The sequence below is a fragment of the Mesoplodon densirostris genome, chromosome 11 (genome assembly GCF_025265405.1).
Source record: "Mesoplodon densirostris isolate mMesDen1 chromosome 11, mMesDen1 primary haplotype, whole genome shotgun sequence".
Taxonomy (NCBI): Eukaryota; Metazoa; Chordata; class Mammalia; order Artiodactyla; family Ziphiidae; genus Mesoplodon; species Mesoplodon densirostris.
Window position 1 is genome coordinate 83048985 of NC_082671.1, and position 288358 is coordinate 83337342.

The 288358-nt window shown below is 39.7% G+C and overlaps 5 protein-coding genes and 5 non-coding genes across 18 annotated transcripts; 1 reads left to right on the forward strand and 9 right to left on the reverse strand.

Annotated features, from left to right (window-relative positions):
- Nucleotides 1-5842: 5842 nt before the first annotated feature.
- On the reverse strand, nucleotides 5843-100447 carry APAF1 (apoptotic peptidase activating factor 1). Of its 5 annotated transcripts, none has more exons than XM_060113958.1 (27): nucleotides 100384-100447; nucleotides 96390-96563; nucleotides 96072-96258; nucleotides 95003-95200; nucleotides 75895-76078; nucleotides 73808-73920; nucleotides 73585-73716; nucleotides 71571-71809; nucleotides 70660-70827; nucleotides 69816-69947; nucleotides 66840-66953; nucleotides 66204-66388; nucleotides 61602-61728; nucleotides 60430-60555; nucleotides 58134-58265; nucleotides 54762-54887; nucleotides 45450-45611; nucleotides 41722-41850; nucleotides 38766-38891; nucleotides 33727-33846; nucleotides 31584-31700; nucleotides 29819-29944; nucleotides 17911-18030; nucleotides 17247-17372; nucleotides 15473-15598; nucleotides 13057-13203; nucleotides 5843-8287 (listed from the first exon to the last, which is right to left on the reverse strand). In XM_060113958.1, the coding sequence occupies exons 2-27, from the start codon at nucleotides 96525-96527 to the stop codon at nucleotides 8141-8143; spliced, it is 3747 nt and encodes a 1248-aa protein (XP_059969941.1). In that variant the 5' UTR covers nucleotides 96528-96563; nucleotides 100384-100447; the 3' UTR covers nucleotides 5843-8140. The 5 variants fall into 5 exon arrangements, with proteins under 5 accessions (XP_059969941.1, XP_059969939.1, XP_059969938.1 ...); XM_060113956.1 differs by lacking the exon at nucleotides 100384-100447 and adding an exon at nucleotides 99487-99680; XM_060113955.1 differs by lacking the exon at nucleotides 100384-100447 and adding an exon at nucleotides 99224-99680.
- LOC132499612 (U6 spliceosomal RNA) lies at nucleotides 89338-89445 on the reverse strand. The gene has a single exon (XR_009533857.1). It is a non-coding gene; the product is annotated as a U6 spliceosomal RNA (small nuclear RNA).
- Nucleotides 99824-116874, forward strand: IKBIP (IKBKB interacting protein). 2 transcript variants are annotated; one of them, XM_060113960.1, is made up of 3 exons: nucleotides 99824-100280; nucleotides 106382-106499; nucleotides 111024-113694. In XM_060113960.1, the coding sequence occupies exons 1-3, from the start codon at nucleotides 100105-100107 to the stop codon at nucleotides 111858-111860; spliced, it is 1131 nt and encodes a 376-aa protein (XP_059969943.1). In that variant the 5' UTR covers nucleotides 99824-100104; the 3' UTR covers nucleotides 111861-113694. The 2 variants fall into 2 exon arrangements, with proteins under 2 accessions (XP_059969943.1, XP_059969944.1); XM_060113961.1 differs by lacking the exon at nucleotides 111024-113694 and adding an exon at nucleotides 115960-116874 and having other exon boundaries at nucleotides 99826-100280.
- A 9976-nt stretch (nucleotides 116875-126850) lies between these two features.
- Nucleotides 126851-133290, reverse strand: SLC25A3 (solute carrier family 25 member 3). 2 transcript variants are annotated; one of them, XM_060112702.1, is made up of 8 exons: nucleotides 133183-133290; nucleotides 132776-132936; nucleotides 131057-131178; nucleotides 129608-129787; nucleotides 128677-128858; nucleotides 127854-128026; nucleotides 127269-127379; nucleotides 126851-127186 (listed from the first exon to the last, which is right to left on the reverse strand). In XM_060112702.1, the coding sequence occupies exons 2-8, from the start codon at nucleotides 132930-132932 to the stop codon at nucleotides 127026-127028; spliced, it is 1086 nt and encodes a 361-aa protein (XP_059968685.1). In that variant the 5' UTR covers nucleotides 132933-132936; nucleotides 133183-133290; the 3' UTR covers nucleotides 126851-127025. The 2 variants fall into 2 exon arrangements, with proteins under 2 accessions (XP_059968685.1, XP_059968686.1); XM_060112703.1 differs by having other exon boundaries at nucleotides 133126-133271.
- Nucleotides 128098-128346, reverse strand: LOC132499650 (small nucleolar RNA SNORA53). The gene has a single exon (XR_009533885.1). It is a non-coding gene; the product is annotated as a small nucleolar RNA SNORA53 (small nucleolar RNA).
- Nucleotides 133291-158928: 25638 nt separating the features above from the next.
- Nucleotides 158929-186100, reverse strand: TMPO (thymopoietin). Of its 3 annotated transcripts, XM_060111811.1 has the most exons (9): nucleotides 185526-186098; nucleotides 179580-179706; nucleotides 177179-177337; nucleotides 171435-171532; nucleotides 163791-163910; nucleotides 163596-163691; nucleotides 163069-163179; nucleotides 161972-162060; nucleotides 158936-161190 (listed from the first exon to the last, which is right to left on the reverse strand). In XM_060111811.1, the coding sequence occupies exons 1-9, from the start codon at nucleotides 185802-185804 to the stop codon at nucleotides 160905-160907; spliced, it is 1365 nt and encodes a 454-aa protein (XP_059967794.1). In that variant the 5' UTR covers nucleotides 185805-186098; the 3' UTR covers nucleotides 158936-160904. The 3 variants fall into 3 exon arrangements, with proteins under 3 accessions (XP_059967795.1, XP_059967794.1, XP_059967793.1); XM_060111812.1 differs by lacking the exons at nucleotides 163069-163179; nucleotides 163596-163691; nucleotides 163791-163910 and having other exon boundaries at nucleotides 158929-161190; nucleotides 185526-185822; XM_060111810.1 differs by lacking the exons at nucleotides 158936-161190; nucleotides 161972-162060; nucleotides 163069-163179; ... (1 more) ...; nucleotides 163791-163910; nucleotides 171435-171532 and adding an exon at nucleotides 173437-176171 and having other exon boundaries at nucleotides 185526-186100.
- A 7521-nt stretch (nucleotides 186101-193621) lies between these two features.
- TRNAW-CCA (transfer RNA tryptophan (anticodon CCA)) lies at nucleotides 193622-193693 on the reverse strand. Its single transcript has one exon. It is a non-coding gene; the product is annotated as a tRNA-Trp (tRNA).
- Nucleotides 193694-194335: 642 nt separating this feature from the next.
- On the reverse strand, nucleotides 194336-194407 carry TRNAD-GUC (transfer RNA aspartic acid (anticodon GUC)). The gene has a single exon. It is a non-coding gene; the product is annotated as a tRNA-Asp (tRNA).
- A 38699-nt stretch (nucleotides 194408-233106) lies between these two features.
- Nucleotides 233107-233237, reverse strand: LOC132499642 (small nucleolar RNA SNORA18). The gene has a single exon (XR_009533879.1). It is a non-coding gene; the product is annotated as a small nucleolar RNA SNORA18 (small nucleolar RNA).
- A 16279-nt stretch (nucleotides 233238-249516) lies between these two features.
- On the reverse strand, nucleotides 249517-250123 carry LOC132499297 (ribitol-5-phosphate xylosyltransferase 1-like; the record flags this gene model as incomplete). The annotated part of the gene is made up of 1 exon (XM_060113801.1): nucleotides 249517-250123. A coding segment is annotated over exon 1 (594 nt), but the record flags the coding sequence as incomplete, so codon positions are not given.
- Between the last annotated feature and the right edge of the window lie 38235 nt (nucleotides 250124-288358).

Here is a 288358-nt window from a genome sequence, read left to right on the forward strand (position 1 = left end):
AAGACCAGAGATAAGAGTCTCTTAAAACAAGGGAGAGGTTGAATATTTTCTCATGTACCATGCACTTCAGAGATAAACAGTACAGGGCTGGAATGGTAGCTCCCAGTTGTCATCAGAATCCCAAGCTCCTTCTGTATTTCTCCTCTGCCACCCTTAGCTTGTGGCATCCACCGACAAGGTCACCTCAGGAGCACAAAATGGCTGCTAGACCATCATTCAGTGAATCCACATTCCAGTCAGGAAACAAGATGGTAAGGAACCAAGGGCTCCTGCCTCCCAACTGAGTAAGGCAACCTTTCAGGAGCTTTCCTGGAAGCTTCACCCTACAAGTTCTGCTTACATCTGCTACCCCTAGATAAGCAATTGGAAAATGTAGCTGTTGTTGATTTTAGCTGAGCACACCGCAGCTCCCAACAATACAGCAGTTGTTAGTGAGGAAAAGGGAGAGACTGGATATTAGGATGGCCACCAACAGTATCTGCCATAAAAAAACAAACAAACAAAAAAACCCAGTATCTGTCGCAATGGGAATGTCACAGCACTAGGTAAAAGGTGAAAGCAAGCACACACGGGTGAGACACCTGAACAGAGAAGACAGAGACTGGAGGAGGAACTGGTGGTAATACTCCAACCTTGGCAGAGTTGCTCTATAAGCCAGCCGTCAAATCCAAGCAGGAAACATCCCCCCAGCTGTGTTAATATGCACACCAAACATCGGTGCTGCTCGGGACGTTCCTGAGAGTGTCACAACAGAGCAGGTGGACACACCATGCTGCAAAAGCAGACATCACAGGCACAGCTGGCTGTGGCACAGGAGTGGGACTGGCAATGGCTTGGTAGGCCATCCAGGGCAAGGGCGGAGGACATGGGTTCTCAACCTCCGCTGCGCTCTGGAATCACCCAGGGAACTTTCAAACATATGGATGCCTGGGTCCCATGCCCGGCAACTCTGAGTTAATTGGTCTGGGGTGAGACCTGGGTTTGGGGGAGGGGGGCGGTTTATGCAGTAAAGTGTGAGAAGCTTCACTCCTGGATGGACCAGGCCCTCCAGATCCCCTGAGAAGCTGGGCAGCCCACGTAGATCCCCACATCCGAGGTTACCACGGAAGTAGCTCCTTGAGAAGATTAAACCATTTGCTGAAGGCCACACAGCTGGAGTGGTAGTGCAGCCAGGATTTGAACTTGGATCCACTTGACAGCCAAAGCCAAGCCACTGTGGCCCAAGGTCTTTTCTCCAACGTCACTCCTAATCCTCCACCACTCAGGTGCATGCATATCCCAAAAAGAATAACGTCTGGGACAGCTTTCCTGCTGAGCAAGGTTTGTCTCCTGGGAGCCAACAGCCATGAGGATAGATCCACCATGAGGTAGAGAAGGATACCTGGAGTGAGGTGTGTTCTATGGAGCAAAAGCCGCACAATCCCAATTTGTAAACCAAGGAAATGTGGGCGGCAAAGGAATAGCAATTTGTAACTGGGACAAAGGTAATTATACTATTGAGACCTGTGTCAGATGTTTGACATATTTTTCAAGCCTCACAAAAACCTTGCAATTAGATGTTGCGGTCCTTATTTGACAAATGAGGAAACTGAGGCTCTGAGAGTTGGTACCTTTTCAAATGGAAGGAAAAGGAGAAAAGGAAATAAAATCAAGATGGCAGAAGAAACATATGGATCCACTAGCCCAGGGCTGTCACTAATTTGAAATGAACCCCCTAAAAGTTTCGAAGTAGAAACAGGCTTCTCCACGGAGCAGGTCGCAGTAGGGCTGCCACCTACCTTGCTCAGTGCTTGAATCATTTGTGAACTGAGACTAGGTTGAGCCGTGGCCAAGTGCTGGCAAATCCAAAGCATCCCTCAACCTCTGCTGTCCGTTTGGCTCCCATCAGAATGGCCCCTGCTGCTTTTTTTCCAAGAGCAATCCCTACGGGCACAGAGATGGGTTAGCCAGGATACCAGAAGTGGAAGCTCTTCAGCAGCAGAGACCACCTTTGACATCATCTCTGAGAGCTCAGGACTTAAGATCGGTCGTGCATGACCCATGATGTGAATGAGTGAAATGAACAATGAATTAAGTGCAGAGCTGAAATGACCCTCCTGGATCCTCCAGCCCAGGGGCTGTGGTGGAGGCCAACAGCCATGGACCGAAACCGCAGCTCCCCCGCCTTGCCTATGAGGCCCTAGTGATTTAACCTCTCTGCACCTGTTTCCACATCTAGACAACAGAGATAACACCTTGCAGCCTTGTTGTTAGGATTTAATTAAATAATGTGTGTAAAGTGCCCAGCTTGGGGCCTGACACATAAAAGGCCCTTAAAAAAACAGTCGCTCCTTCTTCCTTCCTCCCAAAAAGGATTTTTTATGTCTCAGAAAGTTGACAGAGTGCAGCAAATAAATCAGAGATGAGAAACACAGATCTCCAAAATCTTCCCCAGCTGCTGAAACCCACACCTTGACCCCTAGTCTGGTGTTCATCGGCCATGTTTCCAAGAGGATTCCACTTCCAACCGAAACACTCAACGCATACATAGCCCAGTGGGTGTTTCCATAAAGAAAAGAAAACCAGATTTGGATTCTGGCCCTGGCTTTATCAGATTAACTGCCTGGGATGTGGTTCTTCCCCTGTAAGCTAGGACTGCATAGTCTGCAAACGCATCAACTACTGTGAAGATAAAATAAGGGCTGGGGAGGGGAGGAAGATTTGGATCTGATGAATGTGAACGTTTGCTCCAACTCCTCAGAACAGCCACCTTGGTACTAAGCAGGAGTCTTCATTCACTGCTGGATGTTTTCCAGCTGATCAGTTGCTCAGAACCACCAAGCCCAAACTCAGGCCCAGAATGCTCTCTCTACACACTTATTCTAGCCCTGGTGATGAGAAATCACAGAGACAGATTGTTCTTTTACTTCCATGTGATAAGCAGTTCTGAGGGCCTGACCTCATAAATGAAGTTACAATGAACACCAGCAACTCATTTCCCTGAATCGTAACTGTAATGAAAATGTCCCAAGTTTTGGTCTGCTCACAATGCCATGTGACTCAGCAGTAAGTCCCTGTTGATGCCAAATGACTTCAAAGTCCTGGTCTCTGGCGAGTCCCATGTTTGATGCAAATTCTTCTGCCCCTGCCGTGTGAATATATACAACTACACAACAATTCTTCTCGGGTTAAACTCATAGCCCCACAGCAAACGATTTCCTAATTTAGGTATTTTAATAACTGTATGGTATATCCATAGTCTTAAGGATAGGGGGTATGAGCAAGGAAATCCATTCAAGTGATCTTAAGAAACTAAGAGTTATTAGAAAATCATTTTCTCCTTCTCTAAAGGTCGGTAAGTAAATTATAATATTAACACAAAACATACGTTGAATAATAGACTGCCATACTTGCCAACTTAAACACTCCAGGGATATGTTTATTCATTTCATATAATTTGGAAGCAGATCTTTTTTTATCCAAGTTTTACTTTCCCCTAACGATGCTTCACAGCAGAATGCCAAACTAAAATGGGAAGATAAAGAAAATGCTGGTAATGTGCTACATCTTAATTTGACAGCCTCGTGACATCCTAGTGCAGAGGGAGAACACAGAATGCACTATGGGCATGCGGGCATACAGGAATTCCAATCATTCAGCAAAGATTTACTGAGGCTCCAATTGGAGCCAGGCTTCCGTTGGACTCTGGTATAAAACACCTAACAGACCTGGCTTTCATGGAGCTTACAGTCTAATGGGGGACTCCATTAAATAAACGATACAGGTCAGAAAAACCATGACAGAGAAAAGAGGGGACTACAAGAGGGCAGGGAAGCCTTCAGCAGAAGGATCATCTCAAGGAAAAAGATAAGAAGGAATCAGGAAAAAAATTAGGTGGGGGAGGGCAGTATAGAAGAGAGAACCACACATACAACGCCACAGAATCAAGAGAGCACAAGCAGGTCCAGGATTTTAAAGACAAGTGACATGGTAAGATGAGCACTTTGGAAAGATCATGCAGAGGCATGACTGCTGGGAGAGAGAGTGGTCGGGGAACTGTTGCCACGCAAAAGAGGATGGGACCCAAATAACACCAAGGAATGTGCAGTGAGCACTTTCTTGGTCCAAGCACTGAGATAAGTAAGCACTCTGTGAGCATTATCTTATTAAATCCTTACAACAATGTTGAGAGGGAAGAACCCCCCACAGATAAGACAACTGCTGATACTTTCTGGGTTTCTTATTATCTCTTGTCCCCAATTTCCCCCCAACAACTAAAATGTGTTTATTGCCTTGGCTGCTGCTGAAAACAGTGCTAGGCATAGTAGATATTCAAGACATAGAGGATAGACAGGTGGCTGCACGAATAAACCAATAAAGGAATTTTGCCCAAGAGCACACTGAGTGAAGGACCCCACACCCATTGCACTTACCACACTAAGTTGCAACTGTTAGTCCTTGCTGGTTCTTCTCAGTGTCCTGTGCTGGTCCCTCAGCTCACCAACCTCCAGACTGCCCTGGGCTCAGTCTGGGGTCTCCTGTCTTGTCTGTCTACACCCATTTTGTTGCATCTGGTCCTGTGGTTTTAAATACCATCAACTCACTGATGACTCTCAGATTTTTATCTCCATCACAGGCTTTTCCTATAAAAGAACCATCTACTCAACAGCCCCAGCTGTCTGCCTAACACCCACCTCAAACTTACTTTGTCCTAAACCCTGCTCCTTTTACATAGTCTTCTCATCTCAGCTAACAGCAACTCTATTCTTCCAGTTGTTCAAGCCGGAGGCCAAAACCTTGGTATCATTCTTGACTTGTCCCTCTCACAACCTGTATCCGATCCATTGGCAACTCTTATTAACTCTTACCTTCAAAATATACCCAGAATCCAACTTGTCACAGCCTCTCCTGCCGCCACCCCAGTCTAGCCGCCTTCATTTTGCCCAGATTATTGTAAAAGCTTCTCATTGGGCTCCCTGCTTCCCTCCTCACCTGTCCTCCTTTCAGCTGATCCTCAACTGGTTCCCACTGCCCAAGTGATCAAGTTACAGCTTACGTCAGATCTCCCCACTGCTCACACTCCTGCGCTAGCTACTATCTCAGGGTAGACATCCTCACCATGGCCTGGGAGACCCTCTACAGAGCTGGCTGCACTTCCTACTAAGCTCCCTTCGCTCAGTCTTCTCCAGCCACACCAGCCTCCATGCTGGTTCTGGAACAGACCCACCCGTCCCACTTTCCAGTCTTTGCACTTGCTGTACCCTCGCTTGGGGACTCTCTCCAGATACTTGCCTGACTCACTCCCTCACCTTTCAGGTCTGAACTCGAGTGTCACCTTCCAAACAAGCAGCTCCGTCTAGAACTGTAACCCTCCTCCTCCTCACTTACATACCAACTAATCACTATAAATTTGACTGACTGACTTTTTTTCTGCCTCTCCCTAGCCCCCAACTGCAGGAGGGCAAGGACTTTGTTTTGCTCACTGCTATATCCCCAATACCTACAAAAATGCCAGGCAGATCTCAACAAATATATACTGAATGAAGAAATGAATAAATGAATTCTCTTCTTTACAGGATCTTCTCCATGCCAGCCACACCAGGCATCAGAGACAAACTGAGGAAAAAGAAAATTTTGATAGAATTGAATTACATATAGCTGATAAAGCATGGATAGAGAGGTTGATGGCTTTAATTTGAAGACTTTCACATTCGTTTTCTGATCAACAAAGGACAAGGAAGGAGTCTGAAACAATCTGAAAATGTTTTTCAAAAATATTTTAGAAATTTTATTTTTATAAAATGTTTTAAATTCATGTATTAAAATGTATACCAACACACACAAAAAAATCATGTAAGCTGTATCATAAATACAAAACTAACAGTTTTCAAAACATATAAGACACATCCAACGTAAAAAAAAAATCTTATATATACAAAATGCAATGTATTTCCAATACAAAAAAAAATAAAGGGGGAAATGCTTGAAAAATGCTCATCCAAAAGTACAAAACAAAACCCTCCCCTTGACTGGCCACTTAAGCTGCTATGAAAGGCTTTTCTTCTTCCCTTATGTTACCTGGTCTTTCTTCTCATTTTTCTTTTTAATTTATTTGTAAGATAAGAGCCAATTAAGGTGTTTTAAAAGTTGATGTTTGTTGTTATACTTTTACAGTCAAGTGACTTTTAATTCCAAAAGTTAATACTTTATACTCTGAGATATAAATGAGTTCCTAAACATTGTATGCAAATCAAATTATGATTTGGGTACTGTAAGCAGAACATAACATTTACAGAAATTTCTTTTTATAAAATTAAGATTTTCATGTCACATTTGCTTAAATCACAGTAAGCCCCTAAATTAATTCCTCAACCCACCATAAAACAAAAAAAACAAAAAAACCTCCTTAACAATGTAAAATATTTTATTCACTCTCTTTATGGTTCCCTCAAATGCTAAATAGGAACATCTAATCTAAAATACATCTGGAGGGGTCTGTTCCCTCCCTACCTACCCCACATCTACTAATATGCACCAACAACAGAAACTGGCTCAGTGCTTACCTACTGTTAATGCTAATACTCATCTGATTTAGTTCTTGTTGCAGCAACAAAAAATTTTGAATTTTGGTTGTTTTTTTTATGTAAGAACCACATCTATTACTAATTTATCACCATTTTCCTTAACAATATATTTCAGGGAAAATGTTTAGATTTAAGCTACAATTAAAGTTCCTAATCAGGAAATCAAAAAAGCTAGTTACTGATGTTGATATGCTTTTTCCCTGTCAAAACTATCTTTCCTGATTAAACTTAGAGGGAGGGAGGGAAGGAGAGAAGGAGGGAGAGAAGGGGAAGGAAAACAGACTGGCTGGAAGGTTAAAGGTGACATCTTGCAGTCACAATGACTCTTCCAGTATTGTGTAGAAAACCACAGAGAATTCTCTTGAAATTCACTAAGAGAATAGCACTGGCAATGCCGTTCATCTGAAAGTAAATGGAATTAGAAGAAAATTATTTTTTACTATTTTCTATATCTTGGAAAAATTCTGTTGTTAAAAATTATGATTAAAATTGGCTCCTCCCCAATTATTCAGATTTACTAACATTTAACTGTGGAGCAATTACTTTAAAAAAAGAGAGAAAAGTGAGGATTAAGAAAGGTTAAGTTCAGTCAAGTAGGAAGTCTGGTATGTAAAAAACCAGAGAAAGCAGGAGAGTGCCCAGTTCAGAGACTGACAGCTAGAGTCCAGGTCCAGCCCGGGGCTATCAGCTAATGAGAAAAGGTAGACCAACAAAATCTACTCACTCCAACACACGTAACTTTTGCTTCACAGAGAGTACTTTTGAAATCTAAGACTCACTTATCAAGTGAATTAAAGGAAATTTTGCAAACTGTACACATAGACACAATATTTTTGTTTGTTTTTTTTTTTTTTTTGCGGTATGCGGGCCTCTCACTGTTGTGGCCTCTCCCGTTGCGGAGCACAGGCTCCGGACGCGCAGGCTCAGCGGCCATGGCCCACGGGCCCAGCCGCCCCGCGGCACATGGGATCCTCCCAGACCGGGGCACGAACCCGCATCCCCTGCATCGGCAGGTGGACTCTCAACCACTTGCGCCACCAGGGAGGCCCGACACAATATTTTTAAAGCAAATTTAAAGGGTGCACATAAGTTCTGAGACTATATTTGCGAGAACTATACCCCCTTGGGGTAAATGTGGTTCAGAAATCAAGCCACTACTACCCTGAGGCACAGCCTGCATAATAATATTATTAAAATATATATTTCCTTCAAATTATTCTCATTAATTATGTCAACCAATTTGAATGCATCAAGGGAGAATTTTACCAGTGGTATAACAAGGTACATATTTACATTTTCATTTGTATCTTAAGGACAAACTGTTAAAAATGATGATTTTGATGATTTCATATGATCATAATCATATGAAAATGATGATTATGAAAAATAAGAATAAAGGTGTGTTCATTTGGGAAAAGCTACATTAATATTATTCATCCAACCACAAACACTTTTGTAACGAACGCGATACTGCAAAACAATTCACAGCTTTATAAAATGTTGAAATACAGTTTCATTAGGATTTTTTTTCCAATTCAAAATTAAAAGAGTTCAACTTACATCGCTGCTTAACTATTTTACTCTAAAATCTTTAAAATATATAAAATACCAAGATTATCAACAGTCACATATGTTTTGAAGTCAGGGGACACATGTATTTTCTTAAGATTGGTTCCATTTGTGTAGAAGGTCTGTGAGGATTCCCCAGTGACAACATTCCACCACTGTTCAGAGAAAAATAAAATTCTTATTAGGTTGGTAATTACAGTGTGAGACAATCTGCAGTGCCAACTGAATCCTTCACCCCATCACCTCCCCACTCCCAAACTAAAGCAAACACCAGGAAGAATGTCTAAGGTTTAATGCTGAATATAGTATTATCAACCCAGTCCACCATTCCTGATTAACCCTGGTGACTGCCTCGCAGCTACCCTACACCTAACCCCACTGTAAGGCATGCTGGAGAAACATGCAGCCTACTCAGAGCTCCAGACAGAAGGCTACACAAAGCCCATTATGGCCATGGCTGGACTGAATTCTCCTGTCTGCATATCCTTCTCAGTAGGATGGAAAGAATGACCCTCTCTTCTCTAAAAATGCCCCTTTGCAGACATGGATAGGAATTTTGGCAGATATCAAGACTACTGATAATACGGGCTGCAGGATAGAATGTTCTCGCTACTGAATCTTCCCTTTCACCAGGAGTGATTCAAGAGCCCATGACCAAGTTTTTTATTTAAAAGTCTACACATTTATTTGCTAAATAAATACTGAACATCTCAAATGTAGCAGGTGCTCTGGCCAAGTCCTTCCTTTCTCTTCCCAATTACTGAATTCGCTAAGATTATAACAATATTTATATTCCTTTACTAAATGGAGATCATGAAGCTTACCTACATATCTCACAACTAAGATGAAGGCAAAAGAGACCATGTACATGAACACCTTTTGAAAAGGCGTCAGGTACATCAAGATTCTGAGTATTGAAACTGACCTATTTGTAATGAGGTGGATGGACCTAGAGTCTGTCATACAGAGTGAAGTAAGTCAGAAAGAGAAAGACAAATACCGTATGCTAACACATATATATGGAATTTAAGGAAAAAAATGTCATGAAGAACCTAGGGGTAAAACAGGAATAAAGACACAGACCTACTTGAGAATGGACTTGAGGATATGCGGAGGGGGAAGGGTAAGCTGTGACAAAGCGAAAGAGAGGCATGGACATATATACACTACCAAACGTAAGGTAGATAGCTAGTGGGAAGCAGCCACACAGCACAGGGAGATCAGCTCGGTGCTTTGTGACTGCCTGGAGGGGTGGGATAGGGAGGGTGGGAAGGAGGGAGACACAAGAGGGAAGGGATATGGGAACAGATGTATAACTGATTCACTTTGTTATAAAGCAGAAACTAACACACCACTGTAAAGCAATTATACTCCAATAAAGTTGTAAAAAAAAAAAAGATTCTGAGTATTATGAATGCAATGATCACTTCTGTGTCCGTGGCAATGCCTAGCATTCTGCCTTGCTCGTGTGACTGGGTCAACTATTCATGTTCACTACTAGTAATGGTAACTGGTAAAAGTATACCTTGTGGACTTAAGTAAACCTCAATGAAGCAACATGTACTAACTTGAAATTTTCTAGGACTCACAATTTTGCTTTATAAAATAGCAGTGTAATCAAGACTGCAGAGGACAGTCGCTAGAGGCAAATTGTAGAGGTGGTAAGGCCCTTAGAGGTCACCTAGTCCAACTGCCTCACTGAACAAGCAAGGAAACCAGGGTTGAGAGAGAAGAAAGGCCTTGTCACTGGGAACAACACCGCTAGCAGGTGGCAGAAGTGGAAGAGTTATCCGGCTTCCCAACCTAGTGCACCCACTGCCTTTCCCTCTATTAAAACAGACCACTCGACTTGGAAACACTACCCCAGCCACTAATGTGAATATGGACTAAAAGACACTGATATTAAATAGGACTTATGCAAGGGACTTCTGGGCAGTGAAACTACTCTGTATACTACAATGGTGGACACGTGTCATTATACATTTGTCAAAATTCACAGACTGTACAACACCAAGAGTGAACCCTAATAGAAATTATGGACTTTGGGTGATAATGACATGTCAATGAACATTCATCAGCTGTAACAAATGTACCCTCTGGTGGGGGATGTTGACAGTGGGGGAAGCTTGCACATGGGGAAAGGGTGGGTATATGGGAACTCTGTACTTTCCACTCAGTTTTGCTGAGAAACTAAATCTGCTCTAAGGAATAAAGTAAATTTTAAAAAAAATAGCAGGGATATTTTTGGAAGGAAGGATAATTGGGAATTTGGGATTAACAGATACAAACTACTATATATAAAACAGATAAACAACAAAGACCTACTGTATAGCCCAGGGAACTATATTCAACATCTTGTAATAACCTACAATGGTAAAGAATCTGAAAAAGAATATATATATATATTATATTATAATATATATATTATATTGTAATATATATTATATATATTATATATATATACATCTGAGTCACTTTGCTGTACAACTGAAACACTGTAAATCAACTATACTTCAATTTTTAAAAGATAGCTAACATTTACTCAGGGTACACTATGTGCCACCATGTATAAGTACTTTACTTGTATTAACTCCTTTAACCCTCCCAACCCCATGAGGTAGGTGTTATTATTACACCCATTTTACAGATGAGAAAGTCGAGGCTAAATCACCTTGTGCAAGATTACAAAGTTACTAAGTGGCAGATCCAGGCTTTGAATTCAGGTAGTCTGCCCCAAGTCTCACTCTCTTGGCCTTTATATTCTGTTGCCTCTACATAATGGAAAACCTGAATTTATCATCATGTATTTCATATTTCAAATCAGCCTTTCTCCTCATGAGTATGAATTAATGTGGATTTCTTGTCATTCTAACAGTATGTACTCTGTGGCATAACACAAGTAAATCACATTATTTTTTACTTATAAATAGGAATAATTTTGAAAGTTAAGAGCTTTTTAGCTACTGGATAACTACTTTATCTTACTGACATTCGATTCATACAGCTTGGATTATAAAGTAAACAGACTCAAAAGTCCTATTTTCTTGGACATTACAGCAGCTGTTCCTTTTTACTTTTAATTTGCTCTGTGCTCTTAGTCTCATGAACATGCTGGGTAGATGCAGGCTGGGCTATATCACAACCAGTTTAACCATGTTAGTAATCAAACCAGAAGGAAGAACAGCCTGATTGTCACTGAAATATACACACTGAATATATAGGCTATAGGCTCTTTCACCCTGAAGACATAACTTCAACAGTACCGACATCGATTCTGCTGTTTATTTCAAGGTTCTCCAGGAACTCTGGAAATCTAGTCACTGATCTCTATCATATCTTGTAAGCCAGGCTCACAATTATGTGACAGCCTTCTATGGTGCCCAGAGCACCAAAAGACATGGTCTCTAGAAGCTCAGTGTCAAAGCTGAGCAGTTAAGTTTTTCAGCAGTTAATACGGCTGAAGACTCCCAGCTTCCAACACAAAGACAGCAATGTCGCTCCTCTAAGCATCATCCTCAGAACAGACTAAGAGTGCAGTTTATCTCTACACTAAAGGAGGACAAGTGGTGATAGTCTCACAATCCCCTAATAATTAAATAAAGGTGTACCTTTATTTAGGTACAGGTTAATGCAACATCTTGTAAGCAGCATTGTATTTTCAATGTAAACTTGTAAAGGAACCATAACATACATCCTCTCACAGAGCTGAAAACTGCCCTCTGATTTATCTTTTTTATAAGCTAGATTTTTACATTAAATAAAATTGCATCTACATAGGTCCCATATAATCAAAAACTTCAATTCAGTCATTCAAATACTTTTGAACATCTATACTGTATTAGACAATCAGAATCATCTCCTACAGCTGAATGTTTTCAGTAAGAAAAAACAGTATTGTAAGGTCTAATTCATTAGGGTCTAATTCATTAGGGATCTATTTTAAGTGATCAGTACAATACACAGTACCATCTTCAACCCCTTTTACAAGTAAATCACTACTCAAGACTCAGATCAAGCATTCCCCTCCACTGGAAGCCTCTGCTAACTCCCAAAGGTAGAACTGTCCTCTCCTTTGTGCCTCTACTATCCTTATGCAAATGTGTCCCAGAACCCCTCTTACACTTAGAGACTTTATTTATTTACTGTCTGCTTCCTCCAAAGACTGTCAACCACCTGGGCAAGAACCAAGTCTTAAACATTGTGCCACGTAGCAGTGCCAGCACACAGTGGGCACTTAATACATTCTTAGTGAGTGGATGGATAAAAAGATGCAAGCACCAAAAAATGACCCTGAGGCACCACAACACGCTCAACCGTGGCCTCAGTATTTGCTAATAATAAGTCTGTATAAGGCAATCTACTAAGTAATTAGGAAATTCACAACCTCTATGAACATCAGTTTCCTCACCTACAAACCAAGGATGATAAAATTTAAGCCTCGCAAAGCTGGCTAATAAGATGATGTAAGTAAAGCATTTTGTAAACTATAAAGCAATATGCTGCCGCTGCTATTTTTATTATTATTACTACCACCACTACCACTACCATTACCACTAATACTTAAGAAAGGAAATTTCACAAATTTTTTTAAAGACTCAACCAACATAGTTCACAATTAGTGAAGTAGAAAATCAAATTAAGTTAAACACCCCACTTTATAGTCACTCTGATCGCCTAAGACTTTGTTTGGGGCAGGATGAGAGCTCTGGACTGAGAACATCCCTAACACTGTCATCAAAACTTCCAAGAGATCTGAAGAATGCAGCCTTGCAGATCTCAGTCTCATCACCCGGAACGGGATAACAGTAATCGCCCTTCCTCTCTGATGGGTTGTACGAGGCCCAACTGAGACACAGGAAGTGAAAATAATTTGGAAAGTAGGATACAGGCTGTTCTTTTCTTTCAGTCTTTGAGAAACCCTTACCTTAAGATATCCTCCAGCAGAAACAAGCATTTTGCTATCTGGAGAAAAGCAAAGGTCAGTCACCCAGCCTCCATGAGTAGCAGCTCCTTCTTCTACTGAAATCGGAGCAAACAAATGAAGAAGCTCACCATCTGAGACATTCCATATCTATAAAAATGATACACAGTTCATTAACAGGGTTACTCAGAAGTTTTATATATCTATCTATTTCATTTGGAACATATTTGGAAATTTTTCTTAAAAATATAATTACAATTCAGTGATACCTTAGGAATTTTTTTAGATTACATTCTCTCCTGTGCAAATTTTTTAAAACTACTAATTATAATTAAAATGCATTACTTACAATATTTATCATTAACTATACTCCAAAAAATATAACAAAAGGACTTAGAGTGACTGATTAGAATACTGTGATTCTTTCACTGAATAAAAGGAGTATGGGGCCTCCCTGGTGGCTCACTGGTTAAGAATCCGCCTGCCAATGCGAGGGAGAGGGGTTTGAGCCCTGGTTCAGGAAGATCCCACGTGCAGTGGAGCAACTAAGCCCGTGCACCACAACTACTGAACCTGCGCTCTAGAGCCCGCAAGCCACAACTATTGAGCCTGCGCTCTAGAGCCCGCAAGCCACAACTATTGAGCCTGCACTCTAGAGCCCGCAAGCCACAACTACTGAGCCTGCGCTCTAGAGCCCGCGAGCCACAACTACTGAAGCCCACACGCCTAGAGCCTGTGCCCTGCAATGAGAGAGGCCACTGCAATGAGAAGCCTGCGCACCTCAATGAAGAGTAGCCCCCGCTCGCCGCAACTAGAGAAAGCCCACATGCAGCAACGAAGACCCAACGCAGCCAAAAATTTAAAAAATTCAAAAATAAAAAGAGTATGATGGGAGAAGCAAGGAATAAACAAAAAAAGGCCTAACAAATAAACTACCTCAAAAGAACAAAGAATTCTAGTTCAGGATCTACCACTAAGAATACTGACAGACACTATTCAAACACCTAAAGTATATATATTTTAAAGAGTAAGTCCCAGTAAGGTTTTTAATATATATATATATGTATTTTTTTATATTTTATATGTATAAAATAAACAAGCAAGCAAGAATATACACATACATTCACTAAGATTAGTTTACTAAGCTCTTAAAAACAACCCAATTATAGATACTAATATTTTCATTTATTTCCAGTGATACTTAATATATGAGCAGTACCCTAATTTTTCAAAGAAATTGTACATCAAAATAAGAAAAACAGAGGCATAAATAGCAAAAGAAAATAATCAAAATCATCATTTGTAAATGTCCCCCCTGGGAAATCCAAGGGACTCAAATGGAAAAACTGATTAGAAAGAATTCAGTAAGACAGCTAGATAGAAGATATATATATATATAAAAAAACATTAACAGCTTTCCTATATTTTGAAAAATCAAGTAGAAAAACAGAAAATTTTTTTAACGTACTAAAGAAAAAATTTTAAATAACCCTTATTTAAAGAGACAATTTTTACCTTTAGGGGTTTCTGGAAAATGAAACACTGCCTCATAACTAGTAAAGGAGCCCTTTCATCCAGAGGTGAGAACTCAGAGCAAAATGAATGTTCCCAAAGCAGTCCTGCCTCTTCAGCTGGCATGGCATTTATGAGAATGGTATACGGAAGGTTGGTTACTTAGTCCTCAAGCAAGAGAATCTTAATTTTCCTGGAAAGCCTATCTGATAATGGCCCTATTCCTGCATAATGCATACTGTCTCATTCTTCTGCATTATATACCTACCTATTCCTTGAATTTTAATTCCTGCTTTGTAAAAAACGAACAAAATAACATACAAAAAACAAGACTCTCCTGATTATACCAGTTACCAAAGCAGCCACCCCCAATGCCCAAACTTTTTCCATCAACTGCCCAATCCTTCTAACACAACCAGAGGCAGACAATCCCACGAGGACGGCAATAGGCTCCACTCTAAATGTTGACTATCTAATGGATATAGTGCTAAAGAGACCTTTCAGTGCAGAAAACAGCAGAATTGCAATTCATTTATAATCTAGACAACAATTTACAAAAATTATTTTCCTCACATTCTGCCACTAAAAACAATCTTTGGTTCAGGTCCAAGAATTAAGATGAATCATTCTCAAGCTAACAGCACAGAACCAACTGCAAATAACTAGGGCATCTGCCTCCTCACATACTTGGGAAATGCTTCACTTTAACTCTAAAATGAATTCTTTTCTGCAGTGAAGTGCAGCTGTGAACACAACGTGCATAAGAAACAGAACAAAGAGTGCCTCACCCAACCAGAACCCCGGGGCCTGTGCTTCCCTGTCACATTAACAAAGGCCCCAGATATGGTACAGAGGGCTAGCCAAAGCTATAAGGAGAGCAGTGCTTTCATGTCAGCAAACACCCTACCCTGATTTCTCCGTTGTCATCTCCAGTTGCCAACAGGGTACTGTCCAGAGAGAAGGCAGAGCAGCGCACGCAGCCTTTGTGGCCTCTCAATTCATGTAGAGGGGAAAGGAGTTCAAAACTCCAAATCTGGAAGGCAATTCAGATTGTTTAGGAATAGTAAATACACTCGAAATAAGCATCTATAAACCCTGCCTCAAATGCTAGTTAGCCATAAATTCAATCATATGAAGTTCTAACATTCAACAGTTCATAAACTTTCATGAGAGGCCCAAATGCCAACTAGCAACCTGGTTCATTTTTCAGAGTTTCCCTTTAATTACTCAAGTAAACATAAGCTCAAGGATCAAAGTCACAGCTTCCTTAACTTTAGACTTAGAAGGAAGAATAGCAAAGCAGCCTATGGAGTACAGCAGACTTGAGTGGAGTCCTGGCTCCACTATTTACTAGTTCCTTGGCCTAGGACAACCCACATAAGCTTCTCTGGCTTCAGTTTCTTTATCTGTATGATAGAGACAATAGCACCTATAGAGTGAAACTTAAATGAGATAATAGAGACTGAAACTCCTAGCAAAGGGCCGAACGTATGGCGAGAGTACTTTAAAGGTTAGTCCCTATACCATCCTACTATCTTAGCAGCCAAATGCTGGTCTTTTCCTTCCAGTATTCTCCCTGGTGGTTCTGTCATCACCATTTAACAAGCTTGTACTGAAAATGTGTTCCAGGCACTGTGAGCAAAGAACTAGTGGTGCAAAGATAACTGGATTCAGTCCCTGTCCTTGAAAAGTTTCTAGTTTAATCCTGAATGTTTGAGCGAACAGTGGTATGAAGTAAATTAACATGAGTAATATGTAATAGGAACACTGAGGGTGGAGCAGCTAATCCTGCCTGAGGGCCAGGAAAGGGTTCACTGAAGGACTGACCTTAAATCTAGGTCTAGAAGAATGAGTCATAATGCTTCCAAGTTAAAAAGGATACAAGGTTGTATCAAGTGAAAGTTAACAGTGCGCACAAAAAGATGGAAGTAGAAGTAGTCTGGCACAGAGGGAACAATGTAGCAGAAAGAGATGGTGATGGGCTAAGGAGTTGAGCTTATAAACCATCAGGTCACAGAGGAGTTTCAACAGGGAACTCAGGCAGCAGTAGGGAAGATAAACCAGAGGAAGTACAGACCAGTGGCAGGTCCACCAATAAAAAAGGAGAGCCTGGTCTTAAGGGTGGGGACAAGGAAGAGAACAAGGATCCAGGAGACACTGAGGAGTAATCAATAGAGCACAAAAGACAGGAGAGTCCCAGGCAACTCCAGTGTTTACAGGTTGGAAAGACGGGTAGATAATGATGCCATTAACAAAGATGGAGAAAAAAGAAGAGAATGGAGAACGGAGTATTCAATGTCCCCAACCAGGGAGCATCATTTCACTGGAATGTGATTTTTAGAAGCAATGATTTACATCAATTACAAAAAAGTTTACTGTGGGTGTACAATTAAATGTAAATCTCTTTTCAATGCTTTTTATTGCCTAAAATATTCAGTAGACATTGCCTTTGATTACTAACAGACAAAAGTTATCAGTAAGGGAGAAATCAAAAATCCTCAATGTCATTCACTTCATCTCTTTGACACAAACTAAATGTCAATGGGCATCCTCCAAAAATTCACAAAATGAGACAGCCATGTAGACAGAAACTTATTATTCTGTTTTACACATTAGTTGGACTCATAATACATAACAAATACCAAGGTCTTATGCATGTACCTTTCAACCGATTGGCCTACCTTTGCAGTCTTGTCAGCAGAGGTAGAAGAATACTTGGTTGCATCAGGAGAAATATCACAAGAAAGAACTGTATCCTGATGACAGACAAAGTCTTTTTCTATTCTTCCAGTAATAATATTCCATACCTTCAAAGAAAAACTCATAAGTTGACAATTAAGAACATTTCGGGGCCTCCCTGGTGGCGCAGTGGTTGAGAGTCCGCCTGCCGATGCAGGGGATACGGGTTCGTGCCCCGGTCTGGGAGGATCCCATATGCCGCGGAGCGGCTGGGCCCGTGAGCCACGGCCGCTGGGCCTGCGCATCCGGAGCCTGTGCTCCGCAACGGGAGAGGCCACAACAGTGAGAGGCCCGCATACCGCAAAAAAAAAAAAAAAAAAAAAGAACATTTCGTATTACTGAGCATAAACAGCCAGAAGACATCCTATAAACCAAGAGCTTTAGCACATTGGTTGTTCTGACCTCTTTAAGTGCCTTTTAGTACAAATGCTCATAAACACACAGCAGATGTAGATGACTGCAGTAAACAGAAAACAGGCACTTCTATTTTAGAAATTTAAAAATTTAAGTATTTACATATCAGCCACCTGCTTTTGGCTGTCATGATATAATCACTGCGATCAATATTAGAATATTTTTTTAAAAGAAATGTGTGCTTCAAATTACCTTCACTGTTCCATCAAACGACCAGGAAAGCAGTCTTGAATTTTTCAAGAGTCTAAAGTCTTTCACAGTTTCCTGATGGGCTTGCAGAAAGACATATTCCTCTGATTGCCAATTCCATACCTGAATATCAGAGAAATAAGTCTGCTATAACTCTTTCCCCATAATATCCCATTAGAGAGGTGGAGGTGTATCACTCGCTTGTCTAAAGTCTTTCATCCTCATGGCACTTCAGTAAAATAAAGAAGAGAACCAAATAAGAATATGGTATCCCCATTTTACAGACAAAGAGAAAAGCTGGGGTTAATTAACTTGACTATGGGCAAAATAAAATATTTTTCCTCCTAAATAAAGTCTGTTTTCTTCAGTTGCTTGGAGAGCAGTTAATTACACCAGAAGATAGAGAAAAGTCACAATATGTTCATGAGCTCACCATCTGATTAAATTTTCCAAAGAGAATTATCCCAATTACATATTCACAGATTTCTAAACTTCACAAGTTAGGCCAAGTGTCCAGATTCTGGCTCCACTGAAGCTACTGAATCCTACTGGCCCTATTGCCTGGGAAGGTCAGTTGACCAGAGCAGCTTCAAACCAGGTCGTGGAATTTCTGGGCTTCAGAGATCTTACCTAGCCCCTAATGCAATCCTCAGAATGACAAAAGTGATATAGTACGTTATTTTTCACATGGCACTCCAGGAAGAACTCTTCAGATACAAAAGAGAAGAGGTTGCAATGCTGGAGACAATGCGTTCCAAGTAGGCTTGAGAAATGAGCTGGAACTATCATTCACAAACTGAGAAGGGCACTTCAAAGAGAATGAATGCTAGAGTTAAAGCACAGGAGCAGGAAAATGTGGAAAGATTACAGGTACCTGTTCACAGTTCAATCTGACTGGAACAGGATACGTAGAAGGAAAAGTAGGGGGAAAAGTTTAGAAAGATATTCAAAGAAACAGCCCAGAGAGCCTGAAGCTAGACTTCTGAGCTGTGGGCAATCAGGGAGTCTCCCACAGAATTTTCTTCTATTTTTTAATATTAGGAATAAAATGATAATGAAAAAGCGGCCACCATCTCAGGTATGCACATTAGTAGTATTCTGGGTCTCCTTTTTGACTGGTGAAGGTTAAACAGTAGAAATGCCTTTAAGGCTTTTCTTACTGGGCTTAGGCAAAACTGTAGAAGAAATTACACCTCTCTTACCCCCTTTCTTTACTCCTCTGTCCTCCACATTTAGCAATCACCCTCCCAGCCCCACCGAGCCCTGGCTCTCAGATATGTCCATCTTTTCTGTCTGAGTGTTCATTCACAGAAGCAGGGTATCTTGTATGAGAGCAAGGGACCTTAGAAGAGGAGCTGGAAGTGAGAGTAGTTCTAAAGAGGATGAACTGGGAATTTCAGTATTTTAAGAGCGCAATAAGATATGCTGAGGTAGGGGGAAGAAACAGAAGCTTTCTGGCTCCCCAAATCATAGCAGGAAAAAAGGCATCCTGTGTGACTAAACATAAAATACCCTGGACCGCGACCACTAGGAACCTTCTGGCTCCCTCCTCCTACTTTCTGGGCTTTGCTGGACTAGAGGATCAGGGGCTATTATTAACAGCTCTTCCTGGCTGACTGGCACTGCCATTCCCAGCTGTGTCTGATTCAATGTTCCTTCCTGACTGAGGTTCTTACTGCTACCGTCCACACATCAAGAAGTCAGAGAGCCTTCCTGAGCAGATATAACAAAGAATTTGACAATCACTGAGGGGAAATGAAGACTAGCCTTAGCAGCTTTTGTTGCAGATGCTTTCTGATAAGGCAATGATGACATGGATACCTTTTTTGTTGACCTCAAACATACTGTGCTAGTTGAATCACCTTATATAATAGCTAAACTTCCACCAGCATTATCAGTCACATGTATAAAGGTTGAATTTGGGTATGTCTCTACAATTAGCTATAATTTTTGCAATGTATGTACACTGGAATTTTTTCAGCTATATAAATTTAAATTTTAAAAAATGCTAAAGAATCTTTTTACACTTGTAAGAATCAATATATTCTCATTCATTCTCAGGTAAACACAGCTACTACTTGGGCTTTATTTACATCAAGGTAAAAGATCAAAAACTACCAAAACAGACCTCAACTTTCACAACTCTAGGTGCTATAATCAAGAGAGCTGATTCTTCAAATTTTGGCAATAACTTTAGTTGAGCTTGACAAAGATTTACCAAACCCCTACTACATTCCAGGCACTGGGATACAAAGATGATTAAAATAAACCTCCAAAATGGTAACTATGTGAGGGGTTTGCAGATTTGTTAATTAACTTGATTGTGGTAATTATTTCACAATGTGTACATATATCAAACCATCACATTATATGTCTTACACATAATACTATTTTGCCAATTATACCTCAGTAAAGCTGGGGGGAAAAAAAAAACAAACCTCCAATTAATTATTTATTAAAACATTAAAAAAAACTATAAAACAAAAACCCAACCAGTCAATTCTTGGAAATACCTACCAAGAATTTTGTTGCATGAATGTACATGCATTAAAACATTTTAAATGTAAAATGTATTCTGAGTAGAGCAGAAAAAGAGGATGAAACACAACTCATTTCTACAAATAATCTAACTTGGATCCTAAAAATATTCCTAGAAATTATTTCTCCCTCTGGCTGAGAATATCTGATCTTCAAGGAGGTCATAAAACCTGTGAATTTAGCTGCTGACAGAAAGACTATACTGTATACAATGTCTCAGCAGAATTTCATCAGATGTAGCTTAGTTTTACATATTTCAAAGCCATCTAGAGAGGAAGAAAGGTGAATATTACACTGAGTTTCAGAGCTAATACACTAGTACCATGGGAGCCTATAATAAGTAAGTTTCTATACTAAAGGCAAATTTCATTCCAATCATATAGGACTCATAGAGACATAACATAAAAAGATTTTTTCCAAAATAGTTTTTAACAGTGTAGCTAAATATTGCCACTGTAGGAAATATATACATATGTATAAAATAAGAGAATACATACTAACTCCTGTTTGAACATATGTATTTATCGCCTTCTCCTTCACTTCTAAAACCCCACTAAAATGACAAAGTCAAGAATGAGAAAGAAGGTAACAACAAAACATTGGAGGCTGTATAGCAGGAGAATGGTAACTGGCTTTGCAGAACCAAGAAAACAGAATCTTAAAAGCATTAGAAAGACAAAAGCAACAAAACTGACACTACAGAACTCTCAAAATGCTCAGAAACTGAGGTCACAAAGTACATCCAGAGGTGGGAATGAGGGTGGGGCCAAAAACAGATGTATCGGGAGTTGTGGGAAGATGGCAGTGATGCAGGCATCTCCTTGAAGCCTCCCTAAGAGTAGACAAAGCAACTAAAATAGCAAATCCAAAAATGCACAGACAATATCAACAAGACCAATATCAACAAGACTTAATATCAACATGTTAAGTGACACAGTATCCCCAAAAACCACAAGATACAAGTAAATGGGGACAAACTGAGAGCTGCAAGACTTGCACAGTAACAGCATCTGTATGGGTAGAAGCAGAGGGAAGCATAATGAGTCTGACAAACCCAAAAACAGGAGAATCCCAAAAGAGCCAAGTACCATTCACTGAAAAGTGCAAAGGACCAACAGGGAACAGCAGTAGAAACTGAGTGCAAGACGGACTGTACTGTGTGGCACAGTCTGGAAGGGCTAAAGCAGTCTAGACCCTATGAACTCTCAAAAGTAACCGGGACAATCCTACAATGAGGAGAAACGGTTGAGAATAGAATCTAAAGTAAGAAAAACAAGGATGATGGCAGCAAAGGAAGGGGAAGGTCTCCATAAAAATGAGGGAAGGGGATAGAACAAAGGGATCTCATCAGCACAATGCCAGATTTTTAACACTTCATGAAAACAACAGAAGATGGAACTGCAGAGTTGTGAAGAAAGAAATGTTGTCCTTCCCAATCCCTTCAAAAAGTTCAGGAAAACTAATTTCCTGTAAAAAGAAAAGAATCACTATTGAATCCCAAACAATGTTATTATGAGGGGAAAAAAAAAGAATAAAGTGCAGAATAATACTGCTAAAACAAACCAGAAAGAACAATCTCTGGATTAAAGGACACCAGCACAACTGAGGGTAGGATAGCAATTTTGAGAACAGGGGGATCAGTGAAGGTTTACACATTAAACGCTGAGACATTATACGATCCACACCCCCCTTCCCACTCTCTTCCCCCATTTAGCTCTAAGAACCTGTCTGCCAGGTTTATAACCTCCAGGAGAAGACCAGAGATTCCTCTCTAGGAATCTGACAAGACCAAGACAAAGACCTAAAGACACTGACAACAAAGTTTCCTCATCCAGATCACCTTTCAGAGGAGGTCTCAGTCAATACACAGAGCTCCCAGTCAGCCTTTTAGTATCCATCTCTGGGTAATGAATGATCACCACACAGCTGAGGAAGGCCTTTAAAATAAGAGGCCAAAACAACCAAATAGAAAAAAAAAAAATTGGAGGGAAGAGCAACTATACAGGAAAATTAGATTTTGAGGGAAAAAATATATGTAATGTATATGATATAATTTATATGTTATTTATATACCCATCTATCCTCAGAGAAGATATTTCATCTACAAAACAAGAACGCATGCTCTACAAAAAAACAAACAATAGAAAGGACTCTCCAGCATTAAAAATATAATGGTAGAAATGAAAAACTCAATCAAAGGGTTGGAAGATAAAGCTGAGGAAAACTCCCAGAAAATAGAGTATGGTACAGAAAGATGAAACATAGAAAAAGAAAACTAGATGATCAGTCCAGGAGATCCAATATCTGAATAAGGGTTGTCAACAGAAAAAGGAAGCATATGGAGAGCGCGGGGAGTGGGAGTGAATCAAAGAAATAATTCAAGTAAACTTCTGTGAATTGAAAAACATAAGTTTCCAAACTGAGAAGGGATAGTGAAAATTAAAAACAATGGATGAAACAAACACACAAAGGCACATCATCATGAAATTTCAAAATTCTGGGGACAAAGAGAAGATCCTAAAATCTTCCAGAGAGAAAGATTAGGAATCAAAATGGCTTCAGGCTTCTCAACATGAGCTTTGAAACTTAGAAAAAAAAAATAAAACAATGTCTTCAAGGATTTAGGGTAAAATAATTTCCAACTATTACCAGAGGTAGACTTTTCCTAAATTGCACTAAGGCAGAAAAGGCATTCATAGTACACTTGGTCTACTTAGTCATAACAATGACACTAATGACCTAAACAAAATTTTGTTGTGATTGTGTCGGGATGACAGGGATCAACAAAAGGGTGTGTGCATATGTTGGAGGTAGGACAGGTGGGAGGAAAAAAAGAGCTAAATTTTCATCTTAATATAAGGAATTAAGTAGATAAACCCTCAAACCTAAAAAATCAAGAATTAGCACTATAAGCATGCAATATAGGGTCATGAAGGTAAATATCAAAAGAAAGGTCTAAAAGCTAAAAGTGGTGCTTTAAGAGAAAGAGAAATGGGGGAGTCTATTTTTTATAATGAGCCTTGTAATACTATGACTTTTAAAAGTATGTGCACTGGAACTTTGATAAAGAACGTACACACACACACAAGTGCTTCCTCACAGAGGGGTTGGAGCTGTGGCAGACGCAGCCCTGGGTAGCCCCTTCTCTGCCACCTCCTTCTCTTCCTGAGGGCTCCCCACTCCTCTTGCCCTCCGATGCTGCCCAGATAACACTGAAGAAAACCTCTGTGCATAAATATTTCTCCATACTTGATTACTTTCTTAAGATAGGAATAAAAATGTTCAGTCAAAAGCCACGTGGCTAACAGGGTCTTGGTGCTCCAGCCGGGTGTCAGGCCTGTGCCTCTGAGGTGGGAGACCCGAGCTCAGGATATTGGTCCACCAGAGACCTCCCAGCTCCACGTAATATCAAATGGCAAAAGCTCTCTCAGAGATCTCCATCTCAACGCTAAGACCCAGCTCCACTCAACAACGAGCAAGCTACAAAAAACTAGCAAGACAGGAAAACAACCCTACCCATTAGCAGACAGGCTGCCTAAAACCATAATAAGGTGACAGACACCCCAAAACACACCACTGGACACGGTCCTGCCCACCAGAAAGACAAGATCCAGCCTCATCCACCAGAACACAGGCACCAGTCCCCTCCACCAGGAAGCCTACACAACCCAATGAACCAACCACAGACACTGGGGACAGACACCCAAAACAACGGGAACTATGAACATGCAGCCAGCGAAAAGGAGATCCCAAACACAGTAAGTTAAGTAAAATAAGAAGACAGAGAAACACACAGCAGATGAAGGAGCAAGGTAAAAACCCACCAGACCAAACAAATGTAGAGGAAATAGGCAGTCTACCTGAAAAAGAATTCAGAGTAATGATAGTAAAGATGATCCAAAATCTTGGGAATTGAATGGAGAAAATACAAGAAATGTTTAACAAGGACCTATAAAAACTAAAGAGCAAACAAACAATGATGAACAACACAATAAATGAAATTAAAAATTCTCTAGAAGGAATCAATAGCAGAATAACTGAGGCAGAAGAATGGATAAGTGACCTGGAAGATAAAATAGTAGAAATAACTACTACAGAGCAGAATAAAGAAAAAAGAATGAAAAGAATTGAGGACAGTCTCAGAGACCTCTGGGAAAACATTAAATGCACCAACATTCGAATTACAGGGGACCCAGAAGAAGAAGAGGAAAAGAAAGGGACTGAGAAAATATTTGAAGAGATTATAGTTGAAAACTTTCCTAATATGGGAAAGGAAATAGTCAATCAAGTCCAGGAAGCACAGACAGTCCCATACAGGATAAATCCAAGGAGAAACATGGCAAGACACATATTAATCAAACTATCAAAAATTAAATACAAAGAAAAAACATTAAAAACAGCAAGGGAAAAACAACAAATAACATACAAGGGAATCCCCATAAGGTTAACAGCTGATCTTTCAGCAGAAACTCTGCAAGCCAGAAGGGAGTGGCAGGACATATTTAAAGTGATGAAAGGGAAAAACCTACAACCAAGATTACTCTACCCAGGAAGTATCTCATTCAGATTCGATGGAGAAATTAAAACCTTTACAGACAAGCAAAAGCTAAGAGAATTCAGCACCACCAAACCAGCTTTACAACAAACGCTAAGGAACTTCTCTAGGCAGGAAGCATAAGAGAAGGAAAAGACCTACAATAACAAACCCAAAACAATTAAGAAAATGGTAACAGGAACATACATATTGATAATTACCTTAAATATAAATGGATTAAATGCTCCAACCAAAAGACAGAGACTGGCTGAATGGATACAAAAACAAGACCTGTATATATGCTATCTACAAGAGACCCACTTCAGACCTATGGACACATACAGACTGAAAGTGAGAGAAAAAGATATTCCATGCAAATGGAAATCAGAATAAACCTGGAGTAGCAATTCTCATATCACACAAAATAGGCCTTAAAATAAAGACTATTACAAGAGACAAAGAAGGACACTACATAATGATCAAGGGATCAATCCAAGAAGAAGATATAAAAACTGTAAATATTTATGCACCCAACATAGGAGCACCTCAGTACATAAGGCAAATACTAACAGTCATAAAAGGGGAAATCAACAGTAACACAATCATAGTAGGAGACTTTAACACCCCAATTTCACCAATGGACAGATCATTCAAAGTGAAAATAAATAAGGAAACACAAGTTTTAAATGATACATTAAACAAGATGGACTTAACTGATATTTATAGGACATTCCATCCAAAAACAAGAGAATACACTTTCCTCTCAAGTGCTCATGGAATATTCTCCGAGACAGATCATACCTTGGGTCACAAATCAAGCCTTGGTAAATTTAAGAAAATTGAAATTGTATCAATATCTTCTCCAACCACAACACTATGAGACTAGATATCAATTACAGGAAAAAATCTGTAAGAAATACAAACACATGGAGGCTAAACAATACACTACGTAATAATCAAGAGATCACAGAAGAAATCAAAGAGGAAATCAAAAAATACCTACAAACAAATGACAATGAAAACACGACGACCCAAAACCTATGGGATGTAGCAAAAGCAGTTCTAAGAGGGAAGTCTATAGCAATACAATCCTACCTCAAGAAACAAGAAATATCTCAAATAAACAACCTAACCTTACACCTAAAGCAATTCAAGAAAGAAGAACAAAAAAACCCCAAAGTTAGCAGAAGGAAAGAAATCATAAAGATCAGATCAGAAATAAATGAAAAAGAAATGAAGGAAACAATAGCAAAGATCAATAAAACTCAAAGCTGGTTCTTTGACAATATACACAAAATTGATAAACCATTAGCCGGACTCATCAAGAAAAAAAGAGAGAAGACTCAAATCAACAGAATTAGAAATGAAAAAGGAGAAGTAACAACTGACACTGCAGAAATACAAAAGATCATGAGAGATTACTACAAGGAACTATATGTCAATAGAATGGACAACCTGGAAGAAATGGACAAATTCTTAGAAAAGCACAACCTTCTGAGATGGAAACAGGAAGAAATAGGAAATATAAACAGACCAATCACAAGCACTGAAATTGAAACTGTGATTAAAAATCTTCCAACAAACAAAAGCCCAGGACCAGATGGCTTTACAGGCGAATTCTATCAAACATTTAGAGAAGAGCTAACACCTATCCTTCTCAAACTCTTCCAAAATATAGCAGAGGGAGGAACACTCCCAAACTCATTCTACGAGGCCACCATCACCTTGATACCAAAACCAGACAAAGATGTCATAAAAAAAGAAAAATACAGGCCAATGTCACTGATGAACACAGATGCAAAAATCCTCAACAAAATACTAGCACACAGAATCCAACAGCACATTAAAAGGATCATACACCATGATCAAGTGGGGTTTATCCCAGGAATGCAAGGATTCTTCAATATATGCATATGAATCAATGTGATAAAACATATTAACAAATTGAAGGAGAAAAACCATATGATCATCTCAATAGATGCAGAAAAAGCTTTTAACAGAACTCAACACCCATTTATGATAAAAACCCTCTAGAAAGTAGGCATAGAGGGAACTTACCTCAACATAATAAAGGCCATATATGACAAACCCACAGCCAATATCATTCTCAATGGTGAAAAACAAAAACTATTTCCACTAAGATCAGGAACAAGACAAGGTTGTCCACTCTCACCACTATTATTCAACATAGTTTTGGAAGTTTTAGCCACAGCAATCAGAGAAGAAAAAGAAATAAAAGGAATCCAAATTGGAAAAGAAGTAAAGCTGTCACTGTTTGCAGATGACATGATACTATACATAGAGAATCCTAAAGATGCCACCAGAAAACTACTAGAGCTAATCAATCAATTTGGTAAAGTTGCAGGATACAAAATTAATGCACAGAAATCTCTTGCATTCCTATATACTAATGATGAAAACTCTGAAAGAGAAATTAAGGAAACATTCCCATTTACCACTGCAACAAAAAGAATAAAATACCTAGGAATAAACCTACCAAAGGAGACAAAAGACTTGTATGCAGAAAATTGTAAGACACTGATGAAAGAAATTAAAGATGATACAAACAGATGGAGAGATATACCATGTTCCTGGATTGGAAGAATCAATGTTGTGAAAATGACTATACTACCCAAAGCAATTTACAGATTCAATGCTATCCCTATCAAACTACCAATTGCATTTTTCACAGAACTAGAACAAAAAATTTCACAATTTGTATGGAAACACAGAAGACCCCGAATAGCCAAAGCAATCTTGAGGAAGCAAAACAGAGCTGGAGGAATCAGGCTCACAGACTTCAGACTATACTACAAAGCCACAGTAATCAAGACAGTATGGTACTGGCACAAAAACAGAAATATAGATCAACGCAACAGGATAGAAAGCCCAGAGATAAACCCACACACATATGGTCACCTTATTTTTGATAAAGGAGGCAAGAATATACAATGGAGAAAAAACAGCCTCCTCAATAAGTGGTGCTGGGCAAACTGGACAGATACATGTAAAAGAATAAAATTAGAACACTCCCTAACACCATACACAAAAATAAACTCAAAATGTATTAAAGACCTCAATGTAAGGCCAGACACTATAGAACTCTTAGAGGAAAACATAGGCAGAACATTCTATGACATAAATCACAGCAAGATCCTTTTTGACCCACCTCCTAGAGAAACGGAAATAAAAGCAAAAATAAACAAATGGGACCTAGTGAAACTTAAAAGCTTTTGCACAGCAAAGGAAACCATAAACAAGACCAAAAGACAACCCTCAGAATGGGAGAAAATATTTGCAAACAAAGCAACTGACAAAGGATTAATCTCCCAAATTTACAAGCAGCTCATGCAGCTCAATATCAAAAGAACAAACAACCCAATCCAAAATTGAGCAGAAGACCTAAATAGACATTTCTCCAAAGAAGATATACAGATTTCCAGCAAACACATAAAAGGATGCTCAACATCATTAATCATTAGAGAAATGCAAATCAAAACTACAATGAGGTATCACCTCACACCAGTCTGAATGGCCATCATCAAAAAATCTACAAATAATAAATGCTGGAGAGGGTATGGAGAAAATGGAACCCTCTTGCACTGTTGGTGGGAATGTAAACTGATACAGCCACTATGGAGAACAGTATGGAGGTTCCTTAAAAAACTAAAAATAGAACTACCATACGACCCAGCAATCCCACTACTGGGCATATACCCTGAAAAAACAATAATTCAAAAAGAGTCATGTACCACAATGTTCACTGCAGCTCTATTTACAATAGCCAGGACATGGAAGCAACCTAAGTGTCCATCTACAGATGAATGGATAAAGAAGATATGGCATATATATACAATGGAATATTACTCAGCCATAAAAAGAAACCAAATTGAGTTATTTGTAGTGAGGTGGAAGGACCTAGAGTCTGTCATACAGAGTGAAGTAAGTCAGAAAGAGAAAAACAAATACCATATACTAACACATACATATGGAATCTCAAAAAAAAAGGTTCTGAAGAACCTAGGGGCAGGACAGGAATAAAGATGCAGACGTACAGGATGGACTTGAGGACACGGGGAGGGGGAGGGGTAAGCTGTGATGAAGTGAGAGAGTGGCATGGACTTATATACACTACCAAATGTAAAATAGATAGCTAGTGGGAAGCAGCCACGTAGCACAGGGAGATCAGCTCGGTGCTTTGTGACCACCTAGAGGGCTGGGATAGGGAGGGTGGGAGGGAGGGAGACGCAAGAGGGAAGAGATATGGGAACATATGTATATGTATAACTGATTCACTTTGTTATAAAGCAGAAACTAACACACCATTGTAAAAGAATTATACCTCAATAAAGATGTTAAAAAAATTAAAAAATAAAGAACATACAGTAGGCTTAAGGCCTCTAGATCCACAATCCTTTGTTATGGTAAACTATTCTTTTTTCACAGGATTTTATCCCTGTAATAAACATCTTACTATTAAAGAAAGAATGAAATTATTTCAATTAGATTTTACTACTGTAAAGTAAAATAGAAATTACATAAATGTGGCAAAAAGTATATTTATTGATTCAAATCCAAATACAAAGGCAGGTGGGAGAATTCAAATGAATCCTTGATTTTCAAAATAAACAATCTCCCACTAGAGGGTTCTGAGTCAAACTGCCTGCCTCACTCACAGAAAAATACGGGTTTTATTTATGCCCATGTGCATAATCTAAAGGGAAGCCCAAAATAATCTGATCTGAAAGTTTAAAATACATATCAGATTTGAGGCATAATCAAAGTGTTCCTTCATTAGAGTCAGCATTATGTATGTTAGAAGTTCAACCTCCCTCTCACCTGAATTGCAGAGTCATCAGAGCTTGAGATAAGAGTCTTTGCATCAGCTGTGAACTGGATGTGCCTTACAGTGTTCTTGTGCCCAATCCTGGATTGGAAGATTCTGTTGTTTAGGAGTTCTAAAATCTTCAAAGTAAAAAACCAGAGAAAATTAATACAAAGAAATTCAGCAACACCCAGGCATTACAACCCCAAAATATTAAATCGAATCTAGACTACAGAAGGGTATAGAATTTCCATCTCAGTGCTTTCAGTTTAACTAAAGATACACAAATGAATGGCACAAATACAGACACGCACATCTATGCACACACACACATACACACCCTAAAATAAAACATTCACTGGAATGACCAGATGGCAGTAGGAACCAGTGGTCCTTCTTGAGTATTCAACTACCCAATTCATCAAACAAGTAGCAGTCTGAGCTCAGCCACCAAAAAGAAAATGACATTTAAGATGGATGAGAAGGAAGAAAGAAAAAAATCCTGGTTGAGAGATAAGGCAAGCTCTTTATAAAACAACACAGAGACAATGCAAGATAAAGGATGATGAGGGAGACAGGTAAAGGAAAAGAGCATACGAGCAGGCTGAGATGCAGTACACTGAGGAGACTTGAAAGGGCTAAAGATTAATACGCCAAATACAGAGAATAAGAAAGTAGAAAAGAACTCAAAAAATAACAACTATGTCAAAAAGGCTTTCAAATAAACTCACACCAGAAAAAGTAAATATGTACTAAGTAAGCACTAGGGATGTAATGTACAACACGATAAATATAATTAACACTGCTGTATACTCTACATGAAAGTTATTAAGAGAGTAAATCCTAAGTGTTCTCATCAAAAGGAAAAATATTTTTCTGTTTCTTTGATTTTGTGTCTACGTGAGATGGTGGATGTTCACTAAACTTACTGTGATAACCATTTCATGATGTAAGTCAAATAATTATGCTGTATACCTTAAACTTATACAGCTGAAAGGTAAAAAAACTCCTCTTTGTGGGGCAATATGGACTGGAGAATATTTGTGTAATTCCTTACAACAATGAATCCAAAGTAAAATAAATGTGGCTAGTGGCATAATTAATAAATTAAGAAACAATTCCAAAAAGCTCAGGTGAGAAAAGGAGGCAATATTCTTTGAAAAACTATTATGTAGCTAGAGAAAATGTGCTTTTGTGATGAATTTCACTTGTGATGAAATCACTTTTTTCCAAAATGATTTTTATTATACTGTCTTTTTTTCCTTACAAGCTGATTTCATTTTTATTTATTTGATCTTATTTGATCAATTAAGGATTTCAGGTGGTAAACTGGTGTACTTCTAATACCAAAGTAGAACAGCGAGGACTGGTGAAATAGGTAAACATAAGGCACCTGCACTGATATTCCCGATGAACCTGATCAGAACCAACATGGAAACAACTTACACCCCTAAACGGCCAAGTTTCTAAGAAGAGAAAAAATGCTTTTTGCATAGTTAGCTAAATCTCTGACAGTGTTTGATATATTTGGAGAACAGCAAGACAACTGGGCAGAGAACAAGGAACACAAAAAGGCAAAAAGTATGAGAAAGAATAGTAAAAGCAATATGAAAAATATACAACCAATAGGATTGTAAGATTATTTTTAATCTAACAGAGGAACGACTAATTATCACAGAAAGACTTATTTAGTATATAAGTCTACAACGCCAGGTGTATCATTAATTTTAAACAAAAACTATACTCCACAGAATGCCTCTGCAGAAGAGAACTGAATACCCAAATGGCTCCATCTTCGCCTCCAAATGCAAGGTACTGAAGATGTGGACTTAAGCAACAGCAACTCACTTGAGCTTCAGTCAGATAATCAATCTGACCTGTGTTTCCATTAATGAGCTAATGAAAAATAAGTCACAATCAGGTATTAGACTGTAAGAGCAGTTTTTGTTCTTTAGAACAGAGACTTCAACTGAAAAAAATAAAATGAATATAACCAACAAGAGCTCCCAGGGGGAACAACAAAACCCTATTCTATTCTCAGCAGCTGCATTTAGCACTTCACACTTCCGTTTCATTTCACTTTTGTGGTTCATATACATTTTTGTAAAATAAAACAAGCTTTAAAAGGTTTAAAAAGCAGCTGCTGTGCCCACCACCTGAGACACATCTGATTTGCAATCCCACAGCTAGCTCCACACTGTTTCCCATTTCTTCACAAAGCTCATTTTAATAGGGCTATCATTTATTAAAATACACTTCCCTGATATTTTTCAAGGGGTTTGGTGAAACAGGACTGAGACAGACATTACATAAAAAGACAAATTAAAATTGAAATGGGTTTTATATCCTCCAAATTACCAAACAGTGTAAATTACGATTTTTTTCCCCTTTTTCTTTTGGGAGGAGGAGGCATTGGAGAACAACCCATTAGCACAATTTGGGTTGTAATGCATAGACTAAGAGTACCAAGTTTCATAACCTGTACCAAAACTAATGATTATTCTTTAAAATCCCACTAATAAAAATACCTTATCACTCAACTAAAACATGTGACCTGGGAAAATATTTCTCAATCTTAACTAACTGTCAGATCTATCTCTCTAACTACAATTACAACCTAAAAGTCTTGAATTATTTTTCAATATGAAATAAGCAGTCACCTTCGTTTCAGGTACAAAGATTATAGGGTCAATCAATCAAGATAGCTTTTCCTTTACAATATTTTACCCGGCATGTTCTGATCGATTAGACATTCAAAATGAAGACTGAATTACTAAAAGGTGAATATCTTCTTTCCCTCAAAAATCAATTTCCATACTTTTTTAAGTAGTGACTAAAAAATGTATGTTCACTTAAATGGAACTATTACTTGTCAGTTTGATTGTCCTCTAAACTCTCCCACAGTCAATGACATAGAATAAAATACTTTTATAGGCAGATGACTTCTTGAAGTCTCAGTTATGACAACTATTAAAGAAAGGTTGCACAAATCTAATAAAGGTAATATAAGCATTGAACTTGACAAGAAAACTGTAGTGGAAAAAAACCCAAGTGGAAGAATCAGTCTGCTAAAAATCAGTAATGAGGAAATCACATTCAATTCCACACCCCAATTCATCCCAGAAATACAGGGCATTAGGAGCTCCTCATCGACACATTAAGGACAATAGTAAAGCTTGTAAAATACAAAACAAGCCATATTTAGAGGTGTCTCACAGCTTGACTCTGACCCTCACAGCAGACGAGAAGAAATTACCACACGCCATAGACAGTTTATTCCCAGATCTCTGCTTCCTGAGTTTGGATTTCACCTTGACTCTATAAAGCAGCTTACAGATTTTTGAAAATGAAAAGGACCTTACAGGTGAAGAAAGTGAGGTTCAGAAGTGATGCTATTTACTCAACATCACAGAACTGGCTGACGATAAAGCTTGAACTTGTACCTTGGTCTCCTCAGTGAACAGTCACTATTCCCTCTACTACATCAAGCTGAGCTTTGCAGCTTTAGAACTTGTTAAGCTCCATCCTACCCTGTCAGTCTGTCTCAAGCTCTTGCTACATCTCACACCTTCCATGTGCGTGCTCCCTCTATTTCTCTCTTCTCTTCTCTATTCCATTTCTCTCTTCACTCTAGTTCCATTCCATTATTTCATCTCATTCTCTCACATGTTCTTGCTCCCTGTCTTCCAGTTACTAACAGGAGAGGAATGAGGTAAAGCAAGGTATCACCTTGTTTAATTCTAAATACTAGCATATGTGAGCCTCAGCTCAAGACCCACATATTTATATAACTGATACCTACTGATCATCTGTTAGATACTATACAATTACGCATGATCAAGTCCAAAAACAAACAAGAAAAATTTTGAATTGAGAGTTCAATCAAAACACTTTTTCCAACTATTTTCTAAAAAATACTCACTTGCAGACGTTTTATATCATCAACTGCAAGAACCATCACTTCATTTTCTTGAAACACAACATCTATTTCTTGCTTTAACACTATAGCAGAGTTCTCACATACTTTCTTTGTCTCCCAGAGCTGATTAAGAAATTAAAATACTAAAGTAAGATAACTGCATTCTCTGAAATAATGCAAAGACAAGTCTTAATCTTAAAAACAATATACAATCATACTTCACTCTCCAAATGCCTATAATGCTAGAAAATTTCAATTAGATTATAATTCAACAATAAAAATTTATTAATTACATAGTATAGGAAGAAGCAGTTATTATTAAGAGTAATGAATGCTAGAATCAAAATGCCTTAGTATGAATTCTAGTTCTACTGAAAGTTGTGACTTTGGGCAGATTACTTAACCTGGTGCTGCTCAAAGATAAGGACCTCTTGCTGTTTCTCACTGTTTGATACCAAGATAAGGAGCAAATCCGCTATATCACTAAATACACTGTTAACAGTATGCTTATGATACGGTTGATTTTTTTAAACAAGACTTTCTTGATGAAGGAAGCAGTGCATTGATTTACATTCTGGCTCAACCTTATTGGGACTGGCAGTTTAAACAGCACTGACTTAAGCTTTCTGTGACTGTTTCCTCAGCTGCAAAACAGGATTGCTATGAGAATTAGCAAATTAACACAGGCCCAGTACTTTGCCCAATGTCTGGCATACAGTAAATACTAAACAAATTTTAGCTAAACACAAATTTGTACAAGACACTGTATTAGATGCTACAGGGACAAACCAGGGTCTCTGGCCTCAAAGAGCTTATAATTTAAGATGTGTGAACAAGTCTGAGGGGCAGTGAAGCATTAGTGGTAAAGAGTTTTAAAATAACTCTGTGCTGGGAGATCAGCTTTGTGCTTTGTGACCACCTAGAGGGGTGGGATGGGGGGGGGGAGATGCAAGAGGGAGGGGATATGGGGATATACGTATACATATAGCTGATTCACTTTGTTATACAGCAGAAACTAACACACCACTGTAAAGCAACTATACTCCAATAAAGATGTTAAAAAACAAAAATAACTCTGTGCTTAAATTCAAGGCACAATTTGATAAGTACCATAAGAAAATGACACACAGTCACACAGCATTAAAGGAGAAAGACATTCCTCCAAATGGAATACTAGGAAAGGCTTCACTGAAAGCTTGAGGGGACTCGTAGGTTAGGATTTCGACAAGGAGAGATACAGAGAAGTGGGTTATTCCAAACATAAGAAAACACATAGGGCTCCCCTGGTGGCGCAGTTGTTGGGAATCTGCCTGCCAATGCAGGGGACACGGATTCGAGCCCTGGTCTGGGAGGATCCCACATGCCGTGGAGCAACTGGGCCCATGTGCCACAGCTGCTGAGCCTGCGCTCCGGAGCCCGCAAGCCACAGCTTCTGAAGCCCGAGCACCTGGAGCCCGTGCTCTGCAACAAAAGAAGCCACCGCAATAAGAAGCCCGTGCACTGCAACAAAGAGCAGCCCTCGCTCACCACAACTAGAGAAAGCCCCTGCACAGCCACAAAGACCCAACGCAGCCAAAAATAAATAAATAAAATAAATATTTTTAAAATACCTTTAAAAAAAAAGAAAATACATAAGCAAAAGTACAGAAGCAGGGAAGTACGGGGTGTTTGGGGAAATGTGAGCAATTCAGTGTAGGTTATCTGTAGGAATAAAACAGAAGACAGACTGGTACAGAATAGGCTGTACTGTAGAGAAATTTAATGGCAGACTTTGGAGTACGTATTTGTTGGGTTGGCCAAAACGTTCATTCAGTTTTTTCCGTAAAATGGCTCTAGTAGCACTTAGTTGTCTTTAACTTCATTCGAAACTATTTTATTAGACTATATGTGACAACTGCCATATCAGCATGCATTTTTTTAAAAAGACATCAAAATTGGTGAATTTTTGGGGCCTCCCTGGTGGCGCAAGTGGTTGAGAGTCCGCCTGCCGATGCAGGGGATACGGGTTCGTGCCCCGGTCTGGGAGGATCCCATATGCCGCGGAGCGGCTGGGCCCGTGAGCCATGGCCGCTGAGCCTGCGCGTCCGGAGCCTGTGCTCCGCAACGGGGGAGGCCACAACAGTGAGAGGCCCGCATACCGCAAAAAAAAAAAAAAAAAAAAAAAAAAAAAATTGGTGAATTTTTGTGTAGCTATTTTAATACTGAAGATGGAAGAAAAAAGCCAACACTTTGGGCATATTATGCTTTATCATTTCAAAAAAGGTAAAAACGCAACTGAGGGCTTCCCTGGTGGCACAGTGGTTGAGAATCTACCTGCCAATGCAGGGGACACAGGTTCAAGCCCTTGTCTGGGAAGATCCCACATGCTGCAGAGCAACTAAGCCCATGCACCACAACTACTGAACCTGTGCTCTAGAGCCTGCGAGCCACAACTACTGAGCCCACGTGCCACAACTACTGAAGCCCACGTGCCTAGAGCCCATGCTCCGCAACAAGAGAAGCCACCACAATGAGAAGCCCGCGCACCACAACGAAGAGTAGCCCCCACTCGCCACAATTAGAGAAAGCCTGTGCACAGCAATGAAGACCTAACACAGCCAAAAATAAATAAATTAAATAAATTTATTTTTAAAAAAAGAACGTAACCGAAACGCAAAAGAAAAGATTTGTGCAGTGTATGGAGAAGGTGCTGTGACAGACCAAACATGTCAAAAATGGTTTGCGAAGTTTCGTGTTGGAGATTTCTTGCTGGATGATGCTCCACGGTCAGGTAGACCAGTTGAAGTTGATAACAATCAAATCGAGATATTAATTGACAACAATCAATGTTATACCATGTGGGAGATAGCCAACATACTTAAAATATCCAAATCAAGTGTTGAAAATCACCTGCACCAGCTTGAATATGTTCACTGGTTTAATGTTTGGGTTCCACATAAGTGAAAAAAACCTTCTTGATCATATTTCCACATGCAATTCTCTATTGAAATGTTCCGTTTGGGACGAAGTGAGAGAGTAGCATTGACATTTATACACTACCAAATGTAAAATAGATAGTTAGTGGGAAGCAGCTGCATCGCACGGGGAGATCAGCTCTGTGCTTTGTGACCACCTAGAGCGGTGGGAGGGAGCTGCAAGAGGGAGGGGATATGGGGATATATGTATACTTTTAGCTGATTCACTTTGTTATACAGCAGAAACTAACACAACATTGTAAAGCAATTATACTCCAATAAAGATGTTAATTAATTAATTAATTAAACAAATTGTGACAGGCGATGAAAAGTGGATACTGTACAATAATGTGAAACGGAAGAGATCGTGGGGCAAATGAAGTGAACCGCCAACAACCACACCAAAGGCTGGTCTTCATCCAAAGAAGGTGATGTTGTGTATATGGTGGGATTGGAAGGGAGTTCTCTATTATGAGCTCCTTCCAGAAAACCAAACGATTAATTCCAAGAATTACTGCTCCCAATTAGACCAAATCAAAGCAGCACTCAGGCTTCCCTGGTGGCGCAGTGGTTGAGAGTCCGCCTGCCGATGCCGGGGACGTGGGTTCGTGCCCCAGTCCGGGAAGATCCCACATGACGCAGAGTGGCTGGGCCCGTAAGCCATGGCCTCTGGGCCTGCACGTCCAGAGCCTGTGGTCCGCAACGGGAGAGACCACAACAGTGAGAGGCCCGCGTACGGCAAAAAAAAAAAAAAAGCAGCACTCGACGAAAAGTGTCCAGACTTAGTCAAGAGAAAACGCATAATCTTCCATCAGGATAATGCAAGACCACATGTTTCTTTGATGACCAGGCAAACACTGTTACAACTTGGCTGGGAAGTTCTGATTCATCTGCCGTATTCACCAGATGTTGCACCTTCGGATTTCCATTTACTTAGGTCTTTACAAAATTCTCTTAATGGAAAAAATTTCAATTCCCTGGAAGACTGTAAAAGGCACCTGGAACAGTTCTCTGCTCAAAAAGATAAAAAGTTTTGGGAAGATGCAATTATGAAGTTGCCTGAAAAAATGGCAGAAGGTAGTGGAACGAAAGGGTGAATAAGTTGTTCAGCAAAGTTCTTGGTGAAAACGAAAAAGGTGTCTTATTTTTACTTAAAAACCGAAGGCACTTTTTGGCCAACCCAATACTTTGGTAGACAAGGGAGCTACTATCTGTTTTTGAGCAAAAATGACATGACTGGGGGCTTCCCTGCCGGTCTAGGGGTTAAGACTCTGCGTTTCCACTGCAGGGGGCACGGGTTTGATCCCTGGTTAGGGAACTAAGATCCTACAAGCCACTTGGCCAAAAAAAAAAAAAGAAAAGAAAATTACATGACTGTATTGTACATGAAGAATATACCTTGCAAGCAGCATGTAAAAAACCAAGAAAGAAAAGACTTGTAGCAGAGGCTAATACAAGAAAAGCAACAACTAATGAGCACCTAAACTTGAAATGGAAAAGTAGAAATAAATGATAGAAAATGGAAAGGTATCAATTCCATTAGAATTGGCAAGTAATTGGATGTGGGAATTCAAGGTAATAGAAAGAGTCAAAAGTTACTCTGAGGGGCTTCCCTGGTGGCGCAGTGGTTGAGAGTCCGCCTGCCGATGCAGGGGACACAGGTTTGTGCCCCGGTCCGGGAAGATCCCACATGCCGCGAAGCGGCTGGGCCCGTGAGCCATGGCCGCTTAGCCTGCGCGTCCGGAGCCTGTGCTCCGCAACGGGAGAGGCCACAACAGTAAGAGGCCCGCGTACCGCAAAAAAAAAAAAAAAAAAGTTACTCTGAGGACCCAAATGTAATATATTTAAATTAACCAAAATACAGTTTAATCATTGGACTTCTCCAGCACCTGGACCATGGTAACACTCAATGAACATGTACTGAATGAATGAGACTACTATAGTTCACATAATAGCTCTTTTCAAGGATAAATATGAAACCGGCAGTTGCCTGTTTTACTTCCCTCAATACTGCCCATCAATTTCTTAACTAGGAGATTTAGCTTACCATCATTAAATGTCTAAAATGAAAATCTCAATATATCTCACCCTGATTGTCTGGTCATCAGAAGACGTCAAAAATGATGATCCATCAGGAGAAAACATCACACAATGGACCCAACTTAAATGTCCTCTACAATCAGCTACTTTTAAACATGAGTCCATATTCCACAACTACAGAATAAACACAACAAATAGGAAATCACATTCATAAGCATTTTGAATACATCAAGAATATTAAAAATAGCAAGAATGATCCAGCAATTCCACTTCCATGAATATAGCCCAAAAATACATTAGCAAAAATACAAAATAACTTGTGTGGATTATTCACTGCATTGTTATTTTTAACAGCAAAAAACTGGAAACAGGGCCTCCCTGGTGGCGCAGTGGTTGGAAGTCCGCCTGCCGATGCAGGGGACACGGGTTCATGCCCCGGTCCCGGAGGATCCCGCATGCCGCGGAGCGGCTGGGCCCGCGAGCCATGGCCGCGGGGCCTGTGTGTCCGGAGCCTGTGCTCCGCAACGGGAGAGGCCACAGCAGTGAGAGGCCCGCGTACAGCCAAAAAAAAAAAAAAAAAAAAAACTGGAAACAACTCAAATGACCATCAATAGGGAACTAACTGAATAAACTGCATTAATCACAAAATGGGATAATACGCAATCTTAAGAAAGTAATGAGAAAAACACCCTGATAATGACTAGTCTCTGGGTTACGTTGTTTACATCAAAAAAGCAAAGAATGGTATATACATTTCTGCATAAGGGTATATATGTTTCTCTCTCTCTCTCTCTCTCTCTCTCTCTCTATATATATATGCAAGCTATACTAAATGAGATAAAAAACAAATATGTGACTCTAGAGATGGATACAGATGTGATATACATATAGATGGATATATAAGGCTATATATTATACATATAGATATCTGTTTATACATGCAAAAAGAAACATTAGGATGTTAAGACAAAAACGGTTACCTTCAGAAGGTAGGGAGCGAGAGTGGCAGGGAAGGGATAGGGATGAAAGTCAGACTTCCCTGAATAAAATTTATTATAAAGCTTTGATTTGGAGTCATACAAACGTTTTATCCATTTTTAAAAAATCAATCTAAAACAATAATAGGATGAACATAAGTGGTTTCCATATTTTACTTTCCACTGTCATCTAATCCTCATTTCAAATGACTGCAAAACCCTAAAACCCTAAATTGAATGTACTAACTGTACATGTATATACTTCTCCTGTTATTCATGCTTATTACAAATTGTCAATGTCTATCACTAGCCTGGCTGTATTTTGTCCTGAGTTCTGCTGCAAATTACTCAAATATATTCCAGTCTAATGTATCATATGTGCCTGAGTTCCTCTCATTACATTCTGAATTACAGACCTACTTTATGATTTCAGAACTAGCATGGACAAAACAAGTACTTCATCACATGCCCAGTAGTTTTCAATCAGTGAGTTCTATGGTTACCAATTCGTTATGTGAAATTTTCTCTGCCTTATCTCTGGAGTCCAATCTGGGACATACAGAGCTAAAGGCCAGAAATGAAAGTGGTTCCACAACTGAAAAATCTCCCTTGAAAACCCTTCTTTCTCTTCCCTTCTTGCTCTCTCTCATCATTTCTTTGTCACTCACAGCCTCCAAAACTAAGTCCCTATATTTCAAGAAGAAAGACAATGTTTCCAGGAGATTTTTAAGAATAGCAAGGGGTAAGGATTTTAGAAGTGACAGGGAAGGCCAAAAGAAGGGTTGCTCTCCCACTCCTCCTAAAATCCAGACAAAACCCAGGAAGTGGACATTTCCAACCACGCCTACCTTGAGGATCTACGGGTAAGGTGTGAGATCTCCTAGTAGCTCTGAATCTTTCGATTCAAGGCCTCTGCTGAAGAGAACACTGCCCACAGCACCTACTCTCTCCCATTGTTGCAAACAGGACTGGAGCTCGTTCACACTCACTGCCTCTGCTTCCAGTGGGAAGTTCTCACAGGGAAGTTATTCAGTGTTAGTTGCACTGCTGTACTCAGAATTAGGAGGAGCTTACAGAGCTTATCCACTCACTCTCATCTTGTCTGTATCTCCATGCTGAAGGGCTATATAGCTCCGCCACTCTCCAGCCATACCTTCAAGTATAGGGCAAGGTTGATGAACTCACTAAAAAATCACTGAAACAGGCTCAGAACACTGAAGAAGTGCTTGCCATAGTCAAGCTTTCTTTGAAGGTAGCCTGTGAACCAAATGAATTTCCCTATTTTCCAAATAAAGGCCCATACCCATCTTCTTGGACTGTAATCACAAGGGGCTTCAAATTACTTGGTAGTAAGCTAAATTCAAGGAATGAGTAGTAACAAAGCTTGGAAAAACTAATCCATCTATGGAGAAAACATATCAGGGAATTCATTGCTTTTGAAAAAATTAATACAGCAACTCATTGGGTAGAATTCTTCTAGGTATAGACACTGAGTATAAAATCCATCAGGTTAAGGGCAAAATTATAAATATAAACAAGAAATCATTTTATTCATTAGTGCTTAGCAATGAAAATTCTAGGTTAACCAATTCTAATTTTAACTTCCGGAAATCTTACCTTTCTCAATGATCTAAGAAATGTGAACTGGACTCATTTCTCATCGTTTCTTTTACAGAAGAGTCTGTGCCCATATTTAAGAGATGCCATGTTTCTGCCTAGGAAACCAATGGTCATGCCATTGTTTCCCCAGACCTTGGCATATACTGACTGTTCGATAAATGCCTGGTGAATGATGCTGTCACTCTCTGTTTATTTTCAAACCAATTCTTCAATCACTGCTAAAGTATTAAAGATGTCAATGTGGCTTAATACCCTAAAGCTAAAGGTCATTATGCTATGAAGAAAACACTCTATAATTTCTCAAGCAAACATCCTCACCAGTTAATGGTTTAATTTAAGCAACCCATTCTTTGTCATCCTCGTACCTCTGAAGACCCAGACTTCACAGAGTAAATTCAACTACTCACCTCCACGCAGTACTGGGGCAAAGCCACCACTGCCAAATGGTTATGAGGGGAGAAGTCACAGTACTGGACAGTGCTATGATGGCCTGTGTGGATTTCTGCCAACAGGCCACTGGTGTGAATGTCAAACAGCTGTCAACATAAAATAGAGAGATATCTATAAAAGTAAATATGTTAAAAGATAAGCTATACCCAAAGTGAATCTAAATTTATTTCTAAAAGAATACCCTCCCATTTCAAACATAGAGTATAAGTCCTAAAAAAATACTACAATTACTGATAATTGGCAAAATTATTAACTCATTAAAAAGATATAAATTAATATACATATACTTTTTAAATACTGCTCATCCTGAAACATGTTTCCTACAAAGGAAAACTTATCACAGATGATCATGCTAGCCTATAGAGAAATAAAACCTTTGTGAATACATGAATGGACTAGCCAAATTAATATACAGAACAGTTCTCCCTAATGCTCGTTTATTCAAAAGAGAAAATGTCTACTCAAAATGAAGATGATAAAAATAATATAGGGCAGAGGCTTACTAAAATGAAATTAGTTCAATCATTTCTATTTCTCTTCAGAGCCCAAATTACTCCATTATCAATCATTTTCCCATTTTTGAACCAAAAAAAGCTATTTTTGAGTAATTCAAACTTCATTTCAATTTTTGAAAGATGTTTACATGATGAATATTCTCTTCCAAAGTTTTTGCCAAATGATAAAAACGTTTATACCGATATACAGTATAACGATTTAAGGCCAAGCCATAGTCTTCAGGAAGGGAAAAAGAAAAGTTTCCAGTGGAAGCCATGAAAATGTTTTGTGAATGCATAGCCCTGTGAGCACACATAGACGGTAAGCAGCACGGCATCAGGGGCCAACAATAAATGACAGGAAATCATACTTAAAATGCTTCCCAGGACAAGTTGTTCTTAAAAATTAGTGGCTGACAGTCATAGAGGAAACTTGGCAAGTATGGAATAGGCAGCTGTCCCAATTACTGGGTAGCAAAAAGACCTAATAATAGGAGTGGGCTAATAACACAAGAGAATTGGAAAGAAATAGAGGAAAAGAACAGAGAGACCAAAGAGTAAGAACTGGAAGCTACATGTCGTTAAGGGTAATCTTAGGGTAGCTTTATTTTAGCATGGTAAAATAAAGAGCTGGCCTATAGATTTTTAAAACAGGAAAGCATTTCACACAATATAAAATTATTTTCCTCTCTCACTGGACAGATAATTTTAAACAAATTTTGCTCAACACCATTAGTCATTAGGGGAATGCAAACCAAACCATAATGAGATGCCACTTTACACCTAATATGATAGTTATAATTTTTAATAATGGAAAAAAGCAAGTGCTGGCAGGATGTAAAGAAACTGGAATCCTTGTACACTACTAATGGGAACAGAAAATGGTACAGCCACTACGGAAAGGTCCAGTGGTTCCTCCAAAAGCCCAGTATAAAATTACCATACAACCCAGAAACTCTACTCCTAGGTATATACACAGAAGAACTGAAAACAGGGACTCAAACAGAGACTTGTACACTAGTTCTTGTGGCATTATTCACAATAGCCAAAAGGTGAAAACAACCCAACAACAAATGAATGAATAAACAAAATACAGTATATCCGTATAAGATTATTACTCGGCCATAAAAAGAAATGAAGTTCTAACACATGCTACAACATGAATGAACCTTGAAAATGTTATGCTAAATGAAATGAGCCAGACCCAAAAGGACCAATATTGTACGACTCCACTTAAATATCTAGAAAAGGCAAATTCATAGTTTAGATTAGAGGTACCAGGGGCTGAAGAGAGAGAATAGGGAGTTACTGCTTACTGGTTACAGTGTTTCTGTTTGGGACAATGAAAAAGTTTTGGAAAAGTAGTGATATCTGCACAAGATTGTGAATGCAATTAATGCCAGTTAATTGTGTATTTTAAAATGGTTAAAAAGGCAAATTTTACAAATCTTCACATCTTGTAAATGTAGTGGCTCCTTTCTGTTCTTACGGACTTTAACATACTTAAAGACAAAAGGAGATATTTTTCTTTGGTTTCCTGCTAAAGGGGTAAAAACCTATAAGCAACCAAGATCCAACGGTCATAACTACTAGATCAATAATAATAATATAAATGGCCCCTCAGTTTTTATACAGCTATATGTGTGTATATATATATATATATTTTTTTTTAGATTTATTTTATTTATTTATTTTTGGCTGCACTGGGTCTTGATTGCTGTGCGCAGGCTTTCTCTAGTTGCAGTGCGCAGGCTTCTCATTGTGATGGCTTCTCTTGTTGCAGAGCATGGGCTCTAGGTGCGCAGGCTTCAGTAGTTGTGGCGCACAGGCTTCAGTAGTTGTGGCGCACAGGCTTCAGCAGTTGTGGATCGTGGGCTCTAGAGGGCAGGCTTAGTCGCTGTGGCGCACGGGCTTAGTTGCTCCGCAGCATGTGAGATCTTCCTGGACCAGGGCTCAAACCCGTGTCCCCTGCATTGGCAGGTGGATTCTTAACCACTGCACCACCAGGGAAGGCCCCAACTATATGTATATTTCAACTGTGTTCTTTAAAACTGTAATCTCTTGGGTGGGGGAGATAGGGAAAGGTTGATAAAAGGATACAAACTTCTAGTTATAAGATAAATAAGGTCTGAGGATCTAATGTATAACATGGTGACTATAGTTGATAACATTGCATAGTATAAGAGAGTAGAACTTAAATGTTTTCAAAAAAAAAGAAAAAGAAAAAAAGGCAAATACGTGAGCTGGCACGTGTTAGTTGGCTCGATGGGAGGAATCTCTTCACAGTATACGTTTATCAAATCATCACATTATACACTTTAAATATTTTAAAATATGTCGATTATACCTCAATAAAGCTTAAAATAAAATAGAATAAACTTGTAATATCTCTTATTTAAGTCTTTAAAATTACCATCAGAATGGGATGGCACTGAGCCCTAAATCAGAAGACCCGGCTCTCCAAGTCACAGTGTAACTCTGGATACATTATTTGGCTGCTCTGAACCTCAGCTGCCTCGTTATTATCGTAAGGCTCTTGCAATCTGCTGTGCCCTTTGTATATTTATACCAAAAGAAGTTATATGTAAGAGCACTCTGAATACTACAAATGTAAACTATCACTTGAATTGAATAAAGAAGAAACATTTCCTTGTCGTTTACCTTTCTTTGCATATCTTCCTCATTTACTTCATAGAAATTTCACGAACTTCTTCAGTTGTTGATAAGTATTTCTCTCAGTCATCAAATCATAAAATTTTACGGCTAAGAAATAACTTCAAAAATCACCTAAACCAATGTATTTCAAATGGGGAAAGGGGAGAGAGTAATGCAGAAAGCATTCCATCCATATTTTAGATAAATTTGAGAAACACTGGTTAAACAACATAAATTGTTTCTTTATTGTAGGACTCCGGAGTCCTTAAATATGTTTGTACACACTGAAGTACCTCTAATAGCGGAAAGTAATACGTAATATTTCCCAAACCCGTGACCATGGAGACCTTTCCTCACAAGGCCTACGGACATTCCCTGAAGCGTAGTTCTGAGAACTATGGGAGGTTAGAGCATCTGCCCAAAATAGTTCAGCTATACTTTATATCAGTAAACAGTATAAAATGCAAAAATCAATTAGATGTTTCAATTTTCTTTAAATTAGACTAAATTTGGCTTTTTAAAATACTGGTACTTACAAAGACTTTATTTTTTGCTGCCACCATTATCCTAGCACCATCAGCAGACCATGAACAGCATTTCACTATCACTTCCATATCCTCTTGAGGCTCCTCTGAATTTAGGAAGAACTGCTTCACATTAATGCTCTTCCTCTCGTTTGCTGATTTCACATCCCAAAGCTTCAAGTTACAAAAATAAAAAAACGTTTAAGTTTGTTTTGATCTCAAATCACACCTCTAGAATTCCACCTGGCCTAACTAAATGTCACACAAATTATTCAGTTCACCTAATGACTTATTTTTAATTATGCATAACTTTTCATAAGGCTTTTAAATTAAGTATTCCAGTTTCATTCAGCACCTTCCTAAAAAGAAAAAAGAGCACTGCCCAAAATGCAGAATGTAAAACTACACAAAATGTTAAAAGAGACTTGCGTGGTGTGGAGGAGGCTAAAGATTAGGTGTTGACAGCAAGAATGAGCGTGGAAGAAAGAAGAGACTCACGACTTGCCACGGCTGCCCTCTGCTGGGCCAGGCATGAGGTTTGCTTCACATGCACAGCACGGACACTACACACAGGACCCAGCCCAAGCTGAGTTATAACCTAGCAGAGCATCAAAGACATAAGGAAGTCCCTGAAAATAGAAAACAATATGCTGAAAGGAAGCAAGCTACCTTGTGTGCTTGGTGGGGTCAGACAGGGCTCTAAAACAACTGGATCCTGAGGAATGGGATACAAAAGACCAAACCTCACTCGCTAACAGAGCCACCTGAGCAGCCCAAATGACAAAGGCCTTCAAGAAGATCCATCTTCACTCCCCTGGGCCTTGAGCAGTGTCCCAGTTTCACAGAATGATAACGGCTGCCATACACAGACCAAGGGTTGGCCAAGGAAAAGGATGTAAAAACAAAAAAAAGCTGCTTCTCAGGCTTTAACTCAGCTTCCAAAGCACAGCTCCCAGGGTAAAACCCGATTTGACTGGCCAGGCACACGTTTAAATCTCTCTTGAGTTTATAGATTATATACACTAGAAATACAGCCAAAACCAAAACCTTTCCCCTTGCAATAACTATAGGTAAACTGGACGAACCAAAGAGACCTCTAAAGTAGTTAGCCCTCCTTGACACTGAAGAGAGAAAATCTGAACATCAGTGCCAGAAGCTTCAGTCACATCAGTCAGATTATATGAGAAATCACACTGTTTCCCTCTTAATACGAAAAACAAAGCAATCATTGCCTGGATTTAAGAAAGGAAAAGAAAACTAATACAACCCAATTTCACTACATCTATCTAAACTACATCTTCTGCATGTGGACCTGACCTTAGCCACTATCCAAGGAGTGATGAAATTCCACATATTGAGGGACCAAGTAAATACCAGCATTTCATTTTGAGCAAGTCACTGCACTGTATCCAAGGTCCATGTGCACCCTGGTCCTTGTGTGGTTCAAATGGCAATCTTTAAATAAAACTCACATTTTGAAACAGTTTATCATCAAGGCCTGAAAAACACATGCTTATCAACATGATATGCTATAAAACACTTAGAAGATTACAGAGCCATTTGGGACAGGAAATAATTTTATGGTTCTTCATCCTCTCGGAAAATAAAAGCTTTACAAGACTTTGACCTTGAAATGCTGTTATCCAGCATCATTTTGCAAGACCTCTGCTTAGTAAACGTCACTGTATCAGTGCGAACCAGCCAACGATACTGGCTTAACAGTAAAAGCTGCCACAAACACGGCAGTTCTTACCAAGAGTGCAGCAATGTCTGTCCCCTGCTGTTACTGCTCTACAATCACATTCTGACACCCACACCTGAAACCAAAATCCTGTCCCTGAAGACTTTTAAATTGTTTTTCTTTTAAGTTTTGAGAAGGCTTAATTCAATCTGAAGGGACACGGCAAAGGTTTATCACCTTGAACACATTTATTAACCACTATGCTAGTCACTTCGAGATTATATAAGTGAATCAGATATCGACACTACTCTCAAGGAGTTTATAGGCCAGTAAAGGAGGTAAGACAAGCATATAAATGACTCTAACGCAAGATATGCCAGATGTGTCATTTTTTTTTTTTTTCGCGGTACGCGGGCCTCTCACTGCTGTGGCCTCTCCTGTTGCGGAGCACAGGCTCCGGACACGCAGGCTCAGCGGCCATGGCTCACGGGCCTAGCTGCTCCGCAGCATGTGGGATCTTCCCGGACCGGGGCACGAACCCATGTCCCCTGCATCGGCAGGCAGGCTCTCAACCGCTGCACCACCAGGGAAGCCCCAGATGTGTCATTTGAGAGGAGAAGATACAGCACAGTGGCAATGCTTTACCAGAGCCATGGGCTTGAGGAAACACTTTTTGCAGAGGGGGCCACCTCACTCTCCTCCCTGAAGTTCAGCCTACTTTACACCAACTTAAGATGGACAACTTAAGATGGACTTAAGATGGATTTCAATACCAAAAAATACCAGAGAGTCTAGGCTAAGGGGTCAGCATAAGCTAAAGTACAAAATGGAAAAGCACAGACAATGAAAAGGGAGAACAAGTGCAGTCTGGGTGCAGCAGCAGGAGCCTGCACACTCCCCCACAGAACCACTGCCTGCTCTGAGCCCCCTCCACATACTTTTACCATTTTCATGGTTTGTCTATTCTCTTACCTTTCTCCCCAGCTAGACCCTGAACAACTTCAAGCCAGGAACTATACTTTTTTTTTTAAGTGTTTAAAAACCAAATGCCTAGTACAGAATCTGGCACATAGTAAGTACTCAATAAATGATTAATAAATACATTTTAAGTGAAAAGACAAATTATTCCCATGTTTCAAGCACAGGTGAGTAGAGACAATAGCGTTACTGAAAGAAACCGGGTTCTGAAGATAGAACACATACATTCATCTCAACACCCTCCCAAAACCCATGTAAAACAACAGTAAAGAGAATTTTTCTCTCTAGGCATGATTCACAAGGTAAAGGAGAATGGAGGAAGTTATTAGAGCGACAAAACTATAAAGGCTAGAAAGAAAAAAGACAAATGATAAGGGGATTCCTTAAAATTGAATCCTGAGCTCACAGTGGAGAAAGCCAAGAAGTAGCCCAATTCACACCAGAGAACCCCCAAAAGGCTCAGGAAGTGTTGGGCCTAGCACCTTCCGGTAAAGATGGAGCTAACACAGGAGGAATCATCGAAAGTCCCTTGAAATCCCTTCCCCTACTATGCCATCCAGATTGCCCTACTCTGGCTGAAGAAAAGAGGGTTAATCTACACACAGCACAGTTGAGAGCAGGGTCACCATTCTGAAAATAGGGAATTTAAGAGAAAGTCTATATTCCAAGTGTTGAGATCTCTGCCTAGATATCTTTGCAGAACTTGCCAGCCAGACTTATAGCCTACAGGAAGGGGACTGAAGATTTTTCTCTGAATACCCCACCAGATCAAGACAAAAGATCTAAAGAGTCTGACATTAAGAGTTCACCATCAAAAAATGATAACACTACAGGGAAACCCACTATAAATAAGTTCACAATTTCCTATCAGTTTTTTGGTGCTGCACTCTTTAAATGTGCTTTGTTTGTTTGTCTGTTTCTTATTATTTATTTTTGGCTATGTTGGCTCTTCATTGTTGTGCACAGGCTTTCTCTAGTTGCAGCGAGCAGGGGCTACTCTTCATTGCTGCACTCTTTAAATGTGCTTTGTTTGTTTGTCTGTTTCTTATTATTTATTTTTGGCTATGTTGGCTCTTCATTGTTGTGCACAGGCTTTCTCTAGTTGCAGCGAGCAGGGGCTACTCTTCATTGTGGTGCACAGGCTTCTCATTGTGGTGGCTTCTCTTTGTTGCGGAGCACCGGCTCTAGGGCATGTGGGCTTCAGTAGCTGTGGTACACGGGCTCAGCAGTGGTGGCTCATGGGCTCTAGAGAGCAAGCTCAGTAGTTATGGCACACAAGCTTAGTTGCTCTGCAGCATGTGGGATCTTCCCGAACCAGGGCTTGGACCCGTGTCGCCTGCACTGGCAGGAGGATTCTTAACCACTGCACCACCAGGGAATTCCCAGTGCTGCACTCTTTAAGCATGAGCAGATATCCAAGGATCAGACAAGTAAAATATAGCTCTAAAGTGTAGACAGAAACCAAAACCAACAAACAGAAAAACGAGAAACTATAAAAGAATATGAAAACTTAAAAAAAAAAAACTATTACTAATACCCACAAAAAGATAAAAGATATTGTACCCATGAAACAAGAATAATATTAAAAAGGAAACTGATCATAAGAATGGGTACACTTAAAAATATGATAACAGAAATTAAAAACACAATAGAAGGAGTGAAAAATAAAGCTAAATAAATCTTCCAAAAAGTAGGATAAATGGACGAAGAAAAGAGAAAAATAAGAAAACATCCCTAATAGACATTCTAGAAAGAGAAACTAAAGAAGAATAAGTCAAATAATTAAAGGAAACCTCCGGAACTGAAGGACATGAATTTCCAAATTGAAAGAGGCTATCGAGTGCTAAGCACAATAAATGAAGACAAACCCACACCAAGGCACATTATCATTAATTTTTAAAATACTGGGAATAAAAGAAGATCTTAAAAGTTTCAAGACAGGAAAATAGATCACATACGAATCAGAATGGCATCAAACATCTCAAGAGAAACTTTGGAAGCTAGAAGACAAGGGAGCAAGCAATGTCTCCAAAATTCTAAGGAAAAATTACTTTCTTCTGTATGCAGTCAAAAATATAAATTAATGGGCTTCCCTGGTGGCGCAGTGGTTGAGAGTCCACCTGCCGATGCAGGGGACACAGGTTCATGCCCCGGTCCAGGAAGATCCCACATGCCGCGGAGCGGCTAGGCCCGTGAACCATGGCCGCTGAGCCTGCGTGTCTGGAGCCTGTGCTCCGCAACGGGAGAGGCCACAACAGTGAGAAGCCCGCGTACTGCAAAAAAATATATACATATATATATATATATATATATATAAATTAAGTATGAAGCTAGAAGAAAGACACTTTTAGACAGACAAGTTCTCAAAAATTTACCTCCCAGAGATTCTTTCTTAGAAAGCTAGAGGAGATTTTCCACCAAGATGAGAGGGTAAACCAAGAAATTCAGGAAACAAGGGTTTCAACTCAAGAAAAAAGCAAAAGGAACTCCCAGGATGGCAGCTGAACGCTGGGAATAGTACCACCAATCATAATGGAGCAAGGTAGAACCCTCTAAGAAAGTTATTTCTATGAAAAGAAAATGTCAAATCAAATACCTGATACATTTAAATTGTTTAAGAAAGAACTTAGACAAGGGATAGTTTGAAGATGAATTAGTGGTATGCACATTTAAAAAATAATAGGGGGACTTCTGTGGTGGTCCAGTGGGAAGATTCCACACTACCAATGTAGGGGGCCCGAGTTCAATCCCTGGTTGGGGAACTAGATGCCGCATGCCTGTCGCAATTAAGAGTTCGCATGCACAACAAATAAGTCCGTGTGCCGCAACTAAGACCTGGCTCAGCCAAAATAAATAAATTTAAATAAATAAATGTCAACCTTTGGGCTTCCCTGGTGGCGCAGTGGTTAAGAATCCACCTGCCAATGCAGGGGACACGGGTTCCAGCCCTGGTCCGGGAAGATCCCACATGCCACGGAGCAACTAAGCCCATGAGCCACAACTCCTGAGCCTGCGCTCTAGAGCCCGCAACTACTGAAGCCCGCACCCAGAGCCCGTGCTCCACAACAAGAGAAGCCACTGCAGTGAGAAGCCGGTGCTTCACAACAAAGAGTAGCCCCCGCTGGCCGCAACTAGAGAAAGCCTGTGTGCAGCAATGAAGACCCAATGCAGCCAAAAATAAATAAATAAGTAAATAATAAATAAATTTTAAAAATTAAAAAATAAATGTCAACCTTTAAAAAAAATAAGCAAATGATAAAAACAAAGCTTCACTGTTAAATATACAACATCTTTAATCCCAAAGAAAACAAAGTGTTGTACAGGAAAGGGGGGGAAAATAATCATCATATACTACGTGGCCCAACTGTGATCAGTCACAATGATGTAAAAATCCTGAACACTGATCTAATCAAAATCCTGAAACATATAGGAACCACAAAAAGTAGGTCAGTTTGGGGAAGAAAAAATGAAGAGTTCAGTTTGGAGCACATTAAGTTTCAGGTACGGCATATTATCTAAGTGACAACAGTGAGCAGGCAGTTAAAGATGCAGGACACAGCACATAAGAGAAATGAGGGCTGGAGAGAACACATCTGAAAGTCACTCACAGAAGGGAGAAGAACTGAAGCCACAAGACCAGCTGAACTGGGATGGAAGAAAGGTGATGGAGGTAGGTAGTCAAGATTAGAATCTTGAGGAAACAGCTATATATTTTTTTTTTCCTTTTTTTTTTTTTTTTTTTTTTGTGTTATGTGGGCCTCTCACTGTTGTGGCCTCTCCCGTTGCGGAGCACAGGCTCCGGATGCACAGGCCCAGCGGCCATGGCTCACGGGCCCAGCCGCTCCGCGGCATATGGGATCCTCCCAGACCGGGGCACGAACCCGCATCCCCTGCATCGGCAGGCGGACTCCCAACCACTGCGCCACCAGGGAGGCCCGAAACAGCTATATTTTAATGGGCAGGAAAAAGAGTTAAAGAAGGGGTTAGAGACACAGAAAGAGAAAGAAGAAAACACTGAGTGTCAAATGAGTAGAGTTTCAAAAAGGAAACAGAAGGGGGTGTAATACAACCAAAAGAATAAGGACTGGATAAAGAAAAATACCGGATTTCACACTCATCCAAAGAGCATTAGATTTTACAACAAAAAGAATGAAAACAAAATAAAACTGGATTTTACTCTTCAAGGGAATAACAGGACCAGGCTAAAAAAGGGTTAAGTAGTGAATAAGTAGTCAGAGGTTGAGGCAAGTATAGTGACTTAAGAAGTCTAGTCATAAAGGTCTAGTCAAAAAGAAAAACTGAATGACTATTTCAGAGGATAACACAATCAAGGAAGAATCAAAGGTTTTTCACTTTTTGGTTTTATAATGCTTAGGAAGGGCCAAGAACAACTGTAGGCTGTGGGAAAGGATTCAAAAGAGAAAAAAAACTAAAGATGCAACATGGAGAGGAAATAACCAATGAGGCAAGGTCTCAGGGGAAGAAGGAAAAAAAGGAACAGTAGGTACAAGCAGAGGACTTCCTGGGCACTGAGATGAGAGAAGAAGGGGAGTAGAGACTCTTTATGGCAATTGTTGAGGGGGCTCATGGCAGGGAGCTCTCGGGTGGTGTCAACCTTCTGAATAGGTATGAGGTAAGGTTATCTCCATAGAATGAAAGAGATACAGTGACATTGTTAGGGGCTTAAGAACAGCAGAAAAGGTTTGGAACAGGCACTACGGTGAATTCAGTTCAGGAAACAAACTGCAGCAAAGAAGGCCCAGTAGAGTTACACAGCTCAAACTTGTAGAACAGATAAATGGCCTGGTTTCACAACTTTCTTCAACATTAAGCAAACTAATAATAATGGAATCTTCCCAGAACTTGCATTAGCAATGGAGATAAGGTAAAAGGAGAACCTTCCTTGAGATATAAAATGCCTCTGAAGTCATTCATTTAGTAAAAACCAAGAAATAACAACTCATAGGACTAGAAGAATCTTTCAGAAGAGGGTTGCCTTCACTGGGCCTCCAAAAAATCCTCAGATATGGTCATCCCAAAGAAGAGACAGATATTTGATATTTGTAGAGAATATGTCATAGAGGCCAAATCCATTTGGCTGAATATTCTAAGAATGCTCCAACATCTACTAGATGCCAGGAAATTATATCAAGTAGAATTCTACCCATAAAATTCCTAGATGCCCAGAAGAAATCTATACAAAAATGAGTTATCCTCAGTCAACAAAGAGAGATCAAAGATTCAAACAGAGGATCAGCATCAAGAGAGTATAATTTGCTGTAACTTAGAAGTCACCTAGTAGCATTAACAAATCTCCTTCTCTAGAGATTCTAACAAACAAAATAGAGCCTGGAGGACTCAAGTATTTCCCTGGAAGAGGTATATGCCAAGAAAATTTACTGAGCACATGCTCTGAGTACGACTGTGTACAATGAACTTCAGAGAGATACAGAAAGATGACAAGGTCTCTGCAGATCATAAACCTATATTCAACCTTATCAAAGAAAAAGAAGACACATGAAAATGACTGAACTAAACAGTACAACAAATTTATAAGTGGAAATCAGAAGACCAAGCAGCTTCCACCTATCGATATATATAGATACAGGTATATAGGAGATATGTATATATTTGTTCTCAGAACCAGATGGATGGATGTCATAAGAGAACACCTTCTGAAGAAGGCTTTGCATTTATTTTTTAAATTTATAAAGTTTTGAGGGTAATTAAAAACTACAGACAAGTGAATTGGAGGCAAAATAAATTCCAAAAGACTAATGAAACATATATAGGGACAGTAGCTGAAATAAGCCCCCAAAATTATCTTGCCCAGAAGTGACAATTAATGTACTGGACAGGATCAGAGGTAGAATGATGGAAAGTGAAGAGCCTTAGAGGTGTGCCTGATGAGCCTGGGTTTATCATAATTTAGAATTTGGTACTTTTGTTTTCCAGCTAAAAATAGCAAGATGAAAACAGAGGTAGAGAGTTAATCTAGCAGCTACAGACTGGGATAAGGAAGGATGAAGAGTATATCTTAGAGGGCTGCTATCACACGTGAGGGTGTGACAGCATGAACCAGAGCAAACGCTACAGAAAGGTAGACCAAGAGATGAGGAGGTCAAAGATGGATTAGATTTAACACCAAAGAAAGGAGAATCAATAAACAGGAGGCCAGAAGGACAGTAGAGAGGAATAAGAAAGTGGCATAGGATCTTATTGAGAAGTAAGGTGGAGATTTAAGGAAGAAGAATTCAGTGTTTTTTAAAGACTATAAATTTCAGGAGGCTGAATAAGCTTTTTTCCCTAGCTCTGAGTTTTCCCCCATAAGATTTCGCAAAAACAGGAATATAGGAACATAAAAGGCAGAATAAATGAATGATAAATAAAAGCAGGACCTTTACAAATTTGATCCCATAGATCTCAAAAGATTTTATGAAACCATAAACGAAATACATACTTAAAAATTAAGAATTAAAATTATACGAACTTTAAAGCATAAGGTAGTAAACCATTAATAAGCAATCATTATGACAACCAATTACAGTTATATTAAATATGCTCCTGGAAGTTGAAGCTTTCTGTAGAAATGTGAAAAACAGAAATCTATTTCGTAAGACAATAAAATTATTTATAAACCATTTTAACAATGAACAAAAGCATACCTTTAATGTTCCATCAGCTGAACAACTAGCCAAAAGCTTATCATCTGGTGAAAATCTGCAGTGATTGACTGAATTTGTATGGCCAAACATGGTATTTCGACATTCTTTTTGATTCAGAGACCAGAGCTATTTGAGAAAGATAAAAAGATAACTGAAAAACTAGCATTGAATGGGGAAAAGTTAGAAATCATGTGAAGTTCTTCCTTCCCTCCCAATTAAGCTTTTTCAGTTACAGGAAGCATTCCATTCACAGTTTGACAAAGGGTGTCAAACACAAAGGTGAACTTGTGATTAACAAGTAATGGGGCAGCCCTTAGATCAGCACCTAAACCTACTAAGGGACTTGAAGGTTTATCTAGGCTTCAGTCTGAGCACTAAACTAGCTAAACAATTACTGCTTATTTTAACAAAGTAGTTTGAAATCATTATTATTTTACTCAGCTGTATAACAATATGTAAAATAAATTGCCCAATTTTTTTAGATGCTAAGTTATCCAACTCTAAAAATAGTCATTTCTAAGATTTCCCTATGCAAACCTAGAGTCTACTAACTAGGCTAAAATCTATTAGGGCTCTTAAACAATGACTCAAAAATACAAAGACTGCAAAGATAGATATAAATACATTGGACGGGAAACAGAAGGGATTAGCAGAGCAAGTTAAACAACCCTTCCTGGAAACAATCAACCAAATCCAGAACGTGGGACATTCCACAGGATAAATGACTCAATTTTTCTAACAAATCAATGGCATAAAAAAAGAGATAGACAGGAAGGGGAACATTTAAAGAATAAAAGATTTAAGAGACATATCAACCAAATGCCAGTTGAAGTTTGGATTCTGACTCCAATAACTATATGGCAGAAAGATATGCTTTGAGACTAATAAGGAAAAAAGAACATGGACCAGGTATATTAAGAAATTACTGTTTATTATGTTAGGTATGATAATGGTATGGTATTTATGTTTAGACCTCAGAGATTCATGCTGAAGTATTCTGGGTGAAATGATATGTTACCTGGGATTTGCTATAAAATGCTCTAATCCAAAAAAATGGGAGGGGGTGGGGGAATAAAATACAATTGGCAAATGTTGACAATTGTTGGACCTAGACGATGGACACCACGAGAGTTACTATTCTCTCTCCTTTGGGGTATGTTTGAAAAGTATAAAAAATGTAAATAAAATGGGCAAGGGTGATTTATGCAAATTAGATTAAACACAGAAGAAGAAATCATTTACCTCCCAAAATTAATCTTAATAAAAACTTTGGAAATGATCAGTAAGTGAGGTAAGTCCTGTTCTTTATGTCCATCTCCATCCCTAGCTTCTTTTATCCCAGTCCCAGATAAACCCAATTCTGCAGATACTGCAAATTACATGGGAGCAGCATCAAATTTATATCTTTTCATTAGCTTCTCTCAGTTCAAAAAGCACAAGAAGGGCTTCCCTGGTGGCACAGTGGTTAAGAATCTGCCTGCCAATGCAGGGGACACGAGTTCGAGCCCTGGTCCAGGAAGATCCCACATGCCACAAAGCAACTAAGCCTGTGCGGCACAACTACTGAGCTTGGGGTCTAGAGCCCGCGAGCCACAACTACCAAGCCCACGCGCCGCAACAACTGAAGCCCATGCGCCTAGAGCCCGTGCTCCGCAAGGAGAGAAGCCACTGCAATGAGAAGCCTGCACATGCACCAAAGAGCAGCCCCCACCCTCTGCAACTAGATAAAGCCCGTGCACAGCAACAAAGACCCAACGCAGCCAAAATTAAAAAAAAAAAAAAAAAAAAAAAAGCACAAGAAGTGGGACTTCCCTGGTGGGGCAGTTGTTAAGAATCCACCTGCCAATGTGGGAGACATGGGTTCAAGCCCTGGTCCAGGAAGATCCCACATGCTGCGAAGCAAATAAGCCTGTGCACCACAACTACTGAGCCTGCACTCTAGAGCCCACGAGCCACAACTACTGAAGCCCACGCACCCTAGAGCCCATGCTCTGCAACAAGAGAAGCCACCGCAATGAGAAGCCCGCGCACCTCAATGAAGAGTAGACCCGCTCGCCGCAACTAGAGAAAGCCCACGCACAGCAACAAAGACCCAACGCAGCCAAAGAAAGAAATTTTTTTTAAAAAAAGAACTTAAAGTTTATAAAAATAAGAGAATAGAACCCTTGCATAGGACATAGGATCCAGGACTTGAAAGAATACAATAAAATCAGATTTAAAAAAAAAAAAAAGCACAAGAAGTCCTAATAGCCCTCATGGAAATGCAAGTGTGGAATGACTGGTCTTAAAGTAAACCTCGTCCTTATTTAAAACTGTTGACCAGGCTTCCCTGGTGGTACAGTGGTTAAGAATCCACCTGCCAATGCAGGGGACATGGGTTCAAGACCTGGTCCGGGAAGATCCCACATGCCACGAAGCAACTAAGCCTGTGCGCCACAACTACTGAGCTTGCACTCTAGAGCCCGCGAGCCACGCTACTGAGCCTGCGTGCCACAACTACTGAAGCCCATACACCTAGAGCCAGTGCTCCACAACAAGAGAAGCCACCACAATGAGAAGCCCACACACTGCAACGAAGAGTAGCCCCCGCTCGCTGCAACTAGAGAAAGCCCGCACGCAGCAACGAAAACCCAACACAGCCAAAAATAAATAAATAAAATAAATCAATTTATCTTTAAAAAATTATCAAAGATATGTGGAACGAATATCTATTTCTGGTTTCAGTTTGGTTCAAAATTTTTTCTTTTCCTATCAGTACATTTTTTCCCTCCTCTTTCTGATAACAGACCCTCTCTTTCGAATCTTGAATCAAGCCCCAGTCATAATTCAAGTGGAGCTGACCTCACCTATTCGTCCCTTTTCTACATGGCTAAACCTAGCCAATCGAAGGATTCCATCCTACTGACTGCTAGGGTTATTCTGAAATGCACATGTAACCCAAACCATGTCAACTAGAGTTTTCTCTATGGGAAAACTATGGGACCTGGGAAAGAGTGAGTTTCCCTTCCTCTGTGATTATGAGCTGTAATATCCATGTAAGCCTGGAGCTAAGGATAGCCAAATCTGCTGCACAGAGAGAGTATGCCTGAATCAATAAAAAGGGAAACAGAGACTAGAGATGGAGTGGGGGTTAGGGCCTGAGAACGTATTTTAGGCATCTGGAATCAGCTATGCCTGAAGCCACACTCCTTCTAGACTTTTCAGTTACAAGAGCCAATAATATATTTGTTGTTGTTGTTGTTGCTTAAGCTAATATGAAAGTTTCTACCCCTGCAACCAAAAGATCTCTGATTAATACAATATATGAAAAAAAGGAGATGCTGTGATGTATCTATCAAATTTATCTACATAATTCTTATTATCCACACTTACTTTGAGGAAGCAGTCATTTGAACCAGTGGCTAAGAGAAGGTGATTACTATTGTTGGTGAAGTGGCAGCAATTGACTTGCTCTGAGTGCTCATCATAGGTATGTACTAGTTCCCCAGACATAGAATTCCAAATCTAAAGAGAATAGAGAAAATAAAATTTACAAGTACCCCTTATTTTCAAAGAGAAAACAGAGAGGCAAAGCAAATGTGAGCTGTTTTGCAGATTTTCCCAGACATGATACTAATGAATATCTCCCCCTTCCCTAAATTATGTCAGCATTTTGCCAGAATGTTTTTTTTTAATTACCTGCAAGTCTACCTGCAAGTAATGTAAAACATTACATTTTTCAAGGGCAAGATTTCACATGTTCATATGAATTGACAGCAGGCAGAAAAGTGCTGTAAAAGGGATGGAATAATGGACTTCAGACCAGAAAAATTAATCAGAGCCAATCTAAGACCTGGCTCTACCACTTATAAGTTGTGTGTCCCTAGTCAAGTCCTTAATTTACCTGCATTTCAGTTCCCCCCTCTGTAAAATGGGGATACTTGTACCCATCTTATACAATGCACGGTGTCAAATGACAAAGAATTTGATAAGTGTTCTGCTGACTTCAAGGTACTAAGAAATAAGTAAAGGCAAATGGCTCAGTGAAAAAAAATAAAGGCTTTAGATTCTGAGGGAAACCTAGCTTTCAACGCTGGTGCCATCAGGCATTAGCTAATATGAGCCTGGGCAAATGACTTCATCTCTGAACCTGTTTCCTCATCTCTAAAATGGGATCAACACTTACTTTGCAATTGTAGTGAGAAATTGATAATGTAATATAAGAAAGTGTGTAGTATAAAGCCTCATGCAGTGTTCTCAGTAAAAAGTAATCATTTTCCTAGTTACTATGTTAACTAGTCTGTTTCATCAAACAAACAAAAGAAATAAATTATCTAATGAATTTTCACTGGGCTTTGGTCTTTTAGAGGTACTAATGTCCCTCCCATAGCATTTTCTTTTATCTTATCAAAGCACTCTCCAGAGATCCAAAGAGTTTATTCTATTTTAAAGTTCTGTAATAAGTATTTCTGCCTCTTGCTTTAAATTTCTTACAAATAGAAACTTGAGCCACATAGCTCTGACTCTGGAACACCACAGAATGGCCAACTCCAAGTCTGACTCAGAATAGAGGTTATGGAGTGAATTAACTGGTTGGTTGTAAAGCCATGTAGAGAGTCCAATCTATCAAGAAGATTTTTCCAAAGTCTCAATTTAGTCTGGACACTCCGGGGTCCTCTTCAAGTAGATGCAAACTCCACAAAAACTCTCAAGCCAACTTTCTTGCTCCCAGGTCCACTAAGACCCACCCCACCTGAACAGATTCAGCATTCCACACCCCTTTTGAAAAACGCCCAAGGGCCTCCCTGGTGGCGCAGTGGTTGAGAGTCCGCCTGCCGATGCAGGGGATACGGGTTCGTGCCCCGGTCTGGGAGGATCCCATATGCCGCGGAGCGGCTGGGCCCGTGAGCCATGGCCGCTGGGCCTGCGCATCCGGAGCCTGTGCTCTGCAACGGGAGAGGCCACAACAGTGAGAGGCCCACATACCGCAAAAAAAAAAAAAAAAAAGAAAAACGCCCAAGATGAGGTCTCCCCTCCATTTATCAAATAAAATATTCCCCTAGACTTCACTTTCTCTTAAATTCCATAAAAATACTCTGGCTAAAAGCCAAATTTAGGGACAAGAAACAGAAAAAAGAATAATTAACAAAGAAAAATTACCCTGTGGGTTTTCTTTTCTCTGTTTACTTTGTAGACTAGTAACCTGATTGTTAGTATGTTTATTCATCTAGTTTTGCATTGAATGTAAGCCAGCTCATAAAGGTAAAAAAAAATCTGGTTGCATTTCACAAATTATATATTTTACAACAGGAATCAATCTCAGACAATAATTTTGTGCAGCAACACTTCCGACCACAGTACACTTAGAGATTTCAACTGATATTTAACCCACAGACCTGTCAATAAGTGTCAGGCAAATTCATTAATCTGAAATTGTGTTTCCCAGCTGCCTGATAAATATAAATATCAGCTGTGTTTCCTAGGCTAATCAACCTAGGCATTTTTGCTTGTGCTTAAAAATAAAAAGTTTTAGACAGAATTAATTTACAATGGATAAAACTGGTTTGCCTCAAGTTAGTACATCAATAGGCAAGAGTTCTTTAACTCTACTTAACTCTAGTCCGTCTATTACAGAAAAAGAAAATAAATTCTGTGGTGATTACAACTCAAGAGGAAAATATTTCCCTACCTTCACTTTTTTATCCACTGAGCAGGTTGCTATAAATCTGTCATCTGCAGAGAATGCACAGCAAAGCACTTCATCCTCATGAGCCTTGATTTCTAGAAGTTTCTCTCCTGTTTCAGCTTTGAAAACCTGTATAAGCAACAATAAAATCTTTTTACTATACCTATTTAACCATGGGCCATCATTCAATAAAAATATTTCTTTAAAAGATCTTTATCACTGTTATTTTGCAACAGAAATGAACCTTGGCAATATCACTGCAAAAATGAGAATTTGTCAGAATTCCTATGCCTTAACATAAAAAGAAAATCATCCTGCCCAAAAAAAAAAAGTAAAGAAAAAAGGAACTTCCCTGGTGGTCCAGTGGGTTAAGACTCCGTGCTCCCACTGCAGGGGGCCCGGGATCGATCCCTGGTCAGAGAAGTAAGATCCCGCCTGCTGCATAGTGCAGCAATCAATCAATAGAGGTGACAGTAGCTTCAGTTCTTGAGAACAGTTTGGCAAATTCTTAACAATCAGTAGAAAACACTTCATTCAATATGCTTTCTGCACTCAAAAGCCAAAATTAATAAAAGTAGTAATAAAGTACACATATAGAAATAAGGCTTACAATCATAATCTTGCAATCTTAAATTTAAATGTTTTAACTGGTTTTTGTTTCCTTCAAAATCAAAAGGTTGAGTACCAATTTAAAGAAAAGCACTCATTCATGTTTTCTGAAAACAAATGAGAAATTAAAATGCCTTCAAGCGCCTAAGGAAATAATCTAGTCCAATTCCTATTTACAGTCAGAAATCTATGCCCGAGCCTATGATAAAATAGGTATTTTACACAGTCACTGTTTTTTAATCAGAGTCCTGTTCACTGTGCTATGAAGTCCTTATGTCTTTTAACAGTTATCATTTCCTCATTACCCTCAGCTGTCACATGGATGACAAGAACTGACTGCTAGGGTAAAAGGCACTTCTATGTCACCTGGCAAGTTTAGAATTTTGAAAATACACCACAATATATTTTAAATCTAAAGAGAAAGCTTTCATAAAATGTTCAAGAGATCTGAACATTTCTCTATTCCTAATGTGCAATTTTCTTGAATTTTAGAATTTAAATATATTCTAATATGCACAGTATTAGGTGCATGACTCTTTCAATTTTTTCTCAAGAGATAGGTTTACCTGCAAGTTTTTATCAGCTCCACAAGAAGCTATTCTTTGACCATCCTCAGAAAAGCAAGCATGGTAGACAGCATCTGTATGGGGGCGGACGACCAAGCGGGAGAGATTCTTGATGTTTTCTTTGTTTCTAAATATAAGGGAAAAAATGAACAGAAACCCAATAAACAAGAGTAAAAGTAATTATTTTCTTTCAGTAATAAACTGTCTTTTAACATAGTTATGCTCCAAAAAACACAAAACTCTTAAAATTAAATTACCAATATGTAAATGACAGCACACATCACCTGAGGATAAAAAGCATAATATAACAAAAGCAGCATTTTAAGATAAATGCTACGCTATATCAAGCAACCTGTCATGTACTACAAATATCACTGAGCTGGAAGAAATCTAGTTAATCAAATACCTGTCAGTTTTTATTTTCCTCTAATACATTAATAACAACATGTGCAGAGAAAACATTATAAGAAGATAACCTCAAAAAAATCTCCATCTTGGGCTTCCCTGGTGGCGCAGTGGTTGAGAGTCTGCCTGCCGATGCGGGGGACACAGGTTCATGCCCTGGTCCAGGAGGATCCCACATGCCGCGGAGCGGCTGGGCCCGTGGGCCATGGCCGCTGGGCCTGCGCGTCCGGAGCCTGTGCTCCACAACGGGAGAGGCCGCGGCAGTGAGACGCCCGCGTACCGCAAAAAAAAAAAAAAAAAAAAACACCTCCATCTTTTTCAAAAGGAAAGAGCTATAGCAAAATGAAGCTCATTTCCTAACTAAAGTATGACACTACACCCACCATTATGATGTGCACTTTAAAACCATTCTTCTCTAACTACAATTATTCAGATATAGAGAAAAAAAAGTAATGTCATTTTCTTTGTATCTTAATCTACTAAATACTAAGTATTGCACTAGTATAGATATTATTTCACAAAGGCAAAAGGATAAAGGAATGTGATGTATACTTAAAATGGGGAAAGTATTAGAACAGTGTCAGAATTCCACATACATACACCCCAGTCACTGTGAGTAAATATGTTAAGTGGTATCATGCTTATCTTAAGAGGAAAAGGTTAGGCGTCAGATAAACCTAAAGGGCAACCCTGCTTCTACTACTTATTAGGTGTGTAAAGTTATGCAAATTACTTAAACTAGTAAGTTTCCTTTTCCTCATATGTAAAATGTGAGTAATGATATCTGCTCTGAACAGGTATCACACACAAAACAGACCAAATGAAAAAAGGGAACACAAAGGCAAATCAGACTTAAACCTTGCCTAGAAAGTATTAAACTTCACTAGAAGTAATTAAACAAACAACTATAAAAACTAGAGTGATGAGAATCTGGAGGATAAACAGGTAAGCTACTGGCAAAGTTTAGAGAATCAGATTAAGAAAATATGTCCCCCGATCTGTCTACTCAATTCCTCAAAGCTCGGAAAGTGACCTGTCACAATGATGGGCATATGGCCAAAAAGTATTAGATAAATAACAAACGAATGCATGAATGATTTCTTTGAAAGATGAAATTCAAATTACGTTTATACCAACCTAAACTTTCTACAGAAGGAAAAAAAAAGCTTTCTAGTACTGAAAAATAAAGCATTCTTTGAATATGACCTGGTCAAACCCAGTTAAAAAGATACAGCTATTAATGATTAACCATCCTATGAGAGAACATCATAGGTTGAAATGCAGTTGATGAAGCGGAAAAAAAAAAACAGCAAGAAAAAGTAAAAATAACAAACTCAACGTTCAAAAGAGAACAAGAACTAAACCAATGCCCATCTGATTATCAGACCAAGTATCACAATTCTATTTTAGTCACTAACTAAAACATGAATTCAGTCGATCTTCTACAAATTTCTCTTGAATATCAACTACATGGACCAGGCAAAATGCTAAATGCTATTTATCCTTTTCTTTTTTTTTAAATAAATTTATTTTTTATCTATTTTTATTTTATTTTTGGCTGCATTGGGTCTTCGTTGCTGCATGCGGGCTTTCTCTAGTTGCGGTGAGTGGGGGCTACTCTTCGTTGTGGGGTGGGGGCTTCTCATCGTGGTGGCTTCTCTTGTTGCAGCGCACAGGCTCTAGATGCACGGGCTTCAGTAGTTGTGGCACGCGGGCTTCAGCAGTTGTGGCTCGCGGACTCTAGAGCACAGGCTCAGTGCTGTGGCGCACGGGCTTAGTCGCTCCGCGGCATGTGGGATCTTCCCAGACCAGGGCTAGAACCTGTGTCCCCTGCACTGGCAGGCAGATTCTTAACCACTGCACAAGGAAGCCCTATCCTTTTCTTTTTTAATCTTTTTTTTTTTTTTTTGGCCACACCACGTGGCTTGGTTGGGGATCTTAGTTCCCCAACCAGGGATAGAACCCAGGCCCTTGGCAGTGAAAGCACAGAATCCTAACCACTGGACAACCAGGGAATTCCCTAAATGCTATTTATTCTTAAAAACAACAACTAACATTCATTGAGCACTTTCTGTGATCTAGGTACTCTTCTAAGCAACCTATGCAGGTGTGTATGTTTGTGTATACACACACACTCATTTAATCCTCACAACAATGCTATGAATAGTACCACTAGGCAAGAGAAGTTGAATAACTTTCTCCTAATGATATACAACTAAAAAATAGCAGAGCTGGGATTCAAGCCCAGGCGGTCTAGAACCAGAGTCTGTTATTTTAACCTCCAAACGTTCTATACTACAGAATGGATAGATAATTATGGAAAAAAAACAAGTAAACAGAAAACCACCGTAAAATGACACAATGCTATGATATTGAGTAAACAAGTATTCTAGAATACAGACAGATCTCAATGAATTAGGTGGCTGCTTCCAGGGAGAGTGAAACCTCTTCCCAAGAAAATGTTAAAGAATGGTGAACTCTGGGAAGTGAGAAGGTAGGGGAACATGAAGAGTCTCTGATTTTTCATTTTACATCCCTCTAACACTGATTTAAAAAAAAAATCAGGAACATGGATTGCTTTAAAACAAAAATAAAATCAATGAAAAATTAAAATTTTATTTTTTGAGGAATTCCCTGGTGGTCCAGTGTTTAGGACTTGGCCCTTTCACTGCCATGGGCCCGGGTTCAATGCCTGGTCAGGGAACTAAGATCCCACAGGTTGCACGGTGCGGCCAAAAAGTAAAATAAAATAAGATTTTAATTTTTTTTAATTTAATTTTTAATTAAAAAAAATTTTTTTAACTCTCTCCTTTACGGAACCTTACCAGAATCCCTCATCCATCCAAGCTAAATTACCCACTTCTCAGTTCTACCTCTATTTTATACATTACTTCTGTTGCATTTATCACATTATAATTATCTGTTTAAACTTCTTTCTTCACTACTAGATTGTAAGCTCCCTGGGGAGAGCCTTAGCACCTAGTAACAGTGCTTTACCACAGTAGAGAGACTCAAATATTTGTTGAACTAAACTGAATTAGGGAAACCACCTACGGCAACCTGACTTACGTGGAAAGAAGGTCCAGGGCTGTATAGATCACAGACGACATCAACCAGGAGGTCAATTTAGATATAAATTATTCATGTGAAAAGAGGACCATTCATACTTATTATCAAAAGGAGCTTGAAAATAAAGCCAGACCCACAGTTTAAATCACATTCAGCAAGCCACATGAGCTCAGTCAAGTCTCAACCTCTCTGTGCCTCAATTTTCTCATTTGTAAAGTAGGGCAAATAATATTTATGTTATAAGGTTGTCTTGAAGATAAAATGAACAATGTATGTGAGCATATAGTATATCATAGGCATTAAAAAGATAGTAGTTTACCCTTTCCTTTTACAAATTGATAAGATTAAGATAAGAACACAACTGAATGGCCTCTTAGGAGCCAGAAGAATTAGGATTCAGTGGAAGTTTAATATGGACTATATGCAAGGCAAAGTGCTCATCACTTTATATCCAATATTGATTTAAATCTTCACAAAAACAGCATTTACCTCAAAGAATTGTTCTCTATTTCACGTATGAGAAAGAAGAGTAACCTGTAACTTGTTCAAAATCACAAAACTCTTAGGTTTTAGAACTGAGTCTCAAATCTAGGTTTGTAGCTTCAAAAACAATGCTCTTGGGCCTCCCTGGTGGCGCAGTGGTTGAGAGTCCGCCTGCCGATGCAGGGGATACAGGTTCGTGCCCCGGTCTGGGAGGATCCCATATGCCGCGGAGCGGCTGGGCCCGTGAGCCATGGCCGCTGAGCCTGCGCATCCGGAGCCTGTGCTCTGCAACAGGAGAGGCCACAACAGTGAGAGGCCCGCGTACCACAAAAAAAAACAAACAAACAAAAAAAAACAATGCTCTTTGCTACTATACTGTATTACAATAAGTGAAGCATTTATATTAATATTTAGGATGAATGTCAACAGTCATCTTATAGGCAAGCATCTATTTTTATGGACTCTGAAAATATGTATTTCTCCTATGGTTACTTCTCTAGAAGTTTTCAATAAGTAAGAATGCTTATTAAAAGTTTGAGCCCTATCCAAAGTAGTTAAGTCTTCCTGCAGTGAACTTATTCACTACCTGAAAAATAATGACACAGTTAGTGCTGTTCCCTTTGGTTTCTCTCCTAACCTACTTACATCCATTCCACGTAAAGCATTCCATTATCGACCTCCTGCTTGGCCTTCAGCTTAGCTTGCTGATAAACTTCTGAAGTTTCCAGTTCACAGAGGCCCAGTTGTACAATATTAGGAAATGGCTGTCGTCCAAGAAGATGTCCATTTAAAGATAAAAACTCCTGGAAATTCTCACAGACTGTACCATCCTATGAACAAAATGAAATCTCTTAGAAATGTAACCAGAGCCCAGATCTGACACTTTTTTGTTTCTGTGATTTTGTCAATTTAAAGGCTTAAATATTCTCTATACGAGCTAAAATTAAATAGCCAACCATTAGGTAACAAATACATAGTGATCCTCTTTGGACTTTTAAACATAGGGTAAAAAATATATATATATATCTCATTATCTAAGTGCTACCTTCTTAACACATTCTCTTTCCTAAAAAAAAAAATGAACACTTTACTTCCCCAGCTTTCAAACCTCAATCCTATCCACAGCAGGAGAGGAAGCAAAATAATTAGAATAATCAAAGATTAAGTAAGGAAATTACTGCTCTTCACCTCTGCTATTTTGTTCATCCCCACTATTAAACCTAGAATTAAATGTCAAAATGAGATGTCCTTTAAGGACTTATTTTTCATAATAATATATACCTTTTCATCCAACATATGCCTGTATTCCACAAATTCATGAATCAGATGAGCAGGGCCTACGAGCTCCGTTTTTGCTTTAATCCAATCCAGGGAAAACATTAAAGTACACAGTTCCTTAAAAAAAAAAAAAAAAAAAAAAAAAAGATTAGGAGCACCGTTAAAGAGATCAAAGAATTTTAAATCTACCATCATTATCCTAACACTACTGAGAGAAACTTAGCAGATGCCTAGAATTTAAGGACAAAAAGGAACATATCATTAATAGTTCCAAAGAAACAAAAAATGGACCTCACATCTTAATTCAAAATAAATTTCAGATGGATTTTTCAGACTTAAATATAAAATAGAAACTTCAAAAAATACTACAAGAGGGCTGCCCTGGTGGCACAGTGGTTAAGAATCCACCTGTCAATACAGGGGACACAGGTTCGAGCCCTGGTCCAGGAAGATTCCACATGCCGCAGAACAACTAAGCCCATGCACCACAACTACTGAGCCTGCGCTCTAGAGCCCATGAGCCACAACTACTGAGACCGTGTGCCACAACTACTGAAGCCCACGTGCCTAAAGCCTGTGCTCCCAACAAGAGAAGCCACCGCAATGCGAAGCCCACGTGCCACAACGAAGAGTAGCCCCCACTCGCCGCAACTAGAGAAAGCCCTCATGCAGCAAGGAAGACCCAAAAAAAAGCAGCCAAGGGCTTCCCTGCCGATGCAGGTTACACGGGTTCGTGCCCCGGTCTGGGAAGATCCCACGTGCCGTGGAGCGGCTGGGCCCGTGAACCATGGCCGCTGAGCCTGCGCGTCCGGAGCCTGCGTGTCCGGAGCCTGTGCTCCACAACGGGAGAGGCCACAACAGTGAGAGGCCCGCATACAGCAATAAAATAAAATTTAAAAAAAGCATTAGCAATGGTTGTGATCTTCATTTTCTTCACTTAGTTTTTTCCTCAATTTTTCCAATGAAAGTAAACTATTATCTTTAAAAATCAGGAAAAAAAGGTTAAAAAAATAAAAGGAACTAAATCCTGTCACACTACCATACATATTAAAAGATTTTAAAAGCAGCATTGACCCAATAATTCCACTTCAAGATATTTCCAAAGGAAATAATACAGGCATGAAGACAAACAAGAATTTCATTACAGCATCGTAAGAGTAAAAAAAAAAAAAAAGAAATGAAAACAACCTAAGTGTTCAACAATTAAAGTTCAGCTAAGTAAATCAGAGCACAGATATTTACTGGAATACTGCCATTCCAATGTAGATTATTAAACGTAAACCGTATGTAACCAAGAGATTAAAGTACATAAGACTGAAAAATTATTCAAAGTATATATGGGTTTTTTTAACATCTTTATTGGAGTATAATTGCTTTACAATGGTGTATTTCTGCTTTATAACAAAGTGTATCAGCTATACATATGCATATATCCCCATATCTCTTCCCACTTGCGTCTCCCTCCCTCCCACCCTCCATATCCCACCCCTCTAAGTGGTCACAAAGCAGAGCTGATTTCCCTGTGCTATGCGGCTGCTTCCCACTAGCTATCTATTTTACATTTGGTAGTGTATATACGTCCATGCCACTCTCTCACTTTGTCCCAGCTTACCCTTTCCCCTCCCCATGTCCTCAAGTCCATTCTCTAGTACATCTGCATCTTTATTCCCATCTTGCCCTTAGGTTCTTCATGACTTTTTTTTTTTTTAGATTCCATATATATGTGTTAGCATACGGTATTTGTTTTTCTCTTTCTGACTTACTTCAGTCTGTATGACAGACTCTAGGTCCATCCACCTCACTACAAATAACTCAATTTCGTTTCTTTTTATGGCTAGTAATATTCCATTGTATATATGTGCCACATCTTCTTTATCCATTCATCTGTCGATGGACACTTAGGTTGCTTCCATGTCCTGGCTATTATAAATAAAACTACAATGAACATTGTGGTACATGACTCTTTTTGAATTATGGTTTTCTCAGGGTATATGCCCAGTAGTGGGATTGCTGGGTCGTATGGTAGTTCTATTTTTAGTTTTTTAAGGAACCTCCATACTGTTCTCCATAGTGGCTTTATCAATTTACATTCCCACCAGCAGTGCAAGAGGGTTCCCTTTTCTCAAAGTATACATGGTTTTCTAAAATGTTAACATTGTGAGTAGTTAATTGGTAGTCATGACTTCAAATATCATCTATGTGCTGATGATTCTCAAATTTTATCTTTAGTCCATAGTTTTCCCCAGAAATCCAGATTCATATATCCAACTATATGCTAAATATATCCAGTCAGATGTCTTAATGTGTACACCAGACTTAATATATTCCAAATGAGCTCCTAACCTTCCCTTCACCCCTGGTAAAATACTTGTTTGACCCACAGCTATCCTGAACTCAGTTCATGGCAACTCCAATCTTTGAACTGCACAAGCTTGGAGTCATCTTTGACTCTTCTCTTTTTCTTACAATGTACATCAAATCCATCAGCAAAATATGATGACTCAATGCCAAATCATCACTTCCTTTCTCCTTGCACCTTTTTTCTTCTTCTGAGCACTTACTACCCCACTAACATATAAAAATTTATTTGTCCCGTGTCAATCTCCCCCCAGAACATAAGCTCAATGAGAGCAGGGACTTTGTGCCTGTGGTATATCCTTCATAATGAAGAACACCACCAGTACACAACAGGCACTCCATAAATATTTGCTGAATGAATGAATATACTTTCCCACTCTCCATTTCCTCTCAGAACTTAAAAACAAATCCATATTGCCCACAAAGGATAGCTACTGATATGAAGAGACTGAATTTTTAGGTGGTTCATTTACTGCAGTTACTAAGGTACCTGCAGGTAAAAACAGTAACAAAAACAAAATTACTTACACAGGTTATAACCCTATTTTTACTAATAAAAGAAAATTCTAAACATAGGACAAAATAAAAGAAGAAAATCGTTTTTTAAATGAGTAATCTTACTTTGTGCATTTTAGCACTAGCCATGTGATAGGCCAGAAAATTGTACCAATACATGCAGTCCTCCTGATCTGGTGAAAGATAATGTAGCTGGAGATGTCTCTGGAACTGAGTGATTAGTTTCTTGTGTAGATCCTGAAACCCAAATGAAACATTTCAGAGGACAGAAACAATTTCATAACCTAAGCATCACAGAAACTCCAGCTTCCAAAGCTATTTAAGAATGTACAGAGAATCTCCCCACAAGATACTTATTAACTACAAAAGAAAAAAACAGTAACTTTACAGAGGAGAAACTTTAACCAAGTAATCAATGTTAATATCACTGATAAGACGTGTCAACACCCTGATATGATGCACTGAGAAGGACACATCAGCACTTCTGTGGTGTTACTGCCAAAAATATACAACCTTACTCTAGTCAAGAGAAAACATCAGACAAACCCAAACTACGGGACACTGTACAAAGTAACTAGTGAGTACTCTTCAAAAGTGATCATGAAAGAAAGAAAATCAAGGAATTTTCCTAGATTTGAGGAAACTAAGGAAACATGATGATATTATGCAATATAGAATACAGAATTGGATCTGAACCACAAAAAAGGACATTAGTGGGAAAGCTGGCAAAATTCAAATAAAGTCTGTGTATTAGTTAACAGTATTGTATCAATGTTAATTTTCTGGCTCTCATAACTGTATTATAGTTATGTAAGATGTTAACTTTGGGGGAAGCTAGGTGAAAGTATACGCATAGAAACTGTATTATTTTGCAACTTTTCTGTAAGTCTAAAATCATTTCAAAATTAAAAGTTAAAAAAAAAAAAAGAACATACAGAGATGCAAGTACCTGAAGCTGGCTGTGATTCTTCTCTGTAAGGAAATCTACTTGAAGATCATGTAAATAATAAAGAAATGATTTTCCATTTCGATCACAGAACAAGAGAGACTTATTAACAAACTCCTGCAGTATGTCTTCAACTTCTTCAGTTTCCATATCCCAAAGGATACAAAACACCTAGGAATCATTTTAAACATTTAATGTGCCACAATGTACAATGACCAGGATTGCACACAAAAAAATCATGTGTTAGGGCTTCCCTGGTGGCACAGTGGTTAAGAATCCGCCTGCCAATGCAGGGGACACGGGTTCAAGCCCTGGTCCGGGAAGATCCCACATGCCACAGAGCAACTAAGCCCGTGCGCCACAACTACTGAGCCTGCGCTCTAGAGCCCACAAGCCACAACTACTGAGCCTGCATGCCTAGAGCCCGTGCTCCACAACAAGAGAAGCCACCACAATGAGAAGCCCGCACACCACAACAAAGCGTAGCCCCCACTCACCGCAACTAGACAAAGCCCACGCAAAGCAACCAAGACCCAACACAGCCAAAATTAAATAAATAAAACAAATAAATTTTTTTAATTGTATTAAAAAATCATGTATTAAAGCCCTGAATAATATCTCCATTTCATAAGAAGCTCAAATACTCATCAAGATAGAAAAGAAAAAGAGTTCTAAAGAAGTCAAATGCTTCTCCAGGTTCACTAGGACCACTGAGAACTAGGTAACTCATCTGAATTCAACACCAAAGCCCATGATGGAAACCAAGAGCAGTGGGATTTCTACACCCTACAGCCCATCACCTCAGGCACACAGGTTTTATCCTCCCAATATCCTCTGTAACAATATCCTCAGGACTAAACCAAAGGTTATATGCCACAATGCCCAATGATAAGGATTGTTGGTCCTTCTATTACCTTCGTAGGCACCTTAACATCTTTCTGAAGAATGGAAAGATCTGTGTAATAATCTTTGATGTCTTCTCTGAGCATTTCAACACTTATAGACATGGCTTCATCCAAAGCCTCATAATCATAAGATGAAGATTTCCTTATCTTCTTAAATTGCTTATTCTGAAGTTGCCTGAGGTAGTACTCCCAGCGGTTGGGAAAATCTCGTAAAAGTGCACCAATTAAAGACACTACAAGAGGTGAACCTAAAAAATAAAAAAAGTCACTGTGTTATTACAGTATCATTTCCAAATTACCACTAAGAATCAATTTATCCTCAAGAAGAAATTTCTGCTTCACGCTATCCAAAGCTTTAAAATATTTGTAACTCTTGGATTCACTTCAGGTACTTATTCTAAAGAAGTCATTAGAAATAAGAAATATTTCATTTAAGGATATTCATTACAGCATTATTTAAAATAGTGAAAAATCTTAATACAGGGAAATGACTGAATATATTAAAGTATATCACAATATTATGCCACTGGTAAATTTTCAAAAGATATTTAATAACATGGGAAAATGCTCAAGATTTGCTATTAAAAAGGATAAGACTGAAAATTATATATACCATTATAATTTCAATATTTTTTTCAAGGTTTTATATGTCCTAAAAGACTAGGAGAAATACTCTCATGATGCTAATAATTATCAGATTGTGAATAATTTCTATTTTTTCTTTTTAAGTGTTTCAAAATGCACATGCATCACCTTCATAATGAATACAAATCAAGTATTCTTTTTCCTAAGGTTGAGATACTTTTTAAAAGTCAATTAACTCAAAAACAAGTTTAACGGAAGAAAGAAAAACAAGAAACTATTTCCAAGCATTAACAATGATGGAAAAAATAATCTTAAGAGCTGATTTGACTATATAAAATTTTAAATTTCTGTGTCAAAAAAATACTACAACTGAAATTAAAAGGCAGACGAAACTAGAAGAAAAACAGTTGGAAAAAATATGACAAAAGGTTAATAGTTTCCATAGTTAGAGTGCCAAAAAATCAATGAAAAAACTTATATCACAAGTGAGTCAAGGATAATTTCTTTTTTTTTTTTAATAAATTTATTTATTTATTTTTGGCTTCATTGGGTCTTCGTTGCTGCACACAGACTTTTCTCTAGTTGAGTCAAGCAGGGGCTACTCTTCGTTGTGGTGTGCAGGTTTCTCATTGCGGTGGCTTCTCTTATTGTGGAGCACAGGCTCTAGGGGCATGGGCTTCAATAGTTGTGGCACATAGGCTCAGTAGTTGTGGCTCGCAGGCTATAAAGCGCAGGCTCAGTAGTTGTGGCGCACGGGCTTAGTTGCTCCGCAGCATGTGGAATCTTCCCACACCAGGGTTCGAACCCGTGTCCCCTGCATTGGCAGGTGGATTCTTAACTACTGCGCCACCAGGGAAGTCCAGGATATTTCTTAAAATGCAATATTCAATAAACAAGTAAAAAGTTTAACTTCACTATTCAAAAATGCAAATTAAGAAGACAGCACCACTTTTTACTTATCAAATTAGAACATTATTTTTATAAAATCCCAACCAGGGAACTCCCTGGAAGTCCACTGGTTAGGACTCCATGCTTTTATTGCAGTGGCCCAAATTCAATCCCTGGTCAGGGAACTAAGATCCCAAAAGCCACGCAGCACGGCCAAAAAATAAAAAATAAAAAAATAAAATCCCAACCAAAACAATTTTAAACTGTGACTCTCACTACGTTTTTTATTCTTTGACAACAGAGGTCATGTCTTCATCTTACCCCTTTCATAACATATTATAGGTGTTTGTTAAATATTATTTTAACTAAAGAATGAATACCAAAAATATCACTATCCATGTAGGGTATCAGAGAAGAACCTAAAATACTAAATATTCTAGTAAAGTTTTTGGATGTTCATGTGTTAAATTGTTATGTTCATTAGTTTAACTTACAAAAGGGTAAATTAATATCTCTATAACCCCCTCATACACAAAATAAATAACTATACCTTTACATTCTTTTATAATACTGTGAGCTTGTTCTGGCAAATCTGCTTTCTTCATATTAACAAAAAGGGATAAAATTTCAAGTCCTTTTTCTTTTCCTAAACCACTCTCCACAGGGACTACATATTTAGGACCTGTGAAATCACAAGACATAGTAAGCAATTTCGTATGCCACATATTTAAATGTAACTGAATTATTATAAAAAGAAAATTAATAATCCTTACCCATTACTAAATCTGTAACACTCTTGTCTCTGGTTGTAAGAAGAATCTGACACTGATTGTCAAAAGCTTTTAACACCCAAGGATCCCAAACATCATCCAAAATCAACAGAGACCTTAATAAGAAAAAACTGTATTGAGTCACTAATGACATTTATTTTAAACTTCCTTTAAAAAAAGAGAATGCCACCAGTGTTTTTTTTTTAATTTACAAAATTAAAAAAAAAAAACAGATGTCTATTTCATGGTTCTTTCTCTTTTCTTTGGTATCCCTTTCACAATATACCGATAAGGAAAAGAAAATTAGAGACTTTCCCTTCCTTCCACCCCAAATTACTGCATATTAAAGTTAAAGGACTTATAAAAAGAGAACTGTGTATACTTTATTATAAGTATTAAAAATAAGCCTCCTAGTGCCTAAAAAGAACTATCCAAGTAATGAGATTTTTCCAATTCAGTCTTTAAGTACCCAAACCAAGCAAGAACTGGGCTTAGGTTAGCATTAGAAAGCATCACAGAACAATGACAATATTTGACCATTTTACCTACAAAACTAGCAATTTCATATGTCCCAACCTAATTGAATGCACCAGCAAATAATATTACTTTTCACTTGGTACACTAGTGGGCTTTATTTCCATCCAAGAAATCAATTTGTTTACACATCATGACAAAGAATCTGTGTGCTAATTCCTAATCAGTCCCTCCAAAAAACTTTTTTAAACTCGTCAGAACAAATGGAGAAAATAATACAACTAAAACCTGACAGCATAATTATACACTAGCGTTATTATCTGAATGGCACACTACTTCTTTACACTACAAAAAAAGACTCTAGGAATATACATAGGCTGGAAAATTAGAAAAACATAAACCAAAATGATGCTGAGAGAGAAACAAAATGACTTTATATGCCATGATCTGATACATCTGAGAGTGGTTACAATATTTTCCTAAACAGGAATAATTTTTATTTTTGCAAAGAAAGTAGAACTAAGGAGAAGTTACTGATCAAGAAAAGAGGAAGTGGTTAGTGGTCTCAATCCCATTTCTCCAGGAAAATGGATACTAGCGACTATCAAGAGGAGGGGGAGATAACAGAGGGATCTGGGAGAGAAAGAAGCCAGAGAGAAGGGAGCTTGCCCTCTGTACTGAGTATCCATCATAATCACTAGGAGGCTTTTTCCCAAAATTATTCCTCTCACCAAATATTCTGATATGAATCCCCTTACCAATTTGGGGAAGCACTGCCATATTCAGCCACTACTACACATGAAAGTATACAGCATCATCAGGTGCATGGGGGCAATAAAAAAAATTCAGAGCCGTTATCTAATTCTCACCCAATTTACTGTTATACTCACAAGGAATGCTTTATTAATCTTTGTACTTGTAGCACTTGACCCAGAACCTGGCACGACACTCAATGTTGGTTAAATGAACAAATAAAATAGCTGCTAGGTGGCAGAAATCAAATTGTTGACTAAATCCCTTAACTCTTAACAAAGATAGCAACTAAGTTGTTGTCTCCCTGTGGCTAATGAAAACTGTGATATAGCTGACAACAGTGCCTGGCACATAATTATAATGGCATTTATTTAATAAATTAATTAATTATTGAAATAAACAAAACAAACTCTTAAAGTACTTGGAAGTAGAAGAATTACATGTATACCCAAAAACTAAGAGAACACAGCAGAAGGGTCCCTTTCAATAAATAATCCTTCCTGACTCAGTCTTTTACAAGTTGCCTGCATTTATTCTGTCTCTTGTTCTGTGTTAATCTATTAGAAATAATGTATTCAAGGTAAAAAGTCTGCATCTTTTAACAAAGACCATTCACCAACTCACCTACTTAAAACATATTTCTTGAGAGCCTACAATGGTACACAAGAGAGCACTGGCAGGTACGAAGCAAAGGCCAGTGGCAGACACTTTTTTTTTAATACAAGAGAGAGGAAGAGCAGGAAAGCAATGGTTCTTTCTTAGACCCTCTACCCAACAGCAAGAAAAGGCTATGATGTTCTCAAGATGTCAGTAGTTAAGTCTCACTGGGACTTCATACACCAAGTAAGTATAACCATCTGTACCTTGGATGTTTGCGCAACATCAGAATGCGGAGACGGTCTTTAGCCTCTTCAATATTAAGTGGAAGCCTCTGGGAGAAATTCTCATCCTGATCCAACCGTGTGCAAAGATTCTGCAGTTTCATCAGAAGCCCAGATTTGTCTTGTTTCCCAACTGAAACCCAATGCACACCCCCTGGGAAACAAACTGGTGAGGAAAAGAATAATAAATTTAAGGCCTCTGGACAGCTTCTCTCCTTTGAAAGAGGAGGAAAGATTTGTTCCAATCTTCAATCTCATCACTTCTTCAAACTTCTCTTGATTCAGAGTATATATGTTGCTTGTAGGGTTATTACTGAGCTTTACAGCCCAAATCTAAGAAAAGCTGCAGATGTGAAGAAACTGAAGTATGGAGTTAATCTGCTGCTTAACAGTAAAATCTTACCAAACAAAATTTCACAGTCTTTATCTTATGTCATCAATGATCACTGTACAACAGTTTCTCAATGTAAGCACTCTCACATTTTGGGCCAGATAATTCTTTGTTGTGAGGGACTGTCCTGTGCATTATAGGATATTTAACAGCCTTCCTGGCCTCTATCCACTAGATGCTAGTAGCATTTTCCCTCCCCAGTTACAACAACCAAAAATGTCTCTAAACTCTTGTCACATGTCCCCTGAGGGGCTAAATAACCTCTGAGAACCACTCATGTCCAGGAACACATAAGTCACTCATTATGGTTCCCATACACTGACTTAAAAGTAAGAAGTTAGGTTCAAGTCTGGCTCTACTGCTTACTAGCTATTATATCTTTAGCAAACAACCTGTCTCATTTATTATACCAGAATAAGACTGTTTACCCCCACCTATTTCAGAGTTACTGTGAGAAATTAATAATATAAAATATGTGATTTTGCTATGCTAAATGTAAAGGGTTATAACAGACAGGATTATTAGTGATATGGATCTGAGAGCACCTTACAAATACTAAGCTTTGAACTAGTAAGCATTATATAAGAACAGACATTATTATTACTGTTACTGTCAACTGTCTGTCATCATTTTTGTTAATCAGCCCATAGCATATAGCATATCTTACAATACATATTTTTACATACATATTATCGGAACCAAAAATCTTAAGCTTTCATAGACTATACTTAATCAGCTCTACATAGATACAAAAAAAAAGCAAGAGGGGTCCCTATGTATAAAATATGGGGGGGGACTTCCCTGGTGGTGCAGTGGTTAAGAATCCACCTGCCAATGCAGGGGACAGGGGTTCGAGCCCTGGTCCGGGAAGAACCCATATGCCACAGAGCAACTAAGCCCATGCACCACAACTAATGAGCCTGCACGCCACAACTACTGAAGCACGTGTGCCACAAATACTGAAGCCCACGCACCTAGAGCCCATGCTCTGCAATAAGAGAAGCCACTGCAACGAAAAGCCTGCACACCTCAATGAAGAGTAGCCCCCGCTTGCCACAACCAAAGAGCCCCCACTTGCCACAACCAAAGAGCCCGCGTGCAGCAATGAAGACCCAATGCAGCCAAAAAAATAAATGAATAAAAATTTAAAAATAAATAAATAAAATATGGGGAACAGCAGCATTAGATCAGACCAGTGGCATTAACCATAAAGATTTATATTATATGATCATAAATGTATAAGAAAAAGTAAAAAATAGATACAAAGATAAATGAGTTTTATTACACCAAAGGGCAACTTATTTACTGGCATTCACAAATAATTAAGTACAAAAAGAAATCACTATTTTAAAAATGTAATCATCTGGGCTTCCCTGGTGGCACAGTGGTGGAGAGTCCGCCTGCCAATGCAGGGGACCCGGGATCGTGCCCCGGTCCAGGAAGATCCCACATGTCACAGAGCAGCTAGGCCCGTGAGCCATGGCCGCTGGGCCTGCGCGTCCAGAGCCTGTGCTCCGCAACGGGAGAAGCCACAACAGTGAGAGGCCCGCGTACCGCAAAACGAAAAAAAAAAAGTAATCATCTAAAAGAAATATTTGTATATATGCACAAAGATCTTTTTTTTTTATTACTTTCTGCTTTATAACAAAGTGAATCAGTCATACATATACATCTGTTCCCACATCCCTTCCCTCATGCATCTCCCTCCCTCCCACCCTCCCCATCCCACCCCTCCAGGCGGTCACAAAGCACCAAGCTCATCTCCCTGTGCTCTGCGGCTGCTTCCCACTATCTATCTACCTTACGTTTGGTAGTGTATATATGTCCATGCCTCTCTTTCGCTTTGTCACAGCTTACCCTTCCCCCTCCCCATATCCTCAAGTCCATTCTCAAGTAGGTCTGTGTCTTTATTCCCGTTTTACCCCTAGGTTCTTCGTGACATTTTTTTTTTTAATTCCGTATATATGTGTTAGCATACGGTATTTGTCTTTCTCTTTCTGACTTACTTCACTCTGTATGACAGACTCTAGGTCTATCCACCTCATTACAAATAGCTCAGTTTCGTTTCTTTTTATGGCTGAGTAATATTCCATTGTATATATGTGCCACATCTTCTTTATCCATTCATCCGATAATGGACACTTAGGTTGTTTCCAGCTCCGGGGTATTGTGAATAGAGCTGCAATGAACATTTTGGTACATGTCTCTTTTTGAATTATGGTTTTCTCAGGGTATATGCCTAGTAGTGGGATTGCTGGGTCATATGGTAGTTCTATTTGTAGTTTTTTAAGGAACCTCCATACTGTTCTCCATAGTGGCTGTACGAATTCACATTCCCACCAGCAGTACAAGAGTGTTCCCTTTTCTCCACACCCTCTCCAGCATTTATTGTTTCTAGATTTCTTGATGATGGCCATTCTGGCTGGTGTGAGATGATATCTCATTGTAGTTTTGATTTGCACAAAGATCTTTTTATGACAGACATTTATTGAACACTTTCCTAAGAGTTCTACATATTAATCTACATTTAATCCTCAGAGTAGACTATCAAGCAGATACCATTATCATCCCCATTTTACAGATGAGGAAACTGAGGTACAGAAAGGTTGAATCCCAGAGCTGGGATTCAAACATCCAGTGTCAATGCTCCACTTCTAAACTATTCTGCCTCCACAGGATATTCACCACAGCACTGTCTACAACAGGAAAAAACTGGGAACAACCTGCAATGTCCATCTTAATCTCCTCTTCCACTGCAGGCGTCCAAAGCCAAAGGCAGGCCCAACTGAGGAAGAGGAGAACATTATATATAAGTGAAATTTAGCGTATTAAATAGAACTTGAGGGCCTCCCTGGTGGCGCAGTGGTTGAGAGTCCGCCTGCCGATGCAGGGGATACGGGTTCGTGCCCCGGTCTGGGAGGATCCCATATGCCGCGGAGCGGCTGGGCCCGTGAGCCATGGCCGCTGGGCCTGCGCATCTGGAGCCTGTGCTCCGCAACGGGAGAGGCCACAACAGTGAGAGGCCCACATACCGCAAAAAGAAAAAAATAAATAAATAAATAAATAAATAAATAAGTAAATAAATAAATAGAACTTGATTTTTTTTTTTTTTTTTTTTTTTTGGCCACACCACGCAGCTTGTGGTATCTTAGCTCCCTGACCAGGGATTGAATTTGGGTCCACAGCAGTGAAAGCCCAAGTCTTAACCACTGGACCCCCGGGGAATTCCCAGGACCTGACACTTTAATTAGTGAAATGACCTGGATACTCTGAACCTGTACAAGGCCAGGGAAAGAATCAGTCTCAGAGAAGAGTTTATAACAGGCAATGAGGGAAAAGAGTAAAGTTGCTTTTCTGATTACACCCTACAAACCCCAATTCAATGGTTACACATCCACTAAATGAACCTAGTAAAATTGCCAAGGTTTATGATCATGAATTTAAATTGGAATTCAGTTGGGTGATTTCTTCAGCAAGGAGAAAGGAAGTAATGTCTGGATGAAGCAATGGGGATCATGAAGCAATGGGGATCAAGAAGAATACCTATTCCATCTCCTAGCAACAGAGAAGGAATCATCTTTCACCCAAGATAAGAAGAGAACTAAAGAATGAAGAATATGTGCTGAGGAGCAATTAAATGATGGACAATAAAAATCTAGGCCCAAATCTAAGAGGGGGCTGATGGGATAAACAGTGGGGATATTAGGGAATTAAGGGATAAGCCCTGACAGGTCAGAAAACTGTAGTGAACTTGAAAAATAGAATAGATGGATGTAGGCAAAGAGTGGTATAGAATGTTTAACAGCAAGATTTCAAAACTGGTATCGTTTCTGGTAATGCCATGGGCCAGGATCCAGCCTGTGATCAGTGAATTATATGGCTGAAGGGTAGTGAAGAAAATGGTCACTGCAGGGCTTCCCTGGTGGCGCGGTGGTTGAGAGTCCGCCTGCTGATGCAGGGGACGCGGGTTCGTGCCCCGGTCCGGGAAGATCCCACATGCCGCGGAGCAGCTGGGCCCGTGAGCCATGGCCGCTGAGCCTGCGCGTCTGGAGCCTGTGCTCCGCAACGGTGGGGGGGGGGCGGCCACAGCACTGAGAGGCCCGCGTACCGCAAAAAAAAAAAGAAAGAAAGAAAATGGTCACTGCAGATAAAGAAGTCAAGAAACTGAGAGGCCAAGATTTTGGATGACACATCCACATAGATATCAAAATTACTAAGAGTGCCAACAGAAGAAGGCCTTAAATTTATAACTAACAACTCCAATCATCAATGAATGAGAGCGCAATAACATAACAGGGAAAGATTAGAAAAATGAACCTCAAAGGACAAAGAATTTAGCTGGAGAAGGAAGTATTAACGGCCTGGACGAGGCAACAGAGAGCAAGGACGGCATCCACCCATTTCCTGGTGCTGAAATATGTGGAACAGAAAGGGAAAAAAGTTGCCACACCACTGAAGGAGGCTATGGAGAAGGTGGTATCCTCAAGGAACTGCCCAGTTTCACGTAAGGCAAGGAGGCAAATATTCTAAGAAGGGCTGATGATATAGAGGAGTTTCCTGATCACAGAGGAGTCTAGAAGGTATAGCAAAGGCTTGGGAATGAGGGGAGGGGACCCAGATCAGAATTTGGCAATGAACTGAGTAGTAACTACAAGAGAATCTAAAAGATAACAAATGATCAGGGACTTCCCTGTGGTCCAGTGGGTAAGACCCCATGCTCCCAGTGCAGAGGGCCTGGGTTCGATCCCTGGTTGGGGAACTAGAGCCCGCACGCATGCCACAACTAAGAAGCCCACGTGCCACAACAAAGACCCAGCACAGCCAAAATAAATAAATAAATAATTTTAAAAAACACAAATGACCAGAAGAAACAGAACTCTGCAGTAAGTGAGGTAAGGCAAGGCTGTGAAGCATGGTTTGATTACCAGTGCCAATGTCTTAGAAGAAGGTAAACAACAAGTCCTACTCTTTATTCCTGAAAGCTTCCTGACGTTCTCTAGGCTTGCTTCAGCTTGAGTCAACAGTTATGAAACGGTAAATCCGTGAGGCTTCACTTACTTTTACAGCTATGTTCTCTGTGTGTACATGATTGTAAATGCACAGGAAAAAGTTTGGAAAAACTCACTCTAAACTATTAACCATGACTACCACTGGTGATGAATTTAGGAGAAAGAACAGAAGGGAAAATGGAAAGAACTTTACTTCTTTTTAAATGAAGATACTACAACTCTTATGTTAAAAACACAGTTTTAAACTACCTGTTGCTCCTGAAGTGGTTTTTTTTAATTTGCACTCTCTATTTAAGATTTTCTAAAATCACCCCAGGATTAAAGACAAGGCAAAGAAAGTATCCTGATACAACTAGCTAATGAATTTTTCAGATTTAAATTTAAGTATCAAGCGAGGAACCAAGATGGCGGAGTAGAAGGACGTGCTCTCACTCCCTCTTACGAGAACACCAGAATCACAACTAGCTGCTGGACAATCATCGACAGGAAGACACTGGAACTCACCAAAAAAGATACCCCACATCCAAACACAAAGGAGAAGCCACAATGAGATGGTAGGAGGGGCACAATCACAGTAAAATCAAATGCCATAACCCGTGGGTGGGTGACTCACAGACTGGAGAACACTTACACCACAGAAGTCCACCCACTAGAGTGAAGGTTCTGAGCCCCACATCAGGCTTCCCAACCTGGGGGGTCCAGCAACAGGAGGAGGAATTCCCAAAGAATCTGACTTTGAAGGCTAGTGGGATTTGATTGCAGGACTTTGACAGGACTGGGGGAAACAGAGACTCCACTCTTGGAGGGCACACACAAAGTACTGTGTGCATCAGGACCCAGGGGTAGGAGCAGTGACCCTAGGGGAGACTGAACCAGACCTACCTGCCAGTGTTGGAGGGTCTCCTGCAGAGGCGTGGGGTGGCTGTGGCTCACCATGGGGACAAGGACACTGGAAGAAGTTCTGGGAAGTACTCCTTGGCGTGAGCCCTCCCAGAGTGTCATTAGCCCCACCAAAGAGCCTAGGTAAGCTCCAGTGCTGGGTTGCCTCAGGCCAAACAATCAACAGGGAGGGAACCCAGCCCCACCGATTAGCAGTCAAGGGGATTCAAGTCTTACTGAGCTCTGCCCACCAGAGCAACAGTCAGCTCTACCCAACACCACTCCCTCCCATCAGGAAATTTACACAAGACTCTTAGATAGCCTCATCCACGACAGGGCAGACAGCAGAAGCAAGAAGAACTACAATCCTGCAGCCTGTGGAACAAAAAACACATTCACAGAAAGATAGACAAGGTGAAAAGGCAGAGGGCTATGTACCAGATGAAGGAACAAGATAAAACCCCAGAAAAACAACTAAATGAAGTGAATATAAGCAACCTTCCAGAAAAAGAATTCAGAATAATGATAGTGAAGATGATCCAGGACCTCGGAAAAAGAATGGAGGCAAAGATCGAGAAGATGCAAGAAATGTTTAACAAAGACCAAGAAGAATTAAAGAACAAACAGAGATGAACAATACAATAACTTAAATGAAAACTACACTAGAAGGAATCAATGGCAGAATAACTGAGGCAGAAGAACGGATAAGGGACCTGGAAGACAGAATGGTGGAATTCACTGCTGTGGAACAGAATAAAGAAAAAAGAATGAAAAGAAATGAAGACAGCCTAAGAGACCTCTGGGACAACATTAAACGCAACAACATTCGCATTATCGGGGTCCCAGAAGCAGAAGAGAGAGAGAAAGGACCAGAGAAAGTATCTGAAGAGATGATAGGTGAAAACTTCCCTAACATAGGAAAGGAAATAGCCACTCTAGTCCAGGAAGCGCAGAGAGTCCCATACACGATAAACCCAAGGAGAAACACGCCGAGACACACAGCAATCAAACTGGCAAAAATTAAAGACAAAGAAAAATTACTGAAAGCAGCAAGGGAAAAATGACAAATAACATACAAGGGAACTCCCATAAGGTTAACAGCTGATTTCTCAGCAGAAACTCTACAAGCCAGAAGGGAGGGGCATAATATACTTGAAGTGATGAAAGGGAAGAACCTACAACCAAGATTACTCTACCCAGCAAGGATCTCATTCAGATTCAAAGGAGAAATCAAAAGCTTTACAGACAAACAAAAGATAAGAGAATTCAGCACCACCAAACCAGCTCTACAACAAATGCTAAAGGAGCTTCTCTAAGTGGGAAACACAAAAGAAGAAAAGAACCTATAAAAACAAACTGAAAACAATTAAGAAAATGGTCATAAGAACATACATATTGATAATTACCTTAAACATGAATGGATTAAATGCTCCAACCAAAACACACAGGCTTGGTGAACGAATATAAAAACAAGAACCAGGGTTTCCCTGGTGACACAGTGGTTGAGAGTCCGCCTGCTGATGTAGGGAACACGGGTTCATGCCCTGGTCCGGGAAGATCCCACATGCCGCAGAGCGGCTGGGCCCGTGAGCCATGGCCGCTGAGCCTGCATGTCCAGAGCCTGCACTCCGCAACAGGAAAGGCCACAACAGTGAGAGGCCCGCGTACTGCGCAAAAAAAAAAAAAAAAAAAACACAAGAACCATATATATGCTGTCTACAAGAGACCCAGTTCAGAACTAGGGACACATACAAACAGAAAGTGAGGGGGTGGAAAAAGATATTCCATGCCAATGGAAATCAAAAGTAGCTGGAGTAGCAATACTCATATCAGATAAAATACACTTGAAAATAAAGAATGTTACAAGAGACAAGGAAGAACACTACATAATGATCAAGGGATCAATCCAAGAAGAAAACATAACAATTATAACTATATATGCACACAACATAGGAGCACCTCAATACATAAGGCAACTGCTAACAGCTATAAAAGAGGAAATCGACAGTAACACAGTAATAGTGGGGGACTTTAACACCTCACTTAAACGAATGGACAGATAATCCAAAATGAAAATAAATAAGGAAACAGAAGCTTTAAATGACACAACAGACCAGATAGATTTAACTGACATTTATAGGACATTGCATCCAAAAAGAGCAGATTACACTTTCTTCTCAAGTGCACACAGACCATTCTCCAGGATAAATCACATCTTGGGTCACAAATCAAGCCTCAGTAAATTTAAGAAAACTGAAATCATATCAATCATATTTTCTGACCACAACGTTATGAGATTAGAAATGAATTACAGGGAAGAAAACATAAAAAACACAAACACATGGAGGCTAAACAATGCGTTACTAAATAACCAAGAGATCACTGAAGAAATCAAAGAGGAAATCAAAAAATACCCACAGACAAATGACAATGAAAACACGATGAACCAAAACCTATTGGAAGCAGCAAAGGCAGTTCTAAGAGGGAAACTTATAGCTATACAAGCCTACTTCAAGAAACAAGAAAAATCTCAAATAAACAATCTACCCTTACACCAAAGGAACTAGAGAAAGAAGAACAAACAAAACCCAAAGTTAGCAGAAGGAAAGAAATCATAAAGATCAGAGCAGAAATAAATGAAATAGAAACAAAGAAAACTATAGCAAAGATCAATAAAATAAAAGCTGGTTCTTTGAGAAGATACACAAAATTGATAAACTATTAGCCAGACTCATCAAGAAAAACAAGGAGAGGACTCAAATCAATAAAATTAGAAATGAAAAAGGAGAACAACAGACACCGCAGAAATACAAAGCATCCTAAGAGACTACTACAAGCAACTCTATGCCAATAAAATGGACAACCTGGAAGAAATGGACAAATCCTTACAAAGGTATAACCTTCCAAGACTGAACCACAAAGAAATAGAAAATAGGAACAGACCAATCACAAGCACTGAAATTGAAACTGTGATGAAAAATCTTCCAACAAACAAAAGTCCAGGACCAGATGGCTTCACAGATAAATTCTATCAAACGTTCAGAGAAGAGCTAACACTCATCCTTCTCAAATACTTCCAAACAACTGCAGAGGAAGGAACACTCCCAAACTCATTCTATGAGGCCACCATCACCCTGATACCAAAACCAGACAAAGATACTAAAAAAAAAGAAAAACTACAGACCAATATCACTGATAAATATAGATGCAAAAATCCTCAACAAAATACTAGCAAACAGAATCCAGCAACACATTAAAAGGATCATACACCATGATCAAGTGGGATTTATCCCAGGGATGCAAGGATTCCTCAATATACGCAAATCAATGTGACACACCATATTAACAAATTGAAGAATAAAAACCATATGATCATCTCAATAGATGCAGAAAAGGCTTATGACAAAATTCAACACCCATTTATGATAAAAACTCTCCAGAAAGTGGGCACAGAAGGAACCTACCAACATAATAAAGGCCATATACGACAAGCCCACAGCAAACATCGTTCTCAATGGTGAAAAACTGAAAGCATTTCCTCTAAGATCAGGAACAAGACAAGGATGTCCACTCTCACCACTATTATTCAACATAGTTTTGGAAGTCCTAGCCATGGCAATCAGAGAAGAAAGAGAAATAAAACGAATACAAACTGGAAAAGAAGTAAAACTGTCACTGTTTGCAGATGACATAATACTATACATAGAGAATCCTAAAAATGCCACCAGAAAACTACTAGAGCTAATCAATCAATCTGGTAAAGTTGCAGAATACAAAATTAATGCACAGAAATCTCTTGCATTCCTATACACTAATGATGAAAAATCTGAAAGAGAAATTAAGGAAACCACTGCATTTACCACTGCAACAAAAAGAATAAAATACCTAGGAATAAACCTACCTAGGGAGAAAAAAGACCTGTATGCAGAAAACTAAGACACTGATGAAAGAAATTAAAGATGATACCAACAGAGAGATATACCATGTTCTTGGATTGGAAGAATCAATATTGTGAAAATGACTATACTACCCAAAGCAATCCACAGATTCAATGCAATCCCTATCAAATTACCAATGGCATTTTTTACGGAGCTAGAACAAAAAATCTTAAAATTTGTATGGAGACACAAAAGACCCCGAATAGCCAAAGCAGTCTTGAGGGAAAAAAGCAGAGCTGGAGGAATCAGACTCCCTGACTTCAGGCTATACTACAAAGCTACAGTAATCAAGAGAATATGGTACTGGCACAAAAACAGAAATATGCATCAATGGAACAGGACAGAAAGCCCAGAGATAAACCCATGCACCTATGGTCAACTAATCTATGACAAAGGAGGCAAGTATACACAATGGAGAAAAGACATTCTCTTCAATAAGTGGTGCTGGGAAAACTGGACAGATATATTTAAAAGAATGAAATTAGATCACTGCCTAACAGCATACACAAAAATAAACTTAAAATGGATTCGAGATCTAAATTTAAGACCGGACACTATAAAAAACTCTTAGAGGAAAACATAGGAAGAACACTCTTTGACATAAATCACAGCAAGATCTTTTTTGATCCACCTCCTAGAGTAATGGAAATAAAAACAAAAATAAACAAATGGGACCTAGTGAAACTTAAAAGCTTTTGCACAGCAAAGGAAACCATAAACAATACGAAAAGACGACCCTCAGAATGGGAGAAAATATTTGCAAACGAATCAATGGACAAAGGATTAATCTCCAAAATATATAAGCAGCTCACGCGGCTCAATATTAAAGAAACAAACAACCCAATCCAAAAATGGGCAGAAGACCTAAACAGACATTTCTCCAAAGAAGACATACAGATGGCCAAGAAGCACATGAAAAGCTGCTCAACATCACTAATTATTAGAGAAATGCAAATCAAAACTACAGTGAGGTAACACCTCACACCAGTTAGAAAGGGCAACGTCAGGGTTTCCCTGGTGGCACAGTGGTTGAGGGTCCACCTGCCGATGCAGGGGACACGGGTCCATGCCCCGGTCTGGGAGGATCCCACATGCGGCGGAGCAGCTGGGCCCGTGAGCCATGGCTGCTGAGCCTCTGCATCCGGAGCCTGTGCTCCGCTACGGGAGAGGCCACAGCAGTGAGAGGCCCGCGTACTGGAAAAAAAAAAAAAAAGAAAGGGTGGGCTTCACTGGTGGCGCAGTGGTTGAGAGTCCGCCTGCCGATGCAGGGGACACGGGTTCGTGGCCTGGTCTGGGAGGATCCCACATGCCGCAGAGCGGCTGGGCCCGTGAGCCACGGCCGCTGAGCCTGCGCGTCCAGAGCCTGTGCTCCGCAACAGGAGAGGCCACAACAGTGAGAGGCCCACGTACCGCAAAAAAAAAAAAAAAAAAATGAAAGGGCATCATCAGAAAATCTACAAATAACAAATGCTGGAGAGGGTGTGGAGAAAAGGGAACCCTCTTGCACTTCTGGTGGGAATGTAAATTGATACAGCCAGTATGGAGAATAGTATGGAGATTCTTTAAAAGACTAAAAACAGAATTACCATATGATCCAGCAATCACACTACTGGGCATATACCCAGAGAAAACCATATTTCAAAAAGACACATGCACCCCAATGTTCATTGCAGCACTATTTACAATAGCCAGGTCATGGAAGCAACCTAAATGCCCATCGACAGACGAATGGATAAAGAAGATGTGGTACATATATACAATGGAATATTACTCAGCCATAAAAAGGAACAAAGTTGAGTCATTTGTTGAGACGTGGATGGATCTAGAGAGTGAACTAAGTCAGAAAGAGAAAAACAAATATCATATATTAACGCATATATGTGGAACCTAGAAAAATGGTACAGATGAACCGGTTTGCAGGGCAGAAATTGAGACACAGATGTAGAGAACAAACCTATGGACACCAAGGGGGGAAAGCCATGGGGGGATGGGGACGGTGGTGTGCTGAATTGGGAGATTGGGATTGACATGTATACACTGATGTGTATAAAACTAATGACTAATAAGAACCTGCTGGGGCCTCCCTGGTGGCGCAGTGGTTAAGAGTCCGCTTGCCAATGCAGGGGATACGGGTTCGTGCCCCGGTCTGGGAGGATCCCATATGCCGCGGAGCGGCTGGGCCCGTGAGCCATGGCTGCTGGGCCTGCGCATCCGGAGCCTGTGCTCCGCAGCGGGAGAGGCCACAGCAGTGAGAGGCCCGCATACCGCAAAAAGAAAAAAAAAAACAAAAAAAAAACAAAAAAAAAACAACAAAAAAAACTAAATTAGGGCATTATTAACATACGCAAGAAAAATAAAACACTATTAGCTTTAAAAAGAAAGACAAACAGCCCAAAAGACCAACTGATCTGCCAATCTCCTACCATCACAGTAAGACAGTTAAATACAGAAGCATTAATTTCACATTTCAGAAAGAATCTAAACATCTTGACTATGGGCACAAGAGGGAGCAATTTAGCCTTGAATGAGGCTTGTACCTATAATTTCATTCAGAGAAACTTAATCAGAGGAAAATTGCCTTTATTCAGAGGAAATTAACCCCTCCTACTTTCACATGAGGTTTATGCAGGTAGCAATTAATAATCTAATAGCATCAAGGAAATCTTGGGAAAGAAGGAAGCAAACAGGTAGACAGCATCTGGAGAAAACTTTCATACTTTAAAAACTCAGCACTCGGGGCTTCCCTGGTGGCGCAGTGGTTGAGAGTCCACCTGCCAATGCAGGGGACGCGGGTTCGTGCCCCGGTCCGGGAGGATCCCACATGCTGCGGAGCGGCTGGGCCTGTGAGCCATGGCCGCTGAGCCTGCGCGTCCAGAGCCTGTGCTCCGCAACGGTAGAGGCCACAACAGTGAGAGGCCCGCGTACCGCAAAAAAAAAAAAAAAAAAAACTCAGCACTTAAATAAAATTGTGTGAATGGTTTAAAAATACGTCAACTCTTTATAATTTCCCTAAATAAATAAATAAATAAATAAAGGGTTGAACTTTCAAAAGGAAAGTGGGTTTCCTAAGAATGTATAGGCATAAGTAGTTAAGAACTTAAAAGTATTTTTTTTTTTTTTTGCTGTAGGTATGTGATTTATTTTATTCTTCAAGAATCCTTCCAAAAATGTTAATCAAAATAAGAACAAAAAGCCTTGGGCATGAAAAAAAAATATGGAACGCTTCACGAATTTGCGTGTCATTCTTGCGCAAGGATTAGGGGCCATGCTAATCTTCTCTGTATCGTTCCAATTTTAGTGCTGCCGAAGCAAGCACTTAATGGTATTCTTTAATATACACCAAACACCACTCTAAGATAACAAAACTTCTGTAGGAACACAGTTTTAATGAAGTTTGTAACCCATACAGTTACCCACACTTACAAAAGAAAAAAAAAGTTTTATACTACAATTAAACGGCAAAAGTCTAATATTCCTATATTTTAGAATGGAAATGAACTCCACAGAGATTAAAATTCATCTTTAGGGGGGACTTCCCTGGCAGTCCAGTGGTTAAGACTCCACGCTTCCACTGCAGAGGGTACGGGTTCAATCCCTGGTCAGGGAACTAAGATCCTGCATGCCACGCAGCACGGCCAAAAATAAAAAATTTTTTTTCTTTAGGAAAGTATCTACTCTTGAACTAGTGGATATACAAAAGCAGACTCCAAATAGATTAAAAAGCTAAATATGGGGCTTCCCTGGTGGCGCAGTGGTTAAGAATCTGCCTGCCAATGCAGGGGACACGGGTTTGAGCCCTGGTCCAGGAAGATCCCACATGCCGTGGAGCAACTAAGTCTGTGTGCCACAACTACTGAGTCTGCACTCTAGAGCCCGTGAGCCACAACTACTGAAGCCCACACGCCTAGAGCCCCTGCTCTGAAACAAGAGAAGCCACTGCAGTGAGAAGCCGGCGCACGGCAACCAAGAGTAGCCCCTGCTCGCCACAACTAGAGAAAGCCTGAGCACAGGAACCAAGATCCAACGCAGCCAAAAATAAAATAAATAAATTTATTTTTTAAAAAAGCTAAATATGAATGGTAAGACTATAATAGGACTACTTAAGAAAATTCAGGAAGCACAAATTAGAAGGCAAAAAAATTAATTTGACTACATCAGAATTAAAGATTTCTAGCAAGGACATCCAGGACAAAATTAATACAGATAATATAAGGAGAAAGTATTTACAAAGTCTAAAAGCAACAAGCCCTACTATCTAGAATATATAAGAAACTCCTAAAAAAGCAACAAAATGGAAAAACTGACAAATGTTATCAACAAAATTTATAAACAAGGAAACCCAAAAGCCTAAAAAGCTTATGAAGAAATGGTCCAACTCAAGTTATCAGAGAAATGCAAATTAAAAGATATCACTTTACACCTGCTGGCCTGGCAAAAATTACAAAGCTGGATGATACCTAGTGTCACTAAAGAAGTGAGGATATAGGAGCCCTCACACGCTATTGATGGGAATGCACAGATTGGAGGGCAATCAAATTTGATATTTATATATCCCGTAACTTAGTGATTCTGGTCCTAGCTACATATACTCAAGAAATTCTCATTTCTGTAAAAGTTCAACCAAGCTTTGCTGGGGCAGCAAAGAGTTGGAGACAATCTATATATCTATTAACTAGGGAATGAACAATAAAATGTACTGGAGGTACCCCATGGAGGGTAGCAATCAGGTGTAACAAATAATATGTACATACAACAAGGATAAATCTTAAAAACATAGTATCAAGTGAGATAAGAAACAGAAGAAAATAATTAACACTTTAACATTTATGCAAATTTAAAATATTTACATATAAACAAACATTTTACAAGAAAACATACATTACACATACATTTACAAAGAATATACAATAAATACATTAGAAAGATCGCCTATGGGGAGGTGTGATTCTGTGATTAAACATATATTTGGTTTTCATCACTCTTCCTGGCACACAGCTCTAATATCCTTGTAATTTCCCATATAAGAAGAGCCTTAGGGGCATCTTTTGTTATACTATTTAGTTTTGTTCCTGGTTCCTGAAATAGCTCCAGGGTATAAAAGTGAAATGGTGTCTTACATTATTCATATAACAAGCCCCTTTTAACCACACCTGAGTTTCTGTTAATAAAGTGATTTCTGAAAAGCCCCTAGATAACCTAAGGATAGGGGCTGGTTACCAGAGGAACCAACCCCTTGATTAGAGTTGGAACTTTCAGCCCCACCCTCCAGACCTCCAGAGGACAGGGAAGTGAGTGGCTGGAGATTGAGTTCAATCACAAACGGCCAATGATTTAATCAATCATACCTACATAATGAATGAAGACTCCATAAAAAAACCAAAAGGGCGAGATTCACAGAGCATCTGGGTTGCTGAACACAAGATGTAGGAAGAGTGATACACCCAAATTGAGCACGGAAGCTCTACACCCCTTCCCACATACCGTGCCCCATGCATCTCTTCCATGTGGCTGTTCCAGAGTTTTATCCTTGTATAATAAACCAGTAATCTAATAAGTATAGTTGTCAGAAGCACAGGTAACAAACAACCTGGACTGGCAATTGGCATATGAAGGGGTTAGGGGGCAGTCTTGTAGGACTGAACCCTTAACCTATGGGATCTGATGTTATCTCCAGGTAGATAGTTTCAGAAGTGAGTTAAATCACAGGACACCCAGTTCGTGTTGAAGAATTGCTGGATGTGTGGAAAACTCACACATCTGGTGTCAGAAATGAAGTACTGTTGTAGTTGCGTAAAGGAAACACATAGGAGGAGTGTGTTTTCCTTTAGAGGAGGGAAATGAGAATGGGAAATTTTTAAAAGGAAATAAACACAGCAAGAAGCTAAGTCTTAGATAGACCTAATAGGATAATGGGTTATAAACTAATATGATTTACTCAATCTTCTGTACTTGAGATCTCACAAAAGCTTATAAGGGATATGAATTAAGCTCATTATGCACTGGACAATTGCTAGTATCTCTGGCATTTTCTCAAAACAAAGTGGTGAAAATCTATTCCGAGACCACATTTATACAATATGATTCCTGGCTAATTAATTCCATAAGTTGTTGGTCAATTTTAACCCCTAAAATTGAAAATTCACCTCAATAATATAGAGCGGTTTAAACTGATTTAAAGAGCACATTTTAGGGTTTCCCTGGTGGTGCAGTGGTTGAGAGTCCACCTGCCGATGCAGGGGACACGGGTTCGTGCCCCGGTCTGGGAAGATCCCACATGCCACAGAGTGGCTGGGCCCGTGAGCCATGGCCGCTGAGCCTACGCATCCGGAGCCTGTGCTCCGCAACGGGAGAGGCCACAACAGTGAGAGGCCCGCACACCACAAAAAAAAAAGAAAAAGAAAAAAGCACATTTTAACCCTATAAATTGGTATATTATAAATACATAGTTTAAAGGAAATTCATCACTATATTGAAAGGAAGACCATTTCTTCACACTAAAGAAATTTAAACCAATTTTATCCTGAAATATCCTTGGTGATCAACTTTGCAGGAGAGGGGAAAAAAAAAAAGTGAATAAATAAATAAATCCTTAGCCCTGAAATGTGCATGGCTCTGAGTCTGATGAAACTTCTCTACAATGAGGAAGGAGAAAAACCAGGGCTTAGGAATTAGGCCTACTTCTCACAAGAGTATGATGAATACTGTTAACAAGGGCTGTGAAGTATTAACTAAAACCAGGTGTGTACAATAGATGTGCCCTAGCCTCCAACTTTCTAAATCTCTCAGGTGCTTACTGTTTATTCTATTTATTTTGTCATCTTGTCATAAACTATCCTTTTTTTTTTTTTTTTTTTTTTTTTTTTTGCGGTACACGGGCCTCTCACTGTTGTGGCCTCTCCGTTGCGGAGCACAGGCTCCGGATGCACAGGCTCAGGCGCCATGGCTCACGGGCCCAGCCACTCCGCGGCATGTGGGATCTTCCCGGACCAGGGCATGAACCCATGTCCCCTGCATCGGCACGCGGACTCTCAACCACTGCGCCACCAGGGAAGCCTGTCATAAACTATCTTAATTGGTGATTATATATTGTAAACAAAAAAAAAGTTATTAAGCACTAGAAGTCAGGAACTATCCTTTTAAGTTCCCCAGAAAATGGATGGAGGCAACCAAAGACTGAGGAAGCTGTATAATAGTCCTGATAGGGAATACCCTGAGAACCTACCAGACTCATTAGGGTCAACAGTACACCTGCCAAATGTCCTAAACCCTCTTCTGCACCGTATGTCCTTCCCCACTCCAGTAACTACCCAATACCCTTCCCACCTTCTCTACTCTCCCACCCTTGCCTAGTCAGTCTTGTAAACTTCTTTCTATTCTTCCTTCAAACTCCAGCTAAAATGTCATTTCAGGAAGCCTGTCTTGTTCATTTTCTTCCCCCAGACAGAAAGCTTCCTTCCTTTGTTCTAACTTTGTACCTTATACTTGTTTCTACTGTTCAATTTATCACACATGATGTAATTTGTTTGTATATCTGCCTCCCCTACCAGACCGTAAGTCCTAAATTCCTTAGATGCACAGGCTTTTTGAATTAATTCCTAAATTCCTCCCCTAAATTCCTTAGATGCACAGGCTTTTTGAATTAATTCCTAAATTCCTCCCCTAAATTCCTTAGATGCACAGGCTTTTTGAATCCCTTTTGCCCCAAAACAGTGCCAAGATCCATTATAGGTTCTCAAGGATTTACTGAATACATGAATATCTGAAGCAAGGAAAATCAGTTGCCAGATGTCAAATGAATCTATAAAGCCTGCCTGCAAAAACCCATTGGTTGTTACAGTCAACTCCCAATTTTTCTTTTTCTTGAGATTACACATAAGATAAACAAGTTACTAAAGATTTTTATTTTTAAAGATAAGTAACTGATAGAATTAATTGCAGAAATGGAATTAATAGTTTATTTAATACAGATCCCAAATACATGGGAGAATCTCCCACTGGGATGATTCTTATTGGAACCGACTTTCCACAATCTCCTTCCCTACAGCACTATGTGCAAAAACAGACACTCAACTGACAGAAAGCTGTAAGTCTAGTAGTGTTGAAAGTCAGGGATACAAGCTGGACAACCTTTCAAGATATTTTGTCAACCCTACAATTCCCCCAATTATTAAGATACAAGGCAACTAGCTTCATTCCATTGATAATAAGTGCCATCTGATAACACATGAATTTATTGGCCTGGCTAGTTAAGCCTGATTGTGACAGGCAGGGTAGAAAACAAAATTCAAATTCAATCACCTGTGGTAGGCAGGAAAATGCGCCCCCCACACCAGCCAATGATCTCCACAACCTAGTCCACAGAACTTGTAAATATGTCACCTTACACAGTAAAAGGGACTCTGTAAATGCGATTAATTTAAGGATTTTGAGATGAGATTATCCTGTATTATCCAGTGGGCCCCATGTAATCACAAGGGCCCCTGTAAGAGGGAGGCAAGAAAGTCAGGGGAGGAGATGTGATGACAGAAGCAAAGACCAGAGAAGAGAGAAGGATTTGAAGATGCTATGCACTGCCAGCTTTGAAAATGGGGGAAAGGACCATGAATCAAGGGATGCAGGCCTCCTCTAGAAGCTGGGAAATGCAAGGAAAAGGATTCTCCCTAGAGCCTCCAAAAGGAACTAAGCACTGCTGACACTTTGATTTTAGCCCAGTAAGAGCTATTTTTTGTCTTCTGACCTCCAGAACTTCAAGATAATAAATTTGTGTTGTTTTAAGCCCCCAAAAGTTTTGGTAATTTATTACAGCAGCAACAGGAAACTAATGCAATGCCTAAACAATATCTTCTTAGTCAGCAATGGTAATCAAAACTTACCTTCTAAGACAGAATGATCTCGAACAGCTTCTGCAGCTAATACAGACTTCCCACAACCTGCCATTCCATATATGGTGACCCATCCTGGTTCACCACTCAGTTTGAAGAGCTTCTGCTGAATTGCATTCACTAGCTTCCTCCTAGTAACAAAAACAACGGGCCTCTGTGGTACTCCACCTTCACACAGGACTGTCCTTACTGAAATCCAAAACAAAACAAGCATGAATGAAGAGAACTCTGAAATGGTTACTCAAGTAATACCATAAAAACCAAAGAGAGCAAGGCTGAGGTCTCAGCCTCAGAATTTCCAAGAGAAGAAAGAAAATGTGGCTAGCATATTAACTTCAACTTTGATCTCTCAGAACACCCAGAACGAAAGCAAGCATATACCTCTCAAGATGACTAAAGACAATGAAAATCTCCATCTGTATCTGCCCTTACTCACCCTATTCCTCCCTGACTCTCCAATCTTTTTCTCATACTAAAGACTGAGAAGAGAGTGTAAAGGAAAGAATATGGAATTGCTTTCAAGAACACAGATTTCTAAAGATTCTTATTCTTTCCTATGCTTGAACTTGATAAACACAAAACTGAAGAACTTAAAGGACTATAAATTGCCCTATTATCTCTAAAAATTATGGTATGTATATTATTACCTCAGCAGTAGATAGTTCACTGGGCAAGGAAATGAGAGAGGTAACACAGATGCAAATAAAAATATTTGAATTGGGGCTTCCCTGGTGGCGTAGTGGTTGCGAGTCTGCCTGCCGATGCAGGGGACACGGGTTCGTGCCCCAGTCCGGGAAGATCCCACATGCCGCGGAGCGGCTGGGCCCGTGAGCCATGGCCGCTGAGCCTGCGCGTCCGGAGCCTGTGCTCCGCAACGGGAGAGGCCACAGCAGTGAGAGGCCCGCGTACCGAAAAAAAAAAAAAATTTGAATTGGAAAATGATAATTTTTTCACATACATGATTCAGTGAACTGATCAGTTTCTCTAGCAGACTTCATCTACAATAAGACAAAACTGCAGCAACGGAACCTTTATGATAGAAAGTATCATGGATACAAACCATATGAAGTTATTCCAACTGAATCTTTGCCATTGGAAGAAGAGATGACAGGAATGCCACCATGGAGAAGGCTGGCAAGATCTTTATACCCTTCATGTAGCAAAGCATTGTAGAATGATATATAGGAATAATTATCTTTTTCAAGTATCGTTTTAATTAGCATAGCTGCTCGTTGCCGTTGGGTGGGCTAAAAAAAAAAAATAGTTTAGTATACTACAAAGAATATATTTGCAACATAAATTAGTGGAGACCAGTACAAGTTTTGAAATAAATTCTAAAAATTTTTAAGAAAGCATAGACTGCCTCAAAGGGCTTTACCTCATTTTTTACTTTTTCCTCCTCCGACACTGTTAAAACTCCATTACTAATCATGTGATCCATGATGTAGGATGTTTTGATGTCCCTTTCCAGGGCTTCTCTATGTTGAAGCAAACAATTTCGAGCTTTTGCATCCATCCTCCCTCAAATTCTTCCTTCTCTGTCAACCATGAGCTACAGGCAAACATCAAAATATTTGTCAAGCCAATAAAGACATGAAAATATATATAACCTCACTGGTAATGAAAAAATGTAAAGAAAATAAGACTTCTTTTGTAAAGATTTTTTTTCCTATTTATTTTAACAGAGTTTATTTAAACTCTCCTACGTGTCCGCCCACAGAAAGGAGAACGGAAGGGGGACGCCGAAAAGAAAACGAGCAGGCTGTCTGCACCGGTCACTCTGTCCTCCCCTGGGCTTCATCTATGTCCTGGTTTTCCCCACTGGACTTTCATCAGCCAGACATGCAAAGACTTCTTTTAAATAAACAAAATCTAATGCTTTCAAAGGTGTGAGGTAATGGGTATTCTTTTAAGATACCTGAGGAGAGTACAAAGTGTATGCAACTTTTCTGGAAGGCTATATAAGGTAAGATGTGTTTAAAGTAAGCATTCTCTTTAACCCAGAAATTCCGCTTCTAGGAATTTACCTCAGAGAGATATTCATATATGTATGCAAAAATATCCACAAAAAGGGTTAATAGAGAGTGTTTAGGTAAGATAAAAATATTAAAACAACCTAAATGCCCATCATTCGGAGTATGGATTAAAAAATTAGAGGATGTACATAAGATGGAATATTATATAGCCATTTAAAATAAGACATCTCCATGTACTGACATGGAAAGGTGCTCATGACACATCACTGATTGAAAAAAATTTAAATGATACCATGTAGAGTACAAAATATGTGTTGGTCTCATATAAATGCATAGAGAGATGTTTAGAAGTCTGTTCAACAAAATGTTTGGGTTACTTCCAAGTAGCAAGATTTGGGGGGAATTTTCCCCCGTTCTTTTTTCTTCTTTTCTGTACTGTCTTAATTTTTTTCAATACACATTATCATTTGTACAATTTTAAAACTTCCTTTAAGATTTTATAAACAATGTTCATACTAAAGTCCTAATATTTATAAACTACTTGATTTCTTTACCATCATTAAGACTAAATAGAGCATTCTTGGTATTGAGTATTAGTTCTCACTCAAGATGGGTGTCAGCTGGTAGGTCTTCATTGATAAACACATTTCTCATGTGCTTACTCCACTAATTTTTCAGCTGAGCTACTAACTATGACAAAGCAACAGAAAATATCCTCTGATGTCATTTCTTAGACTAGGAGGACACAAAGAATAATATTCTTCACAGTATAATACTTTAAGTTCCTACCGACTTTATTTCAAATATGATGCAAATTTTTCAATAGGTATAAAACCCAGATCAGAACATTTGCAAGTTTTTAAACAGAATCTATCCAATGTAATACAGTGAGTGTCTAAATGCGTTTATTTATATACTCATTCAATAAACATTTGAGCCCCTCCTATGTGTCAGGCCCTGAATCCACAGAGATTAAATCATACCCCTAAAGGAATTCACAATCTGGTAGGAGAGTAAAATACAGATAATTATAATGTGATGTACTAAGCGCCAAGAGATAAGCACAAGTAATTTTGAGCACACAGAAGAGGAGCAATAATCAGTAAGCTTCATTAATCAATAATCAATAATGACTATAAAAAGTACCACCGAATGTGTCACTTTCAAACACAGGTAAATAGAGCATTTGCCTATGCTTGTCAAGGTTCACAAAATGCCCAGTACTGGCATGAAACTGATTGATAAAAGAAAAAGTTATGGTTAGGATCAAGGCTACATTTTTAAATGTTAGTGTTTTTATTATCTCAAGTTAAACATAAAACGTCCCGGGCTTCCCTGGTGGTGCAGTAATTAAGAACCCCCCTGCCAATGCAGGGGACACGGGTTCGAGCCCTGGTCCGGGTTCGAGCCCTGGTCGGGGGGAATTCCACATGCCGCGGAGCAACTAAGCCCGTGCGCCTCAACTACTGAGCCTGCGCTCTAGAGCCCGTGCGCCACAACTACCCAGCCCGTGTTCCACAAGAGAAGCCAACGCAATGAGAAGCCCGCACACAGCAACAAAGACCCAATGCAACCAAAAATAAATAATAAACTAATTAATTTTTTAAAAATCATATTAAAACATAAAAGTCCCTTAAGTTTTCAGTAACAAAACTCTATTTGACAAAACAAAAATGAACTTTTTAGCTTTTGTCCAATAGCTAAGGCAATAGACACACTCTGACCACCTGAAACTAGTTTCCAACTTTACCTAGCCCTATTAAAACTAAAGACGTTAAGTTTTATACATTTTTTAACTCTGCACACATTTAGATATTCTGAACAAATTCTCAGTGTCCCACCTTTCGTAACCACATCAACATGTAAAGTCAGGGCTCTCCAGGCTTGTGAAATATAAAGGACAATTTCATCCAGGAAAACCGTAATAGTTGACCATTTCCTCTTTAGATAATTTCACTTCCTGGTACAGTATCAGAATGATTAATAATAATTCCTTGACCCAGAATTCTGAGTTTCTAAAATCGACTACTGAACCTCCGAAGAACCGGGTTCGGGGAGAAAAGCGAGGCGCAGTTACCCAAACCTTCGCACCTGGGTCTTCACTGGGAAGAGAAGCCCTGCAAGGACAGACCGGAAAATCAAGGTAGGGGTGAGTGGAGGCAACGGGACTTCCGAAAGGAAATTCGGGGCTCGGGCCACAGCCCGGGGGCAGGTCGGGGCCTCACAGGTGTCTCACCTGGGCCTCCGCAACCGGGGGACTCCTGAAGACCCCCGGGAACCTCCGACCTGCGGAGGAGGCGTCACCCCCGCAGGCGGCCCACGCAGTCCCGAGGCGCCGAGGTGAGTATTCCAACACAGACACAAAGGAAGGAGGGCCACTCGGACTGTCGTTCCTTCCCTCCCGCTGCAGTTGCACCCGGGCGGGAGCCCGGAGCCACTCCGGACGCCGCCGCGTCTACTTCAAGTCCTTGCGGGTCGCTGACAGCCCAGACGCCTCACCTCCGTCTCCCTCACCCCTTCTGCTCAGGAATAAAGCCAGCCTCTCCGCCTCAGGACCGTGGAGCAGTCAAAACCCGCCAGTCCGCCCCGCTGGGACAACGCCGGCCCTCGCATGCCAATAAACACACCCAGAACCCCTCCAGGCGGCCGTCGCCGCGCGCGCTCCGGCTCCAGCTAGCGTCCGCGCGCGCACAAAAAAGCCTCCGCCGCACCAACTGGGGCGTGCCTCGCTCCAACGAAGGGCGGACCGAGGCGGCGGCGCGCTCGACGTGACGCGCGCTGCCCCGCCCCGCCCCGCCCCGCCCCGCCCTCCCCGCGTCCCGGTGGCTTGCAGACGCCTGGGAGCCACGGTTTCCTCGCTTTTGCAGTGTTAACGCAGTTTAGGGAAGTAGGATTGCCGCCTACCCCAGCTGGAGGAACTAGAAAGCGGGTGGCTGGGAGACGCTGTGGAGCAGCGAGAATGGCCGGGAGAGGAAGGGGGCTGGTTTCTGGGCGGTGCCAAGTCTGAAACGGGGCGAGGTTACCGCCGAGCCTTCCCGCGGAGGCTGTAGAGGCCACGTCCCACTACCCCAGGGTGAAGAGGCAGCCCCGGGTTTGTCATTCTCAGGACCTCCAGACATGTCTGAGGTGAAGAGCCGGAAGAGGTCGGCGCCCAAGGGAGCCCCAGCGGAGCCTGGGAAGCGAAGCGAGGGCGGGAAGAGCCCCGAGGGTCGGGGCGGTGGAGGCGGGGGCTGGGCGGACCCCCGGACCGGCGTGAGCCTTCTGTCGCTGGGGACGTGCCTGGGCCTAGCCTGGTAAGTGGTCCGAGGCCGCCCGGTGTCCGGCCTCGCGTGGTCGCCCTCTCTTCTCGGGGTCCCGCGTCTGCCCCGGCCCCGCCCGGCTCGGCGTCCCGCTAACCTCTAGCCCCCACGCATGCGGCTTCTGTTCCTCAGCATCGACCCCAAGGAAGGGACGGCCCAACCTTTATTTTAACTTTCGCTCGTTTCTCGTAATTCATTTTGCTTTTGTACTGCTGGCGTGCCTCGATCGCCCAGCTGAAGCTGAGGCCAAGGTTTGGGAACGTCAACCATTAAGAAATGCAGATTCGGCCAAATTTCATTAAGCGCCTGTACAGGACAGAAGCATTCCCGTTTTTAGAACCCGTTACTTCCTGTCCGCTGTGCATTTGGGACAAATTTGCCCCACCCCATAAATGCCTAGTGGCAACGTTTGCAACCTTAAAAGAATTCATTATGATCTTAAAGCAACAAACGTTCATGATAATATCAAGTTTTGGAAGATAGCTCATATTTTGGTTATTGTGCATGCGTTAAGTCTGTTCCTAAGTTACAGATTGAGTTTTAGTATAACACTTTTGTTCACCTGAAACTAAAAACTTATAGTTTTTAAACCAAGCAAATAGCGATATATTGATGTCATAGGAAAGATGAATATTAAGAAATAACCTTAAAACCAACTTATTTTGTTTTCCTCAATCATATTCTTTAGGATTAACCTATTTCGTTTTAATAACAAGACTGACTCTTTAGAGTTCCCCTCCATTTTTACTGATTTTTGAAGTATTTAGAAGATAGCTATTTATCTTCAAGAATTGGATTTTAGAAGCAGCCCTCGATGTCCTCTCATCTAGAACATTTTTTCCTCTTTTTGGCTGCGTTGGGTCTTCGTTACTGCGCGCGGGCTTTCTCTAGTTGCGGTGAGCGGGGGCTACTCTTCATTGTGGTGCGCGGGCTTCTCATTGCTGTGGCTTCTCTTGTTATGGAGCACGGGCTTTAGGCACACGGGCTTCAGTAGTTGCGGCATGCGGGCTCAGTAGTTGTGGCTTGCGGGCTCTAGAGCGCAGGCTCAGGAGTTGTGGCTCATGGGCTTAGTTGCTCTGCAGCATGTGGGATCTTCCCGGACCAGGGCTCGAACCCGTGTGTCCCCTGCATTGGCAGGTGGATTCTTAACCACTGCGCCACCAGGGAAGTCCTAGAACATTTTTGATGCTAGTAAATTTTGAAGTATACTTTACTGATGACTCATCCTCAGTCAATAAAAGATTTGTTACAATAAAGTGAAATGTTGATTATTAAATATTCTCTTCAAAAAGAGATAAATTGTTATTTTACTAATATATTTGTTTATGGAATATTTTGATCTTAAAAGAATAAATGTACAGAATTTACTGTTTTAAATAAACTGCTTTTTTGTCTTAAATTGCATGACCTTCTTCAGGTAAATCAAAAACTTTGTGTTGGGAAAGTTATTCAGTACTAGAACTTAGTAGGCTAAAATATATATGTTGCTTCTTTCTAGAACCTAATACAACTGGTTTTAGTTACTGAATTTGTTAATTCTCATCCAAGATTCATATTCATATGAGATAAATTACATCAGAAAATGCTCAACTTTTCAATAATTTAGTTACTGTCCTGGGAAAACACACTAACAGGAATCTATAAAGGAAAACAACTGTTGAAAAGCAGACACTTCAGCTCAGGAATTTACTGTTAGTGCCTGCTGTAAAGATACAAACAAGTTATATTCAAGTAGGAAGATTTTATTTGAACTGTGTCTTTGCAAAATAATAAAACAATGCTCAAAGATTATTTCTAAAATGGGCAGATTCAATGATTGTTATTAAATGACTTAATTGCTCTTGTGAAATCTTTTGCGACAAGAGTTGAAGTATAAATACTTTGGTCACTATAGCAAATATGTATTCGTGGTAAATTTGGGAATTTTCTAAATAAAATGCAAACATTTAGCATCTCAAAATACGAAAAAGCACACTGGAATTATAACTAAGCCACTGACATTTTTACCACTAGGATTAGCACCTAAAGATTGGTCTATCAAATCTTTTTGCATGCAATTGTACTGACACTGTTCTGGTTGTTAAAATACAAAATCGACTATATGTGCCTAAATACAGCTTAGGAGTACTCTAATTTTGTCTGATTAAGTTAGGGCAGAGATTTGAACCCTTGCACTGTCCGAGGTTGATTTCAAGGCATCACTATTTCAGTATCTTCAAACCATTAGTCTTTGGATCCTTGTTTGGAAAATAAACAGAGATAATGCAACAAAAGGGTGGTACTTGAACATCTTCTCTCTATTAAACAAAGTCCTGATAATCATCTGTCAGCTTGACAATAAGATGTTGGAGATAACAGTTGCCCAGAACTATAGGGCCTGAGTGTTGGTTTGCATACGTCATTTATAAACTCTTTAAGGAAATTTTCCACGTAAGAGATTGAAGACATTCTGCTTTCAAAAAGTTTTTAAAAGTTATGAAGGTACTAAACAAGACAAAACCTTAAAAGCTTATTACATAGAAATTTAGTCAACTAGAAGTTCCATTGTAAAACTTTTAAAGTTTCTTCTGGAAATTTCAACAGATTTTTTAATTGCCTTTATAAAAGTTTGTCATGGCATTTGTGATAATTATGTATCAGAAGTCAAAAGCTCTTTCAACCATCAGATCATTCAGGGTTTTTTTTTCTCTATCTAATACAACTTTCTCTATAAATCATTTATACAGTAAAATCTTGGCTAACCCCATTTTTCAGCTTTTGTTGTTAGTGGAGTTTAATCTGAAAGACAGTTATCCTTTAATTACCTTGATTTTTTAAAATGGAATATGGTCTGTGTGTTCCTGAACTTTCAGTATTATGCTGAAAATGAAGTTGCTGTATGAAACATACAGCTAAATGGGTACTGACTCTTTCTCGTTACTAAGTTGAAACAGAGCCAGAGAAAAATCCTGTATATATAAATCCTCCATCAGCTGTCTGACATCTAGGCCTCCTAAAGGAGCTATGCAGAGACAAGACTCCAAGGAAATGCATGGTTTATTCCCACAGGGCCCTGAATCTATGTGAGTTCTCTGTAAACTGCAATGGATTATGAAGAAGTCAGGAAGATTCCCTTTGTAAAGCCTACACTAAGGTGGCCAATTAATCCGGGTCCTTTTCTCCTACATCCATACCTTCAAGATCTTTACCTATGATAGTGAAAAGAGGGCCCAAAACAGGGTAAGAGAATGCTTCTTTTCCTATTAGTGGGTCTCATCCATTCACTTCATCTTTTGTTTGCTATAAACCCAACCCTGGTTCAAAGTGTGACAGGCCTGGGGCTTCTGTCAAGTGTTAAGTAGAAGGGAGCCCTGATCCATTTTACTACTCTAGGCTTGTCAGAGGAATGGGAAAAGCAGCTGTGCAAAGCAATTCAAAAGAAAGGGCCAAGGTACGTAAAGAGAATAGTTGACGTTTTATGTTCAAGGCATTTTAAGAGCTTTATTAATATGAACCTGTTTAATCTCTACAACACCCTATGAACTAAGTAGTTTTATCCCCACTTTGCAGATGAGGAAACTAGCAAAGGTAAGTTAAATAACTTGCCCAAGGTGCTTGTACAGCTAGTAAATGGCAGAGCCAAAGTTGCCTAGCTTCACATTCATCCAGTATGATATGCTGTCTACCTTTGATATTAATCCAAAAAGAGGCCAAGACCCTAGAAATAGAAATCCCTAGTCCAGAATTGTTTATAATCCTTTCTCCTCCTAGAAGCTGTAGCCCTTAGCAGACCCTAATTGTTGTCTCACCTAAACGAAGGAAGATAGGGAGTAAGGAGGTCTTGAACTGCTCCTGTTAGAAAATGCCTCTGACTCATAAAAAGGAAACAGCACCTTGGGCATAATCTGGATGCCAGTTTCAAAAATTAGTGTTTCACAATTGAAACCACCTTCTCTCAGTGTACATTTTTGGCTTCTAGAAGAATCATCCTCTTCCTTAATGTTAAATGAGTTAATATTTATAATGCACTTAGAATAGTGTCTGGCAGTTCGAAGTGAAAATAAAACATGTATTTTAACTCAGCATCATACAGACCACTGTTGATTATTTTCATTACTAGCACTAAGTAAACTTTATACTTCTTTTTTCTTTTATGCACTATTCATATATAGAAATGGTGAATTTTATTTTTTTATTTTGGTGAGAAGCTAGCCATGAAAAAAACTACAAATTATCATCAGAGATGGTCACTAATATGATACAGTTTTCTTCAAGCTTTTCCTTAATATTTGAATTTTGAAGAGAAGTGTGGAGATAACATTAAAAAGAGTAAATAAAACAGAAAGTCCTGTAATGAATTTTTGTGGATCAACCTTCATAAAAAATTCCTCTTATAATAATGATTTTATTCTAAATGAACACACTGATCTATAGGATAAACCCATGAGGTTAACACTGGAGTAATGGATGATAAAACTAGTTCCTGAAATTAGACATTTCTTTAGACCATCTTTCTCCTTCATCTCTGTCTGCTGGTCCCTAAAAGCCAAGAATGAAATAGCCAATCAGAAAAGAATTGTCTACACATCCTTCTTTGAAATTAGGATAATAGTGTTTTCTAATAACGAGAAGTTTTGTTTAAAAGTTCATATTAACACACAGGAGAAGTCAATCTGTACTAATTATGTAACCTGGGCTTACTTAATTCACTGTTATAGAATAAACATTAGCCATCATCAAAAGAAATTTCATACAACATTGTAAACATTTGTTTAAAATGCAAATACTCCATTTTAGTTTTGGACAGTTTTATAAACAACAGTTAGCCTAATGATATTTATGAGTTTGATTCAGTCACCTCTCCATTGAGTTTTGAATCTAAATGTTTGTCTTTCAGTGGAAGTCATTTTTACAATAAAGTGACAACTGTCGTTGTCATCTTGGCTGGGAGATTTGAAAATTTACAATATCTAAGTCACATCCCAAACCAATTAAGTCAGAATTTCTGTGGTAAGACCCAGGCATTACACTTTTTTAAAGCTACCAGGTAAGGGCTTCCCTGGTGGCGCCGTGGTTAAGAATCAGCTTGCCAGTGCAGGGGACACGGGTTCGTGCCCCGCTCCAGGAAGATCCCTCATGCCAGGGAGCAACTAAGCCCGTGCGCCACAACTACTGAGCCTGCACTCTAGAGCCCGCGTGCCACAACTACTGAAGCTCGCACGCCCAGAGTCCGTGCTCCGCAACAAGAGAAACCACGGCAATGAGAAACCTGCGCACCGTAGCAGAGTACGCCACGCTCACCGCAAGTAGAGGAAGCCGGCGTGCAATAACGAAGACCCAACACAGCCAAATAAATGAATTTTTTTTTTTGAAGAAGAATCTGCCTGCCAATGCAGGGGACATGGGTTCCAGCCCTGGTCGGGGAAGATCCCACATGCCGCAGAGCAACTAAGCCCGGGCACCACAACTACTGAGCCTGCGCTCTAGAGCCCGCAAGCCACAGCTACTGAAGCCCACGCGCCTACAACCCGAGCTCTGCAATAAGAGAAGCCACCGCAGTGAGAAGCCCGCGCACTGCAACGAAGAGTAGCCCCCGCTCGCCGCAACTAGAGAAAGCCCGGGCGAAGCAACGAAGACCCAACACAGCCAAAAATAAAAATAAATAAATTTTTAAAATTTAAAACTAGGGCTTCCCTGGTGGCGCAGTGGTTGAGAGTCCGCCTGCCGATGCAGGGGACACGGGTTCGTGCCCCGATCCCGGAAGATCCCACATGCCGCGGAGCGGCTGGGCCCGCGAGCCATGGCCGCGGAGCCTGTGTGTCCGGAGCCTGTGCTCCGCAACGGGAGAGGCCACAGCAGTGAGAGGCCCGCGTACAGCAAAAAAAAAAAAAAAAAAAAAAATTAAAACTAAAGCTGCCAGGTGACTCCAATATGCAGTGAAGCTGTTGAACCACTGGACTGCGTATTCACTCCTCGCTTCTTATAAAAGCTGCCACTACCTATACCAGAATTTATGTTGTCCTTATCAGAAGTGGGCATAAAATACTGCTTTAACATCCGAACTTAAATGGGTTTGAGTTAGGAAGTAGTGACTTTTTTTTTTTCCCCTTTTTCAGGTTTGTATTTCAGCAGTCGGAAAAGTTTGCAAAGGTGGAAAACCAATACCAGTTACTGAAAATGGAAACCAACGAATTCCAAGGGCTTCAAAGTAAAATCAGTTTAATTTCAGAAAAGGTAATTATTAATTGGCATATTTGGGGAGATTTTATCGTTTTTCTTCCCCATTGCCACCCTTCTACCCCAGTTGATAAATTCTTTTTTCCTGCCTTTTAGACCATTACTACTTTAACTCTCACTGGTTTTCCTACTTCTTCACATCCTCCCTTTAATCCAACTTAGTCTTAGCTTACATTTCAAAAGGACAAGAATTTTCTAATATATGACAAATGTTATTGTTTAAAAAGACCAATATTGTCATATTGACGTGACCTCAATTTTCTATTTAAATATCAAGTATCTTGAGCACTGAAAATATTATTGATTTTTAGATATAAAATTAAAATAGGAGTAGCACTTTTTGGACTAAGATCCATCAGTTTTTTTTCTTTATTTCCACTTGGTAAGCATATATATTCATATGCATATAAGAATGACTAACCTAAAATAAATATTGATTTTTATAGACAAATGAAAATCCATGTCTATTTTGTGTTTCGTCAAGCTGCAAATACAAGTGCATTACTACTGTGATTCTTAGAAATGTGAGACAGATAAAAAATTTTTAACTACCACATGTCTCAGGAGAAGGTCAGCTGCACCCAATAAGTCATCATGTGGGCCTTGTCTGGCTATCAGAGACCAAGCTATCATTGGGAAACATGGCTTGTTTGTTCCTTTGTTCATCACTGAGCCTTTACTCTGTGATAAGGTAGAAAAGGATTTGTGCTTGGCCCCAGGGTAAGCAAAGATGTTGCAAAAATAGATAGAAATGACATAGACGGCCTAAGTCCCTGCAGCCTGATGCACAGAATAAACCTGTAATCCCCAAGAAGAGAAGAGTCATGGATTAAAATTATCCCTTACACATGCCAGTGAATTCCATGGAGGGTGAGTTTAGAGGCCTCTGGGAAGGTGCTGCAAGAGTTGGTATTTTGACCTAGGGCTCAGGTTGGAAACTGATTGTAGTTATCGAAAGCCCTCTAATCAGAGCAAACGTAATGACAGAAAAAATTCCAGGAGATAGAAACTTCATGTACTTAAATGCTATTGAAAACAAATTTTGAAGAAAGATTTCCTTTTTAAATGAGCATTTTGGCAGCAATTAAAATGCTTTTAGTGAATCTCTGCCTTGCAAGCTTGGAACCTGGTAAGGAGGACAAAGATTTAACATATGATTAGAATTTGAAGTCAAATATTACAGGAGATTAGAGCCTGGCCTGTCGGCTATCACTCTCAGTATCTCTCCCCAGTAGCCCTCTAGTTTCCCTCTTCTAATATCTAATTACTCCTAAGCAGCTGTAAGATGGAACACTGCCCTAAGGGTTGGTTTTTTTTTGGCTGCGTTGGGCGTTTGTTGCTGTGCGCAGGCTTTTCTCTAGTTGCTGCGAGTGGGGGCTACTTTTCATTGTGGTGCACGAGCTTCTCACTGTGGTGGCTTCTCTTGTTGTGGAGCTCAGGCTCTAGGCGAGCAGCAGCCTTCAGTAGTTGTGGCACACGGGCTCAGTAGTTGTGGCTCACGGGCCTAGTTGCTCTGCGGCATGTGGAATCTTCCCACACCAGGGCTCAAACCCGTGTCCCCTGCGTTGGCAGGCGGATTCTCGACCACTGTGCCACCAGGGAAGTCCCTGTCCTAAATTTTTTGTATTAAATCTACAGTTTGGTAGACTGAGAATGTAAACCTAAGGGCTTCTCCATGCATAAATTAAAATATTCATTTTTTTCTTACTTTCCACTATGTGGCCAATTTTATAATAGGCAATGTTTTCAATAAAACTCATGTAGATTAAAAAAATGCTTTTGTAAGCAACAAGGATGTATTTTATGGCACAGGCAAATATAGCCATTTGTTTGCAATAACTTTAAATGGAGTATAATCTGTAAATCTATGTTGTACACTTGAAACTAATATAAGATTGTTAATCAACTATACTTCAATTAAAAGTAAATAAATAAATGCCTTTGACCAGATAATTAAAATATCATCCTAGGATCCAAGAAATATTGTCTTCACATAGTTTGTTCTCTCCCAGTCTGCCCTAGGAGTAGTTTAACAATAGCTGCCTCTTTACAAAGCTGGTCCTAAAGGCCAGCTTAATGCAGTAGGAGGGGAAAACAACTAGACATGGGCTCTCATCATAACTGTGTGACTTTGGAAAAATCACTTTAACTTCTCTTGGCCTCTATTTCATCATTTATTAAATGAGAATATCAAGATTTGTGTAAGGATCAGATGAGATACAATATATATGCAAGCTCTTTGAAAACTTCCAAGCAGTAATAAATTTAAGATATTAACTTTTGTAAAAAATGAAGAATGCTTAGACTATAATGGCAGCCCATAAATGCTAGCTATTGTGGTGTACTAGTCACTTATTGTTTGCAGATGAAGTCTTGAGACCTTTGTTATCCTGAAAAGTTGATCTTATAATTGGAGTCTCCTGGGTTATACTGCCTCCAGGTTATAGTGATGCTCTGGTGAACAGCCTAAACAAGAAATTACCTTGGATTAAGATAAGCTTGTTGGGCTTCCCTGGTGGCGCAGTGGTTGGGAGTCCGCCTGCCGATGCAGGGAACACGGGTTTGTGCCCACATGTCGAGGAGCGGCTGGGCCCATGAGCCATGGCCGCTGAGCCTGCACGTCCAGAGCCTGTGCTCCGCAGCGGGAGAGGCCACAGCAGTGAGAGGCCCGCGTACCGCAAAAAAAAAAAAAAAAAAAAAGCTTGTCTCTGCAAAATGCTGCTAATAAGACAACTAAACATAACACTATTACCAATGTACAAGTATTTCTCATAGTTGGTGTTTTTAAAGGAACTTGTATTATAGCTACATGTATTCATTAAAAACAAGGTTTCAGAGCGATACTGTTATGCATTGTTCCCAGCTATCACCTGGAACTGCTTCAGGTCCTGATTGGGGTGGACCCAGGAGGTTTCTGGCCATTCTTCTTACTAAATATCAAGAAACATGTTCTTTATACCCTGGATATGGGGACTACAAAAAGGCATAAAACATGGTCTCTTCCCCTAAGGAATTTAGAAGCTCTCATAGCTTCTCCTGGCTAATTCATCAGTATAGGGACTATACTGTATCTTTGTTTTTATATCCAGTGTCTAGCACAAGGTCTGGCACAGAGTGAACACTCAAGAATTCTTGAATTATATGCACTAAATGCCAAATAAGTTGCAAATATGTAATATGATAGATTCTACAGGAGTTCAGGCTCTCATGGCTAGGGTCATGGAAGAATGCTGCACTGAAAACCTGAGACCTGGTCTGAGCCTTGAAGGAAGGACAGAACTTAGCTAAACAAAGAGGAAGGAAGGCTAACATATAGAGAAGTTATGGAATTTGGGACTTCCTCCTAGAAGTGTTAGGAAACGTCTTAAGGGGTTTTTAATGTTGTACCACGATGTACATAGCAGTTTTTAAAACCTTAAATCTGGCTGTAGTGTGTAGGATGATTTAGAGGAAGTAACTAGAAGCAGCTATTAGATAATATTTCTATAGTATTTTCCTTGATCATCGAAGTTCAGTTTGGATGCCCTGTGTAAGTGCTTCCATAGCTCTTTCCCTGTCACAGCGCATGTAGACTTTGCTTTCTCCCCAATTAAACTAAGCTGCTTAAGGGCAGAACTGTGTCTTGTACAGTATTATGTCTTCAACATAATGCTGCAAACATCTGATAAATTAATGATCATTTCTAGGCCTTCCTGTAGTCTCTAAGGCTGTTATCTTTGTGTGAGTATAGGCTAAGAAAGAGGTCCACAACCTGGTCCTTCTATATTCTAGACATTTTAGGAGATGCTAGGAGCTTACCATAATTTATAGATACTTAGAACACTTTACTGTTTGACATCAATTATCTCTGTAAACTGATTTTTTATTCACTTTTTGCCTTTGTGATTGTTATAAGATCTGATTCTGGTACCTTTTCTGCAAGAGGTCAGTCAACAATTTTTTTTTTTCAGGCAGAAAGTCTTCCAGAATCATAGAACTTAGGAAAGTTAACAAATTTTATAACTAAGTCAGTTTCTAAAAAGCCAAATAACTATTAAAATGACAGCTAATTTGCTTTCCATTGGAATAAAAAAGAAGGAAATGTGATATACTTCAGACTTCTTTAACATTATTTTTCTTTTGAATATCCCTCCATGAAAATGCACAAATATTTAGGATTATAAGTTCAGGTGTATACAGTTGGCCCTCCATATCTGTGGGTTCCTCACCCAGATATTACATGAGGGACTTGAGCACCCATGGATTTTGGTATCCACAGGAATACCAATGCCCCACAGGTGGATACCTAGGGATGCGGGACAACTGTATTTTTCTACCATAGTGCTAATCTATTAAATGTGTTTAAAACATGTTTTTAACAACTTAAATATGTAACAATTGTTTTTGTCTGTATGATTCTTATGTATTTGGATATTTTAGACATCTTCAGAATTTGAACTTGGCAAGTGATTGTTAAAGTTTGTTTCCCTAATATAAAAGTTATTAAGTAGCCTTGGGAATTGTTTTGTGTTATAAATGCAGCTTGCAACTACTGAAAGTATCCTGCAGGAAGCTACATCATCCATGTCTTTGGTGACCCAGTTTGAGCAGGAAGTATCCAGCCTCCAAAGTATCATGTATGACATTCAGAATAGTGAAGAGATGCTCACTCAAAAGATGCAAAGCCTTAATGAGAAATTCCAGAACGTTACAGATTTCTGGAAGAGAAGCCTAGAAGAAATGAATGTTAATACAGACATTTTCAAATCAGAATCAAAACATATACATTCTCAAGTTACTGCCCAAATTAACTCAGCTGAACAAGAAATAAAATTGCTCACTGAGAGGCTAAAAGATTTGGAAGATAGCACAGTAAGAAATATTAGAACTATAAAAAGACAAGAAGAGGAGGATCTTCTGCGTGTAGAGGAGCAGCTTGGCTCCGACACAAAAGCACTTGAAAAGTTAGAAGAGGAACAACATGCTCTCTTTGCCAGAGATGAAGACCTGACTAATAAACTTTCCAGCTACGAACCCAAAGCTGAAGAATGCAAGACGCAGTTGCCAACAATTGAAAGTGCTATTCGCTCTGTTCTCAGAGTCTCTCAGGATCTGATAGGGACAGAAAAAAAAATGGAAGACTTGACTCTTCAGATGTTTAATATGGAAGACGATATGCTGAAAGCAGTGTCTGAAATAATGGAGATGCAGAAAACCCTTGAAGAAATTCAGTATGATAATAGCATATTAAAGATGCAGAATGAACTGGATGTTCTAAAAGGAAAAGTTCATGATTTTATAGTATATTCAAGTACAAGAGAAAAGGGGACTCCAGAAGAATATAATCTAGAAAATAAAGGAATTGATAGTGATTTTTGAACGCACTACATTTATCCTGATGAACCACATTATTATACATAAACTGATTAGTCCCATGCTTTTGAGTTATTTTGATATGCCTCACTTTACCCTACATTATTGGAAAATAAGTGAGGTGTCCACACAAATGTGTTATCCAGAGAGTCAAAGCTTATCTTTTTAAGCAATAAAACTTATTTCATTTTCACCATTTTAAATAGAAACATTTCTAAAATATATATTTCTCTACTTTTTTGAAGCAATATACTTAATATTTTTTAATGTTTTTCTAATAATTAATGGACATTATTGTGAATTTTATCTGTCATATTGGACCCAAATATATTAATGTCCCTAGGAGCTATTGAGGGGTGTTTACCTCCTCACTCGACCCCAGTTTGCTATTTTTCAAACCTTCTGTCTATTTCTTATACCTTTTTTTTTTTTTTTTTTTTGCGGTACGCGGGCCTCTCCCTATTGTGGCCTCTCCCGTTGCGGAGCACAGGCTCCAGACGCGCAGGCCCAGCGGCCATGGCTCACGGGCCCAACTGCTCCGCGGCACGCGGGATCCTCCCGGACCGGGGCACGAACCCGCGTCCCCCGCATCGGCAGGCGGACTCCCAACCACTGCGCCACCAGGGAACCCCATCTTATACCTTTTCTGTTACCTGAAAAGGTGACCCACTGACCTGATCTTACTGTCAGGTTGATCAGTGATGTTTTCACCTCAGCCAGTTTTTCATTTCCTTTGCAATTTACTGCAGGCTAAGAATCCAGACAACCAAGTTCATAGGAATTTTGTCTAAAATAAAAGATAACATGCCTGAGGGAGAGCCTGGAATGCTTTGCTATGAATTAATATGCACTTTTTGAAAACTATGGAGACTGGGAAATATTTTTACTTTTTGTTAAGGTTCTAAACTGTTATAGATACTTGTAAGAAATTTTTTTTAAAGAATAAATGTGTTCTTTTTGAAAGTTTTCCCTATGAATTAAGTGTGCATCCTGTGAAGTATGGACTTTGGGAATATCTTTGTATACCTGGGCGTTTTTTGTTTTGTTTTTTTTTAAGGTTCTGTGTTACAGACTCTTGTGTTTGCTAGGTACATGATCTCTAGATAAATTATTCTACTTACAATAAAAATACACTAATAAGCCTGTGGCCTATTTTAAAGAAGAAAAAGCAGCATAATGAGATACGATGTGATAATTATGGTAATAAAATATGTCATTATTTTAGAGTCCCCAAACTAATTACCCAACCAAATTTGTTTTACATAGTGATTTTATTTTACACAAAATTATATAATAGAGTCAAGAATAAGACATGGACATATTGAGATGAAATTAAGGGGAGGTCTAGACAGATTTTTGCAATAATGATAATCGGAAATGTACAAGTTTGGGGAAGCACATAACACTTTTATTGGTAAACTGATGTATCAAGGGTGTCCAAGGTTGGTGTTGAAAAAACTGAGTTAACTGCATTTGAAAGTACTGTTCTAACAACATGTTTCTTCTTGCCAATAACCAACTATAGTCCCAGTTTTATAATGCAATTTCAGTGGAATTAAACACAAAGAACTTGAAAGAAGTCAGTTACAAAAGGTAGTTGTGGTCAGGTGGTTTTATTATGTAAATCTGTACATTTTTTGAAAAATCCCAAATAAGTTCTACTTTGGGGTTAGGAAGGCCTATGGTAGACAGCCATGGGTCATAGGCATAGCATTAATTTTTAGAATATTAACATTAAATTTCTTGACTTCTGAATATGTAAATTCTTGTCTGTGTGCATTAACAAAATTGTATTTGTTTGCTTTTATTTTCACGCTAATAAAATAGATTATAAAGTTAACTGGAACTTTGTCGTTTCAACCTCCATCCTGCCAGGGCATATGTGATCTCTTGTACTCTTTACTTTTTATTTATTTATTTATTTACTTACTTACTTATTTATTTATTGGTGTGTCACCAGGTTTGATACATCATTATTATTAACTATGGTATGTACTATAGTAATGTGTACAGAAAATAAATGGAAATAAGGTGGCCACTGTGCTCTATAGTGACAATTCCAAGGGAAACAAAAACTGCCCTTATACAAGTATTTCATGAGTAAATATTATGTACATGTATGTACACATGTATATATTCCTTTATTCAGGGGTCTTCCTATAAAAACTTGTCACTAGAGAGATTTAGATGTACCTCATTTGTCTTCCTCTGTTTCTTAAATTCATTTATTTAACACAGATACTTGAAATTTCAAAAACTTTCCTGTGTATCAAATATTAAATTACATTGTTAGTTTTTCCTTTAAGGAAGATTACCATATCCTAAGACACATTTTTGTATCTTTGTAATTAATGATAAATTTTACATTAAGTTTCTGATAGTAGTGTCCATTTTTTTAATTAGCACATATAAATCACTTTTACAAAACAAACACCTAATTTTCTTAACCCTTCGATGTAAAGTTAAAAAGTATATTTGTAGGGCTTCCCTGGTGGCGCAGTGGTTGAGAGTCCGCCTGCTGATGCAGGGGACACGGGTTCGTGCCCCGGTCCGGGAAGATCCCACATCCAGCGGAGTGGCTGGGCCCGTGAGCCATGGCCACTAAGCCTGCGTGTCTGGAGCCTGTGCTCCGCAACAGGAGAGGCCACAACAGTGAGAGGCCCGCGTACTGCAAAAAAATAAAAATAAAAAGAAAGAAAGAAAGAAAGCAATGCTTTCCTAGAAAACAATCTGAAAGCTAAATGTGCAAAAGTGGAACAACTGACTTACATGTTATAAATGGGATTCCTTTTTTCAATGTAATCACAATGTATATCTGTGTTACGACACAGGCTTTGACAATATATTTTACGTTTGTTCTTTAATTTTTTTTCTTCATAGTTTAGCATACAGCGCACAGGCTTAAGTTAATCTTCTGACTGAAACAATTGAAACCTGACAATTCCTATGTGTTTTATTTTTTTAATTAAATAAATTTGACATACAACATTGTGTAAATTTAAAGTGTACAACATGATACTTTGATACATTGATATATTCAGCCTTGAGAAAGGATATCCTGTCATTTGTGACAACATGGATAGACCTCACGCATGTATGTTTTAATTTTCAATTTTGTATTGTTTATGATACTTACCCATCTTATCACTATAATCAACACTTTAATATTCCCCTTTCCCTCTTAACTTTATTAACTGATGGCACAATGCAATAAAAATTCAAATATTAAAAATACAATAAAATAAAATAACTCAATTTCCCCAAAACTGCTATATAAACACACGCACACAACAACAAAAATAACAACTTGAAATATTGCCAGGCAGTTGTGTGGCTCAAAATGTTCATCATCTGATTTGTCCAAGTTAAACCAAAACAATTTAGAGACATCAGTATTCAATGGATGCTGGGGAAGGGGGATGGCATTGAAACATCCAAAAGTTGAGAATCACTTGTATTTGGAATCATGGAATTTTAGAACTTTGGAGATAGTGTTTTGTTTGTTTGTTGTTTTTTTTTTTTACATATCTATCATCTCTATTAAACTACTGAACTGAGTTGAAGCCACAACCGAAGCTGTACTCATCTTTATGTTCCTCAGACTTCACATGCCTGACAACACACTAGGAACTTAAGGATTACTAATTGAATGGAATTAGTTCAATACCCCAGAAAAGTATTCATAAAAGTAATAGGACAATAAAGTCCCTTCATTCTAGCACTTGTACCTACAAACAAACTTGCGTTTCAGAAGTCATGTTGTCTTGTTTGACCCCCCAAATTTACCGAAATTCATCTAGAGGGGGCTTCCTCCTCCCTTCTCCAGCAACTGAAGATACATCATTTTCCCTCATTTAGCTCATTTTGTCACCATGCAGAGGACTGATGGTGCAAAAATAACTGGAAAATGCCATTTGCAGTCACATGAAATTTCCTCAATGTTTTCCTTCCTATTCATTAGCAATACACTTGATGCATCTTTTACCAAATGCTTTCCAGAATAGCAGTAACTTTATAGTTTAAAATAACACCTAACATTTAAGTTGAATTTTAAATGTTAAGCTTTTACTCAATTTAATTATTCTGGTACTATATTTTCTTACAGTGTCAGAAGTCTGAAGCTATCATAGAACAATTGAAGTCTTTTCAAATAATTACTCATCTAAAGCGTCTACAGGAGGAGATTTATGAAGTGAAAACTTGGTCCAACAGGATAACTGAAAAGCAGGATGTATTGAATAACAATTTGACCACTGTTTCTGCAGATGTTACAAAAGTAGACCAAAGTACAACTTCCATGGCAAAAGATGTCGGTCTCAAGATTACAACCGTAAAAACAGATATGCGACGTATTTCAGGTTTAGTAACTGATGTAACATCACTGACAGATTCTGTTCAAGAACTAGAAAATAAAATTAAAAAAGTAGAAAAAAATACAGTAAAAAACATAGGTGATCTTCTTTCAAGTAGCATTGACCGAACAACAATGCTCCGAAAGACAGCATCTGACAATTCACAAAGAATTAATTCTGTTAAGAAGATACTTTCTGAGCTACAGAGTGATTTCAGCAAGCACACAGATAGATTTTTAAGCTTAGAAAGTGACAGAGCTAAAGTTCTGAAGACAGTGACTTTTGCAAATGATCTAAAACCAAAGGTGTATAATCTAAAGAAGGACTTTTCCCGCTTGGAACCCTTGGTAAATGATTTAACAGTACGCATTGGGAGATTGGTTACTGACTTACTACAAAGAGAGAAAGAAATTGCTTTCTTAAAAGAGAAAATATCTAACTTAACAATAGTCCGAGCTGAGATTAAGGATATGAAAGATGAAATAAAACACATTTCAGATATGGATTAGCTTGAAATTATTTAGATTAGACTGAAGAAACTTTTTAATGGGACCTCTGTCATGTTATAAAAAGACTGACAAGTCAGAAATAATGAAATTTTGGAGTAAATACTATTTTGTATTTGTTTCTATTTTGTACAGTAAAAATAAAAGTTTTTAAAGGACTGAGCACTGGATTTTCCAAAATAAATATGCTCAAATGTATTTAAAACTTTATATAAAACATGTTTGCAACTTTATATAGTAAGAACCTTATGCATCCCCCTTACATATACGTGCATATGTTCGCATGAACGCACGCACATGCACACACACATACACACTCGGGCTGCCAGTCTAGCGCTGGGAAATCTAGATGGGGCAGGATCTGAATCCCCACTTGCCCTTGCTAACTGCCAAGGAGCATAGTACGTGTGGTTGGGGCCCAGCTGAAGAACTGCCCATCAGGATCAGGGCTGTAACATATATTATCCATTTAGAGTAAGAGAAACTAGAAAGGTCACAACCAGGGAGCTGTAGAAAAAGAATCATGTAAGATTTCCTGGGTCCTTTATGGCTTTAGGAAACAGGGAAAGGTCACCTAAAATGAGGTAGGGAAGTGGCATCTAGAGCAGGGTTTGCGGGGTGCGGGGCAGCACAGATTGCAGGGGGCTTGCCAAGCCTCAGATGGAGGCTGCCCCAAAGCAGCACAACTCGTGTGGTGTTGATGTGACCAGAAGCAGCCAAAGCAAAGAAGTTCTAACATTTGAAACAGCATCACATTAGCAATTCCACTTATATAAAATTCTAGAAAATCCAATCTCATATGTAGGGGCAGAAAATAAATCAGTGGTTGCCTGGGAAGTATAACTTTTAAAGAAGCACAAAGAAATCTTGAGGGGTGAAGGATGTTTATTATCTTGATTGTCTTGATGGTTTCATGGGTATAGACTTGTGTCAAACTCATCAAATTGTACTCTTTAAATATGTGCAGTTTATTGTACATCAATTATTCCTCAATAAAGTCATAAAAAAGTACAATATAATAATCTAAAAAAAAAACCCACCCACAAACATTAGCCCTAGTTTCAAATGCCTAGCATGAACAGTATCCAGATGCATAGAACTAGTTACCTCAAAAAGAAGAGTTTATGAATTTTTTTCTTCTGGTTTTACTGAGATGTAATCGACATATAGCACTGTAGAAGTTTAAGGTGTGCAACGTTATGATTTGACTTACATATATCATGCAGTGATTATCACAAGTTTAGTGAACATCCATCATCTCCTATAGATACAAAATGAAAGAAATAGAAAATACATATTTTTCTTTGTGATGAGAACTCAGGATTTACTCTTAACCTTCATATATAACATACACCAGTGTTAATTATATTTATCATGTTGTACATTATATCCCTAGTATTTCTTTATCTTGTAAATTTGTACCTTTTGACTACCTAATCCAATCCCCCTCCCCCACCCCCCACCTCTGATAACCACAAATCTGATCTCTTTTTCTATGAATTTGTTTGCTTGTCTGTTTTTGAAGTATAACTGACCTGCAACACTACAACACTACATTAGTTTCAGGTACACAACATAGTGGTTTGATTTTTTTTTTTTTTTTTGTCACAGCTAGTGGCTTGCAGGATAGTTCCCCCACCAGGGACTGAACCCAGGCACTCGGCAGTGAAATCGCGGAGTCCTAACCACTGGACCGCCAGGGAATTTTCCCTGATTTGATTTTTTTTTACATTTCAAAATGATCACCATGGTAAGTCTAGTTGCTTCTGTCACCATGAAAACATATTACATAATTATTAACTCTATTCCCCACACTACATTTCATCCCATGACTCATTTATTTTGTAACTGGAAGTTTGTACCTCTTAATCTCCCCACCTATTTCTCTCCCCTCCCACCCCCCCTCCCCTCTGGCAACCACCTGTTTGTTCTCTATCTCCGAGTCTGTTTCTGTTTAGTTATGTTCGTTCATTTGTTTTGTTTTTTAGATTCCACATATAAGTGAAATCATACAGTATTTTTGTCTTTCTCTGTCTGACTTATTTCACTTGGTATAATACCGTCTAGGTCCATCCATATTGTCACAAATGGCAAGATTTCATTCCTTTTCATGACTAATATTCCATTGTGATATATACCCCATTGTGATATGTGATATATACCCCATTGTGATATATGGTATACCCCATATCTACCCCATCTTCTTTATCCATTCATCTATTGATGGGCACTTAGGTTGCTTCTATATGTTGGCAATTGTGAATAATGCTGTAATGATCATAAGGGGTGCATAGGGGGTGCATATTTTTTCAAATTAGTTTTTTTATTTTCTTTGGTTAGACACCCAGGAGTGGAATTGCTGTTGGGGAGAGCCAGGTCCCAGGGTCTCTGGTGGCAGTGCCCTAGGTGTTCCAGAGTTGGTGTCAACCCACAGGTGGGTAGAGCCAGCACCCAAGGGGTCCTGGGGCTGGTGACCACCTCCTACTAGGTGAGGCGAGTTCCCGGGGCCAGTGCTGGCCCACTGGTGGACGCGGGTTGGAGACAGATCCTGGGCTCTCTGGTGGGCAAGGCTGGGTTCCACGGCAGCTGAATCCCAGGGAAGCTGGCCTGTTGTGTCCCCACCTAGCTAGCTGTGTGGCTTGCAGTGTCCCAGTTCTGGTCCCTAGCAGCTGACAGACAGGGCCGGATCCAGACACTATAAGCTAGAAGGAGGATTCCAAAATGACACTTGGCAGCACCAGTGTTCTCGTGGGGTATGAGCTCCCCAAAATGGCTGCTGCCGGTGTCTATGTCCCCAGAGTGAGTCTCAATTGCCTCCTGCCTCTCCAGGAGGCTCTCCAAGATCAGCCAGTGGGTCTGACCCAGGCTCCTTTAAAACTACTGCTTCTGCACTGGGTCTTGGAGCATATGAGATTTTGTGTGTACTCTGAGTGGAGTCTATATCTCCTAGCCCCTCCGAGTTTCCCAAAAGTAAGCCCTACTGGCCTTCAAAGCCAAATGTTCTAGGGGCTTGTCTCCTCAGAGCAGGACCCCTGGGTCTGGGGAGCAGGAAGTGGAGCTCAGACCCCTCACTTTTTGGGGAGAAACTCTGCAGTTGTAATTATCCTCCCATTTGTGGGTCACCTACCCTGGAGTATGGGTCTTTGGTATACCTCATTTCTGACCCTCCTAATTGTATCATTGTGCTTCCTTCTTTATATCTTCAGTTGTAGAATATCTTTTCTGCTAGCCTTCAGGTGGTTCTCATCAACAATTGAGCTTTAGATAGTTGTAATTTTTGTGTGTCTGTGGGAGGAGGAGAACTCAGGGCCTTCCTACTCCACCATCTTGGCCGCTTCTAGGATGAGTCTCAAGTTTATGAATTCTTACACCAGAATGGCTCATCCCTAAGCCTTGGGCATTTTGCCATTAAAGAGTTAGCATTAAAATTGATCCACACAGGGCTTCCCTGGTGGCGCAGTGGTTGAGGGTCCACCTGCCGATGCAGGGGACGCGGGTTCATGCCCCGGTCCGGGAAGATCCCACATGCCGCAGAGCAGCTAGGCCCGTGAGCCATGGCTGCTGGGCCTGCACGTCTGGAGCCTTGCTCCACAACAGGAGAGGCCACAACAGTGAGAGGCCCGCGTACCGCAAAAAAAAAAAAAAAAAAAAAAGAGGAAATCAACAGTAACACAGTAATAGTGGGGGACTTTAACACCTCACTTACACCAATGGACAGATCATCCAAAGAGAAAATTAATAAGGAAACACAAGCTTTAAATGACACAACAGACCAGATAGATTTAACTGATATTTATAGGACATTCCATCCAAAAACAGCAGATTACACTTTCTTCTCAAGTGTGCATGAAACATTATCCAGGATAGATCACATCTTGGGTGACAAATCAAGCCTCAGTAAATTTAAGAAAATTGAAATCATATGAAGCATCTTTTCTGACCACAACGCTATGAGATTAGAAATCAATTACAGGGGAAAAAACATAAAAAACACAAACACATGGAGGCTAAACAATACATTATTAAATAACCAAGACATCACTGAAGAAATCAAAGAGGATATCAGAAAATACCTAGAGACAAATGACAATGAAAACACAATGATCCAAAACCTATGGGATGCAGCAAGCAGTTCTAAGAGGGAAGTTTAAAGCAATACAAGCCTACCTCAAGAAACAAGAAAAACCTCAAATAAACTATCTAACCTTACACCTAAAGAAACTAGAGAAAGAAGAACAAACAAAACCCAAAGTTAGTAGAAGGAAAGAAATCATAAAGGTCAGAGCAGAAATAAATGAAATAGAAATGAAGAAAACAATAGCAGGGCTTCCCTGGTGGCACAGTGGTTGAGAATCTGCCTGCTAATGCAGGGGACACAGGTTCGAGCCCTGGTCTGGGAGGATCCCACATGCCACGGAGCAACTAGGCCCGTGAGCCACAGCTACTGAGCCTGCATGTCTGGAGCCTGTGCTCCGCAACAAGAGAGGCTGCGATAGTGAGAGGCCCGTGCACCGCAATGAACAGTGGCCCCCGCTTGCCACAACTAGAGAAAGCCCTCGCACAGAAACGAAGACCCAACACAGCAAAAATTAATTAATTAATTAATAAACTCCTACCCCCAACATCTTCTTTAAAAAAAAAAAAGCAAAGATCAATAAAACTAAAATCTGGTTCTTTGAGAAGGTTAACAAAATTGATAAACAATTAGCCAGACTCATCAAGAAAAAGAGGGGGAGGACTCAAATCAATAAAATTAGAAATGAGGGCCTCCCTGGTGGCGCAAGTGGTTGAGAGTCCGCCTGCCGATGCAGGGGATACGGGTTCGTGCCCCGGTCTGGGAGGATCCCATATGCCGCGGAGCGGCTGGGCCCGTGGGCCATGGCCGCTGAGCCTGCGCGTCCGGAGCCTGCGCGTCCGGAGCCTGTGCTCCGCGACGGGGGAGGCCACAACAGTGAGAGGCCCGCATACCGCAAAAAAAAAAATAAATAAATAAAAATAAAATTAGAAATGAAAAAGGAGAAGTTACAACAGACACCGCAGAAATACAAAGCATCCTAAGAGACTACTACAAGCAACTCTATGCCAATAAAATGGACAACCTGGAAGAAATGGACAAATTCTTAGAAAGGTATAACCTTCCAAGACTGAACCAGGAAGAAATAGAAAATATGAACAGACCAATCACACGTAATGAAATTGAAACTGTGATTAAAAATCTTCCAACAAACAAAAGTCCAGGACCAGTGGCTTCACAGGTGAATTCTATCAAACATTTAGAGAAGAGCTAACAACCATCCTTCTCAAACTTTTCCAAAAAATTGCAGAGGAAGGAACACTCCCAAACTCATTCTATGAGGCCACCATCACCCTGATACCAAAACCAGACAAAGATACTACAAAAAAAGAAAACTGCAGACCAATATCACTGATGAATATAGATTCAAAAATCCTCAACAAATACTAGCAAACAGAATCCAACAACACATTAAAAAGATCATACACCATAATCAAGTGGGATTTATCCCAGCAATGCAAGGATTCTTCAATATATGCAAATCAATCAATGTGATACACCATAATAACAAATTGAAGAATAAAACCATATGATCATCTCAATAGATGCAGAAAAAGCTTTTGACAAAATTCAACACCCATTTATGATAAAAACTCTCCAGAAAGTGGGCATAGAGGGAACCTACCTCAACATAATAAATGCCATGTTCGACAGATGCACAGCAAACATCATTGTCAAAGGTGAAAAACAGAAAGCATTTCCTCTAAGATCAGGAACAAGACAAGGATGTCCACTCTCACCACTATTATTCAACATAGTTTTGGAAGTCCTAGTCATGGCAATCAGAGAAGAAAAAAATAAAGGAATACAAATTGGAAAAGAAGAAGTAAAACTGTCACTGTTTGCAGATGACATGATACTATACATAGAGAATCTTAAAGATGCCACCAGAGAACTACTAGACCTAATCAATCAATTTGGTAAAGTTGCAGAATACAAAATTAATGCACAGAAATCTCTTGCATTCCTATCCACTAATGATGAAAAATCTGAAAGAGAAATTAAGGAAACACTCTCATTTACCACTGCAACAGAAAGACTAAACTACCTAGGAATAAACCTACCTAGGGAGAAAAAGGACCTGTATGCAGAAAACTGTAAGACACTGATGAAAGAAATTAAAGGTGATACAAACAGATGGAGAGATATACCATGTTCTTGGACTGGAGGAATCAGTATTGTGAAAATGACTGTACTACCCAAAGCAATCTACAGATTCAAAGCCATTCCTCTCAAACTACCAACGGCATTTTTTACAGAACTAGAACAAAAAAATTTTAAAATTTGTATGGAGACACAAAAGACCCCAAATAGCCAAAGCAGTCTTGAGGGAAAAAAACGGAGCTGGAGGAATAAGACTCCCTGACTTCAGACTATACTACAAAGCTACAGTAATCAAGACAATATGGTACTGGCACAAAAACAGAAACATAGATCAATGGAACAAGATAGAAAGCCCAGAGATAAACCCATGCACCTATGGTCAACTAATCTATGACAAAGGAGGCAAGGATATACAATGGAGAAAAAGTCTCTTCAATAAGTGGTGCTGGGAAAACTGGACAGCTATATGTAAAAGAATTATATTAGAACACTCCCTAACACCATACACAAAAGTAAACTCAAAATGAATTAGAGACCTAAATGTAAGACTGGACATTATAAAACTCTTAGAGGAAAACATAGGAAGAACACTCTTTGACATAAATCACAGCAAGATCTTTTTTGATCCACCTCCTAGAGGACACGAACCCGTGTCCCCTGCACTGGCAGGCGGACTCTCAACCACTGCGCCACCAGGGAAGCCCTCTACTCATTATTCTATCTATCAGTAATTCACAAATCTATCAGTAATTTGGTAGTCATCCTGAGTGGGACTTTCTTGAAGGAACCCTCAAATCTGGAATGTCACTAGGTTCATTGTCATGATTTTGTTTTCAAGACAGAGCTTTGGAAGCAAATATAGAATGGAAAACTTTGGATCTGTTTCCCAATAGTAGAAAATGCAAAATTAATCACTTCAATAATAGATATGGTCTCTTACGGGTGAGTCATCTTCAGCTTTCTGTGGAATTTCCCTGCTTTAATACTAAGTCTAACCAGTTGTGCAGTCAATAAAGTCAGTGAAGAATTGTTTATCCATGATTAAAAGTTGATTACATTATTATTTTCAGAATATTAATGTCTGAAAAATGAGTTTTAACCTGGTTGATACAGCCTCCTGGTGTTGAGATCATGGGTCTTGAAATGATAGATATTGCCCCTAACATGAATTATCCTCCATCTTCAAATCCTGCATTTGCTGCGTTCCACAAAGAAACCTAGCTGACTTGCACATCAAGTCACAGTATATTAGGTAGGAATTGTATCTTGTGTAGGAGACACGTCCTCTAGGCTTTCATTCAGTACAGCCAACCTTTAAGTGACTGTTGCACACATGGCACTTTATAGAGTCTATAAAACCACAAATGAAAACCTTGGAATAGTTGCTTTCTAGGAAAGTCAAGTCACCAAAGATTCATAAACCGTATCAATGTGAGGTGAACATCTCATGCACCTCCTGTGACCACTTCGGAGAATGTGAAGTCAGGCCTGCCTTGCAAAAGAGAAAATGATTCAGTAGGTAATATCTAAGGTGAGAGCTGTTAAGAGTAGCTAGCTTACTAAGGTACTTCATTGTTTGATATATCAAGAGGCACAGCAATTTCTTGTCCACATGGTATCTGGGATTTTTAACAATTATTGATTTATCATGTAAATGATAAAAATTGTATAAACAATATGATTATATTATTTATGTTGAAGAAACAGTATGTAACTCCTAATTTAGCAGCAAGACTGCCTGCCATGCACCAAACAATGAATATTGTGGACACTTTCCCCAAAATGGTATCAAAACATTTCATGAAGTTTTCACACAATGGAGGTTTGGTTAAGCTGTTAAGTTTTTCAATTTTGTTGTACATGTCACCAGATAATTTAGCAAAAATCTGGCTTTCTTAGAGTTTCTTAGAGACAAGTTGAATTTTATTTGATCCCTCTGGAAACTACTAATTATTTCCTAGTGTTGACATAATTCAATTAAACAACTAATCACATATACTCATCCCACTGGGTTCTGCTTTGTGGAATTAACATTTTCTTAAAGCCAAATGTGAAAAAACAATGTTAAAATATCCTTATTAGAATCTTTATTTTCAGCATGAATAAATTTTAAAATACAAAATGGGAATTCACATTTTAAGTGGGCATTTTAATTGAATTTTGAGGATGAAATGGTTTTACCTCTCAGAAATAGCTTTGAAAGTTCTCTAACTACAAATAGCAAGCAATTCTTGACAGCTTGAACACAGCATACTTTATGTCAATACCCACAAATGAAACCTATTGCTTCTCTTGATAATAAAACTTGAATCCTGGCTGGCAGTGGAAATTTCTCATGAAGCTGGCTGAACAGCATACCCTAAAGTTTTTAAATCCACAGTCCACCTCTGCATTGGCCCAATATACATATATATCCAACCCCACAGGTTCTTACAATGTGACTGACCCTCCTCCCAGTAGGAGGTGGAGTCTTTGTTCCTTTTCCATGAAGCTGGGGTTTGATCTTCTGGGACTTCCAGTGACCAAGAGTATAGTGGAAGTAATGCTAGGACTTCCAAGGCTAAGTCCTATAAAAGATCCAGCTTCTCTGCCTGGCTCCACTTCAGAGCCCCGAAGTAAGTCCAGTTGCCCTAAACCCACCATGCTGTGGATTTTGAGGAAAGACTGAGCCACTAACAGGGAGATGCTCAAAGAATCTCCCTCTGCCGGATGTGAAAAAGCCTTTGGAGATGACCCAAGGGCTACCATCTGATCGTAACTTCATGAGACACAGAAGCAGAAGAGCCCAACAAATGCTCCTGAATTTCTGACCCACAGAAAGCTTGAGATCACGTCATCTCATGCCATTACATTTCAGATGATTTGTTACACAGCAGTAACTAATGCACACTGATGACACCAACCGCCACAGCCATCATTTGCTTGGGCTCAGACCACAGCTCTACCTTTTGTCAGTTTGGTCCAAATTTACACCCATAACCCCTCCTTCTTCTCTGCAACACAGGCAAAATAAGACTGGAACCTTAAACAAGACCAGGTGATGATGACAGAGAGAAGTTAACATGCAATGAGATATACCTGGTTTCTAAATTTAGTTCACTAACCTTATAACATGGGTTTGTAATGAAAACATTTCTCTTCCTGTTTAGACTCCTTCAAAGTTTTTTTCCTGAGGTCCTATCTGCATACTTTACACAGGGTCTGTCAACTCAATCCAGATATTATACCCAAAGGCCTCAAGGTAAAATGTAATGACTTGAAAAAATAAACTATATTACAGATTGGGCTTTTATACTTCCTAACCAAAATACAAGGGAAAACTAAACAGTGGCTTACTTTCTAGCTTTTAAAAAATCAGTTTGGGCTTAAACCAAATTCCAGATGCCTGAATATGCCAAAGTGCCACCGTCCCAGGGGCATTCACCTACTCCAGGTGTCAAGCAGGTACCTTTCTTAAAAACAAAACTGGAAATAGTTTATGGTAATTTTTTTTTGTAATTTAGAAAGTCAAATCTGTGTGAGGAGAATTAAGTTACCTGAAATAGTTTTTAGCTATGTTTTGGTTCTTCTAAAAAGCTATCATTCTAAGAAACAGCCTAATTTAGATTACCTTCTTTTACAAATAAGGATTAGCACACTGATTAGGATTTTTAATAGTAAGTGTTGCAAAAATCTGATTATATACTGAAATGTACTTGTCAAAACAAACCACAAATGAGTATTTATCCATATGCAAACTGAACAATTGTTTTTAAAAATTTAGGGCATGGTTCCTAAAAATTTAACAACTCTCTTGAGTGACAAATCCTGAAACATAAAGACAATTTGAGTAGGGATCACAGTATTCAACCAACAGTGAATTTTTTTCCTTGAGGTTTTAATGTATGCATAATTCTTTCCATTTTAGGGTTAATTCTTTAAAAACTAGTTTTAAAAATAATTATCAAGTCACAGACAAACCACGAACAGTTGGGTTTATTTCAACAGTAAGTTTGAAACTCTTCTTTCTGGCAAGAGCACTACAATAATTATATTAGGAATAGACAATTTCCTACACTGTCAAATATATAAAAGTTCCTTCTGCATTTTCCTCAACACTGATGAACAAGCAGATTCAGTCCACATCTGCTTTCATCTACTGAGTGTACCCAAGCTTCTTCTTCAGAGATTCTGGCATCTCAGGTGGAGGAGGGCGAGGGAGCCTGAAGTAGACCTTCACGGAGTCATAGATGAACCACTGCAGTGCAGTCAGAGTGCCAATCATGATGATACGGGCAAAGAGTCCCTTCCATACACCTGGATAAAATATGAAATGTGAGGGAAAAATATATTCCAAAGTGTTCTTCTTTCCTTAGAGGGGAGGAAAAAAAAATCTTACCTCTAAATCCAAGTCTCTGGAGTACCAGAGACGCACTGCTACCCTTCTCTTTATTCAACACAGACACCACAGAATCAGCAGGGTGAGAAACAATGGCACAGAAGACTCCAGCTGAAAAAAGTCAAGATAAATGACCCAATATGGGGTCAGTTAAAAAAAAATTTCACATCACAGCCAACATTTTCATGAGTAATAAAATTCCCTTGTTTAAAAAAATCATATTTTAGAGTGAGACTGACAAGAAAAGTTATAAAGCAGTCTACCCTCTGTAAAACAGAACAATCCCTCAAGTTATATTCAGATTTTAACACTCTCTTGTATTAATAATTTGTTATTGGAAAAACTAAACACCAAAAAAAGGCACAGCAGTGAAGTCAATACATTCCCGAGCTTAATTATGACATGCAAACCACAAAACAATTATTTTAGGAACGAATTAGCCAAGTATATATGAATCCTGAAGAGTATATAAAACGCAATGGAAAGATAAAACTTCTTTGGGATATTTTTCCCTCACAAAAGAGGCCAATACTGGAAATGATTATTCTTAATTTCACAGACAAGCATGTTCTAAATAATTCATACCTATGTAACCTGCCACAAATGTGACAACCAGCTGCTCTGGCTTTGAACATTCACTTCGGGGCTTGGGAACCACAAACTTGTACAATGCTTCAACAGTACGTTCAAAGCAGGCGAACTTCATCATGGTATATGGTATCTGTCTCATCCAGAGAGGAGCAACCCCCTTGTAGAATCTAGGAAATCAGACGACTTATTGTACTCGGTTGCATATATTCATCTAGCAGACTTTTTCATTATTAACAGAAGTGTCCGCACACCAGTCAAGTCCTGATAGTAACAAAATGGCAGCACTACTGCTTGTCATTTCTATCAGAACCTAAGACTAACATGCAGGTATATTTATCTCACATGCCAATGACTCAAGCACCTTTGACTATACAACCAAAAAAGTTGCTGGATGTTTCTTTCACTGGAACTACAAGAAACAGTAAGTTTACAAGTAGAACTCAGCTCAAGATTGGCATCCACAAAGGTGGATCTAAGGAAGCATGTGTGGCCTGACTATATGCAAATTCTTAACTGTGAACATAGATGACAAGAATTCTAACAAGGGCACTCCCCAACCCCCAAGTTAGGAGTTAATATTTAGGTCAAATATCAAGTCATTTGTAGACTGAAAATGACTCTAACTTTAGGGGGGGAAAAAAAACCTTAATTCAAGGTTCAAGCCATGTATCAACTTATCCTTGCCCCTAGAGTTTATGTTCTATGTGAGGGGGAAAGAGATGTGAAAAAGAGAAAGTCTGGCAGGTTTAATGCTAACAAATGCAGTTTTCTCAAATGAGTATTTTTATACTATATATTTAGGCAAATGTTTACTTACGCCTTTAAGCCTTCTTCCTTATACATTTTGGGAGCTGCATCCCTCAAAGTGTTAGCATATCCTGGTTGGGTTTGAATTCGAACCTTAGCAGCTTCCATAGGAGCCAGAGCAATGTCAGCAAAGAATTCAGCACTGGCAGAGGCAGCCAAATACAGTGATGTGCGCCAGAGATAGGCATTCTCCTAAATGAAAAACATAAGGAGAAACATGAATTGCTGCTGCCCTGGCTGTTCTCAATTTAAGACAGTTCTAGGCAACAGTTAAATTTCAGACATTTTAAGTGTTTCTTTATCACAGTCCACAGATAACACACATGAGGCTGAATATCTCTCATAACCTCATCAACCATAGTACACTGTGAATATTTTTTGAATGTCTAGGTGCCAAGGATAGTTGACCCTTGAACTCATACAGGAATACTACAATCCTTCTCTTTAAAAAACTCAAATCCAACTTATCTGGAAAGCAGCATAGCACAATAAAAAGAGCACTGAAATCTAATGAAATAGTTTCTTTTTCTTATCCTGTTTATGTTAAAACAGCCTTATGACACAACACTGTAAAGCAATTATACTCCAATAAAGATGTTAAAAAAAAAAAAACAGCCTTATGATTTGAAACATACTGTTCACCCTTTCTGAGACTATTCCCTCAGTTCTAAAACAAGGTGAGTCAAACAAAAATCTAAGATCCTTTTTGGTCTTATACTTTAAGTTAAAAACTGAGGACTTTTTTTTTCCTTTTTCTTCTTTAAATACTTATTTATTTATTTGGCCATGCCAGGTCTCAGTTTCGGCATGTGGGATCTAGTTCCCTGACCAGGGATTGAACCTGGGCCCCTTGCACTGGGAAGCGAGGAGTCTTAGCCACTGGACCACCAGGAAAGTCTCTAAAAGCTGAGGACTTTCAATTTCAAAGTTAAATTACATACCTCTCCAAGCATATTGCTATACAAAACTTTGAAGACTTCATAAAAGCCAAATTTGCAGAGCCCTTGCATAGAGTAGCCAATGAAAGTCGGAGCCCATCCTTTGGCCAAACCACGAACACCATCTTCTTTGAGTGTAATTGAGAATCCATTAAATATGCCCTTGTACTTTTGTGGGTCCACCTTTATTTAAAACAAGAAGAAGAAAAAAAATTAAATGTACCACAGAGATACTAACACTTCTCACAAACACTTAATTTTGTTATTATTAGTTTTTCCTTTTGGTTCTAATATAAACTTTAATAACTACACAAAAGGTGGGTAAATACAAGTTCACTGCATATCAGCTTAATGTCTACTATTATCTTTGTAAATGTAACTTTTTGTACAGTAAGGTCTAGCTTTCTTTCAGTCAGACTTAAGTCTTGGAGAGTTAGTTAAGAGGATAAAATTCCTACAAAAATACATGATAAAACTGACACAAGAGATTTTTCCACCACCCACCTCTTTTTACCACTTAAAAATTAGTCTTAAAGCTACTTCATAAACAACAGATAAGTCTATATCCTTGATATATGCTAGCCCATTAAGTGATTATAAAGTTTTGTGAACTTAAGACAATCAAATTAAATACAAGTTAAAAAGGTACATCAACATGAAAACCCTCTTTTGAGTTAAGAAATTAAATTTCCTTTAAGAGACATGCATAAGAAGTTTTAGCAAAGGTGTATTTAATATTCATTCTATTAACTAATGGGGGTAAAAATCTTATCTATTTCTGCCAGTACTAGAAGGGCTGGTATACATCACCTTCCTCTCCCTGCTAACATTTCACCTTCCTTTCTCTTTTAGGTAAGTAGACCGCTAATCCTGTTTGGGACAAATAAATTTTTGATGTTTGATTATTTGTGTTTCAATAATCCTAATTAAGACATTTTAATTGTAAAAGAAAACCTTTTATGTAAATAAATATGCAAGAAGCTATGCCCACAGATTTTAAGCACTATACAGTGAGAGTTTTTTAATCTATAGTGTTCTCTGCCTTGATCTTATCAATAAATAAGAGACATGAAGTTACATCATATAATGCACAAAGAATGACTGCCTACTCTGACGTGTAAGTGCTTTTGTAAAATGACTATTTGGAGCAAAAAAGAAACAGTAGGCCTTGAAGAACTCTAGGCAGAATTCAGCCCAGCAGCAAAAACCACTTACAGCCAGAGTCTGAGATCAACAATCTACCTTCACTCTTATTTTAAAAGAGGTATTTCTTGGGTTTAAAACACTAATTAAAGTAAAAATCGTGAGTTAAAGAAATCTGAGTTTGGTGTTCTACTAAAATTTCCGGCAGTCATAATGTCTTCATTCTTCTCAACTGTGAAGTCCTTGAATATTACTCGGGATTAAGTCACACACAGAAGAGATGTTCAATGTTCTCATCTCAATACAAACCTGCATACGGCATTTCACTAGGTCCAGAGGAACAACAGCAGTGTGTGTCAGACCACAACTTAAGACCCCACCAAAGCCACACAGTGCGTAAAACTTCGCAGAGCCATATTCACAACTGTACTCTGTAATAAGACAAGACACACCATGCATTTTAATATAACACTCATGTTACTGGTTATCAACTTACCTCCTGGACAGTTAGGTTTCCACACAGCTTGTTAGTAGGTAACAGCCATGTTTCAACAATGTTTTATTTAGTCCAACATGCAAAAACAAACCTGCATTCTGCATTTAACCAGATCTAGAGGAACCAATGCTGTATGTGTTGTGCCACAACTAATGATTCCTCCAAGTCCACAGAGGAGAAAGAATCTGCCAGATCCATAGTCACAGCTATACTGCTCTGTTTGATTGAAAAAAAAAAATCAAATAAGTATTTCTTCAGAGGTGACTAAGGCCATGGGAATGCAAGAGAACTATGTTTCCCTGTGAAAAAGTATTATCACAACTGAACAGCTCTGCCCACCATTTACAAGTAAACTGAAAGATAATTTTCCACCTAGTGTGAGCAAGGAATTCACTGCCAAAATCAAAACAATCATTTAAAGATTTTGAAGGTTCTTATCTGTGAGATACTACCTCTCTCTCGTTTTGCCATATAAATTTTTAAAAAAGTTTTCTACATCATTAATAGCTCTTCCAATTAAAGTCAAACTTCAAATTACTAACGGCTGATAAGAACACACTTCTGAGTACCAATCCAACTCAAATCATGTAAAAGCTTGCAAACCTCTAAGGCTACCCAGCCACTAACCAATACTATCCCCACTTATGGATCCCTATAGTGTAAAACTAGATAAACATAAATTCCTGCAGTCAAATACATTTACTACACAAATGACCACAGATTGAACTGTCTAAATTGAAGGACCGAATGATGATGTCAGGGTTTTTTCCTCACACTAAAGACAGAACAGAAACACATAATAATTTTTTTAAAAAAATCTTTACATTTTACAGGTACAAGGTAGATAACATATTCTGTACTCCTGCAATTCGGTTTTCAGGTTTCTCTGTAAATACACTCCACTGGGATTTAAAATACACACAATTAAAATAAAGTTGGGTCTAACTATCAAGAAACCCGAGACATAAGATCAAAGGGATTCCTATCTATTATATCCTTCCTATGGTCTCTCCGGGTCTACAAGTCAATCAGGCGCATTAAAACAACAGTTACCCAGTTATCACACATACCTTGAGTCCACTAATATTAGACTCCGGGAATACTAAAGGGAGGAAACAATATTTTTAAAAAGAAAGTGAAAGCAATATCAAAGAACTGATAATACAGTTATAACTGCGGTGGCCAGTGGTTAAAATGAAGACTTTACCCAATGCCTAGTCGGTTGACCAAGCGGGCTCACGGCGAAGATAAGGAGCTAGTCACGGCTTCTATGACTCTACTCGCTCGAGGACGCGGAGGTCACGGAGGGAGCAGGGCCTAGACCCTTCCACGCCCTTGAGGGAGGGCCAAGGATCCGACACCCGGCTTCGGGCGGAACTAGCTGACATCCTCGGACAAGCAACTGGGCGCCCTCCTCCGCTGCCCCGGGCAGGGCGCGCGTCCTTCCCTGTCCTCCGGGCCGAGTACGCCACGAAGGCCGAGGGGACCACGAGGGGACCTCACAACCGTATCGGGACAGGGTCTGACCTCACCTTCCACAGTGGCGGCTGCCAGCTTGCGGGAGCGGCGGGGTGGGCCTGGGGGCCCGGCGGGGTTGCTGCGGGGGCCCGCGAGACCATCTTGCACCAGCTGCAAGTGGGGTGCGTTGAAGGGGTTCGCCCGCGCCAACTGCGCCACGGACGAGAACATCTTCCTAGGGGGAGAGGAAGGGCGGTCAGAGGAAAGGCAAAGGGGGCCGTTAGGCCGGCTAAAGTCACCTGCACCCTGGGACCACCCCCGCACCCAGGCCTTGCCGCTTCCCGCCTCCGCGCCCTTGAGGAGGTCACCGCGGCCTCCCCAAAGGAGGAGGCCAACGGGGCCTACAGCCAAAGAAGCGACCCACCGGGTCTCCGCGCTCCACTCCCCGCACGCACTACAGAGAAGGCCGAGCCACACTCACTCCCTAAGATGGCGAACACACCACCGCTCCCTCGGAAAGGCTGGGGCTCACAGAGGCCGAACGTCCTCCGGCTCTTTAGATCTGTGCCTTTCGCGCGTCGTCAGCGGGACGCACACAGTGCGTCACTACAGGCTGGCGGCACCCATTGGCGAAGAAGAGCGCCGAGGCCCGAACGTCATCGCGTTCTCCTAGCAGCCCTATCCCCGCCCCACTCGCCCTAGCCCTTCCGGCCCGGCTTCTGCGCAGGAGGGTTCTCTTTGCGCAGGCGCGCATTCCGGGCTGGTGTTTTGAGTTGTGTGGGTTTCTGCTCGTGACCTCCTCTTTTTGTCCCTTCACCTTCAAACGTCTCTCCTGGAATCTGGGGCTTACTTTCTTTTCATTTAAATGAGCCCCAATATACTAGTCACCTAAAAAAAAAAATCCGAATACGCGATGATATATTATATTTCGGTTTGCGGTTAGAATGTCACTGCAGTACAGTTTTTGTGTCACAGCTTCTGCTATTATGGTACTTTTTTTTTTTTTAAGTTCCATCCATTGACATTACACATAGACATGTCTGAATTTTCCATCAGACTTTAGGAGAGTATTTTAAGAGGAAATGTGTAGCAAGAACTCTTAAGACAGCTTGCTGCTTCATCACAATAGTTTATATAACACATTAAAGCATTCAATAAATTATTTTTAACACCTGGGAGTACAGGGGTGAACTAGAGTGAAAGTGACTGGCAGCAGATTTTGTTTTTAATAAATTTAGAAAATCTTCATTAGATTCAGTTAAACAAAGAAAGGCCTAGTTTAATTGGAAAGAGTTTAGTAAGGATCAAACCTCTGTTAGAATTCTGGCTCTGACATTTTCCCAGCTATTGTTAAAGTACCTTTGGGAACTTACTTGATCTCTGTGCACCTGTTTCTTAAGTGGTGGAAGCAGGGCTGGCCTCATGGGCTTGCGACCTATACAGTTACGCAGGGTCTATGCTTGGTTTAATGTTCTGCTGTCACCGTTTTGAAGTTCTTAATGAACAAGAGAACCTGTGTGTTTCATTTTGCACTGGGCCCTGCAGACTGTGCAGCTGGTCCTGGATGGGAGTAATACATATCTTGCAGAGTTTGTGAAAACTCCGTGAGGTAATTTCTTTTCTTCTTCTTTTTTCTTCCTTTTTTTTTTTTTTTTGTTTTATTAAGTGGACTTGAAAAATTGAGCTGTCTTGTATGGCAATGGTAGCAATATTGACTAAAACACCGTTCCTATATAAACATGCAAGATTTTTGAAGAAAATTAGCATTACAATATTAGAAAAATTTTAAATGTTATCCTCTTAAGAAAGAAATTGGACATTTTCTTTAAAAAGCAGATATCATGGGTTTCAATCTTCTCAATTCCCCATCCTTTGAATAGAGTTCAATAATAATTTTGGTGAGATCAATATTTAGTGTTCACATTATGATGACTACTATTTATAGTAAACCATGGTGAATGCTGTAATTATATTTCTAATCTTGAATGATCTGTTTTCCTCTAGAGGTAATAATTGTCACTTTTGGCATTTGTTTGGTTTTCTTTCTTTTTTTTTTTTTTTTATAGAATAGGGAAGGGGGAATGAAGTGTGAAAGTTGCTGGCAATGGGGGAGGGGATTCCCTTTTTTATTTTTATTTTTTTATTTATTTATTTTCGGCTGTGTGGGGTCTTCATTTCTGTGCGAGGGCTTTCTCTAGTTGCGGCGAACGGGGGCCACTCTTCATTGCAGTGCGCGGGCTTCTCACTGTCGCGGCCTCTCTTGTTGCGGAGCACAGGCTCCAGACGCGCAGGCTCACTAGTTGTGGCTCACGGGCCCAGTTGCTCCGCGGCATGTGGGATCCTCCCAGACCAGGGCTCGAACCCATGTCCCCTGCATTGTCAGGCGGATTCTCAACCACTGCGCCACCAGGGAAGCCCCTTGTTTGGTTTTCTAATCACTCATCACTAAGTCAAAATCTGCTGTATTAATTTGCTAGAGGCTGTCATAACAAAGTACCTCAGACTGAGTGGCTTAAGCAAAAGAAATTTGTGTTCTGTTAGTTCTCAGTGAAATAATTTCTAAAACTGAGGATTTTTAGCCAAGGAGCAGAGCTGGGGTCTGAGGTTGGGGGGGTGGACATCAGTGAATGGGAAGTTACTGAGAGATTAGGGTAATTCTTGCTAAATGGACCTCACAGGATTCTTGCAGAAGGCAGGCCAAGGTTATCAGACATCACTTGGAAGATGAGGAATTTGATCAGGTATCAAGCGTGATCAGATACCGAGTTTGGGAGATTCTGGCTAAACCGACTTAGAATTCTTGCTACACTTGGGTTCCTTATGATCATGCCCAAGGATGGGCTTAGTGGAAAAAGGGATCAGAGTAGCCTAACTAAAGTTTGGCCAAGGAGAGAGTCTTTGTCAATGCCTTCCTATTCAGTATACCAAGGCAGTCTAGCATTTTAATTTCATTTAATATGGGCTGCCACTGAGTTTAAATTTCAGCCAAACTGTTAGAGACATCCTCAGCAATCTGAGCTAAAACAATGAATTGGGCCACTTTCTTTACTGTACTCATATCAGTAAGTTTGCCTTGATCTACCATTATATTCCTTCTCTTTTAGTTTTTGCTACTTATCAAATTACTCCAAAATTTAGAGACATAAAACAACAAATACTATTATCTCATATTTTCTGAGGGTCAGGAATCTGGATGTGGCTGAACTACATGGCCTTACTCAGGGATTGTCATAGGGTTGTAGGCAAGCTGTTGGCTGGGACTGTGGTCTCTAAAGACTTGACCGGGGCCAGAGTATCTGCTTGCAGGTTCGCAAACTTGGCTACTGGCAGGATGCTTCAATTCCTTGTCGTGTGGCCCTCTCCATAGGGCTCCTCATGACATGGCTTCCCCAGAGTAATTCAAGAAAGAAAGAGCAACCAGGACAGAAGTTGCAATGTCCTTTATAACCTAATCTCAGAAGTGACACACCATCACTTCTGTATTTTACTGGTCATGCAGACGAATCCTGATACGATGTAGGAAGGGAGGTGATCATTGGGGCCATCCAAGAGGCTGACTACTACACATCCAAACAAACATTCTCAGCCTCCATCCCCATGTGTGTTGCCCAGGTTTCTCTTAATATAAATCTTGCACACTTTTTATCTTACCTTCTAGGGTTTCCTGCAATGGGGCCTAGAAGCAATGGGAGGTATTGACAACTGGTTCTGAGAAGGATCAGCACACCCTACAAGGCAACTACCTCAGGGGGAGGAAGAGCTGTTTCTACTAGCAAAAGAGGCTCAGCAGAACTTAGGGGTTCATGATCCCAGTGTCATCTGAATCTTCCCATGTGTTCCCATCCACACTGCTCAAAAAAACGCCCTTATGATAACACGAGGCCTACAAGATTGGGAATTCAAACTGCAATTGAAATTACAATTCAGGATTAGATTTTGGGTTTAGCTTTTAGAAATTACAGCCTTGTACATATAGGAAGGCAATCATTTAGATTTTCTGGTCCCTTATCTCCTCTTGAACTGAGAGTTTAAAACCCTAAGCTCATCATTTCCTTTCCCCTACTTATCCAACATAATTAGGAAAAAAACAGCCAACCCCACTGTAGTCCTTATTTTCATTTAAATATTCTGTGGAAGCATCTACTTGGTCACCCAAAGCCTTGCCTTCTTCAGCCATTTGATTACTGGTATCCACGGGTCATAATTTAAGAAAATTTTTTTTGCTGATGCATGCCATGGACAACCAGTGTCACCATTATCATTGACAGCTGGTCACCAATGCCTTTAAATCCAATCAGACCAGATAACCCAGAACAAATTCAGAGAAACACATTGTTAAGGTTTTGTTCTCCTGGAATTACTTCCAATACCACTGTCTGTATCAGAGTTTGATCAGAGAAGCATAGCCACAGTGAGTCATATGGAATAAAAGATTTATTGTAGGGATTAGACCTTATGAGACTGTGGGAGCTGGAGAAGAATTTGCCTCTGTGTCTGGGGCTGGACCTGAAATTACTGTAAATCCATAGGACTTACAGTCAGGCAGGAAAGCTAAACATGAAGTGGGGGTGAGCAGGGACAAATTGGAACCCACAAAGTCAAACTAGACCGTGAGCCTGTCTCATCACCTACAATGCTGGTCCCTGCAGGAGCCATGGTGCAGGTGCTTATGAGAGCCACAGTGCCACTATGCATCTGGCCCAGGACTCAGAGAAACCGAAGAAGATCCAGTTCTGAAAAAGCTTCACACCTGGCCTCTGCCCCGATTTAAGGTGAGCCAGCAAATCAGCAAAATGAGCGTGAGCTGCCACAGCACCTCATGTCCTACACCGACCTTCAGAGTATAATGACTGCTGCTTCACCTCTGCCTTTGCACAAATTTCCCTTGTGACCAATTCTAACCCAGACCCATATTTAGGAGATAAACAGTTAAACTTTGAGACACTAGAGAGAGAGAACATTCAAGGGGAACTTTGCCATGGGCATTTGAAAAACTTAGAGCTAGAAGTCAAGTTTGCCCTTGTAGATTTGACAATTATCTCTGTCATGGAGAATCACAAGAAAATCCTTAAATAATTCCTAGCACAGTCATGTAATAGAAGGATATAAAAAATTATGCGAGGGAGACTAAAGTCCGTTTTCATATCTGCCCTGAGGAAAAAAGAGTAACATCCACTTATTTATTGTCTTTTTTGATTAGAAGTCTTGTTTTTTATTTTTGGGGTGGTTTGTTGTTGTTGTTGTTTTGTTTTTGTATGACTTCATAAATAGAGCAGGGAGAAATTCGTCTCTTTGTATCTGAAGTAAAATAAAATGGACTTCACAGTTGGGGCTTTAGTTTCCATTCTGGAAAGTTTTAAAATCCCCATTCTTTGGAAAGGTATGCTAGGTTGAGCCTAGGGTACCTTGTCTGTAAGGCTGGTGGTCTCTTTACCATAGTGCACCCCGAGAGCGCAGAGCTAGCTCTGGGGCCCGGTCTCAGACTCTTACACCCACCTATGTTTGTGCATGGAGCTGAAAACAGTGAAAGTTATATCTGTATATTCAGAGACATTGTATTTTATAGGAAATAAAAGTCAAGTGAATCCTTTTACCCAGTCTTTATCTCTTGATATCTTGAAATTTCTTTCTTTCTACAATTAAAATCATAAAGTATGCTTTGGCCCAGAGAGGAGAGCCATACCTCGATATGGCAGAACCTAAAAGAGTCCACGTGGAAGGAGCACATCTATGTGGCACTTTAGTCACTCAATGGCTACAATTCATCACCTGGACAGATTTTAAGTGAGGCCCTGTCATCATAGTTAGAGGTTCCCAAACCTGGTTTCTCATCGAAGCACCTGGGGAGCTTTTTAAGCACAGATGTTGTCAGACCTCAAAAGATTCTACTAAGTCTGATGAGGAGTTCTAGAAGCTGCCATTTTCTTTAAAGATCCCCAGGTGATTCTTAAAATAGCCAATTTTAGGGACTGATGATCTAAGGAATTCAAAGATAAGCATGAGCCTGTGGAACGGGTCTGACCCAACACTGACAGCATCCTGAATTACCTGGTTTGCCATGGATATAAAGTGCTCACTTACTAGGAAGGAATCCCTGCTCATCTGGTTTGCTTCAAACTGAGTGTTCACCTTGTTCTTCCACATTCAAGAACAAGGTGCAAGGCCGCGGTGCACACCATCAGCACCCCATACAAACTGGGGCAAATTCTTAACAGAAGTATGAAAGGGGACAGGAGAATATCAGCTGCTTAAAGATGGTCACAGCCACAGACTTGGTAACATACAGGAAATTTGAGGGAGAAATGTATATACCTGAAGAATAGCAAATATGAAAAATAATGAATATAAAATGGACTAAGCCTTACTAAAATGAGGAGAACTAGTTTCGTTCATCCTTAGATGGGACAGAATATACCTAACACCTAAGTTTCTGTTTATACGCTGGGTTATTATGAACTGAAATGTATAGTAATTTTATCACAATTCAAACCTCATGCCACTTATGATCTTTTTGCTGTAGCTACTCAGAGGCCTTCTCACAAATGAGTCCAATGTAACTGCAGTCAGCTCTAAATGAAGTTAAAATTTGCAAACATAATGAAACTTCAGGAAAAATTATCAAATTCTGCTATTATATCTCTAAACCTGGAAGATAGTCATTTGGGAAGGAATATCTTTAGGGAATCAAACATATTTTTAGAGAGCAGTAGCCTCAAATGTTAGTGGAATTTAACTGACTGATTTTATTCTTCTGAGAGAAACTGAATATTGCTGACTATTACACAATTACAGTTAATGTACATAACACTAGCAGTTACTTAAATTTTCTATAATTTGTGCTGCTTTGAAATTTTGTGGAAAAGACACTATTTTTTCCCTCTTTTGACTTCAAGAATTTCAACTTTGAAAAATATTTAAATCATCCATCATTTAAATTACAAAATAGGAGAAAATAAAAATCAACGTAGTATTTTGTCAGCTAATCTACTCACCCACAGCAGTTTATGGGTCAGAATAACTTGTTCCTGGGTGTTTGAATGGTCAAATTAAATGTCCGAATTAAATGAACATTATTATTATTATTATGTAAGTGGTATGGCTGAAGCTGAGGAGCCTGTTTTTAATTTTTTTAATATATGATTGGGAATTCCCTAGCAGTCCAGTGGTTAGGACTCTGTGCTTGAATATCTTGAGTTATGTGGACAAGCTTCAGTCCTAAACATTAAGAACTTCTTATACCTTCCTTTGCCATGACCTCATCCTCTTGGCTACTTACAGTCATTGTTTTTCTGTTAACACAATCTCCCAGTTAGGTCCGATCTTTCCAAAAACATCTAAGCATCCTCCCTTCTAGTCCATTTGCTAATGTATGTTGAAACTGCTTTATGTAATAGTAATCTAGACAAAAGTTTTTGGACTACCTTTCACTCTAAGAAATAACACTGAAAAAAAAAGAAAAAGGCAAGATAACATTACGTATTTTAAAGAATTGTTGAAACGTTTGCAATTTTGCCTTAGCACAATGGATCCAAGGGTAATTGAAAAAAAGTCAGAGGCAGGTTTCGACTGTTAAAATGTTTAATGTAGCATGGTTGTTAAAATGTCTAAAAATATCTAGAAAAAAATACAAGTATCTTAGTAAAATCATTTTAAAAAACAACATAATGCCCCGGTTAGTCTAAGTTACTGATATTTATTCTTAAATTGTTTAATATCTATTGAATACCTAGTGTAGGGTACTGTGAATATTTCCAAAGGCCTCTCTCCTTTCACATTCTCTTCCCAAGAATCTCCTTTACTCCCATGGGATCAGCTTTCATCCTTTATGGTAAAATTCTCAGTATTTTATTTACCTATTTTCTGATTTTGAATATTTGTTTACTTTTAAAATTTTTTGAAGTAATTTTAAATTTACAGAAAAGGTGCAAGAATAGTACAGAGAGCTTCTATATACCCTTCACTCAGCTTCCCAGATTGTTAACATTTTGCCATGTGGTTTATGATTCTGTCTGTCTGTCTCTCCCACCTATTTTTAGACACAGATGTATAGAGAGTTATACACACATATAATATATTTATATGTAGATATGTAGATTACATGTACAAATACATAAATACACATAAATACCTATATACATACACATTTTTCCTGAACCAACTGAGAGTTAAGTTAAATACATGATGCTTTATTATTCCTAAATACTTCAGTATGTATTTCCTAAAAGATAGAGCACAAGCATCAAAATCAGGATATGATCAGTGATATAATACTACCATCCAATCTAAATATCCTATCTAAATATCCCAATAATGTCATTTATAACAAAAAACAAATCAAAACAAACCAAGAATACCTTTTCTTCTAGTCCAGTATCCAGTCCAGGAGCATGTTACATTTAATTTTCATGTCACTTTAAGTTTCTTCAATCTGGAACAGTTCTTCTATCTTTCTTTGTCATTCATGCCCTTGGCATTTTAAGAATACAAGACAGTTATTTTGGAGAATGTTACTTGAATTGGGCATCTCTGATGTTTTCTCATGATTAGATACAGAGTATGCATTTAGGGCAGGAATATCATAGGAATGATTTCTTGTTCTTTTTGGAGTATCATATCAGAAGGCACATGATGTTGATTTGTCTTATTACTGATGAGGGGAACTTTGATCACTTGATCAAGGTGGCATCTGCCCAGTTTCTTCTTTGTAAAGTGACTATCTTTATCTGTAATTAACATGTAATTTGTGGGGAGATACTTTGAGACTACCTAAGTATTCTGTTCTTCAACAAACTTTCACCTACTGATTTTCACATTTGTCAGTGATTGTTGCCTGAATCAATTACTATTGTGATAATTGCCAAATAGTGATTTTCTAACTCCATCAGTCCTACATTTATTCTTCTGCGAGGAAGTGCTTTCCTTTCTCTTCTTATTTAGTTCATTCTTCATTTATTTGTATCAGTATGGACTAATGGATTCCTGTTTTATTCAATGAATTATCTAATACTAACATTATTTCATTTGATGCTTATATTGTCCCAGATTTGGCCAGTGGGAACCCCTTTAAGCTGATCTTGTATTCTTTTTACTAGTCCCCATCATTTTTTGAGCATTTTGTTACTTTCTGGTACAGCAAGATGTTCAAGGCTCACCTTATACTTTTTCTGCCCCAGCCCTGGAATCAGCCATTTCTCCAAAGAGCTTTGGTTCTGTTAAGAGAATAGCATTTAGAACCAAGATCTGGGAGCAAAATATGCATAACAAGGCTCTGTGTTATTGCTTCTAGGTTTTCTCAGTATATATACATACATACATATATACACATTTGTATCAATCCATCTATCTATCATTAATTATATCCTCTTTTAAAAACCATGAGTGCACACAAATACTGCCAATTCCAAATCAGAATTCCCCAGAATTCATTCTAGCCTTTTTTTTTTTTTTTTCCTTTCCACATCTGTAACTCCCTTCTCTGGTTTTCATTACCTTCAATGTATTGTCTCTTATTTGCTTATTCCTTCTGGTTATATCCAGCTTCCCAATCCTGCCAGCTGTCTCCCTGTCATAAACCTTACAGAGCCCACTGGCCCTGGTTGCCTGAAATGAAGAATAGAAACTAAGAAATTAAAGAAAAGAAACCAACCAATGCTTTTTAAAGAAAAGAAAAATAGAAGGAGAAGAGGAAGAGGAATGGAAAACAGTTATGGCTATCATTATTAACAAATGAACTCCAAATCTTAACAGTGTAACAATAAAAGTGTACTTCTTGCTTCTGTAAAGTTTAATGCTGATTGAGTGGTTCTCCAGGGAGTTCTCCTCCAAGTGGTGACTCAGGGATCAAAGGTGTTTTAATCTTATGGCTCTGCCATCTCAACACATGACTGCTGCAGGTTTGGCCAAAAGATGAGATGCAACAAGGAAAAGTTACACCCTCTCTCAGCTGCCTCAGAGTGAAAGCAAAACGCCATTTCTGCTCATGTTGCTTGATTGAGAATTAATCTCATGACAGCACCCAGATGTATAGGACTGTATAGGAGAAAGGTAAGATGGATATGGATATTCAGGGACTCATTCAGGGATGAGCCCCTAGTCTCATCTGCACCCAATGTAGACACATTTGCATAGATTCTATCTATATTTAGATAACAATGTAACTTCCTGATGAACATTCTTGGAGAATAACAATGAGGTTGACCAGAATAAAAATGAGTAAACTTATATGTAGCCCTTGGATATACACTGTTAAATGCGGCAGTCATCTATAAAAAATGATTTCAGGGCTTCCCTGGTGGCGCAGTGGTTGAGAGTCCGCCTGCCGATGCAGGGGACACGGGTTCGTGCCCCGGTCCGGGAAGATCCCACATGCCGCGGAGCGGCTGGGCCCGTGGGCCATGGCCGCTAAGCCTGCGCATCTGGAGCCTGTGCTCCGCAACGGGAGAGGCCACAGCGGTGGGAGGCCCACGTACAGTGGAAAAAAATAAAAATAAAAATAAAAATAAAAAATAAAAAATGATTTCAGTTTTGGATTAGCTGATTTAAAGATACTTTTTCTAGCAATAGTTAGTAGTTAGCAGGGTCATGTCTCTATAATAGTCACTTCTAGTCCAAAGGCTAACGTGCTCTTTCCTGGTGGCCCTTGTAAGCGTTTGGATTGTTAGTAAGTGTTCATTAAATAACTGCAGTACAAGGTATAGCTCTGTGCTTCCTTCTTTAATTATAATTATTTTAAAATTTGAAATAATTTGAAATATTTGAAAAATTTGAAATAATTTCAAATTTACAGAAAATATGGAAGAATGGTACAAAGATGTACTTCATCTAGATTTACCAGTTTTTAACATTTTGCCGCAATTGCTTTAATAGATTCTTTTTTGTCCATCCATCAGTCCATCTTTATAATTTGAACCATTTGAGAGTAAGTTGCAGACTTATACTGTTTTACCCCTAAATACTTCAGAGTGCATTTCTTAAGAAGAAGCACTATTTTCTTATACAATCATAGTAAAATTATCAAAATCAGGAAATTTAACTTTGATAATATAATATACAATACACATTCAAAATCTGCCAATTATGCCAATTGTGTCCTTTATAATAATGCCTTTTTTCTGGTCCACATCTGAACCAAGATGACATGTTGCATTTAGGGGTCATGTCTCTTTAGCTCCCTTTGCTCTATAAGTTTCTCAGTATTTCTTAGTCTTTCACGACATGAACAGTTTTAAAGAGTACAGGCCAGCTATTTTGTAAAATTTCCCTCTCTGATGTTTCCTCATGATTAAAGTTGTGCATTTAGGGAAGGAAGGAAGGAAGGCGGGCCATGTAAGTGATGTATTCTCCTCAGTGCCCTGCTTTGGGAGGCATTTGTGGTTGATTTGTACCATTACTGGTGAGATTACCTTTGATCACTTGGTTTAAGGTAGTGTCCTTCAAGCTTCTTCACTGTAAAGTTATTATTTTTCCCTTTGTAATTCATAAGCAATTTGTGGGGAGATAGTTTTGATACTTTTGAGACTATGTCAATAGCCTGTTTCTGAAAAATCTTACACCCACTCATTTTCACATCCATTGATGATTCTTGCCTGAGTGACTACTATGATGGTTGAAAATGGTAATTTTCTAAATTCTTGTTCCTTCTACATTTTTTTAGTTGCCCATTCTACTTTAAGAATGAGCTTCCGGGCTTCCCTGGTGGCGCAGTGGTTGAAAGTCCACCTGCCGATGCAGGGGACACGGGTTCATGCCCCGGTGCGGGAGGGTCCCACATGCCACGGAGCGGCTGGGCCCGTGAGCCATGGCCACTGAGCCTGCATGTCCGGAGCCTGTGCTCCGCAATGGGAGAGGCCACAGCAGTGAGAGGCCCATGTAATGCAAAAAAAAAAAAAAAAAAAAAAGAATGAGCTTCCCTTTTTTTTTTTTTTTGAGCTTCCCTTTTAAAAAAATTTATTTACTATCAGTATAGACTCTGGATTCTGGGTTAGAATACATTACTGTTATTTTGATGTTCAAATTATCCCAGTGAAAGTCCCTTCAGGCTGACTTCTTGTTCTTTTAACATGTCCCATCACTTCCTGCGCATATCCTTGCTTTCCAAGGCAAGATATTCCTGGGTCATTTGTTTTTTTCATGCTCTAGTCTTTGAATCAGTCATTTCTCCATGAATCCCTGGTTCCTTTTACAGAGTAATAGTATTTAGGAACCTAGTCCTTTCTTAAGGAAGGGCTTACATTATTGAGCCTACTTATTTTGGGCATTTTAAAAAATAAATTTACTTATTTTTGTCTGCATTGTGTCTTCGTTGCTGCACACAGGCTTTCTCTAGTTGCAGAGAGCGGGGGCTACTCTTCGTTGCAGTGCGCGGGCTTCTCGTTTTGGTGGCTTCTCTTGTTGCAGAGCACGGGCTCTAGGCGTACGGGCTCAGTAGTTGTGGTACAGGGCTCAGTAGTTGTGGCTCATGGGCTCTAGAGCGCAGGCTCAGTAGTTGTGGTGCACGGGCTTAGTTGCTCCGCAGCATGTGGGATCTTCCCGGACCGGGGATTGAACCCGTGTCCCCTGCATTGGCAGGTGGATTCTTAACCACTGCGCCCCCAGGGAAGCCCTATTTTGGGCGTTTTAACTGCAGAAATGAATTAGGTCCCATTTGCTCAGGTTGAGAAAGCATTTACCTCCTTTACATTTCTATAAGATCCTAAGTTCTGCAAAGATCTGTTTTGCTTATCAGTGGGTTCTCAGCACCTAGAGTGCCAAAGATGCATAGGGAAGTGTTCCATAAATATTTGCTGAATGGTTTACATGCTGCCAAGAGAAACCTACTTGAAATATGGTTCCAATTTTAAGTTCGAGGATCACTAAATAGCAGTTACATTCTTTGTATTCATTTGTTATGGCCACTTATGCTGCAGATTCATAGCTTAAAATAGTCTTATGTGTCCTACTCTTCACCTTGATGTTTTATATTGTATTAGAAACATTTAGGAGCCAATAGTTTAGTCAAAATTTTTCAGTGTCCCTTTTTTCAAGACTGTCCTGTTTTCACAATTTTCTAAATAGCTAGGACGTGATTTCAGTAAATGTCATTCCTTTTTACTGAGACTGAAACAGTACTGACATTCTATAAAGTCTGAGGTGTTAATTCAAAATGAATGGTTGAGTATTTTATTATTTGGCACTACTAAAATAATCTGAATAACTCAGATTACAAATTTGAAACAGAGGTAGAATTCAATCTCTGGTTTGAGAAACAAATCATACAGTTAGTGAATGTCGTTTGATCTTTTCTTGACAGAAACCTAATAAACTTTTAGATCTGCTTCTTAAGGCACTGAAAGATTAGAAGATGAAAATTAGGAGAGGGTAGGCAGGAAGCTGTTACAAACAAGTCAATTGACAGCTAAAAGGAGGGACAGATAATAGATAATAAGAGGAAAAACTAGAAAAAAATCATAAACTGAAAATATACAGCTGGCTCCAGCCCCACTTAGGATTAAACAACTTTACATGGTACCCGTTTACATATATCTTTGTTTATCACACACACAGCTCAGAGAGGGTGTAGAGAGAGTAAGAGAGCAAGAATACCTTAGCTTATCAAGACATATTGTCCTGACAATGTCCATCTATCAAAAATCACAAATGCATGTACTCGTTGGTCCAGTCATCTCACTTCTGGAAATTTATCTCACACTTACAACACTTGTGCAAAACTATGTATGTACAAGAGGATTCATTGTGGCATTATTTATAACTACAACAGAGTGCAAACAATGCAGTAAGTACACCAATAGGGTTAAAAAACAAATTATGGTATAGCTATACATGGAATACTTTGTAACTGTGGATAGATTGATAGATAGATAAAACTGGACCCTTTTTTACTGATGTATAAAGATCTGCAAAATACTGTTAAGTGAAAAAGTAAGACATATATAGAAAGAATATAGTACCATCCGTGTAATATTGTGTATGTTTCTGTGTGTCTATGTAACATCTCTGGAAAGATATACACACAAAACCCAAGACTGGTTGCCTATGGGGTAGAGAACTAGATTACCCTGATGTTTCTGGATATTTCAGGGTTTACTATGTGCAAGTTAATAAAGTAAAGGGCTCCTGTTTTAATGAAAGAGTTATGTTGTCAGTAGAAATTAAATTATCCTAAACTGATTTAAAAACCTTGATAATCAAGTTATATTATATTGGAAATAATAAGCCCAAATTAAGGCCACTTATTTCCTATTTACTGATTTTCTATTACGCTACCTTCATGCTCATTTTAGTGTAATGGTATGAACATAAGGATTGAAGCTGTATTGCATTTTCCATCCAGCATGCAATAATAGCAACTCAACATTTCAACTGTTACTTTCAGGTGACCCACTACTTGGTTAAAGCTTTCTGACAGTAGGATATATTACAAACTACAGTGAGTTCCACAGTGACATCTAGTGTCCCCTTTTGGTAAAATTATTTAGATTCTGGGATATTATTTCTGAGATAGATTGTGGCCATATGACTAGGTACTATTTTTAAAGTCCTGAAGTAAAGAGTCTAACCAAAATCTGCTTATTAATACTTATTATGATTTTTTAGATTACAGTGCAAAATGTGGTATTTTGGGGGGTTCTCACTGTACATGTTTTAGCTGGATTAGAATTCACTACAGCAGTTGACACTGCAGTATAAAAATAGTTACGTTTGGTTGCTTTAAAAATTTACCGTAAATTTTACATAGTTTATAATGAGAAAAATTGGGAAATTTTGAATTCATCTGTAAATTTTAAAATTATTAAGAACTCTTCAAATCAAAGCTGCCTAACTCAAGGTATAATAGTATAAAATGGTTTAGAAGGGACCTCTACACAAAACAAAAATTCTGTTTGTCGAATATTGGGAAATTAGAAGTCACCTGAGTGAAAATATCAGAGACATTCTTTTTTAAAAATAAATTTATTTATTTATTTTTGGCTGCAGGTCTTCGTTGTTGTGCGCAATCTGTCTCTAGTTGCGGCGAGCGGAGGCTACTCTTTGTTGCGGTGCGCGGGCTTCTCATTGCGGTGGCTTCTCTTGTTGTGGAGCATGGGCTCTAGGCGTGCGGGCTTCAGTAGTTGTGGCCCTCGGGCTCTAGGGCTCAGTAGCTGTGGTGCACTGGGCTTAGTTGCTCCGCTGCATGTGGGATCTTCCCGGACCAGGGATCGAACCCATGACCCCTGCATTGGCAGGAGGATTCTTTTTTTTTTTTTTTTTAAGGCAGATAAAGGGAACCAGAATCAAGTTGGACAGGAGGACTTGAGATGAGCGTAACACATCTGGGGCTGTGACCCCAGCATCTGGTTAGGGACAGAAATGAGGGGTAGGGAGAGAGCAGGAGATGGGAGCTCAAGCTCTGTGTGAGCATCAGGACCCTGGGCAGAGACATCTGGAGGTGGCACTCAGGGAGACATACTCCAACCTACTCCCAGCGGATAGCTCAGCCCTCGCCACACGCGCACACGGGCGCTCACAAACACACACATCTCCACACCCGATGTCACCCATACAAGTGGAACTATTCCTCCCATTTCTTATGGTTGGGTGTGTTCACTTGTGCACAGCCATGAATGTTTTAGGGTTGGACAGTGGAGGCAGCAGGATATAATTCTTCCCATGGACAACTCTGAGTTCAGCTTCTCCTTGGACTGGCTGAGAAAAGAAGAAGCCAGGAGAAGAAGCTAGCCAGCCTCTAGTCGAAATCCAGCCTACAGGCTTGTTTTATTTGGTCCACAACATGTTTTTTCGGTTTTTTTATGTTTTTTTTTTTTTTTTTTTTTTTGCGTTACGCGGGCCTCTCACTGTTGTGGCCTCTCCCGTTGCAGAGCACAGGCTCCGGACGCGCAGGCTCAGTGGCCTTGGCTCACTGGCCCAGCCGCTCCGCGGCATGTGGGATCCTCCCGGACCGGGGCATGAACCCGTGTCCTCTGCATCAGCAGGCGGACCCCCAACCACCACGCCACCAGGGAAGCCCAACCCAATAATCTTTTGACATACATTCAGACATCTATGTAGGTATGGCAGATGGCTCTAGGTTAAACTACCAAATACAGTGGTTCAGTGGCCACGGATTGGAGACATATATATATATATGTATATACATATATGTATTTTTTAATATATATGTATATATCTCCCAGCTATAAGTCAGATATTTGCCGGATTATTTACTCTTTGGGGATCTAAATTCATACTTCACTAATTCCACAGTCTGAAGTTCTCCTAGGAATTTTTGCTAAATTCCAAGAAACTCTTGGTCTCTTCTGTCCTCAAGTCCAGCTTCCCTGTGTAATCTGTTTTTGCCTTTCCTCAACCCAGAGAACCAGTCTCACCTTTAACTTCACTCAAAATTGTTCACTTTCACAAAAATGAATTGGTGAGCCAAATATAGAGAACAAACTCGTGGTTATTGGGGGAAGGGGGGCAAAATAGGGGTGGGGAGTGGGGGTTACAAACTATTGGTTGTAAGACAGGCTCAAGGATGTGTTGTACAACTCGAGGGATACAGCCAATACTTTGTAAAACTATAAATGGAAAGTAACCTTTAAAAATTGTACAAAAAATTTAAAAAATATGACTAGCTAGCAATTTTGAATATACTAAAAAAAAAAAGAATTGATGAGCAATGTAGCCTTGATCAAAGACATTTTTAGTCTGATAACGAAAGAGCTGCACAGCACTCCTCAGAGCAAATAAAATAAAAATCTCCTAGTCATTCTTTCTCTCCCAAAGACCCTTTTGGGCTGCTCTGCCCTGAGAATTCTCACTTCTTCCCTCTCACCACATGCAGTGGCCCTCTCCCCTCCTTTATTCATTTCCTTTATTTACACAGAGTAATTCACCTGTCCCAAACTTTTCTCCAACCTGTACCCATAAATCTATCCTGACTGGGAAGGGAAGAGGACTTCTACTCAACAGAAGGCAAGCTCTTACTAGAACAGTTGGGACTGTACATACAGTATCCTTTGTTTGTTTTAAATAATGCCTAAGATTAAATCTTTTAATCTATAAAAAATTTCTTGATTTTTACCAATCTAACTTTCTTTTCATCCAAATGCATATTGGCTTCTCAGTATTTTTTTTTTTCTTTTAAGGGTTATCTATTTCATGGAACAATTCGAATTTTCCAATCAACATTAAAAGAGGGAAAAATCAAGAAATTGATATATGCTACATAAATTGTATATACTATAAAATATATTCCCATGAAGTTAGATTCATATAGAATGGAGATACTATAAAATATATTCCCATGAAGTTAGATTCATATAGAATGGAGATAATAGTGCTTTGTATTTCTTTTTTTGGCTGCTCCGGGTCTTCATTGCGGCATGTGGGCTCATAGTTGTGGCATGCAAACTCTTAGTTGCAGCATGCGAACTCTTAGTTGCGGCATGCATGTGGGATCTAGTTCCCCAACCAGGGATCGAACTGGGCCCCCTGCGTTGGGAGCACTGAGTCTTACCCACTGGACCCCCAGGGAAGTCCCTCAACTACTTTTAAAAATGGTCAAAAGATTTGAACACACACTTGAGCAAATGAGACATGTAAGTTGGAAATAAGGACATAAAAATCCCATTCCAAAGTAAAAGGAACAAATTAAATGAGACAATTCTCAGAAGATTTCGTCTAAGTCAAGTTTCTCAGCTTCAGCACTACTGACATTTTAGGCCTGGTAATTCTTTGTTGTGGGGGCTGTCCTGTGTATTGTGGGATGTTTAGCAGCATCCCTGGCCTCTACCCATTAGTGCCCTCCCCCAAACAAAGCTGTAACAACTAAAAATCTCCAGACATTGCCAAGTGTCCCCTGGGGTGCAAAATCACCAGCTGAGAACCAGTGTGCTGAGTGATGGAAGCCAGACTCAAAAGGCTACAAAGTGTCTGGTTAATTTATGTCACTCTGGAAAAGGCAAAACTGTAGAAACAAAAAGCAGTTCTTGCCAGGGTATGGGGTTGGGGGCAGGAGATTGATTACAAAGGGTCAATAAGGGAACTTTCTGGGGTGATAGAAATATTTTATATCTTGACTTTGGTACTACTCACATGACTGGGTTTATAGTTTTTGTGAAATTTAGTAAAATTTCATCCATCATTTCTTCAAATGGTTTTTCTGCTCTCTCTCCTCTCCTTCTGGTATACCCATTACATGTATGAAAGACTGCTTGATATCATCTCACAGGTCACTGAGGCTTTTCCTCTTTGTGTTTCAGTTTGGATAATTGTACTGCTCTGTCTTCAGGTTCATTCATCTTCTTTTGCACTGTCTAATCTGCTAAGTCCATCCAATAAAATTATGTTTTGATATTGTAATTTTTCATCTCCAGAAGTTTTTTTTTCTGTTTTTTTTTTTTTTTGTAGCTCCCATTACTTTCATCATTATGTTCATGTTTTTAACTTTTTGAGTAAATTTAGTAATGAATCATTTCTTGGTCTGTCTATTGACTTATTTTCTGCTTATAGGTCACATTTTCCTGCTCCTTTGCATCTCTATTTAATATTTTACTGGATGCTTGATATTGTGAATATTACTGAGAGTGCATTTTATTGTCTTCCTTTGAAGAGTGTTCAACTGTGTTCTGGAAGACTTAATTTACTAGGAGGTCAGCTTAATCCTTTCAAAGCTTATTTTTAAGTTCTGTTAGGATGTATCTAGAGTAGCTTTTATTCTAGAGCTTTTTTAGTACTACTCAGTTGTGGCCCTTCTGGGATCTATACTAAATATCCTGGGCATTTTACAAGGTCTTTCCACTCTGGCTTTTTGTGATGAGAATGTCTCCCAGCCCTGTGTGAGTTCTGGAAAGTGTTGAGCTCAGAGCCTCTGGGGAGGTGTTCTTCAACCTATGCACACAGTTTGGTATTTAGCCAGACTCAAGAGACTCCTATGCAAATCTCTGGAGCTCTTTTCCTGCATAGTTCCCTTTCCCGTTACTCTTTCCCACAAATTCTAACTGCCTTAGCCTCCTTGAACTTTGATTTCTGTGTCTTCAACTAACCAGAGACCCTGTGCTCTGCTTCAGACTCACCCTCCTTTTGTCACCAGCTGGAAAGTGCTGTAGGAAAAAAGTGTAATTGTATGGCTACTTTTGTTTCTCTTCTCTCAGGGATCAGTTACATACTGTCTGGTATCCAATGTCGAAAGGCAGTTGTTTCATATATTGATATTTTGCCTAGTTTTCTAACTTTTTACAATGGAAGGACAAATCTGTTACTGGTTATTCTGTCATGTCCAGAGACAGATGTGAAAAGCAATGTTTTGTTTTTGTTTTTTTTTTTTACTAACAATAGACAAAAATACTGTAGACCAATAGAAAGAGGCTAGGAAAAATTTGAAATATAAACTTAAAATATTAAAATGATCCCACCTGTCAATAAGATCCAAGTCTCCCAACTACCAAAAGTGGGCAAAAATACAAATGGGCAATGAATAAAAATGAGATTAAAAGACCATTAATAGATGAAAGCTGCATTAATTTTAAATTAATTTTCTCAATCTCTTTGATAAGAAATATTTTTTTGTTTTACTTATTGAGGTTTAAAACACAGTACATTGCACAAAATCTTGTGTATAGATTGATGGAACTCTTGGTTACATATGTATATACCCTTGTTAACCACAACCTAGATCAAGATACATAGAACATTCTATCACTGCAAAAGAATCCTTCATGTTCAGCTAATACCTACCCTTCCCCAAAGGTATGTATGCCTTGTTCTTCTATCACCATAGAATATTTTTGCCTGTTTTCCTACTTTAGGAATTTTGGACTGAATCATACACTAAATACTTTTGCCCCAGGATTGTTTTAACATTATGTCTGTGCAATTCATCCACATTGTTACATGTAGCTGTAGTTTGCTTATTGCAACATAGTATTGCATTATAAGAGTATTCTACAGATTATCTGTTCTACTGTTGATGGACGTGTGAACTATTTCCATTTGGGAGCAATTATGAATCAAACATTATTATGAGCATTTAACAAGTCTTTTTTGTGGTTATGTTTTCATGCCTCTTGGGTAAATACCTGAGTGGAATTGCTAGGTCACGGGATAGGCATGTTTAGCGTTAGTAGATACTACCAAATAGTATTCCAGTGTAATGCTGTTGCAGTTTCAGTTGCTCCATTAGCTTTTTCACACTTGCTGCTGTCAGCCTTTAACCACAATTTCAAATGCTTATTTGGATATTTCCTTTTGTGATGAGATTTTCAGGCTTTTGTTAGTTTTTTGTTTGAGTTGTCTTTTTATTGATCTGTGGGACTTTTCAAAACATTCTGATTAAGTCCTTTGTCAGATATATGTATTGGGAATATCTTCTACCATTCTTTGTCCTGTTTTCTAAGTGTCTTTTGATTCATACTTCTTAGTATGTAATCCAATTTACTAATTGGTTAGTACTTTTTTGGGTCTTTTAAAAGAAATGTTTGCCAACTCTAAGGTCAGAAAGATATTCTCATGGTTTCTATTTAGAGGCTTGATTTAGCTTTCACATTTAGGTCAATGATCCACCTCAAATTAATTTTTTCTGCACAGTGTGAGTTAGAGGTCAAGGTTAATCTTTTCCCTATATGGAGATCTAATTTCTCCAGCACTATTTTAAAAATCATCCTTTCACTGACAGGATTGCATGGAACAAGTTGAGAAGTGTTTATTTCTATTCTCTGGGAGTATAAGATTAGTATGATGTCTTCCTTACATTTTGATAGAATTCATTAGTGAATGCTATCATTGAGTTTTGTGTGAAGTTTAAAATTACACATTCAGTTTAATAGATATAGTACTATTATTTTTTCTCGAGTTAATTTTGGTCAGTTACCTTGTACCAATTCTTGTCTCTTGGCTCCAAAAGCAACCCCTTACATATTCTGCTTTGGGATGCTGAGGTTAGGACTCTGCAACCACACTTCTACTTTGCAGGCTGGTTCCCTGTTAGGCTCTGCTGATAGTGGTTGCTAGAGACTGAAAGGCTGGAGAAAGGAGATTTGTCCTTCCTGTGGACTATCTTCTTGCAGCTCCTCTGAATATCAACCCAGTGATGTTTCTTCTCTGTGGTGCTACAGTTTCTGTATCAGTTTCAGAATCCAGTGTGGAGTTTCTTTGTGCCTTTCCTCTCCCTTCAGGTGGCAGAATGCCCTCTTCAGAGGTCTGAGTTTCAGTTCCAAGGGTTCCTGCCCCAAGCTTCTAAGTTTTAATAATTCCAACCTCTTCTTTCTCTTGACCTTAGGTTCTATAGTTGCTGCAGTGCTCTCTCCATAATACTTCAAAATTCTTTTGTCACTCTTTCAGTTATCTAACTTTATGACTGGTTAATAATTCTTTAAAGTATTTGTTCAAGTAACTGATGTCATTTTTGCCTCCTGATTGGAATCTGATACACTGACAAAGGGCTAGAGTCCAGAACACATAAAGAACTTCCACAAATCATTATGAAAGATGGACAACTGGTACATAAGCAAACCCTGTAACAAAATGAAGAGACAGAACTACACGTATACACACACAAAGGACATGTACAGAAATGTTTACAGCAGTATTTTTGGTAATAGCCCAATCCTTCAAACTACCCAAGTGCTGATTAAAAGTTAAATGGATGTTATGCTATATCCACACAGTGAAATATAGCAGTGACAAAAATCTATCATTACATATATGGATTAATCTCATGAACACAATGCAAAGTGAAAGCCACTCAAAGGAGTAAATAATGTATGATTTTATTAATAAAGCAACAACAACAAAAATCCATGGTGTTATGTTAGCACAGTGGTTATTCTAGGTGGAGGGTTGGAGAGGGATAGAAACTAGAAGGGAGATTGAGAATCTCTGGGGGATTGGTAATATGGTTTCTTGATCTATGTATGGCTGCATGGTCTCTCATTTTGGAAACAAATGCCTTTTTAAAAAGAAAAATTTATTTATATTTATTTTTGGCTGCATTGGGTCTTTGTTGCTGTGCACGGGCTTTCTCTAGTTGCGGCGAGGGGGGTTACTCTTCGTTGCAGTGCGTGGGCTTCTCACTGCGGTGTCTTCTCTTGTTGCGGAGCACGGGCTCTAAGTGCGCGGACTTCAGTAGTTGTGGCCCTTGGGCTCAGTAGTTGTGGCTCACAGGCATAGCTGCTCTGCAGCATGTGGGATCATCCCGGACCAGGGTTCGAACCCGTGTCCCCTGCACTGGCAGGCGGATTCTTAACCACTGTGCCACCAGGGAAGCGCCCGCCTTTCTTGACATACTGCCAACTCTCAAGCTACTGCCTTGTTCTCTTAGAGTTGTCTACACATCTGCCCCTGCCTTAACACTGAAATTATTCTCACCAGTCACCTGACTAAATTTAGTAGACATCATTCTATGCCCCCATTTTACTTAGCATAACTGTTGACCACTCTTCTTAAAATGCCCTCTTCAATGACACTGCATTCTTGGTCTTCCTTGATTACCCATCCCTAAACACTGATACTCTCATCCTTAGCTCTTTCTCACTTCCAAACCTGTGTATAATCTTATATATTTCCATCATTCTGAATATATCTATTTGCTAAGGACTTCGAACTGTTTCTAGTTTCTCTAAGCTTCAGATAGTTACCTAATTGCCAACAGATGACCTCCATTTGGATTTATTCACACAGTGTCCGAGTGCTTACTATGGGTCAAATATTGTTGCTACAATTTCTCACAGAAATATCAGATTGAATGTATTCAAAGTCTATCTTCTTTCCCCCATAGTCTTCTTTTAGAATTCTTTCAGTGACTGGAACCACCTTCCACTAGGCCAGCCAAGTGAAAAATCTCCAGGTAATTTTTTACTTCTCTCTCTCTGACCATATATTAATCAAGTCTGTTAAATTTACCTCTGCAAGATAACTCAAATCTACCCCCCTCTCTAGTCTCACTGCTTTTCATTCATATTTAATTTTATATATAATGCTTCGGAATGATGGACAGATCAAAGTGAACATTCCAAAGAAATGTCTGTATACATTCCAAAGCAATACTGAACACTGTTTTCAAATGCTATACAGCATGTCCAAACTAAATATCTATATAACCCCTGATTAAGATAGTTGTGGTAGCCAAACTCCAAGAAGAGCCCCAATCACCTCTGCCTCCTGGGTATTTATTCTTGTGTTGTTCCTTCCCCATTTGACCTGTAAAACCAATAGAATATGGCAAAAGTGATGGTATATTGTTTCCAAGATTAGGTTGTATAAATGCTGTGGCTCCAATCATGGGTGCATTTTCTTGGATTATTCTGGGAGGAGAAGCCAGCTGCCATGTCATGAGGGCACTTAGGTGACCTATGATGTCTCCAGGCAACAGCCTGTAAGGAACTGAGGCCTGCCAACTACCCTGTGAGCTTGGGAGCACATTCTGCCCCAGTTGGACCTTCAGATTATATCGCTGACAACTAACTACAAAGTCATGAGGTCTTGAGCTAGAACAACACAGCTAAGTCGCTCCCTTAATTAATTTTTGGCTGTGTTGGGTCTTTGTTGCTGTGTGCGGGCTTTCTCTAGTTGTGGTGAGCAGGGGCTACTTTTTGTGGCGGTGCGCAGGCTTCTCATTGCGGTGGCTTCTCTTGTTGTGGAGCACAGGCTCAGTAGTTGTGGAGCATGGGCTTAGTTGCTCTGCAGCATGTGGGATCTTCCTGGACCAGGGATTGAACCTGTGTCCCCTGCATTGGCAGGTGGATTCCTAACCACTGCGCCACCAGGGAGGTCCTGCTCCCTGATTTCTGACACATAAAAACCACAATAATTGTTTTAAGCTGATAAATTTTGAGGTTAATTGCTATTAAGCAATAGATAACTTACATCTCCCAATCAAACCAGAAGCTGACTACAGTTTCTGTCGGTGGGACAAATAAAATAAGTACACTTTACACTGCTTCATAATTTCAAATTATTCACTACCACGAGATCAATGTGTTAAATTCTGGACAACAAAGTCAGTACTGGTCTAGCATAAACGCATTTGATTAGGATTTTATTTTCATAGTCAGCTTTGATTTATTCCAAACAAGCTGACAAATTTTTGGTTCTTTGATTTAGAAGGGTTAAACATTACTAATTCCTCTTAATTAGCTAAAGAACAATTAATACAATAGATCTAAAATTTTTATTTATTTCGCTGTGTTGGGTCTCAGTTGCAGCATGAGGGATCTTCATTGCTGTGTGCGGGATCTTTAATTGTGGCATTATGGGATTTTTAGTTGAGGCATGCAGGATATTTTTGCTGTGGCATGTGGGATCTACTTCCCTGACCAGGGATTGAACCCAGGACCACTGCACTGAGAGTGGTGAGTCGTAACCACTGGACCACTAGGGAAGTCCCCCATTAATGCAATACTTAAACATCTAAATAAACCTATGTTGCTATTAGTTAATGGGACAAATGTTTTTGACCCCAAAAACCTCCCCCAAAGAATACCCAAAGATATTCTTAAAACTGCATCCAGGGCTTCCCTGGTGGCACAGTGGTTGAGAATCTGCCTGCCGATGCAGGGGACACGGGTTCGTGCCCCGGTCTGGGAAGATCCCACATGCCGCGAAGCGGCTAGGCCCGTGAGCCATGGCCGCTGAGCCTGCGCGTCCAGAGCCTGTGCTCCGCAACGGGAGAGGCCACAACAGTGAGAGGCCCGCGTACTGCAAAAACAAAAAACTGCATCCAGTATTGCCAAACATTATACCTGGCACAGAGGAGGCAATGAATAAATATTCCTTCAAGTGGGTGTAAAATTTTACAAGCAATCAATTTCAAAGAGCTGGGAACATAGCGTAAATGTCATGAAGTGTCAGTTCAACTAATGACTTTATACCAGAACGTAACAGAATTGATCTGTTCTGGGTCTCCCTACACTAAAGACTCCATGTTTCCTTCTCTGCTTTCTTCCTAAATCTTTGGTGGGAAGATACTATATGAACTCTGAATAGCTCTCAGTGACTGCTAATTCAAAGCGACAGACCAACTGCATGAATGGAAGAGAAGTGAGACATCAGAAGACAATATGTTGCAAAAAACTGTATGAAGATGGAAAACAGAGTAATAAATAGAAAACAAATTAAGGGTAAGAAGGCTCAAAGTTAAATGGCTACAGACAAAGATTAAAACTACAAGTGAGGGGCTTCCCTGGTGGCGCAGTGGTTGAGAGTCCGCCTGCCGATGCAGGGGACACGGGTTCGTGCCCCGGTCCGGGAAGATCCCACATGCCGCGGAGCAGCTGGGCCCGTGAGCCATGGCCGCTGAGGCTGCGCATCCAGAGTCTGTGCTCCGCAACAGGAGAGGCCACAACAGTGAGAGGCCCGCGTACCACAAAAACAAACAAACAAACAAAACTACAAGTGAACCTTAAAGATCCCTTAAAGAGGTTTGGAACTTAGAGGCACCACTAAAGCTGTGGAAGGAGCAAGGCTGAACAGGAGAACTGGTTCAGAGTCTGTGTAAGAGTTTCGGTCTTTTAAGTCCTCTCTGCCATTATCATATGCAACCAGACTCATCATTTCTCAGCTGTGCAAATTTGGGCATGTTTCTTAACCCCTCCAAGCACCAATTTCCTCATTTGCAATGAGAGAATAAGAAAATACCTATTTCATAGAACTATCTTGAGGATTAAGTGAGTCAATACATATCAAGTACATAGAACAGTATCTAGCACACAGTAAGCATGCAATAAATCATACTTTATTGTTATTTTAAGCCTTTGATGCTACTTGCTTTCTAATTAATTACAGTGTACATATTACCTTGAGAATCACTAATTTAAATAAAATCACCTTTGGGGGACACATGAATGATGGAGAGATAAAAGCATTTTCAACTTGTGAACACAGCTCCATGATGAATATATGGCAGCAACATCTTTGCTTAGTCTCAAAGCAAGACTAACAATCATGAGCGCCATAGATGAGTACGAAGACAGGAAAACTGAGGGAAAAAAGGAAATGTAGACTGAAAAGTATTAGTTGCTATACTGTAGAAAGTGAGAGAGGTGCCTCTGAGAGCTTCCCTACAACATTCTGTAAGTATAATGCCTATACACTGCTTACCTAGGAACAAGAGAGGACCAGATTACTACGATGATTAGAAGCAAAACATAAAGGAGTAGACTGAAAAGAGAACTAAAATTCAACGATCCATAAATCTCACATACAAAACGTTATCAGGAAACCTTATAGCTTGTGCTATTTGAAAAGTATTTATTGCAATGACAAAACTAGAGGTTAATTACTTTTTTATTATTGAATTAAATTGTAAAGTCTACATCTACAATTTTAATCAGGAAGAAATGCTTTGCATTTACATCAAGGACACATTTTTTCTAGTGGAATAAAACAGACACAGACAAAAGACCAAGTACACATTTAAAAAATAAAAAAAAGACTACATGTTTTACCTGGTCCTACTTTGCTATTTTGGACCATACCTTTCCTATTAGAAAATTGATCTCACATACATATTAAGTCTGATTTATCTTCCCACATTTCTGAACATTAAATGCAGTTTCTCACAATTTCTAATTATAAACAAAAGGTTGAAAGCAATATGGGAATCAAAGTTTAAAAACAAAAAAAGTAAAAGTAGACTGCTATTACTGTATAGAGGCAACACTGAATGAAACGTGCTCCCTCTGTGGCTCATCTCAAAACACTTTTACTTGGAGAGGCAAGCATTTCTGATCTAGGAGTAAGTTTCCCACTGCCTTTGCAGAGACCAGACCTACGAATATTTCTGGTCAGCTGCAAAATGAAAAATGTCTACAAAATATCTAAAAGCTAAATATCAGACTATGGCTGATGCAAATCAAAATTGTGTGCTGGTCTAAATATACATCTTCAGCTTTTCCTTTTTAAAAAGTATCTTTTTTATTTCAGAAGATATTGAAAAATAACACATTTTTAATGTGCTTTATTGTCAATGACTGTAAAGTTGAAACTCACATGATTAAATCAAAATTTTTGTTTTACTTGATTCTACTGAAATTTCAATTACCTACTACTTTCCCGAACAAAGTTATACATGAGGTAAGTTTTAGCTAAAAAAAAATAAATCAACCACAAAGATAAAGTTAATCATTTCAAAAGTAAACAAAAATCATAATGCCCGCCTCAATTTCAGAGTTTAAAAATTTATGCATTAACTACTGTGTATCCAAGGAAAGTTTACTATGTAGTTTAAAAGCACATACTTTTTGCTTTTAAAAGCACATTCTTTCAAATCAAATTATGTTGGGAAATATAGGATAAAAAAAACTTGGCAAAATGCATTTTTGGTAACAGAAGATAATTCAATAATGAATCCAAATGGAACCTAAGACTGGTGTTTAAAATTTCTCACTTCTAAACACACACACACCTATTTATCTAAAAAATATTTTGGTAACGGATTGATAGAATAAATGTTTTGCTGTAAATAAAAAGTACAAGTTTCTAATTATAGCCTTATAGCTAGCTAAACAGTCTTTAAAAACATGTACAGCCAGCTAACAGTTCTCTAAAACATGTATAAGTTGCACCGATAGATCCCTGCTAAAAATCAACTGCATTTAAATGGGTCTTACCGAAGTAGGACATTCACAATACTAGGTATCTTTTAAAAAGTGAGTACAATAGGGCTACAACAATAACATTACTATTAATAAAAGTTACAGAAGAGATTATCACTGTACTTTTCCCCATAAACACCACCAAACTTTGTTGCAGTCACCAAAACTACAATCTCAAGTTACTTTTTCTTACCGAATTTCACGTTTCAGATGTCTCTAGTTTTTATTCAGCAGAGAATAATTCTTAAAATCTTTTCTGTAAGAATTCAAAGTATTTAAATGTGTAGCTTCACATTATACTACCATGTTTTGCCCTTCTTGTTTCCCAAATACACAAAAACAATATACATTTTTTCTCAAAAAAGAAACAAGATGTCCACATTAAAAAAATAAAGCCTACAAAAAAGTTCCAGAGCTAAAAAAGATTATTCATATGGCACGAAGTGATCTCCTACTAGTCCGAAGTCCAAAACATTGAATGAAGTCCATTTATATATATCTTGCTTGCTTTTCAATGGAATACTACATTTACTGAGGTGAAATCACATTTTTTTTGTTCTTGAGTCAAGTGTACACAAATTTTTTTAACAGTTATTAAAAATAGGAGACCAAGCTGAATGTGCCAAAGAGATATCATTCAGTTGACTTTTTTAGAGTCATTAGAAAGAAACTTATAGAATGGATTTCCTTGGTTGGTTTCCATAGCTTGATAGACCAAAAACAAAAAAAAGGCTATGACAACGAAGAGCAAAATTTTTATCCACATGGGAATGGAGCGTCCCTTTTTTGTCTTTTCTGACTTGACATCTGCCAAGGGAACATACTTAGAAATATATTTAGACGAAAAAGATTCCTCCATCCTGAAATCACTGAGTTCTAATGGCCGGCCGGCAGCCCCTTTGATTGGTCTGCGGCAACTAGCACTGTTGGGAGTGAAAGGAGGAAGAGAAAAACAAATATTAGATAAAGTCATAACTTAAATAACATAAAATGACATTATCACTCCTAATTCCAAACACATTCCTTGAGGTAAAACTGTCATATAATATAAACAGTGACATCAGTCAACCTATTTAAAAACTTCTACACATTTTTCATTTGAAGAGTTAGATTTGTATCTTTTATTAGAAAATAATATTCAGAGTATTATAAATATTCACTAAATTTGCCTTCTTAAGGGTTTTTCAAGCTAATATATTTAGGGGATAAGAGGAAAAAAATAAGGTAGTTTGGTTGTGATTCCTTCAGTCAGGAAACAATTCAACAGATATCTAAAAGCAGTCTTTTCAATTAGAAAAGAGAGACTCTCAGGAATAAAACCGATTTCCTTCTTACCAGGTTTCAGTTTAGATTTAGAAGTAAGAATTAAAGAGTAGGTAAATGATTTATTTACAACCTTTCAGCTTAACAAAGTTAATTTTGAAACTGACTCAACTTTCAAGAATATGAACTAGTTAGTGCTTAGAAGAATTAAAGTGCTCCCAAAAAGAACAGCTTACTTATGAGAGCAGAGGTACAGTAATTTTGTGAAGAATTAAAAATTAGAATTCGTTTATGTATGTATATATAAAATAATTATGTTGTATACCCTAAATATATACATTTTAATGTGTCACATATACCTCAGTAAAGGTGGGAACAAATAAATAAATAAAAATGCCTTAATTGAATACACTAAATAATTGTTTCAGTGTATCTGAATACCTAATTCCTGTTGGTGTAGCTGCTTCAAAGGGAAACATTTCCTTAAGAATATCCCTTTCTACTCTTCTTTCCTCTGTTTTTTCTCCCACCTAATAAGAAACAAACAAATAAAAAAACAACCAGAAGTTAAAATTTAGTGTAAATGTGCAACAATTAGAACATAATTTTAAACAGAAGCTTTGGAGAACAGAATGCACTTAAATCTATCCAACTTTTACAACTGCCATTTCTGAATTCATTATTGCTTAATTATCCATACATTTCCAAGGCTCTCTTCAAATTTCCTCAGTGTGAAGATATGTTAATGCTGTAATGGGGGGCACACATTCAAATAAGTTAAAAACAAAAAACACAAAAAATAAAATTTCAGTACAGCTAATATGGCAGTGTAAGTTCCCTCCAATGCTTTTCATTGACATTAAAAGTACATTGTTTCTTCCTGTTAATTTTGTAATAAAATAAATGATCAAATATAGAAGATATCAAATTAAGATGGATCTTTTAACAAATTTTAGTATATGCTTTTAACTAGAGAGTCAATCCAATCTTCCTAATTTAAGAAACATAAAATAATTTTTTAAACAACCTGATTGCTTTGCTAAATTACCTTTATGCCCAGATCAAAATAATCTTTGATAAAGAATCATTCAAATTATAACGTATCCATGCAGTTAGTACTTTAAAGCTTAATTGTACAGGAGTTAATCAATTCAAGTATAATACAAAGTCACTTTAAAGTCCCATTATCTGACCTTTCAATGAAAGGTAGTATAGCTTCCCCCACAGCCCAGGTAACACTTTCAACTCACATCCATTGTAACAAAGAGAACATATTACAAGCAGCACACAAATGAGCACTCCCTTGAAAACTGGAACTTAAAGAGGCACATAGTAGTAGCAAGAGGACAGTATTAGCATGTCATACGGTATTACTTTCCATTGTCACTAATAAAGTATGTCTTTAAGATAATATATGCACATAGACACACCCCCACCCCACAAAGAAAGCTCTGCTCCCTCCCACTCCAAAAAACAAATATAAATATTTCTTCATTAAAAGATCAATGATAGCATCGATCTAAATTTCATTCATTTACTTCAGCTCTTGTCAATGGTTTCTTTGGTGTTCTTCTGGGTATGTCTGAGAATTCAGTGATTGGCAGAATAGGAGCTGCATGCTTGAAATTTCCAGTCACCCTATTGACAACCTGCCAAGATTCAAATTATTCAGACTCAGAATTATCCAAACATAACAAAGACATGTTAAAAGAAAAAATGATAGTCGATTTCTCTAATATTTGAAACTTTCCCTTAACAAAAATTTAGGCATAAGAACCTAGAAATGCATTAGTGCTTCATATGTGAAGGAAGCCTTATTATTCTTTAAACATGTTAGCAAAAAAGTATCCTTATAACACTAAGTATTCTTGCACAATGAATTATATATATATTAAAGTGGCTACACTGAAAACTTCTAAAATTCAGAATTATATGGGGAAAATGAGTTTAAAATATGTTTAAAAACATGTGTTTGAGGTTTGCCAAAATTCGCCACCTCCCCAATTCTAAGTAAAGGATAATTTACAAAGAAATACCACTTGTATAGTTTATGAAACATATTTACTAAAGTTTCGTTGCTTGAAGCCATTATAGTTTCAGCTATGGGAGTACTCTCTGAAATTATTGCACCATCTATACGAAAATGTTCTGAAGTTTCCACCTGTTAGTTTGAAAACAAAACAAAAACAATAAATATAAAATAACCACTAAAACCCTACCAATCTGAGAACCCCATTCTAAGCAATAAGCCTTGCATCACCCTTTTCCTCGGAGTTCTTCTCGACCCTCTCGTAGATTCCCTAGTTAATGCCTGCAGAGGTCCGCCTTTTGAAGATCCACTTGTCCATTCAGTCTCAGTTACTCCAGCTTGAGAATAGCTCTATTCAAGCATCAACACATTAAAAAGTCATATTCTAATATCAAACACCTTAATAACGATGGCCATATTAGCATACTGAGAATCCATGAAAAGTTTCCAAATGCCAGCATTAGAAAATAATGCTATGCCCTCAAAATATTTCAGATGTATTGACTGAATAGATATGTAGGCATAAGAAAACACTTAAAATATGGTAAAATACATTAGAGTCCAACTATAGGAGCTCACATATTATGATAAAAGTGAGAGGGGGAAAAAAGACATCAATTTATCACTGGCTCCTTTTGTGACTTGCTGTTTACTATCTGGCTCCAGTATCATAGCTGCATCTCTAGCTGTCTAAACAAATCTTGATCTTGACTTGTAAGATAGTCATTTGTTATATATAACAAGTCAGTTTCCTCTTAAAACAAAATACAAATTTTATAATTGTTAGCATAGATTAAACATTATTCTTGTCGTACGGTTAGGACTATTTAAATAGAATCAGTTTCAATAATCTATACACAGCTATCTGACTTAAAAGTTCCCAGGTGTCAAACTCATCTTAGAAATAGGTAATAAAATTGAGCAGCAACAAAAATTTGATGGGTCATCTTTTTTGTGAACAGGCAAGCCTAAAATGTCACTGCCAGGACTCAGTGCCACTCACTCCTCTCTACTGAAAAAAAAAGAAAAAATGGTAATAGGGATAGACCACTGTCCATTTCCAGTCCCAGATTTACTTCTCCTTGGAAAAGTCGACTGATTTTCCTCATTTAAAAAATAATTTAGCAGTCCTCACATAACAGTTTGAAAAGCACTAGACTAGTGCTTCTACCTGAAGCTTTTGTTAAAATGCATATTCTGATTCAGTAGCTCCAGGGTGAGGCCTGAGATTCTACATTCCAAGGATCAAGTTATTCAACTTTTGAAACTTTTATTACCGGATGATTCTTTTAAATTCTTTTAACTAGAAGACATCCATCAATGATGAGTTATACTAGAATATGCTTATAGTATCACTTTTGCTTTCAAGCTAATATTTTATGTAGATAACTGATGTTTTTATATCTAAGTTAGTGTCTATTAATTTTAAAGATAGATATATTTTACTCTTATCTCAGGACAAGAGCAGTCATCCAATAAGTACACTTATTTGGCTGGAAGCATTGCTACCAAAACACCGCAAGATACAGACATAGTTTCATACATCTGGTTTTGTATTTATCTATATTTGGAATTGACTTTATAAGAGTTTCCCCTTTGACTCACAATCTGAATCTCTGGGTTTCTTTTCCAGCTGTCAATTAGGAAAAATTTGCTGAATGCAAACATTGTTAGTCAAAAGACAAATTTGTAAACAAATTACACACACATATAATAGATGCTTATTAATAGTTAAGTTCCTGATTATTTGAGTAGAAGGGAACACTAGTTTTAATCTTCAGTTCTCAATCCTGGTGGCACAGTATCATCTGGGAAGCTTTTAAAAAATACCAAGTGCGCCAATCCCACCTTAGACCAATTAAGTCAGAATCTCTTCTAGACTGGCCTGGGCTTAATTAAATTTTGTAGCTCCTGAAGGGATTCTAATGTGCAGCCAGGGTTGAGAATAACATAACTGACTTACAATGCATCTCAAAGCCAAGTATTTTTTTCAAACTACTTCCAACACTGCTTCCTCTTTAATAGTCAACTGCTCAATGCCAATAAAAATGAGAGTATTTTTAAAATTTTCTAGTTTGATAGTCTACCTGGTATTATCAATGTATACTCAATATTTAAAAACTCCTCGAAGAATTAAAAAGAACATTACTTTAAAGGGCTAATAAAGTTATCAATTATGCAACTAATACAATATAAAGCCTAGATATTTTACCTATGTCCATGAAGGTAAGGAGGGGGGAAGAAGAGACATATTTTTCCCTTAAAATTGGTTATCTACCAAATTCCAGGACTTTCCATTTGTTATGTTTTATTCTGAATAAATAACTGAAATAATCTCTTCATCAAAAATTTTACCAAACATCTATTGAAACTATTACACTTAATACAAAAAAAAGTTTACATTTTTATTAGTTATCTTTGAAATTAAAGGCCAAGTTCCATTTATTTAGAGATTTTAAAATTTTCTCCCATGGAAGAAAACACAAGAAATTCATTGGATGCCTGTGGAAATAGCTGGGAACAGGGGTAGGATGGACACTTTTCACTATAAATCATTTATGCTTTCTTTTGCTCAGGTTTATTAAATTCTTTGGTTGAGGACTGTCAACCAATTTTATTAGTTCTTGCCTATCATCTAATTTAGAATTAATCATCTTCACAGAAAGCTATCTTTCATACAACCAGAAAAGATACCTTGAAGACTGAAAAAAATTTTTTTCTACCAGAATCCACTATGCAACAAGTGACTTTGAGAAGAAAATGTAAATAAAAAACAAAAATTACAATTCAGTTATAACTACTTAGAGTAAGATGGACCAAGCAATTATTGACTGAAAAGAAAAACTCATTGCTACATAAAATTAGTAATGCGACTGCTATATGCTCGGTGGCCAGCATAAGGATTGTAGTGTCATCTATTTTCAGCAAGATGTTCTATAGAAAGACCTCAATTTATCATGGAGACAACAGGAGGAAGAAACAAAAAAACGCTATCAGGTAAAAAGTTATTCAGAAGACATCAGGCAGTTGAGGCACATGAGAATGAAGGGGCTGGGTTATTAAAGGAGGCTATAAATCTCATTCAGTAAAAATACAAGCTTTAACTAGGTTATAAAAAAAAATCAAGAGAATTAAAAGCCACCTTACTTTAAAGAACTATTAATTTAAGTAAAACATGACCAATATGGTTACTCATATTAACTTTTTTTTTTTTAAACAGCACCATATTCCTCCATTAGAGAAAGGTACTCCCATACATTACTTGTGGGAATGCGAAATGCTTCAACTCTTACACAGGGGAATTTGCTAACATCTAGCAAAATTACCCAGCAATTTCACTTCTAGATTTCCTGAAGATAAACTGGCTAAAACATGAAACAACACATGTAAAAAGGCTGTTCACTGGTGCACCTTTGCATTATTCAGAATAGCACATAACTGAATAATCAATAACAAAAAATCAAAATATCCATCAAAAGGAAAGAGGTTGAATAAATTACAGTAAATCCATAAAATGCAATACCATGCAGTGGTATAATGCAATGAGGAAGCAATGAGGAAGAAGGCTATACTATATCTTGACATGATCTCAGGATAAGTGTTTAGATTAAAAACAGAAAAATAGAAATGTGCAATGTAGGCTGTCTTTCATATATGGAGGGGAGCATAAATAAATATATAAATCTATTATTTACTTATATTTTCAAAAAGAAACAAAATATAAACCGAAACTTAATAAAAATAGTAACCTATGGATAGAAGGAACAAAGATAGAAGCCAGATTTCTGACTCTTTTGCCCAAATAAAACCATATATATATTCTCAAAAATTAAAAAATAAATATGAAAGAAAAAAATTCTTTCAAGTGACTTTAAGCACAGTATTTTGATTTTATATCCTTAACATAAGAAAAACTGCCCCCCATCTGAAAATACAATTAGCAGCTTTACTATTAGTAGTAATACTGTTATTTAGAAACATATATATAGTGAAAATTATGTAAGAAACAATATTATTTTAAGAACCAAGATACTCAGCATAAGAGAAAAGAGATACAAGTGTAACACCTAGAAATTAGCCTGCATTCATAAATTTGAGGAATTCATGACCTATCTTCTCTTTCTAAAAAGTAAGTACTCCTAGCTTTACCTACTGAAAAAGCCTAGAACAATGACAACCCAGTAGGAATGAACACCCTAGCATCCAGGCTGTAGGTAGCTTACAAATAATATTTTCTATTAAAAGCATAAGGGGTTCTTTGGAAAAATGACTGACTTGATAAGAGGCAGGAAATATACAGCCCAGGACTTCTTATTGTGCCAGCAAACAAGAAAGTATCGAAGACAAATGGGTCAATAAAAGGATACAGGAATCAACTCAGTAATTCCCAGTGGCTAAAGATGGTACAACTTGAATGTGAAAAAAGAATAATGACTGCAATTGATCATAAATCAAATATATAAAAACCACAGTAGTAAAAAGATATTATTGATCGCTTTTCAATATGACTAAAGCACTTTTAACTTGATAACTGGCAAATAAAAGGCATGTAAGCATTTATCCTGGCTCTCCTATATGAATTTTATTTCAAGGTAACTAGGCAATTCACAAGGGAAAGTTCTTTATAAAAGAATTCCAGTTATAGATGTAAAGGAATCAGAGAATTCCTAGATCCATTATTTCATTACTTCAAATGAAATAATGGATCTAGGAAATAATCAGAATGGCTGTCATAACCATTAAATGAAAGGGCGACGTGGAACTTTATAACGGATGAATCAGGCTTTCAACGCCCGAACCTATTACTAATTAATTTTAGCATCATCAAAAGGACATCATGTGTCTCTGAAATGATGCAATGTGAAGGCCACAACGCCATTTGTGAAGTATTCTTGTCAAAGTAACTGAACTCAAATCTAACCAACCCTTTAGATCTGTGCTGTACAAAATGATAGCTACTAGCCACGTGTAGTTATTTAAATTTAAATAACATAAAATTAAAATTTTAGTTTCTCAGCCATACAAGTCACATTCCAAGTATTAAGTGGCTACTTAATGAACAGCAGATATACAACAATTCCATCATCACAGAAAGGTCTATTGCACAGCCCCACTATAGTTCTAACTCCCAGTCTACAGGAAATCCAGGGTATGAAAGAGCAAATTAAACGACCCTTGAAGAAGGAATCTGCCAAATCCACAATGTGAGAAATATTATAGAGAACTAACCTGGTTTCTTCACCAAATAAATGGAGGGACGGGAAACCGTTTTAGTGGAAATAGCTACAGACTTAAAAGACAAAACAAGGGCTTCCCAGGTGGCACAGTGGTTAAGAATCCACCTGCCAATGCAGGGGACACAGGTTCGAGCCCTAGTCTGGGAAGATCCCACATGCCGCAGAGCAACTAAGCCCGTGAGCCACAACTACTGAGCCCAAGGGCCACAACTACTGAAGCCCGTGCGCTCTAGGGCCTGCGTGCCGCAACTACTGAGCCTGCGTGCTTCAACTGCTGAAGCCCGTGTGTCTAGAACCCATGCTCCGCAACGAGAAGCCACCGCAATGAGAAGCCCGTGCACCGCAATGAAGAGTAGCCCCCGTTCGCCGCAACTAGAGAAAGCCCACACGCAGCAATGAAGACTCAATGCAGCTAAAATTAAATAAATTAATAAAAAAAGACAAAACAAAATCAAAAACACCAAATGATATGTGGAGTTTGTATGGAACCTGATTTGAATAATTCAATCATAAAAGATATTTCTGAAACTGGAGGTTATTGTATGGAGAATGTATAAAGCTTTGAACACAGATATGAAAGATTTTATACACAATGCCACTATCACTCCAAATAAAAGTAATAATTATTTCGTATCTAACATATATATCTAATATATATAAATAAAAAACAGCTCCAATCTTTTAGAGATATATACTGAAATACTGACATTTTAATGTGTGAAATGAGATGATGGCAATGATTTGTTTTAATATACTTCAGCAACAAACAACAAAACCAGAGGAATTAAAAATGCTGCAGGGTGCAGGTGAAGATAAAATAAAACTGGTAGAATGTTGACAGCTGTTGAGGTTCTGTGACTGAAGGGTCAGTAAACTCTTCCCTTTACTCTTCCATATGATTTAAATTTTGTGGGACTTCCTTGGTGGTCCAGTGGTTAAGAATCCGCCTGAATGCAGGGGCCACAGGTTTGAGCCCTGGTCTGGGAAGATCCCACATGCCGCGGAGCAACTAAGCCCGTGCACCACAACTACTGAGTCTGCGCTCTAGAGCCCATGCGCCACAACTACTGAAACCCGTGTGCCCAGAGCCCATGCTCCGCAACAAGAGAAGCCACCACGATGAGCACCGCAACGAAGAGTAGCCCCCGCTCGCTGTAACTAGAGAAAGCCCGTGGGCAGCAACAAAGACCTAATAAAGCCAAAAATAAATAAATTTATTTTTTTAAAAAAAAGAACCTGCCTTCCAATGCGGGTGACATGGGTTCAATCCCTGGTCAGGGAACTAAGATCCCACATGCCACGCGCCACAACTAGAGAAGAAGCCCGCACGCCACAAAGAAAAGCCAGTGCAGCCAAAATTAAAAAAAAAAAAAAAAATTTGTATAAGGCCGTTGTCTAATCCTGCCTCTCATTTCCTAAATCTACTCTCTCCTTTGACTATTTATCCTGTCCCTCAGTTTAGATTCCTCAGGTCAAACAATTACCCCTTAAACCATATTTAAAACCATCTTCCCACCCTCCTTTTAACCTCTTATCTGACAAGTCAATGCATTCTTGCTAGCACTATACCATCTTGCCTACATAAACTGGACCAAAATTCTCCATGTCTGTCCATTTCAGTGTCCTTCACCAGATTTTCCTAGTTTCTCTTGCTCTGTTATTTCCTTATTCTTCAGAGTGCCCCTGCAGCTCTTCCCTGGCAACAACAGATAAAAAGCCAACAAAATATTTATTCCAGTCTTTGGTTCAATATTAAACCAAATTTTCTTTCATTCAAAGCTCTATACATTCTCCATACAGTCACCAAGCTCATTTCTAACAAATAGTTCTGAAATTCAACTTAACTACATCAAACTAAGAAAGACACATGGCTTAAGAAATCAAGAATACTTCCACTGATGATGTGCGACTTTAAAATGACAAAGAGAAAATGGAAAAGATAAATAGCCAACTAGACAAATCTTCCAGCTGGACAGAAAAAGGGTAAGGAAAATGACTCTAGGGATAGCTGACTTGTAAAGTGTCAGCCAAATCAATGCTTGATTAGTCAATGATTTGTTCTCTGTAAACTGAGTTCATTATTCCTGTGCTTATTTTCCCCTTAGTTTCCTACATTTTCCTTTTGGAAAACTGAATCTTGCCTCACCCATAAAAAGGTGAATTTTCGTCTAGAATAAGGAAAGAAAACAGTGTGGTCTTAGGATCAGACTAGCTTCAGAGTTGAGGGAAAAGCCACAGAATTATTATAAGACAGGCAAAAATAAAAGCAAAGTCAAAAATCTAGAGACAAAGACACAAATATAAAACCATTCCCCTGTTTTTTATTATATCAAAATTGCTTAGGTATTTCCACCTTTTAAAATATGTCTCTTAAAAAAGCAGTATGACTGGCTCTGAACCATGCTTAACACAGAATCAAACACAAACGAGACATTAAACACTTGCTTTTACAGCAAACACAGGCTACACTACTGACAAAACACACAAAGTTTAGATTTCTAGTGCCATTTAATGAATGCTTTATTGAGTGCGCTGGATTTTGGGTGTCAACTATGAACTAAAGGCAGGGACACAGGCAAATCAGTGTTGTCAGAAGATTACATATACCTGAATACAGCGACCATAAAGCTAAAGATACCTGATTGTGCTCAACTCTTCTTTGCTTGAGTGTTACCGGAGTCTTTGCTCTGCCCTTTAGTGGTTCTCTCTTCTCAAGCTTGAGCTCTATTTTAGAGTCTGGAAATAACATCGGAGAAATCATTACTCTCTGAGACACACAATAAACTACAATGTCATCCTAACATTACTCTGGAACCCTGGTTTTGGGGCACACTGATACATAAAATAAGTCTGTATATTAGTACCACCTCAACAGACCCAAACTGGTTAACTGCAATTTCTGTCTTTAAAAACTTTTCTTTTCCATTCTTATTTCATTCCATTTTTGTTTATCTCCCCCACTCCTTAATATGATCACCACTTCTTCCTGTTTATTCTTTCTTTTTTCTGGGACTAATAGCCTGAAACAAAGTAAAAACCCATGGAGGCTTTTCACTGAAAACAATTAGGAAGTGGGAAAAGTACATTAGAATACATAGTTGTTACCATTCTTTTGTCCATACAGTGCATTATTACTACATAAACAAAGGTTAGTTATTAAATTAAAATTTAGAATATGGAAGGGAAAAAGCTATAGTGAATTTTAAGACTGAAAAAAACGTGTATGGTATCAAGCCGCTAATAACAATAAATAAGTACAATGACATTAATACATAAGTGCATTTCAAAAGTCTGTCCTTTTTTGATGTGACTATAAAAACCCTGGGTACAATTGAAGAGGTAAGGAAGAACCTTGTTCACAGAAAAGTACAACCAATCACAGGTCACTCCTCTTCAGCCTCCCCCATAATAAAGTACCATTTCTTGGAAGAGAAGCTAGTGCATGTATATTAGCATATCACCATGATGGTTATTACCATAACAACTCAAATACGTATATCTTTTTTCATAGGCTTCAATATCCCATTCTCCTAGTTTTGATTTTATCACCATTTGAAGGGCTAGACTTTTCAAGAGACTCGATAAAAATTTTAGTTAGCTTCTACATTTTTTTTTTTTTTTTTTTTTTGCGGTACGCGGACCTCTCACTGCTGTAGCCTCTCCCGTTGCGGAGCACAGGCTCCGGACGCCCAGGCTCAGTGGCCATGGCTCACGGGCCCAGCCGCTCCGCGGCATGTGGGATCTTCCCAGACTGGGGCACGAACCCGTGCCCCCTGCATCGGCAGGCGGACTCTCAACCACTACGCCACCAGGGAAGCCCTTAGTTAGTGTATACGTATTTGTGGCCATTTATCATAGTATAGCAAAATTAATGTCAGTTGTCACTTCTAAAACTTCTATTACCAAAAAGTTACTTTCTTATGAGACAGAAATGGAGTCAACTCTTAAACAAAAGCTTAGTTTTGCATGAATTCAACGCAGTTGTGCTAAAAAGTAGTCAAGATAGTTATGTGTCTTGCTAAATATCTAGCCTAGTACCAGTCAGTCCAGTCTACTTGCAAGTTTCCCAAAAATAAACAGTGATTTTTTTTTACCATGTTAGTTCAAATAGTTCTATCTTTATTTAGGATTAAGGTATCAACTCCATCCCCCACCTCCCAGTAATTCTATTAATGGCTCTATTATCTATGGGACAATCTTTAGCATTATAAAGTCTTACGTTAACTCAGAACCTAAGAATCAGAAAGCAAAAAGTAAAGAACCCAATAGTAGTTGAGCAGAAATTGATTAAACAAATAAGATATCTGGTTACAGAGTAATTCCTCTTACAAACTTAAATTCCAATAGCCAATAAAAACATGGTCCTCATCAACTATACTTCAATTAGAAAAAAAAAAAAACACCCCAAACCCATGGTCCTCAAATAGAAAAAGAAAAAAAAAAAAAAACACCAAACATTTAATAATTTGAATATGTTCAGTTATACCATTGGAATGTCAAGTGAGTTTCAGTTATGAAATGGAAAAGGGATGCTGTTCATACACAAGTATCTAACTTGTTGTAACTCTAAGAATAAAACACACATACAACATGTTTGTGGAGACCACACAAAACTGTTCAAATTTAACAACTTTATTGAATTTGCAAAAGCATTCTACAGTAATACATTAAAAAAAAATCACATAGTACTTAGTAGGTACATGTATACATGTACATTTCAGAAGACAAATAACAAATAGAATTACTCCCAGAAAGCTGCAAAGATGGATAGGTTAGTCTAAGAATATAGTAATGGCTGTTAAGTCCTAAGGGACTGTATTTTGTTTATAATTAATACTACTATTTTCCATAAAAATACAAAGAAATTCGATTATCAAGTGCCTCTACAGTTAGTCTCTCTCATCTTACAATCACAGAAATGAAAACAGAGAATAATATATTGCTTTATATAGACACACAGAAACTGGGATATAGTATGATTTCTTATGACTTAAAAAAAACCTAATAACTTAAATTTGCTTTTAGAATTTAGCTTAGATTAAGCCTAATCATACATGAATTACAACGTACCTTAAAAGTGTTACTTATATTAAAAAAAAGTCCCATCTTTCCTAATTCATCTGACTATAATTTTACAGTGATGGTGAGAACGCACTATCCCAGAATACTATGGTCTAGAGCAGTATTTCTCAAAGTGTAGTAGACCAACTGTTTGCTACCAGTCCATGAAAAAACGAGGCATTTACGCCAGAATGTAAATCAGCGCACTGTCTTTCCTCTACCAATAAAGTTTTACCACAAAAATAAAACCTGTCATTCATCTAGATTCAAATTCTGGTACACGCTTATCTTATCTGTGGATCAGTAAGTTTGTAGACTGGCACTTTGAGTTGCACTGATGTGGACTATTACGAACGATACTGTAGATATCAGTAAAAACCAACACAAGTGAGAAAATATGTAGACCAGTTCTGGAAAGTAATAAAATATTCAGTAATATTTAAAACCATGGAGACTCAACTTATAATCTAGTTAATGGAATTTTCTTAGTTTTGAAGAGTTGTAAAATCTTAAAATAGGAAAGACTGAACTATGTGAGAAAAAAATGTGATCTAGAAAAGCTTTAAACTGTTAGTATCAGGCTTTCTTTCTGTGCAACTAAAAAAAAGGCAGATATATGTAGGCAATTACTTTTATACTGCAATTTAATTGGTATAAGTTTGACACTTTGAAATTAGCCTATTCTGGAGACTAAAAAGACCTTAGAAAATTCTGGCATAAACGTACTTCAAATTCCTAGAAAAGCTGCCAGTTCCCCCATATCAAAGATAAGATAGATGTCTTTATTCTTAATTTTATTAGCGTTTTTTTCCATGCTTTTTAATTACTTTGAATACTTCTCTTCCAAATAATGTTCCGCCTTTAAAGGGAGTAACAGCCAGCTTATTCTTAGAAGCTGGATTAATTTTGCAATCTTTTAGCCAGAGATATCGGCGACCTAAAGTGGAAGATCCCATGGTATAAGCAGCCATTTTCATTTCGTCAAAGGCAGCTTCACAAAGAAATGAGGCCGCATCATATGTTTTGCTTAGCATCCCAAGTGCCTGGTGCACGTGACTAGGATCTGAGCTAAGAATTTGTGCAGCCTGGCTAATGTCTGCCTGCATAGCCCGAACTACAAAGGCAGTATGGGTTGCAATCTGCAATGCTGATGCTGCAGCTTCATACGTTCCACAAAGTGCTAAGTCCAACTGTTTATCACAGGACTCAGGGGAAGCTGCCTGAATACCTGCTGGTGGAGTGGCTTCAGAAATAAACCCTAGGATTTCATCATCTACTTTTGGAACTGATAATATCCGTGTTGCCTCTCTGGAAGAAATTGGATACTTGCATGCCAATGAAGGCAGCTGCCTGTCAATTTGCTGCCACTCCTCTTCAATTACTTTTAAAATAGATTCATGGAAGGGAAAAGATAGTTCGGGGGCATCTATTTTGTCATGCTGTGATTGCTTAGACATTTCTATGCCTAAGGTAGTGAGTGAGTGAGAGACAACGGTTTTTGCAGAAGAAGACATCAGTTCAGATCCAGGTATATTTTGAAATGCCACAGAGGAACCTGAATCCTTTTCTTCTACTGACTTTTCACTGAGTCTAGGTAATTTTCGTGGAGGAGACAGGGATTCTGTTTCTCGAAAATTAGGTGCATCAATTCTCTTCCATATATTTTCTACATCCAGTGGGGGTGTAGAGTTAGAAGTCCCAGGCAAACTACCTACTCCACCCTGGACCAACAGAGAATTGACGTAATCTCTGATTGCCTTAGCCAGTGGTGGAGAAATTACTTGTGATCTCTCAGACTCTTCTAGTGCTCTCCTTTCACTGGAGAGAACTGACTGATCTGAAACATGGGACCTCTCAGTACATAATGGTTGAATTCCACTTTTCTCTCCACAGTAAATATTTTCTACTATGTCTTTATAGCAAGTACTGGTGGTTTCTTTAATCAGTGAAGGAGAAGCTGCAGCAGAGACCAACATGGCAGCGAGTTCATGCTGAGGAGATGTCGAAGAACTTTTCTCTAAACATCTATCATGGCTAGACTTGGAGGAAACAAACAAATTCCCTCCAGAAGCTAACTTCTGCATCTGTTCCCTGCCAGGCAAGGCTGTGGCAATAAGAGGTTCCCTAGGTGGGTCTCCCTTAGAAGAATGTACTTTCTTAGCTGCCTGTTGTTCAGTCCTGCCCAAAGGAGGACGGGTGGAGATTTCAGGAAAAGAAATACCCTGAAAAAATCCACCAGAGGGAGGAGTTGGAAGTTCAGAAAAAGGAAAACAATCCCTAGTGGACTTCACTTTCTTGTGTTCTTTCTTCTTTCCTGTAGAGGCAAAAGAGGCAGGAAGTTTAAGCATTACTTGTGTTTAAGCTGACTCTATTCTTTGCCTCTTTGCTAATAACATAGTGCTGTTGAAGGAACATTCAGAACAACCAATTTGACAGACTGTGCCCTGGCAGGCAATGCTTATGGAGATATAAACAATTTGAGTCATTAAATAGTCAGGAAATTAACAAACAAGTCATATGAATTAAAAATTTATAAGTGTCAAGTTGTTCTTAAAATAAATTTTAAAAGGTCGTTTATTTCATGTACTACTCGAAAAATATTTATATACCATGGCCAAATTTTCTTAAAATAGTCTACTAAAAACATGTCAAAATATTTACTATAAAGTTTTCTTGAAATCAGATCTTCTAGCAAAAACTATAAGTTTAAATGCTTATCAATATGAGAACAGAGAAAACATGCCATATGTAAATACTACTGCTACATATCAATTACGAGAAATAAATCAGACACATGTAATGAATCAGTAAGATCTTAATCTAACAGAGTAAAGAAAAGCAAGTGATAAGATTTAGCATATCACTTATACAGATCTTTTTTCAAGTATAAAATAATACCATGTAATAGGCAGATGCATATGAAAAAGTATTTAAAATCAGGCTGGAAAGATAATCATCAAATTAATGATAGTGGTTGCTTCTGTGGAGATGATACTTAGAAAGGGATAACTGGGGAAACTTTGTCTCTACTTGTAATACTTTTTTCTCTTAGAAAGATGAAATTTGCAGCAAAAAAGATAAAGAGTGATTTTACGTGATAAAAATTGGACATTTCTACTTTTCTGTTTCTTAGACTTCTCAACAAAAGGTATTTAAATCAAATTACTTGGAGGACTACTCTAATGATATGAACAAAATTTACATATATCTTGGAAATATTATTTAAAATTTTATCTTCTTCATGGTTACTGTATCTTATGAGTCTGAAAAAAATTTGTTTTTTTCGATTATATACTTTATTAACATCATATAAAATTTTACCTTCATCATTGTCACTGTATCTGTCAGAGTCATTACTCCCATTCTGTCTTGTATTTTCCACTGAAGAAGAAATCGCTGGCAGAGGAGTAGAAGACCTAGACTCTGTTCCGTGTTCCCTCAGTTTCAACAGCTTTTTCTCATATAGCTTCCTGGTTGTTCCTGTATTAAGGCAGAATTTGCTTTATTACTTGTAGTGTCTTATTTAAGATCCAGCTCAGACATTAGCTTTAGAAACATTGAAGTGTTACTTTTCACTGTTTCCTTTTCTAAACTTAAATGCTTAAAAATACGACATAATGGATTCTTTTCTAAAACAGGTGTTTTTCTGGGATGTTAATAAATGATTATAACAATGGTTTTTTGGTTTTTTTTTTTTTGTAGAATGAAATACATAAGAGATTGATTTGTCTTACTATGGATAACCTATTGAAGAGCCATGTATGACTGAGTATCTCTGACTGAAAAGTTTTGAACTTTGTGTAATTTCTCTAGTACTAAGTAATATACTTGCCTTTGTAGAAAAATCATGTTTATAAAGAGTGTACTCCTCTGAATTATTATGATTAAAATCCCACAACTCTAAGAGACTAATATGCCTATAAAGGCCATTTAGTTATGGGAAAAGTCCTAAAAGTCACATTTTTAAAAATTGAATATATCTGACACCTAGCACTGAGTAAATTTAAGATGTTAAATCATATTTCAATATACTGCTGCAGTAAAAATGACCTTTTACAGAAAATGTGTGTTACAAAGAGAAATGATTTGCCAATTAGATAGCAAAGTAAAATTGATTATAAATAATTTGGTAACATATTTCAACATCAATGATAATTTAAAACCAAAAATAGCTTTTACTTTCTGTTTTACCTAGCTATATGTCTTTCCCTGATTTCTATAAGATGAATAAAATGATAAACATATACTTTTTAGAAACAATACACATCTCAGAATGTTACAGTTAAGTAGTCTTAAGATGAACAGCTGGGGAGGGGGAAATAAGGAGACGCTGGCCTTAAAATTTCAGTTACACAAGATGAATAAGTTCTAGAAATCTAAGTATAGCTTGGGCTACAGTTAACAACACTTTATTACATCCTTGAAATTTTCTAGGAAGGTAGATCTTAAGTGCTCTCACCACACATACATGCATAAAAGAAAACTGTGAAGTGATGGATATGTTAATTAGCTTGATTATGGTGATCATTTCACAATGTACATGTATATTAAAACAGCAAGTTGTACACCTTAAAAGTACGTTTGTCAATTATACCTTAATAAAGCTAGGGAAAAAATAAACAACTGGTATACCAACATGTAACTTAATGTATGTTGATACACAATATCTTCAGCACCCCCCTTTTGTAACTTTAAATGAAAAATATAAAAAGGGTATCAAACGTCTGTTGGTAATTATACTAACAGGCTTATTATCATCTCTTGGGAAGCCGTACATTAAATAAGACAAAAGAAAGACAATATTGTAAATTCTTACTTGCAAGTACACTTATAGGTAAAAAACAACCCCCAAATCTACAGTATTCAAAAATTTACAGGGACTTCCTTGGTAGTCCAGTGGTTAAGCATCTGCCTTCCAATGCAGGGGACGTGGGTTCAATCCCTGAGCAGGGAAGTAACATCCCACACGCTGTGGGGCAACTAAGCCCACGTGCCACAACTAGAGAGAAGCCCATGTGCTGCAACGAAAGCCTCTGTGCCACAGCGAAGATCCCACGTGCTGCAACTAAGACCTGATGCAGTCAATTAAAAAAAAAATTTTTTTTTTACATAACTTAGAAGATCAAATAGAACTTTCTCATCTTGAGGTTATTGCCAAGACCCTCCAAAATGAAGGCACAATCAGCCTTGCAAACTCACTGACTTAACAGTAACCAAATGATGAAAATCCAGGGTATTTACTTTTAAGTTTTCTCTTTTTGGTTTGTTCTTTAGTTTTCAGTTTGTTCTTGAATTCCAATCAAGACAAGACTTTTTAAAAGGTACTTTTAATGATAACTGAAAGTGGGTACTATGCTGGGAATTGAATAACTTGAGTTCTTTTAACAAGTCTGTCACTAACTTACCGATTTGGATTAATTTGGCCAGCTATGTTACCTCAGATTTTCCTCAATTGTCATATAAGACCCATATGTCTCATCAAGTAGTATGACAATGGGCACAATACGAAACAATCTCAACAGAGGTAATCTTGGGGATTAATTAGTTCAATTCTCTCATTTTATTTCCCTCATTTATATAGTTAGGGAAACTAAGGTCCTGGTCATATAAATGATTAATGACAGACTGGTCCTTAGAACGAAAACTCTACCTGCTAGACAAGAGGGGAAAACAGTGTGGGGTACTGCTTCATAAAAAGATATTTGAAATTTTATCAGCTTACCCACAATAGGACCAGGGTTCACCCCATATTTCACAAGCTGATCCAGAAGGTCTTCATTAGAGAGCTCGGTTACATCTAGATCATCTTTATCTTCTAGTCTGGGTTTATCAGTTTTCTTTGTGGCTTTCTGTAAACGAAGTCCAGTTATCATTTCCACATGAATTTTAAAATGTTCATTTATTGACACTATATAAATAACACTGCATATAATAAACATGCAAATTTAACTTCAAGTTGACTTATAGTAGAGCTTAGCAATTTGATTAAATTAAAAGCAACTTATTATTCAAAAGTATTTTCTAAGTTCAGCTGGAATTATACAAACCTAATAAGCCAAGCAAGTAACTCAAATTTTAGATATTACTGTTAAAATAGTCAATTTTGGTTAACTATCTAAACAGGTGATGGCATCAAAAATTCAAAAGAGCAAAAAGTCTGAGTCTAAACATTTTCATCCAGATAACTATAAATACAATTTACTACTGGTTTTTCTATAATCCTTGAAAGTTTAAATTAATCCAGGAAAGTTTAAGATTTTACCATAAAGGTTTATACATGTTATGTATAAAAATGATTTCTTTTAAACAAGCATATCAAAATTTAAGAAGCCCAAATGAATATTCTTCTTGTAATACAGTGACTTTAAAAGCCAGTTTTTGACTCATGAAGGAAGTCAGACTCTATGGCTACATATCACCTCTGACACGGCTTTGTTGCCACACATAGTCTATATGACCATTTCACTAAGACTAGCTGAAAAGCCTGGAACAAGCTTTGAGAAAACTTTTAAAGGCAGTTTTTAATATAATTTAAGCAATGGCATTCTTTATTGGAAAAACTATATAAACTTCCAAGGTTAAACAGGGTAAGGGAGCAAAAGTATGGTTAGCTTTTAGGGTTGTGGCAGATAGCTTTAGTCTCAGTAATCCCAGTAACCATCAGAGGACAATATAAATGGCTGTTTAAATGATGGCCACAAACATCAAAGTCAATGTAGGCCCAAATTACTGTTTAAGGCAGAAGAGTCAATACTGCATCCTAGAAATATTTTATGCAAAATAGCAAAAATCATAAAGCTGTATGGGCTGTTTACTTTCCAGTGATGCTGAGGGGAAAAGAAAAATCAGGCATTATTTGGTCATGTATTAGAATTTGTTTTTTAACCAAATAAAAATGTGAAATACTTCATATAAAGAAGATAAGAACAATGATGTCAACTCATGAGAAATCTTCAATACAATTTTTAAAATGTCTGTGAAGTTACCAAGGGTACTTTCAGAAGGCTTTAATATTGTACTAATCTAGGATCATCAAGCTCAAATCTTAAGCAACTGACACCTTGATGCCAAAATAGCTGCCTAGAGTCTAAGAGTTCTATATATCAAATCCTTGAATTCTTTAGAGAAGACTTCTTCTTTTTTTTTTTTTAAATCAAAGAGACCTAATCCTATTCCAAAAGTGTGGACAGGTTGGGAAGGAAAACCCCATTGTGTAACATAAATACTTTAAACAAAAAAAAGCAGTCAGGTACAGATTACTTGTAGAAAAAAATCCCTCTAACCATAAGAGTGTTCAAATCCTACTCCTAACAAAACATCCAGGAATTTCAACTTCCTGAAGCAGCATGAGGTTTTCAAGAAATAATCTGTCTTTGGCACTCACTACATCCTGCTTACTTTTTATTAGTTATCTGTACATATGTTTTACCTTCTCCAGATGGTAAACTCCTTGAACAATAATCCTTAAGTCTGGTTTATTATCAAAACCTCAAAACTTTAGGAAAAGTTGCCCCTATTTTAAAAAGTCTTACCCCATTCTGAGTCCTAATATTGGGCCTGACAATCTGTATTTTGATATGTAGCTCAGGTGATTTTAGATGTAATATTTAAGAGGGTAACACAAAGCAGGAGTACTGTCATATTGTATCCCAAGTAGCTAAAATTAAAAAGAGTGCCTGACACAGGAATAGGTACCTGATACATGTTTTGTTGAATGAATGAATCAAAGTGCCATCTGGTGAGGGGGAAATAAGCCACTTATTTTAAAAAACCAATTTCTTATTAAGAAAAAACAAAGACTTAGCATATCCAAGCAGGAGACCAACTCCCTCACATTTTCTTAAAACATATTGAAACTCTACAGCTGTACAAGGAAATTTTAAGTAAAGGCCAATAAAGTGGCATAAGGTAAGTCAAATAGAGCAGGTGCTCATAACGGGCCACCTGAGTTTTATTTTTACGGAGAAAAGCTCCAGAAAAGTTAATGCCATTCTATGAAATATCAAATTTCATAAGAATAAAAATTGGGAGTATACATATTTATCAAGCCAGCAGTTTCAACCAGGAAGAAGGAGCCATTAGTTGTAATGATTTCTGCCTCCAGAGAGCTTTGTTCCTTTAAGCAAATCATGTAATCTCTTAGTTTCCTTTGGTCAAAATACCAAGTACCAGCTACATGCCAGGCACTGTTCTCCAGTTTCTTCCCAACTACCAGATGATCTCTAATTTCTTTTTCAACTTTTAAATCCAAAAGTTCTGTGATATCACCTATGAACTACTCTTATTTAAATCTCTACCATTAGTAGCAAAGATGCTGAAGTATAACTAATTATTACTACAGAACAGATTCTATTGAGCATTTATATACCAAATGTGTTCTAAGTGCCTTATATGTATTAACTTATTGAATCCTAAAAATCCTATGCGATAGATACTAATACCCCCATTTTACAAGAGAGGAAACAAGTCCAAAGTTGTTCAGGTAACTCAGGCAATCTGCATACCCAGTTATATGGTAACATTTGAGCAGACTTTACATATACATCACTTTCACAAACTTACCTCATCCACTTCTGAATACATTATGGTAGCATTGTATTGTTCTGGCATTAAATAAAGACAACAAAATTCAGAAATCACATATTGTAATAGCTGACGTGCTGTAGTTGCTGAGCACTAGACATCTTCACAAATGCAACCTCAAGTAATCCTCTAAGTTGCTATTAGATTATTCCTATTTCAGATGAAAACTGAGCATCTGATAGGCAATGCTCTTTGTTCGAGGTCATCTGAATAAGGGCAGAACTGGAATTTGAATCTATAATTCTGATTCAAAAGTCTGTACACTTAACATCTTACTGTAGAATATAGTGGTCAATTTATGATTTAACTTTTACTATCTAACATGCTCTTTACTGTTCTGTTCCATGTCATTAAATATTTCCTGTTAAGAATTCATAATTTATCAGATCAGACCATTCAAGAATGCTATGCTCCAATAGATTCCAAACAGCTACACTGCTTTGCACCCTGAACTAAAAGGCAGACCGTCAACTCTGTATGTAAATGTTTATTTTTGTGTTGACAATGCTGATAATTTCATCACTGGAAAATACTGGTTACCATCAAGATGCATAAAAAGCATAGAAATAAGAAAACTAAAAACGAAAACGAAATTTTGAACATGCAAATATTTTGTCCTATCACACCAAGTGTACCTGACCATGGCAATGGCTGAAATGAAACAATTTCTCCTATAGTTAAAAATACTCTTCATAAACCCATGTTTAAATCGAAGGTATATGCTATGTCCTTGGCTAAATCCATGTTAATGTTTGTTTTAAAATGTTAAAAATTCACCATTTAAAAAAATCTGCCTTATCTGAAACTGTCAAACATAATTTGGCTTTCTCCTAGATCATAAATATTCTTTAAGAAATGTGACTCTACACTGTTATTACACATGGGGCTAACAATGACTAGAACGTAAATATTGTACATATAAAAGGAGGATAATTTTATATACCAATTATTATAAATGGTCTAAGGTTGTCTTCTTATAAATTCAATATATTTTTTCCCTATGCCTGATAAAAAAATTTATCAGACTCCTTAGTTAAATTAGGACTCATTTTTACTTAATGTGCTTTTAAAGAGGAAAATGACGTTACTGACCAACTACCACTATAAACTTTTTCAAGTTGTTGACACCACCGCACCCAGCCCAGGGTACACATTTTTGAGTTTTAAATACACAAGGTAGAAAAAACTTAAAGCTGTCTTTGTCACAGTTGATATCTATATGGATTCAAACATTGAGATACAAGCTACTGGACATAGGAGGTTCTCTTAAAAAATTAACTATGGTGGTTGGCAGGTCTGCAGAAATCAAACTCCTGCAGTTAAGAGCGCATGACAGGAACTCAAAAATGTTGCATAATTGAACCGAAATTAAAAAATTTTACATTCAGGTCTTCTTACACCCCAAAGAACACAGGGTAGATTGGGACATACCCTCTTTCAAAAAGCTGAAGGAAAAACATCAAAACCGAGACAGCTGTTTCTGTCGACAGCGAGAATCATCATCAAAATAATAATGAATAATCCTATCATAAACATACAACCAAATACTTCCACAGCTCAAGAATGATACGTTTGCACAGGAGACCAACATAAGGTTCTATAGAAGACTTAATAGTTTGAATATTACTTTCGTTTTCAGAGGGGTTGGGGAGAAACAGGTAAGGGATATACTTTATTTCAAAAATAAATTTCTTATTATGGAGTACAGTGGCTTTCTTCAAATCCAAAAACAAGACATGAGAAACAAGAAGATGCGATTGATCTTTTACTTATCAAACCAATATTTATTTGGCACTACGATGTGCCATGCATCGATTTAAGACATAAGGTTTTCAATTTCTCTAAAGCCCAGGCTAAGATTTAACTAAATCTACATGTGTCTATTATATCTTTACTTCATTTCCATCTGGGTAGTCCAGAAAATACATTGGATAAATTTTTTAAAACTAAAGTTAAGATAACTTTGAAAGAAGCAGTCATTTTGAGTTATACTAGTAATCAGTACAACTCTGAACTCCACCTTCAATGTTTTACAAAGCATTGTACTTTACACCAGTCACTAGTTTTAACTACATTCTATTATGAGTTGCAGCCTGATAACCAGGCTGATTCATACTAAAGCACATAAAACCCCAGAGGACAAAACCCAACTATTCTCAAACGAAATATGCATTTGCTGGAGCCAATCTGAGTTTACCCGGGATTAGATATCCCAAATTGCAACACTGACAGAGCAGAATGTCATGAAATAAACATTTCTTCTGATTCCGAAGCTTCTCCTTTCTTCATGCAAATACACCAAAAGGAAAAACAACCCCCAAAACCCCTAAAACCCAAGCCCTAAGTAACTAGAATTTTTAAATATTTGAGCGTCTATGATAACCGCTCAAAGGTGTATTTTAAAATGCTCGTTTAATTTAGAGTAACGCTGCCCCGCCAAAAGACGGCCTGCTACTGGAAAGGAGTACCACAAACAAGAAAAACATAAACCGTTCAAAAAGCCCTCCATATGCAAAAAACATAAAAAGGCGGGAATTTCTTTATTTCAAATTTTGGTTAGGTATCAGTATGTCACAAATTGCCCTCCAGGGAGCGCTCTGAGACCCGGTTACTAGTCATTTCTGTTAATAAAGCGGGAAAACGCTCAAACGTAACCTGTAGCCATTTCGAACTGACCCTTCTTAGGGCTTTCGAAAAGGGCAGGGAAGTCCCAGTCCAGCTGCCCACTCCCGGCGGCCGGGCGTCCAGGGACACAGAGCTGCCTGCGCGCGCCCATCAACCGCACGCAACCCGAGAGCAAACGCCAACTTCACACCCCCCGACACACCGCGGCTAAAACGCGCGCCCCGCGGCCCTAACTTCGGGGCTCTCCTCTCCGGCGCCCTTCCCTCTCAGAGCCCGAGATTCCGCGGCGAAGGGGCCGAGCCCGGCGTCCGCAGACCCAGAGGCCAGCCCCCCGGGCGGGTGGGGGGATAGCCCCACCGCCGAGGAGGCCCGACCGAGGGCTGCGAGCGCGCGCGCGCGCGGGGGGGGGAGCGCCCACCGCTAAACGCCCGCCTTTGTGGCCCCGGCCGTGCGTCCTTACCCTGCCGACGGCGGCGCGGCTACGGCCCGCGGCGGCGGCCCCGGAGCCCAGGACCGGGGTAGGTTCGCGCTCTTCGTCGCTGGAGAAGTCCGGGGGCCCCTTGCTGTTGGCGCCGGCGGCGAGAGGCGGCCGGTTGCGCGCCGTGAGGTGCTGCAGGTAGAGCTGCACGTACACGTCTTTGCGCTGCTCCCCGGCCGGGAGCGTCACATTGTTGGCGACCAACTCACTCTTCAACTTCTCTTTCGTCAGGACCGAGGGGTCTTCCAGGAACTCCGGCATCTCGGCGGCGGCGAATCCCCTTCCCCGCAGCCGTTGCACCCGCCGCTCACGCCGGCGCGCTCGCTCCTCGCCCGGGGGGGGGGTGGGGGGCCGCGCTACCGCCTCCGAGTCTCACAGCTCTCGGCCGGGACTTGCGTCACGGAGCACAGCGGAAACTCGCGCACACAAAGCCAAGCCAACGCCGGACACAAAAGCCCTTGCAGAACAAGCGGGGCCCAGTGCAGCCAAGCCAGGAGTCCGCACCAACCCCAGCGCACACCCCACGGCCAAGGGAGAGCAGGCTCTTCGCCCACGCCCCAAGAACGGGCGCCGCCATTGGCCCGCGGCCGGAGGAAGCGCGGCGGTGATTGGCGGGACGCCTCGCGCGGGTTCCATTAGCCGCGGCGCTCTGCTAGAGGTGGTGGAAACGCAGTTTAAAAGCCGCTTGGGCGGGAGCTGTGTCGCGCGGCTCGTTTCTGTTTCCCTTTTCTCCATCTTTCCTCGTAGGATGGCGATAAGAGGCAAGTCGTACTGCTTTTTGTGCGCCGTTTCCTCTCCCTCCCCCTGCTGGAGAAGCAGCTTTTCTCCGGGGTCGGTCGCCGGCGAATGGGCCGGATTTCACGGCAGCTGCGAGGACCCGGGTCTGGGCCTTTCTCAATCCCGGGACACTGGTTCACCGAAGAATAGCCGCAGCCTTTCCTCCCCAAACGCTAGCCCTGAAGGGAAAGAAAAGGAGCGAGGCGTGCATGTGGACGCTCATTTTCCTCGATTTGATTTACTTGGGGGAGGCAAGGGGAGAGCGGGCAGTTAAATCTCCGTCTCTGTTTGCGAACGATTCTTTTGTTCCCGAAATTCGGAAAAAGCCAGACCTTGACTACGGGGCACTTTGAACTACCCTTGAATTTGTGACGAAATTGTATTGCCAAGTATTGCACTTGCCTCTTACCCTAAAGAAGGTTGGGACCTTTCTAAATTATTTCATTTAGTTATTTGGGGCTCAACTGCATTTTGTTCAGAGCCGTCTCTGGGTTGGATCCCTCCACCCGTAAGTATCTTACCCGTAACTTAAACCTAATGCTTCATAATACAACGAAATGAAATGATTTAGGAATTCCTTCATGGATAATTTACAACTGAGACAGGTGCATTCTAGATTTTAATCTTAGGGGGAGCCTAGTAACTAATAATTAGGCCGGAAACCCTAATCAAACCCCTATTACGGATCCGAGTTAAAACCTGGTGGAGTCTCAGAAATTTTACAATACAAATGTCTTTCTGAAAACAAATACCATTAATGACAAACGTTTGCATACCTTTCGAATTTATATCTGTTTCAAGATATTTTCTTCCAAGAAAAGAAAGAAGCTGACCTTGGATTTAGGGTGTCTTAATCATTTCCCCAGATTCTGACCTCCAAACTATGCTTTATAAGCTACTTTAAAAAAAAGTTTATCTGATTTCTGCATGATTGTTTAAGTTCCAGTAAATTTACTGGAAATACTAAAAATGTTTCCTTTGAATTAAGCCATTTTATTTTTAGAAATTGAGGAGACATTATTTCTTTTAACGATAATTTATTTTCCTAGAGGCAATTTTACTATTTTCTAAAAATATCAGTATTTACATATATTGGAGCAATAGTATTCAGATCAGAAATGCAAAATAAAAATTGTGTTTTAATTAGCCAGTTGTTTCGTAGGTCTTTAGGTTGCTGTGTAAGAGTTACCTTAACCATTACCTACCCACCCCCGGCTTCACTGGGTACAGAGGCAAGGGTTTCATCTTCAGATGGTGAACTGAGCTGACAGGCGAACGACCATGATTTCGCAGTGACTGGTAACCCCATAAATGGAGTGAGTGAGTGTGGGATGGTCCCAGGCAGTGTGCCTGGCACAGTTCAGTTATTTCTTCCAGTATAGTCTCAAATTACGCGCAAGGCAAAAGTCCTGAGCAGAATATCTGCAAGGCCACAGTTAACGGGTTTATTCTATCCTATTTGAATTAGCAAGTTATCCTGTTAAATTGTTACCTTGCTGGTTGAAGGGGTTGGCTCTGGCTTGACTGTACTAACAGTTTTTAAGAGGTAGGTTTGGCCGCTCTAACTGAAAAGGGTCAGAGTTACCAGGGCTTAGCATTTGATCTGACGAGGGTGGAGTACATAGAAGAATCTCCAGCCTCTGACAGCTGCCCTATGGCCTGAGGATACCTGGGCAGCTGGGTTCCTGAAGTGGACCTTCAGAGGAGGAGGAGGCGTCACTGACACTTTGAAAATAATAATCTACGTAAATCTGATGCCAGTAGAGTCCAGTGCTGGAGTCACAGAGCCACCTGGAGGGGCATCCGAGGGTGCTGCACTGGAACTCTGCTTTCTTCATAGGGCCTTTGTACCAGAAAGTTTCCAGGCAGTTGAATCCTACCTTTTACCACAAGCAAAAAAAAAAAAAAAATCACCTGTTGATTCTGAAAGTTGTTATATTTTATTTTTATTTCTGATCGAGTTATAATAAACATATCAATACAATATTTATTAGTTTCAAGTGTACAAGTGATTCTATATTTTTATATTTTATGAAATGATCACCATACAAAGTTGTTAAAATAGTTTTGACTATTCCCTTCTGTGTACATTACATTCCCATGACTTATTTATCTTACAGTTGGAAGTTTGTACCTCATAATCCCCTTCCCCTATGACAACCACCAGTTTGTTCACTGTATCTGAGAGTCTGTTTCTGTTTTGTTGGTCCATTTGTTTTGTTTTTCAGATTCCACATATAAGTGAAATCATATGGTATTTTTCTCTGTCTGACTTATTTCACTTAGCCTAATACCCCCCAGGTACATCTATGTTGCTGAAAATGGCAAGATTTCATTTTTTTTATGGCTGAGTAATATTCCAGTGTGTGTGTCTGTGTCTGTGTCTATCAATGTATATCACATTTTCTTTATCCATTCACCTAAGGAGGGACACTTAGTTTGCTTCCATATCTTCGATGTTGTAAACGATGCTGCAATAAACATAGGGGTACATATATCTTTTTGAATTAGTATTTTTGTTTTCTTCCGATAAATACCTAGAAGTGGAATTGCTAGATCGTATGGTACTCCTATTTTTAATTTTTTGAGGAAGCTTCATACTGTTTTCCATAGTGGCTGTACCAGTTTACATTCTCATAAATAGTGCACGAGAATTCCCTTTTCTCCACATCCTTGCCAATACTTGTCTTTTTGATAATAGCCCTTTTGACAGGTGTGAGATGGTATCTTGCTGTGGTTTCGATTTGCATTTCCCTAATGATTAGTGATGTTGAGCACCTTTTCAGTGTGTGTGGGCCATCTGTATGTCTTCTGAAAGTTCTTTTAAATATACACAGTACTGTACGCTACAGTCCAACATTAAAGATAACATAATTCACAAAGAACTGCATTCTAGATGCCTGAAATCAATGTTCCCTGAGTAAAAACATTTTCATTCCCTCTCATTAATTCTCTCTCCTTTTCTTATCCCTGGACACTATCAAAAGGAGGTTACTTGCAGATTCTACATTTCTCAGGAGACATGATTGATGTCATAAGCTATCAGACAGTGAGATTGACTTTCTACATCATCCACAAAGCCATGAGTTATCAAATTCAGACTTGGTATTATCCTAGATGCATCCAGGTATATCCCCAGCACCACTATTTTTAGTGATGAAGGTAATTTTGCTTTTAACTCTGCTGTAGAGCTCCGAAGTAGAGGTTTTTTTTTTTTTTTTTTTTTTTATACTCTTATGTACCTTAAGGCCGAGAGGTTGGGCTACAGAGTTTGGGTGGCCTCTTTGTTCCTGGTTACCACTTCCAAACGATTTCTCCTCTTTCCTCCTTCAAAAACATTTGAAGTTCATACCATCATAAATCACACCTCATCCTCTTTACTGCTATAATTTCTCAACCCTTGGCCAATCTCCCTCAGAAATTAGACCATTGCTGCATGCTCTAAGTTTTTCTCACCATCCCTTTTCTCTATGTTCTGTGTGAATTCAACATTCTTACACATGGCCCATGTAACACTGACATTGGGCCTCTTAGGTCTTTGACCTCTTCATCTCCAACAACTTGTTCCTCTATTCCATCTCATCCATCCACGCCAGTGGCCAGACTCTGAACCCTGTCATCAATAGCTGTTTTACCTTCTAAATCTCAATTTCAAGCATCCCAATTGTCAATCACTAGCCTCTTTTCCTCAGCTCATTTATCATATTCTCACTGACCTCCAATTCATTAACCCCAACACTTTAAAGAAAAACCTATTATCCTGCTCCTGCCGTCATATAATCATTCCAACTCAACTGAAGTAGATTCCCTGATCAGTCCATGTAATCACTCTTTTGCAAACATTTTCAACTCTCTTACTCCAATGTCTCTATCTTTCTTGCTTGGAAGAGCCTCAACCTTGCTGGGACTGAACCTTGCTGGAACAAACTTTCTCACCACTTGCGCCCAAGTAGCAAAGATTGCTGGAGAAAAATCATACAACAACTGGTTTTAATTCATGACCCCAGACCTCACAGGAGCACTCGACACTGGCTGACAAAGCTCTTCATTCTCTGGATTAACCATTCATATCTTCACTTCTCAAATTGCTCATATCCCTTCTCCGTACCTCTCCCCATTTTCAGCTGGTAACCTTGCTTCATACTTGAGAAAATAGAAACCATCTGTAGGAATGCCTCAACTTGAGACGGTCAACTTTGCACTCATTTCCTCTTGCATCTCTCTTGTTTCAATTGAAGTGGTGTCCTTCTCTCAGAGTGAATTCCACCCGTTGTACTCTGGATCTCACCCTTCTGTCCTCAAGAACTTGATTCTTTCAGTCATCTCCTGTGAAATTTCTGAATTAAAAAAAAAGACTTGATGTTTTATTGTGTGTTACAGTCATCCAATATAACAAACATTTAAATTATCTTTTATGTTGAAACAGGTATTAGGTTTAAAAAAAATCTTTAAAATGTTACAGCTCTGGTACCCAAACCTTTGGGAAACAGTGGAAGGATATTTCTATGTGAAGCCACATTTTTTTTTTTTTAAATGATGCTATTACTTTGTCAGAAAAGTCTTCCAAAACTTTTTTTTTTCCTAAAACACTTGATAACTGCCTTCATTTCCCTTTTTGGAGTTCTTAATGTTATTAACATACAGGTGACTTTTTAATTTTTCATATCCTGTTTTGTATAGGACTTGGTTGTGAATTTAAGATGTTACCTCAAACAGCAGTTGATGAAATACTACATGGTCATGAAAATCATGTTCTTGACATTTATTTAAGAATATGAGAGAATGTTTACGACCCAGCAGTAAGTAAAATGCAAATAGAAAAAGAGACCCATGTTAGAGTAAGATCTCAGTTCTATAAAGAACTGAAATGTGTATGGATATGTGTATATTTAAATGGACTACATGAATATAGACCAGAATGTTTGTAGTAGTTTCCTCTAGGTGATGGGGACAGGTGGTTTTTCTTTTCTTCCCTATGTTTTTCTGTATTTCCCAAGATTTCTACAATGAACACATACGATTTTATAATCATAACTACTTTGAATTAGTGTGAGAAACTGGGGAATCACTTGGCTTATCAGAATTCAGAATCTGTTTTTCAGTTTTCATTTCCAAAGTTTCCATTTTATCAGTTTATCCAGAGTACATCAGTCTTAGGTAAATGATTAAAAATAATCAAAAGAGAAAGCTTATTAAACAGGTGAGATAAATGCTCAGTGCTTCTGTACTAGTGGATAAATCCACTTGAATGAATAAATGATACACTGGAAACTTTTTAGTGAAATAGAACAAAATCACAGAGCTATTAAGTGTCAGGATTTGGGAATTCAAATATGAATTTGTGTATTCCAGAGCCTCTTTCCTTATATCATTACTATACGATGATTGTAGAGGTTTAAGTTAAAATGAAGTGTTGGATTTTGGGTCATTTCAAAGTTACAGCAAGTTAGCAAATGGGTCATTCTGAGAAACTACAAATGTCCAGCTTTGGGAAAGAAGCTGGAACCTGTGAAGTGACAATTTTAGAGCTATAGCACCATTAATAATGACATATATATATTGCTTTACTCCCCCGCTACTTCAAAATGTGTGGCTGTATTTGGAGATGAGGCCTTTTAAGAAGTGATTAAGCTAAAATGAAGCCGTTAGAATGGGTCCTAATACGATCTGACTGGTGTCCTTGTAAGAGGAAACTTGGACACAGAGAGACACTAGGGAAGTGTGCATACAGAGGAAAGACCATGTGAGAACACAACAAGAAGGTGGCCATCTATGAGGCAAGGACAGGCCTTAGAAGAAACCAACCATGCTGTCACCTTGATCTTGGACTTCTAGCCTTCAGAACGGTCAGAAGATTTCTGTTGTTTAAGCTACCCAGTCTGTGGTATTTTGCTGTGGCGGCCCTAGCAAGGTAATACATATAAACCTCTACTTTTATAGTTGAAGAAGTCAGATCACAGGGTGACCTTGACTCATAGAAGGCATTTATGTATGTCCATTGGATGAATAAATGCCTTAAAGTCACAAAGAAACTTTCATTATTTTCAAGATCTTCCTTTATGAGGACTTTTTGAACTACCCAAGGCGGAGTTAATGTCCCTATTTTAGCACCCTCACACCACTCTGTTCATGCTACTCTCATGGCACTCACCCCAACATATTACGGTGTTTGGTTACTTAACGTATCTTTTTCCTGCTGCTCCAAAAAAACCCCACTTTCACTCTGTGTATCCTTTTCCTCAGTGTTTATCACAGTATCAGTGGTCCATAAATATCTGTTGAAATGGGTGATCTAATTTCAATCCAACCAAAAAAGAAAGGGAAGAACAAACTACACAGAATAAAAACACAGTTTCCAATGCTATATTAGGTTGAAACATGAGAAATTAATATTTGCTATTTTCAAAATACTGAGCAGGAAAACTTGGTGACTTCCATGGAACATATCCAATAATAAAAAAATTAATTTCTCCTAGTCTTGCTACTCATTTTTTGTACAACAGATATTTGACACATGCCTGTTAAGGCACTATTCAGTACTAAGAGTACTGGAGCTTACAAAGGTGAATGAGTAAACTTTGCTCCCTGCTATGAGAGATTAATAGTTGAAAGTGGTACCTGATTTGTCACCACTCGCATTAACTGGTGAAAATATAAAAGATGCATTGGTATCATTTAGGTCCAATGGATTCTAGCAAGTTCTTTCAACAGTTTGTTTCCACCTTATTATAAAACATTTAGTAAAGAGTGGGATCTGGGGTCAGTCATGCGGTTCAGAGTCTCGGGTGGGTAACTATTCTTCTGTGTGCCACAGTTTCATCCGTAAGCGTGTACAATGTGCACACGTTGCAGGGCTGTTTACAGTGTCTGGCACATGGGCTAAAGCATGTAAACTTACACAAAGTTAGAAATTGTACCCTGTCGGACTTGCTTTCCGAAGGCAAACGGGTCTAAAATTGTTTTTGGAAAAACAGCTTGTACGGTATATGTATTGTATGTTTCCTGTTAAGGACCACCATGGGCTGATATGCCCACGAATGCACAACAGTAATAGCCCACATCTTTATGCATTATGCACTTTGAATGACAGAGAACTCACAATGCCAAACAGTAAAACAAAAAAACAAAAACCCCAGCCTTAACGTTTCACGATATATAGTGATCCTTGTCTTTTTGCAGACTAAGGATTACTGGGATAACATTTGAACGAGGAAGACAATCCTAAAATCAAAGGCATTTTCAAAAAATGGCGGGAATACATCTAGCTTTATAGAAACCAGTGGGCCTAAAAATAAAAACCATGACCCCGACGTGATTCGAACACGCAGCCTTCTGATCTGGAGTCAGACGCGCTACCGTTGCGCCACGAGGTCCTGCTGGGCTGTGGCTCACGCAATTTCTTAGGACTCCGGTAACATGGCGTCTCTTCCGGGCACGCCTCGCCTTGTCTTCCATTCTCTCCCTGCCCCTCCATCCAGTTTAGGTCGGACTGTAGACTGATTCTTTTAGTGCGAAGATTTTCCTCACAGCTATCCCTCTACCTAGGCAAGGATGGAACTAGCAGAGGCGGGAGAATGGAGTTCGCCTTTTCCTCGGATCTCCAGGGTCAAAGGACACCCACCGGTCCTTCCTCTTCTTCTGCAAGCGATTTCCGTTCTAACCTGCCCGGTTAGGGGCGGAGACTCGGCCCACATCTTCCCCACCCCCTCCCCGTTCTGTGGGCTGAGTTCGTGACCTCCGTTTGGAATTTGGCGGGGCGCTACTGCGCATGCTACCGGCTGAGAGCGAGCAGTGGGTTTTTAACGAACGTTTTCGTCCTTCTTAACCCTTCTGACAACTGTGTAAAGCGTTTACTCTCAGAGTTGGCTTTTATCTCACCGTGAGCATTAAGCTTAAAAGTTACCATTTTGAAAAGACGCACTTACAAAAAACATCCGCATGTTGTGTTTGTCAGCCATGCCAGGCCGTTGAATTACGCGGAAAATAGTAGTAGTGGTCAGTAAAAGTAGGCTTTTCTCCCCGTCGGGGAATTGAACCCCGGTCTCCCGCGTGACAGGCGGGGATACTAACCACTATACTAACGAGGAGCTGTTCCTCAACTTCCTCTCAAGTACTACTTCAAGGTAAGGAAAGATTTCCCCTCCTACCACTCACCTGCAAGTGTGAAAATACTCAGCCTGTTGCTCCTCACATTATCCATTCTGGGCGCCTTGGATTCTTTTCGTCACTGAAAACAGTAAATGGTTCAGAATAAATGAAACAAAATGCGCTTCCAGTTTTAGTGATGGTGAACTGTTGAACATAGTTTGCCAGGACGTTTCATGCTTTCCAGATGATTTAGGTTTCTGGCGGGAGATTTTTGTTTTAAGTGACCAAGAATACGTGAGTTGACGCAGGTTTTTTTTTTTTTTTAAATTTTAATTTTATTAGAGTATGGTTGATTTACAATGTTGTGTTAGGAAGCAGAGTTTTACCTTCACAAATTTATATATTTTTTCTTTAGTCAAAGTTCAAGGGTATCATATGGTTGCCAGATGTCAGGGGCAGTCGGAGTTGCCCCACAGTCTAGTGCCTCTTCAAACTATTTGTAAGCTTTTCAGACACAAAAGGGCTCACGCAGGCCAAATGAAATTTTATTAGCTGATTTTTCCTGTATTTAGGTCTTTTTCCTGAGGCGTCTACAGTTTACTCGGAAATGACAAACACTTAAATGGTTAAATAATAATACATTTAAATAATTCAAAACAAGGATGTGCCATTGATTAAACATAGGGTTAGGAAAGTACATTAATATAATAATTTATATTATCCTGAGCTTTTTCATAAACAGGGGGACCAAGAGGGCCTCACTTACAAACTCTAAATAAGTGAATTTATAGAGTCACAAACTGACATGATTAAATGTTTTTATTATAGAACTTAAACTTACGTGTCTTAAGAAATCCATTCCTTGTACTAGGAATTAGTATTTTTATAGATCATAGGTTACATGGTGTTTTCCATCTGATGAAAGTGATTGTGGATTTAAACGCAGACATTTAAAAACTTGCAATTTCTTTTTTTTAAAAAACATCTTTATTGGAGTATAATTGCTTTACAATGGTGTGTTAGTTTCTGCTGTATAACAGAGTGAATCAGCTATACATATACATATATCACCATATCCCCTCCCTCTTGCGTCTCCCTCCCACCCTCCCTATCCCACCAATCTAGGTGGTCACAAAGCACTGAGCTGATCTTCCTGTGCTATGCGGCTGCTTCCCACTAGCTATCTATTTTACATTTGGTAGTGTATATATGTCCATGCCACCCTCTCACTTCATCCCAGCTTACCCTTCCCCCTCCCCATGTCCTCAAGTCTATTCTCTACGTCTGCGTCTTTATTCCTGTCCTGCCCCTAGGTTCTTCTTTTTTTTTTAGATTCCATATATATGTGTTAGCATACGGTATTTGTTTTTCTCTTTCTGACTTACTTCACTCTGTATGACAGTCTCCAGGTCCATCCACCTCACTACAAATAACTCAGTTTCATTTCTTTTTATGGCTGAGTAATATTCCATTGTATATATGTGCCACATCTTCTTTATCCATTCATCTGTCGATGGACGCTTAGGTTGCTTCCATGTCCTGGCTATTGTAAATAGAGCTGCAATGAACATTGTGGTACATGACTCTTTTTTTTTTTTTATGACTCTTTTTGAATTATGGTTTTCTCAGGGTATATGCCCAGTAGTGGGATTCCTGGGTCATATGGTAGTTCTATTTTTAGTTTTTTAAGGAACCTCCATACTGTTCTCCATAGTGGCTGTATCAATTTACATTCCCACCAACAGAGCAAGAATGTTCCCTTTTCTTGATACCCTCTCCAGCATTTATTGTTTGTAGATTTTTTGATGATGGCCATTCTGACTGGTGTGAGGTGATACCTCATTGTAGTTTTGATTTGCATTTCTCTAATGATTAGTGACATTGAGCATCCTTTCATGTGTTTGTTGCAATCTGTATATCTTCTTTGGAGAAATGTCTATTTAGGTCTTCTGCCCATTTTTGGATTGGGTTGTTTGTTTTTTTGATATTGAGCTGCATGAGCTGCTTGTAAATTTTGGAGATGAATCCTTTGTCAGTTGCTTTGTTTGCAATTATTTTCTCCTACTCTGAGGGTTGTCTTTTCATCTTGTTTATGGTTTCCTTTGCTGTGCAAAAGCTTTTAAGTTTCATTAGGTCCCATTTGTTTATTTTTGTTTTTATTTCCATTTCTCTAGGAGGTGGGTCAAAAAGGATCTTGCTGTGATTTATGTAATAGAGTGTTCTGTCTGTGTTTTCCTCTAAGAGTTCTATAGTGTCTGGCCTTACATTTAGGTCTTTAATCCATCTTGATTTTAAAAAAATGGCAATTTCTGAGGCCTGTTTTGGCACTTTTTTTTTTTCACTCTTAAATACACCCAAAGCCTCAATAAAACTCAGTGTCCCTGGGCCTCCTTCTACTTCTGACCCTCCACTAACTCTTGTAAAGTCCAAAGGGCCCTGCGATAACTATGCTGATGTCCTTTTCTGGGTAGGATTGAAGAGACTTGCCTCTGGTCTCTCAGTTGGAGAGGCTTCAGGGCAGTGGGAAGCCAGGTCTTCTGAACTGTTTGCACAAGGTTCCACACTGTGGAAGAAGAGGCTTAATCTCTGTCTCTTCAGAAGAGACACCATCCTCTCCACCTAAGCTTTGTAAAGCTATGCCAGTGGCTATACATGTGTTGTTGCTGCTCCTCTTTTATCCTCCCTAGGGATGGGAAGAAGCAGCCTGAGTCAGCAGATATTATGGAGCAGGGAACGCAACACCTGCTGTCCATCTTCCTAAAATGGAAGGAAAAGAGAGGGTAACTAACATGAACAGGATAAGGGAGCTCAGAGATTCCTCACTGTCAGCACTGGGAGAAAGTAAAGGTTAAAATCTGACTGGCAGTACAGAGGGCATAGAACTCTCTTTGGAGGTAAACAGCATGATGGCAATTGATGTTATTGAAAGTTTCAAATCTTGCTTTACCTAAGTAACTGTTTGTAGAGCTTATCACAGCTTGCAAAAGCATTCACATTCATTTTCTCTTCCCAACAGCCCTGGGAGGTTGACAGGGCAAGTGTTTTATCCCTCTATGGGAATCTTGTGTAGTTATACAGGTAGGAAGTGGTGAGAGGCCAGAAATCACCCAAGCCTTGACTGCAAATCTTGCGCAGTTTTCACCCTGCTGCACAGTTCCACATACATGTATATTAACAAAGAAATATGAGTTATGGAGAGAAAAAGTTTTATCACTTTGTATGTGTCACACTTGTTCCTATACTAATATTTATTAATCTCTAATTACTTAGCGGACACTGTAGTTATTTATTCACTATTGAACCTACAATATGCCAGACATTGCTTTAGATGCATGAGGAGGTTTCCGTTAACAAATTTTGTTCTTGTGGAGCTTATATCCTAACAGAAGAAGGACAGACTATAAACAATGATGATCATAGATAAATAAGTTAGATGGTGACAAGGGTGGAAATAGAAGAAAGTAGCAGGGTAAGTGGGTTTGGAGAGTGGCAAGTTAAGTAAACAGAATGTGGTCAAAGTAGGCTTCATTTTTTTAAAAATTTATTTTTTTTAACTCATTTATTTTTGGCTGTGTTGGATCTTAGTTGCTGCATGAAGGCTTTCTCTAGTTGCAGAGAGCAGGGGCTACTCTTCATTGTGGTGCGCCTGCTTCAGTAGTTGTGGCTCGTGGGCTCTAGAGCACAGGCTCAGTAGTTGTGGCGCACGGGCTTAGTTGCTCTGCAGCATGTGGGATCTTCCCGGACTAGGGCTCGAACCTGTGTCCCCTGCATTGGCAGGCAGATTCTCAACCACTGCACCACCAGGGAAGCCCTTTATTTTAAGAAGGTGATATTTGAACAGACTTGAGGGAAGTAAGAGGTGTAGTCGTATAACTATTTGGGAGGCCTGTGGGGCCTTAAAGTTCATTGTAGACTTTGGCTTTTATTCTGAGGGGAAGTAGAGAGTTACTATAGGGCTTTGAAAAGAGAAATGACATGGTCTGGTTTATGTTTTAAAGGGCTCTTGGCTCCTGGGTTGAGAGTAGACTGTAGTGGACAAGAGCAGCAGCAGGGAGACCAAAGAGGTCTATTGCAGTAGTGATAGTGGTTCAGGCTGGAGTGGGAGTGGTTGGGAATGTGAGGGGAGCTGATATATTTCAAAGGTAGAGCCAGTAGAATTTCCTGATAGAGTGACTGTGAAGTGTGAGAGCGAAAGAGGAATCAAAGATGCTTCCAAAATGTTTGGCCTGAGCAACTGGGAGGATAGAGTTGCCATCAACTGCAGTGGAGAAGAATAATGCTCGGAGCACTGCGTCCATGTGGAGAGTCCACTTGAAGGGCGCGGCTTGGGGGAGGCAGGGCGCCATTCCCATGGATGCTGTGTGGCCGGCACTCCTTGAACTGTGCAACGAAGCAGCTCTGCCTGCGGAGCAGTATTTTGGGGGATAAGAAGCATTTCAGTTTGGGATGTGTTAAGACTGAGACATAGAGAAGGCAGTTGAATATTCATTGTACAGGTCGTTGTACCAGCACAGTGCGGGGAGGCTGGAGATACAGTGATGAACAAAGACAGACCCTGACCTCAAGGAGCTTCCATTTTAGTGGAGGAGACACAGAATAGTAACAACAACAACAACAATGTAAAATCACCACTGTGACCCTTACTAAGAAGAAGATCCAGAGGGAAGAGCTTTCTTGGTAGAGGGAACTGGATGTGCAGAGATCATAGGAACCGAGGAAATGTGGTGAGCAGAGGGGCTGAAAGAAGGCTGATGCGATCCGGGAGCGGGAGGAAGGTCACGGAAGAGTTGAGGCTGAAAGGCCAACTGGGAGTGGGACAAAGTCTCGCAGGCTGTGTTAAGAACTTCAACCTCTTATTCATTTCTATTTATTTATTTATTATTTTTAGGGTTTATTGAGATACAATTTACAAGCAGTACAATTCATTCTTTTTTAGGCATAGCATTCTATGAATTTTGACCACAATCAAAATCTTTCCACCACTTTCATCACAAAGTCCCCTTATGCCTCTTTGCAGTGAGTCCTCTGTCTCCAGTCCCAGGCACCGCTGATGAGATTTCCATTTCCAGAATGTCGTAGTAATGGGACTGTGCAGTTTGTAGACTTTTATTATATTTTATTTATTTTATTTTTGGCTGTGTTGGGTCTTAATTGCTGCACGCGGGCTTTCTCTAGTTGCAGTGAGCCGGGCTACTCTTCATTGCAGTGCGCAGGCGTCTCATTGCGGTGGCTTCTCTTGTTGAGGAGTACGGGCTCTAGGCGCGCGGGCTTCAGTAGCTGTGGCTCACGGGTTCTAGAGCACAGGCTCAGTAGTTGTGGCGCACGGGCTTAGTTGCTCTGCAGCATGTGTGATCTTCCCGGACCAGGGCTCAAACCCACCTCCCCTACATTAGCAGGCAGATTCTTAACCACTGCGTCACCAGGGAAACCCAGTTTGTAGCCGTTTGAATATGGCTTCTTTCACTTAGCATAATGCTTTTGAAAGTCGTCCAAGTTGTTGTATGTATCAGTAGTTTTTTTAAAAATTGCTGATTAGTGTTCTATTGTATGGATGTTTGTTTATCCACTCTCTAGTTAATGGGCATTTGTATTTTTTCCAGTTTTTGACTGTTATAAAAATAGCTATTACAAACATTAGTGTACAGGTTTTTGTGTGGACATAGATCTTCAGTTCTCTTGGGTCAATACCTAGAAGTGGGACTGCTGAGTCTTAGGGTAAGTGTATGTTTACCTTCATGAGAAACTGCCAAACTGTTTTCCTAAGTGGCTGTAACATTTTGCATTTCTACCAACAATGTATGAGAGTTCTTGTTGTCCCATATCTTTGCTAGCGCGGTATTGTAAGTATTTTTTATTTAAGCCTTTCTAATAGGTGTGTAGCGGGATCTCACTGTAGTTTGTTTGTTTGTTTTTTTGGTGATGCCAGTGTTAATTTTTTTGTTTAATTGAAGTATAGTTGATTTACAATGTTGTGTTAGTTTCTGGTGTACAGCAAAGTAATTCAGTTATACATATATGTATATTCTTTTTTCATATTCTTTTCCATTATGGTTTATTATAGGTTATTGAATGTGGTTCCCTGCACTATACAGTAGGAGGTTGTTGTTTATCCATTCTATATATGATGGTTTGCATCTGCTAGACCCACATTCCCAAATTAACCCTCCCCCGCCCCCACCCCCTTCACTGTAGTTTTAATGTGCCTTTCCCTAATAATTAATGGTGCTGAGCATATTTCCATGGATTTATTTAAGTATCCAAATCTTTTACCCTTTTAAAAATTGGGATGTTTTCTTATTATTGAATTTTGAAAGTTCTTTGTACATTTTGATTACTGGTCTTTATCAGATATATCATATATGATATATATCTTGGGATATATCAACACACACACATATATACATATATATATATATATACACACACATATACAAATATACATATATATCAACACATATATATCTTGGGAGATGTATTTTCTCCCAAGCTGTGTCTTGTCTTTTCATCCTCTTAAATAACTTTTTGTTTTTATCAGGTTGCATGACCTAGTTTCTTGTGTCTCTTCCCTTTTTTCTCTGTTATGCTCACTTCCTCAACCCAACCTTTGAACATAATATAAACAAGAACTTGGGCTAGCTCACTACCCAACCTTCTTCTTCCCTTCCCTTCTCCCCATAATTAAAGAGCCTAAACTGCTCCTGAGTAGTTTTTGGATTCTGTAATCATTCATTCACCGAAACATTATATCTATTAAAACACCCAACTGGCTTCCCTGGTGGCGCAGTGGTTGAGAGTCCGCCTGCCGATGCAGGGGACGCGGGTTCGTGCCCCGATCTGGGAAGATCCCACATGCTGTGGAGCGGCTGGGCCTGTGAGCCATGGCCGCTGAGCCTGCGTGTCCAGAGCCTGTGCTCCGCAACGGGAGAGGCCACAACAGTGAGAGGCCCGCTTACCGCAAAAAAACAACAACAACAACAAAAAAAAAACAACAAAAAAACCACACACACAAAAAAAGCACCGAACTTCCCCTGCAAATATGGGAATTTAACCCTTCATAAACATTAAAATTCAAAGATAAATGTTTATGATTTGGGCCTGGATGGGTACATGTTTAGATTATGAAGGGGAAAAAAAATCATACTTCACTGTTTCCCAGGCTAATTTACTTAAACAATAATCCAAAGTTAAAACTGAGAGGCAAAAGTGTGTCCCCCTCCAGTTCAATCAACCCTTCAGTCTTTTTTTTCCCTTCTCATTAAGAAAACAAACAAACAAACAAAAGCCTTTATTGATTTATTCTTTGTGCCAGGCATGGAGCTAGGCAGTGGGGACAAAGATATGGATAAGACTCACTTCCTGCCTTGAGGACTCAGATCATGGGGGAGGTAGACCCTTTAACTGATCATTATTCAACACTTTGTTAAGTGTTATGGTGGAGGCATAATCCAGGCCTATTGAGAACCTGATAAATGTTGGCTCTGCTTTAAGTGCTTTACACCTGTTAACTGTTTAATCCTCTTGCAATCCTTTGAGTTTGGTATAATAATTCTCCCCCTTTTACAGGTGAGGAAGCTGAGGCACAGGAAGGTTACGGTCACACAGGTAGAAAGTGATGGAAGTATGTAAAAAATAGTATGGAATTACAGAGAAGGGAGGACTACCTCTGCCTGCGGTGCTTGAGAAAAACCTAGCTGGGCCTTCAAAGGATGATGAACTTTGAAAGAGAAGGGGAAAAGTTTTCCAGCACTTCTGCAAGGGGGAAGCACTAATGCTTAAGGCACAGAGCTTGTGAACGAGAATGTGGGGATCTGGGAAACAGCAAGTAGAGGGGCTGCTGCTCCTGGGCTGCAGAAGGCAGAGAATGTCTCCATCTTTCATTGTTATGCACAGTCGGGGATCATAAAGGATCACTGACTTTGAGGGGCTGGCAGGAACCTTGGATCTTTTCCACCCTTTCAGTTATCTGGGTAAGGAGACTGAGACCCAGAGAGCTCCAGTGATTTTCCCAAATTCCCAGGGCTGAGAACACCACTCTTTTCTTTTTTTGTTGTTGTACTAATGCAAGGGAATCTGTGAGCTGAGTGATTAGGTGTGTGTGTGTGTGGTGCGGGGAGTGTTCCAGAGCATCAGATCTCGGCATCACCTTGGCTGTGGTTATCGGGCCCCAGGGCTGGTCTCAGCTTCCATTCCAATTTCTGAGGAAGCCACCTGCTGGCACTGGCCCCAAGATTCAAGGTCACTGACCTTCCTGTTTCTAACTTTCTTTGGGTCTTGCTGGCCACCTGCTGACCTGCCGGTTAGTGGCTGCGTAGATTGATCTGTCTGACCTTAAGTCATCCTCAGACAGCCAGGAAGGACAAGTTCATTCCCCCTTTTTGGGGTGGGATGGCATAGTTTCTACTTCTTTTCTTTAATCTTTACCTGTTTCCTCTTCTAAATGCAAAGCAACAGAAAAATTCCCACTTCATATGCACGACTCGGGTTTGGCATTCAAGTTGATATCTTAGGGAAAAAGCTTCTGACATTTCTTATTCTTCTGTGATTCACTCATGTGACTAGCAAGGTTATCAGAATTTATGGATAAAAATGAAGTTGATGATATAGTAAATGAGAAGGAAGCCAGCACAAAATAATATGAAGTGCACTGTTTTTCTATGCGTTTCTATATAATGAAAAAAGTTTGAAAAGAAATATGTGAAAATGTTAGGTTAGAGTATGTTGATGATCTCTCTTTTTGCGTTTCTGTATTTTCTAAATTTTCTGCTATGTACCTGTATTATTCATGAATGCAGAAAAACAAGAAATAAAAATTTTTGGGGGGTAAGTTACTAATATCAAGCAAAGCAAATAGCTCAAACGCACACCTGTGATAGTCTTTCATAGAACTAGGGTGACTAATCCATTCTCTGATTTTCCTTGTCAGCCCAAGATTTCATTATTTTGCAACATAAGTTGTTTATATCTAGTTCCTTAAGGCGGAGAGGTGGGTGGATGAGTAAGCAAACTTCAACGCCAGTAAAACAGGGCGTGCAGCCTTTTTCCCTTGCCCCTTTGTCTCCCGGCCTCTGTGTTCCCAGTCTTTTGTTGTTCTCCGCGCGGACTTTGATTCAGGATTTAAAGAAAAACAAGTGCCAGCCCTCCGCGCGCCCTCTGGTGTCCCAGTGAGGTATAGCCAGACAGTAACCCACAAAGATCACGGCCATTTCACACTGCGCTCTCCCCACAGCGTGATGCCGCTGTGAATGTCTGGAATCTTGGAGGAAGGAGTCACACACCAACAAGCCTGACAGGTTTAGTCTTTGAAGCCATAGGTGTGGAAAGTGATTCTTAAAAAACAATTAAAGTCGGCATCTGGGTATTTTTAAAAAATCTTGTAATAAAGTAAATTCTCAAAGCATTTGGCACAGGTTCCTGGGTTCTAAAACTAGTAAAGTCAAATTTTGTTCTATAATTAAAATGTAAATCAGTACTTCGGATTGAGTGCAAATAAATTAGATGAAAGGGGTCTGGATACCTAGGCTTCAGCTTGACTGGTGATAATGATTTCTGCCATTTTGAGCTTTGTCAATATAATGTGAGAGTTGATACTGAAGGACCTTTTTGTTTATAATTTACTTCTTTGTAAACATCAAACCACATGGTTTTTTAAAAGTATATTTCCACTAAAAAGCAAACAAACCAACCAATGTAGACAAAGAATATTTTTGTTTTAAGTGTTTAAGGATTGATGGGGTCCCAGGCTTTAGAGTCTTACTTGAATAAGTGTTGGGAAGACAAAACTTTACTTCTACCTTCTTGGGGTCTCTGTTGGGCCTGAGAATTAAATTGACATAAGACATATTTAGGGGAGAAAAGTATACAGATTTTACATGTATCTGGGAACCCCCATAGGAAAATGAAGAACATAGAAGTGGCAAAATCTGAATATTTTTATACTAGGTTGAACAAAGAGAGGCAACTGTGGACAAGGAATCAAAATACATGGGGAGGCCAAAGGAAGATGGGAGTTATTTTAACAAGGTTTATTTGTACAGAATTCTCTTGGCCTTGACACCTCATCTCTGGTGATAAGAATGTTTCTTTCCTCCTGGTATAGGGAGGACATGTTTTCACATGGAGTTTTACCACCTTGCTTTTAAGAAGACAAAAGGGGAGGTCAGAGCTCCTTTTTCTCCTGCTGTTTTTCAAGTAAAAATCTCAAAATAGTACTTATTTGGGGTGGCATATGGTGAAATAGTATGAAACTACGTAGTATGAAATTCAAAAAGTTCTGAAGGGTATGCAGAGGAGAGTCCCTCTCCCATCTTTGACCCACAGCTACAATTCTCAAGTGATGTTAGGAGTGGTCTGGCAGCTCAGCAAGGTTGTCAAGAGCTCTAGGTTCTTTCTTCTCATTCCTCTGGGTCTTCTTCTCTGCAACACTTATCAAATTGATTTTTCTTTTCATAATTGTCACCTCATGGTTACAAGATAGCTGCTGCAGCTCCGGGCCTTATGGCCACTTTCAACGTTGGAGCATGAGGACAGGCAGCTCCAGTAAACTCTCCTTTTGAATTTGTCCCTTAAGAAAGCCTCTCCACAAGTACTCTGGCCATTGTTTCCCTATGTTTCTCTAACTCCTGTTGGGTCACCAGCAGTCTGGGAAAGTGACTACCTGGTAAAAATGAGTATTGATTACAATATAGGTTTTGGTATTCTGCTGTTTTTCCTTAATTTAACAGTATGTTTTAATCAGTTTTATGTCTGGAGATATGCCTGGAAAATTACATACTGCATTAAAATTTCAAATCAAACAAAGGTGCATATGGTTTGAAAGCATTCTGACTACATCTTTCTTCTATTTCAAGTTCTTTCAAGACATCTTACTATTGACTTAATTCCAGTTTTCCTCATAATTAAAGAGGTTGAGTGTCTTTTCATATGGATCTGTCATTTGTACTTTCTCCAGAGCTAGTTTGGTCTGACTTTTCTTCCAGAGTTTCCTGGTGAAATCATTTTAGAACAGCAACTGAGATGGGTGACATCATCATGATCTCAGGATTACTAGGAGTGACCATATTTCCCACTTTGCTTGGGACAGTCCTAGCTTGTGACTGTTTGTCGCACTGTATTTTTTTTTTTTTTTTTTTGTGGTACGCGGGCCTCTCACCGTTGTGGCCTCTCCCATTGCGGAGCACAGGCTCCGGATGTGCAGGCTCAGCGGCCATGGCTCACGGGCCCAGCCGCTTCGCGGCATGTGGGATCCTCCCGGACTGGGGCACGAACCTGTGTCTCCTGCATCGGCAAGCGGACTCTCAACCACTGCACCACCAGGGAAGCCCTGTCCCACTGTATTTTATTAACAGCAGTCCACTCACTTTCAAAAGTGTCTCAGTTTGGATGAAAAACTATATGGTATCTATTACTTAAAATATACATCAAAATGCCACGGTTGCCATTATGTTCTGGAATTTCAATCAGTAGGTGCAGGATTATCATGAAGGCTGGAGTTTGGTGGCTTCATTCGATGTTGTATCGCCAGAGCCCAGAACAGTGCCTAGTAGAGAGTAAGTGCTTAATAAATAAGAATGAGTCAATAAATAAACTTAGTGCTTAGAACTTGGCCCATTGCCACCTGAGCACCTGGACTCAGTTAGCAGGGAACATGGAGGAATGATTTTGGGGTGTAAACTAATGGTGCCTGCCAAAACATGCATTTTAGATTTTGATAGATATTGTCAAATTGTTCTCTACAGGGATTGAGCCAGTTTACACTCCCACCAGCAATATGTGAGAGCATCTGTTTCTCTAACCTCCATCCACATGGTGTTATCAAAATTTGTATCTGCCAATCTGGTAGTTTTAATTTGCATTTCCCTTATTATGGAGAAGGTTGAGCATATTTTCATATGTTTAAAAGCCATTTGGAATTCCTTGCCTGGCAACTGTCTGTTCATATCCTTTGCCCATTTTCGATTGAGTTATTGGTCTCTTTCTTATTGATTTGTAGGAATGCAAATAGTTGTTTCCAGTTTTTCATGTCTTTTGAGTTTGTTTTTGGTGTGTTTTTTTTGTTTGTTTGTTTTTTTCCTGAGCAGAATTTTAAAAAATGTATTCAGACATAGCTTTCCTTTTATAGCTCCTATGTTTTATATCATGCTCACCAAGGCTTTCCCTACTCCCAGATTAGAAAATAATCCTCCTGTATTTTCATCTCATACTTTTAGGTTTTCATTGTTTCACATGTCATTCTTGACCCACCTGTAGTTTATTTTGGTGTAAGATTTGAGGTATTCCAAAAGAGTTCCCAGATCCAATTCCAATTTGTGTGTGGAGGCTTCCCCACATCAACAAGGAATTCTTGGATGCCTGCCGGGTGTCTGAGAATTCAACTCAATTCTGACACTGTTGACCTGGAGACAGAACCAGATTCCACAGGTAAAGGGCTCAGTCCCACAGGATGCAAGCCCAGGTTGTTACCTGTGCTTCTGACCAACCTGTTATAAGTCGGAGGTTCCAGTGACCCCCTCCTAGGGGTTAATTAATTTGTTAGAATGGCTCACAGAACTCAGGAAAACCCATTTACTCACTAGATTACCAATTTATTACAAAAGGATATTAAAGGATACAAATCAACAGCCAGATGAAGAGATACATAGGGTGAGGTATGGGGAAAGGGTGTGTAGCTTCCATGCCCTCTCCAGGGGGGCCTCTCTCCCCAGTCTCCACCTATTCATCAACCCCGCAGCTCTTTAGACCCTGTCTTTCTGGGTATTTATGGAGGCTTCATTACACAGGCACTACTGACTAAATCATTGGCCACTGACGACTGATTCATCCTCCAGCTCCTGTCTCTTCCCTGGAGGTCAAGGGCGTGAGACTGAAAGTTCCAGCCCTCTAAGCACATGGTTGGTTCTCTTGACAACCAGCCCCCACCCTTGGGAGGAATCCAGAAGTCACCTTCCCTGAAGCCTTTTCAGGGACTGAGGACAAGAGACCAAATATCCCATTGCTCTTGCTGCTCAGGAAATTCCAAGGGTTTTGGGAGCTGTGAGCCAGGAACTGTGGATGGAGACCAAATATATATGAGACGTGTATAAATCATAATATTGCAGGTATGAATCCAATCTCATATTGTTTATTGAATATTCCACCTTTTTCTCATAATGGAAACTCTAAAGCGTTTCTGGATTTTAGGGACTCCATTTCCTATGACCAGTACTTTTAACATTCTAGTAAATTCTAGGGAAAGGCATTCAAGGGCAAAGCAGTCAGGATGAAAAGTTAATCTTTAGTTCCATGTCTTTACACCATTGATATTCTAATAATACTACCTTTTGCTAAGCACTTATGTGTGAAGTATAATACACTCAGAAGGCTGTATAAAATATATATGTAGGGTTTAAGAATACTGATAAAATGACACTTGTGTCCCTGTTACCTGGGTTAACAAGTGAAACATGCAGTGACTTGAAATTCGCTGTGTGCTCTTCTTTAATCAAATTCTCCACCCTCCTCCTCAAGAGGTAACAATTAGCCTGATTTTTTTTTTAGCAGTTATCCCTTGCTTTGCTTTATACTTTTACCTTAGGTAATATATTGCTCATATTTTTGACAACTGAGTAGCAAGCACAATCATTGTGGCAGGTTCTCAGAAGATAAGCTGAACAGTTCCCCAAGTCAAGTTTGTCTTTAGCACTTCTGAGAGAATCCAAGAGCTCCTTCTGGAAAGTCAGGGGTCAGATCAAGAGTGAGTTCTGGGAAACACAGCATATGCCACAGTTGGACCATCTGCTGTAGTTTGGGTCAGGTGACAGACATCTGCAGAAGTATAGTCAGGCGATGGATGGCTCTCTATCTGATGCTTTCCTGCCTCTATGGCCCCTCTCCTACTCTCTAGAAGAAATCAAAACTGACCCCTTCTGTGGGGTGAAGGGAATTTCCTCAGCTCATCCAAACAGCAGGCCATGGTGAGTGTGTTAGTTTTCCATTGCCATGTAACAAATTCCCACAAAGGTAACAGCATCAGTCCTTCTCAAACTCTTCCAAAAAATTGCAGGGGGAGAAACACTCCCAAATTCATGCAGTGAAGCCACCATCATCCTGATACCAAAACCAGAAAAACATAACACATAAAAAGAAAATTATAGACCAATATCACTGATGAACATAGATGCAAAAATCCTGAGCAAAATACTAGCAAACAGAATCCAACAGCACATTAAAAGGATCATACACCATGATCAAGTGGGATTTATCCCAGGGATGCAAGGATTCTTCAACATAACCAAATCAATCAATGTGATACACTGCATTAACAAATTAAGGAATAAAAACCATATGATCATCTCAATAGATGCAGAAAAAGCTTCTGACAAAATTCAACACCTATTTATGCTAAAAACTCTCCAGAAAATGGGCATAGAGGGAACCTACTTCAACATAATAAAGGCCATATGTGACAAACCCACAGCAAGTATCATACTCAATGGTGAAAAACTGAAAGCATTTCCACTAAGATCAGGAACAAGACAAAGATGTCCACTCTTGCCACTCTTATTCAACATAGTTTTCGAAGGCCTAGCTACAGCAATCAGAGAAGAAAAAGAAGTAAAAGGAATACAAATTGGAAAAGAAGAAGTAAAACTGTCACTGTTTGCAGATGACATGATACTATACATAGAGAATCCTAAAGATGCCACCAGAAAACTACTAGACCTAATCAATCAATTTGGTAAAGTTGCAGGATACAACATTAATGCACAGAAATCTCTTGCATTCCTGTACACTAATGATGAAAAATCTGAAAGAGAAATTAAGGAAACACTCTCATTTACCACTGCAACAAAAAGAATAAAATACCTAGGAATAAACCTACCTAGGGAGAAAAAAGACCTGTATGCAGAAAACTGTAAGACACTGATGAAAGAAATTAAAGGTGATACAAACAGATGGGGAGATATACCATATTCTTGGACTGGAGGAATCAATATTGTGAAAATGACTATACTTCCCAAAGCAATCTACAAATTCAAAGCAATCCCTATCAAATTACCAATGCTATTTTTTACAGAACTAGAACAAAAAATCTTAAAATTTGTATGGAGACACAAAAGACCCTGAATAGCCAAAGCAGTCTTGAGGGGAAAAAGCAGAGCTGGAGGAATCAGACTCCCTGACTTCAGACTATACTACAAAGCTATAGTAACCAAGACAATATGGTACTGGCACAAAAACAGAAATATAGATCAATGGAACAAGATAGAAAGCCCAGAGATAAACCGATGCACCTATGGTTAACTAATCTATGACAAAGGAGGCAAGGATATACAATAGAGAAATGACAGTCTCTTCAATAAGTGGTGCTGGGAAAACTGGAGAGCTACATGTAAAAGAATGAAATTAGAACACTACCTAACACCATACACAAAAATAAACTCCAAATGGATTAAAGACTTAAATGTAAGACCAGACACTATAAAACTCTTAGAGGAGAACATAGGAAAAATACTCTTTGACATAAATCACAGCAAGATCTTTTTTGACCCACCCCCTAGAGTAATGGAAATAAAAACAAAAATAAACAAATGGGACTTAATTAAACTTAAAAGCTTTTGCACAGCAAAGAAAACCATAAACAAGACAGAAAATACAACCCTCAGAATGGGAGAAAATATTTGTAAATGAAACAATGGACAAAGGATTAATCTCCAAAATATACAAACAGCTCATGGAGCTCAATATCAAAAAAGCAAACAATCCAATTAAAAAATGGGCAGAAGAGCTAAATAGACATTTCACCATGTAAGACATACGGATGGCCAAGAGGCACACGAAAAGATGCTCAACATCCCTAATAATTAAATAAATGCAAATCACAACTACACTGAGGTATCACCTCATGCCAGTCATAATGGCCATTATCAAGAAATCTAGAAACAGTAAATGCTGGAAAGGGTGTGGTGAAAAAGGGAACCCTCTTGCACTGTTGGTGGGAATGTAAATTGATACAGCCACTATGGAAAACAGTATGGAGCTTCCTTAAAAAACTAAAAATAGAACTACCATGTGAACCAGCAATCCCACTACTGGGCATATACCCTGAGAAAACCATAATTCAAAAAGAGACATGTACCACAATGTTCATTGCAGAACTATTTACAATAGCCAGGACATGGGACCAACCTAAATGTCCACTGACAGATGAATGGATAAAGAAGATATGGCACATATATACAATGGAATATTACTCAGCCATCAAAAGAAACAAAATTGAGTTATTTGTAGTGAGGTGGATGGACCTAGAGTGTGTCATACAGAGTGAAGTAAGAGAAAAACAAATACCGTATGCTAACAAATATATATGGAATCTAAAAAAAAAGGTACTGATGAACCTAGTTGCAGAGCAGGAATAAAGAGATAGACATAGAAAATGGACTTGAGGACATGGGGTGGGGGGACGAAACTGGGGAGAAGTGAGAGTAGCATCGACATACATACACTACTGAATGTAAAATAGTTGGCTGGTGGGAAGCAGCAGCATAGCACAGGGAGATCAGCTCAGTGCTTTGCAATGACCTAGAGGGGTGGGATAGGGAGGGTGGGAGGGAGGCTCAAGAGGGAGGGGATATGGGGACATGTGTATGCATATGGCTGATTCGCTTTGTTGTGTAACAGAAAGTAACACAGTATTGTGAAGTAATTATACTCCAATAAAGATCTATTAAACACACACACACACACACACACACACACACACACACGCACATTTATTATCCCACAGTTTCCACAGCCCAGGAATTAAGCACATTTTAGCTGACTTCTCTGCTTACAGTATCATAAGGCTGAAATCAAGATGTCGATTGGCTGTATCCTCACTTGGAGGCTTGGTTGGAGAAAGCTCCATTTCCATGCTCCCTCAGGTTGTTAGCAGAATTCATTTCCTTGCAGCTGTGGGACTGAAATCCCCATTGGCTTGCTGGCTGTCAATGAGGACTGCTCTCAGCTCTTAGAGGTGGCCCTCAGGTCCTTCAGCACTTGGGATTAAAGGCAGTGTCTCATTTTAGGATGCTGAGATTTCCTATGGCTTGCCAGTCCTGTAAATCACTGCTTCCACTGGCTTCTCCTCTGACCTTCACACCCTCAACCCTTAGTTTGTATAAGCTTCTGATTCTCTCTGTTAAAACGCTTCTATTTGTGTCCCTAGAGTGGCTTCTGTTTTCTTGGCCAAACTCTGACTGTTACAGTTGTTTTGCTTTCAGCATTGCTGTTTGGAAATTTGAAACCATTTTGATTCCAATGTGGAATATATGAGACCCTTTTTTCTTCTCTGGAGGCTGGTAGAATCATCTCTTTTACTCTCAGTGTTTTGAAATTCCACAATAGTGTGTCATGGGTGGTTCTGTTTTTATCCATGGGGTATGGCTTCCAGAGCGTCCTTTCAATCTGGTGATTTATGCCCTGCGGTTCTAGGACATTTTTCTGAATTGATTATTTTCTTCTGTTTATTTTTTCTGTCTTTTATCTTTCTGGAGCTCATATTATCTGGATGTTGGACTTCTTGGTCTAGTTCTTTAATTTAAAATTTTTGTCATAGCTTTGTCTTTTTGCTCCATTTTGGGGAGATTTCTACAAACTTATCCTCTGGTTTTTAAATCTGTTAGCATATTTTAAATTTTCAAGTGTTCATTCTTTTATTGAAGTATAGTTGATTTACAATGTGTTAATTTCTGCTATACAACAAAGTGATTGTTATACATACACATACATGATTTTTCATACTCTTTTCCATTATGGTTTATCACAGGATATTGAATATAGTTCCCTGTGCTCTACAGTAGGACCTTGTTGTTTATCAAGTCTATATAGAATAGTTTGCATCTGCTAACCCCAAACTCCCAGTCCATCCCTTCCCCCTCCCCCCCCTCCCCTTGGCAACCACAAGCCTGTTCTCTATGTCTGTGAGTCTGTTTCTCTTTTGTAGATAAGTTCATTAGTGTCATATTTTAGGTTCCACAAAGAAGTGATATCATATGGTATTTGTCTTTTTCTGACTTACTTCATCAAGTGCTCGTTCTTATACTCAGATTATACTTTTATTTTTTATTTTATTTTTTCAGATTATACTTTTAAAGTAGCATTTAGTTCTATTTTTATGAAAGCAAAATATTTTCTTTTCTCTCTGAGCATGTTAGTCTCAGAAGTTTTCCTCTCCCTTCTGTTTGCTTCAAGTTCCTTCTCCTTCTGTTTGTTTGGTTCCCAGTGTTTACACTAGGGGCTTTTCTCAGATGATTGGAAATCCTGGATTGTCTGCTCCTGATTAAGAGTGAGACCCCCAAAGATAATTTGCAGTTTTGAGAGTATGGGTAACTTGTTCACTTTAGGAGCCTCACTGTAGGTGTCCTGAATGATTAACCTCCATCCCCTTGACGGTATCTTTAGTTCTTTCTTCTTGGGCTACTTAGATTACTTGGAAAGCGTTTCAGTTATCTGTCCGGAGGATTAAGATCTGTTTGCCAATGTTTTGGGAGCCAAATAAGGAAAGAGAGCTGAGGGTTTCAGCATTCAGCCTTCAGTGAACACACCGTTACTTAATACACCTGATTTCAGTACAGTATCCATAATTTAAACAGTCCTCAAGTCCAGAGAACACTATTTTACCTTCTCTAGTGAATAAACCATCCGTTTTTTGCTGGTGTTGGAAACGGGCATTGATCCAGCTGTGTGGAACGAATAAATTGTCCCAGGGGGTTAACTGTTGCCTCCTTCTTTTATCATCTTTTTCCATCTCCAGTACCAGAGGTCTCTGGTACTACCAGTTCCTGAAACCTTTGAGGATTCTGACATGTTGTTTCTCAGCTTTCCTCGTTGCCAGCTTAGGATTCAACTCTATTGGGTCTGCCATTGATTACACCTCATCCATCTGTTTTCTAGTTTCCAGCACTTTTTTTTTTTTTTTTTTGCTATTGCCTTTTCTTTTGTCCTCCCAGACCTTGTGGATTTATGTTATTATTATTATTTTTAAAGTCCTTCAGAGTCACAGGATGGCTGCTGCCAACTCTTATCACATCCATGCATTATAGCATTCAAAATAGGAAGACAGAGGTTTTTACCAGGAAGATAAATTGTTCCAAAGTTAGACCACCCCTCAATCTGATTGGTCAGATTTGTGTGCCCACCACGTGCCCACCCCTAAATCAAGCAAAAGGGAAGGGAAACCAACAGGGTTCATTAGTTGTGGTTGGGGGGAGAGCCCACCATCTTGGAGCATGTTTCTGCCATATGCCTGCACAAACTGGGAGCTCTGTGAGCAAGTAATAAGGAAAAAGGGCTGCTAAGTAGGCAATCAACATCTGTTACCATATTTCTGGTACAAGCACACCCCTTGTAATATTGAAGACTGTTGATTAGTTGACAATCAGTGGGCAAAATCAGATTAAAATGTTTTGAATGTCTCACAATTATGTAACATCATTTAAGGTGCAGTGATCAATCCATCAGTAGAACAGAGGTAGAGGGTAAGGATTATATTTTATAAGAATGAAATATCTGACAAGATTTAGCAAAAGTTTCAGAGTTTGGCTTTAGGAATAAAGTTAAGACAATGGAGTAAGAGTTTGATTAAATTCACAGCTAGAACCAGATATATCACATCAATATTAATAGCGAAAAAGCCAAGAAAGAAAATATTTCCAAAGGGGAAAATAGTACATCTGAAATTTTGGGGGGATTTCTACTTATGCAAGAAATGGTTCTCAGTTGGTGAAAAAGTCAGTAGACCTCTCTATACAGCTAAGGAGGTTAACTAGTCCTGCTGCTTTTGATGAATTATTCGAAGGCTCACCCACTTAGAAAAAGCTGTGTGCATTTAAAATAAATCATTAATGATAAAATTGATTGTAGTTTGTGAAAAACCAAACAAACAGGTATGTGTGGTTCCTTTTGAAATATTTGTTCTCAAGTTCTGAAGGAATTGTGCCAGTTGGGTTTTTAGTCCCATGTAACAGAAGTTACTCTAGCCAGTTTCAGCAGAAACATAATTTATTAAGGTCTAACTGATAGCTCAGAGAAACTCTGGGAGGGTCAGAGGCAGGCTTGGTGGCCTCACAACCAGAAGCAAATGAGGAGTTGGCTACACCGACTACTCCATCACAGCGTCAGCCGCTGAAGACCCTGTTAGAGCGCCCTCTACTGCTGACTGCAGTGAAGACCTGCACTGGGACGTCTGCCGCCTCCCACCTCCCACGTTGGGCACCTCCACCTCCACCCTTCCCAGAAGAATAATTCTGTACACTGCCTGTTTCCTCCAATTGTTCTGCAAATTGAATTTACATATGGGTGTATCTGATTAGTAGAGCCTACGTCACACGTCAGCACCGTGGCTGCAAGAGAGGCCAAGAAAGCGAGTTTCTGATTTCTTCCTTTGAGAGTGGGACTCATAACGTGGGAAATGCGCCAAACATGGGAAGAATGTAATAGATGCAGGGCCGCCATGAAGAGCGCGTATGCCAAATGGAAAGAGGATAGACAGGGCTAAGAACGTGGACTCTGGAGTCAGATGGACCTTAGTTCAAGGAGAGCTCCACAGCTTCCCCTACGTTCATTCTGGGTCAGCTACTCAGGCTGTTTCCTTATATGTAAAATACAGATAATAATAACGATGGCATCACACTGGTGCTATTAAGGTTAAACGAGGGAAAGCTTAAAGCATTTAACCTAGTGCCTGGTGCAGGTACATGGTGAACACTCATTACAAGTTCATATTGTTTTTGTTGATGTTGGTATTAATGTTGTTGATGTAAAAGGACAATCAAAGCTGAGGATATAAAAATGAATCTTTGGGCTTCCCTGGTGGCCCAGTGGTTGAGAGTCTGCCTGCCGATGCAGGAGACACGGGTTCGTGCTCCGGTCCGGGAAGATCCCACATGACGCGGAGCGGCTGGGCCCGTGAGCCATGGCCGCTGAGCCTGCGCGTCCGGAGCCTGTGCTCCGCAATGGGAGAGGCCACAGCAGGGAGAGGCCTGCGTACCGCAAAAAAAAAAAATCTTTGTAGAAACCATTTGATAGTTTCTGTCCCAGGAATTAGTTTCAGTATTAAACTTACATCCCCCATTTCCGGTGTAAAAACCAAAACAACCACCAAGAAGGGTTAGTACCAATGTCCTGATAAATTATAAATGCTTCAGTCATTATCACCATTTTCTTGTGTCTCCCCACCCCTTTATTTGTCCACTCTTACAGTCACAGAATGCCAGTTATAAGTCAACACATGCCCTCTTAAAAATCAAAGTATAGGGACTTCCCTGGTGGTCCAGTGGTTAAGACTCTGGCTTCCAAAGCAGGGGGCATGGGTTTGATCCCTGGTCAGGGAACTAAGATCCCACATGCTGTGTAGGGTGGTCAAAAAGTAAAAAAAAAAAAAAAAAAAAATCAAAGTATAAAAAGAACAGCTCAGTGTATGTTGATATTGACAATGTTATGTTTAGTGTTTCTTGGTGGAGGGGGTCTTCTATATGTGTATATGTTGACAAATAAACAGGCTTGATAAAAATTTTGGCTGAGAAAAGAATATTAACTTATATAAACATCCCTGAGAAATAAAAGTTTAGTGGATATATTGTGAAAGTATACCATCATAAAAAAGAACTAGGGATGAGGCAGTGGAATCCTCTCCATGACCAGATTTCACTATTTTTAGATGAATGGTGAAAATATGGTTTTATTATGCTACGTAAGCTTTTCTGCATGTGCTACACAGCTAACTCTCTTGGAGTGCAGTGGGCAGAGTGTATTGTTTTGGAGTCAGAGGGTTAGCAAGCAAATCTCTGCTCTGCCATTTATTAGCTGAGTAACTGTTTTGAGCCTCAGATTTGGCATCTGTAAATGAAAATAAAATACGCTTCTTTCAGGGTTCTTGTGAATTAAATGAAGGCTTAGTATGTTTGGTGCTTAGTAAAGTGTCTGACACGTAATGTGCATTAGCCACACATGATGAAGTTGTACATTGACAAAGGGGAAAGGTAGCAGAAATAATTTTAAAAAATTAAATTGGGACTTGACTTTCATTGTACTGCATTAGCTGTTTATACAGAATTCGCTTTGTTAATTAGTTTTAGGCTGGCAACATTATTTTAGTTTCCCCTGTGTCTTAGTCAGTTTGGGCTGCTATAACAGAATACCATAAACTGGGTGGCTTATAAACAACAGAAATTTATTTCTCAGAGTTCTGGAGGCTAGGAAGTCCAAGATCAAGATTGTGGCAGATCTGATGTCTGGTGAGAACACTCTTCCTGGTTCATAGATGGCTGTCTTCTCTCTGTGTCTTCACATGATAGAAGGGGTGAGGGAGCTCTCTGGGGTTTCTCTTATCAAAGCACTACCCTCATGCCCTAATCACCTCCCAAAGGCCCCACCTCCTAATACCATTGCATTGGAGGTTAGGATTTAACATGTGAATTTTGGGAGGAACACAAACATTTTGTCTGTAGCCCTCTGGATACTGTTGGACCTGTGGTCTGGTTTTCAATTGCTGCAGAACAAACCCTTGTAAAACTTAGTGGTGTAAAATAACAACAATTTTATTAAGCTCCCAGATTCCATGGGTCAGGAATCTAACAGGGGACTGTAGGGGTGGCTTGCTTCTGCTCCACAATGCCTGGGGCTTCGGGTGGGAAGACTTGAATAGCTAATGATGACTCAGAAGGTGAGGGGCTGGGATCATCTGGAGACTTTTTACTTACATATCTGGTACCTGGGCTGGGCTTAACTGAAATTGTCACCTGGAGCATCTACACTTGGCCTCCCCATGGGGCTTGGGCTGTTACAGCAGGGTGAGTGGGTTCCAAGACAGAGTATCCAGACAGTGAACAATCCAAGTGTACCAGGGGAAAGTTGCACAGCCTTTCTGATTTAGTCTCAAAAGTCACAAAGCCATCATTTTTGCTACATTCTGTTGGTATATCACCAAGGCCAGCCTAGATTCAGGGGGAGGGGAATTAGGCTCCACTCCCTGATGGTGGAGTGGCCAGGTCACGTTGCAGAAGAGCATGCGGGATAGATGTTATTGAGGCCTCTTTGGAAAATGCAATCTCCCAGAGGCTGAGCACATTTCAGCCTGGCATGAAAGTTTGGTCCATGTAAAAATGTTCCAGATATGTTATTAAGCAAGAAAAGCAGATTATAGAACAGCATGTACGGTACAATTCTATTTTTGTTTAAAAAATATGCAGGGACTTCCCTGCTGGTCCAGTGGTTGAGACTCTGCGCTTCCACTGCACGGGGCGCGGGTTTGATCCTTGGTCAGGGAACTAAGATCCTGCATGCCGTGTGGTGTGGCCAAAAAAAAAAAAAAAAATATATATATATATATATATATATATATGTGTGTGTGTGTGTGTACATATATATATGTATACACACACGTATGCACAAAACTCTGTATGTGTGTGCATATGTGTGTGCATGCATGCATGTGTATGTCTATGGGTATGTCAAGGCCACAGAAATTGGGTGTGCTAGAATATGACTTAATTATTTTCTAAAACGCAATTTTTGACTACTAGCTCCACACTCCCACCCCCAGAGTCCATCCCCCTGGATACAGAAAGTGGTACTTAGTTGCTTCCAGATGAACCCAGTTGACTTCAGTGGTTTCTCAGTCATTTCAGTCTTAAAGTTCCAACAGATTCAGGATTGTTTCCTCTCTGTATTCCTCTTGCCCCCCTGGAGTTGATGCTAACCCCTGGGGAGTGTTAAAAGAAACACTGAGACATGTTAAACATTTTAAGAGTTTATTTGAGCAAACATTGATTGGAGTGGGGCAGTGCCAAACAGGAAGTGGTTAGGAGTGCTCTGTGGACAGGAGCCAGGGGCAGGACCTACAGAGGAGGCGCAGAAGCAAAGGAAGGACATTATTTGGCTACAGCTTGAAGCCTAGGTGGCCGTTTGTGATTGCTTGTCCTTAGCATGTTGGTTTCATAACCTTGGGTCATTTACAGGCTTAGATTTTGGTTTGCTTACATCGGCCGCCATGACTTTAGAGCCACCTCAGTCTAATGGCCTCCTCGTTTAATTGATTTAATGGGAGCTTGTGTAAATGCCACTTTAGCAGCAACAGGAAGGGGGTGCCTACTCTTTCATCTTGCCCACAACATCCTGCATCAGTTGTCTTTCTGCCCATCTGTCAGCCTGAAGACCCTGGCTTGGGTCCACCTGGTTTCCTGATGCCGGGTGTCTCTGGAGATGGGGCCTCATCCTCAACATTCCCCCGGTTCAGCAAGTCATATCCTTACACTGTAGCAATGTCTTGTCTGGGCTGAAGGATAATCTTTTCTTCTGGACTGTTCTTTTCCTCTCTCAGCTTATTTCCGAGCACCATTTGGGCCCTGGGGAGATTTTGGATGCTCTTGCAGGACAACCTGGGAGCCATGGAGACCCAGGGGGCCAACTAGGCTCCTTCAATACATGCATGTGCCCGTCTGCCCCTGTTTCTCTCTGACTGCTGCTCCTCTATACCTCACCAGCTTACACGCAACTCATAGATCTTCTCAGCTCTGGGCTCCCCAGATTTTAAAGGGTTTTAAAAGTTTCCACCCATTCCAAAACTCCACCTTAAGGACTCTTGTATCTTCCAGGAATGCTTTATGGTTGTGAGAAACAGAACGTGGTGCACGGCAGCTTAAATCAGTAAGGCTTTATTTTTCTCACAAGCAAGAATTGTGCAATGACTCCATGATGTCCTTCATGTTCTGGGGCAGTGCTGTCCAACAGATATATAATGGGAGCTGCATACGTAATTTAAAAATTTATGGTAGCAACATTAAAAAGAGCAAAAGAAACAGGTAAAATTGATTTTAATGATATGTATTATTTAACCCAATATATCCCCAAACTTTCAATATGCAATCTGTATAAAAATTATTAAGGAGATATTTTTACATTTTGGTGGTACTAAAATTCTTCAAAATTCACTGTGTATTTTACACACACGGCACATCTCTATTTGAACTCGCTGCATTTCAATTGCTTGATAGCCTCATGTAATGAGTGACTACTTATTGGATGGTGTACATCTAGGGCCTTTATCTTTTTGTTTGCTAACCTATCAGCCTGTTGCCTTGTTTCCTCATGGTTACAAACTGGCTGCTGCAAACTAGGTATCAGTTCTGCACTTAAGGGAGGAAGAAGGAAAAGATGACATCTATATCAAGAAAGTGAAATATTTTCTAGAAATCTCTAGCAGACTTTTGCCCATATCTGATTGGCTGGTACTTTGTCACCTGGCCATGCCTTACTGCAAAGAAGGCTGGGAAAATGGCACCAGAGTAAAATTGGGGTTCTGAGAGTAAGAAAGAAAGAGGAAGATGGGTACCAGGGCACAGTCAGCAGAGTCCGTTGCAGGGCCCAGTGCCCCTACCACACTCTGCACTTGAGCCTCTTGCTTCCTCTCCTGACTCTCCTCCCACTTCCCAACTTAGAGGTTCTTCACCAGTCAGGGAGTGGGAGGTAGAGGGGGGGAGGGTCCAGGAAACAGTGTTTTCAACTATTTGCATATCTTTTCCAATCCTTTCTGTTTTACACTGCAATGTGACTTTTGGTCTTAAAAGAAAAAAAAATGTGGTGTGTTCTCTTTGGTACCTCTGCTAAAAATCTTGAAAATAATGGGTGCCCACCCATCTAGCTGGGGGTGGGGAGCAACAAACACAGAGTCTTAGAAAGCAAAGCAATTAATATTTTATATGTCATCCTGCTACATATGCGTAGGAAAGAGAACTGTGTACATCTGGATGATGAGAAAATCATAAGAATGTTTTTCCATTTCTTTTTGTTTGTCTGTATTTCTAAGCTTTATACTATGACGAAGTATAATTTACTCATAGGATTAAAATTTTTGGTCCATTTAATCCAATTGTAGCAAATTGAGGTTTTAAAAATATCAAATAATCCCAGGATATAACTTCAATTACTGTAATACAGTAGCACTCAATTAAATATTAGTATACATTGCCAATAGGATATTTAGGGAGTATATATATATTTTTAATTTATTTATTTATTTATTTATTTTTGGCTGTGTTGGGTCTTTGTTTCTGTGCGAGGGCTTTCTCTAGTTGCGGCAAGCAGGGGCCACTCTTCATCGCGGTGCACAGGCCTCTCACTATCGCGGCCTCTCTTGTTGCGGAGCACAGGCTCCAGACGCGCAGGCTCAGTAGTTGTGGCTCACAGGCCCAGTTGCCCCGCGGCATGTGGGATCTTCCCAGACCAGGGCTCAAACCCGTGTCACCTGCATTGGCAGGCAAATTCTCAACCACTGCGCCACCAGGGAAGCCCGGGAGTATATATTTTTAAAATAAATTTATTTATTTATTTTTGGCTGCGCTGGGTCTTCATTGCTGCGCTCGCGGGCTTTCTCTAGCTGCGGCGAGCGGGGTCTACTCTGTTGCAGTGCGCGGGCTTCTCATTGCGGTGGTTTCTCTTGTTGTGGAGCACAGGCTCTAGGCACAAGGGCTTCAGTAGTTGTGGCACACGGGCTTAGTTGCTCCGCAGCATGTGGGATCTTCCTGGACCAGGGCTCGAACCCGCTGCATTGGCAGGCAGATTCTTAACCACTGCGCCACCAGGGAAGCCCTAGGGTATATATTTAAAGGAGTAGAGTTATAACCCACTTGAACCTCTTTGATTAATTTTATCGGAGGTTAATGAAATCATTGGATGAAGAGTAAATGCTGGTTTGGTTCAGAGGCAGCCCCTGGTGTAGGTTAGCTTAGGTTTGTGGACTTTAACTTGCCTACTCCTGATTCACTCCTAGGTCGGAAGAATCCTAGGCCCCTGGCTGGAGTGATAGGTTTGCTCTAGGCTAGAAGTTTAGATCCTAGTCCAGATTACAAGTCTGGTTCAGACTCACAGAGTCCTTGAGGGAGGAGAGATGGGAGTGCTGTTTTTCTTGGCAGCCTCATGGCAGTTTCTTCAGCCCAGGGCGTGTTCTTGCCGCCAGGCTGACATGTGTGTCCAATTCCTGGACAACCAAGCATAGAGGAAAATGAAGATTCCCTTGGAGATGCCAGTCTCCTTGAAGATAAATGAGATTATTAGGAGAGCTCTGGAAAGGAGAATGTGTGGTTTTGATTTTATGTTTTAAACCAAGTTGTAAAACTTGGAAAGCTTAAATAATGGGAGAGTCAGAGGAAGCTTCCAGACTGCTGAAATCAGTACAATACCAGGATTTAAGCCATGGAAGTCATCTAGGAGTGAACCTTCTAGAGAGGAAAAACAGATGATGTGTTTTTCTTGAGTAACCTGTTGATATAAATATATATATATATATATATTTTATTCTAAGATCTTAAGACCTGTGTATCAAAACAAAACTTAAATAGCATTTTGATTTCCAAAGGTTTATGTTCATTGATTGTTTTTTAATTAATTAATTAATTTTTGTCTGCATTGGGTCTTTGTTGCTGTGTGTGGGCTTTCCCTAGTTGCTGTGAGCAGGGGCTACTCTTCCTTGCGGTGTGCGGGCATCTCATTGCGGTGGCTTCTCTTTTTTGCCGAGCACAGGCTCTAGGTGCGCGGGCTTCAGTAGTTGTGGCACATGGGCTCAGTAGTTGTGGCTCATGGGCTCTAGAGCGCAGGCTCAGTAGTTGTGGCACATGGGCTTAGTTGCTCCATGGCATGTGGGATCTTCCCAGACCAGGGCTCAAACCCGTGTCCCCTGCATTGGCAGGTGGATTCTTAACCACTGTGCCACCAAGGAAGCCCTCATTGATTGTTTTTTTAAGTTTCAATAATGAGCAGGGTAGAAAGATTTTCATTACCATAAAAATCAATTGCAAGAAATTGTATTACAGTAATTTCCTTGCAGTTTGCTAATTATTTTTCCCACATCAAATTCTTGAAAATGTGAAAACACTATCCAATTTTTATTTTCTCAATAATGAGTGTTCTGAATAAATCTACTGAATTTATACAAAGTTTTAAAGTTTTGATAGTACAATATAAAATGGTCTAAGAGTAAAATGATTCAATTATTTTTTACACTTGTGCACTTCTTAAGTGTGCAGCATTATGGAAACACAAAGTTTAATGAGACAGTTGGCTAGTGTCAGTGTTTTTACAGTGTAGGCCCTTAAGGGGGAAATTTCATTGCGATTCCTTGTACCATTGTTAACTGCAAAAGATTGTCTCTGTGTTCCATTGGGAAAAGGGACTGTCTTTTTTCCATTGTGTTGCAGCAGTGGGGTAGCTTTTTTTTTAATTAAAAAATTTTTTTTATTGAAATATAGTTGACATATATAAACTATATTAGTTTCAAATGTATAACATAATGATTTGATATTTGTATATATTGTGAAATAATCACCACAATAAGTCTAGTTAACATCTGTTACCATAGAGTTAAAAAAATTGTTTTTTCTTGTGATGAGGTCTTTTAAGATCTACTCTCTTAGCAACTTTCAAATATGCAATACAGTGTTCTTAGCTATAGTCACCATGCTGTGCATTACATCCCTGGGACTTAGTTATTTTACAACTGGAATTGTGTACCTTTTGGTCCCCTTCACCCAGTTCTTCCACCCTCCACCCTCCCTGCCTCTGGCAACCACCAATCTGTTCTCTGTATCTATGAGCTGGTTATTTGTTGTTGTTTTTTAGATTCCACATATAAGAGAGATTATACAGTATTTGTATCTCTCTACCTGACTTATTTCACTTAGCACAACGCCTTCAAGGACCAGCCATGTTGTTGCAAATGTCAGGAATTCCTTCTTTTTTCATGAATAAAATTTCATTGTATACTTGTACGTATCACATCTTTTTTAAAAATTGAAGTATAGTTGATTCAGGGGGGTGAATCACTTTTTCGCTTTGTGAAAAGAAGCTATACAAAACACAACTCTGAGAGAGTGGCTCTAAGTCCACCCTTTTAAAACCAGTAAGTTTATACCCACTGAGGGGCAAGGCCGAGAGACTGTAGAAAACCATCCCTATAGTTCTGTGCCGACTCTAGTATGTGGCGCCTGCTAGTTAGCCCTTGTGTATTGGTTCATATCTTTTATGTGTTAAGGACCAGAAAGGTGAACTCAAACTTATCTAACCCAATAGAAAGTTTACTGGCTTATATCACTGTAAAGCTGAGAGGTAGAATGGCCTTCAGGGTTAGTTTGCTATAGGAGCTCAGTGATGTCACTCAGGACTTAGTTCATTTTTCAAGTTCACCTTTCGAAGTGTCAGCTTTATCCAAAGGCTTCCCGCCCTCATGAGTGCAAGATGGCCGCCAACAGCTCCTGGGTCTACATAGTTCTTCCATGTCAGAGAAAGATAGACTTTCTCCTCCAAATATCAAAGAAAATGCAGGGCTTCACTCTTATTAAACCAGTTTATGTCATGTCACCAGTTGCTGTGACCAGAGAAATGCCACATGATGATAGATCACTGAGGTAAAAGGTGATTGTCTCAGGCTATTTAGGTCTGGAGCTAAAGGGGTATCAACTCCACCCATGACTAAGCATAGAGGAGGGGCAGCTCCCCAAAGGAAACTCTGAGTACTTTTAGAAATGGGAGAAAATGGGGGAATTTTAGGTAATCAACTAAACAATTGCCCACTACAGTTTGCTTCTTTATCCTCTGCTACTCACGATTTCTTAGCTCCTCTCCTTGCAGTTGGAAGTTCTTGAACTTGATTTATAATCCCCATGCTCTGTCCCATTCCCCACCAATTCTTCTCATTCTATTCATACACGAAGTCTGTTCTTAGAAGGATGGTTTTTTGGAAAGGTGGAAATTTCCCTGGAACTCATCCTTTGCCACCCAAAACAGTGAGGTCATGATAAAAAGCCCCTTCTACAGTGCTGGGAACAAGAACCAGAGGAGCCTCCTGGAAACATGACATTGTCAGGATAAAGCCAGCACTGGCCATGGAAAGCATCTGGTCAACATGGCTCTAGCTTAGCATAGACAAGGTACACAGTACAAGCAGGATGATAGGACTCGTGACCTTCGGTGTGTAGTCAAAGGTAAGGTTTCTTGGATGCTGGGAGGCCTGGGACTTCTAGTTCTAACATATATCCTTGATCAGGGATGTGATGTGCTGCCGACAAAGGACTCACTAGTCCTTGTAGCTGACAGCACAAGGGGGAACCAAGGCCAGGAAAGAGGAGTTCAAGACCTTGAAGGCAAGAGAGTAAAAGGATTGAGATCTTCCCATCTAGGTGGGAAGAAGAGTATCTACCACTGAGTACAGTGAGCTTCAGTCATTCATGAAATATTTAGCAAGTTCTGACTCCACTCTAGAGTCTGTGCTGGCCTTGGAGATATAATGATGAACTTGCAAGCTCTCTGCTTGCATGGAGCATTAAGTAATGCTGGCATGCATTAGTCAAGTTTCCCTTGGCTTTGGGGAGCAGAATTGATCCTGCAAGCTTGTTAGAAGAATACTGGAAGTTCTTAGGGAATTCACAGAAGGAGCAGGGACTGTGGCAGCTTGGGGCACCTTACTGGCTAGAGGTTCACAGTCTTTTCTGAGAGTGCTATTGTTGGTGTGAAGGGGTTTCTGTGTCCAGTCTCTGTGGGTCTCAGTTCCCAATTCCTAGAGGGAAAATCTGATTGGTCCACCTTGAGTGAATGAAGTGCAGACATGGCTGTCAGAGGCCTACCCTGTTGAGTGCAGTTTCCAGAGAAGGGCAGTTGCTGTGAACCTGGAGGCAACTCTCTGTGGACAGGAAGGTAGATAAGCAACAGCAGTTACCGTCCAGCGTCACCAGTGCTATGCTAGGGGGAGCGTGAAGTTGTGTGGGGGTGTGTCAGTCAAGATTCTTTTGGAGACAAATGTTTAGAAACCCAACTTAAGCCAACCTATGCAAAAAGGGGAACTTGTTGGAAGGCTCACATTGAGAAGGGTGAGGGGCAGGTGGTATCAGGAGTCACTGGAACTAGGGGCTTGAATCCTACTAGGTTTTTTTTTCTCAGTCTCTCAACCCTGCTTCTCTCTATGTTGTCAACTTCTTTTTCTTAGGAAAAAAATTTTTGAAATTTGAAATATGGCCACTGGCAGCTCCTGAGTCCCATATCTCTTGGCCTTACCACCAGAGAATAAATCATTTTGTCCAGCTTCAGTTACAAAAATCCTAAGGAATGACCCAGTTGGCTTGGCTTTAGGTATGAATCCATCCCTTAACCAATTAACTGTGTCTACAGAGGCAGAATAGTCTAAAAACATATTCCATGGTGATGGTTAAATGACAAACCAAAATGATTAATACCAAATGCTTTAGTTTAATATTCCCTATACTAGTTATCTATTGCTGCTTAAGTTACCTCCAAACTAGTGGCTTAAAACAACAATAAATATTTATGATCTCACATAGTCTCTGTGGTTTGAAATTCAGGACTGGCTTAGCTGGGTGGTTCTTGCTCAGGGTCCTTGCTGAGGTTCAGTCAAGATGTCAGCTGGGGCTGAAGTCATCTGAAGGCTTGACTAAGGCTGCAGGATTTGCTTCCATGGCAGCTTACTCACATGGTGCTTAGTTCCTTTACATGTGGTCCTGTCCACAGGCAGCTTGAGCATCCTCATGACATGGTGGCTGGCGTTTCCCAGGAGGAGCAATCCCACGAGAGTGCAAGGTGAAAGCCATAATGTCTTTAATGGCCTAGTCTCAGAAGTCACACTCTATCATTTCTGCAATATCATTTTCTATGTATTGGTCAGATCTATTAAATGGGGGAGGGGACTATACAAGGGTGTGATTCCCAGGAGGTAAGAATTAGTGGGGCCATCTTGGAGCTGTCTTAGTCTAGCACATTCCTCAAAACACATCCTGAAGACTTGGGATGTTAAAAGTTGTTACATGAAGAAGGGGGTTTGCAGTCAAGTCAGTTTGAGAAAGGATATGTAAAACCAAGTTAAATAGGTTTCTTTCCTGCAGTGTTTCCATGTGGCTTTTAGTACATTGATACCTGCTTTGAATTCCTGAAAGGGGTAGAGTAAACCACAATTTCTTTTTCATTCTCCAACTTTTCCTCCAGTGGGCCATTCTGCCCTCCCCCACCCCCATTTCCTTCCCTCTAAAAGCATATCAGAATGCTGCCGGTCTCTTGCGTAAAATGTATGTTCCTGGCAAAGCAATACATTTTCATTTGGAGTTGCTCTTCCTTGACCCTCCAAAACCTTCCTATTTATTTGGGCGATGTACATCATGAAAACCTAAGAGTGATTTAAAAGTAAAGGAATGGGGCTTCCCTGGTGGCACAGTGGTTGAGAGTCCGCCTGCCGATGCAGGGGATACGGGTTCGTGCCCCGGTCCGGGAAGATCCCACATGCCGCGGAGCAGCTGGGCCCGTGAGCCATGGCTGCTGAGCCTGCGTGTCCAGAGCCTGTGCTCCACAACGGGAGAGGCCACAACAGTGAGAGGCCCGCGTACCGCAAAAAAAAAAAAAATAAATAAATAAAGGAACACGTTTTCTTGTGAGGTGAGTGGACAGTCTCTGAGGAAATTCTGCAGAAAAGTTTTACAAAGCTCTCTATGTCGGCCATGGTGTTGGGTGATATTGAGTCATATAGTGACAAACACTGTTTGAAGGCCAGCAGCCATTCATACATGCAAGTTTGGGTGGCTTCTTTAAAACGTGTTTGTTGGTAGAAACACAAGGTACGGGTTAGTCAGATCTTGTACTTTGAGTTTTTGCCAACAAATACTGAACCTTTCAGTTTGGCACCTTCTCCACCTCCCCTTGTCTAAGTGGCTTGTTTTGGTTGTTGTTTCTTTTGTTTAGGTTATTTGTTATGGCAACAACCCAATTTATTTAAAGTGTTTTATGATGGTTACACCATCTTGAATTATTTAACTCAGTTATAAAAACTAAGGTAGTATGTACGTGAAAGCTCCTACACCATATGTGTTTGTGGAAATGTGCTTCTTGAGATGTTTCCAAGCACAGCATCTGCTCTTATACATCTTTTATAATATTTTGCCTCAAGCCCATGCAATAATTGATCTCCACCATCTGATAATTTTTAATTTAAGACAGTTTGCCCTCTTATGTTTCTGATAAATGATAATTTTTAATATTTTGGAGCAAAAAAGCATCGAAGTAAAAAGGAATGATCAGTAAAAATGTCTTCCCTGAGATCTTTAATTTCCTTTATCCAGTGAATACCTTTAGAGAGGGATGAAGTCTGTGCACTTAGAAGAGTAAGGTCTTCTGAATGTTATTGGGCTTACTCTGGGTTCCTGAGTACCGTGTTCTCAGGCATCCTGTCTTTCTGCACAAAATGGAATTTCACAATGTCCAGTGTTGCCCAATGGCTTCTTTTAAATTGGCTTTGGTTTTCTCTGTGGAGAGAAGACTTAATTAAATCCCCCAAATACAATCCCACAGAGACCTGTACGTGCCCAGCTGCTGATTTCAGAAAATAATGAATCATGCAATAAGCTAGTGTTCATCTACCTTCCTGAAATAGCACTTGAAACAATCTATTATTAATAATATTTCTTGAAATCTCAAAACCAGAGAATCAGCTCTATCTAGGGGACTAACTTCTTGATTTACCAAAACATACATTGGTTCAAATGTAGTGAAGGAAGTGCAACCACCTTGACTATAAAATCTGCTGCGTTTAGAGCTAGGGGAGGTGCCCAATGACCTCCAAATGTTGTGTACATCAGTGTCTCCCTAGTGTGATTTGCAAGCCACTATCAGAATGCGAGATGATTTTTGGTGGTGTGTGGATAAACTTTCAAAAAATTTGTAGTCGTTATTCACATGTTGTAGTGGGTTGAATTGTGTCCCTCTCAAAATTCTAGAACTTCACCCAGGACCTCAGAATGTGACCTTATTTGGTAGCAGGGTCTTTGCAGATGTAATTAGTTAAGGATCTTGAGATGAAATAATCTTAGAGTGGGCCTTGAATCCAATGACTTTATAAGAGAAGGGAGAGGGAGATTTGGACAGAGACATACAGAGAGAAGAAGCTCATGTGAATACAGAGGTAGAGATTGGAATGATGTGTGTACAAGCCAAGGGACATCAAGAAGCTAGGAGAGGGGGTGTGGAATAGTTTCTCCTCCAGGAGGAACCAACCCTATTGACACCGTTATTTTGAACTTCTGGCCTCTTGACTAGTGAGAGAATAAATTTCAGTTGTTTTAACCCACCCAGTTTTATAGTATTTTGTTATGGCAGCCCTAGGAAATGAATACACTTAAAATGTAGTATATAAAATATACATGGTGTATAAAACCTGTTGTTTCACAGTCGTTACTATTTAAACGGGAATTCTCTAACTAATTTAGGTAGCAAAAAGTACATTGATTTTAAAAAATTAAGTAAATAATCCCATAGGAGGTAGGAAGGTATTGCAAAACTGTTGTAGGTGCCACCTGGATGGAGGACCAATTTGGGAAGCATTGCTATTGGCAACCCACAGGCTCTTTCTGCCTGGAGTGGCATTGTGGGAGATCTGGGTCAACTCTTATCTCTACCCCTAATCAACTCTGTGATTTGGGTAAAATACAAATAACGGCCTTGACAAGCCCTGTCTTCCTCAGCCGTAAAATGGGGACAGTAATAAATATCTCACAGAACTTATGTGGGGTTTATGAGTTCCATCTCCTTCAGCCTTGAAATACTGAAAGCTTAGTTATCTGAACCCATTTTTTCTGAGTGTGGGGGTGGGATCTCCTGGCAGCTGGGCTGATGTACAAAAGAACATTTTGTAATCAGTACCCACAAATGTGAGTTGCGGGTGATAAATATATAGGGCTGAGCAATAAGAGGAGTGAGTTGTGGTAAAGCAGGAGGAACTGATGCAAATAGCCCTTGATGAGTCATAGCTGAAGCCAACTTTCTATTATTTCTGGGCCTTATTATGCATGTTATGAGTTACGATGGCCTTTATTTCTCCCTCTTTTCAACCCTGTCACCTTGGATTTCATAAAAGTGAGTAAAAGAATTCTAGACATAGTCTGATAGATATAGGAAAGTATTTGTGTTTGAGAGAGTTCAGAGAAATTTTGTAAATTTGATGTGGATCCCTGGAAATAACTCTAGGATGGTTTCCTAAGCAGACTTGGCTGATATTGGCAAGGTGACCTGGAGTGGGAAGGGAATAACACAGCTCACGTCTATTGTGTACTAGCCAGTGGATAGACACTGTGTTAAATGCTATCTTATTTAATCAGCTCTGAAATCTCTGAGGTAGGTATTGCTAAATAAAATTCTTATTTTACAGATGGGGAAACTGAGGCATGGAGAAGTTCAGTAACTTATCCCAGATCATTTAAGTAGAGATTAAGTAACTTGTTCCAGTTCCTCAAACAAGGCAGTCTGCCCCAAGAGCTTGTACTCCTAGCTGCTTATTATGCTCTGTAAAGGCTTAAAAAATGTAGAAATACAGGAAGGGGAAGAATGCCTCTAAATGGTGCAAGAGAGAGAACTTGAAGTCAGGAAGAACTTATTGCAACCCTGGCTCTGCCACTTAGCAACTCTTTGACCTTAGGCAAGCTACTTTATGCACCTCAGATTTCCCATCTGTAAAATGGATGCAATAATATGTACATCATAATATTCTTGTGAAGATTAAATAAGATGTATTCAGTGCAATGTGGGATGCATGGGAAATAGCCTGCATTGTACCAAGTAGTTCTCCTGGTAAATTACTTAATCCTTACAATAAACCTTTGAGGTGGATGTTCTTGTTATCACTGCTGTTTTACAGGTGAGAAAATTAAGGTTTAAAGACAAGAAGTAACTTTCTCTACATTACCTAGTCAGCACATGGCAGAGCAAGAATTCAGACTTAGGAAGTCTGATTCCACAGCACAAGCTCTCATCTACGTTTATTATCTTCCTTTCCCATGTGAAAAAGACTTGGGAGTTGGGGTTAAATAGGAGCTTGAGAAGATTCTACAAGTATAGCAGTTGGTGAAAAAGCCAGTTCATATTTAGGGCACATTCAGACAAGAATAGGGTCCAGTGCAGATGATATATTCTGTGCTGTTCAGATTGTGTCTGGAGTAGTGTGTTCAAGTTTGGATGATATTTTTTAACCAGTACTAACAAACTGGAAATGACTATGATAATGAGAGAGGTTGGACGTGATCTCAAAAGAGCATCAGCTGAAAATGTTCTGATTTGATGAAGGCCTGCAAAGGATCAGAGAGATAGATGTCTTTGGGAAAGGCTGATTGTCCAGCAGGTCGACAGTACCCTGATGCAATCAGTATGGGTCCTGACTCTGTTCCCAGACTTGCAGGTCCAAGAATATCACTGTATCAGTTAACATTCAGAGTTGATCATATATGTGGTGATTGACTCACACTAACCAAACTTCTTGGCGACTGATGCATATACCAGAATGCCAATTGCTTAAAATTAGGAACATAAGCACCAAACAGCTTTTATACATGTATTTGCTGATCAGAGCATCTATTTTGTTTAGGGGGGTGCCTTATATTCTTTTGTCAGAATGTATATTATACTGTGGTAAGCCAATTTGTTAGCTTGCAGGTAGGGTAAAATCACAGGCCCTTTACGGTTTCTGACTTAGAATGATAGTCAAACATTGATGCCTTGGGACTTCCCTGGTGGCGCAGTGGCTAACAATCTGCCTGCCAATGCAGGGGACACGGGTTCGATCCCTGGTCCAGGAAGATCCCACATGCTGCAGAGCAACTAAGCCTGTGCGCCACAACTACTGAGCCCGCGTGTGACAACTACTGAAGCCCGCGCGCCTAGAGCCTGTGCTTTGCAACAAGAGAAGCCACTGCAATGAGAAGCCTGCTCACCGCAAAGAAGAGTAGCCCCTGCTTGCCGCAACTAGAGAAAGCCCGTGCACAGCAACAAAGACCCAATGCCGCCAAAAACAAATAAATAAATTTATAAAAAAATTGACACCTCATTATCTTATTAACTTGATTTATTAACTTACTCTTAACTTTATATCTCATTATTTTATTAACTGAGTTTATTCATATGAACAATATTTCATATGTGGTTTTGAACATTTGTATCTTGTCATCTGCAAGTTGTATGCTTATATTCTTTACCTATTTTCTTTCTTTCTTTCTTTTTTATTTATTTATTTATGGCTGCGTTGGGTCTTTGTTGCTACACGCGGGCTTTCTCTAGTTGCGGCGAGCGGGGGCTACTCTTCATTGCGGTGTGCAGGCTTCTCATTGCAGTGGCTTGTTTTGTTGCAGAGCACGGGCTCCAGGTGCGCGGGCTTCAGTAGTTGTGGCTCGCAGGCTCTAGAGCACAAACTCAGTAGTTGTGGTGCATGGGCCCAGTTGCTCTGCGGCATGTGGAATCCTCCCGGACCAGGGCACGAACCTGTGTCCCCTGCATTGGCAGGCAGACTCTAAACCACTGTGCCACCGGGGAAGCCCTACCTATTTTCAGTTGGGTAATTTTTTTAAAAATTAATTAATTTTATTTTTATTTTTGGCTGCGTTGGGGCTTCGTTGCTGTGCCTGGGCTTTCTCTAGTTGTGGCAAGCGGGGGCTACTCTTTGTTGCGGTGTGTGGGCTTTTCACTGCAGTGGCTTATCCTGTTGCGGAGCACAGGCTTTAGGTGCACAGGCTTCAGTAGTTGTGGCACGTGGGCTCAGTAGTTGTGGCTCGTGGGCTCTAGAGTATAGGCTCAGTAGGAGTGGTGCACAGGCTTAGTTGCTCTGCGGCACGTGGGATCTTCCCGGACCAGGGCTTGAACCCATGTCCCCTGCATTGGTAGGCGGCTTCTCAACCACTGCGCCACCAGGGAAGCCCCAGTTGGGTAATTTTTAATTAGATGGTCAATTTTTTTATAGGGTAAAGTGTTTAAAAATATTATTTATAACATTAGGCAAATTATCTAAAGTCAATAAATTTTAAAAAATATTTTAATTTTATTGGAATATAGTTGATTTACAATGTTGTGTTAGTTTCAGGTGTACAGCAAAGTGATTCAGTTATATTGAATACATATACATATATTTATTCTTTTTTATTATTTATTTATTTATTTAATGACCGCGCTGCGTGGCATGTGGGATCTCAGTTCCCCAATCAGGGATTGAACCCATGCCCTTCCTTGGCAGTGAAAGTGCAGAGTCCTAACCACTGGACTGCCAGGGAATTCCCTTTTTATTCTTTTTTTAGATTCTTTTCTCATATAGGTTATCACAGAATATTGAGTAGAGTTCCCTGTGCTATACAGTAGGTCCTTGTTGGTTATCTGTCTTGCATATAGTAGTATATGTATGCTCATCCAAGGCTCTTGATTTATCCCTCAACTAAAGTCAATAAATTCTTAGTTAAAGAATTTTACATGTGATCACCTCCACTGTCCATCAAGGTCACCTTAGTTCCTCCAAAGTTTGAGTCAGGGTTTATCTTCAAGACAGCCCTTTTAAAAAGAAGCTATGTTTAATCCACAGTTGTCCTACCTTTTAGCCCATAATTCTTTTAGTTGGACTTCTTTTGTCTCCACTTGAATATGGACACATTGATAACATCAAACATTTCCCCACTAGAATCGTGGGGATCTAATTTCTTCATGTAATTTACTTTAGGACCACTTATAGGCTCAGAGTAGATGGATTTGCCTGGTTTTCAGTTTCAGACACCCTCTAAAACTGAGTTCAAATCATATTCACTCCAAAGCTATCACACCCAAGAATAATATAGACTGTGGGATATGCCAATACCTAAGGTAAAAAAATTTAACTACTAGGTCTTTCATACTTTTAGCAGATCTTGTAGTTCTTTCCAAAGATATAAAAAATAGTTCTATGAGTGAAGCAAAACCACACAGTTACTCTGTGAGGCATTTCCAACAATGTGAGTCTGCAGGAAAAGCCCCATAGGGATAGACCTCAACTATAGGGTTGTTTTTTACTGATTGATAGGTTCTTTGTATGAATATATATCTATTTAATATATTTGTCTATATTTAAATAATTCAGATAAACTGATATATATGTATACAAAGTAAAATAAAGTATAAAATTTTATATCAGTTGCAAATATATTTTGTCATAATTTGCTTGCTTTTTGACTTTATGTCTTCTGCCATACACATAATATATTTTGGGTTTTATGTTTTGTCAGGACAGTTTTCTCCTCCCAAGATGATAGATATATTTTCCCATTTTTCGTTTATCCTTTAAAAAATTTACATCTTAAATACATGTGGAATTTATTTTTAAGTATGGTGTGAGGAAGGCATTTAGTTTTCTTTTTTTTCAAATGGATAGCTCCTTGTCCCAACGCCATTTATTAAATAATCTGTCAGTACCTGTATGATTTTAAGTGCCTCATTTATCACATTCTAAGCTCATTGGCTGTTTTTCACAATAATGTTTTTCACATTATTTCAATTATTGTGACTTCATAATACATTTTGATACTTGGCAAAGTAAGTCCTGTTTCTCGTTCTTTTTTCTAAAAAAAAATATTGACGTTTTTGGCACATCTCATAGATGAACTTTAAAACTAGCTTACCAATTCTATAAAATATCCTGTTGGAATTTTGACTAAAGTTACATCACAGTTTTTATTTAACTTGGGGAGCATTAATATCTGTATAATGTTGAACCTTTTTATCTAGGAGTACCTTTCACAGCCTTCATTAAAATTATATGGTTATCTTCAATAAATTTCATACTTTTAAGTTTTTTCCTAAGTAATTCAAGGTTTCATTGGAATCGAATTTGGCTTTCTTCTCTATTACATTTTCAAATAAGTTTTTGTTGATTATAGAAAGGGTGTAGACTTTTATTTTATTATTATTATATTTTATAAATTTATTTTATTTATTTTTTCCTGCATTGGGTCTTCATTACTGCTCACGGGCTTTCTCTAGTTGCGCCGAGCCGCTTCATTGAGCTGTGCAGGCTTCTCATTGTGGTGGCTTCTCTTGTTGCGGAGCACGAGCTCTAGGCACATGGGCTTCAGTAGTTGTGGCAGGTGGGCTCCGTAGTTGTGGCTCATGGGCTCTAGAGCGCAGGCTCAGTAGTTGTGGTACACGGGCTTAGTTGCTCCGTGGCATGTGGGATCTTCCTGGACCAGGAACCCGTGTCCCCTGCATTGGCAGGCGGATTCTCAACCACTGCGCCACCAGGGAAGCCCCTGTAGATTTTTATATGTTAATCTTGTTTCTATGTTTCTGAAAATTTTAATTAGTCCGTACAGATATTATGTGATTGCTTTGGATTTTCTAGGTATCTGTCTACCTTGCCAATATTCATATTTATTTCTTTTGTTCTGATCTTTTTGTATTGACCAGTAACTCTAGGACAAAATTATTGACCATAAAAGTAGGCATCATGGGCTTCCCTGGTGGTGCAGTGGTTGAGAGTCCGCCTGCCGATGCAGGGGACACGGGTTCGTGCCCCGGTCTGGGAGGATCCCACGTGCCGTGGAATGGCTGGGCCCGTGAGCCATGGCCGCTGAGCCTGCGCGTCCGGAGCCTGGGCTCCGCAACGGGAGAGGCCACAACAGTGAGAGGCCCGCGTACCGAAAAAAAAAAAAAAAAAAAAAAAGTAGGCATCATATTATATTGTTCCTGACTTTTATGGAGATGTGGTCTAATATTTTATTTTTCAGAATGATATTTGGAAATTGGCAAAATGTTGAAGATGAGTGATAGGTACATGGAGCTCATTAATCTATTTTCCCTATATTTGTGTATGTTTGAAAATTTCTATGATAACGAGTTAAATTTAAAAAGAGAGTCGAATAAAAAAAAGAAAAGAACAAGTCTTGTTTTAGGTTTTTGGTAGAAACCCCTTTTCAAATTAAGGAATTATCCTGTTTCCCTAACTTATGGTAAATTTTTTATTTGGGATGGTAATAGGATTAAATGTGTCTTCAAAAAATATTTTTGAACAAAAAATTGAAACAGGGTCCACCCATATCAAAAAACCAAGGAAAAAAGTAAATATGAGAATCTCAATATAAAAAATTGAGAATTCATTCGCCAAATATATATTTAGATTGGCTTCTCTCTTTTCATCAGCTGACAGTTTTCAGTAAGAGCAGAAATGTCTCTGGGACCTAGCACATTGCTGAAAACAAAGAAGGGGCTAAATAAATAATGTTTCATCGTTAGAGAGTTTTTTGTTGGGGAGAGATGTAGGGCGTGGAAGCTGTTTTGCACCACCTAGATCCCCACTCCAGGACTGAAGGACTTATCCCCCTTGCTGTTGGGATCATAGTTGGCTGACACTCTCTAGCTGCCAGTCCTTTCCAGGAATTGCCTGTGGCTGAAGAGAACCTCTTTGCTCAAGCTTCTACCCTATTCCCAGGAGCAGCTGCCTCCAATGACTAGCCTGTGTGGAGCTGTAACATCCCAGCGCTCTTGCCCAACTCACGGCAGGTTGAAAGGGGTCTCCTAGCTCCAAAGCTCCATGCCGGGTGGCTGAGGCTTTAGGGTTGCCAGATAAACTAAATACAGGCTGTCTAGGTAAATTTGAATTTTAGATAAACAACAAATAATTTTTTAGAATCAGTATGTCCCCAGTATTGCATGGAACATATTGCTTCTAAAATTCTTTTTGCTGTTTCTCTGAAATTTGAATTTAACTGGGCACCCTGCATGTTTATTGGCTAAATCTGGCAGCCCTGTGAGACATCACAGCCTAACCTCTTCTCCTGTATTTCCGCTTTTTTCCCTCATTCCCCAACCAACTTCCTGCGTGCTGACCTCTGTCTCAGAGTCTGCTTCTGAGTAACGAGCCTGCAATAGACTGAAAATTAAAATAAAATGCCTTTCTTTGCCCTGCCCAAATTTTAGAACCAGTTGACAGATTGGCACATGGATTCAAAAGATCCTTTTAGGTTGATTATTGCAGAGCTGAGACTACAGAACACAGCTGAGAGCCTAATGGGTCACTCATATGTCGTTCCCAAGTGCATTGACTCAGAGTCTGCCCCACTGAGCCTGTTTTATAGCTGTTCCTATTACCTGTTCATCAGTTAGGTAAGTCATTCCTCCTCTCCTGGGGAGTAAGGAGGAGGGCAAGAAGCCAGGACTGTTAGTCTTGCGACGGTCCCTCTACATGAAAATTTGAAGCCAGGGAAAGAGGTATCCCACTATACAGTGCTTTGTATAAGATAAAAGCAGCCCTGTTTGAGTGGTCAGTGCCAAGGATTATATATGAGCCTGATGCAATAAACAGGCTGGGGCCTTCCGAAAGTACGGCTTCTGTCTCCTTTGCTTCCTTTGTCTCTTCTCCTCCCCTAAGTGAAGGATTTCCTCAAGTCTATGCTTAGCTCTTTTCTCTGTGTGTCTGCTTTGTAGAGCTTTTATGGGCATGACCTTCAAATCAACATATGCCTTGGCCTCTCTCCCGAGCTCTAGTTCTATATTTCCAGAAGTTCTGTTCTCTGTTCCTCATTTTTTTGAAAGTACCCTAAATGCGGTATGTCCCTGCTTCAGTCACACTCTTGCTTTGTGAAGAAATTCTCATTCAAGCTGCCAAGCAGTGAGGAGCATGTTCTGAGGAGGACGCACGTGGGAACCTGGGGAAAGCAAACACCAAGGCTTCAAGAAGAGCAGGGACTGGAGGATGGGACAAGACTCAAATGACCTTTGTTTTCAATTCTCGAAGTATCTATTTCTTGAGTGCCTACTATCTGCCGGGAGAGGAAGGAATCCCCAAATGCCCAGTGAAGGGACCTCAGCTACAACTGTTGGTAGATTTCTACTCTAGTGCTTCACTATTAATGGGACTCACTTTCCGCAAGTCTTGCTTGCTTCTGACTTAACTGCTGGATTAGGTTTTTCCTCTTACAGCTTTTGCTTCTTCATTTTACTTACGCTTTATGGTTCTTTTCAAGTTCATGACCCTTCTTAGTACCCTTTCAGGGTCACCTGCGTTTAACAGCCTTATTTCCTTGTGTATGTGTTCTCCCCAGATTCCTGAGACAATTAATCTGATCTGCTGTGCTCAGGGTTTTGAACCAGAGCAGCTCATAGGTCCTTGGTCAACCTATAGGTCCTTAAAAATGGCCAGTTCACCATATGCATTAAATGGCCAGTGATTCTAATTCTTTAAGGCAGTGATATTCAAGCTGTGCTCCAAAGAGCACTCAGAGGCTCTGCAGGAGGTGAAGGGCATGCAGAGTGGATGGGCTTCCTAACTTCCTTTTCTCTCCTTTCACTAAAATAGTTCCAATTTTATTCGCTTTATATTTTCAGGTTCTAAGATTATATTTGAAAGATGTGTTCTGCTTGAAGGTTTTCTAAGTGTGTCTGTTCTGGTTTTAATCACATCTTTTCCTCTTCCATCTTTCAAACCATTCGAGAAGTAGATGCAGTATTTAGATGGAGATTTTTTAAAAAACAGCTTTATTATGGGTAAAGTTCAACTGGGGATTGCAGCCTGCGTCTGTGGTAACAACCAGGTTTTCCGATATTGTTTTTCTAAGCCTTGACTTTAGGACAGCTCACCCAAGGTAGTAATGCCTTTCCCTGATAGTCCCCAGCTTTTTGCTCTTTATTAATTCTTAGGGTTTTCCATGCCCCGTGTGATGATTTCCCTTGGTAGAGGAGATGGTCAATTTCTCCTCCTTCTTTTTTTTTTTTTTTCCTCTTTCTTCTGATGCTAGCAATGTCAGTTCCTGTTTTTTTTTTTCTCCTTGTTTCTTGAAACCACACTCCTGATATCAGCCACAGCTCCTCTGAGCATCCTCCTGTGACAACAGGTAGGCGGTGTATCTTTTGCTACCAGAAGGCTCTGAAATGGGACAAAAGAGGAACATGAATTAAATTATCTGCATTCGGGGCTTCCCTGGTGGCTCAGTGGTTGAGAGTACGCCTGCCGATGCAGGGGACACGGGTTCGTGCCCCGGTCTGGGAAGATCCCACATGCCACAGAGCGACTAGGCCCGTGAGCCATGGCCACTGAGCCTGCGTGTCCGGAGCCTGTGCTCCGCAACGGGAGAGGCCACAACAGTGAGAGGCCCGCGTACCGCAAAAAAAATTATCTGCACTCTTGGCTGAAAATAAGTCCCCATTCTATTTCTTTCTTTCTTTCTTTTCTTTTTTTTTTTAAGATTTCTTTATTGCTCCATTTCTTTTTCTTTTTTAAACATCTTTATTGGAGTATAATTGCTTTACAGTGTTGTGTTAGTTTCTGCTGTATAACAAAGTGAATCAGCTATATGCATACGTGTATCTCCATATCCCCTCCCTCTTGGGTCTCCCTCCCACCCTCCTTATCCCACCCCTCCAAGTGGTTGCAAAGCACCGAGCTGATCTCCCTGTGCTATGCAGCTGCTTCCCACTACCTATTTTACATTTGCTAGTGTATATATGTCAATGCTACTCTCTCACTTTGTCCCAGCTTCCCCTCCCCCCACTGTGTCCTCAAGTCCATTCTCTACGTCTGCGTCTTTATTCTTGTCCTGCCACTAGGTTCATCAGAACTATTTTTTTTAGATTCCATATATATGTGTTAGCATGCGGTATTTGTTTTTCACTTTCTGACTTTCTTCACTCTGTATGACAGACTCTAGGTCTATCCACCTCACTACAAATAACTCAATTTCGTTTCTTTTTATGGCTGAGTAATATTCCATTGTATATATGTGCCACATCTTCTTTATCCATTCATCTGTCGATGGACACTTAGGTTTCTTCCATGTCCTGGCTATCGTAAACAGAGCTGCAAGGAACATTGTGGTACATGACTCTTTTTGAATTATAGTTTCCTCAAGGTATAGTAGTGGGTTTCCAGGGTCGTATGATAGTTCTAGTTTTAGTTTTTTAAGGAAACTCCATACTGTTCTCCATAGTGGCTGTATCAATTTACATTCCCACCAACAGTGCAAGAGGGTTCCCTTTTCTGCACACCCTCTCCAGAATTTATTGTTTGTAGATTTTTTGATGATGGCCATTCTGACCGGTGTGAGGTGATACCTCATTGTAGTTTTGATTTGCATTTCTCTAATGATTAGTGATGTTGAGCATCCTTTCATGTGTTTGCTGGCAATCTGTATATCTTCTTCGGAGAAATGTCTATTTAGGTCTTTTGCCCATTTTTGGACTGGGTTGTTTGTTTTTTTGGTATTGAGCTGCATGAGCTGCTTGTATATTTTGGAGAGTAATCCATTGTCAGTTGCTTCATTTGCAAATATTTTCTCCCATTCTGAAGATTGTCTTTTTGTTTTGTTTGTGGTTTCTTTAGCTGTGCAAAAGCTTTTAAGTTTCATTAGGTCCCATTTGTTTATTTTTGTTTTTATTTCCATTTCTCTAGGAGGTGGGTCAAAAAGGATTTTGCTGTGATTTATGTCATAGAATGTTCTGCCTATGTTTTCCTCTGAGAGTTTTATAATGTCTGCCCTTACATTTAGGTCTTTAAACCATTTGGAGTTTATTTTTGGGTATGGCATTAGGAAGTGTTCTAATTTCATTCTTTTACATGTAGCTGTCCAGGTTTCCCAGCACCACTTATTGAAGAGGCTGTCTTTTCTCCATTGCGTATTCTTGCCTCCTTTATCAAAGTAAGGTGACCATATGTGTGTGGGTTTATCCCTGGGCTTTCTATTCTGTTCCATTGATTGATATTTCTGTTTTTGTGCCAGTACCATACTGTCTTGATTACTGTAGTTTTGTAGTATAGCCTGAAGTCAGGGAGCCTGATTCCTCCAGCTCTGTTTTTCTTTCTCAAGATTGCTTTGGCTACTCGGGCTCTTGTGTTTCCATACATATTGTGAAATTTTTTGCTCTAGTTCTGTGAAAAATGCCATTGGTAGGTTGATAGGGATTGCATTGAATCTGTATATTGCTTTGGGTAGTATAGTCATTTTCACAATGTTGATTCTTCTAATCCAAGAGGGTAGTATATCTCTCCATTGTTTGTATCATCTTTAATTTCTTTCATCAGCGTCTTATACTTTTCTGCATACAGGTCTTTTGTCTCCTTAGGCAGGTTTATTCCTAGGTATTTTATTCTTTTTGTTGCAGTGGTAAATGGGAGTGTTTTCTTGATTTCACTTTCAGATTTTTTATCATTAGTGTATAGGAATGCCAGAGATTTCTGTGCATTAATTTTGTATCCTGCTACTCTACCAAATTCATTGATTAGCTCTAGCAGTCCTCTGGTAGCATCCTTAGGCTTCTCTATGCATAGTATCATGGCATCTGCAGACAGTGATAGCTTTATTGCTTCCTTTCCAATTTGGATTCCTTTTATTTCTTTTTCTTCTCTGATTTCCATGGCTAAAACTTCCAAAACTATGTTGAATAATAGGGGTGAGAGTGTGCAGCCCTGTCCTGTTCCTGATCTCAGAGGAAATGGTTCAGTTTTTCACCATTGACAATGATGTTGGCTGTGGGTTTGTCATATATGGCCTTTATTATGTTGAGGTAGGTTCCCTCTATGCCTACTTTCTGGAGAGTTTTTATCATAAATGGGTGTTGAATTTTGTCAAAAGCTTTTTCTGTACCTATTGAGATTATCATATGGTTTTTATCCTTCGATTTGTTAATATGGTTTATCACATTGATTGATTTGCATATATTGAAGAATCCTTGCATTCCTGGGATAAATCCCACTTGATCATGGTGTATGATCCTTTTAATGTGCCATTTGCTAGTATTTTGTTGAGGATTTTTGCATCTGTGTTCATCAGAGATATTGGCCTGTAGTTTTTTGGTGACATCTTTGTCTGGTTTTGGTATCAGGGTGATGGTGGCCTCGTAGAATGAGTTTGGGAGTGTTCCTCCCTCTGCTATATTTTGGAAGAGTTTGAGAAGGATAGGTGTTAGCTCTTCTGTAAATGTTTGATAGAATTTGACTGCGAAGCCATCTGGTCCTGGGAAGCCAGAGGTCCTCCCTCTGCTATATTTTGGAAGAGTTTGAGAAGGATAGATGTTAGCTCTTCTCTAAATGTTTGATAGAATTCGCCTGTATAGCCATCTGGTCCTGGGCTTCTGTTTGTTGGAAGATTTTTAATCACAGTTTCAATTTCAGTGTTTGTGATTGGTCTGTTTATATTTTCTATTTCTTCCTGGTTCAGTCTCAGAAGGTTGTGCTTTTCTAAGAATTTGTCCGTTTCTTCCAGGTTGTCCATTCTATTGACATGTAGTTCCTTGTAGTAATCTCTCATGATCTTTTGTATTTCTTCAGTGTCCGTTGTTACTTCTCCTTTTTCATTTCTAATTCTGTTGATTTAGTCTTCTCTCGTTTTTTCTTGATGAGTCTGTCTAATGGTTTACCAATTTTGTGTATCTTCTCAAAGAACCAGGTTTGAGTTTTATTGACCTTTGCTATTGTTTCCTTCATTTGTTTTTCATTTATTTCTGATCTGATCTTTATGATTTCTTTCCCTCTGCTAACTTTGGGTTTTCTTTGTTCTTCTTTCTCTAATTGCTTTAGGTGTAAGTTTAGGTTGTTTATTTGAGATTTTTCTTGTTTCTTGAGGTAGGATTGTATTGTTCTAAACTTCCTCTTAGAACTGCTTTTACTGCATCCCATAGGTTTTGGGTCACTGTGTTTTCATTGTCATTTGTTTCTAGGTATTTTTTGATTTCCTCTTTGATTTCTTCAGTGATCTCTTGGTTATTGAGTAGTATATTGTTTAGCTTCCATGTATTTGTATCTTTTACAGTTTTTTTTCCTGTAATTGATATCTAGTCTCATAACGTTGTGGTCGGAAAAGATAGCTGATATGATTTCAATTTTCTTAAATTTACCAAAGCTTGATTTGTGACCCAAGATATGGTCTATCCTGGAGAATGTTCCATGAGCACTTGAGAAGAAAGTGTATTCTGTTGTTTTTGGATGGAATGCCCTACAAATATCAAGTCCGTGTTGCTTAATGTGTCATTTAAAGCTTGTGTTTCCATATTTATTTTCATTTTTGATGATCTGTCCTTTGGTGAAAGTAGGGTGTTAAAGTCCCTTACTATTATTGTGTTACTGTCGATTTCCCCTTTTATGGCTGTTAGCATTTGCTTTATATATTGAGGTGCTCCTAGGTTTGGTGCCTAGAGATCTACAATTGCTATATCTTCTGGGATTGATCGATCCCTTGATTGTTATGTAGTGTCCTTCTTTGTCTCTTGTCTCTTTCTCTCTTTTCTTTGTCTCTTGTGATAAAGTCTATTTTGTCTGATATGAGAATTGCTACACCAGCTTTCTTTTGATTTCCATTTGCATGGAATATCTTTTTCCATCCCCTCACTTTCAGTCTGTATGTGTCCCTAGGTCTGAAGTGGGTCTCTTTTAGACAGCATATGTCCAGGTCTTGTTTTTGTATCCATTCAGCCAGTCTGTGTCTTTTGGCTTAAGTATCTAATCCATTTACATTTAAGGTAATTATTGATATGTATGTTCCTATTACCATTTTCTTAACTGTTCTGGGTTTGTCCTTGTAGATCTTTCCCTTCTCTTGTGTGTCCTGTCTAGAGGAGTTCCATTAGCATTTGCTGTAGAGCTGGTATGGTGGTGCTGAATTCTCTTAACTTTTTCTTATCTGTAAAGGTTTTAATTTCTCCATTGAATCTGAATGAGATCCTTGCTGAGTAGAGTAATCTTGGTTGTAGGTTTTTCCATTTCATCACTTTAAATATGTCCTGCCACTCCTTTCTGGCTTGCAGAGTTTCTGCTGAAAAATCAGCTGTTAACCTTATGGGGATTCCCTTGTATGTTATCTGTTGCTTTTCCCTTGCTGCTTTTAATATTTTTTCTTTGTATTTAATTTTTCATAGTTTGATTAATATGTGTCTCAGCGTGTTTCTCTTTGGGTTTATCCTCCATGGTACTCTCTGTGCTTCCTGGAGTTGATTGACTATTTCCTTTCCCATGTTAAGGAAGTTTTTGACTATAATCTCTTCAAATATTTTCTCAGACCCTTTCTTTTTCTCTTCTTCTTCTGGGACCTCTGTAATTCGAATGTTGGTGCATTTAATGTTGTCCCAGAGGTCTCTGAAAGCCTCCTCAATTCTTTTCATTCTTTTTTCTTTATTCTGCTCCCTGGCAGTTATTTCCACCATTTTATCTTTCAGCTCACTTATCTATTCTTTTTCCTCAGTTTTTTTTGTTATTGATTCCTTCTAGAGTATTGTTAATTTCAGTAATTGTGTTGTTCATCACTGTTTGTTTGCTCTTTAGTAGTTCTAGGTCCTTGTTAAATGTTTCTTGTATTTTCTCCATTCTGTTTACGAGATTTTGCATCATCTTTACTGTCATTACTCTGAATTCTTTTTCAGGTAGGTTGCCTATTTCATCTTCATTTATTTGGTCTTGTAGGTTGTTACCTTGCTCCTTCATCTGTAACATATATTTTTGTTTTCATTTTTTTTTTAATGGGTGGTGCTGTATTCCTTTCTTACTGGTTGTTTGGCCTGAGACATCCAGCACTGGAGTTTTCAGGCAGTTGGATAGAGCTGGGTCTTGGTGCTGAGATGAGGACCTCCGGGAGGCCTCACTCCGATTGATATTCCCTGGGGTCTGAGGTTCTCTGTTAGTCCAGTGGTTTGGACTTGGATCTCCCACCACAGCAGCTCGGGCCTGACCTCCAGCCTGGGAACCAAGATCCTGCAAGCTTTGTGGCATGATCAAAAAACAAAAAAAGCAAAAAAGGAAGAAAGAAAAAAAAAGGAGCAGTACAGTATCAAAGAATAAAAAACAAAATAAAATTAGAAAGATAAAAAGTATATTAGGAAAAATCAAACTTATAATTGAAACAACTGAAACAAGGTAAAATAAAACCACGACAGAAAAAAGAAAAAAAAAGGGGGGGGGGAAGAGGGAATAAAGCAAAAGGAGAGAACAGTAACAAAGTATAAAGAATAAAATGAAATTAGAAAAATCAAAGATTTGTTAGGAAAAATAAAAATTTAAAAGAATCAACAACAATGAATCAACAAGGTAAAACAGAACCCCAGTGTAAAAGAGGAAAAAAAAAAAAAGCTTTGGCTATGGGGTCGGAGTATAGGTGGGGTGGAACTTAGACAAGGGCAGCACCTAGGTGTGTGTGGGGTGACGTTTGAGTGTGGGGCGGGGCCTCTGTTTAGGGCCTGTGGGGAAGGGGAGAGGCAGCACGTGGAAAGGAGGGCCTCTGGAGTGTGGAGTTCCGGAGTTTGGAGGTAAGGCCCTGGGTGAGGGTGTGTGGGTGGGGTTTAGGCCCAGCTCATTGGACGGGGTCTGTGAGTGTAGAGGTGGGGCCCTGGGTGGGGGTAGGGGCGGGGCTCGGGTTCTGCACAGCAGGAGGGAGGCTCAGAGGGCAGAGGATTAGGCCCAGGAGCCCAACAGGCTCCCCGATGCCTAAGTGGACAGGGAAGCGCTGGCCCCGTTCCCTTCCTTCCTTCGTGCCCCTCCCCCACCATCTCCCCCAGGGTCTCCTCCATTGCCGCTGTACCAGGGGTCTCTCACTGTTGTGGCCTCTCCTGTTGCGGAGCACAGGCTCCGGACGCACAGGCTCAGCAGCCATGGTTCCCGGGCCCAGCCGCTCCACAGCTTGTGGGATCTTCCCAGACCAGGGCACGAACCCGTGTCCCACGCATCGGCAGGCGGACTCTCAACCACTCTGCCACCAGGGAAGCCCCCATCTTAACCATTTTTAAGTGTATAGTTCAGTATACACTGAACTATAAGTATAATAACGTTGTGTTTAAATTATATTGAACCTTTGATTTACAATTTCATTGAGTTTTTTCTCTTCCTAAAGCCAAGAAGATGACATGTCCTCTATAGAATGCTTACATTCTTTTCTAAATGTATTATGAAAAATTTGATTTAAAGAAAAGTTGAAAGAAAATACAATAAACTCTCATATACCCACATTCAACAATATTATTTAACTGTATTTGCCATGTCTATCCATATTTATATGTGTATTTATATGCATAAGTATACAAATATTCAAATATTTTTGTGTTTATGAATGTGTATATATGTAAAAAATATATGGTATATAATTTTCTGTACCATCTGAAGTCAAATTATGGAAATCAGGACACTTTGGCCCCTAATATTTTAGCATGTATCACATAAAAATAAGGATAATCTCTTACATAACTACAGTATCATTATCACACCAAAAAAATGAACAAATTTCCTAACATCATCTGATACTCAGTTCATCTTCAGATATCCCTCATCTTCTCCAAAGTGTCTTTTATTATTTTTTTGGTTGTTTTTTGAGAGCCATAAAGGCTCATGCATTGCATTCCAATTCTTTTTTTTTATCTATTGAAACACTTTGCACTCTTTTGTATTTGAAGCCAGAATTTCAGTCTCTAAAATATGTTATGTAATTAACAAATTATGGTGGAGAAGCCAAATGATTTCAAGAGATTTACACTCAATTCTTTCATTCGCCCTTGAACTGCTGAAGTTCAAAACAGTTTTGAACTAGAATAGAATAGAATAGGAATATAACCTGGGTCTGCTGAACTATTACTGCCTGTTAATACTCAGATGCTTTAATTAAAAGGCCAGTCCTCTGTGATCTATGTGCACTTAACTGTCTTATGTAACATCAACCCCGGGTCTACTGTCCTTTCTAATAAATATCTTATAGGGAGTAAAAATTATTCCACCAATGCATAATAACCCTGTATAATGAAGTTTTGTATGTCTTGCATGGTATGAAAATACTTTTTTTTCCAGCAAATTAATGTTTGATTCAGTCACACCTGCTTAGATCTAAGTCGATTGTCAGAAAAATCTTCTTATTAATGCTAATGGAAATTGGCTTTGTGTCTGTAAATGTCAGCCAAAGCATAATGTGTTGCAGCCTACAACAGTCAATACTCATAAAAGTACTGAGGTTAAGACCTTCTGTCTGCCTTCATCTTTCCATGTGTTATTTTGATTGCCCTAATTTAGTGTAGTATGATCTCACAAGATTTCCTGATCATTATGGCCATATATTGGGGAGAGGGGAGTTGGAGTGATGATTATTTCTACCTACCTCTCTTACCCCCTGAATTTAGAACTATTTGAGAAGTAGATTCAGGGGTCATTCAGGTGATGGACATATCAGCCTTGTTGTAAAGTGGATTGGAAAATGTGGTTGAATTCACCTTTGGGCTTCCTCTCCCCAGGTTCTAGACCTTGGGTTAACCTGCCTGAGGGAGAGTTTGAGTGTTTAGAGTGACTAGCGTACTCAGAATTTCTGCCTCACCCTCTGCGATCCCCAACTGTGTGAGCAGACAGAGAAGAAATACATAACTGGGTACTTAAAAAATTGAAATATAATTTAAATACAGTAAAATTTATCATTTCCAATGTATAGTTGGATGAGTTTTGACATATGTATAGAATCACATAACCACTATCACAATCAAGATGTATAGCCTTTCTATCACCCCAGGAAGTTCCCTCTATGCCTTTGCAGTCAGTCTCCCCTCCTTTCTGCTCTTACCTCCAGACCCTGGCAATCCTGATCAGATTTCTGCCCTGACAGTTTTGCTTCTAGAATGTTATATAAATGGAATTGTACAGCACGTAACCTCCATGTTGTTGCATCTATCAGTATCACTGAGTTTGTATTCCATTGCATGGATGTATCACTGTTTATCTGTTTGCCAGTTGCTGGGCATTTGGGTTGTTTCAAGTTTTTGGCTATTATGAATAAAGCTGCTGTAAACATTTGTCTACAGGTGTTTGTGTGGACTTATGTTTTCATTTCTCTTGAGTAAATTCCCAACAGTGTGATTGTTGGATCATATGGTATTTGTTTAACTGTGTAAGAAATGGTGTACTGCTTTTTAAAGCATTAATGCTACCCAGTGGCGGAAAAGAACCAATGTTTGTTATACTCTAAACACTCACAAGGCAGGTAACTTTTTCACTTGGGGATGAGTAAGTGAGGGGTGGGGAGAAAGCATAGAAGTGTGAGTTTATTGTAGTGATTTCAACCCTGGATGAACATTAGGATCTCATAGGAAGCTTTTATAAAGTCTGATGCAAGTTCTCCACTCCACCCCTTCAGAATGAATAGGTTTTTGGTGAAACCTGTATTTTTTTAAAGAGCCCCAGCTAATTCTAATATATAGCAAGGATTGAGAACCACCGCTATAGTGGAAGTTCCCTCGTGGAAACATGATTCCCGTGAAATAGACATGGCCTCTTAATAACCAAGAGGCCATTTCCTTGATGAAAAAAATCAGTAATGAGATAAAATTAGTGGTAACTTTCATGTATTACATGAAATGATATGAAACTATAACATTTGGGGCTCTAAATACATTTTAAAATTGTAACATCTTGCATGAATTAAAAAAATGTATTCAAGTAAGAGAACTATAATTTTGAATTGTTTAGACCACTTTAAAATCTAATTCAAAATGTTTTGTGTTCTCATATAAAAGTCTCAGCTCTCCGACTCCTTTTCAACATTAAATGTATAAAGAGACTTGTAATGATATTTTTGTTTAACTCTGCTGAGTCTTCCGAGGACATTACCTCTCTTGATTGGTTGAACACATCCCATTAGGATAAAGATGATTCCGTTTTAAGTGGCACAATTTCCTTGAGAAATTCTAATTCTAAGCTACTTGTAGACCATGATTTACAAAACAAACCATTGTTTAGTACTTTTGATCTGCTTTGATTTGAAATGAATGCCTTTTAAAGCAGCTTTATATATTACTGGGCCCATTTGAAAAACTTCTTACTCTGTGTCATGTTCTTTGGGCTTAGTTCTTAGTTCAGAATGTCAATGTCACTCTAAAAAGTGCTTATTGATTGTCAAAGTAAAGTGTTAATGATTCAGGAAAATATCTCTGCTTTTCACAGATGGCTTTCTAGTTATATTTAGAAGTAAAATAATACAGACGGGCTACTTCAGGGTGATAATTTCCTGAAGCAAAATGAAATAAATTGACAGATAATAAAGAAATGAAGAGTCTTGCTGGGCGTAGGAAACTCCGAATTGGCTGGTCTGGAAAGTTGAAATCCAAGGACAAATTAATAGATCGCATGTTTTGAAATGTCTTTCTGTGGAGCATTTATAATGTAAACTGAGGATTACTTAATGATTGTTTTGAATTGCCAACGCTACAGAGAAGGGCAAAAGGAGAGGAAAGAAGAAAGGAATGTTCTTTATCATGGGTACCATGGTAGTACACTGATTAAGAAAGAAATGAACTATACAAACATTATTATAGCAACATCAGTGGAACTTTAAATAAAAGAGAAAAATTCACTCACATTCCTGCTACCCAAGAATCAATCTGTTCTCATTTGTTTTAAGGATTCTTTTGTTCTATTAATTAGGTGGAACATTGTTTATTCACCATTTCCAAACTTATAAGGCAGACAGCCCAGGTTTGTTTTGTTTTGTTTTGTTTTAGTATTGTAATACTGCCAATCTTTATGTAAGTTTAGGAAAAAGTTTTGCATTATTTTCTTAGAATAAGTCCATGGAAATAAGATTTCTGAATCAAAGGACATTAACATTTTAATAGTTCTTTTCTATGTTAACTCTTCTTTCAAAAAATCATTATCATACCTTTTTATTCTATGCAGGTACAAGTGCACTACCTCATCTGGGTATTCTAATTTGAAATCACATTGGTATAAAGTGGTGCCTTGTTGTTATTTCAGTGATTATTTCTTTGATTATTAGGTGGATTGAACATTTCCCCATATTGTGTCTACTAATTATTATTCTATTTTTGGATGCAAACTCTTTGATTATGCCATATATTCATTTGTGTCCAGGGAGCCTTAGTAGAGTTCTTATGAAATTTTCACAAGTGCATTTTAACGTAGGTATTAACCCTTTGCTTATTTAATTACTATAAATATTATTTTGTCCCTGTATTTCTTTCCATTAAAAAATTTTTTTAGCATATATTTTGAATTTTTAATGATAAAATGATTGGTCCTGTCATTTGTAGTTTCTTCTACTGCTTCAAAACTTAGAAAATTATGTCAAACTTAATGTCAGCCTCATGTGGCTGTAGTGCATGGAGGGGAACTTAATGGTAGTGGGAGTTGAGTAAGGAAATCAAGACAGAGAGAGCTAAGGTTATACAATATTTTTTAAAAATTTTTATTGAAGTATAGTTGATTTACAACATTGTGTTAGTTTCTGTTGTACAGCAAGGTGAATCAGTTATACATAAACATATCCACTTTTAAATTTTGTAATTAATTAATTAATTGATTTTTGAATTACAGTTCACCTTTATTATTCTTTAAAAATGAACTTTCCACAATATTAATAAATCTCATTTTTAGCTCTGCTTTGAAGTATTGATACCAGTGAAGTAACCTTTTTCTTCTTTGAATCTTTTCTTGTAAAATTATAGTTTTCTCTTTTTCTAAAATAGGAAGTTCCTTCCAGTTCTTAATAAAGATAAAGGGAGCATTCATGGACTTGAGTAACTGCAGAGGAGCATTATGGAAAACAGATGAATTTCCACAGCTGCCAGCTGTCATTACGTCTTCTACCATGGGAACGGAGCCATAGGAGCAAGCCTCATATATTCTGTAACACTCTCTGTTTACTCCTGCTGGGCACAAGGTGAGATCACTTTGAAGCAGAGCATCTTGATAATTCTTAAGGCTTCCATTTGTTTCTTGAGGCTGCCACTGTTCTGTTGCTGAAACCCAACAAAGCTTATCATTCCCATCTTGTTTCAAAATGTTCATTAGTGCTTGTCTGGATGAATTTTCATAAATGGTTCCTACAATATTATACAAGTATGGCCTTTCATATGCAGCATTGACCAATTCGCCTCCACCACAGGAAAATTCCTGTATGTTGCTACTCCTAAAGGCCATTGAAAAAAATCCATGTTATTAATCCAGGGGGCTGTCATATATTATGAAAAGTAGTTCCACAGAGCCTCCATTTCTTTTGAGAAATTGGTTTATCCATTCGTTATTACAATGTTCATTTGCAACCAAAACAACAGCAAGATGCTGGAGTTTTTGAGTTTGCACTAAATTTTGTGCATAAGGTAACCACTGGGTGGCAAAAAAGACCTTTGCTTTTTCTCTTCCATTTAGAACGAGTACCACATTATTCTCATCAACAGAGAAGTACCCGGGGACCACAGCTGGACCAGTAATGAAGCTGTAATGCATTCTTCCAACAACTAAATTTCTTTCTCTCTGCTGAGCATTCACATCAGTGGGCTCAAGTAAACCTTCAAAAATATGCTCCCAAATACAAACCAATGGCAGCTTTGCCCCAGATTTGTACATGGAAGTCTTTTTTCTCTTTTGTGGACTTATTTAATTTCTGAAGTCTGTGTTTTTGCTCATTTTTTTCATCTTCTTCCCAATGATTCCATTCTTCACTTCTCAAAGTAGATTGTTTTTTCCAGAAGTTTCCCAATTATTTCCTTCTCATCCAGAACCATTCAATGATGACTAATAAGTAGAGGGCACATTCCTTATCACTGAACTTGCACATAGGTAAAGAAGGCTGGAAAAGATGCTCTGTGTTTTAGGAAGCCTCCTACGAACACCTTCCCATGTGCACCTGCCATTGCTCATCTCCTCATCATTATCACCTCAGTGCCCTTCCTGTAGCTTTGATGCTGAGCCATTATCTTCAGGGCCAAGAAGTGCAGGTTACTTGGATTTGCCTTTATTTAACTATTTGTGATTGAACCTTCCTTCAGTTTTCATCTGGGGTTCAGCTGATTGAGGCTGGGATTGGCTGGGCTTGGTTTTAGTCTATGGCTTGAGTCCAAGTCTGCTCCATATTCTCTCATCCGCTATGGTCCAGCAGTTATTGGAGTAAAGGTTCTGAGCCCCACGTCAGGCTTCCCAACCTGAGGGTCTGGCAATGGGAGGAGGAATTCCCAGAGAATCAGACTTTGAAGTCTAGTGGGATTTGATTGAAGGACTTCAACAGGACTGCTAATGTTGGAGGGTCTCCTGCAGAGGTGGGGGGTGGCTGTGGCTCACTGCGGGGACAAGGACACTGGCAGCAGAAGTTCTGGGAAGTACTTCTTTGTGGGAGCCCTCCCGGAGTCCGCCATTACATCCACTTTTTTAGATTATTTTCCCATATAGGTCACTACAGAGAATTGAGTAGAGTTCCCTGTGCTATACAGTAGGTACTTATTAGTTATCTAATAGTTATATTGTTAAATGGAGTGTGTGTGTGTGAGAAATGTTTTCCCAGAGAGGAATTATACTGTCCTTCCTGAGAAGTATTAATACTGTTGGCATGGCTGGTACCCACGACGCCCAACTGTGCAATAAGAATGAGGAAGGGAGCGTGGCACTTTCTGAGAAATCTAGCTTCATGGAGGTAGCCACCTAGTTTATTCACATTCAGAATAATTTTGTTTTGGTTGCTTGAGATGAATGGTTGTAAATAGAAGTCTAACTAATGCATAGCTTTGGAAAGGAATGAAATCTCACAATGGCGCAACTGTTGCTGAATAACTTCCTGCGTGTCCCCAGAGTGGCCAGTTTCAAAAGGATTGGGGAGATCTCATCTTGCAACATGTTATAACAAAGAAGGAGGGGTTAAGAAATCACACCTCCTCATTGCTACATGCCTGTACTTAAAATAACCAAAGATTTTCTGGGATGTCCTTAATTCAGATATTCTTTTTTGTTGATCTAAGGTGCATCCTGCTTGTCCCATCACAGGTCCCAACTTCCGTTCAAAAAGCAGTCATCATAGGAATTCGGCAGCAGATCCTGAGCTGTTCTCACTCCCCACTCCTCTCTTCTAACCCATTTTGCTTATTTTCATTAACAGAACAGAACAGAACACTTTTATGTGCCAGTTCTCAGTCTCAGAAACGCTAATGGTTCTTTTTTATACATTGCAACAAACCCAAACTTCTTTTGCCATCTTTAAAGACTCTGCCCTACTTAGGTAACTTTCTTATTCCTGCTTCCTGGACACTCATCTTTTGCTCTAGTCAAGTACCTCTGGTCTCTTTTCCTTGCAGTTGCCCTGTTCATTCCCACCTGTTATCCCATTGCTTTCCTTCTGTCAATCTGTTCCAGCTGCTAGAACAGAATACGATAGACAGGGTGGCTTATTGACAACGGAAATTTATTTCTCACAGTTCTGGAGGCTGGGAAGTCCAAGATCAAGGTAGATTTAGTGTCTGGGGAGAGCCTGCTTCCTGATTCATAGATGTCCTCACATGGTGGAAGGGCAAGGGGGCTCTTTGGGGTCACTTTATAAGGGCACTAATCCCATTCTTTAGGGCTCCACCCTCATGGCCTAATCACCTCCCAAAGGCCTCACCTCCAGATACCATCATATTGGGGATTAGGTTTCAACATACGAATTTTGGGGGAACACAAACATTCAGTCTATAGCACTTTCTTTGTGTAATGCTTTCCTCCCGGAATGCTTTCCCTCCTTTCCTCGCTTAAAACTAGACTCACTAGTCAAGCCCTAAATCAAGTCTGACATTAAACAAAACAAAGCACAGTATAGAGCTTACCCTCCCAGGGAAGTTTAGGTGCCATTGCATAGGTAAGTCTCTGGGCAGAATCTCATCCATCAAAGACTGCTCTAACTTCTCTGAGATGGATTGGTGGTTCTCTTTTATGTGTCTACAGTTTTTTTGTTGAGCAAGTGCACATCTGTTGGGCAGTATTCAGATTCTTAAAGGATCCTAGATAGGCCCCAGCCCCCAAATGTGATCAGTATATTGGATGTACTGGCTTTGGCTGCTCTGCCAGGAGGAAACAACTTTATTCTTTCTTACCACTGCCTTCAAATAAAACGTTGATATAAACTCCATTCCAAGCTCCTGGATGGTGGCTCAGGTTTTTGTTTTTCTGGACGTGGGGGATTAGAGCAGTTTCAGTTATTAAAAATTCTAGCCCAATCAAGACTTCAATCTCATGTCTATTAAAAGATTCTCCTTCCGTGTCCTCCCAGAGTCTTGAAGTGGGAAGTGGGGGAGGCAATGTCTGCCTTTTCTTTCTTCCTCTTTCTACCTCTTGCATCTACTTGCTAGATGCTCCAGGGTTAGGTAGCGAGGAGGGGCTAGAAGTTGAGGAACTTTTTTTTTTAATAAACCTAGTTGGTGTTAGTCTGCAAAAACCCTCTGCATAGTCGACTGACCATTTATCAAATAGGGTGCTTTTGTTGGTTCTCTGGGGACACCCTGCTGGAGACCTCTGAGGTCGAAACATCTCCTGACGTGGGAGAGGTAGTCTCTTGCTGCCCTCTTGTGTCATGCCCTCAACCCTACTCCAGCAGTTCACACTGTGTAACCTTTTTGCTGAGGCAGTCTGGACCCTGCTGGGCAGTGTTCTTAGATGGGGTACTTTGAAGGAAGCTCTAGCCTGGCTCTCCTCTGCAACATCAATTTAGCCCACAGGTTACCTGGCATGTTGCCTCTCTAAATCCTAGAAGTACAGTGTTCTCTCTTTGCTCTCCATCATAGATAGCTCCAGGCGGCCTCTCCCCTTTGGACTTTACTAGGTGAGAATCAGGCACCAGTCTCTGTGTTCCCCAAACTCCAGGAAACACAGATCAAACCCTCTAGTGATAGGCAGAAAAATGCCCCCCACAGATGTGCATGCCTTAAGCCCTGGAACCTGTGAATATGTTACCTCACATGACAAACTGTTGCTTTTCTGGAAGCTCCTCCTACACCGTTTGGGAGGGCAGTGGTGTAATTTTCTACACCATGGGACTAACAATCTTGTTGGCACTCTTTCTTGTATATAAGCTAGAGGTGGATACCTTGGTGTGCCCAGCACATTATATAAGCACCCTCACTCCCTCAGTCACAGTGTAGAGGCAGGAAATGTCCCATTTAATATTGTTGGACAAATTTTGTAAATCTTTGTCCCTTGTTCTGTGTTTCAGTACAAGCACATATAGACCATTTCTAAGCATTTCCGTTACTCACTAGCTACCTGAATTCCTCTGCTGGACTAGGACTCCTTGATGGAAATCCTGTTACTGAGTGTCCTCTGCATTTTGATGAACATATCCCTCATGCTGGGCTCTGTATATTTGTGCTCCTTTTTCTGGTCTGAAATTAATTTATGCAGCCAAGTCAGTTCCTTCACTTTCTCATTGTATTTTATGCAAATTGCCAGCAGGACATCATGCCTTATGCCTGCGCCTTCCAGAGCATAGGTAGAACTTCAGGTTTAGGTGGGTTGGAGGGGCTCTAAAGATCAGTTCTTTCATTGCTTCTTTCCTCCCACTCCTGAATTTTGAATCATGTCTCCTCACTGTCATCCAGGATATACAAGTATGGGATCCAGGGGGGATCGTACTACTTCCCGTGTTTATTCCATTATGGAGATTTTCTTTGAGCTCCTTGAAGGCAAGGACCAAATCTTATTACCATGGCAACACCAGCCCCAACTCAGATCCTGGAGCAAAGCAGGAAGTCCGTGAACGAATGACTGAATGAACGAATATTATTGGGCCCAAAACTGGCTTCTCTGTGGCTTCTATAACATCTTCCTTGGGACGATTCAGAATGATTTATTAATTCTCTTCTTTGTAGAATGGCCTCTAACTGTGTAAAGCTATTTTGTCCTAATTGAGTCTTTTCGTCTCCTATGTTTTCAGTCCCCCAAAGGATATTTCTACACATCAGTTACAACGCTTTCTACTTTAGTTTTCTGATAGCCTCTTAAGGAATGTTCAGTTTTCTGGAATGAATTCAGCATGACGGTGGGCCGGAAGTGATGGTGTAACTATGGCAAAAGGCTGTGGTTTGAATCTTTCCAAAAGTCTTATCTGAGCAGCCCAGATGCAGCACTGTGCCAATAGTCACAGCTTCTCTGTTTCTCATTGTGTAGTCTGCAGATAGCCCTGCTGAGGGCTGAGGGTTTATATGGAAGGCGTCATGGTGTGTTTTAAGTGTAACAGGATATCAAATGGAATTTTTCATGGTGTCTTGATATTTCATCTGAAGGCCCAGTGCTGAGAACAAAAAGTGATAATTATCCCCAGGTTTCTGAACGGTGTACTGGCGCTGCCATATGCATGCAGAAATTGTGAAAAGACAGCAAAACTGGTATCAATCTTCCATCACATACTTCCAACTCATGCAGGAGAAAGGGTTTGATTAAAGACTCTCTGGGGTAGTGGACGGTACTGTGGCATTGCCCTTTCTCTTCTTATGAGGTGACCCTTGAGAGAATTGGGGGCTCCAGTGGTACCCTGGGATTGAAATAGAGCAGGGTGGAGAATTCATGGAGAAATGGATGTGTGTCTTTGGAATTTAGGGATATGAATGAATGGGACCTGCTGCTTGCTTCCTGCCTGATGAGTCTGGAATGCAGGAGGCTGGTCAGAACAAACAGTGATCCCTAAATGAGTGAAGAGGGCAACAGTGAGCACGTCTGCGCTACCAGAATTTCTAAGGGTGAGGACATGCATCTTCCAGGAGTTACAATGGAAGATAGCTGGCCTTGAACCAGGAGCATTGCTGGTGGGGTGAAGGGACCCCAGCAATAAGCTGCTCTATGATATATTTCTGAGTAGGAGCCGAGCAGTTTGCAAGAAACTTCTGGGAGAAGTGGGAGAGTGCATTTGCTTTGGAGGGGGCTTTTCAGCTGTGTAGTCCTCACAGTGAGCCTTTGAAAGCCCCACAAATGACCCCACTGGAGAGAGCCAGCAAATGGGCTCCTACCTCAAGACCAGGGTCTGCTGTGTTGTAACAGTACCAGCCATGAAAGAAACACTTGCTCCTTTTCCTCTAATCCCCCTGCCCCATGCTTTGACCCTGGAGAAGCCGGAAGCAGCAGTGGGAGGGCAAGGACAGTGAAGGAGATGGAGGAGGGATAGAGGTACTTCCTTTCCTATGCTGTAGGCTGTAGTCACTATGCCTTAGGTTGGGGTGGAGCTGGGGTGTGGTGATGGGGAACTCTGATTTGAGTATGTGATTGAAGTTTTAAACAGGACTTTTTTTTTTTTTTTTTTTTTTTTTGCGGTATGTGGGCCTCTCACTGCTGTGGCCTCTCCCGCTGCGGAGCACAGGCTCCGGACGCGCAGGCCCAGCGGCCACGGCTCACGGGCCCAGCCGCTCCGCGGCATGCGGGATCCTCCCAGACCGGGGCATGAACCCGTGTCCCCTGCTTCGGCAGGCGGACTCTCAACCACTGCGCCACCAGGGAAGCCCCTAAACAGGACTTTTTAATGATTTTTTTTTTTTTTTTTTGTCTGTGAAAAACGGCATGCGGGATCTTAGTTCCCAGACCGGGGATCAAACCCCAGCCAAGCAGTGGAAGTACAGAGTCCTCACCACTGGACTGCCAGGGAATTCCCTAATGAGTTTTAATTCTTGAAAGTAAGTTTAAAAATCTCTGGGGTAGACCTGAGGTATTGCCCAGAGGTGGGGAAGGATGATTTGACAGAACATGTTGGGAAGGAGTGATTAGAGAAAAATAAAACTATTATCTGGTGTACACCACCAACTTTAGTCCATCTGGTAAACTGATTAAATAAACAGTAATTTAAGGAAAATTACAGGAAGGCAGGGCCTGAGGGATAGGTAGGTAACAGACTATTCTCTGGAACCTTGGTATTATGGACTCTTTGTTTTTCTGAAGTTTTTAATATTTCTGTTTAATATTTTAAAAGTTTTTATTTTGAAATGATGTTATAACAACAGAAAAGTCGCAAAACTAGTACAGAGTTCCCAAATACTCATTCCTCAGTTTCTGCTAATGTTAACATCTTATATTGATATAACCATAGTGTAATGATCAAAACCAGGAAATTAACATTGATACAATACTATTAACTAAGCTATAGACATTATCTGAGTTTGCCAGGTTCCCCATGAATGTTCTTTTTCTGGCCAGAATCCAAATTGCGATCCCACATTACATTTACTATCCACAGTCTCCTCCTTAGTCTTTCTTTGTATCATTAAATTTTAAGATTGGAAAAGACATTAAAGGTCCCCTAGATGAATCACCCAGTAGATTCTTGAATCCCCTCTATAAAAATCCCTGCTAATCAGTTTTTTTGGTAAGAAGACACCTCTAGTGACAGTCTGTTTTAATGGGGCCCAGCTCTATAAGGAAGTTCATAACTGTGATTGTCTTTCTTAAAGCTTCCACTTATTGATTCTGGTCCATATTGATTATGGTCCTTACCTGATCCTTGCCTTCAAAATAATCCTTCTATCTGACAGCCTTCAAATATTTGAAGACCATTATATTTCTACTTGCCCTGAAGCCCCATCCCCCATTCCTGCCACCAAATCCTCTCTTCTTTAGGATGGCCATCTTCAGTTCCATTAACTGTTACTCATATGACATGGTTTTAAGTCATCTCACACATGGATCACTGTATCCCAAACAAGCTCCAGTTGTATATACAGGTGTAGATGTGGGTCTCTCTATTTGTCTATGTGGTGCCTGAACAGAGAAAAATCACGTATCATTCTCCACATTCTGTGTCCTATCTCAGCAGGCCAAGATTACATTAACATTTGGTTCGTTTTTATAAAGATAAGCAGGCAGTAGTTAGACATGCTAATTAAATAGCCATTTTTAGTGAACTTCAGTGGGTGATCCAGACTCCTGTGTGAGTTGCTAAGACAAGTTTGGTATCTTTCTCAGAGATATCTTTGGGCATGGAAAGCTGGACAAGGTAAGAATGTTTTCAATACAAAGTTGGATTGACAAGTTTCCAATTGAAAATCATGGTGCCTGGCTACAAGTTCCTGGTATATCTTCTCCAAAAAGAAAAGGCAATACATTTTCAAAAACTAGAATAAACTTTTAATGTATTGGCAGAATCTGGGAGAACTTTCATTTACTGAACAGCCAGTGGAAATGGATTGAGAAATGCAATGTGGCTGGAAATGGAGGCAGTATTTTTGTTTAAAAATAATAAGAGGTACAAACTATTACATATAAAATAAGCTACAAAGATATATTGTATAACATGGGGAATATGGCCAATATTTTATAACAATTATAAATGGAATATAACCTTAAAAATTGTGAATCACTATACCATACACCTATAATTATATACTATTGTACATCAACTATACTTCAGTAAAAAAAAAAAATTAAAAAAAATTCTCAAAGGACTATTTTTCAGTCTTCTACTGCCCGTACCCTGGTTCAAAATGCAGGGTATGTTTTGACCTTACTGGTACAGTGTGGGTATTGCTGGAGGAGAGGCCTGGAGTATTCCTCTCCTCACAGTTCCCACGGGTATCTCTCTTTCCTCATACTCTCATAGTCTGTAATTTCCAGAGATGAATGGCAGGAAAGCACGAAGGGATTGGGGTTGGTGCATTTCATCTTGGAGATGAGCCCTAGTACGAGTTAAAGCTAGGACACTTTGCATCTGTTCAGAGAGTGAGAGAACCAACAATGGAGATGCAGTAACACTAGATGAGTTTCTGCTTGATCCTGGGAATTGGGCCAAGGAACTGTCAACAGCTTTCTCTCCAGAAGCGGATTTCAGAGTGGAGTTATACTAGCACCTAAGTGCTGTGAAGGAGAAAAGCAGTCCCTGACATTCAGGAACTAGCCCTTGGAGTCATTATAAGCTGGCCTGCACTCAGTTAAGGTTTGATGTGCTCTGGTTGGACATAAGTAGTTTCACAGGACATCAGCATCAGACAGGGCCACTCCATAACCAGGATGCTTCAAAGCCAAAACAAAGAGCACTTGGTAATTATGTCTGAACACAGACAACACATGAACATTGTCCAAGTCACAAAATACCAAGAAGCCTCTGCCAGCTAAAATGAGTAATGGCTGTTTCCTTGTCAATTATACCTTCCACCCTGCTCCATTCTGCCCTCCCTATAAATAAGACTTACTAAGATACCCAGTGATAAAATTGTCCTGGCTTTCTGACACTGCCTAATTCGCCACATCACCCAATCAAAGCCCAAATCCAAAAGTAAGTTCTTTCTACATCCTCGTACTGAATTGCCCTGTGGTTCCCCATGTCATAATTCTGTCTTACCACAACTGGGAATAAATCCAACTTGTTCAATGGGAAACCGATTGGCCTTTGGTTTGAGGGCGAAGGACAGAGAATGGGATAATACATACTTGGCAAATACCAATTAAGTGTTAATCTCTTTTCTTTCAAAGATAAGCAAACAATAAAATGAAACAAGACATGGGGTCTAGGGAAAAAACTACTGTTGAATAAAGAAAAAAGAACAGCATCCCTAGACTTGGTTGGGGCCCCTAGCTATACATTTCTATAACTTCCAGTTTTGTACTGTTCATCATAGAATGCTGAGGAAACTAATATTTATTAGGAAAATTAAAATCCTAATTGGAAGTATTAAGGAGCCAAACTAATACTGTAGAAAATGAAAGTGGTAACATTGAGAGGAAACTTGAGAGGTTTTCCTAGACTGAAGAGAAGGATAATGGGAAAGCACATAGTAGACCTACAGTGATCCAATCCAAGAAGGATTTGTGTTCATAATGAAGAAACAAGAGCGATTTTAATGGAAGCAGTGCTCGTTACTGCAGACTTGCTCGCTCAAAACGCATTCCAACCCTCTAGTAGTATGCAGAGCCAAGTCCCACTCTTCCCACAGTTGCCTGCAGTTTATAATATGATTTAGGTTCTTCCAAGATGACGCACTCAAGTGAGACTGGATTTAGAAGTGACTCATGTGGGAGAGAAGCAGGTAGGGAGGTCAGAGGCATCCAGTTTGCTGGTGCTGATTATGGCAGAGGCAACTCTGGAGGCAGCTTTCCAATTCGGCGGTCAGCTTCCTGGTGGGGGCAGAGGCGGCAGAGTTTTGGAGCCAGCCCGTGGGGCAACGGCTTTTGTCTTGGCAGGAGCCCCCTGACTCTACACTGCCCTATGGGGGCCGGAGCAGCGGTTGTACTGGCAGCCCAGTTCTCAGACGTGCATCTGGGAGTCCCTCACGGAAGGTCCGTCTAGAGCAGCACTATCCTATAGAAATGGAAGAACACACGTACATCGTTTAAACTTTTCTAGTAGCTGCAGTTGAAGTCCAAAGAAATAGGTGACATTAATTTTAATCATATATTTGGTTTAACCCGGTATATCCAAAAATAGTATAATTTCCACATGTAGTCAGTATATCACTTTTTTCGTACTGATGTGTATCTTACCTGAGACTAGCCACATTTCAAGCGCTAAGCCGTCTGTGGCTCCTGTATTGGACAACACAGGTCTAGAGTCCTTTTTTTTCCATTTTCCTGGCCATTTAGTAAATAATTTAATACCTTGTAATAAATCTCTCTCTGCTTAAACTCGTGGGTTGTGTTTTCCACAGTTGAACACTGGCTGATATAGAAGCAATACCAGATAAATAAACATAAAAAGGACTCAATCTGTACCCGCAAAATGAATGAAAAGAAAACCATACTTAGCCACACTGGTACAAATTCTTTGAACTGCAAAGATGAAAGAATCTCAGATGCATCCAGACAGCCTCCCTTGCCCCCTTGTAAATCTATTAAAGAAAAATATACAGATTGGCCTTAGCCTTCTTTCCTGCAAAGATAAATGGCAGAAGGAAATGGAATGATGACTATACATTTGGGGGATACATTTGGGGGATAGAATGATGACTATACATTTGGGGGATAGAAGGTATAGCTTGAGAATTTTATACTCAGCCAAGTTGTTTTTCAGGTGTAAACATAGAATGACAGATGCATAAGGGCTCATGAAACATACCATGCATAGAGCTCTCTTGAAAAAGTTATTCGCTGATGTTTTCTTTTTTATATCAACCTCCTCCTGTTTTGCTTCTGCCTCTTTTAGTTTCATAATTTCTTGTTCTTTTTTTTTTCCTGGCTACTTAAAAATTAAAAAAAAATTTTTCTTGAGGATACTAAAATACATTTATTTAAAAAAAATTTAAAGTGTGTCATTTTAATTTTCTTTTAATAGTGATTTCATCCATTGATTGTAATAGAGTTGGTGTTTTTTCTTAACATTACTTTTCTTCCTGTGTTTTGGATTTCGGTTTGCAGGCCCTTCTTGAAAGGAAGATTTTATATCTTTATTATTCTCTCTGCCTATTTTCTCTCTCTGATCCCCTGCACCCCGACTCTTGTGGTTTTGAGGTTTGTCTCCACCTGGTCCATGGGGTCCCCAGGTCTTATATTGGCTGCTTGGTGCTCCTGCCCCACAATGTTGTTGGGGATGTCACAGATACAGTCACTGAGCCCATAGACAGCTTGCCTGGCAACCAAGTGGAAAGGCTGAGGTGTGCCCTCCTAAGCTTGCAGCATCACAGATGCCGTGGTCAAGGTCGCATCCATGCTCACTGTTTGATGCCTGTGTTGTGCTAGTTATTAATATTATCAGTATCAACCTGACCTGTTAACCCCACAGAAGCTGAGTTTCTGGCCACCTCAGATTGCTTCTTGACCTGGAGCCCAGGAGGCCTGTAGCTTTCACTGCTACATTTAATGCTTTGTATTTCTGTTCCAGTTCTGGGCATTTGTTCATTTTGTTTTTTAAACAAATATAAAATTTAAAGTTAAAAAAATTTAAAAATTGAGGTATAATCGACACACAACATTATACAGTTGACCCTTGAACAACTCAGGGGTTAGGGGTGCTGACACTCTGCACAGTTGAAATTCTAAAACTCTGTGTATAACTTACCATCGGCCCTCAGTGTCTGTGATTCCTCTACATCCTCAGTTTCCTGTATCCACGGTTCAGCATTGGCAGGTTCAACCAACTGTGGATGGTATAGTACTGTAGCATTTACTATTGAAAAAAAATCTGTGTATAAGTGGACCCATGTAATTCAAATCCATGTTGTTCAAGGGTCAACTGTATTAGTTTCAGATGTTCAACATAATGATTTGATATTTGTGTAAAATATTTGTTGCAAAATGACCACCACAATGTCTAGTTAACATGGCTGTGACTTTTATTTTCTTCTGTATTTTATTTATTTATTTTTATTTATTTTAAAAAATATTTATTTATTTATTTGGCTGCACTGGGTCTTAGTCACGACACGTGGGATCTAGTTCCCTGACCAGGGATTGAACCTGGGCCCCTTGCATTGGGAGTGTGAAGTCTTAGTCACTGGACCACCAGGGAAGTCCTCTTTTGTATCTTATCTATCAATAAAGGAGCAGAGGAGAGGACCTCAAGATATATACTTACAATGTCATCTTGGCAAGAAGTTTCTTAAAGATGTGGTCTAGATGACCAAGACATATATCAAAGTGAAAGTCATAGTATTAAAGTATTGCAGTATTTTAGTTTTAAAGAGTTGGTGGAGAGTGCCAAAATTTACCAAATAAAGTCTAATTAATTGACTAACTGTAGACACAAAACAGAATGTGTTAACATTCTTTAAAGTGAATATATATAATTTAAAAATAATAATTTTCCTAAAATATAGTGTTATTATAATATGTGATATAATAATGGAGGTGGGTGAAAGGTAATAAATGCTATAAAATTAATAGACATTGTAAACAAACACATTCATTTAGAAATGGGAAAAAAACAAGAAACAATTTAAATATTTCATAGTTTCAAGTAGAAATTAAAAACTACAACTAGAGACGATTTAGAAAATATGGGAAATGAGAACATCATAAGGACTGAGGCCAAAATTGTGTTCAGCAAATTGATATTCTCCAGGGAGTTCATTATTCAACAAGCAAGCATTCAACCTAAGAAGAACAAACTGAACCAACTTAAGGAAAGCAGTGGTAAGAATGAAATATTAAGTAAACTATTAACAGAAATCTCTGACTTAGAAAAGAGAAAAACTGTAGAATTAATACATTAATTTAAGAGCCAATTCACTGAAAAACCAATATCTTTGTCAAGAAAACCTTGGGAAAATAGAGACGGAAAGAGAAAAAAAATTTAAAAGAGAAATGAGATAAAATTATAGGCATAGAAGTGGTTAAACTTTTATATTAAAAAGTTCTGTAAGAATTACTGAAGTTTGTATGAATGGAATGATAGGAAGGCTGGGACTTGTTTTAAAATACAGTGCTTCTTGGCTATGAGATGAGTAAGGTCTGAGGATCTAATGTATAACATGGTGGCTATGGTGGTTAATACTGTATTGTGTCATTGAAATTTGCTAAGATTTTAGATCTTAAATGTTCTCACCAAGAAAAAAAAAGATAAATATGTGATAAGATGGATGTGTTAATTAACAAGATTGGGGGAATCCTTTCACAATGTGTATGCCTATCAAATGATCATTATGTATACTTTAGATATCTTACAATTTTATTTGTTAATTATGCCTCAGTAAAGCTGAAAAAAATATAGGGCTCCATTTAAAAAAGGTGATTGAGGAATAAGTGAAAGAATATTGGCAAAAATGTTGATTACTTTTAAGCTGGGTAGTGTATATGTGGAGATCCATTACATATTCTCTCTCGTTTTATGTGTGCATAAAAATCTCTGCAGTTAAAAGTTGAAAAATTTAAAAGAGAATGTCATGTTTGACTCTATGGTAATACATTTAGAAATCTTCCTAATGAAGTAGATGGTTTTCTGAGAAAACACATTACTAAAACTGACTCAAGAAGTAGAAAATCTGAAAGAAGAGCAACCCTGGAAGAAATTATAAAAGAATTACCTCCAAAAGAGATTCTGAGATCTGTTAATGTTATTAGTGCATTTCTTCAAGAAACACCAAATTCTTTTGCTCTGTAAATTATGTCGAAATGAATGATACCATCAAATTCATTCTATAAAGTTAGCATAACCTTACCACTAGGACCTGATAAATGAACAACAAAAATATCAAACTAGAACAGTTTTATGTGCAAGTATTTATGGGAAATTTCTAAATGAAATGACAATTAAACTCAGTTGCATTCAGCTGATCAATCTCCACTTAAGCCATTCATCAGATTAAGAAAAGTTCATCATTTCCTCTGTAAAACATACTGACTGATGACCACAGAAGGACGGACGCTCATGATGAGTTTGCTCTGGTGTGTTCTTGCAGTTTTGTTCAGATAATAACATGTTTCCAAACCAGTTTATGTCAGTTTTATTTGTTTCTGTATTTATGCAATCTAATTAAGCATTTGTGTATACTGATGAAATATGACTGTGGAAAAAATAATTGTTCCTGTGAAAGCTAAATTGAATATATTGGGAGAACTCGACACAAGTGAGGCACTAAAAAAGGATGAGACAAGTGTAAAATTTGGGAAAAATTGCTCTCCTCCCTGCTGTCTTTGCTGTGAGCTTTATCCTAAATGGATTCCCCAAGATGGTTGACAGTAGCTCCTGAGGTTATGTGCTTCACTGTTCTTGTTTAGGAATAGGAGTGTCTTTGTGTCAGTATTTAAAGCACCTTATTAGACCGATTTGGGTCACATACCCACCCTGGACCAATCGTAGGGCATGGCTTATGCTGATTGACTTGGTTAAGGTCTATACCACAGCTGGGGTTAGGGGTGGAGCCAGCTTTTCTGGACCCTCTTGTATCCCCTGACAAGCATTAGGAGGCTACCGGGAAGGGGGTGAGTGTGGATACTGGGGAGATAATGAACAAATATCTTTTATATTAATGCAAATTATGTCATCAACATAGTCAATTAAAAAAAAACATGGTAATTGTAATGGAGTAAAAGACATTCTCTATAAAAATATTTGGCAGATTAAAGAGTAAAACACTAATATCCCCAAAGAAAAATGGGCAAAGTTCATAAACAGAACTGGCCAATAAGTATGTGGAAGGTACATAATTTCAATAGTAATCAAAGAAATGAAAATAAAAACTATTATGTCATACCACTTTTTGCTTAATCAGTTGACTAAGTATTATGCAAGGAGCAGGGTTGTCCCAAATAACCCTGTGTGCTTACCTGGTGTTGTAGACAGAATTGCACCCCCAAAAAGATTCACAGGTTGAAGCTCTAACCCTCCATGTGACTGATTTGGAGATAAGCCCTTTAAGGAGATAATTAAGATTAAATGAGGTCATAAGTGAGAGGCCCTAACGATAAGATTGGTCCTTATAGGAAGAGGAGGAGATACCAGGAGCGCATGTGCACAAAGAAAGCCCACGCAAGGACACAGTGATGAGAAGGAAGCCGAGGAGAGAGGCCTCAGGAGAAACGAAATCTGCCAACACCTTGATCTTGGACTTCCAGCCTGCAGAATTGTGAGAAATACATTTCTGTTGTTTAAACCACTCCAGACTGTGGCAGCCCTAGTGGACTATTAAGTTGCCTGGGCCAGAGACTAACTAGGGCTCAGGGCCTTGCTCTTTCCCCAGTTGGAGGGACAGTCCCCAAGGTCACCTTCTTGAGGAACTTAGGCTTCCTCCCCCTTCCAAGGGAGGGACTGAACTGAAACATCCTTGGGGCTCCAGAGTCTCCAAGTGCTGGGTAGCTGGCGTTCCAAGACAATTCCTGTAAATAGCTGGCACCCCCAAACCAGATTGCTTGGCATGCTGGTAAGGCTGCCCTCTCATGCTTGTCATATAAGAAAGAATAGGGCATGGGTCCAGCAGACCCTGGCATGCCTCTTCATGGGCTGATGGAGTGACCGTGGGTCCTTGTCATGCTGACCCTGGCCTTGAAAGCTTCTTTATCCAATTAAGCTTATTCCTTAGCCCATGTCATGGGATGTTGTGAAATTTCACCCAAACCCTAGTGCATTACATGGGGAGACCCAGAAGAGAACATATGACACAAAAGAGAGATTTAAGAAATGATATACTCAGTGGTGATGAGGTACAGGTAATGGACATTCTCATCTTGTCTGTTAGCCTAAGACTATTTACAACCCTTTGCAGAACTAATTTATGATGTGTTTGAAGAGTCCTCAGTATATCAATTTTTAAAAATTATGGGAATATACTTATTAAGTAGTGAATTCATCGCTATGCATCAAGATACCAGGGAAATATAACAAAAGTATATAGTGTTGAACAGAAAGTATTTTAGCTGTAGCATTAGAGTGAAAAATGCATAAACTTCTATTTTCTTCCACCGGAGACTTTATACCTATGTTGTTATTGATAAGTTTCCAGATAAGTTGATAAGTTTCTAGAGAACAACAGAAAAGCTGCCACTTCCTGATCACAATTTCAATGGCAATCTTTTAAAAAATAAATAAATAAACAAATAAATTTATTAAACGAAAGAAAAATCACGCAGGCAGAGACAGACCCCACTAGAACCTTCTTCACTAACCATTCTTCTGGGTTCACTAATTTGATGTTGTTTTATTTTCTGTGACATTAAATTCAAGTTTTTATTTAACCATCAATTTTTTTTTACTCTCTCTTAAAAAAAATTATATTAAAGGTAGTGTAGCCTTCTACGTTCTCAGGCGAGTAGCCCAGGTATCAGGTAGCCAGACAGACCTTGTGTTTTGGTACTCATTTCTTTTTTTTTTTTTTTTTAATGAGCTCACTGTCATCGGAAAGATTTTTCTTTTTAATTAATTTATTTATTTTTGGCTGTGTTGGGGCTTCATTTCTGTGCGAGGGCTTTCTCTAGTTGCGGCAAGCGGGGACCACTCTTCATTGCGGTGCGCGGGCCTCTCACTGTGGCGGCCTCTCTTGTTGCGGAGCACAGGCTCCAGACGCGCAGGCTCAGTAGCTGTGGTGCTCGGGCTTAATTGCTCCGCAGCATGTGGGATCTTCCCAGACCAGGGCTCGAACCCGTGTCCCCTGCATTGGCAGGCAGACTCTCAACCACTGCGCCACCAGGGAAGCCCCTGGTACTCATTTCTTGACACTGCTCTGTACATCAGTTGCAAAGGATTCCTTAAAATGAAATCTGGGATTTCTGCCATGGTTCTTTGTTACCGAGAACATTCTGAGGAACATACATTAATAGATGATCAATTCTTTTCATTTATAATGGGAAGGCATAGAAAACTACCATAAGAAAGAATTGTTTCTACCATTAATTCCACTTAATCCTTACCCACCTGCATCACTGGATATTAAATATTATAATAGATAAACTGAAAGTAAATTGTCAGAGCTTTTGAAATCCAGTCTCCACAATTATTGCTTACCACTGGGAGATCAGTGTCACAACCCTGTAATATTTGTTTAGTCTAATCCCTCCTTCACTAATTAGAAACACTAAAAGATCACAGAATTTCCCTTCCTGGCCCTTCCCTCAGTGGTGGTATTTGTAAAAAATAAAACCAAAACCGAACAAACAAAAACCCACTGAATACCCAAGAGCCAACTAAACCCCCCATGGCACTCACCAGTGCTCAGGTGACAAAGCCTGGGGTAGGGGGTGGGGAGCTTGGGGGTAATGTTAAACTGACACTGTAAGCAAGGACACTGTGCAGAATGCTGCTTTCCTATGTGAAACAATGAGTGACAACTTCATCTGAAACAAAACAACTCACCAGACTTCTACTAACCAGTTTCTTTTCCTTGATCTTAAAACCAAGTCTTATTTACGGAGTGCCTCCCAAGTTCAAGGCGCAGTAGTGAGCACGATGCCTCTGTCATCTAACGATAACAAAGTACTTTGCGACTAAGGCTTTCTGATGTACCAGACAAATGGAAAGAGAAGACAGCCACACCGGAGACCAAAAAGGGAGGTGGGAGTGGGGAAATCAGCTTTTAAGATTCGTCACATTTGTCAATGGCAATTTAAAAAATATACCTCTGTGCCCGCCACCCTGCTTTGAGGGCTAAAGTTGCAACCGGAACATTTAACGTGAACATTTAATGTTAAATTTGACATTTAACATTCAGACGAACAGTGATGCCATCTTGTGGCCACTTAGAGAAGTTTCCGCTTTCTGACACCCAGTGCTGTTTGCGTTCCTACACTTGCACCCCCGCATGCTGAGGCGGGACCTTGAAACTGAGGCTGCTGCGCAGTGGTGAGGACTTTTGGTATCTTCTTAACGAAATCTTCTGGAATGAGTCCAAGATTCAACTGTCAAATTTAAATTCCATTGTTTGTGGGCTGGTGCGTTTGGTAGGATTTCATGCTATGTGGTTAATATGTATGCACATGTCCTGACGGTCACCTGTTTACAGCTAGACTCATCTGTCAATCATCCTGTTGAAATGGAAAGTTCCTAAAACAATAAAGTTCTTCTGGAAACATATAACAATGGGGTACCGTGAACAGAAGCAGGGCCAGGTTGGAAGGACAGCACAGAGAAACACATTTCTGGATTTTCCTAGTCCCAATCCTTTATGAATTATTTGTAAACGATATAGCCAGTTCTCAGAAAACATATTAACCCCTGTGTGGGTGAAAGAAATATTATTATGATGTAAAGAACAGGTGGGTCATATTTTCTAAAAATCTCTCTTTCCCTGGACAAAGGCCTACTAGAATTCTGACTTGAGTTGTAAGAAGCAAATTCATCTTTGCTTAGCAAAGATTTGCAAATACTTGGAACAATCACTTTGATGTTTTTTTTTTTTTTTTTGCGGTATGCAGGCCTCTCACTGTTGTGGCCTCTCCCGGTGCAGAGCACAGGCTCCGGACGCGCAGGCTCAGCGGCCATGGCTCACGAGCCCAGCCGCTCCGCGGCATGTGGGATCTTCCCAGACCAGGGCACGAACCCGTGTCCCCTGCATCAGCAGGCGGACTCTCAACCACTGCGCCACCAGGGAAGCCCCCACTTTGATGATTTTATCTCTCTGTGTTGTGAGTTCACAACTCCTCCTTGACTCTACGTTACCAATAACTCTTTGTTATTTATAAATGTAATCCTTTTTCAATCATCCTTAAGGATGAGAGATGTAACTTCCCTTTCCAATTCTCAAGTACTTTTATTTTCCTGTTTCTTTTTTTCCCTCTGAAACAGAATGTAAAATTTCCTTATAGATTAGAGAAACAAAAAACACAAAGCAAATTCTGAGGGAAAAGTGTTTTTCCCTCCTTTCAATCACTTAAGCTCTTTTGGGCTATCTTTGTGAGATGGAATACCAGATACTGCCTTGAATAACTGTGTGAATTATGAAATGAATGCAGATCTGTTCTCTGGCTACTTTGAGCTTGTGCAGGGAGATCAAAGGAACCAGAAGAAAAAAACAAAGACCAAAGAGAATTGGAATGCTCAGTGAATCTCTGTCTGAAGAATATACTACAAACTTTAGAAAGCTTCCCTGTGTTATTAACAGCCTATGCTTGTCCAGCGATTTCCAGTTTCTAAAGTACTTTTATGTCCATTAGCTCAGGACTACCCTAAATAGAAGGGCAGTACAGGCATTATTGTTTTCTTGTTACAAAGGAAAGCACATACTTGAAGAGACTGAGTGCATAGCATGGGGCTGCTCACCTTGTGAGCATGGGAACCGGTATTTGAACCTGGATCTGCTGTCTCCAAACTTAGCCTCTTTCTGCCTCATCACAAATTCCACTGGCTTTGGTTACCCTGGAAAGGTAGTCTGTGTTCATACACATTCTGCTAGTAGATCGTGCATTCCTGGGTCTTCTGCGGCCCCACACCCTGCATCTGCATACGGCACATGCTTTCCATGGAAGAGCTTCAGACGGGGAAATATTTTGGAATCAGTCTGAGTTAAATACCAGACCCTATTTGTAATTTCTGCTTAGATCTAAGCACTTAAAGGATTCCAAAGGGCAACAGTTGTGAGTCCATTTGGCATCCCTTCTTGGGGTAGTGGAGAAGGGGATGGCAAGTCAAAGGAAGTTAGAATTATCCAGTCCCAGCTGAGCCCAGCTGCCAGGGCCTAAGCCGAATTGATAGAAGAAAATCCAGCAGAGTTCTGAATCAGATTTCAGTGGTTCCATCTCGAATAGGATTTTCTCATGGGTCTGGCAAGAGCCACGCTGGATTTTAAGTGAAATTAAGCTGTGGACTCTGGGGGATAACACAGGAAATTACAGATGAGAGCTGCTTGTCTCAATGGCCACATCTTGTCAAGAGGCCCCATCCAGGGCCTCTGTTATTCGAGGAATGGGGATGCATTGGAATGCAGTTTTGAGCCCCTGGGGAAAGTTGTTTTAGAGTAGAGTGGAGACTCAGAAGGTTGGTTCTATTTCTTTACTAGGCATGTGATCTCGAATCAGGCACACAGCTTCTCCAAGCCTCGGTTTGTTAATCTGTAAACAGGAAAGTAATAATACTGGCCTATCAGGTTTTTTGTTTTTGTTTTCTGGTGAAAGGCATTTTATAATCTGTAAAGTGTTCTAGAAATGCAGGGCTTGTTATTATTATTGTCATTACTTACAGTTCATTACTTGCGGGAGAAGGGAATAGAGATGCATAAGAAATAAATGGAGTTTTGAAGAGAAGAAAAGGAACAGCGGTAATATAATTAAAATCAATTTTTAGGTGTTTACAGGCATCTGTGAACCATAGTAAGAGCTATAAAAATAAGGTTCCCGAGATGTAATTGGTAATCCGAGGCCGTTGCATGAAATGGCTCAGAGCTGATGGGGTAGAGGTGGAAGTTAGGGGAGGAATGAGGTGTAACATCAGTGCAGCACCTATGATGTGTGAGGCATTTTTGAAGATACCATTATCTCCTTAAGCCTCCATACGAAGTATGTACCAACCTCATTTTAGAGAGGAGGAAATGGAGACTCAGAGGCCTTGAGCACTTTGCTCAAGGCCCCATGGCCAGTGAATGAAAGAGCTGGGACTTTGCCTCCCAAGCACATCCTCACGTGCAGACAAATGAGCCAGTCAATAGGGTGTAAACTAGGTAATTCACAGGACATGCTCTCAAAAGGGGTGAGGCCCGAGAAATGAGAAAGCAGCCCTGAGAGCTAGGGTGACCAGTGCATCCCGATTTGCCTGTGACTGTCTCCATCTTAGCACTGAAAATCCTGTGTCCCAGCCCCTCAACCTGGGGCCTCCTCAGTCCCAGGCAAACTGGGCCGGTTGGTCACCCTATAGCTGAGAGTTAAGGGATGTGCCCTTGGTGAACATGAGCAATTTCTCGGGATATCAACATCAGATGGGACTTGCATGGATGTGATGGAACAAGACAAAAACGAGACTACTCTGAAATTATATCTGAGCAGGAATAAAAACAGACACCATGCAACTGCAAAAATGACCAAATACCCCCCTCTCCTGGCTAACAAGAGGGACTACTGTTTCTTCTTCAGTGACAACTCTAGCCCTGCTTCTTTCTTCTTGCCCATTAAAGAAAAATTAAGATAATCACTAAATTTACCTACTTTCTCACAGCTCCCAATTCACTTCCTTGAGTCCTCCTGCAAATCAGCTAACACAGGCCCGACTCCTAGAGCAAGCCCTTCCTGAACACTCTTTCTTTCTCTTTTTTTTTTCCTTCTTTTTCTTTCTTTTTTTGTCTGCATTGGGTCTTCGTTGCTGTGCATGGGCTTTCTCTAGCTGCAGAGAGCAGGGGCTTCTCTTGTTGCAGAGCACGGGCTCTAGGTGCACGGGCTTGAGTAGTTGCAGCACACGGGCTCAGTAGTTGTGGCTCATGGGCTCTAGAGTGCAGGCTCAGTAGTTCTGGAGCATGGGCTTAGTTGCTCTATGGCATGCGGGATATTCCAAGACCAGGGCTCGAACCCGTGTCCCCTGCATTGGCAGGCGGATTCTTAACCACTGCGCCACCAGGGAAGTCCCTCTGATACCCTCTTTCTGAGATGCTTCATGTTTCCTCATGATGTCAAGTGGCCTCATAGCAGGGTGCAGCACCAACTCTATTTGATCTCAGGTGTGTTCCTGGAATGGTCTTTGACTAGGGGACATTGACAGGACTTATACAAGGTCAGTGTATTAAGGGGGGCCACCTTTCACTTGTGGTATTGTAATTCTCTCTCTCTGGGCCATCTCTACAGCTAGACCAGATGTTTTTCAAAGGAGAATCACTTACTGAAGATGGTAACTAGCATGTATGGAGGAATTCCACTTGCCAGGCACCATGCTAGGCTCTCTCCAAGGACTGACCCATTTAAGGCTCACCCACACTTTCTGAAGCAGGTGCCATAATTTTCAATTTACAGATGCCGAAGAGGAGGCTGAATGAAACTATGTCCATTGCCCGGAGTTAGTAAGTGGCAGAGCCAAGATTCAGAACCATTGAGTTTGACTCTAGAGCCCTGCTGGCACCCACAGAACATTCAACGTTTGGGGAACAGATCAATAACCAACTTGTCTTTAGTCAGAGGTCTTGGCATGATAATAATACGAAGGTTTCCTGCTCTGAGCCATACACTGTTTTGAACACTTTCCATGTGTTAACTTACTTGACCCTTACAACAACGCCATAGTTGGTACCTCCATTTTACAGTTAAGGATGAGGCTCCAAGAGGTATACAATACATTTATATAGAGTTTAGAGTGAACAAGATCTTTTCACATTTGCATTTTCTAAGCCCTGTGAAGTACTGAATTTCATGAATCTAAGATGCTAGTTATCATAAGATGCACCATTATTTTATGTGCCACTGAGAAAAAAAAGCTGCCAGTTACAATTTGTAAGATGTCCTCGAATGTACCCAGTTTTTGGAGATGCTAAAATGCAAGGAAAAAGATGTTTTAGAATTGATTAAATGGAGTAGGTATTTTTATCTCCATTGTTTAGATGCAGAACCTGGGGCTCAGAAATGAGTATATTTCTCAAGATCATAAAAGTAGCAAGAGAGGGACTTGAATCCAGGTCCACAAAATGTGCTCTTACTTCCGTGCTATTCTAAACATTATGGGAGTCTTTGACCCCTGAGTTTAAAGGAGGGCTGAAGGAGTGTGTCTGACTCTAGGGCGTCCCTGAGACAAAAGACTTTTTGGGCCAGGGAACACTTTTTGTGAAGTTTATATCACATTTTGTGGGTGGCCATGTCTGCATCTAGATGCAGGGTGAGCTTTTCTTCTTTGCTTTTTAACTTGGCTAAGACTTTAGGTTCCTGTAGGTCCTTTGGCCAAAGAGATTGCATGAATGAGCTCACCATGCCTGGGTGATGCTTCTCTTTTCCAAGCCCCAGAGATTCTCTGTAGAACTCTCTCTGTCTCTCTCCCTGGGCTTCCCCAGCTGTGGTTTAGGTCTGGGACTGTCAACTTGCTTTAAGTTATCATGGGTCAGAGATCTCGCAAGGAGTCTAACTCCATATTTGATGCTCCACTTTTGACAGCTTTTAACCTCACCTCTTCTTCTCCCTCTCTGCCCCACGTCTGAGCAAGCTGATAAGAAAGCCACGGTGGTCTCTCCTTTGGTCTTGGTGGGAGATTTAAAGGATGCTAGCCCCTGCCAGCGTGTGGGTACCCTCACTCTGACCCTACACTCTGTCTACACCCTATAACCCTACCCAGCTTCCTTTCTTTGTGTTCCCAAGCCATTTTGGACCTGATTGGGAGGTCTGCCCTGATCTCCCCAGAAAAGTCTCAATTATGTACATCATAGCCTTTTCATAGCCTTTTGGTATATGTGTGACATTCTCCGTCTTCACATCAAAACTAAATTTTGAGTGGGGGTCCTTCCCGCTTCTGTAGAAAGGCTGCAACAGACCCCTCAGAACAACTCAGCAGAGCCACGTCATCGAAAACCTATTTTTATATATATATATATATATATATATTTTTTTTTTTTTTTTTTTTTTTTTTTGCGGTACGCGGGCCTCTCATTGTTGTGGCCTCTCCCGCTGCGGAGCACAGTCTCCGGACGCGCAGGCTCAGCAGCCATGGCTCATGGGCCTAGCCGCTCCGCGGCATGTGGGATCTTCCCAGACCAGGGCACGAACCCGTGTCCCCTGCATCAGCAGGCGGACTCTCAACCACTGCACCACCAGGGAAGCCCTAATACCTATTTAAATTTTTTTAACAGAGAAAAATGTTAGTCATTTCTACCTAGATATTTTTTAAATGAAGAGAGGTTATGCTCACCAGCTTCTGTGTTTAATTGAAAGTCTACAGATGCTTCTCCATGGTAGTTTGCTAAGAGAGCTGGCAGGAAGGGCTGGCTCTGTGCAGCTCAGCCACGTCTTACGTGGGCCAGGTTGTGTGAAGATTAAGGCAGGTGATGGAAGACATTCCAGGCTGTCAGCCCAAATAGACAAGGCTAAGGGAATCTGGAGGGCTTTAAAAGATTCTTCTGGAGCCAATGAGAAATGGAATGGATAAATCAGACAGAAAAATGAAAAAGGAGTGAAAAAGACCAGTGAATTATACAGAGAGAGAGAAAGATTATGAAATTAGAGGAAAAATAAAAAGGGAAATTAGAAATAAAAAGAATGAAGAATGAAAAACTAAACCTAATGAATTGCCAGAGAGGCCTGGTACATTAAGAAATGGGAGGAGAAATGAAAAAGGAATAATTGGACAAGGAGAAGACAGTAAACAAGATAAACAATAATACAAGAAAATGATGTTCCCATCTTATGTAGGCTTTTAATCAAGAAACACAAAGTTTTACCACAGGAGGGTTGAAATACATCCATTTCTGGGGGGTGGAATGAACAGGGTAAACTAGTTGATGTTTGGACACAATTCGCAAAGTAATTACAAGGTCTAACAATGCTGTTCCCAAGACTGAATCATTAATCACCATTTCCGATGATGCTGAAACCGTAATGAGAAAACCCATACCAATGTTTCCCAGGTCAATTTCAAGCTCTGTTATAAGAGGTATGGAGAGAAATCCATGGCATATTATTTTCCTGATTCTGAGTCGACATTTCAAACAGCACAGTGTGAAAATATAAAGACAGCGCCCTTTTAAAGGTCAATAGTGATTTCCATTACAATCCATGATTTATCATTCAGCCCAGAAGATTTATTCCAGGCTGGGATGTAACCCAAGAGTTTGCTCTACACAAGCGAGAAGCAAAGCAGAAAAAAAATTACCTAGTAGTTTTAAGGGCCTTTTCCCCCATGTACTTTTACCCCTTTGAGCTCAAAAGGCAGGCACCAGACCAAATCTTCAAACATTTACATTTGGGGCCTTCTCTCTGTTTTGTGATAAATTCTCTCCAACCCCTCCACAAAGATCTGCTCCCAGTAGCCTGAGAGGTCTGGGGAAAATGCCGTTCAGAGTTTCTCCTTTTTGGCATCTTGAAGAAGTATTCTTTTTTTATTTTTTATTTTTTTTGCAGTACGCGGACCTCTCACCGCTGTGGCCTCTCCCGCTGCGGAGCACAGGCTCCGGACGCGCAGGCCCAGCGGCCACGGCCCACGGCCCACGGGCCCAGCCGCTCCGCGGCATGTGGGATCCCCCCAGACCGGGGCACGAACCCGCGTCCCCCGCATTGTCAGGCGGACTCCCAACCACTGCGCCACCAGGGAAGCCCATGAAAAAGTATTCTTGAAGAGTGTTAAAGAGTCTCTTCCTCGCTTTCTACCTGCCTTCCTCTATCTGGCTTTCCCAGCCAGAGAACACTGCTTCCAGAGAATTCCTCAGGCCCTTTAGCCATCCAGGAAAAGAATGACTTCAATACAGGGCATCTTGAATATTTAAGATAGGTCTATCCTAGGTGGCTTCTGCCCACAAAGGCAAGGTTCTTACCTTCGCTGGCAGCTCAGTGGCTGGGAGCGTTTTGGATCAAATCAGGTAGCAAACTGGCTGGGAGGCTGTAGAACAAGCCATGAAACCAAAGCTGGATTGACAACAGGTGATAGTATTATTTTGTAAGGTTTTTTCCCTCTTAGTTATATTACCACTCAGTAGTATTGTGGGTCCCAAAACTGATGGAAAATGACTAAATTAACTAGGATGCCTGGGCCTCTTGTTATTTTGCTGACTTGAGAGTGATGCTGTCTGCTATCTCTTCTAACCGTTAACATTGACCTGGTTGACTTAATGCACGTGACCAAATTCAGAATCTTGGCACAGAGCATCTGAAAACAGGTGTATTTGGAGTCAAGGCTAGTTGGGGGGTGGGAGAAGGGAGACTTCTCCGTTTCTAGTGTCTTCCTCCATGGGAGGGACTGGGAGCTACATCTGTTTATTGGCCTCTCTGTTTCCTGCCTCTCTCTGCCTGCAGGGGGCAGAGGGCTGCCCGAGCAGTGAGTGGACCAAGAAGCTGTGCACTGGGGCCATACCCTTCCACCCTTGCTCTTGGGAATTAACTGTCCACAGGGGACTTGTGTTCTCTTCTGCAAGTCTCTACCATAATTTCCCCCATTTTTTTTATTGTGGTAAAATGCACAAAACATAAAATTTACCATCTTAAACGTACAGGTCAGTGATCTGAAATATATTCATGCACAATCGTCACCACCATCCATCTCCAGAGCTCTTTTATCTTGTAAAACTGAAACTCCACACCTGTTAAACAATAACTCCCCATTCCACTTCCTCCTCAGCCTCTGGCAACCACCATTTTACTTTCTTTTTCTATGGTTTTGACTATTCTAGGAACCTCCTGTAAGTGGACTTGTACAGAATTTGTCATTTTTTATAATTCTTTTCTCCCCAGCTTTATTGAGAAATAATTGACATCACTGTATAATTTTAAAGCATGCAGCATGATCTTTTTTTTTTAACATCTTTATTGGAGTAAAATTGCTTTACAATGGTGTGTTAGTTTCTGCTTTATAACAAAGTGAATCAGCTATACATATACATATATCCCCATATCTCCTGTCTCTTGTGTCTCCCTCCCACCCTCCCTATCCCACCCCTCTAGGTTGTCACAAAGCACCGAGCTGATCTCCCTGTGCTCTGTGGCTGCTTCCCACTAGCTATCTATTTTACATTTGGTAGTGTGTATATGTCCATGCCACTCTCTCACTTCATCCCAGCTTACCCTTCCCCCTCCCCGTGTCCTCAAGTCCATTCTCTACGTCTGTGTCTTTATTCCTATCCTGCCCCTAGGTTCTTCAGAACCATTAAAAAAATTCTTTTAGATTCCATATATATGTGTTAGCATATGGTATTTATTTTTCTCTATCTGACTTACTTCACTCTGTATGATGGTCTCTAGGTCCATCCACCTGACTACAAATAACTCAATTTCGTTTCTTTTTATGGCTGAGTAATGTTCCATTGTATATATGTGCCACATCTTCTTTATCCATTCATCTGTCGATGGACACTTAGGTTGCTTCCATGTCCTGGCTGTTGTAAATAGACCTGCAATGAACATTGTGGTACACAGCATGATGGTTTGATTTACATATATTATGAAATAATTACCACAAAAGATTCAGCTACATCCATCTTCTCATATAGATACAATAAAAAGGAAAGAAAGAAAAAAAGAGAAAACATATTTTCTCCTTGTGATGAGAATTCACAGGATTTACATTCTTAATGATTTTCCTATATATCATTCAGCAGTGTTAGCTATAGTCATCATGTTTATGTTACATCCCTAGTACTTATTTATTTTATGAATGGAAGTTTGTACCTTTTGAGCACTTCCCTCTACCCCGCCAACACCTGCCTCTGGTATCCACAAGTCTGATCTCTTTTTTTTTTTAATGAGTTTGCTTTTTTGTGTTTTGTTTTAAATTCCACATATAAGTGATCATACAGTATTTGTCTTTCTCTGTCTGACTAATTTCACTGAACACAGTGCCCTCAAGGTCCATCCACACTATTGCAAATGGTAGGATTTCCTCATTTTTATTCCACTGTATACAATAGTATTTGTGTTTTTGTCACTGGCTTATTTACCTCAGCACAATGTCCTCAAGACTCATCCATGTTGTAGCCTATGACATAATTTTTTAAGGGCCGCTTTCCCCACCCCCAAGCAGAGACTGCCCAGAGATTAGGGGTTGACTTTATATGATTCTGAGGTTTAGTACCGTGGGGTCATTTGCCAATTTTTAAAATTTTGATTTTGTCAGCTCCTTTGTTTTAATTCTCAACTGGCTCAGAAAGGACCCTATTTATTGGGCCCTCTTTAGGTCCCAACAAAGCTGAAATTATGACTCTCCTTAATCATCTTGAAAGCTTAATAACTTGATAGAATGCAGAGATTCTATATGATAGTTTGTTCCATACTTTCTGGCTTCACTCATTTCCTGAACAAATAAAAAAGAAAATCTACTGTGTTTCAGGAGCTATGCCTCAGCAATGAGCAACGCAGACAGATCCTTGCCATCAAGAACTTTTAGTGGAAAAAAAATAGTAACAAAAGGAAACTTATGAATTGCGATTATTTCTAGGATGGAAAGAAATAAAGGGCAAGAAAGAATAAGAGAGGCAGAGGGTGGCTAGATGGAGTGGATTTGGTTAAAGGCAGCTCTCACCCTTTCGTGTTCAACCATTAATTAAAATTGCCCATAATGTTTGAATGGAGGCAAAACCAGTAGTTAGTAAACTTGACATATGTTATGATAATTTTTAGTCTCCCTATAACTTACACGTTTTTCCTAGATTTATTACATATTGTCGTGCATTCATTTCTTGTCAATGCATTTCTAATATCAGGAAATCTGAAAGAGGCTAAGGATATAGGGATGAATAAGACATTCTTGCTGCCCCAAGGAAAAACCTCCCACATTGAGAGAGCCAGGGACATAAGTAACTATAATATGGTGTGATAAGCTGGGGGAAGATCATGAAAACACAGACTAGGGGGTGATCACCTCGCGATATGGAAGTTGGGGAAGTTCAGGCAGTGCGGGTATGAGCATCTGCAGAGGCACAAAGCAATGAAAAGCATGGCTCGTGTTTTCAGGGCAGCAGGAGTGACGTGTGCTAAGGAGAGAGTGGATAACGTACTGAGGTTCTGAAAAAGCCAGCGCGTTTCCAGCATTCCGTGGAAACACAGGCCTGATAGCTTCACCTTTTGCTTTGAAACTGTCTTTAAACCTTAGCTGAATTATTATTCCCATTGTAAAGGTAAGCAGACCAAACCTCAGACAGGTCAAGTGACTTGTGCAGGCCATGTGGTTGGTAAAGAGCAGAGACAGATTAGAATGATCATGAACATAAAATAGATTTTATTGGTATTGGTTAGAATTTATGGAAAGTCAGAGTTTCGTTTTTTTTTAAAAAAACCTATTCCACAAGGTACACTGTCCTGTTTGGGGCAAAATTTCTGCTTAATCCCCCGAAAAGTATATAAAATTCCACAAGAATTTAATGGTGGTTGTGGATCTATCCATACTCTTGGACTTGAGTGGTGGTAGTGGGGGAGCAGTTCATTTAATTCTTAGCTAAAACATGACAGACACAATATAAGCATGAAAAAGAGTGAGATTTAAAAACAAGGAAATAAAAGTTTAATTCATATTTTGTTTGGCCTGAGTGTAAACAATTTCTTGCTTAAGCTCTTGTTGGATACAGTAAAAAGAGATTTTTCTAAAATGTCCAAAGCAGTGTTTAGTGAATTGGTCTTGGTATGTGTTTAAGGGGATAATTAGAGAAAAGGATGGGTTTAAAAGTGACTTATGCACTATCTCCACTAATTATTTTTAATAAGGAGTGATTCACCATGCAGAGTGCTATTTTTTTCCTTCCCTTTGCATGTCCAAAGCAGAAGCAATGCTATGTGTGTGCTGAGGCATATCAAAGCTAGGCTGAACCTTCCTTACCAGGGCTGGTGGTTTGATGTTAGTTCAAAGGAAACCTCCAATCCCGAAGACTTTTAAATTTCTTTCTGCAAAATAAATTAAATGCAAAAAGCCAATATAAAACTCTCTATGCCTCTGAATGTGAGGGATGGAGCCAGGTTGTTTCTCTCCAAAGTGTTCTTTGGAAATGTGTGTTTTTCTTGCGCATAGCGTACACGTATGTGGTAATCAAAATATGAGTCAGTCTTGGAAAGATGGATCAAGAGTCTAGGGGCTTCTGCTGAAGGCAGCTCTGCTCACCTTCCCTGTGGCTGGCCTAGGGCAGGGCCCAGGAATGCTGAATGCGTGAATGCGATGTGATAATTTACTCTTCACACTGAGGTTGTCTGCAGCACACATGTAAGCATATCACTCCCTCTCCCCAAATAAAGAAAAACATCCTTCATTTGCCCTGTAAGTCCCATGGGGTCTGGCTCCTTCCTCCCTTTCCAGCCCCATCTGGCACCGTCCTCCTCCTGTGTTCCTGCAGCTCCTCCTACCACAAAGCCTTCGCCAAGCTGTTCCCTTCCCCATGAAGCATACTTTCTTACACTCTTTGCATCGGACAGCTGCTTTTACCCTTTAGATCTCAGCTCTCATCACTGCTTTAGGCAAACCTTCTCTGATGTGCTTGCATAGCTCAAGCGTATTACTTGCTCCCATGCTATTCTGCACCTCTGATATTGTGATATAATAATAAATATATATTTGGTCTTCATCCCCAGGTCCTGGCACACAGCTCCTACTCCTAAAGCCCTTGGAATGTCTGTGTGATAGAGCTATGAGGGGTGTTTTTTGTTATCCATAATAAAACCCTTTCAACCATACCTAAGTTTATGCTAATAAGGTGACTCTTAGAGGAAGTGGGGAGGCCAGTTGCCAGAAGGACCAACTATGTGATTTGAGGTTTGGAACTTTCAGCCCCGCCCCCACTGACCTCCACGGAGGAGAGCTGAGCTGGAGGTTGTGCTCAATCAACAATGGCCAGTGATCTAATTTACCCTGAGTGCAGATCCATCTTTCTGGGATGGGCACATATGAACCTAGTCTGCAGAGAGTAATCAATGAAACCAGAAAGACATCCTCTTAATCTCCACCAAGAACTATAAATGTCAAGGGAACTGGCCACTTGACTCTTAAGTGTGTCCTGACCCAGAATATTCTTTCCCTAAAGGCATGTTACATGGGAAGGCAAATAAGAGTTTGCTTGGTAAATCTGGAATCCGCACTAGGGTGGTAAGTATGCTTAATGACGTGCGTCTGCTTCATGCCCTTCCACATAAGAGAAATGCTTGCTCTAGGGCTCTCTTGGACAGTGTCTAATCTGCCTCAGTGGTCTCCCTTATCCATTCTTCTGTGGTTGATCAGTCCCACTTCTGATTAACAGTTGTTTGGCTGTGTCAATAAAGGGATGGCAAGTGTATGCTGTCCTTGCCACCAATCCCCTCCTCTTTGCATGGCTGGTATTACTAATTGATCATGGCCTTCTTTCCCACTGGGCTCAGATGAAGCCTCAAAAGTCCTCCTCTACACAGCATTCCAGGGACCACAGTCAACTGACTGGAATTGGCATGTAACATATAAATGATTTCTCTCTCAGAGAAAGTCAGACAAACCAAGTCTGGTTAGAGTCTATATTTTCTCACTATCACTTGCATACTTCATTCTCAGAGGGCAATTCCAAATTCTTGGTGGGGAGTGTGGCCTCATGACTGCCTTTCCTGTACCACTTGCACGACATATTTACATTTTTACTAGGACCTTCAATGTCTTCATTCATTCACTCCTTCCTTCCACAAATATCTGTTGGGAGTTATTGTACTTAGTGCCAGGCTCTGGGTCTCTCCAGGAACTGTTCTCATGAGATTTTGAGTTGGCTGGATTAAACCTGCCAATGGTTCTAAAGAGAGAAATTTGAAATAGATCCATGGCAGAGTCAATGCTGGATTCCAGTCTTCCCCCAGAGACGTGCACCTGTAGGGTATAGCTTATCCTTTGGGACACTGGTGCCCAAACCAAGACAGCCTGATTCCTTTTAGATTATAGATTTTATTTTCTCCTTGGGTTTGTGTTCCTGTGGGCCCAGGCTTATCTACGAATTCATGCAGTGGTGCCTGGAATACCCCGCTTTTAACAAAGAGATGGTCATGTGTCCCCTTGTATTCCAAAGGCAGCTGTGGCAACAAAGTGTTTAAATATTCTCCCAACACCCCCAAGAAATGCCTGTTACACTGTAATAAGAAAGGGAGGCAATGATTCCACTCCAGAAGTAAAAACGTGGTGGGACAAACAAAAAGGTCTGTTAGGAGGAAGCAGGTAACCGAGGAAGAGCGCCCGCAGGAAGGGAAGGAGCACTGAGCGGGTCGTGAAACAAAGAGCAGGCGAGCGCTGCCGAGCCCCTCCGCCCACCTCCACTGTGGGTGCACCGCACTGTTCCCGCTGATGGGTCGGGAAGGTCCCTGCCCAGCCAGCTTCTCCTGCCATCTGCTCGGAGCTCCCACTGTGCAGCTCCTGCTTCCAGCGCGAGCCCTAATTCTGGGGAGAGGCTTCTTCTGTGTCCTGTGGTGCTTTCCTGGCCACAGGTGACACGGGGCTCAGACACTTGCAGCTGGGGGCCTGTCTGCCAGTTTCCCTCCCTTCACTTCCTCCTTGAAAAGTTTGGGTGTTTAGAAGTGTTCTACATTCATGTCAAGAAGGGAAGTAAAAGAGTGAGAAGAGGGTTTCCCTGGTGGCGCAGTGGTTGAGAATCCGCCTGCCGATGCAGGGCACATGGGTTCGTGCCCCGGTCCGGGAAGATCCCATATGCTGTGGAGTGGCTGGGCCCGTGAGCCATGACCGCTGAGCCTGCGCGTCCGGAGCCTGTGCTCTGCAACGGGAGAGGCCACAACAGTGAGAGGCCCGCGTACCACAAAAAAAAAAAAAAAAAAAAAAAAAAGAGTGAGAGGAGAAAGGAAGAAAAGGACAGCAGAAGAGGCATTGCCACTTAACCTGAAGGGCTTGGATCATGGGTCAGACCTGGGTTGAGATTTCTGACTTTGCCATTTTAAACTCTGGGTGGCTAGACAAGCCTCAGTTTCTTCCTCTATCAGATGGACGTAATTATCATACTGCTAACATAGGGTTGTTGTAAATGAGGCAAGGTAAATGAAATCCTTGGGAAAGAAGCTGGGACGCAGAAATTACTCAAAAATGGTGACGATAGCAACCGTGGTGCTCAGCTGAAGCTTTTGCTCTTGTTGATGGTGATGCTGGCGACCATCTCTCAAAGTAAATCTGGCCCTTTGGATTGACAGCCGTGGGTGACAGAGACTGAAGGTTCCTGTGCACAGTAGATGCAGTTTGACCTTTACCTGGGGAAGAGGATGAGCTGACTAATTCTGAGCCAGGTGGAGCGCTGCTGGAGTGAAAGTTTCAGGAAGATCAATTTGAGAGCTGGAAGGTACCTTGAGGGGAGTCTCTCAAAAGCTGAAGCTTTTGCTCTTGTTGATGGTGACGCTGGCTCCAGCTTTGTTATCTGAGTGAGTTGAACCAGGTGGCCTATGACATCTCTTGTGAGAGTCTATTTTTCATGATTAAGAGAAAAGAGAAATAATAGGCTTAATAGTGAAAGACAAGCACAACTGACATTTGTAGAGCTCATCAAATTTGCAAATCATTTTTATATAAATTTTCATCAGAACCTCTTAGCATATCTGTGAATAGGGATAATTATCCCAATTTACAGTTAAGGAAACTGAGGTTCTGAAAGTCAGATGATCTCTTCAAGGCCACGAGGGTAGCAAAGGGCAGGACTGAGGCTCATCTTTCCAACACGACACTGTGCTGCATTTAGTACTCCCTAAACCGCATTCACATTTGTACCACTATGTCTCTGCTCATGCCTTTTCCTCTGCCTAGAATGTTCTCCCCATCAAAACGTCTCCTCCTCTATTCTGTCAATCTCTTTTCAGTCCTTCTAGAGCTTGTACTGTGAACATGGCACTATCACGGCATTTATCCCCATACGACTGTTTCCTGCAATGGTGCCTGAGCTTGGTGCCTAGAATACCCCGCTTTTAACAATGGGATGGTCATGTGCCCCCTTGTCTTCCAAAGGCAACTGTGGCAACAAGGGTGTTTAAATATTCTCCCAACACCCCAAGAAATGCCTGTTACACTGTAATAAGAAAGGGAGGCTCTTTAAGATAGAAGCCAGTTTTTATTATCCTTGTATTACTAGAACCTATCACATCATCTGACACATAGTAGGTTCTCAATAAATTTTCAACCAATGAATAAGTATAAGTGATTCCCACTAGCCTGGCTGGGGAAAGAGGCATATTTGATGCAGTATAAAAATATTGGAGAAACAATCACTTTTACAGTGGCCTATATGGATCATCATTTGTTTTTTACAAAATAAGACCAAAGTCTTTGGAATTTGTATAACACTTATTGCAACCCATTAAAAATTACAATATACCTTCTTGGAAATTTCGATTGGTCGGCATTTTCAAGGTGGCATTCAGAACCAAAAATTACATTTAAAGGGCTCAATTTGCTGAACATCATTCAATTCCGGGTATACCACAGACAGACACCAAGACAAAGTGATATGTTGTGAGTGATGCTTTCACTAGGGACCTTACTTCTTTAGGGCCTGTTTTTCTTTCTGTCTCATCCTGGGCTCATGGGTCATTTATTTTATCCCCCAAAGGTTCAATCTGATGGTTGTTTTAGACGACTTTGATAGGATTTTAAATGTCATGGCTCTGTGTAGGAGGACGTGATTCAAGGTTAATGAGAGCCCAGACAGCACCGAGTGTAAATCTGGCCCTTTGGATTGACAGCCTTGGGTGACAGAGACTGAAGGTTCCTGTGCACAGTAGATGCAGTTTGACCTTTACCTGGGGAAGAGGATGAGCTGACTAATTCTGAGCCAGGTGGAGCGCTGCTGGAGTGAAAGTTTCAGGAAGATCAATTTGAGAGCTGGAAGGTACCTTGAGGGGGGTTTCTCATATATATGTATATATATATATGTTTGTGTATATGTATGTGTGTACAGGTGTGTGTACGGTATATATATCTGTGTATGTACATATGTATGTATGTGTGTGTGTACCCATTCCTATCCCCTTCTATGCTTAAGGCAGCAGATTTGCAGAGATACACCTACTATGGACTGAATGTTTGTCTTCGTCCAAAATTCATATGTTGACCCCCTACCCCCTCAATGTGATGGTATTTGGAGGTAGGGCTTTCGGGAGGTGATTAGATTTGGAGGGGGCCATTAAAGTGGGGCCCCCATGAAGGAATAAGTCCCCTAATAAGAAGAGACACCAGGGGCTTCCCTGGTGGCGCAGTGGTTGAGAGTCCGCCTGCCGATGCAGGGGACGTGGGTTCGTGCCCCGGTCCGGGAAGATCCCACATGCTGCGGAGCAGTTGGGCCCGTGAGCCATGGCCGCTGAGCCTGTGCTCCGCAGCGGGAGAGGCCACAACAGTGAGAGGCCCGCGTACCGCAAGAAAAAAAAAAAAAAAAAAAAGAAGAGACACCAGAGAGCTTGCTCCCTCCCTCTCTCTTAGCCATGAGAAGACACAGTGAGAAGGGGGCCATCTGCAAACCAGGAAGCAGCCTCTCACCAGACACTGAATCAGAGAGCACTTTGATCTTGGACTTACCAGCCTCCAGAACTGGGAAGAACATAAATGTCTGTTGTTTAAGCTGCTCAGTCTATGGTATTTTGCTACGGTAGCCTGAGTGGACTGAGACAATACTCAAGGAGGTTTGTGAAGCCCATGAAAGTGTGTGCAAACTGTAGTGTGCACGTGTGTAATTTTCACCATATTCTCAAAAGAGGTCCCTTAATGGTGGCTTGTTTCTTCCCCACTCCTCATATTTTGTTGAGGAGAAGGAAGGAATTTTCATTCTACTCCCCAGCAGGATAGAGGATGGGAAGACCAGTTCCGCCTTTTTTTTTTTTTTTTTTTCTCAGCAATCTGGCTCACTCCTCCCCTGGAGCACCTTCTATGTCTGGGGAGTCTGAGTGTGCTCCTTCAGAGCCTCCTGGGCCTCTATCTCATTGGAATCTGCCTGCTGCAGAGGCAGGGCCAGCTTCATAGGTGTGCAGCTTATGCAGTTGCACAGGCCCCTGTGCTCAGAAGGGCCCTGTGCTTAGGTTAATGTTCTACTTTTGTCATTTTGAAATTATTAACAATTTTTAAATAAGGGGCCCTGCATTTTCATTTTGCACTGGTCCTTGCAAATTATGTAGCTGGTCCTGGAGAGAAGGCACATTCTCACTGGCTCTCCATTAAGGAGAAGGCTCTGCCCTTGCAAGGGGAGACCTGTAGTTATGGAGGGTAAATTTCAACTTAGAAGGCATATTTTAGGAACAGGAAGTCCGTTTGGCCACAGACCAAGGCTCATTCTCCAACCAGCTTCATGGGCACGTTTGGCTTTCTAGGGGCAGCGCTGTGTGGTGGTTACAAGTTGGGCCCTGGCACCACTGCTGGATACCAACCCTGGTTCTGCCACTTACTAGTGACATGACCATGGCCAAATGATTCAACCTCATGTCTCTTAGTTTCCCATCCTGTAATACTATCAAATGATTTAACATGTCTAAGTACTTATGGTTCCTAGAACACAGTATGTATTACTGATAATTTCTATTATACTTTGATCTCCATGATGCTGGTACCTTATTTCTCACTTGATTTGGAATTTGAAAGGGGAAGACAGGGCATTATTTACTGGATTCTCTAAAACTCATATCTCAAAAAAAGGTTAAGAACCGCTGATACATTTTTGAAGGAGGGTCGGTCCCTGCAGTCAAGGAACTTGTAAATTCATAGCTTGAAAACTGACATTGTAAGGTAATTTGGGAAAAGAGCTTTATAAGGATTAAAAACTAAACCCTCTAGGATCAGCTGGAGAAAGATAAACCCCTCTCATTTTAAAAAGAAGGCTTTTTTATCATCGTCTTTGTGACATTCTCCAAGGGCAGCATTGATGGGTATCTTCCCTTTCCCAGACAGCAGCCACAAGCATGTATCTGAGACGATGATGTATTTATAAAAAATTTGGTTTTCAACTCAATAAATCAGGTCCATTGTAGTATTTGGGTAGAACTGTGAGCCTGTGACTGGTTTGATAATTCTCTAGAATCATCTTGATTGTTCTCTGAACTCCAAAGGGGGCTGAGTATTTATTCTTTCTCACCATTCCTGAGCTCAAGAAGCTTACGGGCTAGTGAAGCAACCAAAATGGCCAGTGGGTATGCAGGGTGTACTAGGGAGTACAGGGACTGCCTTATTCAGTGTGGGTGGCTGTAAGAAATCACTGCAGACTGGGTGGCTTAAACAACCATTTATTTCTCACAGTTCCAGAGGCTGGAAGTCCAAGATCAGGGTGCCAGTATAGTCAGGTTCTGGGGAGGACCCTCTTCTGGGTTTACAGATAGCTGTCTTCTGGCAGTGTCCCCATGGTTTACTGTTTCCTAGCGAGCTCTCCGGCCTGTAAGGACGCTAATCTCATTCATGAAGGCTCCGCCCTCACCACCTAATCACCTTGCAAAGACCCCACCTCCTAACACCATCACATTAGGATCAGGGTTTCAACATATGCCTTTTGGAGGGGCACAAACATTCAGTCCATTGCAGGAGGGGAGAGGGTACTTTGGCAGCCTAAGGGGCCAGTTGGAAAAGCTTCACAGAGAAGGTTAGCTGTGAACTCCCTGAAGTAAGAGAGTAGAGTTTTCACAGTAGACACAGGTGTGTGTGTGTGTGTGTGTGTGTGATGACTTTTTTTTTTTTTTCCCCGGTATGCGGGCCTCTCACTGTTGTGGCCTCTCCCGTTGTGGAGCACAGGCTCCGGACGCACAGGCTCAGCGGCCATGGCTCACGGGCCCAGCCGCTCCGCGGCATGTGGGATCTTCCCAGACTGGGGCACAAACCCATGTCCCCTGCATTGGCAGGCAGACTCTCACCCACTGCGCCACCAGGGAAGCCTGATGACTCTTTTAAGAAAAGAAAAATGAATGTAAAAATATTAATGCACAGAAATAGCCTGCTCTCATGGTGGTGATAGTGTCAATTTTGGACTCATTCGTGCTCTAAATGAAAATCCTAATTTAAATACTCTTCTCAGCAAGGACTCCCTTGCTCCTCCTTTCTCCCTAGAATGCCTTTATGTTTCTTTAAAAATCATCCTCGGGCTTCCCTGGTGGCGCAGTGGTTGACAGTCCACCTGCCGTTGCAGGGGACACGGGTTTGTGCCCCGGATCGGGAATATCCCACATGCCGCGGAGCGGCTGGGCCCGTGAGCCATGGCCGCTGAGCCTGCGCGTCCGGAGCCTGTGCTCCGCAACGGAAGAGGCCACAACAGTGAGAGGCCCGCGTACCGCAAAAAAAAAAAAAAAAAAAAAATCATCCTCATTTGTGATTCATACCTGGTTTAACAAAATTTCTCCCTGGGATTTTACCATTGGTAAATAGTTTCCTAGATATCCATGATGGGATAAAGATTTGAAAAGCTTTGGGTAGCTTTTCAAGGGCTCTTTCTAAAAGTGTAGGTGCCACAGGGAGAAGTGAGAAGGAAGGGTTATATTGGAACAATGGCCGGGGTTTTATGAACTACTCCTGAGCCCATGAAAGCACAGTATATTTTAGACCAAAGGGAGACATCCTCCCTGCAATTTG

Excerpts from the sequence above, each read along its gene's own strand:
- IKBIP (XM_060113960.1), top strand. The coding sequence starts at position 100,105 with ATGTCTGAGGTGAAGAGCCGGAAGAGGTCGGCGCCCAAGGGAGCCCCA. Across the intron at positions 100,281-106,381 it reads ACGTGCCTGGGCCTAGCCTG|GTTTGTATTTCAGCAGTCGG; the intron begins GTAAGTGGTCCG and ends CCCCTTTTTCAG. Across the intron at positions 106,500-111,023 it reads TCAGTTTAATTTCAGAAAAG|CTTGCAACTACTGAAAGTAT; the intron begins GTAATTATTAAT and ends TTATAAATGCAG.
- APAF1 (XM_060113958.1), bottom strand. The coding sequence starts at position 96,527 with ATGGATGCAAAAGCTCGAAATTGTTTGCTTCAACATAGAGAAGCCCTG. Across the intron at positions 95,201-96,071 it reads AGTTGGAATAACTTCATATG|TAAGGACAGTCCTGTGTGAA; the intron begins GTTTGTATCCAT and ends TTTGGATTTCAG. Across the intron at positions 8,288-13,056 it reads CTGCTGGAGGATATCTTAAG|TGGTGGAATGTTGTCACTGG; the intron begins GTAAGGGTTTCT and ends TTCTCTGAACAG.
- SLC25A3 (XM_060112702.1), bottom strand. The coding sequence starts at position 132,932 with ATGTTCTCGTCCGTGGCGCAGTTGGCGCGGGCGAACCCCTTCAACGCA. Across the intron at positions 131,179-132,775 it reads GGCAGCCGCCACTGTGGAAG|AGTACAGTTGTGAATATGGC; the intron begins GTGAGGTCAGAC and ends GTCTTATTACAG. Across the intron at positions 127,380-127,853 it reads ATTTGTGGCAGGTTACATAG|CTGGAGTCTTCTGTGCCATT; the intron begins GTATGAATTATT and ends GACTTTTTTCAG.
- TMPO (XM_060111810.1), bottom strand. The coding sequence starts at position 185,804 with ATGCCGGAGTTCCTGGAAGACCCCTCGGTCCTGACGAAAGAGAAGTTG. Across the intron at positions 179,707-185,525 it reads GCCGCGCCGCCGTCGGCAGG|AAAGCCACAAAGAAAACTGA; the intron begins GTAAGGACGCAC and ends CTTCGTTTACAG. Across the intron at positions 176,172-177,178 it reads ATACAGTGACAATGATGAAG|GAAAGAAGAAAGAACACAAG; the intron begins GTAAAATTTTAT and ends TTGCCTCTACAG.